This window comes from Carassius auratus, chromosome 31, assembly GCF_003368295.1.
Source record: "Carassius auratus strain Wakin chromosome 31, ASM336829v1, whole genome shotgun sequence".
Taxonomy (NCBI): domain Eukaryota; kingdom Metazoa; phylum Chordata; class Actinopteri; order Cypriniformes; family Cyprinidae; genus Carassius; species Carassius auratus.
This window is the reverse complement of record NC_039273.1, coordinates 7,252,886-7,528,970: the sequence shown is the minus strand read 5'-3', so window position 1 is coordinate 7,528,970 and position 276,085 is coordinate 7,252,886. Positions and strand designations below refer to the sequence as shown.

General features: G+C 36.8%; 18 protein-coding genes, 1 long non-coding RNA gene and 2 pseudogenes across 35 annotated transcripts; 15 read left to right on the top strand and 6 right to left on the bottom strand.

The window, feature by feature from the left end:
* The first annotated feature begins 7,325 nt into the window (after window positions 1-7,325).
* On the top strand, window positions 7,326-12,274 carry LOC113050376 (protein transport protein Sec61 subunit alpha-like 1). Its single transcript, XM_026213290.1, has 12 exons — window positions 7,326-7,504; window positions 8,422-8,489; window positions 8,601-8,666; window positions 8,784-8,862; window positions 9,056-9,187; window positions 9,306-9,415; window positions 9,541-9,694; window positions 9,783-9,943; window positions 10,264-10,461; window positions 10,584-10,775; window positions 10,864-10,940; window positions 11,015-12,274. Exons 1-12 carry the CDS (start codon window positions 7,498-7,500, stop codon window positions 11,199-11,201), a joined length of 1,431 nt encoding a protein of 476 aa, XP_026069075.1. The 5' UTR covers window positions 7,326-7,497; the 3' UTR covers window positions 11,202-12,274.
* A 1,855-nt stretch (window positions 12,275-14,129) lies between these two features.
* efcab12 (EF-hand calcium binding domain 12) lies at window positions 14,130-17,168 on the top strand. The gene is made up of 7 exons (XM_026213292.1): window positions 14,130-14,733; window positions 14,898-15,038; window positions 15,137-15,290; window positions 15,377-15,456; window positions 15,686-15,887; window positions 15,999-16,119; window positions 16,759-17,168. Exons 1-7 carry the CDS (start codon window positions 14,236-14,238, stop codon window positions 16,976-16,978), a joined length of 1,416 nt encoding a protein of 471 aa, XP_026069077.1. The 5' UTR covers window positions 14,130-14,235; the 3' UTR covers window positions 16,979-17,168.
* A 184-nt stretch (window positions 17,169-17,352) lies between these two features.
* Window positions 17,353-20,613, top strand: LOC113050378 (proline-rich protein LAS17-like). The gene is made up of 8 exons (XM_026213293.1): window positions 17,353-17,515; window positions 18,342-18,482; window positions 18,797-18,883; window positions 19,121-19,208; window positions 19,287-19,386; window positions 19,608-19,929; window positions 20,020-20,068; window positions 20,153-20,613. The coding sequence occupies exons 1-8, from the start codon at window positions 17,423-17,425 to the stop codon at window positions 20,191-20,193; spliced, it is 921 nt and encodes a 306-aa protein (XP_026069078.1). The 5' UTR covers window positions 17,353-17,422; the 3' UTR covers window positions 20,194-20,613.
* Window positions 20,614-25,195: 4,582 nt separating this feature from the next.
* On the top strand, window positions 25,196-32,135 carry LOC113050375 (6-phosphofructo-2-kinase/fructose-2,6-bisphosphatase 4-like). Its single transcript, XM_026213289.1, has 14 exons — window positions 25,196-25,410; window positions 27,757-27,873; window positions 27,951-28,047; window positions 28,157-28,223; window positions 28,753-28,827; window positions 28,911-28,967; window positions 29,097-29,218; window positions 29,336-29,543; window positions 29,626-29,772; window positions 29,850-29,954; window positions 30,025-30,154; window positions 30,238-30,300; window positions 30,854-30,918; window positions 31,005-32,135. Exons 1-14 carry the CDS (start codon window positions 25,290-25,292, stop codon window positions 31,062-31,064), a joined length of 1,434 nt encoding a protein of 477 aa, XP_026069074.1. The 5' UTR covers window positions 25,196-25,289; the 3' UTR covers window positions 31,065-32,135.
* Window positions 32,136-32,534: 399 nt separating this feature from the next.
* Window positions 32,535-64,293, bottom strand: LOC113050374 (inositol 1,4,5-trisphosphate receptor type 1-like). 3 transcript variants are annotated; one of them, XM_026213285.1, is made up of 61 exons: window positions 64,141-64,293; window positions 62,395-62,503; window positions 61,243-61,313; window positions 58,336-58,451; window positions 57,294-57,380; window positions 56,998-57,156; window positions 56,761-56,859; window positions 56,466-56,549; window positions 56,203-56,349; window positions 56,009-56,104; window positions 55,812-55,856; window positions 55,451-55,605; window positions 55,268-55,367; window positions 55,019-55,179; window positions 53,812-53,953; window positions 53,567-53,725; window positions 53,267-53,439; window positions 52,827-52,946; window positions 52,020-52,214; window positions 51,691-51,942; window positions 51,444-51,585; window positions 51,056-51,203; window positions 50,570-50,757; window positions 50,312-50,438; window positions 50,178-50,232; window positions 49,928-50,093; window positions 46,837-47,004; window positions 46,616-46,693; window positions 46,378-46,515; window positions 46,172-46,297; window positions 45,886-46,086; window positions 45,640-45,755; window positions 45,088-45,223; window positions 44,836-44,961; window positions 44,630-44,758; window positions 44,431-44,551; window positions 43,943-44,127; window positions 43,515-43,663; window positions 43,196-43,307; window positions 42,831-42,866; window positions 42,009-42,056; window positions 41,684-41,810; window positions 41,429-41,601; window positions 40,515-40,695; window positions 40,023-40,276; window positions 39,562-39,762; window positions 39,301-39,411; window positions 38,434-38,529; window positions 38,148-38,276; window positions 37,661-37,756; window positions 37,377-37,569; window positions 37,153-37,275; window positions 36,878-37,053; window positions 36,561-36,725; window positions 35,331-35,520; window positions 35,138-35,227; window positions 34,538-34,650; window positions 34,292-34,457; window positions 33,831-33,991; window positions 32,948-33,109; window positions 32,535-32,763 (listed from the first exon to the last, which is right to left on the bottom strand). In XM_026213285.1, the coding sequence occupies exons 2-61, from the start codon at window positions 62,484-62,486 to the stop codon at window positions 32,686-32,688; spliced, it is 8,133 nt and encodes a 2,710-aa protein (XP_026069070.1). In that variant the 5' UTR covers window positions 62,487-62,503; window positions 64,141-64,293; the 3' UTR covers window positions 32,535-32,685. The 3 variants fall into 3 exon arrangements, with proteins under 3 accessions (XP_026069070.1, XP_026069072.1, XP_026069073.1); XM_026213287.1 differs by lacking the exons at window positions 42,009-42,056; window positions 42,831-42,866; XM_026213288.1 differs by lacking the exons at window positions 42,009-42,056; window positions 42,831-42,866; window positions 55,812-55,856.
* A 6,502-nt stretch (window positions 64,294-70,795) lies between these two features.
* LOC113051097 (uncharacterized) lies at window positions 70,796-72,035 on the top strand. Its single transcript, XR_003276846.1, has 3 exons — window positions 70,796-70,959; window positions 71,091-71,137; window positions 71,618-72,035. It is a non-coding gene; the product is annotated as an uncharacterized LOC113051097 (long non-coding RNA).
* Window positions 72,036-72,500: 465 nt separating this feature from the next.
* LOC113050371 (poly(U)-specific endoribonuclease-A-like) lies at window positions 72,501-75,682 on the bottom strand. Its single transcript, XM_026213281.1, has 7 exons — window positions 75,575-75,682; window positions 74,180-74,330; window positions 73,901-74,100; window positions 73,295-73,408; window positions 73,108-73,214; window positions 72,838-72,980; window positions 72,501-72,724 (listed from the first exon to the last, which is right to left on the bottom strand). Exons 1-7 carry the CDS (start codon window positions 75,630-75,632, stop codon window positions 72,610-72,612), a joined length of 888 nt encoding a protein of 295 aa, XP_026069066.1. The 5' UTR covers window positions 75,633-75,682; the 3' UTR covers window positions 72,501-72,609.
* A 700-nt stretch (window positions 75,683-76,382) lies between these two features.
* Window positions 76,383-79,025, top strand: LOC113051179 (elongation factor Ts, mitochondrial-like; annotated as a pseudogene).
* Window positions 79,026-80,933: 1,908 nt separating this feature from the next.
* On the top strand, window positions 80,934-86,591 carry LOC113050373 (myosin light polypeptide 6-like). Of its 2 annotated transcripts, XM_026213283.1 has the most exons (7): window positions 80,935-81,055; window positions 81,379-81,406; window positions 82,273-82,416; window positions 82,885-83,058; window positions 84,016-84,093; window positions 84,194-84,229; window positions 85,308-86,591. In XM_026213283.1, the coding sequence occupies exons 1-6, from the start codon at window positions 81,053-81,055 to the stop codon at window positions 84,220-84,222; spliced, it is 456 nt and encodes a 151-aa protein (XP_026069068.1). In that variant the 5' UTR covers window positions 80,935-81,052; the 3' UTR covers window positions 84,223-84,229; window positions 85,308-86,591. The 2 variants fall into 2 exon arrangements, with proteins under 2 accessions (XP_026069069.1, XP_026069068.1); XM_026213284.1 differs by lacking the exon at window positions 84,194-84,229 and having other exon boundaries at window positions 80,934-81,055.
* A 2,522-nt stretch (window positions 86,592-89,113) lies between these two features.
* On the bottom strand, window positions 89,114-104,311 carry LOC113050370 (SWI/SNF complex subunit SMARCC2-like). The gene is made up of 26 exons (XM_026213280.1): window positions 104,160-104,311; window positions 102,669-102,788; window positions 102,487-102,572; window positions 101,231-101,312; window positions 100,999-101,091; window positions 100,628-100,697; window positions 100,425-100,494; window positions 100,259-100,334; window positions 99,827-100,071; window positions 99,556-99,680; window positions 99,420-99,476; window positions 99,065-99,102; window positions 98,402-98,532; window positions 98,209-98,280; window positions 97,985-98,098; window positions 97,724-97,877; window positions 97,416-97,532; window positions 97,260-97,322; window positions 96,396-96,654; window positions 96,024-96,185; window positions 95,873-95,940; window positions 92,799-92,919; window positions 92,360-92,523; window positions 92,132-92,266; window positions 91,516-91,822; window positions 89,114-90,892 (listed from the first exon to the last, which is right to left on the bottom strand). The coding sequence occupies exons 1-26, from the start codon at window positions 104,268-104,270 to the stop codon at window positions 90,828-90,830; spliced, it is 3,105 nt and encodes a 1,034-aa protein (XP_026069065.1). The 5' UTR covers window positions 104,271-104,311; the 3' UTR covers window positions 89,114-90,827.
* A 3,464-nt stretch (window positions 104,312-107,775) lies between these two features.
* On the bottom strand, window positions 107,776-117,368 carry LOC113050372 (complement C1q-like protein 4). The gene is made up of 3 exons (XM_026213282.1): window positions 116,789-117,368; window positions 115,862-116,499; window positions 107,776-109,066 (listed from the first exon to the last, which is right to left on the bottom strand). Exons 2-3 carry the CDS (start codon window positions 116,384-116,386, stop codon window positions 108,887-108,889), a joined length of 705 nt encoding a protein of 234 aa, XP_026069067.1. The 5' UTR covers window positions 116,387-116,499; window positions 116,789-117,368; the 3' UTR covers window positions 107,776-108,886.
* A 24,023-nt stretch (window positions 117,369-141,391) lies between these two features.
* On the top strand, window positions 141,392-151,870 carry LOC113050368 (ATP-dependent 6-phosphofructokinase, muscle type-like). Of its 2 annotated transcripts, none has more exons than XM_026213276.1 (24): window positions 141,392-141,558; window positions 141,765-141,860; window positions 142,281-142,376; window positions 144,026-144,144; window positions 144,333-144,410; window positions 145,301-145,490; window positions 146,273-146,438; window positions 146,522-146,566; window positions 146,931-147,039; window positions 147,149-147,244; window positions 147,319-147,411; window positions 147,509-147,634; window positions 147,797-147,861; window positions 147,944-148,007; window positions 148,131-148,277; window positions 148,365-148,435; window positions 148,956-149,043; window positions 149,142-149,294; window positions 149,386-149,550; window positions 149,637-149,698; window positions 149,847-149,958; window positions 150,079-150,178; window positions 150,938-151,043; window positions 151,167-151,870. In XM_026213276.1, exons 1-24 carry the CDS (start codon window positions 141,531-141,533, stop codon window positions 151,300-151,302), a joined length of 2,511 nt encoding a protein of 836 aa, XP_026069061.1. In that variant the 5' UTR covers window positions 141,392-141,530; the 3' UTR covers window positions 151,303-151,870. The 2 variants fall into 2 exon arrangements, with proteins under 2 accessions (XP_026069061.1, XP_026069062.1); XM_026213277.1 differs by having other exon boundaries at window positions 141,396-141,558; window positions 144,026-144,099.
* A 407-nt stretch (window positions 151,871-152,277) lies between these two features.
* On the top strand, window positions 152,278-163,524 carry LOC113050369 (integrin beta-7). Its single transcript, XM_026213279.1, has 16 exons — window positions 152,278-152,436; window positions 153,218-153,281; window positions 153,361-153,440; window positions 154,541-154,739; window positions 155,014-155,184; window positions 155,699-155,940; window positions 156,067-156,222; window positions 156,373-156,468; window positions 156,977-157,066; window positions 159,028-159,168; window positions 159,292-159,482; window positions 161,321-161,547; window positions 161,641-161,848; window positions 162,334-162,521; window positions 162,649-162,809; window positions 162,971-163,524. Exons 1-16 carry the CDS (start codon window positions 152,434-152,436, stop codon window positions 163,067-163,069), a joined length of 2,316 nt encoding a protein of 771 aa, XP_026069064.1. The 5' UTR covers window positions 152,278-152,433; the 3' UTR covers window positions 163,070-163,524.
* Window positions 163,525-165,062: 1,538 nt separating this feature from the next.
* Window positions 165,063-168,676, top strand: LOC113051178 (uncharacterized; annotated as a pseudogene).
* A 1,474-nt stretch (window positions 168,677-170,150) lies between these two features.
* On the top strand, window positions 170,151-173,975 carry LOC113050367 (prefoldin subunit 5-like). The gene is made up of 6 exons (XM_026213275.1): window positions 170,151-170,285; window positions 170,828-170,930; window positions 171,045-171,076; window positions 171,251-171,325; window positions 171,418-171,523; window positions 173,271-173,975. The coding sequence occupies exons 1-6, from the start codon at window positions 170,220-170,222 to the stop codon at window positions 173,348-173,350; spliced, it is 462 nt and encodes a 153-aa protein (XP_026069060.1). The 5' UTR covers window positions 170,151-170,219; the 3' UTR covers window positions 173,351-173,975.
* A 1,237-nt stretch (window positions 173,976-175,212) lies between these two features.
* LOC113050366 (la-related protein 4-like) lies at window positions 175,213-200,247 on the top strand. 5 transcript variants are annotated; one of them, XM_026213271.1, is made up of 17 exons: window positions 175,213-175,659; window positions 185,206-185,350; window positions 186,186-186,299; window positions 186,399-186,489; window positions 189,688-189,824; window positions 189,906-190,009; window positions 190,331-190,441; window positions 190,774-190,827; window positions 191,547-191,747; window positions 193,546-193,649; window positions 194,219-194,260; window positions 195,573-195,746; window positions 196,067-196,115; window positions 196,232-196,408; window positions 196,530-196,651; window positions 196,832-197,012; window positions 197,125-200,247. In XM_026213271.1, exons 1-17 carry the CDS (start codon window positions 175,549-175,551, stop codon window positions 197,500-197,502), a joined length of 2,295 nt encoding a protein of 764 aa, XP_026069056.1. In that variant the 5' UTR covers window positions 175,213-175,548; the 3' UTR covers window positions 197,503-200,247. The 5 variants fall into 5 exon arrangements, with proteins under 5 accessions (XP_026069056.1, XP_026069055.1, XP_026069057.1 ...); XM_026213270.1 differs by having other exon boundaries at window positions 196,527-196,651; XM_026213273.1 differs by lacking the exon at window positions 175,213-175,659 and adding an exon at window positions 183,542-183,784 and having other exon boundaries at window positions 196,527-196,651.
* A 524-nt stretch (window positions 200,248-200,771) lies between these two features.
* On the top strand, window positions 200,772-211,387 carry LOC113050365 (cyclic AMP-dependent transcription factor ATF-7-like). Of its 3 annotated transcripts, none has more exons than XM_026213266.1 (12): window positions 200,772-200,873; window positions 202,235-202,310; window positions 202,733-202,829; window positions 203,061-203,191; window positions 203,296-203,454; window positions 203,559-203,713; window positions 203,982-204,075; window positions 205,928-206,047; window positions 206,230-206,325; window positions 206,553-206,741; window positions 208,689-208,791; window positions 208,925-211,387. In XM_026213266.1, the coding sequence occupies exons 2-12, from the start codon at window positions 202,263-202,265 to the stop codon at window positions 209,110-209,112; spliced, it is 1,380 nt and encodes a 459-aa protein (XP_026069051.1). In that variant the 5' UTR covers window positions 200,772-200,873; window positions 202,235-202,262; the 3' UTR covers window positions 209,113-211,387. The 3 variants fall into 3 exon arrangements, with proteins under 3 accessions (XP_026069051.1, XP_026069053.1, XP_026069052.1); XM_026213267.1 differs by lacking the exon at window positions 200,772-200,873 and adding an exon at window positions 200,910-202,151; XM_026213268.1 differs by lacking the exon at window positions 206,230-206,325.
* A 799-nt stretch (window positions 211,388-212,186) lies between these two features.
* LOC113050364 (disco-interacting protein 2 homolog B-A-like) lies at window positions 212,187-248,338 on the top strand. Of its 5 annotated transcripts, XM_026213261.1 has the most exons (40): window positions 212,188-212,460; window positions 225,221-225,292; window positions 225,702-225,863; window positions 226,980-227,105; window positions 228,059-228,331; window positions 232,066-232,203; window positions 232,521-232,538; window positions 233,439-233,558; window positions 233,635-233,832; window positions 233,917-234,008; window positions 234,945-235,055; window positions 235,164-235,287; window positions 235,392-235,501; window positions 235,586-235,688; window positions 235,819-235,883; window positions 236,514-236,607; window positions 236,687-236,806; window positions 236,914-237,028; window positions 237,112-237,251; window positions 238,040-238,176; window positions 238,317-238,397; window positions 238,486-238,613; window positions 238,706-238,820; window positions 239,579-239,780; window positions 239,904-240,016; window positions 240,143-240,166; window positions 240,286-240,366; window positions 240,458-240,581; window positions 241,131-241,252; window positions 241,372-241,483; window positions 241,906-242,015; window positions 242,325-242,455; window positions 242,611-242,779; window positions 242,888-243,058; window positions 243,222-243,283; window positions 243,590-243,647; window positions 243,724-243,798; window positions 244,072-244,246; window positions 244,559-244,682; window positions 244,770-248,338. In XM_026213261.1, the coding sequence occupies exons 1-40, from the start codon at window positions 212,376-212,378 to the stop codon at window positions 245,020-245,022; spliced, it is 4,833 nt and encodes a 1,610-aa protein (XP_026069046.1). In that variant the 5' UTR covers window positions 212,188-212,375; the 3' UTR covers window positions 245,023-248,338. The 5 variants fall into 5 exon arrangements, with proteins under 5 accessions (XP_026069050.1, XP_026069046.1, XP_026069047.1 ...); XM_026213262.1 differs by lacking the exon at window positions 232,521-232,538; XM_026213263.1 differs by lacking the exon at window positions 240,143-240,166.
* A 580-nt stretch (window positions 248,339-248,918) lies between these two features.
* Window positions 248,919-255,473, top strand: LOC113050362 (cyclic AMP-dependent transcription factor ATF-1-like). Of its 2 annotated transcripts, none has more exons than XM_026213257.1 (8): window positions 248,919-249,113; window positions 250,566-250,669; window positions 250,784-250,903; window positions 250,992-251,089; window positions 253,490-253,623; window positions 253,859-254,035; window positions 254,137-254,284; window positions 254,405-255,473. In XM_026213257.1, exons 2-8 carry the CDS (start codon window positions 250,571-250,573, stop codon window positions 254,547-254,549), a joined length of 921 nt encoding a protein of 306 aa, XP_026069042.1. In that variant the 5' UTR covers window positions 248,919-249,113; window positions 250,566-250,570; the 3' UTR covers window positions 254,550-255,473. The 2 variants fall into 2 exon arrangements, with proteins under 2 accessions (XP_026069042.1, XP_026069043.1); XM_026213258.1 differs by having other exon boundaries at window positions 248,935-249,113; window positions 250,569-250,669.
* A 5,287-nt stretch (window positions 255,474-260,760) lies between these two features.
* Window positions 260,761-262,807, bottom strand: LOC113050363 (methyltransferase-like protein 7A). The gene is made up of 3 exons (XM_026213260.1): window positions 262,178-262,807; window positions 261,779-261,864; window positions 260,761-261,459 (listed from the first exon to the last, which is right to left on the bottom strand). The coding sequence occupies exons 1-3, from the start codon at window positions 262,670-262,672 to the stop codon at window positions 261,312-261,314; spliced, it is 729 nt and encodes a 242-aa protein (XP_026069045.1). The 5' UTR covers window positions 262,673-262,807; the 3' UTR covers window positions 260,761-261,311.
* A 5,364-nt stretch (window positions 262,808-268,171) lies between these two features.
* LOC113050361 (methyltransferase-like protein 7A) lies at window positions 268,172-273,072 on the bottom strand. Of its 2 annotated transcripts, none has more exons than XM_026213255.1 (3): window positions 272,444-273,071; window positions 268,686-268,771; window positions 268,172-268,454 (listed from the first exon to the last, which is right to left on the bottom strand). In XM_026213255.1, the coding sequence occupies exons 1-3, from the start codon at window positions 272,936-272,938 to the stop codon at window positions 268,307-268,309; spliced, it is 729 nt and encodes a 242-aa protein (XP_026069040.1). In that variant the 5' UTR covers window positions 272,939-273,071; the 3' UTR covers window positions 268,172-268,306. The 2 variants fall into 2 exon arrangements, with proteins under 2 accessions (XP_026069040.1, XP_026069041.1); XM_026213256.1 differs by having other exon boundaries at window positions 268,315-268,454; window positions 268,663-268,771; window positions 272,444-273,072.
* Between the last annotated feature and the right edge of the window lie 3,013 nt (window positions 273,073-276,085).

Here is a 276,085-nt window from a genome sequence, read left to right as displayed (position 1 = left end):
GGCTATACATTTATTTTATTTTATCAGTACGTGTGTTCCCTGGGAATTGAACCCACACCCATTTGCGCTGCTGATGCAATGCTCCACCACTGAGCCACTTTGTTCAAATGTAGGCTGTACGCTCTTGATACAAGATATAATGCAGCAAATGCCTTTGTAAACTATAAATAAGCTACATCGCTTTCATTTGCCAGAGGACACTGGATTCGGACACCAGACATACAACTCTGCTGCTTTGGCCGAGCCCCAGCAGGCCTATTATGGGGTTGCTAAACCTTTCACTAAAAGCTTTCCACATGCACTCTCTAAGCCTTTTATCTGTGGGTGTATTTGCGCAGGAGTGCGAGGGATTTAAGCTGGATTGTATGTTTGAACTCCGTACATGCAGACTGTAGCGGCTTGTTTGTGTGTTTCCTCGTGTGACCTCTCTTGAGTGAGGATGTTGTGTATGGATATGGAATAATTTGTTCGTAGATATCATGTTTTACGAGTCATTCACCATATATGTTCGTCCTGTTGTGTCCTTGGCTCAATCTGTTCCTGTCTCAGCTGTATTAGTACTCACATTACCAAGTAAAGCTCTGGATTACTTTCCAAATGCGGGAAAACTACTCGTAAAGAGGGAAATACCATTGGCACATTCTGAATCAGGTCAACAAATGAAAGCTTTCTGGAAGAGAACAAATGGTTTGAAATTTCAAAATGTTACCAGGTAACAAACATTAAGTGGAAAATATTAATGGAACGCTGTCCAAACAGCGCAGATGCATGACACCAAATAGTTGCAAGTAGTCATTAACTTCTACATTTTCCCTCAAGAAATGAAATGTCTTGTTACTTAGAATGCCTTAAATACATTTTTCTTCACAGGAATGTGGTGATTGAAAACCTCTAGACTTCTTGACAGTCTTGATTTATGACAAATAGGCACCTTTAGTATAATTTAGTCTCATTTTAATTGTTGTCATTAGGGTGTACTATCATGTTGGCCTTGACTAAAGTGGTTAGATCTAGAGTTTTATTTGAACATTTGTGTGCTGTCTGTATGAGTGTTGTCTTTTTACAGCTCCCATGACATTCCCTTTTCTCATATGTTTCCGTGAGAAGGGGTTTTGTAATAAAGATGGATTAATATGGCAACCATCTCTGTATTTTTAGGTCAGTGTGATAGGAGAAAAGGTAGTTGTTCCATAAACCCAGAAATCTTTTTGGGGGCATAAGATGAAAAATTTACAAATACACTAGAAGATAAGAGGCCATTTCTTTACTGTTATGTAATGCTGATATGAATAGAGTAGCACTTACATATGTAGCACTGATTTAGGGTTTGATCTAACAAGATAGTTTTTTTTTTTCAAACTCTCAAAAGTCTACTATGCTCATCCATTTAAAATAGCTGTTTTCAACTGTAATGTATTTAAAAATGTGATTTATTCCTGTGATGGCAGTGCTGACTTTTCAGGACCCATTATTTCAATCTGCAGTGATACATGATCCTTCAGAAATTATTATAATACATTAATCTATAAAAATAAAAGATACTAAGCTCTTAGCACAAAGGCAGTTAAGAGTGACCAAGGGCTATCAAATAAACATAACCAAAAAGAGAAGTACAAACCCGATTCCAAAAAAGTTGGCACACTGTACAAATTGTGAGTAAAGTGGAATAATTTACAAAATCTCATAAACCTATATTTTATTCACAATAGAATATAGATAACATATCAAATGTTGAAAGTGAGACATTTGTGAGAAATGTCATGGCAAATATTGGCTCATTTTGGATTTCATGAGAGCTACACATTCCAAAAAAGTTTGGACAGGTAGCAATAAGAGGCCGAAAAAGTTAAATGTACATATAAAGAACAGCTGGAGGACCAATTTGCAACTTATTAGGTCAATTGGCAACATGATTGGGTATAAAAAGAGCCTCTCAGAGAGGCAGTGTTTCTCAGAAGTCAAGATGGGAAGAGGATCACCAATTCCCCCAATGCTGCGGCGAAAAATAGTTATGCAATATCAGAAGAGTTTCTCAGAGAAAAATTGCAAAGAGTTTGAAGTTATCATCATCTACAGTGCATAATTACATCCAAAGATTCAGAGAATCTGGAACAATCTCTGTGCGTAAGGGTCAAGGCCAGAAAACCATACTGGTCGTCTGTGATCTTTGGGCCCTTAGACGGCACAGAATCACATACAGGAATCCTACTGTAATGGAAATCACAACATGGGCTCAGGAATACTGTACTTCCAGAAAACATTCTCAGTGAACACAATCCACCGTGCCATTCGCCGTTCCTGGTTAAAACTCTATAAACTCAAAAAAGAAGCCATATCTAAACATGATTCAGAAGCGCAGGCGTTTTGTCTGGGCCATTTAAAATGGACTGTGGCAAAGTGGAAAACTGTTCTGTGGTAAGACGAATAAAAATTTGAAGTTCTTTCTTCAAAGGAAAAACTGGGATGCCATGTCCTCCAGACTAAAGTGGACAAGGACAACCCAAGTTGTTATCAGCGCTCAGTTCAGAAGCCTGAATCTCTAATGGTATAGAGTTGCATGAGTGTGTGTGGCATGTGCAGCTTACACATCTGGAAAGGCACCATCAATGCTGAAAGGTATATCCAAGTTCTAGAACAACATATGCTCCCATCCAGACGTCGCCTCTTCAGTGCATTTTCCAACATGACAATGCCAGACCATAAACTGCATCAATTACAACATCACGGCTGCATAGTAGAAGGATCTGGGTACTGAAATAGCCAGCCTGTAGTCCAGATCTTTCACCCATAGAAAACATTTGCCACATCATAAAGAGGAAGATGCGACAAAGAAGACCTAAGACAGTTGAGCAACTATAAGCCTGTATTAGACAGGAATGGGACAACATTGCTATCCCTAAACTTGAGCAACTTGTCTCCTCAGTTCCCAGACGTTTGCAGGCTGTTATAAAAAGAAGGGATGCCACACAGTGGTAACCATGGCCTTGTCCCAACTTTTTTGAGGTGTGTTGATGCCATTGAATTTTAAATCAACATATTTTTCCCTTAAAATGAAACATTTGATATGTCATCTATGTTGTATTCTGAATAAAATATTGAAATTTGAAACTTCCACATCATTGCATTCTGTTTTTATCCTCAATTTGTACAGTGTCCAAACTTTTTTGTAATCGGGTTTGTTTATGATATGTATTAACAATAATATTTCCCAAGTTAAATGTAATTAATAAATAAAGACAGATTGTTTTGGAGTGTACTGTTCCTTTTATTGACATCATGAAACCTCATTAGGCCGAAACATGAGCTGTTCGTGGAGTCTTGCAACGGTTTGGTTTCCTCTCATAGTCATTCTTTTGGGACCTTGTTATGTGCCATTACAAATCTTACACAACATGTTTATCATAAGATTATCTAGCTAATTAGCATGTCCACCCTTATCTACAAGGCCTCAGAAATAGTGAAGCACTTTTAATTTAGCTACACTTCCATCCTACACACTCCCATTTTCTGTGTCCCATATAAAGTTATATTTTTAAGTTGTTCCTTATGTGTATTAAGTACTTACTGTATAAGAACGTTTTTTAACAAAGTATTTATATACTTTATTCACAGTACATTTAGCTGGGCACTCTAAGGTAATGATTAAACAGAACAGCTATCAGGTGTTCATTGCTTCATCCTTTCCACTAATGGGAATAAAATAATAAAAAGGCATAAAGATGGAATGATAGCATGAGAGTTATTAATAAAATGGGAGGGAGACAAAAATATATTACAGTTGGTAGTGAGATGGATAGCAGATGATGAATGTTCAGTTCTACTGGTCAAAGTTCATTAAAGTGCTGACAAGTATTATGGGCAAAGTGTACACTGACAGCAGGGCAGAGATCACACATATGTATATTAGTTTTCCAATATTGCTATGGTCATCCCTGAAGTTGAACAAATATTCTCCCATACCATATTTAATTTAATTTTAATTTACTTTACTTTACCCCACCCCAGATAACATGTTAGAGATTGAGCTTGTTTAGGCCTGGTAGCTTTGTTTCATTATGTGTATAACTGATTCTCTTTTAACCATGAAGTTACAAACTATTTAAATTAAACTTTGATTTATAGCTGTGATTCATGACTAACTCAATTCACAATCTCAATCTCAAAATGGTGTTCAAATTTTCCGCCAATGCATCATCACACGCAGCAAGTCCCACAGAGACTGCTGTGTGAGTGTCAAGACAACAGAGGCAGAGGCCTATAATCGAGAATAATCTGGTATAATCCAAATCTGTTTACTCGGACAAGTGTTCCAAGCAGAACTGGTGGCAAAAGACAATTGTGGTCTCCATATTACTACTTAATTGTTATCTGATATTTTTCACTTTAGAACAATTGTAGAGGTTGTAGATTGTTTAAAGAAACAATAACTCACAAATGATATAGTACTTTGAATACTATGCGTTTCCAAGAAACTGCTGAGTGTGTGTGTGTGTGTGTGTGTGTGTGTATAAATCAATATATGTATAGGGGTGTAGGTGCTTACAGGACCCTATTAATAGAACAACTTCTCACATGATACTGATGTCAACACTTTAGCTAATTATATGACATCACAACTCCCATGACATCACAGCCTCCCCACTTCTCTGAGAAGATTATGAATGTGATCAAATAAAAACTGGAATTTCTCCTTCTGCAAATAATGTGGTTGCGTTAGCGTGTGTGGCAGTCACACCCTTTTTCCTCTCTGTAAAACATACACACAAACCACGAAGAAGGAAAGGGTGTGGCCACACACACCACATTCCTTAAGGAGACAATGAGACTTATGAACATTTGTGTAAATTTTATGTAATTATATGTAACATAATTCATACAAACATTCATTTGTAAATTGTCCTGTTGAAGTTAAATGGATCCTTCACTTACAATAAAATGGATTTATGATTTACTCTAAAACAAAAATATCAAATAACAAAATTGGCATGTTGAATAAAGGAATCTGATAAGAATAACTAACTATTTTCTGTCTGGGTTCAAATCAATGTCTTACATAAGTGTTAATAGTATATTGTGTGTCACACAAGCCATGCTTTCATTATGGATAAGAGAGTCCATTACCGACTGAGAAATACTGCCTTCTCAATGTAACATAAGATGAGTGAGAATTACCTGAAATTAACAGTGGTCTCAGTTCTCAAAATAAATCTCTCAGATTTAACATTTTGATAATTAGTGGTCTCTCCTCTTTGGAAAATGCAAATGCATGTGACACTCAAAGGGATACTCCACCTTAAAATGAAAGTTTTGTCATTAATCACTTACCCCCATGTCGTTCCAAACCCAAAAAAAAAGCTCTGTACGTCTTCAGAACACAATTTAAGATATTTTGGATGAAAGCCTTCACACTGCATTTTGGTCCCAGAAGGCACAATATAGAAATCACAAGTGCCTGTCTACCATTTAGAACTTAAGGCTGAGACTACACCGATGACTTCTTATAATGACCTTAGACATTTTAAGACAGTAGGACTGACCAAATAAAGTCTGGCATTGTCTGGCAGGTATATTCAATTTCACTGTGATTTAATGTGTCAGAGTGTGGAATGTGATAAATTCTGATTGTGTGAAAGAGAGACAAAATGAAGGGAAAAGGGATGCAGAAATGACAGATACATTGGCATGTTGTCCTCTTAGGGCAAATTAATTGATGTAACCGCAATGGACAAAACTGTCCCCTGTTCAGCAGTCACTGTCTGTGTGTGTGTAATCCAGAAAATGCAGCCAGAAAGCAGTGTGAGAAATTGCAGTGGATAAGATAAAATCCTCATGGCTGTTTCCAAAAATAGATAAAATCCTGTGCATCTGTGTGAGAGCAAATTCTCCTTGCTGAAGTACTTTGTGTCATATATTTCTAGGATCAATTCCACATTAAAACACCATGACCAATCACACACAAACACAGTCTATTAATAGGTAAAAGTAAATAATAGTTACAACATGCCCTGTTTTCATTATTTAACAACCAGGGTTAGAAACTGAACATAATAGACCACAGATGGGATAAGAAATAGCAGAGAATTAAAAATGATAGTGTGTGTATGTGTGTGTGTGTGTGTGTGTGTGTTTAATATTCAAATTTAGGCCTAAAGAACTATAGGTTTAGAATGAGTTTAGATCCTCTGCAGATATCAGCAGCTTTGACAATGGTAAGTAGCTTTATAAGACCTAAATATTTAGATTTTTTAAATCTGATTTAATAGCAGCTAGATAATGAACATACATGCAGGATAGAATGCTTCTGAAATCAATTCCAATGGCAAACGTTACCTCTTAATAAAACATAACCAACTTTTGCAATGTGAAGCTCACTAACTGAACATCCACAGAAAAATGAAAGAAAATACTAGACAGACATTTATTTGGTAAGTACCGGGAGCCCTCTGTCGGTTTGAGAAATAAATAGTGTAACAGATAAACATTAATTTATTTAAACTTCTAACTTATGGTCCTGACACCCACTGGCCAAAAAAGAAAGTTTCTCGTTTACCTTGGTTGTATTTTTATTAATTTATTATTAATTTATAATTAAATATAGCCTACTGGAAACTATGACTTTCATTTGGAAGACAATATCTGTGTTTAACCGAGGATTATAGGCTTTATTTATTTTTACATTTTGGATAATGAGTAAATGAAGCCTCCTCTAGTCACAAATGCCAACATAACAGCATAATAACTGTAAACAAGACCTAACGGCAGAACTGATTACATTTAAAATCTGTCTACGGCGCTTTACTAAAATCAACTCAATTGTACAAGAGCAGAATTTGATTGTACGATTAACTAATATGGAAAACAGACAAAAAAAAAAAAAAAAAAATATATTCAAACGTCACAAGCGGCCATAGATAGATCAATGCGTAAGCCTATTTTACCCGGAAGTATATTGCATTTATTTGATTGTTTTTAGTTCCCTCTTTCAACTTTCTTTATTAAACTTGAGTGTCTAGTGATTCCATTACTATAACAAAACCTTATTACATTACATAAAAATAAATCCTACTAATAAATAATAAATACTATTTTAACCAGTTTAACGGTAAGATAAGTTAACATGTCTTATAAATTATAGATTTCTTTACGTTTATATCACTTTTTTTTTAGGTCTACACGTCACGTCACTTTCACGTTGTACATAACAACAGTAAAATCGAAGTAACATGCTTGGAAACATTTGAGGAAATGTACCTAATGTACCTTATTTAGCCACTTGATCAAATTATAGGAGGTGAACCAGAAGATCAACCGCGGCTCGCTGTTCCTCTGGCGTGTGGTAGTGTAGTGTTGACGTGTCTCTAAAGCGCTCTCCTCCTTCAGCTCAGCGCTTCTCTCTCTCTCTAACCCGGGCGGCGGAGCGCACCGGCAGCACGGGATTATCTGTTTATAGCTCACTGGGACTTCATATAGTGACCGGGATTTCAGGAGACCGTCACCATGGGAAGTGAGTGCAATATTTCAGACCGTTTCTCGTGTGTTTAATGGTTATATCACACTAGAGCTCTGTTAGCACCATTAACATGCTAGCCAGACAGCTTTCTTTTATTGAAACCTGAGAGGCTTGTATAAGATTAAGACTTATTTTTCATGTATTTATTTCTGTACTTTACTGCAAATAAAATGCGTTTCAGTCCCTCTTTACTTTCTTTGTTTGGTTCATCAGTTGTTTTTACGTAAGCTAATTAATATTTGCATTGTTTTCTGTTGGCTAATGATTGAATTCTTCAGACAGCTAGCGTTAGCCTGTTAACGTTAGCTACTTTCTGCAAGTACGCCTGTAATGCTTTGTATTACTACAAAATTTTAAACGACTACTTCATATATTTATTTTAACATATTTAATAGCTAATACTGGGAGAAAAACTTTAGTATTTTGTTGGATTTACAGACCAGAGAGAGTAGCAAAACAGACATGTTAGTTAATAAAATGTTTAATTTGATAATTACTTGGAGGTTCATGAATACTCACGATAAAAAATCCGACAAACCGATGGATAATGTCTGATCTCCTGTGACAGAGTGTTAGCCTACATTGTATAAAAGGTCGGAAATAAGAGTTTCAGCTCATCAGTTTAATGATGACGACGCTTTAGATTGGCTAATGTTATGACTGAGTAGCTCAACACGGTTTTGGGAAGAAAATGACTTTCCATCAATTGTTCCTCTCAGTCTAAAATTTGAATTGCTGCTACTAAACCTTCTAAACATCTCGACAGTTTGCTCCACATATTGAGGTGATAAAATAAAACGCGAGTATGGTTTAGTAGATGTAATGTTGCATTAAATCAAATTGTATTTTCTTTTATTTTGTGGGAACAAATGTTTAATTTCTCCTTTACATATACATTTTTTTTTTCTCAGTCAAGTTCTTGGAGGTTATAAAACCATTTTGTGCGGTTTTGCCGGAAATCCAGAAACCAGAAAGAAAGGTATAACATTGTACACCACATATATCACATGCATAAAAAAAGAAAAAAAAAAAGGTTAGTTTACACACAAACCTGCTGCATTTTAAACTAATATCTATGTTTATCTTTCAGATCCAGTTCAGAGAAAAAGTGCTATGGACCGCCATCACATTGTTCATCTTTCTTGTTTGCTGTCAGGTAAGTTTGGTTTCTAAATGAATGAAAATGCACTTGCCTGTGCTTCAGTGCTCCAGCTATGTTCAGTGTGTAAAAATGAGGTTAAGAGCTTATGTAATGTGTCTCTCCCTCTCTCAGATCCCACTTTTTGGGATCATGTCTTCAGATTCCGCAGATCCATTCTACTGGATGAGAGTCATCTTGGCATCCAACAGAGGTAAGACTGTTTCTGTACGTGTTATGGTGTAGTTTGTAGTGTTTTATTCAAATAGTATATTACATCTCTACACTGCCACCTAATTATTTATTGCTAAATTATTCAAGCATGTAATTTAAAGTTCTTTAAAAAAAATGCTTTTATTCAGCAAAACATTGTGGGTCTGAAGTTTATTATTGATCCTGTTTTACAGGTACTTTGATGGAGTTGGGTATCTCTCCCATTGTGACCTCTGGTCTGATCATGCAGCTTCTGGCTGGAGCTAAAATCATTGAGGTTGGAGACACACCTAAAGACAGAGCGCTCTTCAACGGAGCTCAGAAATGTATGATTTTGTTGTTTTTGATTTGAGTGTATTGCATGTAAATGCAATTTAAAAAAAATTAAGTAGTTTTAGATGTTATGATTGTAATGTTGTTGATGGCAATTATTTTTTTTGTCAGTGTTTGGTATGATCATCACCATTGGCCAGGCTATTGTGTACGTCATGACTGGAATGTATGGAGACCCTTCAGAGATGGGTGCTGGCATCTGTCTGCTGATCATCATTCAGGTAAGAGAACATGTGCACACACAACTCTGGATTTTGTTTGGGTCAGTGATCAATGTGTCTTTTGTGATTCAAGAGTTTGTAAATGGATAAGAGATTTTAATTAGATCTGTGTGCTCTTCCTGTAGTTGTTTGTGGCCGGTCTGATCGTGTTGCTGCTGGATGAATTGCTGCAGAAAGGTTATGGTTTGGGCTCTGGTATCTCGCTCTTCATCGCCACCAACATCTGTGAGACAATCGTATGGAAGGCATTCAGCCCAACCACAGTCAACACAGGCAGAGGTATGCTTTCAGGACACAACATCTCCTTTTGTACCATATTTTGAACTTAGATGACGGCGATGACTGAACTTTGTTTGTGTATGTACAGGTACTGAGTTTGAGGGAGCCGTTATTGCTCTGTTCCACCTGTTGGCCACTCGTACTGATAAAGTTCGAGCTCTGAGAGAAGCCTTCTACAGACAGAACCTGCCCAACCTCTTGAACCTCATCTCTACAGTCTTTGTCTTTGCTGTGGTCATATACTTTCAGGTTAGTTTTTTTTTTTTTTTTTTTTTTAAGAGCCATAAGATGCAAGACTTTTAGTTAGTAACAAACCCATGTGCATATGTTAGGTTTATTGTTGTTCATGGTGTTTTGAAAATTGTGTATAGATAGATTTTTATAATTTAGCACTTTTAATACTTTTATTGTTATTTGATATGTTGAATGTTGTTACTTTTTTGTGTATAATGCCTAGGCAATATTGAACGTTAATACTGAATATATTTGTAAACAGTCATGCCAATGAAGTGCTTTAAAATAAAATAAATAAATTCAATTAAAAAAAAGAAATTGTTTGTTTTGCACAGGGCTTCAGAGTTGACCTGCCCATCAAATCTGCACGTTACCGTGGCCAGTACAACACATATCCCATCAAGCTGTTCTACACCTCCAACATTCCCATCATCCTGCAGTCTGCTCTGGTCTCTAACCTATACGTCATCTCGCAGATGCTCTCCACCCGCTTCAGTGGGAATTTCCTGGTCAACCTCCTGGGGACTTGGTCTGTAAGTGTCACCAGTGCTTGTCATCTTCCACTAAATTATATTGCAAATCAGACCAGAAACCAAACAGAATTAGATATGGAAGGGAAACCCTTCCTAATAGCATATTTTCTGTTGTGTTGTAGGATACATCATCCGGTGGTCCGGCTCGTGCCTACCCTGTTGGCGGTCTGTGTTACTATCTGTCTCCTCCGGAGTCATTTGGTTCTGTGCTTGAAGACCCAGTCCATACTGTGATCTACATTGTGTTCATGCTGGGATCCTGTGCCTTCTTTTCTAAGACCTGGATTGAAGTTTCTGGATCATCCGCCAAAGATGTGCGTTACTAGTTCTTGTTCATGTTGTTAGCAACATTGTTTTTGGATATTTGATAAGAAGCTGTAAGGGCTGTCTGTGTGTTTTTAGGTGGCCAAGCAGCTGAAAGAACAGCAGATGGTGATGAGGGGACACAGAGAGACCTCCATGGTTCATGAACTCAACAGGTGAGCTAAAAACACATTAGCTTTTACTTCTTTGTGAGGACCTTTATTAATCTCACACTTTCTCTGTTGCTCAGGTACATCCCCACAGCGGCTGCATTTGGTGGACTGTGTATCGGAGGCCTTTCAGTAATGGCTGACTTCTTGGGTGCCATTGGCTCTGGAACAGGAATCTTATTGGCTGTTACAATCATCTATCAGTACTTTGAAATATTTGTTAAGGAACAGAGTGAAGTTGGCAGCATGGGAGCGCTACTCTTCTAAAGAAAAAAGAAAAAAAAGACACTCACAGAATCGCACATACACATACTTGCTGACACCTTATAAAACACTTTTATTATTTTTATGATTGTTGTTGTCATTTTTTTTTATTTCTGTATGGTTTGAGCATTCAAAATGGTCTGTCACGAGTGCTGTCTTGGGAGAACATGGTCTTAGGTGTTAGTTCCAGCTGAGCATTTTCTCCTTTTTGTCAGAAGTGGCAAAACGTTTCTAAAATTCAGTGCTGAAGCTGAACTTCAGTGATGGGACAGTGAAGATGGACTCTGTGAACTCTGACTAGGAATACTTGGGAGTTTTTCCTTCTCAGTCTGTCCTTCCTCCGTCTCATTGCGTCACTGAGTCCCTTCATTCACCCTTATGTTTACCTCTTGTCTGATTCAAGTTATACTAGTTAAAAGGATTTTTCAGAAAGTTTTGCTGATATTGAGTGATTGACTTACTCTACACTGCCAAGTTTGTCTCCACACACACAGACTGTCTCTGTTACGTCTCAGTTTGTCATATATCGGTCTTGTATGTCATATATGCCCCCCCCCCACCAATAATTGCTGCCGTTTAGTGTTAGACTCACTCTAGCTCCTCATACTTAATTTAAACATAAAAAATGTGATGGTTTAATTATGGCAAAAGATCTGAAAGCCAAACAGAGGGGTTTGGTTTCCAGTCAGCAGAATAGTTTGTTGTCGGAGGAAATGCAACACAGTGTGGTACCAATGGCATGGGGTTTTTTTTGTGCGTGTGTATTCATTTACACTGGTATCCTTTTGTACCGAATACAAAAGTTACACGGTAGGCTTCGAGGATTTTCAGTTTTTCAGGCAGACAGCGCTGGTTACATCTGAAGTCAGTTTACTTTCAAAATGAAGCCCTATTACTGTATCATTGGGTGTCTATATATGACATTTAATGCAGTGTGCAACCATGTAAAATAAATCTTTCCCTTTTCTTTTTTCTTTCTTTTTTTTTTAACGATGTAAAAAGAAGTGTTGCGAACAAATATTCAGCAAAGACTGATTCTTCTCAATAAAAACTCATTTTTGGGAGGTAAGATTTTGTATTTGTTTATATTGTGTTTTATTTGTGAGCATGGCTTACTGGAATTTTAGTAATGCAGACCATGAAACAAAATTGTATTATGTCAATGTAAAAATGGCTCTGTTTCTCTCCTTTCACACATTACATGGTAAAATTTGACTTTTTTTTTAATGCAGTTTCTCTAAAACAGTGGTTCTCAGACCTGTACTGGAGTACCCCCAGCCCTGCATGTGCTGTATGTCTCCCTCATCTATTACACCTGATTCATCTCATCAGTGGAGACTACAGGACCTGAAGTGACTCTATAAGATACGGGGAGAGATACAAAATATGCAGTGCTGTGGATAAAATTTGAAGATAAAATTTTTGTTCATTTTTGAAAATGTTAAGTAACTAGATGTATAACTAGAATATTTGGGGTGTAACTAGATCTAGTTAGGTGACTAGAATTTTTGGGGTGTTTTTAGTATCGTCAAGTTATGTTTACCAAAGGTGTTTACCACAGGTTTTAGTTTACTCATAAACTGGTAAACCCCCCTAGGAAAATCTCGAAGGAATCCCGCGGCGAATTACTCTTCCGGATTCTGACGTCATAGTCCCTTGGCGTTCTCTACTGTTTATTACATGATGGTATTTGTTTGAAAGCGGCATGACCAAATTAACGACATTAGGATGGATACATAGCAGTTTATAGTTGCTGGGGGACAGGACACTTTTCGAGTTGATACCGCAAGATATTGCTAACAAAGCGCTGCATTAGCTCGCTGCATTATATTTCCTTCTGCTCAATTTCCTTTACTATTTGTGTGTAAAAAAAAAAAATAAAATTACTACAATCAACGGATAAGGAAATTCACAGTTCATTTCTGAAATGGAATTTTAAACGTATTTAAATGTATTTATGTCATCAATCGTTGATTGTCAGTAAGATTAAGGTGAAGCATGGTTCTAGCTAAGACTAGAGTGCTAGCGATGACCATGTCGTAATTGGATGAATACTGACATAAATACTTAAAAACTCAAAGTGGAAATCCTGGGTCAGACCGTCAAATCTCTGACTTCAGCATAAGCAAAGAGTCTGACTCTCTGCCCCGCGGCCGCCCCACTGAGACCAATGATATGCCTTCACAGCTGCCCATAGCTATATAAAATTGGAGAATTACCAACTTCCATTTACCAACTTCATATTCCACTTTTGTTTGTTTTACTTTAATCTATTTATATCTGTTTTAAGATAAGACATAAAGGACAAAGGTTGTTGTAACTTTGTTACATAAGTGTGTGATTTTAAGTATACTTAGACACATGTCTCAAACATGGTAATCGAGCGAGTACATGTGACGTATTTGTTTAAAATGTGTGATCATACTTTGATTAAAAGTTATGTTTGACCATTTAAGAATATATGTGTATAATTGTGTGCTGCTTTAGTCAAACAGTATAAAAGTAATTTAAATGGATCCAAAAGTTTGAGATTACTTAGAAAAGTTGAAATTTAAAGTCTTTGATTCAAAACCTACTGTCTAAAATCCGTATTCCACATGACAGAGTAGATAAAGTCTTAAAGGTTTGGAATTATATGACGGGGAGTGACCATTTTTGATGTAAATGATCTCTTTCTAGAAAAATTCTGTCAGTCAAGGATATAGTAGTATAGTACAGTAAACTGTATTACTGTAGTATCATGCTATAAAAAGTATTTGAGATGCAACTGAATGTTTTTCTCTCTCTGTTTTAATATATAATATAATTTAATTAAAGTAAAACATGCTTCAATAAAGTCCATGACTTTCTTAAGTCAAAATGAACAAGCTTTGACCTTTGAGGAAGAAGAATGGACGTCATGGATACACATGTAAACATGCCACCCATAGACTTAGTTATTTCACAGCTACATTTTACAGAAGCGAGTGGCGTTGAATTAAAATCCAGGTATATTACAATCTAGCTTAATTTTATTTGAATAGCTATTTTTTAAATAATGCCAAAAAGTCCAGTATTCGGAACTGAGTGCTTACCGGGTGACCCGAGATTGGAAGAGGAATTCAGGCGGTTAAAAAAACGAGACTTGACAGAGACGTACCTATTTCAACTGGCATGTGGTTCTTTGGGACCACAGGAATGCAGTGGTGGTGACTTGAGGAAGCCTATGATGGATAAGATAAAAACATCAACTCGTCCACAGCCGAAACAACTTGACGCTCAACCTGCTATTCCTGCCTCTGCCCGCAGAGGCGCTGCTGAGTTCTACTCGCGTCTCCCTGGAGGCAAACCCGCGGAACACCCGGACTGGATCCGGGACAGGAAAGCGTTCAGAGAAGCGCTTGAAAGCATGGGAGACCTGCGCAGATGGCTCCACAATAAACCCATTCTTACCGACTCGGAGTTTCTCGTTATGGAACGAGACAGACAAGCTCAGCGGATGTCATCACTCCCTCCAGAAACAAGCATTGCTCCATCAGCACCAGATGCTATCACTGTACATAACTTGATAATGAAAACTGGATGGGAATGTGTAGTGCCTCTAGAAATGATACAACTAAAATTATTATGAAAAAAAACACGAATTATTTCAACCAAATATTTTATCCGAATACTACTTTTGAGAGGGTTTTAAAATTTCTCAAATTTGTCTTTATATAGTCTTCGCGCGAGCTTAGACGTGAAGTTGAAGAAGTGAACAGCTTTCTGCGCATGTGCGAACCCTGCAACCTCTTCAAACTCTTGGACTGGAACGAGACTGGTCAATTAAAGCGTGTAGACCTCTGTAATCAATTTAAGAAGGTGTGCATTTATATCTCTGGCAGTACATTTATTTTTTGACTTAAGATTGAGAACATTGTCGAAACAAACAGAATGTATATGTTTTGGTTTGTTTGTAGGAAGGCTTCTTCATACAACCTGAGCGGTTAAATGTGCTGATGTCCTCTTTGAATAGTAAAGATGGAAACTCAGTAACTGTGGAAGACCTGGCTGCTGGTATTCAGGCCTGGAGCAGAAAGCATCAGGAAAATGAAGAGCAGCAATCAAACCCAGGTATATCTTAGTCCGGGGTTAAAGATAGGGACAAAAACTTGCTTTCAGTGTGTAAACATCATAAGGTACAGTGTCTTGATGTTTAGGTTATTGGAATGCAGACTGTGAGAAAAGGATTGGGTCGAGACATTATCTTCCAATACATGGAGGGGAGAAAGATGACCAGGTACAGCAACACATAAACATATGAAAACAAATATCAAAGTACACTGCATTACTGTCAGTGACAGTCACAGTTCCATGTTCCTATACCAAAGTACTTTTTTTTATTTATAAAAACTGTTATAATTATTATCACAAAATTATAATCCTTAATAGTTTTTGAATATAATTTGTTGATTGATCAAATTATGTCCGTTGAATTATGCTACATAATCGAATGTAAACATTTCTAGAAGGGCATGCAGGATGTGGAGGTGTTAGCGATCATGCGGAGAGTTCTGGCAGCCTCCAAGACCTCCTGCCCTTCTTCTCTGGGTGGACCTATGGGCAGAGAAGTGGATCGTTTCAGGAGACTTTGTTTCAGAGAATATCTGAAATCACTGGAGCAATGCCAACGACAAGCGCTTAATGTGAGCCAGGCCACACTACAGAAAGGTAAGTTATATATAAAATATAGAAACTGCACATACACACAAGGACATACTAAGATGGCATATTAAACCATTGTAAAACGAATAATGAATACAAATGCAACCTTTCTCCAAGTCCTGTTGCACCCTGGTGACATGAGCATGTCTAGCATCTTCAAATTGGGAGGGAAAGGTCACTTCGGGACACCCAAAACTCATCAAGCTGAAGGTGGCACAAATAAGGGCCACAAAGAGATGTAAGTCACTATATGATGAAAAATCTACTAATCAGGGCCAGGATGAGGGGTTTATATGTTATGACCGGTGTTATTTATTTATTTTTGTTAACTTTTGTGACATTCAAAAGTTTGAGGTTAGTAAGAATTTATTTAAAAAAAAAATCAAGAAATTAATGCTTTTATTCTGTAAAGATATATTTAAATGATTGAAAGGGTCAGTAAAGACTTTTTACATTGTTAAAAAGATTTATATTTCAAATAAATTATATTCTTTTGTACTTTCTTCATCAAAGAGTCCTGAAAAAGATGGATAATGGTTTCCGCAAAAAATATTCAACAGCACAGCTGTTTTCAGCATTGTTAATAGGCTAATAATAATAATAATAAAATAAAAAAAAATCTTGAATGTTTCCAAATGATTTCTAAAGGATCATTTGAGTAAAATTCAGCTTTGCCATCATAGGAATAAAATAAAAATGATTAAAATAGAAAAAAGATATATTAAATAATTGCAATAATATTTCACAATTTTCTTTTGTACTGTATTTTTGATCAAATAAATGCTTTCAGATAAGAAGATATTAAAAAATCTTACAGATCCCAGGTTTGTATAAATAAGAATGTTTGAATTTGGTTATGTCTGTGTATGTGTTGTAGGAAGAAGCAGCCGGTTTGCTGGGCGGACCCTAATGCTTTCTGGCCTGGAAGGGAAGATCATGTGCGCTTGTTCCTGCCTGTAAAGACAAGCTCTCCTGCAATGGTTTTATTTCAGCGTATCGAAACTACTGTTTTGCCAAGTCCTGGCCACTGGCCTGTAAATCATTTAGGATACTCAACCTCTGGAGACATAGAAGCTCGCAAAACGTACACCCTCTAGAATAACTTGTACCATATTGAATGTCTGTATTAAATAGGACATTGTTGTTCTGACTTTCTAAAAAGCAAATTTCCATTACCATTAGTTTGCATGCACAAGCATTAAAGTAATAGGTGTGCTGATATTTTTAGCTGCACAGGTTTTGTCACTCAACATATTCTATCTTATCTGTGACAGATTCAACTAAAACAGTCATGTTTGATTTAATAAATATATTATTATAATATTTCTCTCTATACTTTTTTTACAGTATGAAGTGTGAATGTACAAATATCTTGTGTGTGTTGTGTGAATAGAGCCCTGTTTCTGTATTCCTGATACCAGGGTATTTGCATTAGGAAGTATAAAGCAGAGTGACTAGTTTGATGATATAGATCAGGACACCTGTGAGTAAAAAAAACAAAAAAAACAGAAAGAGCACACTTTAGCAGAGAGGCAGCAAAGATGGAGGACAAAGAGATGTCACGGATTTCAAGTTCGCTCCTGTCGACGCGCGAGAACGGTCTTCTCTTCAGTTTACTAAGCAATGACTGTAGTGTGAGTTTACTTTTTTTTCTCTCATCCCTTTATCCTGTTTTTTTTATATATATCACCAGATCTAAATACCATGTATACAATAAAGCATACTGTGCACAACAATTACTGTTATTGTGCTTCCCGTAATTCACTGTTATTAGAGTGTGTTGTTTGAGATATGTGTCATTCTGTGAAATAAGTTTTTATTCTTCATACTATTTGCTTCAGCTAATAGTCATAGGAACATTTCTATCTATTTTTTCAATTAACTTGATGTTCAAAAATAATTTATATAAAATATATATATACAAATTTAAGCAAACATAACTAAAACAACAACATTAGTAAAATTTTAACTGAAATGAATATAGAAATATCAAAATATATAATAGTATCTGAATAATACTAGAATAACAGTGACTGGGACACCCATACATGCTCTTCATGCTCTTTTGTCGATTTATCTGGAATAAACCACCTGATCCTAACCACTGACCACTGGTTTTTCTGGTTTGTAGAAAGAAAACATAGTGGTTATTTAAATGATTCACATACATATTTAGAGCTGCAGAGCTTAGTCATATGACAGACATACAATTGTTCTTCAACTATGCAAACTTATGCAAACCGCATATTTCAGACAAAACTACATATTTGTACAGAGAAAAATACATTGTACAATCACACCACCGTCTGCAGTGCTTCTGGATCTGTATTTGTGGTTAAACGTGTATTAATTTAAAACAAAATGATATTGTGTGTCTGTGTGAATATGCACTTACGCATATACATTCAAAGTATACGTTTAAAGACACACTGTATATATTAGTGTGTGTGTATATTACAGGTTTTAGCATGTGGTATTGTCCAGCTGGTAATGGCAGTCCCTCCACGGAAAAAGGAGTGGAAAAGTCACAGTTTTGGAGTTTTATGTCTGACGCAAGATAAATCTGTACATTCAACATTCCTGAGACTCTACTGTCTTAAGGTGAGGCTAACAGATGTTACAGAAAGAGCTATTTGTGTATTTTGTGTACATTTCTTTAAATGATCTGCAAATATCAATACACACAACATCCTTTTATTATTTTATTATTTCACACAATGTTGTTAGTGGCATTACTCATTTGCTTTATTTATTTATTCTGCAAATTCTCAGAAATCTCTTCTACAAAGTTTCTGTTGTTAGTTTTTTTTTTTTACCCATTTCCACCACTAGTTCATGTGCAGTGGTTCTGCTTTTGATTTTTAGCCCATGTCTTCACCACTTTGTGACCATGGTATTTATTTTTCTCTTTGCAGAAAGCCAAGCTGCAATGGGAACAGGAGCTGTATACACCATTTGAGTACTCAGAAACTTGCCCTTATTTCCACACCTTCCCTGGTGATGTGAGTGACAAATAAATTGCATTGCATGTATGTGTGCAAGCTTGTTTATGTGCAGCCATGCATCCATAAGTGCATGTGGATCAAGATTTGCTCTCATTATGGAGATCAACCAATCATATCAAATCTCACATCAGGCAAAAATATTGTATGGTTGAGGTTTTGGGCTAAGGGATATAAAATATTATAGAAAAGTAATAGAAGTCCTCATCATAATAAAAACCTTGTGCGTGCATACAGGAGTGTCAGATAGGAATAAACTTTGCGGATGAAGATGAAGCCAAGCAGTTCTACATTGCTGTGCAGAAACAGATCAGCGACAACAAAGGTCTGTCACTCTGAATACTCCTTGCAAATTGCATGAAACAACGAACATTGTGCCAATGAATATTTCTCTCTTTTCCAGCATCTCACTCGGGACTTACACGCAGATACAGTGTGGGGGGTGTTTCTGACTGGAAAGAAAAACTTAACAATTGTCTTAGAGGAAATGAAGTGCACAAGAGGTGAGAACTAAAATAGGGACACTGTTAAATTGTAAATAAAACAATACTTTTAGAGTGTTTTACAAGAAAAAACTGTTTCAGTCTTTATTCTTCAAAAATGTATGTTTCACTCAATGTATTACTTTCCGTTTTTCATAAATTGTGAGATTAACTAGCAATTTCTTATTGGCTAGTTGGATTCTGACTGTTTGTGTTTTCTGTTTGTGTAATTCTGGCCCCAGTCTTTCCCTTAGAAGTTCATCTAGAGTTCCACACCGTCTTGATTCACATGCAGCATTTCCAGAGAGCAGACCAACAGTTGCTAGCACAATGTCCAGCCAATCACACGACTCATCACAACCTCTCTCCGTTGTTAATGAAGAGTCTATGTCGCTCGCCCAGAGGAAAGGGCCCCTCCCACCTATTCCCATTCATGCCAGAATAGCCACCTTGAAGTTTAATCCCAATGCTAGCATACAAAACTTAGACTCCACTATTCCCAAACCACCATTGGTGCCACCCCCTCCATCTTACCAGGCCCCTGCAGCCCCTCCAAGTTCAGCTGTAAGTTTGTGCTCTTATAATTGTATGAAATACAGAAAAGTTTGTGAATACATTTTTCAATTGAATTATATCTGAATGTTTTTGTTGTAGATTAAAGATCCCTACTCTGCTGGAATGAAGCAAAATGTTCATTATAATGGTAACTCATCTGTCTAAATTTAGTTCAACTCCGTTTTCTCTTTAAGAAGTACTAAATATGTCAGACATGTTTCTATATTTGCAGCTAGGATCGAGGATGAATCTGGCTATGATGACTACCTTTAAAAACTCCATACTTTTCATCAGATGGGACTTTATGACTGAGGTTCCTTTATGAAAGGATGTGGTCATGTTACCCCACACAAACACTTCCACATGGAAAATATGTTTCTTTATTAACTAAATCATATGAATTTCTACAGAACAACTATAGACTTTTTAAAAGAATGTTTAATGATGTAATCAAAACTAATAAAAACATAACAGTGACTCAAACTGTTTCTTGAAACTTACCTCCTGTTTTACAGACAAGGCTCAAACCTAGTTAAATGTAAATCTGAGCTGTTTCAACTGAAAGAAACTTGCACTGATTGATCTTAAAACATATCGGTGCCTTTGTTTTGTCTCAAGATGCACACCAGAAAAGTTTTTTTCTAAGGCATTTTAATAAAAATTATGTCATAAAATTAATTATGATAAACCTCTTTTCCGAACTAATTTCACTTATTCTTATAAAACTATTTTGTTCTTACAATGCATTTTATTATGTTGGGCAAGCAAGTGTCCAAATACTTTGTCTTTCGTTTTAGAATTTAATCGTTTTAGAATTTAATACCTAAATAAATTCATGTTTTTTTGTGAAATGTTTTGCTTGAAAGTGTACTGTGTTATGTTGTAAATGGATATTCCTCCCAAAAAAGAAAATCCTGGCATAATTTGCATGGTCATTCCAAAACTCCATGACTTACCTTCTTTTTTGTTCAACATATATATTTTGAGAAATTTTGTATCAATGTTGTTTGGTTCCCAATATTCTTCCAAAGATTTGATATTCTGCAGAAGTCACACAGTTTTGGATTAGAACAACATGAGGGGGAAATAAATGATGACAGAAGTTTCATGTATTGGTGGACTAGGTCTATGCCTCTAAAAAATAATTAACATTTGGTTTGATATTTTATATACTACAATAACATTCACACATTTTAGGTGTGGTTTAACTAACCAACAATTTTTGGATATTATTTAGCTTCCTCCGTTTACATCGGTAAAATCAGTAGTGTGTTTTGTTAGAGGTTTGATGACAGTGTCAATGACAGCACAAAATGTATCATGTTTGTTGTGATAGTGACTGATAAATCACAGTTTTCAGATTTTGTCCCTCACTGATAAATTATAACAATAAATGACCGTATTCTAATCCATGTGATTATCATCACATTCTGCCCTTGGGTTTTTTATTTTAAGTTGACCCACTGGGTATGCATTACTGTTAAATAATGATAAACAGTATGTACAGTACAGTTACTGTTAGGTGGATTAGAATAAACTGGTGTAGAAAAGGAGAGAACGTGTTGGCACCGTACTTCTCCATTACAGACAGCTCATTTTAATTAATCTACACTTGAAAAGCAACTCATCTGGCATTACATAATGAAAGCGAATGCTATTGGTGTTACTCTGTCCTCAATCTGTTTCTCTGAAGTATGGGACTCCCATGTGGCTGTTTTAGACGCGCGTATGTTATCTAAACACGCACGCAAATCCTGTATTTAAAGGCAGTGCGGACCGGTGCGCGTCTAAATAATGTTTCCACAAACCAACGGGAACAAGCACAAGCTCTTCTACAAAGCTCGTGTTTGAACACGTTAGCCGCGCTGCTCTTTATTAGAACCTGGAGGATGAGGAACTACAGCCGCTTTCTGGGTGGACAAGACCTCGAAGGGACAGGTAAGACACATAAGGTAATAATATAATAATACAACTAGAACTAATGATTTTGTGAACACACATAATGTACATGTACTGTATTGAGTAGCTGAAATCATGGTTGTTAATTGTACTATTCACTTCATTTGTTGTATGCATGTTGTAAACAAATGTTATATTCATTTCATGAGAAGATGAGAGGGAAATTGAGTGATTACACAAATTGTTATTGGTTGATATAATTTTGATTTTAAAATTCACAAACGAATGTATTTTGTCTTTTATTAACGTAACGTTATATTATGTTCAAATATATTTAGCAGTTTAGTAAGAATTTGCAATGATGAAATGCAGACACTCCTGGTATTATTATGGGGTAGAAAGCTAGCATGAGTATGCATGCAAGACAAAGTGATGGATGTTAGAGTAGGTGGAAAGTTTGTATGTGTGTGTGTGTGTGTGTGTGTGTGTGTGTGTGTGAGTGATGGTATGCTTATAAGTCAGAGTTGAAGGTGCACTGTCACCCAAAAGAAAACCAAACCACAATACAGATGTTACTTTGTACTGTGCTTACTAATATATTCTGTTTTAGTATGATGATTTAGTTTGAGATAAAGGGGTAACAGTGGTTTTCGGAGCAGATCTGATTAGGGTGTTTCAGTAATGACCCCCCTGGCAAAATATTTCAGGCCTTTATGTAAGTGCTAATAAACCTTTCTGTGCTCTGTGAACCATGCTCTTAATCTCTTTCTGTGTTTATCTATGCTTCCCTGAGATATCCGCGTCTTCTTCTAGTTGTTCTCTCCATCCTTCTATATTTTTTCTTTTCTTCTGTGTGCTGTATATCCACAGAGAACTGTTCCTCCTGTGCATTCTCATTTTCCTTCTCATTATGTTGATTATTTCTTGATCATGTGTGGCACACTTTCCGTCCCTGTCTTGCTTTCTCTCCCTCCCTAGTTATCTGTGTGAAAGTTCAGCTCCATTCCTCCAATCCCATTTAAGGATTCAGGTCTTGCTGTGTTGTATCTGTCTGCGTTTGTGTATATGAGTTTATGTGCCTATGGAAATTGTATGTTGTATGTGCAATCACAAGCTGCATATCAGCCCGCTCACATACACAGAATGCTCTCATGCTCTCATCTGTTTCTAAGTTTAAAAGGCTGTGATTTCACAGGCTGCTAAGTGGGTGGTTGACATCTAGGGGAAAGGAAGAAAGAAAAAATCTATTTTTGAAAAACAATGCTTGATATTACTCTGAAAACTATTTTATTTGGTTAATAACTGAACCCTTTGTCATTTTAAACAAACTGCTTGTACTGGGATTAAGAGTCATGCTTTATGACAGAATATGTTTTCTAGAAAATTTTAAGGAAACAAAGAAAACATTAATTTTGTTAAACTAAAAATAATATTTTTCTAAATGTGCATATTAAAAACCATCAGATTCAGGAACATTCAGGAAACAGCACTGCTTGTTTTCCTGTAGTTATCAATGATTCTGTTATATTTATGTTCTTGTTATTTCTTGAAGGATGTTGTTAAACGACTTGTACTTGTTTCTTCTGAACTTGATAATGTTATCTGTATCATGCTAAAAATAAAGACTGAACTTTTTCCCCCCTAAAACAAATTGTTGATAACATTATAAACATAATGAACATACATATATATATATATATATAGATATATAATATGCAATTTACATTAGTAATATATTCATGCAAGTTATTGTTATAAAACATTATATAATGTATAAAGTTTAATCACAAATTGTAAATATCTCCTGGATCAAACCAGTTCTGATTTTAGTTATTATTAAGAAGAATTTATAATTATATTATATACCAAGATAATATAACTATATTATATAACCAAGAATTTATGGTTGGGTTCCCGGATTGGTTGAGAGCCTGAGTCGGGGTCTATGTTATTTAATGAGACTAATTTCTTGCCTGCCTTTCTTTGATTTCACTTTAACGGCTATACACATGTACGATTCATTATTCAACCACAAGATGGCCCTATTTGCCCTGATTGTCGTGCTGAACCATTTTCTGTTGAGGAGCCAGGATATCCCTTGTCCCCTGCAGCATCTGCAAAAAAAAAAAAAAAAAACTTTTTTCACATTTAAATACACTTGCACTAAACCTAACTAAACCTGGATACAGCTGACCTCTTGATCAACATGCTTATAGACTATAAGCCACATTTGAATTTACCTTTTTTGAATGAATTGGACTGGATGATGCAGGAAAAGTAGCAGAGAATAACAAGTGATAGTAACATATGGGAACATGTCTAATGGATATAGATGTATCTAGACTCTGGTCATGTATTTTAAATGTAGTAGCCAGTATGCCTTATAATACTTAGTAAACATACATAAGCTATATGCATAGCCAGAAATATTGCTCATGATGATCTAATATCAGTTTTCACACTTGACACTACAGTATTTCCTAAGACCATGTTTTAAGAAAGGAAGGTGCTCATAAGTATCAAACAAATGAACATGATTCTGATGTGCAGGCATCTCGCACTATGAAACAGCTATGTAAGGCCATAGAAAACATTTGTTGTCGTTGTTGAAAGCACAACATTTCTGCTTCCATTGGGGAACCTGTACTTTCTATTTATATATTTATAGGGCAAGGTCTTAGTAATATTATGTAGGTGTTTGGTGGCGAAACAGAACAGGACGTTCTCAAACTTAAAGATGATTACCTTGCTGTGCTCCTCTCAGCGCACGTCTCCTCGTGAAGTCTCTCTGCTATTCTATTGGATGACGCTTTACTGTCGAGGGGCTTTGATTGGGTAAAGACACTTCAACATTTACGACCCATGTGCACTTCACGTGAACAGCAGCAGAAATGTTTTTCTCAAACGTCTGCGAGCAATACGGAACATCTTGTTTGCCCCTTTCCTCACCTTTTTTTTTTAGTTTGGCCACATCATTGAGTAGTGTTACGGTAGATTAGATAAAATGTGGTATTTTTAGTGAAAACTGTGTAATTTTCAGCGCATGCCCCCTCCAAATACTATAATGACCAACCTCACTTGTACGAGTTTAACGATGTCGGAGAGTTATTATGCTTTTGCATACCGCTTGTTGTTCAGTGAAAACAAAAAATAAAACAAAAAACGGTGAATATAAAGCCCAGTTGAGCTTGCAGTGCTGTGCAATTAATATCATTAGCCATTAACCATTTAGAGTATATATATATATATATATATATATATATATATATATATATATATATATATATATATATATATATATATATATATATATATATAGACATACGCGCGCGGTTTTTACTGGTATTACGGTACAGTCGGTCATTGATATCGCTCAGCCGATATGACACACAGCCCACCGTGACCAGCTCAGTTATCTCAGAGAACAGGCGTTCATCTCTGAAGAACCTGGTCATGATCATACAGCCAGGATGAGTTCCACCGAAGATATTATAATGGCGATTCCCAGAGAGCTCACACAAAACCCACTGCGAAAAATATGGATGCCATGCAAGAACGGGCTACCGGAAAAACACATTTCTCAAAAGAAAGGTAACATTAACGTTATGCTTGCTTTCTGCAAATGCCAGCGTTTCACGACTACACATGATCAGAGACAATGCGGTCATATGTATCAGTTTATGTGGTTTGTTTTAGATGCAGCTGTCCGAAGCGTTAATATTATTACATTTCACAATACCTACCTGGTTACAATAGCATGTTTTAGGGTGTACCTCTGGTGTAAGTACAAACTTGGCAGAATTCGAGTGTGTTGTGTTTTATGGGTTTGTTAAGTCATCCTCTGGAGTTGAGTAATACAATGATGTCTGGTGCGGAAGTAATGGTGTATGTTCGCCTATTTAGAAAGATTTTGACCACATGTGCTTGTTTATTGTCTCATTGATTGATTTATCTGGTATTTTCTATTAATATTCATATAAATTACATGATCAACATTGTGGGCATGCATCTAGCACATCAAGCACGAAAATATAAGTAAACCCGGACTAAGTAAGGCGCAGACAGGAATGATGCAACCAGAATGCACCAGTCTCAGATATAACGCACTTTTTAGGTTTAGTACAGTAAGCTACCTTAAATCTCTTATGTAAGCTCTGTGGTATTCAGCAATATTTTTTTTCCTCCCAGTGTCTTCTCAGGCTTTGTTTAGGAAAAAGCTTGCAAGAGTAACGTCAAACACTTGAGTGTTCATGAGTAACTTGTCCAATGTGTCACATTAAGCCCAAAGTGCTGTATCATTATTAAACTCCTCCCCCTCCGTATGCGTATTTACTTCATTTATTAATATCAACTCAGCATCATGAGCATATCAGCTGAATATTTTGTGCTGCGAGATACCCACACAGCTCGAGCATGTTGTTTTCGCCACCGGTACAGTAGCCGCGTGCATTGTGTTGCGTCGCTGTCGTTCTATTGGCTGAGCCCTGACCCGAGACGTTCTCTGATTGGTCAATGGCGCATCAACACTCGTGGCCCATGTGTACAGCGTGTGAACAGCTGAAGAACCCCGCCCTGTTTGTAAAACTCATGTTGATCAGCTCATTGTTCCATTTTTTACATTTATTTCATATTTTGATAAACACATTTTAACAATTTATTACAGTCTGGTAGTATTCTTTACTATGTATTTTAAATTTCCTAGTCCACACTAAAAATCTGGAAAGTAAATTGTTATTTTTAAATATATCGCACAGTGGAAATTGTGCAGGCGTTTCACCCCCCCCCCCCCCGCTGTCTTGTTTAGATTGAAAGATGTTTTAATGTTTTTTCCCCACTCAGTTTCCCTCAAGCATATATATATATATATATATATATATAAACTACTATGCCATTCTATCCTATCCTATTTTGGTGAAATGTTCTACTTTTGTGGTTGTATTCCTCTGTAAAATGAAGTGGTGTGTGATCGATTTCACGATTGTGATCTGTCTTTTGGGATATCTTTTTAAATTCCATTCAAATGGGCGAAAGGTAACTGCAAAAGCTGAGGGTTTTTCAGCATCACTGTGGCTCCAAAGCTGCTGTCATGCAGGATTTGCAGAGGAAGTTTATAGCTTTATAAAGAGCAGGTTTGCTGAGCGAGGCCCATTCTCAAAGACTCCCTACACTTGCAAGGATGCACATGCTTAATTATATGCTGATTTGTTTTGAACTCCATGACACTTACATTGAAAGAGCTTTACTTGCAGCAAAAACAGATGCTGAACACACTTTCAGTAGGATCCGTATTTGATTAGTCAGCAGAGAATTGACTGCATCGGGTACACCGTGCACATGATCTCTCAGTATCGCGGAACCTGATTCATGAGGCAGACATTGAGAAGAGCTTGATAACCAAGAGTCATGAATTACATTTGTTGAATTGCAGACAATAAAAATATCTTATAATCTAAACAATATCCGTCTGGGGGACTGACACAAATGTATGGAAAATAGCATTTAGATAAGTTTCTTATCTCGTATATTAATCAATAGCTTTGTCTCAAACAAACATGGATAAAACAGAATGCAGAAATGATTAGGTTTATGCCAGTATCTGGTTGAATATAGTTTTTTTGCTCTATTTGGTTAAGGTCAAAAGTATAAAGCCGATGAAATCTGTGTTTCCAAAGACTATTTCATAATATTTCACAATAACCAGAATACATTTACTCTCAGCAAATAAGAAAAAGTTAAGATTCCTTTAGAGGATGCAGAGACACTGCACGTACATTCTCCCCGACCAACAATAGTCTCTGTCTGTATGGTTCGCTCTGTCAGATTTTTCATACTGACTGAAAATGAAACAGAGTTGTTCACTCTATTTTCTGCTGTACACAGAACAGCTGATACTTACAGACACATTTGTATTCTCTGTCTCTCTCTGTCTCATGGTAGTTTGTATGACCAACTGTCCCACTCTCATTGTGACTGTGGGCCTACCAGCGAGAGGAAAAACCTACATTTCTAAAAAACTCACACGCTACCTCAACTGGATTGGTGTACCAACAAAAGGTACAGTAAAATACACACGTACCCCTAAACAGTTATACATCCAGTATACAGTGGATAAATCTGTGTTTTTTTTGCAGAGTTCAATGTGGGACAGTATCGGAGAGAATGTGTGAAAATCTACAAGAGCTTTGAATTCTTTCGCTCTGATAATGAGGAAGGGCTGAAGATAAGAAAGTAAGAGTCAGCGTGTGTTTCATTTCTGCATGTATTATTGTTTTCATGTATTTTTGCTGTTTCTGTGTGTTTTGTGTTGTCCTGTGACTTAATTTTTTTCTGTTTTCAGGCAGTGTGCTTTGGCAGCGCTCAATGATGTCAGACAGTATCTCAGTATTGAAGGTGGCCATGTTGCTGTGAGTAGTTTTCCATTTCCATCTGATTTATAATTTATGTATTGCCATTCATAAAATCAAGAACAAGGAGCACCTAAAACATTATATTGATGAAAAGTGACAATAAAGACAATTATAATTCGATTTTTTTTTTTCAAATAAATGCTGCTCTTTCTTTTTCTTCATTTGTTGCTTTTATTTTCTACTAAAAAAAAGACATAAAAAATATCAAGCAGCACAACTGTTTTCAACATTAATCTGAATAAGATATGTTTCTTGAGCAACAAATCAGCATGTTAGATTGATTTCTGAAAGATCATGTGACACTGAAGTCTGGAGTAATAACATTCAGCTTAGCCATCACAGGAATAGATTTTGTTTTAAATATATTAAAACAGAATACGGTTATTTTAAATTGTAGTAATATTTCACAATATCACAAATTTTACTTTATTTTTGTTAGAATAAATACAGCCTTGGAGAGCATAAGAGACAATTGTTTTTATTTTTTTTTACATTGAAATTTATGAGTATGTTGTTTGTTTTTCAGGTGTTTGACGCCACAAACACAACCAGAGAACGGAGGGCCACCATCATGAGATTTGCAGAACAAAATGACTATAAGGTTTGAGAAGTTAAGTGTTTCTTCACTTTTTTTTAAATTTCCATTTGATTTTACCATCCTTAAGTCTTGATGTTTTTAATTAGGTGTTTTTTGTGGAATCTGTGTGTGAAGACCCCAGAGTTATTGCAGAGAACATTGTGGTAAGAAAGTGATTCAAATATTGACAAGTGATTTCCAATGTTCTCAAGCATTATTCTTTAGTACATTAATATTTATTTATTAAATTATCCCAGCATTAATCTCTCCTCTTTTTGTGTGTGGGAGAGCAGCAGGTGAAGCTGGGTAGCCCGGACTACACTGACTGCAACACGGAAGAAGCCATCCAGGACTTCATGAAGAGGATCAAGTGCTATGAGAACAGTTACCAGCCACTGGATGAAGACCTAGACAGGTCAGAAATCTGATTTCATTTGTTTCCATTTTTATTCCATCTAAGAATAATTCTAGCATCAAATGATTTATGCATTTTGTGTGAAGTTGCTTTAATGCTGTATATGTTGTCTTGCAGAGAACTGTCATACATTAAAATAATGGATGTGGGTCAGCGGTATTTGGTGAACCGTGTACTGGACCACATTCAGAGCAGAATCGTTTATTATCTGATGAACATCCACATTACACCACGCTCCATCTACCTCTGTCGCCATGGAGAGAGCGACCTTAACATCAGAGGTTGCATTGGAGGGGATTCAGGCCTGTCACCCCGTGGAAAAGAGGTGCGTTATGGTATACGTGTCTGTGAAATATTGTTCATTGGTGGTTTGTATTTAACCATCTCTTTCTTTTCACATGTCTCAGTTTGCTCAGTGTCTAGGGAGGTTTATACAGGAACAGAATATAAAGGATCTCAAGGTGTGGACGAGTCAGATGAAGCGGACCATTCAGACCGCTGAAGCGTTGGGTGCACCATATGAACAATGGAAAACCCTCAATGAGATTGATGCTGTAAGCATTATATGAGAGTGTTGTCTTTGTAATTCCATTTGATAGTGCTAAGTGAGTGACTTTCGACGTGTGTGCAGGGTGTTTGTGAGGAGATGATGTATGAGGAGATCCAGGAACACTATCCTCTGGAGTTTGCCCTCAGAGACCAGGACAAATATCACTACCGCTACCCTAATGGAGAGGTGTGTTGAAACTAACTAGAAAAGTAACCTCGTTAAATCTGAGAAATTCTAACATTCTTGCTCTTTACAGTCTTATGAGGATCTTGTCCAGCGATTGGAGCCCGTCATTATGGAGCTTGAACGCCAGGAGAATGTTTTGGTTATTTGTCACCAGGCTGTTATGCGTTGTCTGCTTGCTTACTTCCTGGACAAGAGTGCAGGTGTGTAGACAGGATAAAATGCTGTGGTTAATAAAATATTAACATGTTGTTATATAGCTTTAACCTTTTCTTTTGCCTTCCAGAAGAGCTGCCGTACCTGAAATGCCCCCTGCACACAGTCCTGAAACTTTCTCCTGTGGCCTATGGTGAGAAACTCATCTCTCTCACACGCTGAGCATGTGCACGGCGGGTACTTGGTGCTTCAGCAAAAAAAATTCAACTTAACATTGATCATGTATACAGAGCCCTGCACATTATATGCAAGGGGGCAAACAAGGTATTTTGGCCACCAATTAATTTTAATAACAATAATTCCGACTTAGTATGATAGCTTTTTGTAAAAAACAGTCTGAAATCAAGTCATTATTCACTGATTTTCTGTCTTTTATTGTACTGTTCCTGTAAGACTACCTTGATTCTAAATGAGAAGTAACAAGTCATTCTGCACTGTCCTGTGTGAAAAAACACTGAGCAATTAAAAACGAAGAACAGAACAAGCAGTGCCGAACTTAATGTAGTAGTTTAATGTAGCCAGAAATGAATCTAAGAGGTTTTTACTCTGTTACAGGCTGCAGTGATTTATGATCAGTTCAAAGACGCACTTTTCCAACCAGTGTTTTATTTGTTGAAGAGCTTATTTAATTACCTGGAAACTCTTGAAATGTACTTGAATGTAACCTAGATTCTGTCCTGCACTAGGCTGTAAAGTGGAGTCGATCTATCTTAATGTGGAGGCGGTGAACACTCACAGAGACAAACCTGAGGTGAGAAAACCATGCAGTCCTTTTACATATATAAACATTCATTCTAATGGTTAAGAAAAAAAAAATTAATCCTTTGACTATGACAGAATGTGGAGATTTCCCGTCTGCCAGAAGAGGCTCTTCTCACTGTTCCACCGCACTACTGACCTATGACCTCACATCCTGTACATCAGCAACACTCCATCAGGCTGTTCCATCCTTTTAATGTGACTCCTCTGCGTGTTTGAAAACATTGGGCAGAAAGTCAGTTCTGAGTCCTGAAGATGAGCAACTTTAGGCCTCATATATGTATTTTCTCTCTTCTCAATTGCCACATAGGTGACTGGAATCCAGTTATTGATTAATAACCCTAGGGTTTGTGTGTGCGAGTGTTTGTGTGTGTGCGCATGTATTTACATGTGTAGGTCTGTGCTTGAATTCGAGGCTGGCACAGAGCAGATCTGAAGGATATTCAAGTTTCCTTTCTATAATTTTCTACTGAAAATTTTTGCTGGAAAGATTAACATTTTGTTTTTGAGACTAAATAATAAGGGCTGTTTATTGAACTTAAATTTATTTGATTTGCTTCCTGGGTTCACATTTCCTTAAGCAATATGTTATGTCTCAACCATTCACACACTAGAGTTTAAATTAAGTGCTTTGGCTGTCATCTAACACTAAATGCTATTTGTAAAAAAACAGAATACATGACTTGGTTTAAAAAAATAAAAAAATAAATGCAGATTAATCCGCAGACGTGAACTTTACCTTGTATAGTGTTGAAACCACCTGGATGTTGGAAGTCCTATCAGAATTTTGACAGGTGTTAAAAAAACAACTGTCAATTCGGATACTTAAAATGTAGCAGGACATTTTCTAATATATTATCTCTGTTATGTTTCCGGAAAAAAAAGCCAAATGTTTATGTTTCTAAAGCCTTGTTACAACAGTAGTTTTTTTTTTTTTTTTTTGCTTTGTGGTCTATACGGTCTGTTTATGGAGAGTGAACCGTTTTCATCTCAATTATTCTCATGTTCATTACCAGGGCTGTCTTTTATATTTTTTGAACTGAGAACCGAATATAAAGAGCTCTGTGAATTTGTGATTTAATCTGTCCTGTGGGTCTCTGTGATTGGTAGGACTGACTATGGTTTTGTTTGTGAAGCTCGTGGTTCTCAAATTTGACGCACAATATCACATTTTCTGGAATTATTGTCATTAAAACATTCTGTCATCAACCCAGTTCTCCTGAATTATTGAAGAACGACCCATATTTTAAAGGCAATCTAGTCTCACTCATTGTTTGTTCTAGAAACTTAAATGTAGTGTTTTTTAGAAATTCTAAAATAACGAAATATCTGAACATCTAAATTTCTTTATTTTTTAAAAATATATATAAAAACTTCACACATTATATTAATATTCTCAAACGCAATCCATTTTGATAAAAATGTGTGAAAAAATCCATATGTACGTAACTCTTAAGAACCACTCTATGAAGGCATCCTATAATACTACACTCATACACAGTGCAAAGATAGTTTCTGATCACATTGGTGCTTAAAAAAAATAATATAGCATACAGCATACAGACCTCATACAGCAATGATGCTCAAAATGTCTTGATTGGAGTCCTTCAGTGAGTATACATGTCGAAGTATCACCAGACATGACTTCATGATCATATTACGAGTCCATAGTAAGATAATATAATAGCATGTGGTTTTAAGGCTGTGACGGTGTGATTGAATATATGCTGGAATGATGCTCCATAATGTTAGTCAGGCCTCAGGCCGGGTTGATGTTGAGGTGGGCGGGGTTTCCCAGCAGACCAATCCGCTGCTTGTGTTTCCTCTGTTCAGTCATCTGAAGATTGACAACAGGGATGAGCTCAGTCAATCGCATTTAACTTCTACACATCTCATACCACAAATTGACAGCTTATGACGCCTCTGCAATTTAGGTGTAGTGCAAGCATTCCAGTTGTTATTAAGAATAATTTGATAGAGTATGTAGACACACGCCTTTATAAAACTAGTCAAACACAAACCTGTTCTTTGAGCTCTGTGAGCTGATTGGTCAGGTTGGAGACCAGTCTCATTGTGGAATCAAGTTTCTCTTGCAAACTACGCAGTTCATTTTGTTCACCCTCACCATCGCTGCTGACCAGTGACATGGCCCTCATACGTGGAAACCAGTCCAGATTGTGTTCCTGAATGGGGGTTAAAGAGGTCACGCTACTGATAAACAATATGAAAAGGATAAATCATGATGTTATGATTTTATCAAAGCCTGCCTTGTGTGGAAAAGGTGCAATTAAAAAAAAATGCTATGGATGAATAAATAGATTTCAAGTCGACAAATGACCAGGATATGTTCTTTTTTATGATTATAGAGATTAGGTTATTATAATTTGTTTGTTTTATTATTTTTCTATGGAATAAAGGTTATGAAGTGCATTTTCTAGGACCATTAAGATTTTTTTCTTTGTGAATTTTTCTTCCCTTATTCTAACTGCTGTAATGTGAAAATAAATATTAACCTCTTTGTAATGCTGTTAAATTACAACAAAATTAAAGTACAAACAAATCCCAAGTACTAATATATAAATTCTACTGCTAATAATAATAGGTTAATGAGAATTGAGGGGGATGGTATTTGTTTCATTGTCATGAATAATTCTAAATTATTCTTTATGCACTATGCAAAAAGAATAAAAGAATATTCTTTGTGCATTACACACAATATAGATTTACTATATATATATATATATATATATATATATATATATATATATATATATATATATATATATATATATATATATATGAGGTTCAGCTTGATAAGTAACAGACTGCACATGAAAATATTTAAATGTCTTCTCGTAAAAGCTTGCTGTTTATGTCAAAGTAGACAGTCATGTATGTTCTCACCTTGATCATCTGAGCGACGTAGCTCTCAGGGCCTGTGTATTCAGTGGAGTCCTTGACCCGCACCAGCACAATGAAGTACAGGTAATGCCATAGGTTGTGCTCTTCTTTGATGTGCTCCTCAAATGTCACTGTTTTATTATCAAACTTATCTCTCTCCAAACCTGGGGGAAGGCATGTGAAGGCATATATATCCAGTAGCGGTATTAACATTAAGTGACATGGCACTATGCTCATTGGCACATCGAGTGACACTTCAGGTTTTGACACTGACAAAATCCATCGACATTGTCACAAGTGTCAGTGGCACATGCCATTCTCCGCTGACATTTGTATCACCGAATGTGCCACTGAGCATAGTGGCATGTGCTAATGGCTTCCGTACGTCAGATTCCATGTCACTTAATGTTAATACTGTCTCTCCATATATGTTTATTTGAGTATAACTGTGCTTCTCATCTCACCGCAGATGAAACATGTGGTCTTGAGGATCTCCTCTTTCCTCTGCTTCTCACTTCTCAGATCAGCAAACGTATCAATGATAACACCGAAGATCAGATTCAACACAATGATGATCACCAGGAAGAAGAACAGAAGGTCATACACAACCCGTGCAGCGAACAGATGCTCCTGCAAGCACACATTCAGGTTTTGCTTAAGGTTGTTATATACAAAATGAAATATTATTGTAAATATATGCATGTCTATACCTCTTTGGACGGCTTGCGCAGAACATCTCCAACTCCGCCACCGCTCCTGAGACCGTGACTCAGTACAGTGATCATACACATCCACAGAGAATCACACGCTCGCTCTACATCATCTAGAAACACACAAAACTCACCATGTAGAAGTTCTGCTTCCAGTCACTTCCAGTGTACAACTGAATGTCAGACTACAAAATATTTCCTAAAAAGTCATTTAATATTTATATATTTGGATAACATGACTGGAGTAATTGGACTTGGGCTGGATTAGGGTTTAAGAGTCATATTAGTATTACTAAATTAATTAATAATACTTAATAATAATTGATAATAATTTGTGTTTCTTTAGTACATTAATCAATTAATATTGTTAATAATAAATTGCTTTTTAAAAAGCAGATTAAATCATGCCCCCTGACCTGTATGCTATTACAAACACATTATTTTTTATTTATTTGAACTAAAAACATATATTCAATGTTTCACTTGTCATAGACGTATGACAATTAAGCTCACAACAATTTAATTTGGGGAAAATAAGTGATTATTTGGACTAAATAATCAGCACATCATGCAATAGTTTGGATGAATTTTACTGCTCACCCTCCTCTACATCTGCAAGCGGACAGGACCCATTTTTTCCATTGCAGACTCCCTCAGACAGGAAACTAGAAGCCAGGTTTACTCCCTCCTCTGACACATTCATTTTCAAATTCAACAAAAATATTTTTCAAACCCAACAGCATGAACATCACTTTGTGGTTTGCTTTGATATGTCTGTGTGAATGCATATTACCGAGAGTGCTGTTGGGGATGCGATTCACTTCCAGGATAAAGTCATCCTTAAAAAACATATATCCAACAATGGAGAAGAGGTAGACCAAGATCAGACCCAGAACAGCTGTCAGGACAATAGAGCGGCCATTTCGAGTCACACTCTTGATAACGTTCAAAAGAGTCTCTTCCCTGTTCACCAGGTCAAATAACTACAAATACACAAATGTACAATTAGCTGTGTAATAATGGTGTAAATATTTGCACTGACAATTATTTGATTCTATCTTAAATGATTAAATACATCATGAAATTAGGACAATATTTGTTATATATATATATATATATATATATATATACACACACACACACACACACACACACACACACACACACAGGGTTTGAAGTTTCACAAAAAATTAAATTTCAAAAATATCCTTTTTTGGATACAAAATTTTTATGTTACTGGCCATTCATAACTTCTACTAGCTAAACTATAAATAAATAAATAAATAAACCAGATTAACCATATTACAGCTTCATCTATACAGTTAATATATTTATTATTTTATTATTATTATAACATCTGAATATCTACAGGATTTTAAAATCAAGTTTAAATATTTTTACGACCTTTATAAAGCTTGCATAAATAAAATTAATACCATACAGTTATGGGTTTTCTCACAAGCAAACAGCCTTTAAACTATTTTTGAGAAAAGGTGTTACTCAGAAGTATCAATTATTACATTAATTTAAACAATTATTTTATTAATTTAATAACATATACATATATCTTAATGACTTAATTGTATATATATTTTTAAATGCTCTAGCATTAGCTTCTTGTATATCCACTGGTTCAAATTTACAACTGAGTGTTTGTTGTGTAAAAATCTGGGTCGATTTTCTCAGTGGTCAGCACAAAAAAAGCAGAAAGGCTTATTGAAGATGCAAATCAATTCTCTGCCAGCAGGAGGCACTCTTGGAGCAGCAGAATATAGCCATTTCCATGGTAACAGCAATTATGCTGTATTTAATATATCATGATGACTCATGAGTTCAGTATTTGCGCTGATTTGACTTACATTAACTTCCCCAAGAATTTGAATTATGAAGAAAAGTAACCCCCCAAATTGACAACATTACCTGCCACAGCTGTAATATATATTATATTATACACACACACACACACACACACACAATTTCTGTTTAGGTATAAGTTTGTAAAAATGTTCTAGTGTAAGGTTACCAATAGACTGTAAAAGAAAACGTGTCCAAAAAGGCCCAGAGTGCAGATGAGAAGGTACAGCAGATGAAACAGGAACTCTCTATCCATCACCATCACCCAGTAACCACGGGTAAATGTCCCACGGTTACCCACAAAGCTCAGCATGAACACTATCTTATTACAAACCTGCGCAGACACCAAACAAGGTCAGATCGTCAGTACAGACGGACACCATGTAAGACTATTAGTAAACAAACTGTGCATATAGTGTATGACTGCATGTGAACTTGTATGCATTCAAAATCTAACCTCCCATGTGTATTTGAGTGTGACCTTACATTAAAAGCTCCCAGGAGCGTGAGCATATGCTGCAGTCCCACTGAGAAACCAAGCTGCAGAACACTGCAGATGACCAGCACTCGCACTGCGTTCGGCCTCGGTGACATCAACACAAATCCCAACGAGCCCAACAAACACACCCACAGCAACAGAGAAAGAGAAGGGTCCAGTGAACCTGAAACACACACACCACAAGTGAATGTTCACACTTAGGCCAGGCATATTGTGGAAGGAAAGGCAGACCTGTGAAGACAGTACAGAGGGGGGAACTCACTTTCACTCATTATGTCCAGAGGGTAAAAGAACGCCACCAACAGATTAATGAGAACAGCCAGGTTAAAAGACACATTACTCCAGAACGACATGTTCCGGCTACACCAGTACAACACTGGCTGTGCTGAAAACAGAATAAGAGAGATCCATTTCAGAAATGATGATAAAGTAAGTTTCACAATTTAATTTAAAATGAATCATTTTCAAACCAAAGAATGAATCTACCTCTTAGTTTTTTCTGCCACCTCATTTCGTTGAAGAGGTCGTCTGCGTGCAGGAAGAAGTCATTTATTTTACTGCCCTGTTCATCTCTCTCTGTACCATAGTACACACGCAGCTTGGACTCGTTTGTGAGAAAAGAGCAGATATTTGGTACGGGAAACACAATCTGTTCCATAGTGCGATCCTGGCGGACTATCTGTGTATACACACACACACACACACAAGAGCATAAGATGGGATTTTAAAAACAATACAAACGATTTGTTAAAAGTGTTTGTATGTGTTACCTCAATCTGTGCGGTGTGTTCCGTGTAATACTCTAGGGCCTGGTCCTCCCCACCTGGTTTCAGTAGTATTTGCAACTCCTTATTGTGACGTGACAGCTGGAATAGCAGGTTAAATCAGATCACACTGCAGATTTAATGAATTGCTTAGATAAAGCGATATACATTTGGTGTTGTGGTTGGCCACAGTCTAATTAAACTATTCTGATACAGGGCCCAAAACTTGCCAACTGTGAAAAGTTCAAATTGGCAATTAAATAAAATGTAAATATATATATTTATCAGTAAGCCAGCAACACAGAATGGTAATCTAACACTCTCTGATGGAAGTGTTGTGCATAATTCAAACTATACATCTGTTGTGGTTTGCTTCATTTGCCACAGTGTGAAATTTATCATTTATTGCAAAATACAGTTTCACAGCTGTTTATGGACAACAAATGTTCTCCTTATAAAATACACTGGCATATACAGGAGTGTGTGTGTGTACCTGATGTGCAAGGATATAGATGTTGTGTCCAACATTGCGAGGTGACGCAGCATGGTCCTCTCCGTTCTCCAGTTCCTCATCCTCAAACTCTGCTTCACCCTGCTGGTAGGCCATTTTCATCACCTCCACCTTAAACATGAACACACACAGCTGGGGTTATGCAGATGTTGTAGCAAAACAAGGTTCATGTTTAAGGTTTACTATCTGTCATCACAGAATGACTCCAAGATACAGTTAAAGCAATGAGTGAACCACAATGTACTGGGAGGATAACTAACACACTCACTAGTTCTTTTGGTCTCATGTTGTACAGGATTCTTTCTGCATTCTCACTGTCATGACGGCTCTCCATGATGGCCAGCAGTAGCTTAGATGCATTATTCTAAGGCAAAAAGGACATTATTAAAGAATACGACTGTGATGTGATTGTCACTGTCTCTCACATCATTTGCATCTAAACAAAAAAATGACTGATCGTCTTGATTACATTTTCACATATTTTTTACTCTGTTCTACTTCAAATGAACTTAAATATAACATTGTCATGTTAACATAAAAGGTTCTGTAGACTTTATAGCAGTGGTTTTCAAACAGGAGCAGCAAGATGTGTTCAAAATATTTAAAATAAGATTTAAAAAAAATGCTAAAACCGCTAAAAATCAGTATGTAAGCTGATATCGTATTTCTTAATTGAATTAATTATAGAGAACATGAGAGTGATTTCTAGTTGTGAAAAAGTCATGGAAATTCTTATAATTAATATACATTTCTCTAGTTATGTCAAGCTCAAAAAATCTGTTAGTGGGTAGAAATAGCTATTTGTGAGTAAAAAGTATTTTTTTAAATCCTGTAATCACAAAAAGCGCCTAGAAAAGTCATGTAATTCATCAGTAAAATAAACCCAGAATAACACCCAATCATTGAAACTGGAATTATGGAATATAATTAGCTATAATTTAGTTATTTTATTATAATATCGCTCTTAGTTTTTGTAAATAAGTCTAAAAATGACCAACTTTGTCATCAAGTACCAGAAGTCAAAAAGGTTGAGAACAACTGTTTTATCGGACTTGAGGCCTGACCACTTTGCACAGTCAAATTCATTGTTACCATGAAACGAGAAGGTTATTACTTTATCAGTGAAGTGATGTACCTTTAGTTCTAGAACCAGATCCATTCTCTTTCTGCCAAGTGGATTAATATCATTCAGAATCAATGCAATTATGATATCAATGCCATTAGACTCATGGGTGGCAATGCAGTTCTGCAAAAAAAAAGAAAAGAAAGAAAAGCATAACAGAACATATTTAATGCTGAAAAAATGCTTATGGGTGATGGAAAGATTATGAGTGCAAAAAAGGAGGAAAAATAAAGGTTTGCGGGAAAACCATAACTGGAATGATTGTGTACTTGCCTGGTTATCATGGCAGGGCCCTTGACAATATTCAGTGAGACTCTCTACAGTCTGATTAATGAGAGCCACATTATGCTGGTTGATATATAGTCCTAACAGTCCCAGGCCTCCTGTTGTGCTGCCACAGATACAGTCCAGGAACTGCAGGGTCTCACATACCAGGTTATAATTGTTCTTGTTGTTCTGACAGCGCAGAAAATTCTGCAGGAGAAAAGAGAAAGGTATAAACATAGATGATATATAAACCAGACCAAACCAGTACATCAGCTCATAAACAAGACCACATGACACAACACAATACTGTTACTGTCAAAGTTTGAGACCCATCCTGAAATCCAACCTAATGTTGACTTCCTTCTGGCTCAGGTCTGATAGTGAACCTCTAATCAGGCCAGAATAACAAAAATAAGCTATAAATTTAACAGACGGAGAGGCAGACAACCACACACACAAACACACACCTGCAAGTCTCGATTATGGTTCTCACACAGCAGCTGTAGGAAGCGCAGGATTGGCTGCATGATGAGGATGACAGGGGTCATCTCGCCCTGCTCTGTTCCTTTATCTCCACCCCCTTTGTCTCCATCAGCAGTGCCATACGCCTCCTCAGGATCAGCATCTCGTCGATACGAACCGTAGGCCTTCTTAGTCACAGCAGATGCCTCCAACAACTGCTCACGAGTATCATCAGTCACCACGACACCTGAACTTTTTTCTGGAGGAAGAAATATATATATACCATTCAGAAAAAAGAGAGAAAAAAAAAATATATATATATATATTTTTTTTTTATAATCCTCTCATAAAATGATATATCAAACTTTATAACATTATGCAGTGATCTCAACAAGTATCTGGACATTAAACCATGAATGTCATTGTATCAAACCAAGTTATAGTTATTGCAAAGAAAGACAGCATATGATGAATGATGAAGTTTTGACAACCCGGACCTCTCCCGCGTTGAGGTGTTTCTTTGTCTGGTGTGTTGTCTGGCCGCTTGTTGCCCAGATCACTGGTGTTGACGGTAACAGTGGCTTTGATCTCCAACTGAGCTGCTTTCATTCTATCATAAAACACCCTGAAAAACCTTTCAGAATTTTTGTCTTCCGTTAAACGTTTGAAGAAGGAATGCTGCAATGAGATAAGAATAAAAACAAAAATCTATCATTATGTTTGTGTTATGTTTTATGGAGAACTAGTGGAATTTGAGGGACGAATGGAGCTCAAGCATAGTTCAACCAGACCACGACATGACAGCCAGCGTCAGCTGACGCTCAACTGATTGTAGCTCCTCCCACAATAATTAAATACGATATGTAAGTTCATCCGTACCCACACTGGCCTTAGTCTGACGTCCATACATTACCCTCCTCCATCCCCAACTCCTCATTATAAAGGCGTCTTGTCTACAGAAATCATCTATCAGCTAATCATTGCTTAATCTTATCCAGTCTCATTTACAGACCTGTATCACTACTGCATGTAGTTTTATGTCTGTTGCATAGTAAAATTCAAGCAATTGTATGAGGCCTGTGGGGTTTCAAACTTCAGTGAGGTTTGCTTGTGGACAGCTCAGAATCTGAATTTTTTTTAGTATTCTTTGATGAATACAAACTTCAAAAGAACAATTTATTTGAAATAGAATATCTTTGGTAACACCATACAAGTCTTTTCTGTCACTTTTGATCAATGTAATACATCCTTGCTGAATGAACATTGATTTCTTAAAAAAAAAAAAACAATTAAACTGAAAATAAAGAAAAATTACTGACCCCAACTTTTAAACTGTAGTGAACATTAGATAACTTATTACCACAACATTCAATTCTATTGCTTTATCATTTCACTGACAGGCCTTTCTAACCTGTATGACGGTGTTCCCGCCCTCCAACAGTGCAATAGCCAAAAGGATGCTTTCATGGAAGACACGGTCACTGGTAGCATTCATAATAAGATCAATGACAAGGTCAGATGCCCCTTCACGGTCCAGATGACACTGCACCTCCATCAATGACATCTCAGCCCTGCTCAAACCCCCTGAAGTCATACAAACACACAAAAACAAATGTTAATTTATACCACAAATGTTCCCTGAAGCTACAGTGAAAAATGAACCCACCAGGCTGGGTCTTGACTGGTCCTACAGGTGCCAGCGTGGAGTTACTGAAGGAGGTCAGACTTTCTCTCCGCCCACCACGCCTGAAACCATAGTAACGGTTGACGAGCAGCTGCCGAAGGGCCTCCCCCTGTGATGAGTATGAGAGTATGTGTTTCAATGTGCATTTGATTTTTAGAAGCTTTTATTTTTTTTGCCATTGTTGCTTTGACTTGTGCATCGCATGGCTGCAAGTAAATATTAAAGGAATAGATATAGTTGAACCAGGGCAGCTGAGAGGTACAGATGTGTGGTTGGAAAGCAGGGTTAGGTGAAGTTAGTGACCTACCCTCCTCCGATCCTCCAGCTGTTTGGGTGGCAGACTCACATCCACCACCTGAGTGAGTGAGCAGAGTGGACAACAGAACACTAACACAGAGTTAGTAGAGTATCATCATGCAATAATCTCCAGCTATATCCTAGCAGCATGCTTGTTGTTACAACATCAGTGGACAAAAAATGACTAAAATTATGTGTTTAGTTCATAATTAAGTAGTTAGTTATGCTATGGAAGTGATTTATGTAAGCAAATCCTTATATGCATTAGGATTAAACAGAACAGAGTGTAAACAGAATAAGTAGATGAGAATGTTATGGTCAGAATAAAAGGTCTGTAACATAACAGTTAATACCTAAACTGTCCAAAAATGCAGTTATTACCTAAATATTTTGTAAATATTAAGCTACACTCAAAAGATTGTTGCTAAATCTTTCAAAACAATCTTTCATTTTGCTATAACATTATACTGTATTGGCAGCTGCAGCACTATTAAAACCACAAAATGGTTTAAAGAACAAATTCTTTTGTGTTTCTTATTGAAACAGAATTCAAATTAGGGCATACACATTTAAGGGCATGCTCTTTTTATATATACTTGTTTCTTTCACACCACAGCTTTGCAAAATAAAGACTTCATACTTTTTAGTGGTAAAAAGTTGTTTTAGGGGAAACACTTAACCAAAACAGACCAACATCCATATCACATCTAACAAAATGTGTGTACTAAGGTCAATTTTCATATTCAGATTCTCAAGGATAGAAGATGAAAGTAGAGAAAAAGAAGGTAAATAAACAAGGGGAAGATGGGATGAATGACAAAAAGAGGACAACCTCAGTGACATCCATCTCATCATCAAATCCCAGTAGCTGAAAAAGAGGAGCGAAGGACAGGGTTAATGAAAGAGTGGACATACATCAAATTAAGCCAGTAACTATTAGTGACCTGAGTGTTAACAGGAAAACATAACAGGGGAAATGTGATCATCATCACAAACTTCATCAAAGGTGCTCTTAATGGACTTGCATTTGTGATTAAGATCACACATGCAGACACTATAAATAAAGACAGTACGTGTAGAGGACAATACAATCAACCTCTCACAACACCTAAGATGTTTTGCTATCACATCTGTATTCCATCTTAAGAAAAACACTTCTATTAGTCCTTTTATTAATGCTTTTTTTGTGGTAAATACCTTCTCTCCATATCCTCTGTCTTTAGTCATCATTTCTCTGAGTGTCTGCAGAACTTTGATACAAAGCCTCTCCTCATTTTCCTCTAGAAGTTGCTTGGTATGTTTTATCAATCTGTACAAAAAGCAGATAAAAGTGTACTAGTGTAATATTATGTTGTACAATAATAATTTATATATATATATATATATATATATATATATATATATATATATATATATATATATATATATATATATATATATATATATATATATGTATATGAAGTAATTACTAAAAATACTGCAGGGTCATTTTTGAGACAACAAGAGTTCATCTTACTTGCAGATGAAGCCTCCACTCTCACACTTGCGGTGGGCTTCAGTGTGCTCTGGGAACAGCAGTTCTGGACGATGGAGAACATCCACCAATACAGACAGCTCAGCCTGAACCAGAGGCCTCAACCGCTCCTCCAATGCAGACACTATGTCCTACACACACACACACACATACACACACACATACATAAATTCTAATTAGCATTTAAAAACACATTTAACACAGATATTTAAAGAATATTTTGAATTGATATTTGAAACATTTTAGTACTGAATAAAATTAATTAAAAATCAATTACCTAACTGCAATGCATTCTGGGACTGCATTCTCCATGAAAGGATACGTGTGATACTGCCTTAGAATTTGGCTGAAATGATGCTCTTTCGGCGACTTATTAGGTATTGAAAACAGAGGCAAAATCACTCTCTCACCTGGAGTCTTTCAATAATGTTGCGGTAGTCTCGGGAGGTGGTCTGAACAGAATCTCTTCGGGCAGCATTACGAACGGACTGTCTCCAGCTGAGGGCTGTTTTCTGCACTATGTTGTTGGACTTCATGAACAGATTATTCACCTGACAGTCCAGATCCACAGGAATGGCTATGGCCCTGCCTTTAGCTGCACAATAATAAACAGACAAAGACACATACATTCAGGGTTATGCATTTATGCATTTATGCATGAAAAACAAGCAAGGAGGTTCAACATATACATATTTTAGTTCGAAATTTATAAGGAAGCATTTATTATTTTTTGCTATTGTGTTTGGTGCCACTGGTAGTTCAGGAAACTTCGAGTCAAACCGGTTGAGAACCACTTTTCTCTGAACTTTTCTATCACCAATTTTAAGATTATAGTTTTATACAGTTATACAACTGAAGCTAGTATTATGAAAACAGCTGGTGGAAATGATGCTCTTACCCACGTCACTCAGCACTTTGATGCAGGCTTCCACATTGCCCTTCTGACTTGGGAGCAGCCAGTTGCAGTGATACACACGGAAAACTCCCTGCAGCAGCTGCACAAACACTGGCTGCCGGGTCTGAGACACAAAGAGAGAGATGTCACATCTAAATGATGCTGAGGTGTACTAGGCTGCTGAAAGACACCGTGTTGTTACCTGTAAACTTGTGCTCTGGTCTGAAAATGGTGAGCTGAAAAAGGTGGTGACGATGCTCATGATGGTCTCAGTAACATAGCGCTCCAGAACTGTGTCAGCGTGCTTACGGTCACTCGTGTTATTGCACACCTACAAGAAGCCATGCTGAATGTCTAAACAACAATACCATAATCTGAGTATATCTGTGAGTGTTTGTTTAGTCTTACTCTGCAGATGTCCACCAGGAAATCATCAAAAAGTTTCCACATGTGATTGCTGGTGTAGATCTCCTTCATCTCAACCTCAGTATCCACATAGCAGTGATTCAAGAAGTTCACATAGGCCATCTTCACCTACATATGAAGTATTACATTCACATATTAAAAAGTTGCATACAGATGGCTTTTTAACAACCTAAATCTAAAAGTGTTCAACACATTCGTCAAAGACTTTGGGATTTATTCCCTTGGTGCACACACCTCAGGGATGCAGTCCTCATGAGTGACTACACGTACAATATCATCGAGGGGGAGGAGGGAGTTGCATTTGATCTCAGTGTAAACGTTCTTCCCTTCAGTGCACACAGCCAGCAACTCCACTAAGTGAATATGATACCTGCAAGAGTCAGTGAAACCAAATCTAACACCTATAATGGACAACACTGAACATTCAAGCATACAGTTACAAACTTTGTATGATTTTGTAAAACGTATGATTTGTATGATTTTACATAAAAATAAATCACATAAATTAATATATTCCACTCCAGTGTAACACACATAACATATGACACATGTACGAAAAAAACAAAACATAGATAGATACAATTTTACTAGATACAATGCAAATTATATTATATATGTATATAAGTAATTATTCAAAATTTTTATGTAATTATATATTTAATTATATACTAAATAATGCAATTTTAATATATAAAATGCAAATTATTTATATTATATTATTAAAATAGCGTTTTTTACATTTTGAAGTATTAATAGAGTGGAAACAAGGACAATAGACCTCTATACCTGAGTGCACTGCTCTCATCAAGTCGTTCCCTCTCAAGACGCATCATTTGAACCAATGACTGAAAAGACGCCCGGTCATTATAGAACACTAGCACATCCTCACCTGCTGTCACCAACTAAGTACACACAAATCATTTCAATAAGAACAGACTTCACTTGTCTGAGGAGAATAGGACAGAAAAGTAGCAATTTGGGACTTGTATTTCAAAACACTAATCTCAAAAATTGTTCATCTGGCCCACAAACCTCAGCCATGACAATGTCTTGGCATTTCTTGATGAACTTGTTTTCAGCCTTGACGATGGTCTGGAGGAACTTGAGGTAGTGGACACTGCGTCCGTGCGTCTCGATGCAGTGCACAAAGTGCTGCACTACCCTCTCGTTAATCTCACTACACAACTGGAAATTATTCATGAAGATATGCTGCATGGTCACCGCCTCTAGAATCTAAAAACAGAAAGCCAGGGACAGAGGATTTAACAGTTGAAATGCACAGATAAAAATATGTGTGTTTATGTATTCATGCTCTCACCCCGGGGTTGAGGAACAGGTTAATGTGTTTGTGTAGAAGTGCCTGGTTCTGTTGATTTCCAGCACAAAAATTCTGAAGGAACTGATGAGCTAAAGTCATAATCTCTTGCATCTGAACATCCTCCCCCTAAAATGTCAACAAATAAACATGGAAACATAAATCAGTGATTAATTAACCCTTTCAGTTACACAAAGGCTCACACACACCTTCTCATAAGGGATCTGCAACAGTTCCAGGACTACACTGTGAGCTCCCATGTTCCTGAGGAGCCGCTGCTGCTGTTTCTTATTCTTCTTGCCATAGATGCCCTCCAGAACACACAGTTTGCTCAGCCTCAGAAGGATCTAGACACACAAATATAACAACAAACTTAAGATATACTTCACAGAACATTTGACTTACTTGTCAAAACCTACAAATTCCATAAACATAAACACATTCCACCTCCTTCACAACTCTGTAGTTTGAGCTGCTGGTACTCTCCACTTTGGGTTTGTCTGATCTACTTGAGTTGATGACACCCTGTTAAGAGCAGAAAATATATAATAATAGTAACATAATATACAATATCCAATCATAATATAATTCACTAGATTTCTGAAAAGAGCAATTATATTTCTTTTTTAGTTAATTATGGACAAATAATCACAGGAGCATATCCTGACCTTATGGTGCGCTTCAGTGGCGACCTCTCCTGTGTCCAGCCCTGAATCTGACCCCTGCCTTTTATACACCCACAGCTCTGATTTCTCTACTATAGACCTTAGCTGATCCAAATCTGACTTGATCTGTTTGTAATTTTCCACATCCTGACTGGTCACCAGGAGCTGAACCTAAAATAAATAAATGGCATTTACTTGTAATGTACACAACATGACACAACACTATACAAGTAAAAAACAATTAAAAAAAGAACAAATACATGATATGAAATATATGGTAAAGGATTCATGAATACATGTGTATATGAACACAAGTGTTAAACTCATCGATTATTACTCATTATCACATCATCCAAGTGGATGCTGCACATTGGTGGTGGCTGAGGAGAGACCCACTGATATGATTGTGGAGCGCAGTAGTACATACTAAAGCACTATATAAATGCATCATTAATTCATTAAAACATTTGCTCACAAAGGCTTTTTTTATTTTGTCATCAATAAGGCAACCAATTCAAATGATTAAAAATATGCAAATATTTTTTTAATTAATAAAATTATTATAATTTTAAAATTAGGGGATGCATAGAAATGAAAATTCTTGGCTGGGCCTGAACAAAATGAAACACTGGGCCAAAGTTTTGCATAAATGAAATGAAAATTTGCTTTTTACTGTTGCAATTATTATTATCATTGTTATTGTCTTTTTTATTTTATTTTAAAGAACAACAGTAAAATTACAATACTAACATTTAGCAATGTTAATGAGGTTCTTGCTTTTTCTCAACTTTGATTTTGGCAGAAACGCATAGGAAGACTTCAATTGTTGACAAAAGCAGATTTACAGGTGCTTGTCATATAATTAGAATATAATCAAAAAGTTGATTTATTTCACTAATTCCATTCAAAAAGTGAAACTTGTATATTATATTCATTCATTACACACAGACTGATATAGTTCAAATGTCTATTTATTTTCATTTTGATGATTATAACTGACAACTAAGGAAAATCCCAAATTCAGTATCTCAGAAAATTAGAATATAATTTAAGACCAATACAAAGAAAGGATTTTTTAGAAAACAAGTTAAACAACTAAAAAGTATGAACATGAAAAGTATGAGCATGTACAGCACTCAATACTTAGTTGGGGGTCCTTTTGCCTGAATAACTGCAGCAATGTGGCGTGGCATGGAGTCGATCCATCGGTGGCACTGCTCAGGTGTTATGAGCGCCCAGGATGCTCTGATAGTGGCCTTCAGCTCTTCTGCATTCTTGGGTCTGGCATATCACATCTTCCTCTTCACAATACCCCATAGATTTTCTAAGGGGTTAAGGTCAGGAGAGTTTGCTGGCCAATTAAGAACAGGGATACCATGGTCCTTAAACCAGGTACTGGTAGCTTTGGCCCTGTGTGCACGTGCCAAGTCCTGTTGGAAAATTAAATCTGCATCTCCATAAATTTGGTCAGCAGCAAGGAAGCATGAAGTGCTCAAAAACTTCCTGGTATACGACTGTGTTCACCTTGGACCTCAGAAAACACAGCAGACCAACACCAGCAGATGACATAGCACCCCAAACCATCACTGACTGTGAAAACTACACTGGACCTCAAGCAACATAGATTGAGTGCCTCTCCTCTCTTCCTCCAGACTCTGGGAACCTGATATCCAAAGGAAATGCTAAATTTACTTTCATCAGAGAACATAACATTGGACCAATCAGCAGCAGTCCAGTCCTTTTTGAAGCGAGACCCTTCTGATACTGTCTGTTGTTCAAGAGTGGCTTGACACAAGGGAAGCGACAGCTGAAACCCATGTCTTGCATACGTCTGTGTGTAGTGGTTCTTGAAGCACTGACTCCAGCTGCAGTCCACTCTTTGTGAACCCAATTTTTGAATGGGTTTTGTTTCACAATCCTCTCCAGGGTGCAGTTATCCTTATTGCTTGTACACTTTTTTCTAACACATCTTTTCCTTCCCTTCACCTCTCTGTTAATGTGCTTGGACACAGAGCTCTGTGAACAGCCAGCTTCTTTTGCAATGACCTTTCGTGTCTTTTGGAAAACTGTCAAGTCAGCAGTCTTCCCCATGATTGTGTATCCTACAGAACTAGACTGAGAGACCATTTAAAGGCTTTGCAGGTGTTTTGAGTTAATTAACTGATTAGAGTGTGGCACCAGGTGTCTTCAATATTGAACCTTTTCACAATATTATAATTTTCTGAGGTACTGAATTTGGAATTTTCTTTAGTTGTCAGTTATAAACATCAAAATTAAAAGAAATAAACATTTGAAATATATCAGTCTGTGTGTAATGAATTAATATAATATACAAGTTACACTTTTTGAAAGGAATTAGTGAAATAAATCAAATTTTTGATGATATTCTAATTATATGACCAGCACCTGTATAAAGAAGTCTCATAACGAATACATTGCACATATTGCATTTGTCACATGACTTGTAAAAATTTATTAAATTTACAACTTGGCAACTGACGAGTAACAACGTACCAGCGCAGATATTTCTTGAGCTTTGGACTTTGAACCCTGGTTCATAAGCAGATCTGCTGCAAGCTCATGCCGCACTGTCAGAATACATGCAGTTTGTGCATGTATTAGAAAATGTAGCACTCTGCATTTTACAATTTCAATCATAACCTTCCTCTTCTCATTGAAAACATGCAATGCAGTACTAAACAGTCTCTCGCTGCCAGCACATGTAATAAATTTTGTGTCTTTCTTTTGACAGTTTAAATGCTTCCACACTGCTGGCATGTTTGTTCCATTATAAAAAGTGCGCGCCTCTCCCTCAATTGATCGTGACAAGTCATCGTTTAGTACAATTTATTGGGTCTTTTCGCCTAAACATTTTGGCTGCCAAACATTCGGTACATCCCTATTTAAAATAATAAACCACAATCACCCAGTGACAGTCTAAATTAGATTAATAATTTAATTTAAGTAAAATTTTATTAAAATTGATATGACAAGACAAAAATAAATATTGTGTAAAACTGAATACTGAAAAGGTTTAAATAAAACTAAATGAAATGGAATGAATGGGTGGATGGATGAATCTATGAATGAATACCTGCTTAAAGGCCTGTAAGACCTCCTGCCTCTGGCTAAAATGTCGGAAGAGGAGGTGAAGGGCCCGTGACACCAGTGGAGGATAGTCATGCATGGTCAAATGCAGCAAGACCCTCAGAAACGTCCGGCCACCGTGATCATCAAGATCTAGTGGAGTGTTCTCTTCACTAGATACACAAAAACACACAGATTCACACACACATACAGCACACAAACATAAGACAAATTACCAAAGAGCACAACCTTCTTACCTTCCTCCGAAAATCCCTTCAGCTTGCTCTTCAATATGTTCAAAGTCCAGCGCTCCTAAAAAAAGACAATTGTTATTCAGACATTTGACCCACACCAGCTGATACTGACACAAACACACGCTTGCTCATTTTACCTTGCACACTGGCAGGAGAGTCCTGATTTACAGACGGCTCTGTTTGAGAGTTGCTCTCATCAAACTCTGTTTTAAAGATACAGAGCAGGCAGGAGATCCTGTAGTCCAACCGGACATTTAGAATGAACTACATAAAAAATTAGAGAGTCATTTTATACACAACTAGTTTGGCAAACATTCAGCTGACAAATTTCTCAAATAATGATTTAAACGGTCATTAAAATCCAATTAATTATGGACTAGGATGTGTTTTAACACCTGTAGGATCTCAATGATCTTGAGTTTGGTGTCCATCACCAGTATGTCCTGTTTCTGAGGTTCACTCTGGGATTTAACTTCTCTGTCAGGAGGGTTGTTGTTGGTGGCTGGCAGAAATCCCCCACCCCTCAACACCACCTGTGTCATCAGCTCTCCCACCCCATGGATGGACCGCATCACATTACTTCCTATAGAGGTGGTCAGAGAAAGACTTCAGAGCACTTTCACACAAGCTTTTATTCTGTAAAACCATTTGATGTATTTACCTGAATGAAAGCTATTTTTTTTATCTGATCAACTTTATAATCTAGACTGTAAAAAGTTACCTTAAGAGTTATTCCTATTCCTAATTCTTTATTATATTTTTGTAACTAAATATTTTTCCATTTAATATTCTCCAAAACATGTTTGACTAGAATAAATCAATTAAGATGACTACATAATTTATTTATTTATTTAGAGTCCATAGCTAGTTGTGTTTCTGACCTTTGCCACGATCTCCAGGCAGCTTGATAGGAAAGGGAGTGCTGATATGGACACAGTCCAGGATGGCCAACAGGATTTTGGTCAACCGTAGCAAGTCACAGAAGTTATAGAAACCAAAATAGATAAGGTTCCTTGCCAAGTTCACCACCTTTGGAATAGATAATGGAAAGTGGTTAAAAAATAAAAAAATAGCTTCCCGGAGAAACACTGCATTGGTAATTTTGTCAGACAAATATAATTTTGTCATAAGTTAAAAAAGTTTTTTTCATAAGTTTTTTTCTTTTTTAATGGCGCAATCTATAATGAGTCTAATGTACAAATAATAGGTAAAGATGCAGTCATGTAACTCATGTGACACCAAATTATTTGTTTTCATGAGGTGGCACACCTCAAAAGTGAGCTTGTTTTTCTCCTTGTCTGAGAACGGGAAACTCTGGCACACAACATCTCGCAGGTAATTCTCCACAAACTCCATCGTTTGAGAGAAGCGTTCCTTCACCTCATCACGTGAAGTCCCGTCATTATCATAACTGTTAAGAAACCGAAAAATAACTGGCTGATGAACAGACCACTCACTAAATGGGCTTTTCACTGTTCGCTGTTTCTATTTGTTAATTCTAAAGTGAACCACTTACTCATTAATGTCAATCTGTGAAGGGATTTCAGACCACAGCCGAGCATATTTGACAGGGGTAACCTGTTCCTGAGGGTCACGATCTACATGCATGTGCAGCATCATGCGGCAGAATGAGGCTCTGAGGTCAAAGGGTAAGTCTTCGTCTGACATGCAGCGCAGGATCAGATCCACATCCAGTTGTGCTGATATCTTGTTAATGGCCAGGTATTGCCGATCCAGACACATCCGTGCAAACAAATTCAGCTGATACCTGACAAAAGATGTTTTTATTACATTGCTGCATCATTTTTTCTCGCATCGCATGTAAGAGTAGGTGTGTGTGCATACCGGTAATAATTAATAACTTCCTGGTCCTCTTTGTGTCCATCTTTGGCATCCTGTGCAAGCTCTCTGATGCTCTTACTCTTCATCTCTCCTCTACTGTCCTTCCAGAACAACCATACCTCCTCCTCATCCTCCTCTTCCTCCTCTGCGCTCTCACCAAGCACCGTTCCTGCCACCTCAAACCGTGATAACACAAGCCTGACACACAAACACACACATATTCACTCAATAACACTCTCACAGACGTCTAGCCATGGGCTAACTATTCATAACAATTCATGCATCACAATTTCTGGTTTGAATCAGTGTTAATGAGATTTTTTCATTTTTTCCTCAATCATGTGCCTGACTGTTCGATTTTGTGCTTCCCGAATTATATTAATGAATTTTATTAAGGATATATTTTTTTGTTTTATTTCGATTGTAATATATTTTAAAATGTCATTTATTCCTGTTTTGGCAAAATTACTCCAGTCTTCCATGTCACATCATCCTTCAGATAACATTCTTATATGCCTATTTGGTGCTCAAAAAAAATTCTCAAATGTTGTAACAGTTGTGCTGCTGGTGGAAGCCGTGATACATGTTTTCAGGATTCTTTGTTGAATCGAAAATACGAAAAAAAAACACCATTAATTTGAAATACTGTCCATTTTAAATAATTTCTTCAGGTAAATGCATCCTTGTTTAATAAAACTATTAATTATCTTTTTTTTTTAAATCATACTCCAAACTTTTGAATGGTAGTATACTGTATATTGCTCTAAATATGTTCTGTAGATAGCATAATAGTCAGTGCAGGGGCTGTACTTGGTTTCGATGAGGATGTCTGCATTTGCTGGGTCCAGCACAGCATTACAGATGAGTTCTTGTGTGACAGGGATGGATTTATTCATAGACACACACAGATCTGACAAGTAGTCCAGAAATCTAGAGAAACAGGGAGAAAGAAAACTCATTCAGGAGAACAAACACACAAAAAATATTACAAATTTGGTCAAGTCATTCAATCATCAAGAAACATCTGAAGACACAGCTTACTACATTTTTACTGTGCTTCTAAACTCTTACTTTAAAACCTATATTTTACTGTTGCTTAGTCTTACCAACATCACTGTATTAGCATGTTCTTAAGATGAATCACTTTCATTATAACATTTCTCTTTTGTTTTTCCCTTTAGATGAAAGGGTGTGCTTAATAAATAAATGTAAATGACCGAGAACATTTATGCAGATGTATTTTCTTCCACCTGGGCTCTCTGTTCTTGCGGACCAGGCTGACGAAGGTGTCTATCTCAGCTGCAGTGATGTGTTTCTCTAGAAGCTTCCTGTTGTTGTGAAGCAGGGCTGTGATAGTGTCTTCAGCAAGAACATCATATCCTATCTGCTTCTGCATGAAGCGGAACTGCTTTGCAATGTACTCCTAGAGGGGGAATATTGCAGATGTTGTATACAAGTGCACAAGTGCATGTAGTATAAGAGGTCGTGACTGTATTTTGTAGTAGCGCTAGCGTAGTTTGGTTTGCATTTATTTTAGTAGTTTAGTTTACCTGATTTTTGCGATAGTCCTGTTGTGAGTGACGTAGGACTCTGTAGCAGAGCCGACAGATGTGACGAAAGGGTGCATGACGTTGGTCTGCGAGCTCTTCCAGACGCAACATAGGACCGTCCCCGCTATCAGTGAATGGGGCCTGCAGCAGCTTGAATATCTGGTCGATCACAGCACAAGATAAAAGGTCATTTAAATTTAAGTGAGATGATTTAAAACTAAACCTAAGATTTGATATTAAAGTACCTGTTTGAGTATGTTCTGCTCTCTCATGAGTTTCTGCCGCTCTCTGTTAGGTTTGTTGACTGTGATCTCCAGCACATCCTGAGCACTGCTGGGAATGTCCACCACAAAATACACCAGATCCTCCAGCAGCTTTGTCACTGACCTTGTGTAATAGAGCCGTCGGGAGACAGTGTGTTTTTGTAAGTGTGAGAAGATGTAAAGAATTAGCATAAAGATGGATTGGTTACAAATATATTATTGTAATGTTAAAAGGCAGAAATGGAAGGAAATCAAAGGAAATTATTTAATTATTTGATGGAAATAAATAATAGATGACCAGACAGATGGATGAAAGAATGAAAGAAAAGTGGAGAAATGGACAGCTAAATGAACAGACAACTGGATGGAAGGAAGGTCGGTGGTAGGTGGATGGATTTATGGATGGACAGATGAATGAATGAAACAAGGAAGCAAGCAAGAAAGGAAAAAAATAGAAAAAGAAAGGAGATATGGATAGATAGATAGATGAAAAGAACAAAAGTAGTAAAGAAAGATGGGAATATGGGTGTAAAAATGGTCAAATATATGGATAAATTAAAAAGTTGAATAAATGATTGAAGGATGGAAGGACAAATACAGAGACAGTTGATCGAATGGATAGACGGCTAGATGGCTGAAGGACGGTAAAGACAGATAAATAGATGGATAGGTGGACAAATGGCTAGATGAATGGAAAGAATTAATAGTTGAAGGAAAGAAGGACAAATACATGGATGGATGATGGATGGATGGATGCATGGATGAAAATACTAATGGATGGATAAATGAATGGATAGACAAATGAGGAAGCAAAAAAAGAACCAAACAGATGGATGGATTAAATGATTAATAAATGGTTTAAAAGAAAGAATGGATGGAAGACAGTCAGATGGATGGATGGATGGATGGATGGATGGATGAAAGATTAAATAGCTGAAGGAAGGTATTTGAAAAGGACAGACAGATAGATGATGGATGGATGGATTTAAAAAAAAACAGAAGAATAAATTGTGAAAGGACGGACAGACCGATGGTTGAATTAATGGGTGACTGAATGGCTGAAGAAAAGATGGACAGATAGACAGAAAGAAAAAGTGATGGTTGGCTGGATTGATGAATGGAAGGTCAGACAGATGATTGATGGATGGACGGACGTACACATGGATGAATAGATGGATGTAACCTCTACCTCCTCTCATTCTGGGTGATGGTGCCCTTCTCCAGTTTGGCTGCAATGGAAGCTAAGACTTTACTTGCATCATTAGCAAAATCCAGATCGCGAACTTCAGCTGGAGATACTGGAACTATAGCAAAAGCCTCTTTATCTTCCTTCAGAGGAGATGTTCCTATCTGAGACACAAATATAGAGTGAGGGAAACACACTTCAGAGAATCCATAAACCAATGCTACAGTCATGCATAAACAGAAACTGACTCACTCTGAGCATGACTGGTTTTTCTTCCTCTTTATCTATTGGCTGGTTGGTGCTGTGTACCCATGTATTGGTACAGAGATGCCTGAGCCTCACGTATGAGTTTCTGACAAGCACAATCCAAAATACAGCTTGTTAAAAATATATGCACTTAATCAGAAGTCACAAGAAGTCACAATCTCGCTGTACCTTGGCACAAGCGAGTCTCCGCCTCTCAGAGTAGTAGGGTCAAGCTCAAAGATTGATGATATGTCATTGCCATCAGGAACAGAAACCAGAGTGTATATAACCTTATCCTGAGGGTTACGTGCACGTGCTCTCATCACTTCCTGCTCCGAATCCAGCTGCAAGAGAAAAAATTGATCAACGGCTAAGTCACCATCTCATTCAACTTGACACTCTGCTTTGTCTAAACTAATGTGTTGAAATGAGAGCAATAAGGTAAAGAGACCCTCAAATGGCTCACACTATGAATTTATAAGAAGCTCAGATAAACACACACATACACACACACACACACAGCCACATGCGCTCTCAAACACACACTCACAGAGGAACGGATCTCCAGGCATTCTTCTTCATAGTCTGGATTTACCTGATCACAATAAGGTGAGAACAATTAGGTAAATGTCGCAAATCACGTTCTCTGCTCTCGCTAACATCAAGCTCTCTAAATAGACACACTTTGATGTATTTGCATGTGCGTTTGTGTGTGCACTCTTATTCTAGGTAACATATCAGTCTAACCTCTGCAGCAAGGTAATGGCCGGTGGCCAGGTGTTTGAACCTAAAGAGACTGTTCCAGTAGCCGGCTCCGCCTCTGCAGGGATCATGCTGAACCACCTGAAAAGCATCCAAACATCTGTTTATGTTCCCAAACTAGTAGAATCACACTCACAAAAAAATCTGTTCAGTTTCACAAAGTTGAGTTCTAAACTAACCTCTATCTCCCAGAGTGCTTTGCTACTAGTGGCGGAGGTTGCAGACTGGCGCCCGGTAGTACGCAAAAAGACATACTGCTTTTTCCGGTGTTCATCACATGTTAGAAACTTCTCCTGCTCTGCATGGAACAGCCTCACCACATCACCCTGATAACATGTATTTCATCAAAAGGCCATAAATATTCATTCTAATCAAATATAGGCCTTAAACAAGTAAACATGAAGGTCACTGTTTGTGCAGTGTGGATGTGCACAAAACATACTCCTTTCAGGACAACCTCCTGGTTGTCGCTCCATTTCATGAAAAGAACAATTTTCCAACTGGTAGTACAGTTCACTGAATTTACCTGAAAGAGAAAAATATAATGGCATAAAGCTGTGGTTCTCAACCAGTGGCGTTCCCCTTTAATTGTCAATGCTAAAGAGACCTTTGGATCCTATCAAGGACCCCTAACCCCCCCCAAAAAGGTCTGTGATTTCTGTCGAGGGGGATTTTCACTGTACTGTACACTAGTATTATATTGTTAACATAGCCATGTGTTTATATGTGTATTTTACTTCATTGCATCCTGGATTATCCACAAGTTGATGGCTACTGGCATGAAGCGGCTGTCCGGCATTAACAGGGTTCAACACAACCTTATCGCCAATGACCACCTGAAAAACACACACAAAACATAACAAGTGGGACTCTAATAGGTGCTTATGTAAGTGCAAAAAGCAGGACTAAACAATAAATCAAATGAATAATCAAGATTACAGTGGCTGTTTTGAAGAGGTTGATGTTATACTCACATTGTCTCCAATAGAGCGGAGCTTATAGAAGGGTTGGATGTAAAACCACGAGCCTTCATTTCCTGCAGCATCCAGGGTCACACGCATGGCATTCTTCTCAAGAAGAGCCGGCAAACGCTTATTTACCGTCAGATACTTGTTACTCTTCAGATGGAGAAGCTGCAAATGTGTGAACAATTAATTAATTTGACTGCTAAATATTCTGAATTTCTACATATTAAGTGTTTTGTATTATACAGACAATTTAAATATTCCCTAAAGTAATATTTGTGCTCATGTGTTTGTGAGAGATTTACCTGGATGACGTTCCCGTACTGAATGACTGTTCCTAAAAGCTTTTTGTTCTCCGATTCATTTTGTTTCTTTTCTAAATCAGCAGCATGCTGAAAAAACATACAGTAAGAAATTAAAGAATAAGAGAACATTTGTGATCTTGTGGTGTTGCAGGCCAGGCTCAAACCTGCATTTCCCACATGAACACCCACTTAAGCATCTGAGGGAGCTTCAGAGAAGTTGATAAATATACTGTATCTGCTTAACCATCCTCTGTAAAGAAACAAACTTTGCACTCTTTATTGATATATTGTAACATTGTTCAGGTGGCCCACAGAGCATTCTTCACAATCTGTTTCATTTACAAGCACATATTTTTATTTAATTTTCTGCAACTTTTTTCATTTTATGTATATATAAGGTAATAAGCAGAGGGTTATCCAACTGCAGACTGAAGCCATGAAGTTTAGGAAGTTTAGCTAAGCAATCACATAAATTACTTACATCATATTGATAATTATCCAACTGAATTAAGCATGATTTGGTAGGCAACTAAAATAATAAATGCATATTGATTTAAATGTAGATATTAAAGTGATTTGTAAAGTAATGTTTTACACTCTTGGATGAACTTGTTTTTGATGCAACCATAATCTACCAAATACAAATGAATCTAATAAATGTGATTTAAAAATGTAATTATATCATTCCTTAAAACAACATTATCTTTGTGCATAAATACAGCAAACAATGTAAGATGAAGTTTCTAATGATCTAAGGTAGTTTTTAATTTTTCAATAGTAAAGAAGTTTTAGAGCTCAAGGTTTGGTTGGTTAACATAGCCCTTTTAGTCTCTGCTGGTGGATGTTGGATGATGATGAATTTTTAATGAGTCATTAAAAAATAGCAGTATATTCTATGAAATAAAAAATATATATATTTAATGTTAAACAGTTCCTGTTCTTGCAAATTATTTTTGTCTGAAGGAGCGGATGGAATTCCCTATATTAATATAAACAGACAGATCATGACTGTGGCTAGGGAAAGACTAAGCTTGACACTCACGTGGAGTTTGTTGAGCAGAACAGTATCTGTGGTGCTGTTTCCTCCAGGTTTGGCAGCTTTCCAGAACTGTTTCTGTGCCGAGTATCTGTTCATGGGACACAGTCTGAACAGACAGTCTACAGACAGACAAAAAGAGAAAGAGGGAACACACATTTCATCCCAGCACTGACAAACAGAACACCACACATACACACAATCACATTGTGTTTTAGACACACGCAGCTTTCAAAACCAGCTGAGGATGACAAGGTGATCATAAAAGATAAGAAAGAAAATCCGTATGAAAATCAATATGTAAACTCTGTCTGTGTGGTTTGAGCATACATGTGCATAATGTTTAAAAAAAAAAAAAAGGACTAGTCTCCTCACATCACATCCCAAAAAAAGAACTACTAACCTTTTCTGTTCAGGAGGATGTAATATGACAGACAACTCATACAGTTTTTCAAAAGTGATAAGAAAAGTGCTACAGGCATAAAAGTGAAAATGCACTTCTTCTTTTCAGCAGAACTCCAGTCTTACCAAATAAGGAGAGAGGGGAAGTCAGAGATAGACAGACTGACAGAGAGAGAGAGAGAGAGAGAGAGAGAGAGAGAGAGAATCTGGTCTCTGTTTCTAGTTTCTGGAGATTGGGATGATAAAACACCAAAAAGCTCTGGGGTCACTAGAGGAATGTAGAACACACTCGCGTATAAAAACCTCAGTTTAAGATTATCTGATTAATAAAAACTATATATATATATATATATGTGTGTGTGTGTGTGTGTGTGTGTGTGTGTATATATATATATTTTTTTTTATTAATTAATTAATTTATTTTTTAAAGAAAAGTTTAAAGGCTGAAATTTGTTTTGAAAACTTTTTGTGCAAGTCTTAAAATACTTAAATTTGATTAAAAAAGCCTGCAAGTATTCAGGTGTTATAATAAATATATTTACTGAATATATGAAGCTGTGACATAGTTAATCTGGTTTATTTCTGTTTATTCATTTATTTATAGTTTTTTTTTGGCTAGTATAAGTTATGAATGGCCAGTAACATAAAAATGTTGTAGTCAAATTTGTGAAAGAGTGAAAAAGTTCATTTCAAACCCTGTCTATATATGTATCTATATTTGTTTATTTCGAGAGACAGAAAAACTTGCTGCTACCATGCTCACACTTCTAATACAATGGTGTTATGGTTGGTTGCCAGGGTGTTAAAAAATGTCCCACACCAAACCACTATAAAAGATGCAGCTCAGGTCCTCCTGCAATGCTGTTCTGCTTGTTTATCTTCTGCCAGATGAACATTTTAAGTCTGATCTCTTGGAAATTAATTCATACCCAAAAAGCAAATATATTTATGAAATAACAACCACATAAAACGAACCATGCTTTCGTTTGCTTTGATGTGTTTATATTTGAAGCAAATAATAGATTCCTCTCGATGGGGGTCCACTGACCATCATACAATTATCTCTCCTCTCCTTCCCTTCATCACAGGCTCAAGCACATTGTGCAAGGTTTATTTATCAGCAGGGTTGAGTTATTGAGATAAATGCATTCGATAGAAAATAGATAAAAGTTAAAGAGCTAGTTCCCTATGTTGTTCAAAGAAAAAGTAATTAATGTAAATATGAATATACTAGTGTTAGCAAGGATGCATTAAAATGACCAACTGTGATAGTAAACATTTATAATATTACAAAATATTTTTTATTTTAAATAAAAGTTGATATTTTTAACTTTCTGTAAATCAAAGAACAGCACAACTGTTTTTAACATTGATAATAATAAAAATGTTTCTTGAGCACCAAATCAGCTGATGATTTCTGAAGGATCATTTGACACTGAAGACTGGAGAAATGGCTGCTGCAAATCACAGGAATAAATAACATTTTAAATATATATTAAAATACAAAAACAGTTACCTTAAATTGTAATAGAATTTTAAAATATTACAATTTTTTCTGTGTTTTAATCAAATTTGGTTACAGCAACCAATGGCGGTTGTCACTAATGCAAAAATAGCTTGTTCCAGATTTCATGATGTGGCAAGTTTGTATATGCACATATAAGCACATATGAGTATGAAATTTAAGAGCTGTGATGGGAGGAAGATTAGCAATGAATAATGAAATAAAAATGGTATAATATAATATTGTGTGGCTGGATTCAAGGGACTAGGAATATGGTGTAAAATTTAGTTTAAAAATGTATTTAAATGTATTTTTTATAGTCGCTGTATGCTTTTGTTGTGTGGAAAAAAAGCAGTTTGAACCTTCAAACCAGGTTCCACAGAAGAAATAATATCAAATATGTTTTGAACAACATGAGTAATGAGTAATTCATGACAGGATTTTTATTTTGGGACAAACTATTCCTTTAATATTCTGTAGCCAACTATTGATGGAAACCAGTACACATGATGTATAAATGCACTCACTCACAAACCTACCCCTGATGCAACTTCTCAATGTCACTAGCAGATGCATTCTGAGTGAAGTGGGGAGTTTAGGGCAGTCAGCCTCAGACACACACAATCTTGTAAGCAGCCTTTGAAGTACATTCATTTTTCAAGTCCTTCTATTAAGAAGATCTGCACTTTCTGTGTTGGTAACAATTTCCACAGCAAAATAAACCTCCACAGAAAAGAGATCAGATTGTTCTACACTGATTTATGTGTTCAAAGATTTGTTTGACAATAATACAATAAAAGCTTTGGAATATAATGGAATACTAATTCCAAAGAATGTAGGATGACTTGCTAAATTAAGTGGTTATTATGGAAATTACAGCCTTTTCTCTAGGGTATGTGTGACCTTTGACTTCAAAATCCAGTTTAAGTAACAGAACTTCCTGTCTTAACTGAAAATAAACCAGCGAAACATCCACACAAACACATGCGCACACACAAACTGCTCACCCCTGAACTTCTTGGGTGGGTTGTTCAGGTTCCCTGCATCTGGTTGGACAACACATCGGTCATCAACCAACCTGGTTAAAACAAAAAAGAGTGCTACTCAATAGATGTCTGTACTTTTGGTTTGTCCTAGCATCTGTAAGTTTGAGAGAGTAAATAATGGTGTGCACTTGTAAGTGTGCGACTGTATTTAGACTTTTTTGGCCCAAAGCAGCAGCTTACTGGACATCATCCAAATTCCATGATCAGTCAGCCAAAAACACACACACACACACACATACACAGGGTTAAACTGCTGACAGCTGGTTATTATCTAAACATCAAAGGTTAGCATTCAACCACAGCAAATTTCATGCAGTCTTGATCTTTAAAGCGTTAGATCATCCAAATATTATAGATTTGTGAAAATGTACTTATTTTCCTATTGTTCCAAACCCTTTATTACATTGGTTTCTTCCAAGGAACACAATAGGAGGAGTACACAACATGGCCTCGCCCCCTTTGTTGCATGTTCTCGGGGGCGGGGTTTAACTGGGTTTGTGACATAACAGACCTGGGAAGAAGCTTGTTGTAGTCCCTTACCAGCCGTTTTTTTAAGCATTAAACTGTCAGAATTTTAAAGGATATCTCCGTTTGCGTTGAACTTTCAGCGCTGCAATTTGCAGATATTGTTTCTATTTCAACAGCAACATTACAAACTAACTAACGTTAAAAAAGAGTCATGCACTATTTTAAAAGTCTTCTGAAGTCATTTGATTGGTTTGTTTGATAAAGTCGATACATTTTTTTTAGTTTTTAATGAAAAGCTTGTTTTAAAAAATGTTGGGACACTCTGCTAAACATCTTTTGTGTTCCATAAAAGAAACAACGTTTTGTAAATACAAATTTCCAAAAGGGTGAGTAAATGAATTTTGGGGGGTTAACTATTCTTTTAAGATTTTTGACAGTGGGGTTAACTTTGAGGAATTAATAAGAAAAGAGTGTCAGGACCTCTAACAAATAAGCTGGTTCTATATGTTAATCTTTTATTTGCTGTAATGATCATCACTGTTTGAACAAATTCATTTTAAATGCTCTGCTCAAAACATTCGCTAATCTGCTTTCAATAAAATTTTATGAAAATGTCATTTCAAACAACAATGTCAATCAACTCACCCTAGAGTGCTTATGAAGCCACTGGTAGAGCCTTCAGCATAAAGGGAGCAAACATCCCCAATGTGCAGAAAACTTGACATTTTATCCACCATGGCAACCACTCCACCACCTGCAGAGGTCAGAGGTTATGACAAGGTCTGTGTGCAGGTTTATCATTAAACAGACAAGCGTAACAGCAGTATTAACCATTAAAAGACCTGTAGCTATTCGAAAGTAAAGCAACATATAGTAATACACATGATGTGTGGTTAGAAGTGTTATTCACTATAGTACATAATACAGAAGCCATTTCAAATAGAAGATGTAAAAAAATATCAGTTCTACAGAGTTCGATAAACAGAATATTTCCACAAAAAACAAAGGAATAATATTCAAGTCTAGTACAATTTAATGTCTTAAAAGACAGAATACTTGGCTTTAAACCACAAGCGGCTCACTGCATGAACTAAATAACAGCATGTGATTGGAAATATCAAATATTCAATAATCAGTAACCCATGATGTTGAAGACAGACAAACAAGTTGAGGACACTAAAACTGATCTTCATTCTTTTGTTATTATAGTTTAAGCTGAATCCGTTCTAAATATATATTATTATTACCTAATGCTTATATAGCATGGGCCTTTTCACATTGTTGGTTCCAATTCAGTTCATCCCCAAGTCTCATTCCTCCTCTCAGTTTCGGTCACCAGAAGCTGGCAAATTACATGGTGGCAAGTTAATTATTAACTTAACTGACTGGACAAGTCCAGTGCATTGGGATGCCACACTAAAAACATACCTTCAGTCTCAAATTTGTAACTGGCAAAACATGCCAAAATGCTAAATGCTTATTTCTTCAAACAGCATCACACATTTTCAGTCTTAAATACTATACTAACCCCATTTATCCCTGTGTTCATGTAAAAAAATTTGTTTATCCAACATTTTGAGACCCAGCTGATAAGAAATAGGTTTACTGTAGAAACAAATTTTGTGAGCATACTACAGTTCAATGTAACTCCCATGACGACTGTATCATCACAGATTCTTCCTGTAACTACTAGATTTGATTAACAAATCTTTAGCCAACCAAACCGTTAATATGCTGAGAGAGAGAGAGAGAGACAGAGAGAGATGCGCGGAGGAGGGTTTGCATGTGAATTTCTATCTACATACAAAGCAGAAAGCATACAATACTGTTCTTTGTTTTACATGAAAATGTATGTATTTGTATTTATTGCCTAGGCTATATCTTATCTGATGCTGTTGCAAGCGTAATGCAGATTCAGTCCCATTTTATCTGTTGAACATCGACAGATCGTCCGTCTTGACAACAACTTATTCAATTTTATACCCTTGTCAACAATGTCAAAACACACACACACAAAAATAAAATAACACCAAGCATGTACACATTAACTTTATCCAGCAAACGCATTTGAGAAAAGCAGAATCATTTCATGAACTGTATGCCCTAAATGCGATTAAACTAACGGAACCAGACCTCTTGACTTCATCATTACACTGTTTGGATTAATACGTTAAACATTATAAACTGACATATTATAAACTCGTTGAGTTTGTAGCTTCTTTTCTTTTTTTATCCTTCTTCATGCGAGTTTCTCATGGCAGTTTTTGTAACCTAGGGGCGGGTTCAGCAGGGCGCGATGCTCTCCCGCAGATAACATAAATATTTAATGAACCATATTTCATAAACAAAACTTTTAGTAGTCCATTTATTCTTGTGTTGTCTCTCTCTCACCTCTCCCCGACGAAGTTGGAGCAAAAGTGTCCGCGGTATTTTCCCAAGTGTTTCGTGCTCTGTTTGAGAAAGTTATTATCCGGACTCTTCACAGAGTCCAGGACGGTCCATCGCCCCGATGTTCGTCTCTTTTCGGTTTGCCGAATGACTCTGTCACGATAGGATTCTGGGAAATTGTGTTTCAGTTGTACTACGTTCGGGTCACTTCAATATTCTGTGGCGTTCAAGAACTACAAGACCCAGAATTCCCCTTTGATTTGACTAAAAGTTTTTGTTCTTCTTGTGAACAGTCTATAGAGACTATAAAGGAAAACTGCGTTTATTTATAGCCTAAATATGCAAACTGTTAGTAGGGGTGACCAGGAAGTGATGCAACACATTTTGAAATAAAAATCTGTGAAACAGAGGGGTAACAAATTATGTCAACCTCTAATGCTGTTATCAAACCTTGTTGTATATCTGCAGCTGTCCACATCAGAGCAGTCAAACCAAAATGCCTGGGGAAAAAAACTTTCAGAAGAGAGAAGTTTAGAAATAAAAATATGTAATTTAAGGAGCAACAGACAATCTGTCCTAAAAAAGATAATGTCCTAAATATAATAATTCCAGATGAAATGGACTGCTCTGTTAATATATTTAATACATAATTAAAAATCAAGATTAAAACACAAACAGTAAAATAATAATGATGAAATTATTATAGAGCAAGCAATAGCACTCAGACACTCATATAAATATACACACACAAAACAAAAAGTACCAATAAGAATACGGGATCGATAAGCAGTATCAGTAAGAGTTATTAAAAAGTTAAAACCTTAACAATACCCATACCTAATTTTCACCAGCCATTACATCAGTCTTCAGTGTTACATGATCTTTAGGAAATACTTACAATTATTATTAGTAATGTTGAAAACTGCTTTTTTTTCTGCTTAATAATCTATGATACTTTTTTCAGGATTCTTTGATAAAGTTTGAACAGCATTTCTATAATTGGAAAATCTTTTTTTTTTAATCTTTACTTTTTTCTTATTATTCATTATGAATGGAAATCTTTTTTTGGCATTATAAATATATTTACTGTCACTTTTGATCAATTTAATGCATCTTGCTGAATGGAAATATTAATTTATTTTTTTATTTTTTTTAGTCTTTCATTCTCCATACTTTTGAATGGTAGTGTATCACCATTCCCACAAAAAAATTATTCAACATTGATAATTATAAGAAATTATTCTTGAGCAGTAAATCAACATATTATAATAATTTCTGAAGGATCACGTGACACTGAAGAATGGAGAAATAGCTGCTGTAAATCCAGCTTTACAATCACAGCAATAAATTACATTTTCAAATTAGATTAAATTAAATTAAATTATCTTTAGAAAGAAAAAGTTACTTTAGATTGTAATAATATTTCACAATATTACTGTTTGTACAGTCAACACTGAATTGGAATGAATTCAAGAGGGGGCTAAAGAACAGAATGTCTTGGAAAGACAATTTTTTTTTAATTAACTACAAATATAGTCAAGTAATGAGTCTGTCTCTTTGTGCCTCCATTAACTCTTGTTTTAGAAAAAGAGCTAGAGATCTTAATCTCCAAATGTAACTAAGATTTGCCAGAATGTGCATTTTATAGATAACTACACTGTAATGAATTGCTGTAAAAATTACAGCATTATTTTACAGCCGCGGACTGTTTTTTAATAATACAGCATATTGCTGTAAACTGCAATGCATTCTGGGGTCACGTGTAGGTCTGACTCAAATTTACAGAATTTTGCTGTAAATTTCAAATCTTCGGAGCCGCATCGTCAACGGTCGAGGAGATTAACGTTAAAGACAAGAGGAGCGATTCACAACTGTGGTAAGTGACTTCAGTTTTTTATATTTCTTGTTTGGTAGTTTATAGTATATGAATGCATCTACATTCGCGGATTATATTGGTAACCCCAGATTCAAGCATCATCCGTCCGCGGGGCGCGAGGCAGAATTGCGCGGGGTTTCAGTAGCGCGGTCGCGGTAGGATTTCACACATCCCCCGGCGCTATAGCAGCCATGGAAAGAAAATCTCTGGAATCCTTCGTTATGAATGACATGTTTCAGTGCTAATAGTTTATATTCACTGTAACTTAGTGTTTATCAGCACACTTCGTCGTGATTATTTTATGATGTAAAACAACTTTGCACATGCAGTCATCTGTTAACACGGGCGCCGAAATAAAACGCGTTTCTAAAGCCTCGCGGTCAGTCAGGGTCGCTCACGGAGGATGTGTGTGTCATATAAATTCTCAGTGGTGCTTTTCTAAGAGGTTAACGTAACCAGTGAGATGTAGATTTTTTTTGAGCATTTGCTAACTTCAGGTAACGTTAATGTGAAAACTTTAACAAATCTGTTTGATATAAAGTCTGCTTTGTATAGTTAGTCTAATGTATTACCTTAGGGCGACCAAATACGTTTTCCTTGAAATTATTAAATATGCTATTTATATATATGTGTCTATATTTATGTCGGCCGGCAAATCTTGTGTGTATTTTGGAACAGGGTGCACAAATGCTCCTTATCAGTGCGGTGACACTTGAACAAATGAACTGATCATGCGCGACACTGACCAATAAACAAACGAGTTGTTTTATTGCGTCTATGACTTGAATCTTATCATCAGTTGTAGTGATGGGAAGTTCGGATCATTTTACCGAATCGGACTTTTGAGTCTCGTTCAGCAAAATGAACGAATCTTTTTTCGAGTCATTTCAAATGAACGAACAACCAGAAGGTTCAGGAAGAAAAAAACAAAGTGCTTGCAGTCTGTTTCACATTAGGAGGCATTTTGCTGCATAATCGATCCACCACAAACCATATGCAACTATGGAAGCTCAACTTCCATTAAATGGACTGAAAACGCTCAAGTAACGTTATAGGTCTCAAAACGCTTGCTCTGCGCCAGTGGACACACACCATAGACAGTAAAAGAAATATGTGCATGTCACAGACTGTCTGGGCATGCACTTCCGCGTTTCAGAGATCCGCCTTTTACTTTCCGTCAACATTACATTAATTAACGTTTAGAAAATTTATTTTTGACATTTGTGAATCAGTTCAGAATCGTCTGCTTATGCATTGCGATACATTTAAGAATCTAATTTTTATCCCACCCCTACTAAATATAGTATGTAATGTAAATGTAAAAATCTGAAATACAAAAAAAAAAAAAAATGGTATAGGTATTAATTACTATTGTGATATTGATTGTTTTAGGAGACACTTTGACAAGTGGGCACTGGATGCTGAGTATTGAAGGCGAGGTAGTGTGTGAGGGCACTCAGCCCAGTTTCCTGTCCGGCCTTGCCACTCTGTTTGCTGCTTATTACTAGTTTAATCTTGAGTATCAGGAGGAAGCAGTGTGTACCTTGGAGTTCATTCAAAGGTAATGGTTGAATTCTAACAACTTCAGAACCAGCATTTTATATTTTATAAGTTATATCAGAACATTCCTTTTAATAATGTTATGTTATCAGTGTTATTTCTGTTGATGCCTTTAAAACAATGTGTCTTAACTCGAGAAGAGAATATATTTGTCTCCCTATTTAACACCAGCAAGCTATTGAGTTAAATATGTTTTTTTTTTATTATTAGTGGACATCTCCAACTTTCTTGGAGGTCCTAAAACAGCTCTTAATTACATATTGTCTGTTTCATGACCCTTTAGGTGCTTTGTGGGCATAAATCCAGAGAGAGGACCCAAAGCCAAGGGAAAAGTGCCATCGAAATAAAAACAGGACAAGTGATACAGAAGAAAATGTGTGGCAGTCAACCCACATGTTGCCACTCTTCTGTGCAAATTCCAATGGAATTTCTGAAATGTAAGGATACACACACACCAAGATTGCGTCTTCCTTTTATTGTTCTCTATCTGCCTTTGACTGTACCTCCCATCCCTCTGTCTCTCTCTGACTGTACCTCTCATCCCTGTATCTGTCTCTGACTGTATCTGTCCTCCCCCTATTTGTTTCTGAAAGTATTATTATGTTTTGTAATATATCTAATGTATTGTCCTCTTTACTCTTTTCAATATTTCTAGTCACACTTTGAATCCTGGGATGGAACTTCATCTGGAGCATAATTGTTATTTGGTTGATTTTTATCTGTTTGATGGAAAGTTTGTATGACTTCTGCAAGTGCGCGGCTCCTTCCGGTCAGTCATGCATCACTTTTTTTTGTATGACTTGTTTGGCAATATTGGTCTATTCCTTAATGATGATAGCTATCTGAAAATGTCTTTGTGGTTTTTAAAGGATTAGTTCACCCAAAAATGAAAATTAAGTCAATAATTACTTATGTCGTTTCACACCCTTAAGATCTTCGTTCATCCTCACAACACATAATAAGATGTGGCTCAGTGAAGCGTGCATTTCTAGCAAGATCATTTCTTTTTTTCAATGCCCAGAAAGCCTCTAAAACATTTAAAACAATTCATGTGACTACAGTTGTTCAACCTAAATATTATAAAGCGACGAGAATACTTTTTTTGCCAAACCCCCCCCCACCCCCATCTCCCAAAACAACGATTTTATTCAACTATATCTAGTGATGGGTGATCTCAAAACACTGCTTCATGAAGCTTAGAAGCTTTACAAATCTTTTGTTTCAAATCATTTGCTCAGAACGTGTATCAAACTGCAAAAGTCACACGAACCATTGAAATTTCAAAACACTTATGACGTAACGAAGCCTCATTTACTGAAATCATGTGACTTTGGCAGTTTGATATGCTCTGATTTGAACTGAAAGATTAATAAAGCTTTGAAGCTTCATGAAGCAGTGTCATCCATCACGAGATACTGTTGAATAGTCATTATTTAGTTTTTTGGCACACAAAAAGTATTTTCATTGCTTCATTACACTAAGGTTGAACCACTGTAGTCACATAAACTGTTTTAAATATGTTTTTAGTACCTTTCTGGGCATTGGAAAGGGAAATGATCTTGCTATCAATGTAGGCATCACTGGGCCATCAGGTTTTATAAAAAATATCTTAATGTGTGTTGTGAAGATGAACAAAGGTTTTAAGGGTGTGGAATGACATGAGGGTGAGAAATGACAGAATTTTCACTTTTGGGTGAACTGTTTTAATATGACCATGTTGGTCATGTTTCGGTTATAACGCAGTTTGAATATTTCTTTGTGTCAAGGTCCATGATGGCCATTATGTTCCAAGTAATAAAAAAGAAATCATGCCAAAATTTCATATCCATTTAAAAAAAATGAAATAATTTTGAAATAAATAAAAATGAGTTCAAAATAATATACTTTTTATGTCATTTTTTTAATGTAAATTTGAAAGTGATATATAACATTTTGACCTGTTTTTTTTTAGATTTTAAAAATGTTATTTTTTTATATTTTTTTGGTGAATTAAGTTATGCATTATATAACACTTTATGCAGTTAAAGTTAAGTCAGCAATAGGGAAAATATATTGTATGCTATCATTTTACATACTTTAAATATAGCAAATACACATATGCTTTTTTTCAAAGAATTGCTTTGCACAGTAAACTACTTGAAAGTGTGCATTTGCTATTTAAATAATTGTTAAATGCCATATACAATGTATTAAAAATGCAGTATATAATATATTTTTTTGTAAAAATGCAGTATACAAAATATAAAAAAATTACTGTAAATTTTACAGTAAAATACTGGCAGCAGGGTTGCCAGCCAGTTACTGTATATTTTACAGTAGTCTTACTGTAATTTAATTTACAGAATTTTACTGTAATTGAGAATACAGGAAAAATCTGTAAATTAAATTACAGTACGACTACTGTAAAATTTACAGTACCTGGCTGGCAACCCTGCTGCCAGTATTTTACTGTAAAATTTACAGTAATTTTTTAACAGTGTAAGCTGCACTTCAGGTAGTATTTTCATGGTCAGTACAGTAGTTGACTGCTGCTCTTTGGTGGTCACCAGTGAAAGGTGCAGACTGTGGACACTCAGAAGGACCAGATTCAACCATAGAGCACAGGTGGTAGCACTTTATTTTACAGTCCTGTTCCTCATGTACATACTATGTACTTATTATAGTAATTACAATAACTATGTAATAACTATGTACCAACCCTGAACCTACTTCTAAACCTAACCCTACCCCATGTAGTTACCTTGTCTTACCAGAACTTTCTTAGATAAATACACTGTAAGTACACTATACGTACATTTACGTACTGTAAAATAAAGTGCAACTGCACAGGAAATAAATAACTAAACAATACCACATGAGCAAGTATAGTGATTGCAATAAACACCAATGATACTATATAATCAGATGATATGTTTTCAAGTCATATACCTGTGTAGAAGTTATATTATGAAACATAATATCTGTTTTTTTTTTAATCTAGAATAAATCACCCTGTGCTGCATGTGCCATGGAGTGATGCACAGTTGTACTGTGTGTGTGTTTTGTTCATTGTTTGTCCATTTTAATGTATTTTTTACATATTCTCTCTGCCACTATTATGCTGCACCATGGGGGAAAACAAACTAATGCCCAGAGGGCAGCACTATGCTAACCTGTGGCAGGGAGTTCTCCCTGTCACCGGTAACAGAAAGAAAGAAACAAAGTTGATTTATGTGTGTACTGGGTTTTAAATTCAGACAGGAGAAATTAAAGAATACTGACTGATTACCTGGGGTTATTTTGGCAGGTGATGTCATTTCCTCCCAGTGGCTTAGGGCTGCATGACATGGTGGGAAATGGGAGTGGACAGCAGACTGGTGGAACGTGCATCACACTACAGAAGACAGGTACAACCCTGTGAGACCAATCTGAGTCAACTATACACACATCCACACTTTAAAGTTCTTTCTTTAATCATGTTAGGCTGTTCATGCATTAAAACCTTATCCTTATGACTTATCCTTTTTTTCACATAAAGGACCAGAAACAGGGACAGACAGAGTCAAAAAAGGAGGATCCTACAAGGTAAAACATACACTAAGCCATCTAATGTAGAACTGTCATAAGTACATCAGGGTTATTGAGGTGTGGGATATTTTATGTTACCTAAAATGCTTCTCTAAGTATACTACATTCAAAAGGTTTGAGTCAGTAAGATTTTTTTAAAGAAGTTATTACTTTTATTTAGCAAAAAGGATTCAGTTGATTCAAAACTGACAGTAAAGTCATGTTTCAAAAGATTTCTATTTCAAATAAATGCTGCTCTTTTTCACTTTCTATTCATCAAGGAACCCTGAATATATAAAAAGGTTTCCACAAAATAATTAAACCGCAAAGCCACTTTCAACATTGAAAATAATAAGAATGGATGAATGTTAATTAAGCAAATCAACATAAGAGAATGATGATTTCTGAAGATCATGTTTGTCTCTATGCCTGATGCAGAAAGGCTTATTCACACCTTTATAACATCCAAGCTTGATTATTGTAATTCTCTTTTTGCAGGGTTACCTGCAAATGTGATTAAGAGGCTGCAATATATGCATTTAGTTGCTCGTGTTTTAACTTACACACCATCCTGCAGTCATGTTTTTATCTCAACCTATAAAGCAGTACATGGGGGTGCCCCCGGCCCGAGTATATTTGTAGTTTGATCACAATGTCTACTACACCATCTGGGTCTCTCCGCTCTGCTGATTTCTCTTACTCTGTACCAGCCTCATTGTAAACTCAAAACTATGGGAGCTCATTCTCTTGAATTGCTCCCAGGTTGTGGAATTCTCTGCCTTTTCCTAGGAATGCTTCGTCTTTTGATTGTTCTAAGAAATTACTCAAAACATGTCTCTTTAGTGAAGCTTTTAAGTTATAAACTTACAGTTGTTGTTGCCATTGTTATTATTGTGTTGTCATTGTGATTGTTGTATTGGAGTAGTGTTGTTTATTTTATTGTTGTTTTATACTGTAGTAGCACCTTGAGTGTAAGAAAGGTGCATTACAAATAACATTTATTATTATTATTATTATTATTATTATTATTATTATTATTATTATGTGACAGTGAAGACTGGAGTAATGTCAAATCTAGGAAGATTTTGTATTTTATGTAAATAAAGCCATTTGCAAGAGTTTGTTATTTGTTCTGTTCTTTTAATTATTATTATATATTTTTTTTCTTTTTGTAGTATAATTACAGAAGGTATTGAAATGTCAAGAATATGATTCTATCATAAATAATTAATTTCGAAAATGGTTTTAAATCAAATTTAAAATGGAAACAAATTATATGTGACACAAGTTTGCTTAACAACAAACTAAAAGATAGACAATATTTTGACAGAGAGTGTGAAAGAATGTTATTATGCCTTAGTAAAAATACAGACAGGAAGGGTGTTTTTTGTATTCCTGTTTTATTTGGTCCAACATCAACTTCGAACAACCAGGAGAAGAATTAAGAGTTGTTCTGGTTGTGAGTCTGTTGATATTCAGATGACAGGGAATCATGGTGTGGCAGGGTAAGCAGAGCCTATGTACTTCTTTCCATCCCCATAGCTGCTGTTGTCCCATGTATAGGTCTGAATGCCCAGAGTCTGTCCTCCCAAACTCACATAACATCTGAGAATACAATCAGACAGATGAGCATTTCATGCAATGCATATATACATTTGTAGGTTTGCTCATGTGACCAAAAATGAGTTTTATTTGATGAATGAATGTCCAGAACTCACTTTTTGCCAGGGCGGGTGATGTAGCAAAGACTGTAGATAGCCAGATCAAATTCAGGACTACAGCCAATAAACGCAGAACCAACCTCTTTGAAATAGCCATCCCATTCAAACTGCATTCCTAATACATCAGGGTATGTGCTCCACTGAAAGAGAGGAGAAACTTGTCTTTTACAAGATCAAAACTTCTGATACAGGTAGACATCCAGACTTTTAAAATGCATGTTGTACTAGCACTGGTTTGTTTTGATTCACATGCTCATTGGAACTCACAGGGCCATCAAAGCTATGACTGTAGTAATTCAGGAGTCCCTGTTTCTCACTCAGATAAAACTGCAGCCAGTTGTGGAAACCAGACACCTTTCCGCTCTTAATTTCCCCTGTTGACACACTGCATGTCAGCCAAAGAGAGATAAACAGCAGTCTGACAGCAAATCACATGTGGTTAACTCAGACTGACCGACAAAGATGTGTTCAAACCCGCTGGAGTCCAGTTTGCCACTAGATCGAGAGTAAAGACCAAACCACATCATCTTCAGATCCTGGATAAACTCGCTCTGTGATGAGTATACACCTAAAAAAAAGTTTTTTAAATTCAAATATTTTGCATAATCTATTTACGGTACATACAATTTTATAGTTTTGTGGTACATTACACTATTTTTTCTAGTAAAGATTTTAGTATATAAGTAAAATATTAACACTATGTATAAAACGAAAATGTACACTGGCTTTCAGAAGTTTGGGATTGGTAAGATTTTACTAAAATGTTTTGCATCTTAAGCTCACCATGGCTACATTTCTTTGATAAAAAATATGGTAAAAACTATAATATAGTGAAATACATATAATTCAAAAGCTCTTTTCTATTTTAATATATTTTAATATATAGGCCTAATTTATTACTGTGATGGCAAAGCTGATTATTTTCATCAAAAATCATTCGAATATACTGATTTGCTCCAGTTTGTATTATAATCAAAGTTGAAGGAATATATCTGAAGGTTAATCATCCGAGGTTACTAAAAATTCAAAAGGTCTGACATACGGTTAGAGTCACACATACCTTTAGAGTGGAGGAAATTGTAAAGCTCCCTGCCCACATCAGTGTTCATGGTCTGCTGGAGGAAAGTGTCTTGCTCCTGGACTTCCTGTGAGGGCACATCCTCCACTTCTCCTGTCATCCTTCTATAGTTGTCTAATAGATTCAGCAGAGCTTTATACGTGGGCTTGGAGAGCAACGTACTACTCACTTGCTTGAACAATCTAAGAGAGAAAGAGTGCATCAGAATACATGATCACATGCATGTTTGGGTATATATCTAGATATATCTGTGTGTCTTACGGGCGGGATGAGTGGTCATTCTTGGAGCCGGTCTCAGAAGGAGAGATCAGTGTCTGAGGATCGATGACCAGCTCTGAGGCTGTGGCCCTGTTATGGTCTAATTTGTACAGCGTCTCGGACAAAGACTTGATCTCAGCGTCAGAGACACTGGCTAATGATTGGGATGGGAAATGGATTCATAAAGAAAGAGTTAGTGCTTGATGAAAAAAGACAAACCTGACAAAGCCTGAGCAAAATGAAAGAAAAAAAATATGAGAAAAACTGAAATAGTAATTACTGCAATTTATAGTTTCAAATTTCAACATTCAGTTTCTAAAATTGGTGTTAAATTATGTTAAATTACCAGTCAACATAAAATATTAATAAAAAATAATGTTTTATGAAAATAAATAAATAGATGACAGTCGCTTTTGTCTGAATGTTATTGTAAGTGTTCTTAATACAAATAACTCAACTGTGATTAATTACATAATAGGAAATATGGTGTTTAGTATTTTGGAAAGAGTTTTGAGATTAACAAAGTGTGTGAAGCTATAGAAGTGGACACAGCTGAGTTTCATGCCACTTTCGGGATCCAAAATAAACAAGACTCAGGGTCACTGAGTCACCCCCTAATATTAACAACTAAATCTTTCTCCCATTTTATATAAAATGCTGATTTGCCCCATGTGACTCAACAGACCTTGAGGACTGTACAGTATTTAAGAGACAAATAAAAACTGTTTGTGCCTTTTGTCTAACTGAACACAGACAAGCAGTTTTGAACTATATTTGTTCATCTACAAACTCCAGTCTGGCGTGACGGAACAGCAACTTTTAACTTTACTTTAGCTTTAACGTACAAGACCCGCTACTTAACTACTTTTTTTTTAATCCTACCATGTTAAACCTAAACTCTCAAAAAATAAAAGGTACAAATTAAAAAGTACTAACATACTCTTTAGGTACTAATATGTAATATGTACTTTCATGGTACTAACATGCACTATTTAAGGGTAAATGAGGTACAAAGACACCTTTTCCCCTCTGTACTTGTACTGACAGCTTTGTATCTGATTTTTTTTTTTTTTTTGAGAATGTATTTGTTCTGGTTTTGTTGACCCTTTGACACTTCATATCTCATGTTTTACAGAATTACAGATTTTGAATCTCACCTCGATGACCACACTGCTTTTTGTAGTAATCACAGCAGTCCTCGTGCTGCAGGCATTGTGAATCGCAGTTACAAAAGTTACATTTTATGTGAAAGAAAAGATTTACCACCCAGAGGCATGTCAGTACCCTATTATTTGTACTAGTTTTAGAGCTTGATAATACTGAGCAAAACATAGAACAATTAGACACAAGGCACAGGATTTAAGGATATTTGGGTATGAATAATTTGGAGGAACTTACCACTGCAGCCCTGAAAGATCAGGGTGACGGTGAGAAAGAGAATCAGGCTGAGCTTCATTATGGACTTTAGACGATCCAGAGACTCAGTTTGGTTTTTATACCATCTCAGATCAATAAAGCCTTATAGGGGACTCCTCCCATGCACCAAAACATTCTGTTGTGATAATAACTCATATTTAATAATACATTACCAGGTGACTCGTCTTGCTACGTTGCTATGATGATAAAGGTCATTTTGGGAGTGGTGAGACGGTTAAAAATAGGAAGTTGATAATAAATAAAATCAAATCAAATAAACGTATCTTATTCAGTCAGCTGGTCCAAAATCTATCCAGTTTAAAGGCTCTAGGAATGGTAGACATCTGGTGAAAAAAAAGATGAATATAGTATTTATAAAGAATACTCTGCATTTAATACAATATGTATACTCTCCTGAAATCATGAACTAATCCACAGCAAGAATGTGTTCTTGGCAAGAAATTATCCTGTATGTTTCGAAGCGCAAACAGTCAAAAAGACCAGGTGGTAGCATTCACACTGCAATCGCAATCCTTTTGTCAAAGGTTTTTATCTCCACGTGTGTTGGTGCTGAGCTTCCACATGTTCTTACTCTTTTTGAAGTGTGGATTTGTTTTTCCCCATATTAATTTTACTTTGAGTCAGTTTTAATGTGCATTCCAATTTCGTTAGGCATTGTTATTCTTGTTCTTTTGACATGTTTATAATGAGTTACACTGTTCTCTCTGTCTTCAGTCAGCTGTAGTTTAAACTCCTGTGCAGTCGATGGAGTGTTCAATTTGACCTTTCTCTCTCTCTCTCTCTGTAGAAAGCGTGCTTCTGCTTCACTGACATGCCTGCCAGTAACTGATGTCAGGAAACCTTAGTCCCATAGGTTACTCCAGAGGAAGATATAGAAATTGCTTTTTTGTCACATTTCGCACTCTAATGTTGTAATGATTTTGACTAGGTACTTCAGATGCTCTCTGAATGGCAGTCTGATATGAAATATTTGGCTTGTTATTCAAATAAAGGCGATTGTGAATAACATATGACAGTATATCAGTTTCCATACGGCTGTGTAATGCTCTGTGGCACCATTAAATCATGTGTCATATTGATTAATAATATGTTGTTCATAGGGATGTCTCACACAGCATGTTCAGTCTCTCAACACCGAGTTTAGCAGCAGATAAAGCACTTCTCCTGAGATTACGAAAATCTACGGGCTACACCTTCATCAACTGCAAAAAGGCACTGGAGAAATGCAACAATGACGTAACACAGGTGGGACTGTCCACTATTTTCTGAATATTTTTAAAAGCTGGCTGTAAAAAGAAAGGAGGGTCCTATGCAATATATTTTCATGTCACCATCACATTCTCCTCATGGAATCCAAAAATTACCCATATACTCGCTGTCATAGTCCTAAAAGTTAACCAGAAAGAAAGATATTAGATTTAATTGATTAAAAGTCTCTTTTTATTTTCAGAAATACTGAGCAATACTGAGAAAAGTCTCTTTTTATTTTCAGAAATACTGAGCAAAAGTAGTTGCAAAAACAGCTAAAAGTGCCCCTATTCACTTCCACTGTAAGTGCCATTTTTACTTTCTTTCTATATATATTATATATACATACACAATTTTCTTTCTATTGAAAATAATGCCAACCATTCTCTTCCATTTTAAATGGCACTTCTTTTAAATGCCACTTCTTTTAAGTAGTGAAATTAAAAGACTAAAAACAAAATTCTGTAAATATAAATTATTGTGTGTTGAACACAGAATATTCATATTTCTTTTAATTTCACTACTTGAGTTTTAAACCAACTATATTTTTTTTAACTGAAATGTTTCTAACTAGATGCTATGTATCAATTACTAGTCATCTGATTTGTCAAGCACAAACAGTAAACTCATATCCTTGTCATAGTTGTTGTCATCTTTGTTTTTGTCTGTGTGTGTGTGTGTGTTTGTTTGTGTGTGTATATATATATATATATATATATATATATATATTTATATATATATATATATATATATTTTCTAAATCTTATGTTTGTAGGCAGAAAGCTGGCTGCATGAACAAGCCAAAAAAGAGGGCTGGAGCAAAGCGTGTAAACTTGAAGGTCGGAAAGCCAAGGAAGGGCTGTTCGGTCTCTTTTAGGGTCACAGTGTTGCTGTCATGGTTGTCAACATGTCATTCTTAGCACACAATGTGTAATTGGTCCCCAAAATGCTGCAGTGTGATTTAACTAAAATCTATGTATTTATTTTCAGGTGAACTGTGAGACAGATTTTGTTGCAAGGAATGAGAAATTTCAACAATTGGTAAAGGATGTTGCTTTGTCAATAATGGCTCATCATAGCTGCAAAAAACAGACAGGGTATATCAAGGTACATGCCCATGATTGGCATTTTCAGAAAGCTATTTCTTCCACACCTTCTGTAAGCTCTGACTGCTGATCTGTTCTCTGATTCAGAGTGTGCTGTCTTCTGAGGATATTAGTCAGCTCCACGTTCCTGAGGGACCCTCGCTGGCAGATCAGATAGCCTTGAAAAACCATTATACATTTATAATATTACACAAAATATCTCCTTCAAATAAATTCTGTTCAGTCTGTTTATCAGATAATCCTCGAAAATGTTAAAATATTGAGCATTGTGTTTCTTGAGCAGCAAATTAGATTGATTAGGATCTTGTGACAGTAAAGACTGAAGTAATAGCTGCTGAAAATTTAGCTTTGCCAGCACTCTAATAAATTCCCTTATAAAACTGTTATTTTTAATTGTAATAATATTTCACAATTATACTATTTTTTTCTGAATTTTTAATCAAATATTTGCAGCCTAGGTGAACATAAGAGACTTCAGAAAGCCTTACTGACCCCAGACTTTTTAAGTCTATATTGTACAAAGAATTATATAATTACATGATGTGACTTTATCTTCACAACATGAGTTGTACGGCTTGTAAGCATTTTTAGCACACCCTGTCTATTGTCTTCCTCCTAAGAATTAAATATAATAATAATTTTTTTTCTCAGGTTTAGTATTCTGTTTTTTTCCCCCTTTCAGGGCGATTACATGCGGCATGCTGTATCACTTGCTGTGCCCTCTGATTGGCACATTGGCTCATACGTACATGGAGCAGTTCCCGAGCAGGTTGGCATTGAGATGGGGCACTATGGATCGCTAGTTGTGTTTCAAGGTGGACCAAAGGAAGGCATGGATGCTCTGGGAAGGAAGCTGGGGCAACATATAGTGGGTGAAGCATCTATTTCTCTTGGCGACATGGACGATATACCATGTGGTGAATCTGAGATGAGACTTTTGCCCCAGAACTTCCTCCTAGATCCCAAATATATTGTGGGACATTACCTGACTTTACAGAATGCACGTGCGAGACTTCATATGCTTCCAGTGTGGAGAGAGCACCAGTGAGGATGAGTGAACAGAGCTGTTTGAGTGAGAAAATATATTTCCTTAAAGGATGAACTTGTGAAATTTGTCTCCTAAGAATGCTTCAAAATCATATTTTCAATAAAATGTACAAAAATGACTATACATCTTTTATTTATTTATTTTTTTGTAAGGATCAGAACATATCCATATCTCTGCATGCATCACTCAACAAAAATTCTAGTTAAGTCATGAAGTGAATTAAGAAAATGAATTGTTTTGACACTGACCTTTTACTGGCAAAAAAAAAAACAAAGAAACAAAAAAAAAGATTCTGAACTCTTGTATTGGTTCTGTGCTATCACAAAAATAAATGTTTAAAGATCTGAAATACTGACCTGGAGAAGTGTATCTGTAGACACAGTCTAATCTAGTGCTTTACTGCCACCTACTGAGTTCATTTCACTAGAATAATTGTCTGTTCATTCTAATGTTCCTAATGTGCTAACACCCATCTTGACTGAATCTTTAGTGTCATCTAATGGAGTGCAAGAAGAATGTGCATATTTTTTTACATTGATGATCTGTTTAGAAGATATCCAAAAATATTTTAGAAACATGGATTGGAATCAATGGCAATTATATTATTGTGATTTTTTTTTTTTTTAAACCTGGTTATGATCATACAACTTATATTTTAAACGTCAGTTCTTTGATCTTAATGTGGGCCACCTTGCTGGAAAACTAAAACTATGTCAACTCTGGTATACCAGGTCCAGCATCTCTTTAGATGCCATGCAGAAATAACTAGAACAAATAATTATATATTTGCACAGGGCCTTCTTGACAGTAACACTGTGTACATTAATGTTTCTTTTATTTTCTTTTTTTAAGATACATGATGTCCCTGTCTGAAAGAGATGTAGTTGAACATTTTGGCAGTGTTTTGTTTTTTTGTTTGTTTTCAGCTATAATCATTATACTCTTAAAAATAAAGGTTCTTTATTGGCCTCCGTGGTTCCATGAAAACATTTAACATTCATGGAACATTTCCATTGCAAAAAAAAAAAAAAAAAGCTTCTTTATAGTGGAAGAAGGTTCTTTAGATTTTAAACATTTTCTTCACATTAAGAAAACGTTGCTAAAGAAATACATGTTTTAAGAACTGTTCACTAAAGGTTCTGTTCTGTTCTGTTCACTGATGTCACTAGTGCATTAGGAAATCATCAAACTTAATATAATAATAAATATAATAGGAATAAATAATAGACACTAATCATAAAAGTATATTATTGTTATAAATAAATTGTACTGTAAAGTAAAAAAGTAAAAATATATATGATGAAAATTATCATTTAATTTTACACTAAAAGTTAGTCACTATTTATGTCTTAAATTCATCACTTTCAAAGATTCAGATCTTTGAGGTTTTTCCGAAATTTTTTGTATTGAAATACAAACAACCTACTAACGTATGCGAATTGGGTGAGATGAATATGAGATGCTGAAAACACTGGATCATGATCTGCTCATCTTTGAAGCAGACCTACTTTATTTAATTAAACAATTAAGTCTTAAACTTATATCTCGATTTTACTATTATTATTATTATTATTATTATTTCGATGAATTCTGCAGCCCAATTTAGTTATTTAGATTTTACATTCGAGTTAGCTTGTCATCTGTTGCAAAAACAGTAGAGCAGGCAGCTACCACGCCGAGGTCATGGGTTCGATTCTCTGGGAGTCTGAAACAGTACAAGAACTGATCAAATGCGTACGTTGAATGCAAGTCGCTTTGGCTAAACTTGTGTCTGCCAAACACGTAAATGTTTATGTGCGCACCAATCAACCCCCCACCACCCCCCGTTTACGGTATTCAAAGTTTCTACAACTGCGCATTTAATATTGACACACCGGTAATGACAGGAAAGGGAAAGCAGCGCCCTTACTATTTGATTGGCCTTGAATCGAGATGACATGACGTCATCGTGAATATAGCGGTGTAGCAGAGAGTGTGCGCCCATACTGTAATTCACACAGCGCTCGTGCCGACCCTCCATCCTCAATTACTGCAGTCATGGTAAGTACATTATGATAGACAGCGCTCATTTCCACTATAATTCAGGCAACGCACAATTAGTCATGCAGCATGTAGGTTTACCAATATTGCTGCCTATATGGACATAACGTCAATACCCCAATCACCATAAGGTATTTAAGCCACTAAGCTCTGCTCTCAGTCCAATATCTCACGCCTTTAATATTCAAAAATTGCTCGGAGTGTTTTGTTTCGTAGGATAATCTTGGAATCCTTAGAATATTATTGGAATAATATCAAACAAATGCATCTTCTGTTTTTAACGCTGATCTTCTCTATTGCCCTTTTTATCCTGGCATGGACAGTCTGACTTCACAGAGGACCAGATCTGTGGTGAGTAATGAATGCTGGCTATTTAAATATGGTGATGCTATGAATTCGACGTGGTTATATAGTTGCGATTTTTTTGCCGATTATTGCAAAATAAACGTAGGCCTGCACATCAGTTAAACTGGCTGACAGATGTACAGTCGATGCTCTCAGATGGGCTTGATATGATGTAGATGCTTGTGCTCGCTGTACCTAATGCCATAATGTAACAGAAAAATGAGGAGGTGTCTTTTGTTTTAAATTTTGTTGCTGACATACTGAGATTGAAGTGTAGGCAGATTACAGATGCGTCGCGTTTGAAGGACCGGAAACTGCTCCTATAATAAAGTAATAATAAAATGGGTTTTTCTCACCCAATGGGTCGAAACAGCAGCTGCACAAATCTCCAGGTTTAAAACATTTAGTGATCACAAATCACTGTCTGGAATCATCTCACTGACATGAATCTTTTGAATCGGTTCACTGAAAAGATTCACTCACTGTGACTCGTCCAGTGACCCGTTTGCAGGTTATATTTTACAGAGTGCATCGTGTAAGTGCATGCTGTACAGTGTTCATATTCCTGTCGATGTAGTGCTTGTTCTCTTTTCTGCCCATATATGGTTAATCACAGTAAGTATGTGTGTGTGTAAAGTTTGACTCGCATTCCTGTAAGCTCCTCTGCCAAGCTCTATGATAGTGATCTTAAAGCCTCAAGCAAGAACTAGAAGCCTAATGGTTTTATATTAAGATGTTCTTGTTGTTGTTTTTTTTTTTAGAATGAATCACATGCTTTTTTACTCATTTTCATTTTCAGTCCACATAACTACAAATAATTTTCTGCATCATTCGCCTAATGCATTTTCTCACTCTCATTTTCTCGCTAACAGAGTTTAAGGAAGCCTTCCTCCTGTTTGACCGAACAGGAGATGGGAAGATCATGTACAATCAGTGTGGGGATGTGATGCGTGCTCTGGGGCAGAACCCTGTCAATGCGGAGGTCCTTAAAGTTTTGGGAAACCCCAGTAATGAAGGTCAGGCCTGTCTTTGGTTTCTGTGACGTCTGTGAGGTATCATGTGCTTAAAATATGCATTTATTTACTTGTTTTAGAACAGGGAATGATATTAATATTTAATGTTGTCAGTATATGTAAGGTTGAATCATGCCAGATTTATTGACTGAAAATAGCAATGTTTGAAAGCCTTGGTTCTGTTCATTTAAAGGGATAGTTCACTCAAAAAGGAAAAAAATCTTGTCATTTATTCACCCTTATGTTGTTCCAAACCCAGATGACTGTTACTTCCCTTGATCAATAAGCTACATACTGCTGTATAAGTAAAAAACAAAATCAGTCTAAATGCACTCAGACTCATTTTAGACAGTCCCACTAATTTACATGTGTCTGTATTCTCTGCAATTATCATTTTTGGCTTACTTCTTAGTGTGTTAAGATGTTGGCATGAATGAAAATAAGAGTGATTTTTAATGTCCCTTTTCTCAGATATGAACATGAAAATGTTGGACTTCGAGCAGTTCCTTCCCATGCTGCAGGCCATCGCTAAGAACAAGGATCAGGGTTCCTTTGAGGACTTTGTGGAGGGGCTGCGTGTGTTTGACAAAGAGGGAAATGGAACGGTGATGGGCGCTGAGCTACGACATGTCCTAACCACACTGGGTAAAGAGTCACTGCCTCTTTTAGAACGATATTACAATACAGTACAATACTATCTTTCTTTGATTCTTTTCAAAGTTTCTTCAACTTAGCAAGCATCTTAGAATGTTTATTTTTTTTCAGTTATTGTCATCTTTTACTGAGAATGCTATTCTTTTTAAAACTGCTTACACGTTAGCATACTTTTAAAAAGATCAGTTAGGATGGAAATAATATGCTGCAAAAGAAATTGCTCAAGTGCCAACTGAATATAAGGTTTTTAGACACTAATTTGGGTTTTAATTGCAATTCAATGAAAATGCACAATATTATAGTTTGTATTTATAGTAAGTGCAATTAGCTCATCTTTAGAGTTTTTTATTTTATTTGACCCACTTAAGTAGGTGTTTGTTATTACTTCTATTGTCTTTAAAATATGGTTAAAGTGTGCTTTTGCATTTATGGAAATCTAATCTATGTCATGTCATTTCTATTGGACCATTTGTAATGATGAAGCTGCAATGTAGTACATTTAAAATATATTAACTTAAAACGTAGTGCTGAATAACTCACTACAGTTAAAAGTATAATAAAGTACTTTACAAGTACTTTAGTATGTTAGTCAATACCTCAAATAATTGTCCATCTGTAATTCTTGATTTAAAATGTACCTTGAAGAGAACGTTTTGATTTGACATTATTACAGTGTACTTAAGTGTTGAAGATTTTCATGAGTGTTTAAGTACACTTAAATGGCATTTTATTTAATATATTATCTGCAAGTACAGTTTTATTTTAAATATATAGTTTAAAGATTTGAATTTGTATCGAATGACACTTTTTGGTGAATAAAATATCACTCCTTTCAATCCCAAAGAGACTAAACGGCAACAAATTGTTCGGAATAATGTTCTTTTGAAAACAGAGTGAAAAATCTTTTTTGAGAAGAATTTGATGCAGAGATTTGATGTTTTATGATAGGTGAGAAGATGACAGAGGAAGAGGTGGAGACGCTGCTGGCAGGACATGAGGACGCTAATGGCTGCATCAGTTATGAAGGTAGAACGCTCACAAATGGGTCTTTTTTCTTCTCTGAACATCAAGACTACAGCAAAAGTTTTGAAGTCCATGTTTAATCCGTTTGCTTTCCTTCTGACAGCATTTGTACGCCACATTATGGCTGGTTGAGGAGAGGGTACGGATGGTCCTCTGTTTGTTTTCCCTCATTCTTCTCTCCTGCAGCTCCCTCTCTACTGCGTCCCCTGGCTTTAGCGTAGCATGTAGCATTTCTGCATGTGCATAGGCGTCTCCTGAATCCCACTGTCGCCATGAAGATGCTAAATTTGCTGGTCACCCTAATGCCCAATCCCCCCCCTCCCATGATTCATATCTTTTTTTTTTAAATGACTGTCACTCCTAAATCTCTGCAGTGTGTTCGTAACCATTGAGTGTATAGGAGGCTGAAACGGTGCCAGTGTAGTGGATTCGGGCTGAGTTGAAAGTACAGATTTCTCGATTTTAGTCATTATCTCATTTCGTTGAACCCATAACGTTTATCAAATCTTTTGGTCTACGCTGTTTTCAGCTGAAGCGTGAAAAAATCATCTACCATGGAAAGATGTCAATAAAACAGCTTGTAAACAATGTCCCATAATGTTACATTTACCATTGAAGAGCTATTATTTGACCTTTAATATTATAGTAATGTACCAAGTTGACAGAGTTCTCTGTATAGTTTAGAGCATTAGTTATGAGAGGTTTTTCCTTGAGGAAAATTGATCAAAGTTATTCAAGATGGATATTTAATCAGATTGCAAGCTTGTGAATTGTGATCGAGTCATGAAATTTGTGGAAACACTCAGCCCTATCTTTTATAGAATTGCTGTTACGTTAGGAGGCTTTGTAAAGAGGTGTATTGTTGGTTCTAGTTTCCCGTCCCGTTACATTGCTGTTCCTGCTTTCTATCTGTTCTCCCCATGCCTTTATAAGGTATGCTAACTCATTCTAATTTTCTTTAGGCCTGGACAATCTCTTTTCCTGCCCTTTACCTTCAAATCATCCTGGGGCTTCTGCATTTCAGCTCCTGTTGTTGCAGGGAAATGTTACTGAGCTACACATGAAGTCTGTTGTCTTAGTACGATCTGTGGCTGTTGTGGGTCTAGAAGTATCTAGAACTTAACGTGTAGTGTCCATGGCAACATTTGCTGATCTACTGTGTTTTTTTTCTTGGATCACTGCCTCATACTTATTCTTGTTTTTTCTTTCTTCTACAGAACTCGTAAGGATGGTCATGAGCGGTTGAAGAAATCAAACACATTTATTTTATTTTTGTCCGTCAGACCCCCCCCCCCCCCCCCCCATGTATGTGATTCTTCATTTCAATTCTAGCTTTTTTTTTTTTCCTTAAGTGCCTTTTATCATATTTCTGGAGAATTATGGCTCATTTCATTCCAAAAGCTTCCACTGGTGTTCATAGGTTTGCTTGAATACCTCCCATTCAGCCATTCATTCCAGCAGTTCATGTATTCAGCCCCTGTTTGTCTTAAACTGTGAGGGACATTTTGATTGGCTCTTAATTGTAGTTTTTTTTTTTTTTTATTAACCCATTGTCTAAATGTTTGTAAGTCATTTGACATCCCTCTTTATTGTCTGCTGTGTGTCATAATAAATATTCCGAGGGATCTTTGATTTAGTTGATTTGTGTGTGTCAGAGCTGGGAGTGTGGGTGTACTGTATGTGTGTATGTGTGTATGTGGGAGTGTGGGTTGCCTTGTAGGGCATTGTTGTACCAACCACTTCCATTTTAGTATAGTTCTCTCCCAATACACACAATACAAGACAATGCCAAATTAGGAGTATGAGAAGGTATTTGAATGTGCTGGCTGGGGAAACTCTCATTGCCTACATATTTTAGTGGGCCTGTGTTTAGAAGACGAGTGGAATCACTAAACAAAACTTAAAGGACTATTTAGACATTGATGGTATCTAAAAGAACACCTTGTGTTCTTCAACCACAGCACGTTGCAAGTGTGAGGGAGCATGCGAACAGAAAGAAATGCTTCTGAACGGCTGTTGTGTGGTCCATAGTGTTGCATAATACCCTTTTTAAACTTGGTCAATGAACGTCGATTGTGATTGGCTGTCAATGTTTACTTTGTTTTATCATCCATTATTGATCTGATGGTGATTGTAATGTCATCTGTCGTTATTGTTGAGGCCTGTTCATACCACACTGTTTAACAATGATAAGGAAGCCTGTTTCAGCCACAGAATTAGAGAGATATAAACAGAACTGTTAGGAAAAAATATTTTTGAGATATGAACTCCGAATTCCAATTCATTTTCTCGCAATGTTGAGTTTATATCTCATAATTCTGATTTATTATTCCACAGAATATTCGAAAAGCTGTTATCTGTTATAGCTATTCAGATATTTTATTCTATCCTTTAAAGATATATCTATTATCTGTAGATTATATCTAGTCTATAGTTTACGTCTTGCAATTATGTTTTTGTTTCCCACCACAGATTAAAAAATAAAAAAGGAAGCAAATCTTTCTCCAAATTTTTATGTTTTTTATTTATTTTTATTTTTTTCACAAATGCGAGTTTGACTTGAACAAGTTTGAGCCTTTAAAGCAGCAGAAGACAGAACTGCATATAATAAGAAGAATAAAACATTATATTGTGCTGCTGTGGATGCTAACACAGTTATGTTTTTAGTTATCATTCTTGGTGTTTTTTTCTTGTTTAGTTTTTTCAGTCTGAAATATAAATATTGCCAGCTAGTGAATGAATGACATTCTTCTATTCAGAGTCTTGAAAGGATAGTTCACGCAAAAATTTAAATTCAGCATCATCCTCTCTCTCATGTTGCTCAAAACCTATGATTTTATTTGAATGGAAAGTACAATGTTTAAGTACGTTTTTACAATGAAAGTGGGCAGTGACTATGTCTGTGAAGCTCCAAAAAGATCAAATAAACTCCAAAAGTACTTACGGCTCGTGTTTTCTGAAAGGTAGAATGGCTTTGTGCAAGGAACTGCTTAAAATTTAAAACATTACTTGCTGAAAAGTTTTGCTTTCATATTTTTTCAAGTTTAAATGTCACATTCATGATAAACTTTAGAGCTACTTTTTGTACAAATGTAATGCATTGTTAGCATGATGAATTCTGAAAACTCTTCTTCACACAGCTCATATCACTGATGATGCCTTTTATTGTGCAGAAACGTTCAGTATTTTTGAAACCAAAATCGGTCCATTCTAAACCAAACAGGTGTTAGACAGCTCCTGCTACATCTCCTCAAAGGTCGAACTGAACATCTTCAAACATTCACACAAATCTCAATGCAATGGTTACCAGCTTTCACCATTAAAAAACAAAGTAGAAACAAAATGTAAAAAATAAACTACTAGTTATACCACTAAAATGTAAAAGACAAAGAGCAAAGAGCTGAGCAAATTGATCAAATGACATTTTCAACACAGATTATGAGGCGTGCAAAACTGTGAGGTTGATGTGAATCTGTTCTGTCAGTAATACTGCATGTTGGACTACTGCATATGTGTGCATTCACATACATGTGTGAGGATGTAAACTGCAGGTACTATCACAGAGGGAGTGTATGAGTTTGTCTGTTCTGATATTGGCAGATTGTACATCCATCACTAATAGCATTTGTAGTTTGGAAAGATTGCACACTCAAAAAAATGAATTTTTAGTTTTGTTCACTTTACCTGAACAATTCATGTTGAATTAATGCCATTTTGGCTATTTTTCATTTCAACATGATTGTGTCATGTTAAACTGACTTAAACCTGTCTCTCATTGGTTTAACATAAAGTTTTCATTTTGAAAGAACATGTTTCAATCAAGTCCCTCAAAATAAGTTTTACACTTCCCATCATGCTTTGCACAGGACTGGATATGGGGAGAGAAAATGTTGAAATAAAGTGTTATTTTATGCAGTTTTTAATAAAAAGTGATATGGAGACTTTTTCATGTATAATGCTCTATTATGTGGGCATTTTAAAAGACTTTATATTGGTGTATTTTGTGCGAGTTACCATTGTGGTGAAGTGTGGAGCTTGTGGTTGGGTTGAGGACCTGGTTGAAAGAACGTCTAAAATACTTAATTTAAAAAAAAGCAACTTTAATGAGAGTGCTAGTGTATGATGTACACATAGTAACATCCTTAAACTGCAAACAATTAACATCATGTGTAAAGAAAAGTTATATCTTACTTGCTAATGTTTTTATAACACTTTGGCTAAACTTGCATGGACAGTGGTTCTACATGATGTAAACATATTATCTCTACTCAGATATTTCATGTAGGATGAACTAAAGCAAACTGAGTAAACTCAACTAAAGGTAGACAAGTCCTTATAACTTGATTTATTCATGTCCAAATAACATGGTACAAACATGTGGAACCACTGTCCATGAAAGAATCATGTTCAGCCAAAGAGTCATTTTTTTGAGTGCAAATTAATGTAGATTATAATAAAATATAAAAATACATACGTACATACAAAAAGATGTGTGGCAAATAAAAGAATGCATGCACCACACACACACAAACACACACACACACACACACACACACACAAAGAGTCCAGCTTCATTGTATAAAGCGACTGACACTTTCACATGAACATGTCAATAATACGACAACATCCAAAGTCAGAAAGAGAAGGAGACATTACAGACATGTATAATATGATAACAGCATTACGTCATTTGTAATGGTGTAAAGAAACATATAAAAATACAAAAATAGGACAGTTACAATATGAAGATATGAGATACACAGACCACAGCTGCAAACATAGCTTTAAAATCGCTTGTCCCTACTCATCAGGTAGTTGCCACTAATTTGTAAAACAAAATGATTTTCCTTCATCTCGTAAATACTTTTTGTGGGTTTGGCCTGTTACTAAAACACACACACACGCACACACACAAACATTTAACCCTTGTGTGTCCTTTTCATTTTTGTTATTTTGATCATTTTGGCTGTTGATGTAAACAGCATCAATTTTGTCAAAAATCTATTATTTTTTTTTATTGGAATTTTAAAATTCCACCTTCATTACCTTTCATAAATTTATTTTACTCTAGGTATAAAAATTAGTCAAACTCAGGACTTTAAGGACAAAAATGTCCCCAGTGAAACAACAATATTTAATCCCAGTGCCATTAAGCATAAAATAATGGATTCTTTGTTAATATGCTCTCATTCTTCAACATTTTTAATACTTTTTTTCATATTTATAGTGTGGTTCTTATGAGTGTTATTTTTATTAAATTTAATTTCCTTGAAGGTTTAAGTTATTTCAAGTGATGAAAACATTTTGAAAATGATTTTAGTTTTAGTAAAATGATTTTACTTTTAGTGCTTAGTACATGGTAAAGAATGACTTTTTCATGAAAAACAGTGGCATTATGTAAACAAACTAGCATTTAAAAGGTTAAAATCCTAAAACAATTATTGCATTTTTGGTAGTTATGAATAGCACGGATGCATTTTTGTCAATGAAAGCGGAAAAAAATATTAATATATAATATTTTTATTACTGTTTTTAACATGGACATTTTGTCATCTAAGGACCTCTGTGTAACTTTTTTGAAATTGACGCACAAGGGTTAACAATCTGAACTGAAACATCAGTTCTGGCATGAACACTGGATAATAAAATGTGCAATATAATCTCACTAAAATGACTGATTCAACTATTTGAGCTGAGGAACCAATATGATTCCTTGCTGCATTTCCCAAAATGTTTTCATAGGCGATTAATCATACACTCCAATATTTAAGTATTCTCACAAACATTGCAATGAGATGAGAACGAAACAACTACTTTCACCTGTTAGAAATGTAGAGTAACTTATATTTTGTGGTAATGACGTACACACATACCCAAAAAATAACATGCAAACATCAATTATTCATGACAGGATTTCCAAGCTTACAGTACATGTTGTCAGAGACAAAGTAAACAGAGTTAATACTAATTTGTCTCTTTTTTTTATCATGCTCATAAAAAAAATAAAAAAACAGGCCAAACCACTGAAGCTTTCACATTGTCCCGAAAGACAAACCAACATTCACACACACGCATACAAATGAACGATAACAAAGTCAAGTTTTTCTTCAGACTTACTCCAAATCAAGTGCTTCTGTGAAACAAATACAAAGATTAAGTGATAAAAATAACGTCGTTAAAAGAAAACATTAGGTCAGGGCTAATTTTGACTTTATGCTTCATCCCTCCAAAAAGTAAGATTCGGAAACATTCTCAAAGTGCAATCTGTTCTTGGTTTTCTTTTGTATGTTTGAGTACCTAAAGTACATCGAGATGCTTCTGGAGTGCAGATCACAGGTATCCTGGATCCTGTGGTTCGGCTCAAAGTTAAGAGATGTTACTGAGAGTGGAGGACGGACAAGGGTATGTATATTGAGCTTTGGGCCTGGTACTTGGATGCAGGCTGTTTGGGTAAGGAGTGCTTTTTGTTGGGTGTAACAGGGCTTTCAGTTCAAGACCTTTCCAAAAGTCCAAACCAAAGGTCTTGTTTTCAGTTTTATTTGTCAGTTTAAAGGTTATCTGTGTTTAGCTTTAGCTAATTATTTTGAATGATGTCATATTCAAGATGCTGGCAAGAATTCGAAGTGACAAAAAAGAAGATATCGCTTCCCTTCACCTCTGTCTCTTTTGCTTTCTATCTAATTTCCTTCATTTTCTTCACTGGAATTATTGATCCCATTTAAATCTCACCACTTCCTTTACTGTGTTGGAGGCACAGGGGCATTTGGATACAGAGAATCCCCTGCTAGTGGAGTGCTGGAATCTGGAGTAAACCAGAAAAACAAACAAAAAAATCTATTAGGCAATTATACAATACTTACATTACAAGTTAGTATAAATATACATTATATAAAAATTGGGGCGAATATAAGTGCATTCACTGACAGAACAAGCACATCTCTAAACCAAAATACAAATTTTGACCTATTTCAGTTGTAAAAATATCATGAATCGTGCCAAAATCATTTAAACACACTGAACAGTGACCAAATTTCAGATTTCATGATGATATATATTTAAATCGCATCATTGTAAGAGCAAATAGCCAAAAGATTTTCAATCAGTAATATAAATAAAAAAATTATATCATACTTTAATTCAGCAAGTTCAATTGATCAATTGATCAAAAACAGTAAAGAGTTTTACAAGATCCCCAAAAAAGTATCTTAAATTCCACAAATTATTAAGCAGCCCAACTGTTTTCAACATTGATAATTAGCACCAAATCAGCATATTAAAACATTTTGGAAAATATATTAAAATCTTGCTATTTTTGATCAAATATGAGCATAAGAGTGAGACATAAAAAAACGTATCAACCTCAAACTTTTGAATGGTGATGTATGCACACCCCTGCTGTGTACATGTGTATGTTTCTGTCATTACCATGCGCTGCTCCAGTCTGTGCGATGGTCGGGGGAGAACTGCGAGAGGTGGGTGGTGGAGCTTCATTGAGGGCATTAGTGGCGCTCACAGAGGCGGGGCTTTGTGTTGGGGGCGGGCCAGAGGCATTAGTGGCAGGCTGGTGGGTTACAGATGGAGTACTGCCAGACTGATTGGCAGGCTGGCTGCTATGGTGCTGGTGTTGGATCTGCTGGAAGTGTTGCTGTCGGGCTCTCATCTCTGCATACTTCAACTGCTCCATATGAAACGACTGACGATCAGCAAGAAGCTGCTGCCTCTGATACTCTAGCTACAAACACAATATACATATATGCAGATTCATTTTCATTTAAAGGAATGGATTTTCAATGAATAATGACTTTGATTTCTGTCTGTTCCTCATTAAATATCATACTGTTTTTAGACAACAGCAAAAAAATCTGATTGAATTACTTTTGGAGCCTCTGGTCAATGATTTTTTCATGCGCATGAAAGAAATAAAATCATACAGGTTCTGAAAGAAATGTCTGTGAATTGTTCTTTTAAGCAACAGATGTACAAAACTATAATTTGATGAACCACCAAACGTAATATATATCCATTATCCATGTTTCCTTACTGCCTCTCTCTCTCTGTCCATGATGGTTTCCAACTCTTCAAAGTGTCGGAGTTTGATCTCCAGTTTCTTCATCTGGGTCTCCACCAGCAGAGCCACCAGAGACTTGATCTTCCTTTCCTCTACTGCTGCCAAGTGCTGAATGGAAAGAAATCAAAGAATACAGCGTTAAGTGTTTCATTTGCAGCAAAGCTGTTTGATTTCTCACCATGATTTCACCTTTTCACACACCTTAGCTTTGACGGCAGCAGCAGCGAGTGCTGAAGCAGCGGCAGTGGCCAGGTTTCCCTCTCCTACATCTCTCTCCACCTTTGCTTTCTTCTCCCCCTCGCTCTCTCCATCCCTCTGACCCTCTTCCAACCCCTCCTTCTGTTCTTTCTCCTTCTCGCCATCAGCTGCAGAGATCCCAAACAGTTCAGTTAAGAAATGTTATCTATGCATTTTGTAACTTTTAACAATTTATGCACTTTGTAACTTTAACACATACAATTGCAGATGCGTTTGTACCGCACTTACACAAATAATGCATTAGTATATCTGCATCACACTAAGAATCTGCATCTCTTAATCTTTGCATTTAAATTTCATTTGATGTCTTGTTCTAAGTCTGAATTTTACTCTATTCGAATTTACACATTCTATTTTTATTTTTTTTTGCTGTAAAACGCACCCATTTCTGAGTCTGTTTTCTCTGTCTCTCTGTCCGTCTCCCCTTCTCTCACTCTCTCTTCCTCTTTCTTGCCGTTCTCTCCTTGTTTTTCTTCCTCCTCACTGGCTCCATCTTTGCTCTCCTAAAATGTCAAGACGTAGGAATGTCACATGTGTTAATATTAGGAAAATATCACAAAATCTCCAGATAATATTTAACAGCACAACTGTTTTCAACATTGATAATAACATGAAAAGTGTCCTGAATCCCAAATCAGCATATTACCATGATTTATAAATGATTGTGTGACACTGAAGATTGGAGTAATGACTGCTGAAAATTCACAGGAGTTAAATTGTTTTAAAACAGAATTTTCACAATATTACTGATTTTACTGTACTGTATTTTTATGAACTAAAAGCCTTTTTAAGAACTTCTTCCAAAAATCTTTAAATAGCCAACACAAATTTTGTACGGTAGTATATATGAAGGGTTTGGTTCCAAAACGTGGTGAAAAAATGTAGTTTCCGCCAAAATCAGTATTGTATCTGGTGGGTATTGAAAATTCAAGTTTGAATTTTATGCAAAATACAATATTCGCAGTTATTAGGTCATGTTTTCTCCCTTTTTTCCAAACCGCGACAAATGCCAGTCTCCCTTTTTGTTGAACGCGATATACAGAGGTGGGTAGAGTACCCAAAAACTTTACTCAAGTAAAAGTAAAAGTAATTCTAGAAATATTTACTCAAGTAAAAGTAAAAGTACTAGTCTTGAATAGTTACTTGAGTAAGAGTAAAAGAGTATCGGATAAAAAATCTACTCAAGTAGTTAGTTACTAGTTACTTTGGGTCATATATACGGAGCCTATTTTTATTTAGATAGGCTATATAGAAAAAAATTATGTAATGTATGTGTGTGTGTGTGTGTGTGTGTGTGTGTGTGTGTGTGTGTAAATGTATATATTTCATCAGCCTTTACTCCAATTTATGTAATTTGTTATAAAACCCTTTCTGTTTACTTAAGTAACAAATATAGGTGTCATGCCATAACATATTTTTAATACGACTGACTTTATATTAAATGTGAATTTAACATTGAAAGTTAATGTGATATAAATATTGCTACTAATCTTTCATTGTTCAGAAAGAGAGCAAATAACATTTACATTATTAAAGATCATTTTCACTGACAGTGTAGATTTCAATCACTCTCAGAAACTCCCATTAAAATCACTGAAACTGTTAACACTGTGAAATCAATATCTTAATTATAGATTCGTACACACATCTGCACTTTGTTGTTTCTGACGAGAGAATTCGCCAGAAAGAGGTATTCAGTGAGTGAGCGAGTGAAGGAAGCACCGGCATTTCAGCGATGACTCATCGGAACACCTCTGATTGGCCACTGCATTCAAAAGCTCAACAGAACCGTGTGTGATTGGTTAATGCACAGTGCTGTAAAAACGCGTCTGTCTCTGGCTCAGCGCCAGCAAGCGACCACGGATCTGAATTTAGCAGCTGATGATATGACTCGCTGAACGTACACGCACCGGTGTGATTGTATTAAAATTAATAAAAATCTTAATCGGATAGTTTTTGTCTTTTGGAAGCTGAATTCAACTTGACTCCGCTCTGTTATAAGCCACACACGTACAACAAACTAATGTCACAGTGGTATCGTGTAGGCTACTGTAATCGAATGTAGCCCAAGTTATTACCTGTTAAACAGTAGACAGCACACGCGTTCATCTAACAAGGATCTCCATCGCAAGCAAATAATAGCCTTTGCAGATTTGCTTTCAATTCAGTGCAGTTCCATAGCCACGTTTTCAACGCTGCTGGTATTCTTAAACATTACAACTCTGAGTGAACTGCTTCAGATGCTCAGCGCTTGCGGCAGGGAGTTGAACGACTCATTCAAACTGATTCATGAACAAATTCACTCGTTTGCCAATTGGTTCGATCAAGCCTTTGAACAGAGTTGACTCAAAAGAATGAATCATTCGCGAATGGGCATCGCTCATTGCCCAGAGAAAAGTAGACGGCGAGTTTGGAATTAACTGAAGCATTTATAACATTTATTGCATTAAGATAAAGTAACGAGAGGGGCATCGCCCACAGTAACGAAGTAAAAGTACAGATTTTTCCCAAAAAAATTACTCAAGTAAGAGTATAAAGTACCCATCTTTAAATATACTCCGAAAAGTATTAGTTACCCCGAAAAATTACTCAAGTAAATGTAACGAAGTAAATGTAACTCGTTACTACCCACCTCTGGCGATATATACGCTCAACCAATCACAGAGCACCATTCCACGCACTGTAAACTGTAACAACCAATCACACTGCACCATTCCATGCACTGTAAATGGTAACAACCAATCACAGTGCACCATTTCATGCAATCTAGACAGTAATGGCGGTGCTTTAAATACATGGAACACACCCGGCATCCTAGTTTTCCTCATCTACTTTGTACTCAACAAAGAAGGGCTGCACGATAAATCGCATGTGATTGTCATGCGCATCTCATCAGTAAAGCCGATTCTGTGATTAGTAGTAGTTGGAAGTTCCATGTAAGATAAAAGTAATTTTGGAATTTCTGTGGTCTAATGTGATATTGTTGTTCATGTTCTTGCTCATGATGAAATTTTATTTTATTGCTATAATTAATTTATAGCATTAACAACATGACCCATTGAATTCATTTTTGGAGCGATGACTGATGAATGCATTTTTAGTTCAGAGGCTGTCATATGTGGATTAATTTACTATGTTGTATATTTTAATCAGATTCAATTTTGCATTTTGAGAAAAAAAGTTATTAGTTATTGCATTTTGAGAATTTTTTTTATTATAACCTAAAGATGCTATGTGAAAGTTTGAAACAGAAAATAGTGGTTTTCATCTTGCCACTTTCTTGGTAAAGAAAATAAATTCTTACTCAAATTAATCAAACTTAATTTACTGCGTTTTGGAACCAAACTCTTCATATTATGTTTTACATTTTCCGAATTCCTAAATGTTTTTGTTTACTTCTTGGTTAAAATCAGACTTTTAATCCCAGATTTAGATAAACTTTTTCTGCACAGGTACCTTATTTTCTCTTTTATCTTGGCTAGACTGACCATCACTGTTTTTATTCTCCTCACTTCCATCTTCAGCTGAAAAACAAACATACACAGTTATTTTCTCTCTCACTATGCTCTAAAAAGCATAAAACATGTGAAAACGTTAGTTCATTTACAGGGTTTGTCAGAATCCTCAAGACCGGTTCCTGCTATGCCGCTGCCCTCCAGGCCGTAGAGAGGGTCTGGTCTCCCGCTTGATCTGGCCGCATCCTCCACTCGACGCACATGAGCCTCCACCAGCGCAGCTGGTACCTCCTCCTTCATTCGAGAGAACTCCTCTGAGAAAAAGAAAGAGAAACATGATGCTCATGTAAAGAAAATACAAATCAAGTCCTTTTTGGGGCTTGACAGGCCCAGTTCTTATTTACTATTGTTCCATACAGAAAAAAATACGAAAAGAAATCATACAGAAACAGTCATTCTGAGTGTTATTAAATTCTGATATTTATTTATGTGTGAACTATCACTTTAAAATGGCATCTTCCCACCAAGTGCTGATTTAGCCGCAGCAGAAGCCACTCGAGGGTCAACCACAGAGGCCAGGAATGCCACCGTGCTCATGACAGGATTCCCCGCCTGACTGAACGGAACTGGCTGATAGGCCAGCGGGCCTAGGGAGGAGGAGCTATCCTCCAGGTAGGGGTCTTCGATCGGTAGACGCAGGAAGTGGAGGATGCACTCATCCTGTGTGCGGCTGCCCACGTGTTCCGATACTTTATTCCAGTCATCTTTATACATCTCTAGACCCTGAAAACAAACAGGAAAAGTCAAGTTCACACTACTGTTCAAAAGTTTGGGGTCAGTAAGACCTTTTTTTAATTACTACTTTTGAAGGACTAAAAACATCAAAAGTGACATTTAAGCCTTTTACATTGTTAAAAAAATTCTAAGAATTCTAATCCAAAACATTCAATTCAAAGAATCCTGAATAAATGTACCACATTTTCCTAAAATATCCATCAACACAGCCGTTGAAAACTGCTTCTTGAACACCAAATAAGCATATTAAAATGATTACTGAAGAATCATGTGAAAGAAAACTGAAATCAGCTTTGCCATCATAGGAATAAATTACATTTAAAATATACTAACATAGAAACATTATTTTAAACTCTAATGATATTTCACAATATTATGGTTTTATTGTACTTTCATCAAATTAATGGTGAGCATAAAAGACCTCTTTCAAAAATATTACAAATCTTACCGAACCCTAACTTTAGAACGGTAGAGTAAATCATGTTTAAAAATCAAATGTAAAAAATGTAAAAAAAATAAAAATAATGTTGAATTCAAGCATTTTGTCTAGTAGACTCAGAGAGTCTTGGACATTTGATATGTTTATACTGTACCTCCAGCAGTAGCAGTGTCTCCTGGTCTGTCCATTCTCGAGTGGCACTGGCAGCATTTTTAGTCTGTGGAATGACAGAAGATTCATATTCCAAAGTTCCTTTCAACCTGACACATTCTCATTTTCTCTCTGCCCCATCTGTGATGGGAGGTCTTACTTTAGTTGGGCCGCTCTTCTTACTGTACACATCTGTCCTTAACCCAAAGTTCTGCAAGTCAGCTGGTTTGTCCTTGATTTTGTCTGGGAATGAGAGCATCTGCTGAGAGGATGAAGTCTAGAGAGAAAAACAACGGAAAACAGCTTAGATAACCAATCAAGTGAAGACAAAACATTTTTTAGGGCTGTCAATCAAATAAAACTTTTTTCCTAGTTAATATGTTAATGCCTTCAGCTCGCTTTAAACATGTTGAGCTTGAGAATCTGTGTGAATCACACATGCCGCAGGAGAAGACTATGTTATTTTACCTGGGATGCTTTAGGCTGTAGTGGTACCAGACTTGATGGAGTATCTGCCAGCACATGAAAGTGTGAGGTGGGTGGAGGCCCCATGGGAGTGGGCCGACTCTCTGAATCCACCTGATAGTTAATCAAGCCCCACTGTTCCAGAAAGGCATGGACCCTGTTCACACAAATAGACTTTCACTTTCACAAGTCAAAGTTGAAAAGAACCATGCATATATAATTTTTTGCGTTTAACATTTTAGCAATTTCTTTCCTTTCCCAGACCTCATAATGGCACAAACATCTCCAGCCAGGTTCCTACGGCATGCTGTAGAGGTCAAATACTCCTGTGGGTTCAGTCTGTACGTGTCAATCATGAAGTTACGGTATGCCAGGTAACTGTAACACAGCAGAAAGTGAAGAAGAAACAGGATCATTAATGAAGGTCAGAAAACATACTTAAATTCAAGTCAGTCTTTGTGTGAAGGTCCACCAGAAGACATTCTTACATTTCAGGTGTCTTTGACTTGTTTTTCCCATTGAAAAACTCAGGCAGTGCTCTGCGCTCTATAGCATGGACACTAAAAGAGACAGAAACAGACTGTTACATTCTGACTTTGTTGTGACCTGATTTTTCACTTCCTATTTAAATGAGTGATTCTTGATCAGAATAAGTTTCAAGGTTGTGTGTAGTCACAGTACCTGTTATAGTCAAACCAAGCAGCATAGCTAGGTATAATGATGTGATGGGTCTGTTCAGTGACATTATCCTCATGAAGGTCCGAACCCTTCACCGGTTCTCCTTTCACACTCGGAGAACCTTCTTCTTCCTCCTAGAAACACACAAACATAGAGCAAACCATTAAAACTGCTCATGAAATACAGTGGGATCTGTCTTAAAAACCTGACATACTGATAGTCGAGACAGTCTAGATTAAGATTTTGAAACATTTTAATATAAAAAATTTACTATTTTTGGGTCATCAATCAAATCAAGTCATCAAATCACGTGTTCATGCAACCTGAAATACTAAAAATAATATTTTTTTTGTTTGTTTAAATTCATATATTCTTTCAAAATTGTATGATACAATTTATATAAAAAGTAATTATTGTGATTAATAATAATACGAATAATCATATATTTTAATGTATTATTTATTTAATAAATGCAAATAAAAAAAATATACATTAAAATTCCATTCAATTAAAATACTGCAAAGCATTTTAGAAGCATGACTATTATTTGGTCTCAAATCCAAATGTATATGTATACTGTATATAAATATATATATAAAACTAAACATACATAAATGTGAAAACTGAACTTTTTGAGCAGGAATACGGTTTAATTTGATGCTATACCTTCCCTACAGTCTCCATTGATTCATCCTCTTGCTCATCTAGGTGTGATAGCAGAAAACAAACATAGTTGAGGCAATTTTGCACATATACTTTCTAGTACAGAATAAAACAGTGTTTATTAGCACAGAAAGATGAAGTGTGTGCTTTTCATATTATACTTTCTTCTAAAACATCCTCCTATCGCTGCTGTTCTGTGCAAAGACAGCTGTAATTACCCATTCACAGGCTGACATAAACATCCTTTATTTTAGAAATTCCACTTGGTAACATTATTGGCACAGAAAACACACACTTCACCTTTCAATTAGTTTGAGTGGCTGGTGTTTTAGAAACAAACACAACTGTAGAGACATACCCAGGTCAGTCATAGTGCCTCCTTTCACTGGAGTAGAATCTGAGTCCTTCTTAGTCACTACACACACAAATATCCAGATTACACACAATTTAGACTCACGCGTTAGGTAAAAACTGTTAGATGTGTGTGAAGGAACCTGTTTTAGGTAGTGTTGCTTCCTCCACTGCAGGCACAGGTGAGGGTTCATCTAAATCTTTAGTCAGATCTTCCTGTTCTTCCTCTCTCTGTCCTCGTTTGGACTTAGTGTAGGGAGTAGTGGGCCTGAAAACACACACACACAGGTTCATACAAAGACACAGAGAGAGGTTCACATTAAAAAAAAAAAAAAAAGATACATTTTCTTAAAGATATTCTCTATGTAATTGTTTCCTGAGAATCAGGAGTTTAATATGCAGTAATAGAAATACCCTTTCTTGGTGTTTTTCTTCTTGCTCTCCTGTGGTGGAGGGGTAGGAGATGGAGACGGGGAGCGCTTCCTTTTTTTGGCACTGCTGGGTTTTTTATCCCTCTTTTCATCTGGAGCGCTCACTTCATCTGTGAGAGTCTTTGCTGAAATTCTCTTCCTCCGCGGTCCTCCTTCTCCCACCTCATAGTCTTCCTCATTCATCCACTCATTAAACTGATCCAGGTCCAGAATCCACTTGGCATGGACCTACACACACACACACACACACACACACACATAAACTTACAGTTAGGTGATGAATGGCTGAATTTCTCAGATAACCATTATGAAAGGTAGAGAAAGCATGTGCAGGACAAAAGAGACAAAGAAGAAGAGAGGTAAAGACTCGGAGACAGATGGAGAGAGGTAAGGGGGTGGGGTGGGGGGGTCTAACCTTCCTGGGTTTCTCAGCAGTGGGCGGATCCTCCACAGCAGCCTCCACCTCACTGGCTGAGATCCATGTGTCATAACTGCAACATAAACACAACACATTAATCCTGCATTCACATACACACTTGAACTCTGTATGTGTGTGTGTGTGTGTGTGTGTGTGAGCTCACCTATCAGGCCAGTAGCCCCAGTGTAGCAGCATCTGTTTGTCTCTCTTCATTACAGGACGAACCCACTCTTCTGAAAAGCACACATTTGCAAATTACATTATTACTACTTTTTTTTCTTTGGTAGCACATTTTTTTAGGCCCCTTGTACACTACACATGTATGTGAATATATTTTTACACTATGAAAAACACAGCAGAACGTACCGTCCTCCAGACTAACAGGAATAGGCACCACTACATGAGAGCTGGACAGCTTATCTTCAGTCACAGATCCCTACACACACACGTACGATATTACACACAAAACTGTGTGTTATTTCATATACTGAATAACATTTTACCAATATTTAAATGTTTTAAAAATCAATGATTCTGATGCCAACAAAAAATGAACCAACACTGTAAATATGTAAATAACAAGTTTAATTTAGTAACCCTTTAAGCTGTTTTAGGGCACACACATAGCCACTGAGATACATAATGAATATTGTATAAATAAATAAAATTAACTCCTTATTTAAAATAAATTTTCCAGCCATAACTAGATGACCTTATCTACTGGTTTTGGCGAGTACCTGGTGTCGTTTGATGATGTCCTTCAGTTTTCCCAGCAGCTTGGGCTCTATCTCTGAACTCAGGTAAATCACAGGTCGGGACAAGCAGTTATTCTACAAAGGGAAAAACACATCATTAGTCAATATTTAATCTCACAGATGTACTAATAAATACTAACCATATCATGAGTGCAAGTGATGTTCTTCTGACTGTATAACTGCATTTGTGTGTGAAACCGTGTTTGATACACACCTGCACCAAGGACTTTTCTATAGTCATGAACATTTCAACATTGCGGTCCATTCTCGAAGGATTCTGGAAGTCAAATCTCCTCCTGATGGATGCAAAAGTGAACAACTAATGAGTATTAATTAGATTTCTGATCTGCAATCACTGAAAGAGCTCTTCACTAATAAGTACTTTAACGTCACAGGATTGATTCACTGACAGAAAGTTCAAATGCAGCAGAAATGTCATGCAGAATCTATTCAGGAGCATAAGGACCAATTCACACCATGAGGGAGGCGAATCACGACTCTCTTGTCAAGTGTGCCATAAGGTTAAGTGTCAGAGAAATTATACAACAGCTGATTAGGACCACTCAAATAAATGGCAAATGTACATATTTAATGAATAGATACTTAAGCAGTCCACATGATGAATATATAGAAGTTTTGGAAGAACATTTTTGCAAATATTCATAGCCTATTCACACCTATAGCACAGTTGATTGAGGAAGAACCTAATGCAGAGCAACAAGTCACTACATGATGTAGCCTTTAGAATGAAGTTATGTGCTTCTAAAATTCGATAGTTAAGCAATACCACACAAGCAACGAGTGCAGTGCTGTTTTTGTCTCAAATAGCACTAGTGCAAATGTGATATTGATTTTATACAACAGATCATTTAATGAAAATTTAACACTGTTATATTTTAGACACAATATTGGCTGTTTTTGCTCAGTTTTGCCAACGAAAATATTACCTATTAAAGCCACAGCAGAACTGTTGTGCATCTTCAAGCAACACTCAGTTTCTGAATGAATCTGTGTTTTAAATTAATTGGGTGAACCAAATGATTCCATGGCCTAGATATTTACATATTAATAAAATATATTTGAAAATGCATTTTTTATATCTATATTAACAAAAAATTAATTAAAAGAGATAGTTCCAAAAAAAATCTTTCCAAAGCTACTTTTTGTAATATCTATTTCCCGCTTGCCTCATATAACACAATAACGGTTTTAAATAATATTTTGTGAGTGATTTCTCAGCCAAATTTGACATACAATTAATATGCAATTAATTAGAAAAATTAATCACCACAGTATATTTTATATATATATATATATATATATATATATATATATATATATATATATATATATATATATATATAGCAAATTGATACCTTTTATTCTGTTTAATTTAAAAACTAATTAATAGCATTTATATATATTTAATAAAATAATAAATAGAGGTGAAAGGAGAGAGAGGACCATTACCATCCTTGATCACTCTTGAACTTGTAGGCAGCAGCCAGAATATGACACAGAGCTCCTCCAGATTTAAAATCAAAAAAACACTTTATCTAAGGGTGAGAGGAGAGCATCATCAGCACTCTACAATGCTGATTAGTTTATGCATTCAATTCAATACTATTACTTAAGAAGGCTTGTGTGAGTACCGGTAGTCTAGTGAGGGGAGGGTTGCTGACATGCCGGCCAAACACTTCCTCCTGAAACTGAAGGAGCTGAACCACCAGACTTGACAAAGATTTATTGGTGGGGGGCTCTGCTTGAATATACTAGAAAGAAACAGAGAATGTTTTAGACACTATAATAAAAGGGACACACACACACACACAGAGAGATATGTAGATTAATTAACAGACTAAGACTGATTAATTAGTCAATATTTGGCCATTGTGATCTTATCTGCATTAGCCAATGACAATAATACTGCATTAAAATTAAGAGCTAATTTAACTTCTGCAGTTTTTTTTTTTTTTTATATTTTGTTACCATGGCAATCATTAAATTGTGTAACATATACAGTCGTGTTCAAATTCATGTAAATTCAACATTTCACTCAAATTGAATATGGATAATATAATTTATGTAATGAATTAAATTGCTAAATGAATGTGTTTTCACTATGGTTTCATTTCCTTGACCACTAATATGGACATGCTTGCTTTTGCTTATTTATATTTAGGAGTCGTCTGTGAGCTTTCCTCCATCCATCTATGGAACAACTAAATGACTTGACATTTTAAAATGTAAAATTAGTATTTTTGAATGACAAAAAAAAGGAGAATCAGTCCAGTGGTTTTATGTTGTTTTTGTATAATTTAGCGTAGTATTTTTACGTATAATTTCAGCTTTTCATAAATCTATTTAATGTTTTCATATTCATATTTTAAAACTTAATTTCATATTATTTTTGTAATGGTAATTCCATAAAGGTAAATACATGCATTTATTGAAATTAGGTTTGCTTTGAACTATATTAAAATACGTTTTCTATGCAAGGAATATCTATCTTTACCTCATATATGAAATACCTTTGCATTTTCATTTATTTGCTAACTGAAGTGTTTCATTGGAGGGAAATTACACTTTGTTGCACACTATAGCCGGTTCCCACACATTGCTTCAGTGTATCGAGTAATTTCCACGGGTAAATTGTTGCAACTGAATGGGAAAAAAAGCATTCTTCAGATCCGATTGTGAATTTGTCATCGTCTGTAACACATTGCTGTTTTTTACACACACGGCGCGCGAGGCGGATTTGGCTGCACATCTGGATTCACGCACTTGCGCTTCCAGTACCGCAGCCCCGTTACACGAGCTGGCCTTACCTTGAATAAAAGAGAAAGGCCATTCATAAAAACCTATTAGATAAGGTCAAATGAATATCCAGAGATGTGGAAACGATACCATATATTATAGATAAAGCAAATTCTTGGGTATGACTTAAGACTTTTCTCAAGACGCGCATCCGGCATCTTCTATTGTCTGAGACGCGTCAGACTGTGGATTTTAAACAGCTGGATTTCTCTCCATCTCCTTTCCTGCCCTCCCCTCTGCTTTCTGCCTACCCGCCTCTAGTCTGCCCATTCCTGCACAAATATATCACGAACGGCCAGTGCTGGTTACAAATAAACGAATGGTACCTTTTTATAATTCTTGCCCAGCCAAACCCGGACATTGTCGAACTGCGAGACGGTATCAGACGCTTCGAAATATTTTACATTCGGGCCGCCGTCTTTCTTCCGTACCGCCATCTTTGTCTGCTCGAAAGTTTTGCCACCCACCGCCCCCTGGCGTTCATTCGTTTTTGCTAGAAAAGTCGAAAGTGGATAAGATGGATAAGAAACGACCTCCATTCCGGCTCAAATCCAGGCTTGCGCTTCCATTGCTGCTTTGGAAAACCTTGAGCCAATATGGCGGACAAAATTGGCCAGTGTATTCCCGGCATCCCATCCCCCTCCTCAAAGAGTGAAATCACATTGAGCTGTCCACAATAGATTGTTGTAGTCCCCAGTGATGGGCTAGTTACCTTAAAGAAGGTAATGTATTAGTCACTCCTTTCAAAAGTAATATTGTTACTTTTCTTATTACTTTCTGGCAACAGTAATTACAGTAGTTACACTACTGGTTACATTACTGTTTCTTCACACCACACAGAAGTTGTAACTGTAACTTCCACATAAAATTCCTCTAGAATGTTACTAACAACATATTTCTGCCTCATCATTTGACCAAAATCCACACTGGATCGCAGTTATTACAAAAACTCAGTAGGCTAGTGATTGTGACATTCAAGTAGAAGTCTTATACTAATCTCATTACTTGTCATGTGTAGCTTGAAGCTAATTGTAATTTTTCTGTTACCCATATACGTTTATATTTCATTATGAATTTGATTAAATCACATAAATTTGTAAGAAACTGTTTATAATATATAGATATAATTATAATATAATTTACCAGATGCTGATCCGAGGGATGTGGGTGGGATGTAATGCCAGAATAAAGTAAAGCCACAATTTACACAACAGTGTTCAGATCATCTTTTTTTATTCCTGGCAAAATCAATATAATGCAATGTTTCTACATGCTGAATGTAAGCTTTTCCATATTCTAAGCTTGCCTGTTGCACTGGTGACATCACATGCATGTGCAAGTTGCGAAAATTATGAAAATAAATCTAGGAATTATTTGATTGTTGGATTGTAAATCAGAGGCGTTGAGACATCAAAAGTAACTTAGTAACTAAGCTGTTTTATGTATGGTACCTGTAATATTATTACTGAAATCTTATTTGTTATTAGATACACTACCAGTTACTGCAAAAAGTAATATTATTACAGTAACAAATTTATTAGTAACTATAGCCTAGTTACTGCGCAATACTGGTAGTCCACCTAGTAAACTTGACAGCCCTTGTATTCTATATCCCTAGCCTATAGAAAAACCTCACAGGAAATGTTTTCATTTGCTATTACAAACGACGGCAACTGAAGCTATATCTTGCGCAACAATTTAATTTTTTATGTAATTCATATGAAACCAAGGAGAGGTGCAGTGTTTCCAGTATGAACTCATTATCTGTAATGTGGTCACACCCACACTATATGGTCATCATCAATAATTATAATAGGATTTTTTTTATAAATATTATAATAAAAATATATATGAGAGGTTGGGTTTGTCCAATGAAAGTGTGTTATTATGTATATATTATGTATATATTATGTGTGTATATATATATATATATATATATATATATATATATATATATATATATATATATATATATATATATATATATATATATATATATATATATATGGTGTGTGTTCCTCAAGAAGTAGAGCATTCCGTTAGCAAGCGCAAGGTTGGGGGTTCGAATCCCAGGGAACATTGTTAGCTTTTTAGAAAATTGTTAGCTTGAATGCAATGAAAGTCGCTTTGGATAAAAGTGTCTGCTAAATGCATATATATATATATATATATATATATATATATATATATATATATATATATATATATATATATATGTATATGTATGTGTGTGTGTGTGTGTGTGTGTGTGTGTGTGTGTGTGTATAATTCTGCTGTTGTTGCTTGTTTTTCTAATAGGCCTAGAATAAAATAAATAGGCTATTAGTATCATATTGTATTCAATGTAGTTGTAGATCACATAGGCTAAAGCAACATTCGAATGCAGTTCTATTGCTCCTTAACTGAGCTCGCGGTTGCCATGTATCGGTTCAGTAACTACAGTACGGTATTGTTACAGTAGATGCACTTGAGCCTCTTGAATTTATCAAGTTCAAGTCTTTAGTTTTGTAGTAAATAGCAGTATCTAAAAGTATACAATAGGTGGCGCTGTTGTCTAAAGTAAAGTATTGCCAGAGCTGCGTTTTTTCAGTGCTGAAGTAGTATCTCATGTTCTGTCCGTTTAATAAACATGTTAAACATGATGAGATGATATCTCATGACTATCCTAATCTAATGAGAACTGATTATAAGCAATAGATGCATATACTTATTGTCTGATAAAAAATAATTCTAATAAATGTTTCTTTCTATCTATCTATCTATCTATCTATCTATCTATCTATCTATCTATCTATCTATCTATCTATCTATCTATCTATCTATCTATCTATCTATCTATCTATCTATCTATCTATCGGTCTGTCGGTCTGTCTGTCTGTCTGTCTGTCTGTCTGTCTGTCTATCTGTCTATATGTCTGTCTATCTGTCTGTCTGTCTGTCTGTCTGTCTGTCTGTCTGTTTTAAAGTTGTGCATTGAAAAAAAGTAATGACACGTTTTTGTTTATGTCTAGTTGGCGGATGTGTTTGTGAGAATCTTTTACCCTTCAATGTTTTCTCAAGTGACATCTTGTGAAGTCTTACCTACACAAGAAATTCAAGCTTTAGAGACCTGCAGTGTCAGTGTAGATTGACAAACAGTGAATTTTTCTCTTCCATAACCTTGTTTCTGTCAGAGTTATCACAAATTTAGAAAGTGTTGATGTTGCTGTCTAGCCAATCTCTTTGACCTTTTTACTATTGTCCATCAAAGGATGCCCAGCCATCTATCTCCCCTCATTACCAAGGAAATGTGTCTGGTTGTGTGTGTGTGTGTGAGGCACAGTGAATAGTAATCGACACTATTAATGGCTTCCTGACTAGTAAGTGGTGTGTTTTGAGAAAAGGGAAAAGAGTGTATGTTTTTATTAACAGCTAATTTTGTTTGTGATTTTATTCCATATGAACTGATTTTCTATCTTACATGCTCTTTTTTAAGCAGTTATGTAGCTCAATTTAATATTGGGGCAGGCATGTATTGATTATATGTTGGTTAGTTAAGAGGATTGCCTGGCCTTCATCCTTTCAGGCTGTTCAAATACACACACTTAACCAAAATAAACCCCCCAGATTGTCAAATGCCCAACTTTAATTAAAAATGGAAGGCAAGTTAAAAGATAGACACGGAAGTGTTTATTTATTATTTATTTACAGCATGTCTTTAACATGCCAGAGTAAAAGTCTATAATAATGATTAATTACACAACTGTAAGGATTTACAACACCAATCAACCTACAAGTCAAATATTTAGAAGCAAATTTTCTTGCACTTTATATTGATATGGACACATGCTGTATGTGAATTGTGTGCTTATACACACACACACACACACACACAAACTGCATGTTTTCATATTACAGATGGATCAGGTCACTTTTAAATGTTTAGTCCACTAAGATGTTTGTGGCATTAAAAAGAGAAAGACTTAATATCATTATCATATAATTATCATTTATAATTTCACAATAGTCTTAAAGTTCCTCCAGTATAAACACTGTGTACATACTTAGTAGACATACAGGGTTAAGACATACAGTTTCCATGCCATGAAATGCAAACACCCTTTTCCCAGTTATGCACACATATACACATGATGCAGGGGGAGAATGGTGATCTAGTAAAATGCTGATAAATCTGGGTAATCCTTTAATGTAGTTTTCTTTTTAGCCTAGTGGATTAGCTTTGCACACAACATACTGTAACAGTGTCAAACACTATAATTAAAAATAATCAATTATTACAAATATTTTCATTGGTGAGCTCAAAATCAAAATATAAGACCCTGACTACATTTTTCTAATGTTTCAAGTTAATTCTTAATAGTAGCAAATACACCATGACTAGACCAAGATGACCGATAGTAAAGTCAATACAAAGTGTCTACAACTTGATTAAAGTCAACATGAAATCAAATTTGAAAAACCTTCTTTACTTTCTTAATACACATTCATGGTGTTATTGTGATCAATTCATCTGTTCATAGTATTCCAAAGAAAAAACATAATCAAAACATAACTTGATTAACCACCAAAAGAAATTTAGTAAGTAGACTTTTTTTCAGCTGTTCATATTATTATTATTATTATTATTTTTTTTTTTTGTCTGTAGTTATAATACTATGGAAGATTTTTTTCCACTTTCCACTCAAATTTATTAAGGCTTATGTTTAAAATAACATATTTTATGGAAAAAGACTAAATTTACGTTGAGTGACAGACCACTTCTTACAATCCAATCAATTTCCAGTGGATAAAATCAAGTCCCAGCATACTTTTTTTTCTCTTTTAACATCCTGTTTGACTTTGAATTACATCACATCAAGAAGGTAAAATGGGTTGTCACTGCTGTTGACTTTGTCACTTTAGGTTTTGAAGTAAATTTTACAATGTTTCCTCTCGAAGTTCCATCACATTGTTGTATCGCTTGAATCGGATGTTGTTGTCTATCAGTCAGTCTGATTTGATGGTGTTAAATATGTGATAATATATTAGATTTTTTTGTATGTTTGTGTACTTATTAGTCAGGGTAGATGAGAAAGCCACTGAATGTGCTGTATTTGTTGGTGTTTCCTCCATGCACTTTTCCACCATCCAACTGCACGCAGATCTCATCCCCCACGTCTAAATGCAGGATCACACTGTTAGAGGCGTAGTCATAATTCTGATCTGCATCCTGAGCAATCGCACTGGCCCTCACCTAAGAGAGGGAATGAGAGACAAAAAATGGTTTTAATGTCGGATAAAACAAAGAGTAAATAATAATTAGCTGGAGAGAGAGGAGGTAAGTGTTCAGCAAATAACAGCTTGAATTTTGTCTTTTCATCACACAAAGCTAGTGTATTGTTTTAAAACGAATTGCAATATAGCACATAAGTTGCATGGAAGGCATACTATATGATACTTTTATGCTTCTTTTGCAATTAAGTTTGAAGGCTTCAGTTAGACAGCTTCTTTCTAATATCCTATCAGTCTGCTGCTTCTCATTGTCAGTGTGCAGATGCCTTTAAATCCTTTAACCTCAATGGAAACTGGCAATCTCTCTCATAACAGTCTTTCCCTCCCGTCTTATGATTTCTTGTCTCCTCCCCAAGTATCCTATGGGATACACAGAACCGAGAGAGAACAAAAGACCAAGACAGACCAAGGTCTGAGGGAATAAGGTTATTGATCTGTGTGTTGCATGTGTGTGTGGGGTAATTTATAGGAAAGGCTGTTAAACACTGTGGTCTTCAGCCTTTCACAAATGTACTAATTTGTTAAACTCATATAATACTATTTATTTTGCATATATCCCAAGCTTTGGCAATATTGAATCACTTACATTCATGCCAACAATGCTACTCTGTTAAAAAAAAAAAAAAAAAATTTGATTATTTTTTGAACATGAGAATTATAATTAACACTGTCATGACAAAAGAGTGATTAATGTCTATGCTTCAACCAAAGCCTAATTTTTGACTGCTAATTAATGCATAGTATATGTACGAATCAAAGCAAAATGTATGCTTCCAGTCCTGTGAAAAAGTGTAATTCAAATTTATTTAACCCTTTATGCTCAACAAGGTCTGCTGTCATTAAAATCTATAAAATATATATCCCTTTTTAGTTCTCGTTTATCCATAAAATACTTTTTGCTTTTTAAGATTAATGTTTCCAAATTAATTTCAGTCGCGTCTCCAAGTGATCGAAATTTTCTTGAGTTGTGCTTAATTCTTCTCACATAAACTCATTAATTATCCGTCTTCCCCTCATCTTTCTTTTCCCAGCACCTCTTCCCCCGTATATGTATGTTCATTCCTTGCAGTATCTATCCATCTTTTTCTGCTGGGATCTAATAAAATGCAGGTCACGCGCGTGTCTCTACTGCGCGTCTCGTGTTGGCGCGTGTCCCTGTCCAGTCTAAATCAGATTGATTAACGGCGCGAGGTGGCAGCTCCCGCGGGAGGCCTTGGGCTGCGTCGGGGCCTCGCTAGCTCGGTAATTGCCCGGCGCAGTGCCTTGGCTGTTGCTCCTAATGGTGCCCACTCCTCAATAACTCCATTGTATCACAATAAACGGAGACTACCGACCACCGGTCAAATGGAGTCACTAAGTATTAACTGTAGGCTATGTGTGCGCGCGAAATAGAGAGACTAGGATATGCATTGTATTGTTCCCCCAAGTGATTTCAATCAGATTAAATAGCAGGTCTTCGGCTTAAACTATACAGACAGTTTCTGACAGAACCAGCGTGATGATAATGCAAACATTCGTTAAATAAATTCAAGAACCAAATATGCGTTCAGAAAAACATAAAATTGTCAAAAAAGAAAAAAAAGAAAGAAAATAATACACAGAAATTCATACAAATTATTGGTTGTTAACCTAATTTATTTTATTTGGTTATGGACATAATTTATTTATTTTGACTTTTATGAAAGCCAAAAAATAAACTACACATGACACATGGCTTACAGCTGCCTTTAGATTTATCTTATTATTTTTTTTGCATAAAAACAAATAAATCTATTCCTGTAAAAACTATGGACTTATGTTGTGCTGTACATAATATTCCTGAAGTTTCATTACTAAATAAATTTCTTATAATGAAATAATAATATTACTAATAATAAAACAACATTTTTAGCATGTCAGTCCAAAGGCATGTAGCTTTACCACAGTGTGTAACCTCAAAGTATATTATATATATATATATAAAACGTTCTCCATTGCTAAAGGTTAACACTGTGATTTATGAATTCATGAATGAACCATTTATCTTCTGTAATTCTGTATTCATACAAATCCCCTGTTTCTGAGTAACATTTAAGAGGCTAATTGGTTATATGACTGCAGTGCTCCCAGATTTTACTTAAAGTAGCACTTCACTTATCTGGTGGAATTAAAAAAAAAATTGTTTACAAATATGTCTTGGTAAAAAATAACCCTGGAATGAAAGAAAAGGGAACTGAGAATGGCTAGAGATCATAATCACAATTAAAAGAACCAAAGACTTAAACTACTTCAATCTGTGTGCAGTGATTTTATTTAATACACAAGCTTCACAATTTGAGTTGAATTACTGAAATAAATGAACTTTCCACGGCATTCTAATTTATTGAGATGCACCTGTATTTTTTGTACAGTATGTCCACTCCTAAATGGGGCTCCTCAAAAACATTGACGTAATCTCAGATTTTAAATTAGATTGACCTTTTGTTCATTCAAAGGGCAATGTAAGCACAGGAAATGAGAGCTAGATACAAAAGGAAATAAGAGGCTGAAATAAAGGCGCAGATCTGTAAACAGGGAAGATGGGTATACAAGTTTCTGTTGCAACAGCTGTAAAATCCCGTCAAGGTACTGAGGGATTACCTCATTAACTATATTAATTAATTAATTGGAGTATGTAAACTCATTAGCTGCTGTGTAATTGACAGGATGTTCGAGGCTTTTCTAACAACTTCTCTGCATCACACCTTAATTAGTGCCGCGTTACTCTGACGAGACCACAGAGAGGGTGAGATTTTCGAAAGAGACAGGGAGGTGAAGTGCTAAAGATGAACCCAAAGTAAAAGCTAGACGTACAGTGGCATGAGAATAGACAGGTTTACATAACCAAGAATCAATTACTGAATTAATGAATCAAATTTGAAATGAGAAACAAATTGGCTGGGTATTCTACTTGAGTGACATTAATTTGTGGACGTTGCGCTCCCTGCTTCAACCCTCATGATGCAGTTTTTGTTTCTTATTCAGCCCCATTGCATCTATCCCTGCCACGAGGAGCCAAACTTCAACTAATAAGTGGCATTTAACAAATACATTAATATTCAGAGCTCTCTAAAAATAAAACTAATTTCCACAATCTCGCTGCAGTTACAACAAAAGTTTTGCCTGTCTCAAAGTGTGTTGGAATCTACCTGTATTGGATAGAAGATCATATACTATGTCTGTAGTATCAGCTTCTGCAAATCTTTGACCTGCAATGAGGTCAATAGTCCTTTCTCGTTCTCTCTCTCACTTACACATGCGCTCAGACTTTCTGTCGTTTTGCTCATCTATCTTACTTACACTGATCTGATGCTGTCTGTGTCTCTGGCCTCGCAGTAACACTTTCTCTCGACCTCTCTGTCGGCTCTCCAATGATTAGCCATCCATCTTCTTCTCGTCCGTTCATCTCTCTATCATCCCACACCATTTTACTGCCTCCTATTGCACCCCCTGCTCATTTGGGTGGGCTCACATTTTCATGTTTCACACTTTTTAATTGCCTTTTCACTTTAAACTTTAAGCTATAATAAATATAGTGTAAATATTGTTTTACACCTAAAACAACAGTGACATTGGGAAGTTAACAGCTTTCTTTTCAAAATAATAAGTATTTCATCGTTTACTCACTCTCATGTCGTGGCTTTATTTCCTCTCAACAAAAAAGAAGGCGGAACTGTTTGTGTCAGTATAAAGTCAGTGCACTGTAAAAAATTATTTTGAGACTTTGCAGTTTCAACTCTTTTTTTTTTTTTTTTGTAGAATAATTAGAAAATGTAAGTTTATTGGATCTCAACTAAGCTGAAAGCTAATTTAACTAGTAAAACTGTTGTTTCAACTCAAAAACGCATGTTTCCGAAAAATTGTAAGGAAGTGGGGTAACAAAGTTGATTCAACAAATTGTTTTTTACAGTGTGAGGACCAAAACAACACTGGACTCCATCGCTTGTCAATTCTGTGAACAAAAAAAAAAACACTTTTCAAAATGTCTTTGTCTTTGGTGTACCACAGAAGAAAAATGTTTGGCCATAAGGATGAGTAAATGATGACAGCAAATTTCATTTTTGGGTGAACTATCCCTTTTGAGTGAATCCAAACTCATGTTGGTTTGGTTGTGTGTATGTTTGTGAAAATGCTTTGAGTGGACCTTGAGATGGGTTAAATAATTTAGCTAAGGCGAGAGATAATTAATGAGGGCAGAGATAGACATTTGGCAGAGTGTGGCTCTGTGTGTGTGTTTGTGTGTGGCCCAGATGGAAAAGAGGGAATCTCATCTTAAAGACATGAATGATTTAACACAAGAGGAGATCAGTGGAATGACAATATATGCAATACAGCATGCCATACACTGCCTAAGCTTACTCTCCTCGTCTTCTGACTTTCTGCATCTCATCCTCCACTTTATGGAGGCTGTGTTGAATCCCTAAAATTCTGGATTTGGCCTGCAGCACAAGAGCCACTTCAGCAATGAGTAGCATAGACATTCTGCTCCTCAATGGAACAAACTGAGTAACAGCATTAACAAAATTCTGTATTTTATTAATATTTCAATTAGTCATAGTCAATTAGAGTAACTTTTGATCTGATATCACATTCAAATGTGTCCCAATTTGCCCTTTAAACTAAACACAAAAAGCTAGATTGCAGCAGTTTCTCAAATTAGATTCCCATCTGAACATAACCTTGAAAATGAATTTGAATTGTTTATTTAATGTATTGTGGTTTATCCAGTCATATTCTAATATTTGACCCTGGATCAAAAAATCATCTTAAGTTGCACATGTATATTTGTAGCAATAACCAAAAATAAATTTTATGGGTCAAAACTATACATTTTTCTTTTATGCATTAGGAAATGAATAAAAATCATGTTCCAAGAAGATATTTTGAAAATGCAAGTTTTAATTAGTAATATGTATGGCTTCATTTGGACAACTTTAAAGCCCATTTTCACCAAAAAAAAAAAACAAAAAAACAAAGACTGTCACTTAGTTGTAGCTCGGCCAAGTATTATTATTATATTACCCTATCCTACAAACTATAAATCAATGGAAAGCTTATTTATTTAGCTTTCATATGAAATAAAAATCTCAATTTTGAAAAATTTACACTTATGACTTGTTTTGTGGTCCAGTTTCACATATTAACATAATATTTTTGAATAAATATTAAAAGTTACATTAGATGTTACCACTTCAAACACATTTTAATCATTTTTACAATGTAGGACGAACAGTAGTTCGATGTTTTTATTTTTTGTGAAAATTGATTTTTTTTTTCCTACATTTTTGAAAGATAAATCCACTGGTTTAAAAAAGGCTAATATACTGCATATGTTTGGCGTAGTTTGGCTTCACACTCAGAGCTTGTGAAGAGATTGAATCAGTACATTTAGCTGAGAAGGTTCATATAGCTAGTACGATTACTAGTATTTCACAGATACACTCTTTGGATCACAAACCTGTGGACTCTCAACAAACAGTATCTTTTGTGCTAGATCATTTATGATGAACAGACAAAGAGCATAATTGCAGGTGTTATGTCATGTTAATGGCAGTGTGATGAAGGGAAGCTGACAGGTTGCTACAGACTCATTATTGGGTTTTCATCATTTCCTGTCAGATATATCTGTCACAAAGGGTCAAAAGCTCCAGGAATCTGTGTGTGTGTGTGAGTGTGTGTGAGAAAGACAGAGACACTGTGTGTATGTAAACACATGTTGCCAAGGGAATTTTTATCTCCTTGGATAATCCCCACTTTCTGTTCCACTACTAAAAATCAAAACTGAGCGGTTGAGTTGAGAGTGCCTGAATCCCAGATCCGTGTCATGTTTCACCAGATGGAGAGGTTTTTTCTCTCCTTACTTTTTCATTTATTCTAAATCCACGGCTCCTGTGAGGACTGTCTCCAGCTGTTGCATTTCGTTCCTCTCCAGAGAGTCAAATAGAGAGCATTTGCGTTTGTTACAATTGTCCTCTTTTCATTGGAAACTGTTAACCTTTTGCTATTTCTGACTGTTCAAATAAAAACATGGTTTATTCTGTTAAATAGTCCCAAATGGACTGTTCAAAACACATTTTAACCCATATGATATATGCTCTTTTTAAGTTGTCATTGTCTTGTCTAAATCTGTATATATGTTTGCATTGTCTTTTTTCCCTCTCTCTGTAGGTGTCTACAGAAGGATAGGCTGAAAAAATTACTGATGAATAATTGAGTAGCAGCCTTACTGGATCCTATTTAAATGTTAAATGTATTCCTTAATCCTTCTGGTGAATTTAATATTTGTTTGATATTTCAGTCATTTACAGTTCATTCTCGTCTGACTTAGTCTAGTTATAGTAGCTCTAAAGACTTAGTTAGCAAACTCTACCATTGTGTAGAATGAACCCAAAGGCTGTTTTTACCAGGGATAGGCAAAACTAAGAGATGAACAATTGGCTTTCAATTTATGAGTTGGAATTTGAATTGAATTGGTCACAGTCCACAAGTCCACATCTATCTATCTATCATTCTGTCATTCTATCTTTCTGTCTGAAAACAAGAATTCAAAATTAATTTTGTGTCTTGAAAAACTTTGCTTTTCTAGTAAAAATGAATTGACAGATTTTTTAAATCTTGTTTGCTCCCTGAATTTAATTCAGGAATTGAATTGGAATTTAAAAGGCATTCTCAATTCAGCTCTAAATAACACAATCTTTGTGTACACACACACACACACACTCACAGTCACATCTCCTACCTGTCCATTCTTCTTGAGGTCGGCCCACATACTAGTTCCATCTCCGCCCCTCATGAGCACATGATAAGTGAAGAAGTAGATTCCAGGAAGAGGGCAGGTGAACTTGCCAGTGGTAGGCTCATAGTAATTCCCTACATTTGTCACCACATCATCAAACTTAAGTATCTCACTCCCCTCATGTTGCTTGCGCAGACCTGCATAAAAGGCAATTTTAGGGCTGTAGAACGATGGGATGTATCCTCCTGGGCCTGGACCTGGAGGTCCAGGTGGACCTGGTTTTCCAGGTGGCCCACGTGGGCCTGGTGGCCCTTGGTTTCCACGAGAACCCGACTTCCCTCCCCCTCTGCGTCCAGAGGTGTCGTGAGGTGGAGGCGAAACAGGTGTTAGTTCATTGGTGGGCGTTAGAGAGTCACAGACCATCTTGCAGCTTCCAAGCATCTCATAATGTGTACTTCCGCCTCCAGACCCACCCAGTTTGGTGCTGTGGACCAACAGTGGAATAGCGACTAGTAGCACGAGCACCATGGCCACACCCACTGCCGCGCCAATAACGCGCTTCCTGCGGCTGAGGTGCGAGGCAGCGAAAGAGAGGAAGTCCTCTTCCCCTTTAGAAGAAACAGGCCCGGCCAGAATGAACTCTGGGAAGGAAAAAGCACTAGGGTGAGATAGAAAAGTTAACGAGAAAAGTGGCTTGTGTCTGAGAAATGAGCTAAAATAAATACTTTTTTTATATGAAAAATCCACCTTCGGCAGCAAACAAATCAAATATCCTATATGGAACAAAGTCTTTAAGAACGTTTGTGTTCATTTCCTTTTAAAAGTTTAAATTTCTGCTATTTTCCCCATCTGCTCTCAATTACTACTTCAAAATCATAATCACCAGTAACAATAAACCACTAACCACTACCACTTCTGAATGACACACACCTGGTTATCACTCCATTTAAACAGCAATTCTAGATGATCCAGTGGGTTTATATTGTCACATGAATATATATTACTTGTCTAATATAAGCGACATGGGGGAGTTGGTGTCTCCAAATGTATGTCCGTGGTTGGAGATTCTATCAGGTGATGTGGAGGTGTATTTCTTAGGGGGTGCTGTATGGCAGTGGTGTCTCCTCATAGATTGGTGGACTGACAACGGTGAGGCTTATTTTTCCATGAGAAGTTCAAGAAGCGTTCTGGAGAATTCACAGAAAAGTCCATGTCCACCTCAGCATTTAAACAAACTCTGCCCTTCCTCTCACAGAAAAAAGCTGTGACTGTGATTCAAATTGATCAAAAACGATCCACGCTGTGTATTATTTTGACAGTCTTAAACCTTCAAATGCGTAAAGGTTTTTGTTCTTCGCTTGTAAACATCCTGTAAGCCCGAAATGGATGGTAAGATATAATCTTAAATCAGGCTCACAGCACTCTGGGTGATTTTCAGTCCCCGCTGGTCTTCATCAAACTTCAGCTGAATAACATTCAGGTTCCAAGATCAACCAGCATCTCGACATGTGTTTCACTGAGTTGAAACATAAAAAGACCTAAATCAGATTAACTGTAAAACTTACAGCACATCTTTTAAGAGCTGCCAATGGATTCACTGATGCTTATTGAGAATGCGCTATGAGGTTATTTATTTCTGTTCAAAATTAGGCTTTTCACAGAAAAATAAGCTTTTAAGCACAAGGCCTCCTAGTGACAAGTAAGGTTGCATATAATGTATTTTAATCATTATTTAACTGACTTTAATAAAATCATGCCATCAGAGTTTGCAGACACATTACTACATCACAGATACATTACCCCTCCAAAGCAACTACAAACATTAGCCAATCAGCAATCACAGATTTAAAGAATTTAAATAATCAGATAACAATCAATGTTGTGTCAACTGCTTGTTTCCAGGTATTGTCCATTTACCTTCAAACATATATATTAACTTTTGTATTGCACTTTGTAGGCTTCTTACTAAACCACTATCAAATAGCTATGTTTCCTGATCCCCCCCCCCCCCCCCCCCATCCAGTTAAAATGCAAATCATGAAAAACATCCATTAAAAGTTTTTTAACACTTTCTGAGAAACAAATGACCACGACAAAACAATTCAACCTACCTTACAAGTTCCCAGAGAGTATGAAAATTGATGAGTAACTCCGCGCGACACAGCAGCTCCTCTCGCGTGCGCGAGTAGCTCAGAATATGTCAGAGAATCTCGAGCCTTAGGGTTTTTCTGTAACAGTCACTCTGCTCTAACCGTTGTCAGATTGAAATATCTTGTCTTCTCCTTTTGTCGCTTCTTTGCGACCTCGTCTGCTTCTTCAAGACATTTCACTTTAAACGCCTACTTCTATCCTATCATATCTTTAGGGATCAATAAACTAGGCCTACTGGTGACTGCAAAAATTATTTAGTAACCGAATTACTGTTTAAAAGTCCGATATGGCAATATTTTTGTCAGGATATTGTCAAGAAGCAACAGTTTCTCACTTGTTCGTTTTCTGTGAGGAAAAGGCGCTTCCACCTGCGAGATGTGCGTCTCGCGCTCCACCCGCCCTTCACACAGTGATACGCTCGCGCTCACTCGCACCAGTCTCCGCAGATCAAAAAATCGATTTCCCGAGGAGATGTGCATCCTAATAGGGTTGCTGTCTTCCCAATTAGTACTTATAAAAATAAGTCAGGTTGTATGGTATGCTGTCATAGCAGAAGTGAGGGATGGCCGCAGTAAGAAATAGAGGACCGACTGTACATAAGCTGTCTATAACTACTAGTCTGTATGTGGGAAATGCCCAATGATCAATGAAGGCTGTATTTACTGCTGAATTGTTACATATTTATATACGAGTTTATGATGATTATGTATCATCCAATATATTAACTGGGATTTAATGTAATCACTTGATAATTTTATTTTTGTTGTTATATAACAAATCACACCACTGCACTCTTAAAAATAGGCTACAAGTTCTTTACTGGTATCAATGATCCTGTGAAAACCGTTTAAAATCCATGGAACCTTTCCAATTCACAAAAGTGTATTTTTTTAGTGGAAATAGAGTCTTCAGATTATTTAAACATTAAGCACTAAAACGTCATTTTTAGAAGCAAATGCAAATCTTGTGCAGGAGAACGATATGTACACATAAAACATTGCATGAAATGCTTTAAAGTTTAATGTAAGTATGCCTCCATAGTAGTTTCAAATGTAAGACAAAAGCACAGATAATATAGCATATTTGAAATGGTTTAAATAAAACATAATGAGATTTATTAGCATAATCTGAGCCAAAAAAAGTGCATAAATTGTGTGACTAAAGAAAATGTCCTGTGGGCATTTTGCAAATGTACATTTGATTGTCTTCTTCCATATTCAATGAGGACATCTTATAGGATTTTTTTTTTTAATCTTCACTCTCTTAGCAAAATTCAACCCTTGTTTAACTCCTCTCTCACTTCACTGCATATGCCGCAGGAGTCGACTGCCCTGAGAACGCGTTTGTCATGGTGAACCTATAGCCTTCTACAGTATATCAGCTTACTTATTAATGCCTGCTTAGGCGTCTTTACACTTATTAGTAGCATGAGATTCTACAGTATATCAGCTTACTTATTAATGCCTGCTTAGCTGTCTTTACACTTATTATTAGCATGAGATGTTTTTATAATATGGCTGATAAAAAAAATGGAAATCATTATTGCATTTATCTGTGCTGATGTTAAAAGAAGGGAGAGGGAGGAGAAAAGGATAAGAAAGCTTGAGAGAATGACAGTGTGTAGGGTGAAAGACAGTTTAGCTGTGTTTTCAAGTCTGTTGTCAGTGTCTCTGTGTCTTAAGCCTTCAGAGCTCATTAGGAGTGATAGACACATTGCTACTGACAACCTCCCCCACACACTTTAGCTCTCACCTTTCTCTTTACCTATCATCCAACTTTCACTGTCATTTATATATCTATCACCATTTCCCATCTATTGAACCAAAGCACCTCTCCTTTTCTCTTTCACCATTAGTTTTTATCTTGGACTGCTGGAGAATCAGCATTGATGTTTCTCTTGTTGGGTTGTACTCACTGTTAACGTGAGGTCTTTGTCACAAGGTGTAGGTGGTTTTATTCTCATTAAAGTGTATGTTCCTGCACATTATGATCGATTGAAAGATCTGTGTTTTTGCATTTTCAGTTTAAATTATCATTGATTTGTTCTGATTGTTGAGGATGATACAATAAATGGTAATGTTGGAACTTACTGTGGTGCTAAACTTGATATGATATAATCTCAGGTTTCTCTGAGTGCAGATAGAGAGAAAGAGAAAGAGAGAGAGAGAGAGAGAGAAATAATTTACACTATTTCACCACTGCATTCACACCATTTTGACCAGCAAGCATTGTCAGTTTGTAGTGTTTTAAGTGCACTGAAACAAGGAATCATCTGGCAAAGCTATTGGTTTTCATGATTCAGAGTTTCAAAAAGCTCAGTTTGTCCCATAACTAGTGTCCAGTGATGTCGGGACAACCGATGGCATTTGGCGTCATTAACTCCAAACTTGTGTGAAATTTCTCACTGTGTAAAGTTTGAACAAGTGCAAATGAGACTTCACGATTTTAAGTTTAAAATGAATTCAAAATGAAAAATTCTCTCAATTACTCACCCTCACCTTCCAAAACCAAGAATAATCTTAAAAACACAAATCAAGATATTTTAATGAAATCTGAAAGTCTTCCGCTCCTTGAAAGTCCATGCCATGTATTTGAGAGTTGATAGAGATAATCCATATAAATCAAGCGGTTTAATCCAAGTCTTCTGAAGAGACATGATGGCTTCATATGAGGAACATATTTCATTTGGCTTTTTTTTTTAACATAAAAAACACTGGTTCTTCCGCTGACCTCAACCCATGCCTTGCTTTCTCAATGTCTGTAGCTCGTCGCGACGCCTGATACCACGTGATGTAGAGTTTGCCGACAGGTCAAGATATTTAACATGCCATGGCGCTTTCCCACTGCGTGGTGCGTCTCAGCTCGGCACGGCTAAGTACGGCATGGCTCGATCTCAAACATATTCTTGAAACTGTCGCTTTCAATGACTATTATTTATTTATATTAAAAAAAATCTTGTTACATTGTTTATAATTAATATATTGAGGAATACTAAGAGAATTGATGTCTAAATTTAAATGAAGGAAGGAGAGTGTAATGAATTACTTCCCAGGTCGCCGTAGACCTGAGGTATGCATTTAAGGGTTAATTCCACAAAGCTATCATGGCTTCAAAACTTTTAGAAAGTTGAGTCAAAACACTTAATCACTTAACTACTGCAGAATGAATTTGAGGAACAGTAGTATATCTAGTTGAATTCTTGCTATTAAAAGAAACTACCTTTCAAATCTTGACAGACAAATGGCACTCATTTACAATTCTATTGATGGTTTTCTGGAGTACAGAGGAAGAAGGTCACCCTAAAGCCTTGGAAGAGGAAAGATGCGTGTTTGTGTAACACTGTAGCCTTTCTACACCATCTCTTTGGAGGTTTCATAGGGCCACTTCTGTGTTTTAGTCTCTTTCTATCACAAGTAATTGATTTTGGTGAAGCTATTGAGAACTATTGTTGTAGCAGCTGTTTATAATTGTGCGTGTCTGCCTGTCCATGTTTCCTCCTGCTTAAAGCTCACTGGGGCAGATCCAAGGAGGACTTGTCACCATTTTGCCTCTTGATCAATAGAGCACCTCCCATGATGCACCTTGTCAGCTTCTCACACTGGCAACTACTTGATGTGTCTGAGGTCACATTAGCATAACTATCTCATGAAAACTTTTAGAGCAACTCAACTCAGTACATAAATAATTAATATGCAAAGACATAGTATCCAAAAAAAAAAAAAAAAATGAATTGCTAAAACTAAAACAATTAGTAATTTTTAAATGTAAATAAAAATGTAATCAAATAAAAATAAAAATAGTATATAATAATTCATAATATGAAAAAAATTATCATTATTTGGGGTTTGGATTTGCCTTCTAAAATTACTTTTGTAATGAAAAAGAATAAGGCAAGGGGGAAGCTGAGTTTGTAACGTGTGTTTGTGTGTGTGTGTGTGTGTGTGTGTGTGTCTCTGATTGCTTGCTGATACAGGGTGACATGGTTCAGATTGACTCAGCCTGCTTTTCTAATTCTCTCTATTAATAAGCCACAGCTTCCCACTGTTGCACCGGACTATATCTATTCATCTCAATTTGTCATCTGCTCTCTCCCCTCTTCTCTCCTTCTCTTTCAGTCTTGCTCTTCGTAAACACCTCTGCCCATCTCTCGCTCTCCTTTTCTCCCATCATCTCCTGCATCACATCCGATTCACTCCTCTCCTGTTCCAAATCTGTCCATTCCACCTGCCTCTTGTGTCCTTCTCAGCATGAAGATGGAGAAGGCCACCATTCCTACATCTTAATTCTATTGAAATACGAAGGCAAGATAAGCTGTTGCTCTTCAGTAAATTGTCCTGGCATGAAATTATTCAGCTATTTAATTTAAATAGGAAATAATGCAATCACTCAGAAGCATGCGGCAAAAAAATCAACAACAACAAAAAAACCTTTTCATAAGATCCTTGATGGAAATAAAGGCTTCACAGTACTCACTTTTATATTTAGAACACTGTTTATTCAAATTCATCCTTGCTGTTTTCATGAAAAAGTTGTTTTCCCCTTTCTGATTGGGCAGGGATAGACTGCTATAATGAATCTTAAAACAATCATGCTTCTTTTATGCCCCCCATGCTATTATTTATTGCAATGCAAGTTCAGAGTCTAACAAAACTGCATGGCATCTTAAAGAATAATAATTCAAGCAAGAGTATTTAATGAATTTCAAGTTGATGTGACATTTTCTGAAATATATAGACAACATCTCCCACTGTGTTGTCACAAAATGTCAACTTGTTCAGTGAATTTGATCTTTTAATGTTGGAAATGTACATTAGCTTTTTTATAGACAAACTATTTGTCTAGAAACTGACTTTCATCAATCTGTATAGGCCTATATATATTTTGTGAAAGACCCTGTATATTCACAGAAAAAAATACACAAACAAAGGATTGCTTTCTGGAAGAAATTATGACACTGAACATTTTGAGAAAAAAAGACAAAATGTATTGCTGTTACAGAAGTACAAAAACTAAAAAGATAAAAGAAGAATCTCCAAAGCATGACAAGGGCTAGAAAGACAGCAGGGAAGAAGAGAAAATGAGGGAACATCCAGCAAGACTGACAAGAATAACAGAGACTACAAAACATTGATTTTTTTGCCCTTAACTTCATTCATTTGCAAACACACATACACTCGCTTCTCTAACCAATTTATACAGACATTAGTCATACAGTTTATGAAAATATATATAATAAATGCTTTTCTTGATTGGTAACACTATATAATGTTAATTATTTTAGTCTAACCCTTACAAACTGCCAAACACAAACAAAACTATCAAAAATCTTTTATATGTATTATATATGTATTTATTGCTTTCACACATTCTAATTTATCAAATGTTTACTGCAAACTAACTTAAAACACAAAATAATAATAATATATATATCTTTTTTTTTTTTGCGAGCACAAACCCAGCTATCCAGAATTTCAGGGAAAATGTTAACAAAGGTGAAGCCAGGAAGTGATTTTTTTATATTTTTTATGTCCAGTCAGTGATCTCACTGGTGTGTTATCGGCAGTAATCTGTGCATTTGCTGCATTTTGTGTTTCATTTGAAACCTATTGACCATATTGATCTTGATGGAAGAGAGTAAAGCTTAAAGCATTTTTTTAATGCAAGTTGGAGGTTTTGTACAAATTGATGTTTCATTTGAGATTGTGTTTGTGGTGGTTTAATCAAAATGCATGTGTGAAAGTGTCATGTCAAGCAGGTACAATTACTGGTATGACCAACATCAGCATAATATGACCCTGAATAACCCACTGCTAGGATGCATTTTTATATCAGTATGATTTTAAGTATAGCTTCACAACTACACCCCCCCCCCTTTTTTTGTTGCTATGTTTGTGTGTTTGTCTAAGGTTTTTAATTAATGCATCTAATTTAAGAGATCATCCAAAGAACTCCCACCTTCACTTTCTCTTCCTCCTCCATCTTTCTGTCCCTCTCTGTCACCCAATTTATTATGAATGAGTGTTGTCTGTCTCGTTAGTGTTCAGAACACAGCACTGTAAACATGAACAAAAACAAACACATCAGGCTAACCTCAGATAATTGCCGTCTTTCTATTTCTTTCTGCATTCCTCCTTTCTCTTTCTCTCCATCGTTTCTTCAACTTTCATTGTTAGCAAACTACAGTGGACAAAACTGGCAAGTTTCATACTCCATCCAGCATGCTTACAAATCCACCCATTAATTAATGGGCTGCAACTCCTTGTGCCACAGAAACAGAGGCATGCATGGCAGAGGCCAGTTTTGACTCTCATTTAAGCTAATAATTGATTTCAGTAGAGTCTGATTTGAGCATGTAAGCGAATTAATTTAATAGCCTAGTTTGAGTATAATGTTTAATTGATTCGTCAATAGGTAGTGACAAGTTTCTGTGTGGGAGTCATTGTGTTTTCAATGGTTAAACAAACTACCAATAATGTGTCTAAAATGTAATAACTTAATATTAGCTTATTTTTTTTAAACCAATATCGCATTCGCAATCATACTATTGATTTAGCGAAGTAAACTTGCTTGGAAGTTGACAACGTATCTTAGAAGGCTAATTAATAGCAATACATTTTTTTTGGTTTGTTACATATGCCCTTAAATGTAAAAAAAAAAAAAAAAAAAAAGACTGACTAGGCTAAATCTTGCTTTAGGCTTTACACTTTAATCTGACAAAGTAGGCTATAGAGCAATGCTGCAAATCCATAAATAAATAATCAAACAAAAATAAAATAGAATAGTAAAAATACCATAAAGTATCTCCTCTCCAAACATGCAGAATCCAGATAGCTAAGGGCGCTCTGTTTGTGAGCTAGTTAAACAAGTATGGTTGAGGACTCTGGCTGTTGAGATAATTGCCCTCTTTTGCAATGATACCGCTTCAGTAAATAGAAAATAAATGTAAAAGGGCAAACTGCTCTTGGGTCAGGAAGCCGTTCTCTTGTAAACATGCACTTCCCTCCCACTGGACTCTCATTGAAATTCTACACAGTCTCCTGTAGTGTTGTTAGGAACATCTTTCAGAGCCAATTAATTTCCCTTACACATGTTTCTCTCTTTAACTCTCTGGCTTCATGTATTTCCAGTTCCTGTCCCAGTTCCTCTTAACAATCTTTCCTGACCACTAAGTTCATGGTGACTTTACGATACCAACATAGTATTGAAGTTAAAGTCATTATATTGTTCTGAAAAATCCCTAACCTGAGACCAGCATTTTAAAGTTATACTTCTGCTATGCTTTTAAACTATGCAGTCCGCAAACAGCTCTTAAACTTGTTTTGTGATATAACCTTTCTGATCTATAACCAATCATTATGTATCTGAATGGTTTTTCCCAAATAACCCAAAACCTATAGACCCCCACTGAAACTTTTGACTGTTCCTCCTAGATCCTGTAGGCTAGATTCATTAAATTTAGTGTAAAACATCAGTACCTGTTTTGGGCTGCTAATTTTTTCCCTAAGTATTATATTTACAGATATTTTTCCAAGAGTGAAAGATCAAAATTACAATAGACAACCATTGCATACTTCTGACTAGAATTCCCCTCAGAGTTTTTAGGTTGGCACAGTCCATTATAGCCTATTCTCACTTCCTGAATAAAATTAAAAGAAGTTTTACTTGGAATTTTCACAAATTTACATGCCAAAAGCCACTGACTTCACTTTAGATTAAAACACTATGGAAGTGAATGGCTACCAGCACCTGTTTGGTTACCAACATTTATTGTTTTATTTTTTTTATATATTATTTTGTGTTCAAGAAATAAAAGCATACAGGTTTGGAACAACTTAACAATAATGATAGATTTTTCATTTTTGGGTGAACTATCCCCTAAGGCTTTTTAATCTCTCAGTCAAGGCTTTATCAAACCAAAAAAAAGTTTGTCTTAAAGAATTTTCTCTCTTTTTTTCAGACTGGGAAGAAGGATCAGGATGAAATGAGTAGGAAGAGAAAGAAGCAGATTGTGTCAGGAGCTTTACCCCTTGAACGTGAATGCACGCAGGAGCCTTCACTTAACAGAAGGATCTGTCATACCACGTATGTGGTGCGTTTGCATGCGTGTGAGAATCAGACTCTGTTGACAGAATATCTTACAGAGCTTGATGGTATTGACAGAAATCACTGCCTGAAAATAATACAGTGGACATTTGAACACGTGGGTCTGCCCTTGTCCACAATGACAAGATGAAATATCACTGAAGACTGCATTGCGTGTGTGTGTGTGAGCATGACAGTTCTCTGACTTTGAAAACATGCCATAACGTGCGACAATTTAATTATAAGTAGGAAGAGCATCATACATTCAGATTAATTAATAAAGATTAGTAAATTATGCTAATAATCACACTCAGGTCGACATAAATCTAATTTTTTTTTTTTTGATGGTGATATTTACAGGATCTTAAAAATAAAAAAATAAGCCAAGGCTTGACTCCATGTAATACAGTTCTGAAATTAAAAATTTCAAGTTGTTTTAGCTTATTCTAATGAAATAAAAAGCTATAAAAATCATTTTTACTGTGAGTATAGTATTAGCCATTGCTGCCAAAGAAGAAATGTGAAAATGCAAGTATTTGTTTGAATCAGTGTGAGTGAGTCAGTATGGCTTGGTGTGCCCTTTATCTTCATCACTTAATTTGGCAGTAGCTGGTTTGAGTCTTCCACTGATGCTGATTTTGTGGAAGGAAGTGGCCTTTTCTGGGAACACAAGGGAAAATGTTTGTTTTAAGAAGAGTTATAGAGTCTCTCTCTCCTTCTCCGTCATGCTCCCTTGCTTCTGCTCTTAAGGTCACGGTTTGTAACCACCGTCACTGACTGTCACTCCATTTCTCTCTTTCTTTCTCACTTTTTCTCTTTCCACCTCTACCCTCCCCCATCTCTCTCTGGCCCTCTGTCAGCCATTTCAAAAACACCTTTGAAATAAAGCGAAAAAAATAAAGACTGAGGAACAGTAAAAAGGAGGTGAAAGAAAGGAATAGAATCAGACAGAAGAAAGGGAACAAAGACAGAAACGTCAAAATATTGACCATCATTCCATCAGAATCCCTGCCAGGAAAAATCAATCCATTAAACATCATGCTAGTTGTGTGTCACGTTTTGTTTGACAGCGCTAACAGCTAAACTCTGGCCATGCACTAAAATAATTCAGAATTGAAAAGGTCGTTCTTGCTCTGTGGTCTCTGTGAACTATTTACAGTGCTCCAGTTTTTCATGTCAAAAAGACTTTTACCTCAAAATCTGACACATAAAAATTGCCCGACATTCAGATTAAAAAAAAAATCCAAATAAAGAAATCCAAATAAAGAGCCCATATCAATGCAAAGTGTACTTATGTACAAATTGTACAAAACCTAACATTCAAATGTATGATTTTATTTATTATTTATTTATATTTAAAGGTGCCTTAGAATACATTGATACAATATTTTAAATTGTCCGCTGATGTTCCCAGAGTGTGTATGCAAAGTTTTATCTAAGAATACACCACAGATCAGTTTTTATAGCTTCTTGAAATTGCCACTTTTAGGGTATGAGTCAAAACGCTCTGTTTATTAGTGATGGGAAGTTCGGATCATTTTTGTCACGCTGTCTGGTCTCTGTTTTCCTGGGTGTCCACTAGTGGTCTCACTTCCCCTTAGGCACCTCACCGTAGGCACTACAATTCCCACAAAGCCTTGTCCCTTCATCACAGTAATTGCACTCCTGTTAATTGCACCAGGTGCCTTCACTTATTAATCATTATCCTCCCTATATTTACCAGTCTTTTCCTGTTTGTCTTGATCCTTTCCTTCCATTCAGTCCTTTCCTTCCGTTTCCCAGTTTTCTTGTCTTCCGAGTTCCTTCCTGTTCCCTTTCCTGTTACTTCTTTGTTTGTTTGTTTGGATTGATTTCTGGTTTTGACCCTGGCTTGTTTGATTCTGATCTGGATTACCCTTAATCAGTGATTCTCAAATCTGGCTCGCGAGATCCAGTGTCCTGCAGAGTTTAGCTCTGACTCTAATTAAAAACACCTGCCTGTGATTTTCTAATGATCCTGAAGACACTGATTAGCAAACTCATGTGTTTGATTAGGGTTAGAGCTAAACTTCGCAGGAAAGTGGATCTCGCGAGCCAGATTTGAGGATCACTGCCCTTAATAAACCACACTACGATTGGATCTTTCGTCTCCTGTATTTCCCTTGGTCTCCGATCGTCACAATTTTACCCACATTTTACCTTTGAGTCTCATTCAGCAAAATTAACGTATCTTTGTCATCTCATTCATTTTTATCAAAATACAATTAAAATGTTATGCGTTACTTCCCTAACATGTCTACTAGTACTTACACAAACGTTGATCACACTACAAACAATACAAAACTATACTGCTATAAGAAACAGAAAATATTAGTTCATTGATTACCTTGGTCTTAATTTACAAGCTTCCTTACAAACGGGTGCATAGTCATTATTATCAACATCATCATTATTAACATCATTATTATTATTTACTCTTACAGTTACTGCGTTTCTTATCTTAAATTGTAGTTTTTTACTTCTTACAGATTATAAAAATGAACTAATCGTTTGAGAACAACCCATCACTACTCTTTATGTGTATGTCCCCTTTAAATGAAAATGAGCTGGTGCTCCCTCCTCCCTTCCAGTGTTGCCAAGTGGTCTACCTTAACACTTTTGCCACAGGTTGCTTTTCATATGGACGGGGGTTTGTTGCCTTCTCAGAAGTGTGCGGAGCGGTGTTAGGTGACCACCACATACCTATTCACGATCATTCTGGTAGCATGTGAAGGCAGCATTAGTCACAATGGTAGCTTTAGCAACATTAGCCTTGCAGAGAGCCAATAGGTTTTTTGGAAAACAAAATATGATGTGTGATGCTTACTTTGTCTGGAGTCTGGGCGTTTGCGCACGATACATTTGTATCGATCCTTCTTTCAGAAGCAATGTTTGCACAACTCCAGCACTGAACTTACCATCTTTTTGTGAGGCAGTCGAGTCCGGTGTAAAATATTAGCACAAACTTTTTCTTTTAGCATTGGACATTTCCTTCGAAAATTAAGTTTAAGTCAGTGGTCTATGGACACTTCTATGTTCGTAATGCATCCAAACCATAGACTGTATTAAAACATGGACGTAGTGTCTTTTAAGGCACACATAGGTTTCCGAAGAGCATATTGAAGCCAAAAGTAGGCGAAGGCGTCACCGGTTGTCACTCCTTGATAATCGAAAATGGGCAAAAAAGGCGGGAGCTGGTTGCTGAAACCACACCCACCTAGCTCGACGGCGGTGACAGCAGCGGCAATCCACCTGTCACTCAACTTTATTGTAGGTGGGCCTCCAGACAACTGGATGGGCCAGTTAAAATAAGACAACCCCCCCCCCTCCAAAAGACGGGGTTACCTTCATCTCTGTTCCAGCGCTTTTGTGCGCCGCTAAGTACAGCAACTTGTATCGCTGTCCTCAGCTCAGTGCTGTGGCCGAAAATTTGCTGAATTTAAAATAAAATAGCCTGCTTTGTTTTGTTTTATGTTTCATATTAGCAAAACTGACTGTGTCTGTCTTGAATGATGTTGGGAAGTCGTGGCCTAGTTAGAGAGTTTGACTCCTAACCTGAGGGTTGTGGGTTTGAATCTCAGGCTGGCAATACCACGAATTAGGTGCCCTTGAGCAAGGCACTGAACCCCCAACTGCTCCCAGGGTGCCGCAACATAAATGGCTGTCCACTGCTCTGGGTGTGTGTTCACGGTTTGTGTGTGTTCACTGCTGTGTGTGTGTGCACTTTGGATGGGTTAAATGCAGAGCACGAATTTTGAGTATGGGTCACCATACTTGGCTGAATGTCACTTTCACTTCATGAATAACGTCCGCCAACTTCATTCATTTCATTGGATCACTTGCTGGTGATGATGCAGAGTCCAAACGTGGGGTAGAAGCCACTGAGAAGCTTTCACTCAAAACTTTCCTCGGGCTGCTTATTGGATGAACTGAAAATCACTCTCTCTCTACTCATGGGCCTGAGACAAAACGGGTGGGCCCGGACCCTAAAATAGGTGAAACAGAAATTTTAGGCTTAATATAATTTAATTGGATGAGTTCTACAAAAAATTCACCCCCCTCATAGTTGTCATGAAGGGCAAAATTGGCTATATAGACCAAAAATTTTTTTTAAACTAGGCAGTAAATGTTTTTTTCTGCTGTAAAATTGTCTTACAATTTTTTTTTGACGTGATTTTGCCAAGTAAAACATTAGTTTTACTTAGTTTAACCTGGATCAACATTATTGTCCAAAAAATATTATTTATCGCGCACCCCTATAGGTGAAATCATGCTCACCGTCATCATAGTCTGGTATTGCTTGTGTAGAGAGACTGTTTATGACTTTTTGAAATTATTGGATTATTTACCATTAGTTATGGATTTTTACCATTATAGGCAGGTTGTTTTCACACACTGCAGCCACACAACTGTATTCAAACACTGTATAAAAGTGATTTTTGCATTCTATGGCACCTTTAAAAGAATAGTTCACACAAAAAATTTTATTTGCTGAAAATGTACACACCCTCAGAGATGTAGATGAGTCTCAGATTTGGAGAAATGTACCATTACATCACTTCTGCAGTCAATGGGTTCCATCAGAATGAGAGTTCAAACATCTGATAAAAACATTGCAATAATCTAAAAATAATCCACATGACTCCAGTCTATCAACAGACATCCTGTGAAGTGAAAAACAACTAAGAATTTCATGATGAATAACATCAAGATGATTAAGACAATAATCAAGCATTCTGCATTAGTTCATGCAGGCCTCATAGTCAAGCTCTGCTATCATCTGATTAGAAAAAATCAAACCCAGCCCCTATCAGTTTATCTGACTCCTAAACACTCAGTAGGCAAATCTCAAATAGGGCATCATACTTAATTGCAGCTTCTGTCTCCTTGCTTTAAACTTAAGTGGTCCTTACTGAATTATAAATGGAGGGCTCCGAAAGCAAAGGTTTGAAATAATAAAAATCTTTAGGATTGAATTTGTTTATTGATCTTCACTTCACAAGACTTTTATTGATGAACTGGAGTTAGATTAGATTATTGTGATGTTTTCATCAGCCGTTTGGACTCTCTTTCTGACGGCACCCATTCACTATGGAGGATCCGCTGGTGAGCAAGTGATGTCATGCTAAAATTCCCCAAAAATCTGTTCCAGTGATGAGACCAGTTCATACTAGATGACCTGAGAGTGAGTACATCTTCAAAAACACCAAACAGGTTTGTTATTACAATTTAAGTGTATAGTTTTTAAATGACTTGATGGTTTAATTTTCTCCGAAGCCAATAATTCACAGTGCAGAACTCACAGTAGGCACCATAATGTGTCACTCACAGCAACCAAATAAACACTAAATGTTTCCTCTTGCCTTCAGATTACTAATACTATGTTCAATGCAACAGTGCATTATGTATTTACTTAAGCAAATAACACATCTCAATATTGGTTTACTCATAGAAACATATTCAACCAAACATGCAAAGAAACAGCAAAGTAATTCATTTTAAAAACACATCAGGGATCTCTCGGTTTTCTTTATTCTTTTTTTATTGTTCGATACTTTTACTCTCTTTTTTTTCATCCTTCTCTCTCCGTCTGTCTCTGTGTGATCCCTCTCCCTGGACCTGCTGTGATGCGTTCAAGCGCTCCACCGCCACGCACTAACGAACTTCCAACATCTTGTCCCGTCACGGCAATTACACACACACACATGCACACAGTGTTTACATTGACACTAATACATGAATTCCCAATACACCCTGCCCAAATTAAGGCCTGCAAATTATGTAGTAAGGTGTGTGGATGCAATATCATTAACATTAGCCATCACAGTCGATTTAAATCAAGCACTGAAAAAGGATATAGGAGGCCAAGGAGACTGGTGTTAGTCGGCTACAGGAGTAGATCATTTCTGGTTCATAATTGATGCTGTCATAAATTGTAACATGAATGTTTGCTCTTTGGCCCACAACAAGGGACTGTTGTTTCAATATGAAATGATTCATTTAAGCGATTCGTTCAAAAACGTTGATTCAACGTGCTTTTATGTGTGAATCGTTGAATTATCCACTAAACTGATTAAAGGGGGGGGGGGGGTGAAATGCTCGTTTTCACTCAATATCCTGTTAATCTTGAGTACCTATAGAGTAGTACTGCATCCTTCATAACTCCAAAAAGTCTTTAGTTTTATTATATTCATAAGAGAAAGGTAGTCTGTACCGATTTTTCCCAGAAAAACACGAGCCGCTGGAGGCGTGACGTGTGGGCGGAGCTAAAGAATCACTAGCGCCAGTAGGCTTTTGCGTTGAGAGCATTTGGAAGCTGTGACATTAACATGAGGAAAAAAACATCCAAAACAAACCATGGCTAACAGAGGCTGAAAATGAACAAGAGCAGCATCAGCAATGACTACAGCAGGAAGTCTCTATGTGGTATGTACTGAAACTGTATATATTTGCTTAGCGGTTTTGGAAAATGACTAAGTTCCACTTTATGTCGTCTTTTTTTTTTTTTTTAAGCTGTACATGTGGAAAGTGCAGTTTGATGCCAACATCGCATGTTGTTTACTTGATGTGCTTATGCGCCAATAGCTAAGTTAACAACACAGAGATATTTGAAGCAGTTTTACTCACCGCCTGCGGTTCCAACACAGGATCGTGACCCTTTTTCGGTGGGACTGCATTATCCTTAAGAAATAAACGATGTGCAAATCTGTCGTCAAACTGGGCCTTGTTTGTAAAACAAGCATCTTCGAAATGCAGGGAACAAACAAAAACACTTGCACAACTCCGTTGATGCTCTGTAAAAATAAACTCCATCCACTGGTCCCTTAATGCTGTTTCTCTTTTGGTAATCTGTGAAGGGTTGTCTTGCCCTCGCAACCAAAAACACACTTCTTTTGTGACATTTTGCGACACTCTCGCTCTGATCAGTGAATGTCTGTGCTCTCAGTGCTGTGCTATACGGGAGCGTGCGCTCTTCCGGCAGAAATGCCCTTAGGACCCATATAAAGAAATTCCGCTCCATTTAACGTCACTTTCCAAAAACTTTCCGAAACTTGTGACAAACCGTACAACTTAATTTTTGAACCTTTGTCGATGTTTAGCATGGGAATCCAACTCTTTAACAGTGTAAAAAACTCAGTATGCATGAAATAGCATTTCACCCCCCCCTTTAAAAAATACTGATTCATCCACTATTGTTTGTTGCTTGGAGACTCCAGGGTTCATTATGGCTTTTTTTTTTCGAGAGCTAAAATAGACAAAGTAACTAAAAGCAATGTCGTAATTGTGCCATTGTTTATTATAAAACCGGTATAAATTATGCATACATCAATAAATTGCTAATAAAAATAGGTGTGTATCTAACAAATGAGATAACAAAATTTAGCGAACATCATTTAATCACACTATCAGAATTTATTGTGTGAAAATGTTATGAAGAAAATGGTTCACTTCACTTCAACAAAACTATAGATTTACAGTTTAAGGAATATATTTGAGTGGTTATGGACACTGTCGTCACAGTGATATGACAAAGACATAGGGTTAATTATGGCTCAGATTTCTATAACACATACTTAATCATTCATAGCTTAGCTGACTAAAGCAGGCCCAGGGCCAGACACACATATTCACACTTGCATGCATTATTTAGCCATATTTCTCTTTTCACTGTTGCTCCTGAGTAGACAAATAGACAAACACACATATCAGCACTTCTGTAATTGGCTTAGGAGACACAAGAGGTTCATTTGAGCGTTTGTGGGTATTTTTTACAGACTCACACTCTGGATGGATGGATTGCTGAAGACCACTGGCAAATTAAAATGTTTTAATAGCATAGTATTAAAGCTGATGTTCAAATTGCCAAGGATTTGAAATTAAAATGAAATGCAAAGGAAAATTTAAGAGAATTAATATAGACAAGCAATTACCATAAGTTGATGCAGAGAATAAACCAAACAACTAATATTTGAGAATAAACGCAAAGGTGAGTACAGAATAGGTCAATCAATACATGCATTTATACAATTTTATACCATAACAAATGTGTACAAATTCGCATTCATACCAAATTAAATGTGACCTGTTATTTAGACAAACCAATTGCAAATTTATAACTGTCCTTCTCGCTTTAGTCTGAGACGTAAATTGAGTGTAAGAAGAAAACAAACAGTCTTTGAGGGAGAGAGAACAAAATAAAGCTGAGCGCCAAAAAGAGACTCAAGGGATGGTTAGGATTTATGGTTCAGTAGCTGAACTCACGATCAGATAATTCAAAAGTTAATCGCTTTCCATAACTCTCTTGCACATAATCTTGCTCATCTTTTATCAATGACAACACCAAATACCAGAATAAACTGCATCTCATGCTATTGCATCCTCACGCACTGCTTGTTTATGAGAAGAAATTATGCCCATTAAAAAGTTTGCTTTTCATCATGAAACAGCAGCAGTTTGGTGAACAGTTTTTGTACACTTTTGTAGACAGTGCAGCACTGACCCTTTAGAAAAGTTATGGGGATCAGGCATGCAACAAACATTTACAAAGACATCCAAAATTGTGCTGTGTTATTTAATTTAAATATTTGCATTTAGAACAAACCAATAACTATAATGTTAGAGGAATATTAATATAGCCCTGCCTTGTTTGTAATTCCCACTTGCATGTTAGAGTGAATAACACTTTATTTCAGGATCCTCCATTATGTATTGCATAAAACTGAGCATTGCATTTTAAACCTGGTCTATTATAACATATGCATTTAGACTATTCTTTAAAGTTTGGCTCAGATAAAAATCTTTATTGTTTTTGAAAGTAGATTGTTATGCTCACCAATGTTGTGTTTATTTGATCAAAAATACAGTAAACACTGTTTTTTTTTCAGCAGCCATTACTCCATGCTACAGTGTCATGATCCTTGAGAAATCATTTTAATATGCTGATTTGTTGCTCAAGAAACTTGTCTTATTATTATCAATGTTGAAAATAGCTGGGCTGCTGAAAATTTTGCGGAAACTCTAATACATTTTTGCTGAAAAGGAAGTACAAAAGAACAGCATTTGTTTGAAACAGAAATGCATCCTTGCTGAATGAACGTATTTCATTCTTTCAAATAAATATTTTCTTATATTTATTTTTGGATTAAGTAAACTTTTGCATTTTAGGTTTTTATATTGAAAAAAAAAGTGTGACAATAGGTTGACTTCTGCTGCAGTACTGTCATTTACTCCCTTGGGGGTGCAGACCACATTTTAAAACCCCTTAATTAGTCAGGTCTTACATGGAGAGGTCTTCAACTGAATTCTTTTTGATAGTTTTAAAGATTTTGACACTTTGTTTGATTACTTGAAGCTAATATGGCAAATGTTTCATTTCTTGAATTTCAGAGCTTTCAATCGAATCCCATTCTTCCTGTATCCACACTTCACATGCCGTTAGATGTTCATGTTTCTACTAGTTTTACCAGTACATAAGCTTTATATGTTGCTGTTAGTCTGAGGAGAGATGTTTTTAATTAATGGTGTCAACAATCAATATCCTCACCAATATATTCAGTGTGTTATTAAAAAACCGAGTGGCACAACAAAACATCTTCACACCTTCATGCATGTTATGGTATTTGAAATATGCTTTCGAATGTGTGTCTGTCAAGTTGCAGTCAATACCCACTGGGGTGGACTGAGGCATGGGGAGTTAAAAGTATACAGCTAGCAGCCAGTTCAAGCCAGGACAGATAAGCCAATTCTCTATAAGCCATAAAACAAGTTACCTTGTTAATTTGCTTCTTCAAGTTACATTTGAAATCTTTTGATGCTGAGCATGTTCATATGCATTGGCACCATGTTGTGCCTTGCCTGAACCAGTTTTCAGCAGAAGGGGCAAAAATTCTGGTTGGGATGTTACGACATGGTGAAGGATTAGCTTTTGAAAATGAATTAGGTAGTGCTCAAGCAACAAATAAATCTGGTCTTAAAGGGATAGTCCATCCATGAATGATAATGCTGTCATCATTTACACATCCTCATGTTCTTCCAAAAACTGTGTAGTGTACAAGTGTGGCAAGAGGCAGAACAACATGGTCAAAGTCCAGTTCAAAACACAGACTGTGCAAAACTGTTTTCTCATTACACAGTTATTTGAAGGAGCAGTCATTCTTTCTCTGACTAAATCACTTGTTCAAATGAACTTGCATATTTTGACCATCTGTCTTGAATATATACTTCAATCACGGTTCACAAATCAAAAAATAATGTAAATAATGCTTATGTCAATGTAAATAATTGTTCTTTTAATCATCACTTTTATCTCTCATATCAATGTCTTATCACTCGCCATGAGCCTCATTGTACAAAGATGCTGGTGCACTGGGTTATCTGATTTTGACATTCAAGAACAAAAGACATGTTAAAAAAACATACCAACCAGCATGTGATGTAATGGCGAGCACCACACTGAAACCACAGAAATGTTCTAGGCTAAATGCACGCTTGTTAGTGGCAAGATAAAAAGAATAGAGAGATGGGAAAGGAAAAAATGGAGGAGTGAGGGGATTTGTTGCTGTAACTGAACAGATCTGGTTTGCTACCACACACTTATAGGTGTCAAACTGGGTGTGTTTGTGTGTGTGTGTGTTTTAGCAAGAAAGTTAACACATATCCTTATGGGCAAAGTAGCATGAATGTTTGTTAGTGTGTATGCACATGTGTCTTTGCATCTAAGAATGAGAAAGAGAATTTGAAAAACCACATGCTGATTATTATTTTTCTCCTTTCTGAGCACATAGTGTTGTCCATCTAATAGGTTTTGTTTTTATAGCGTCTTTTCAAAAACAGGTTTAACAGTGAATGTGATGTTTATTATGCACAGTTCCTCCAGACCTGATCAATGTATCCAAGATGACTGAACGTTACTATTGACTGTATTTTTAGTATAAATGCTAAATGGATAGTTGCAATTCTGTAATCATTTCCTTACTCTCATATCTTGTCTTTTCACTCCAGTATTTTATTCCTAAACTTTTTTCTACCTTTTTCCAGGTAGGCATTATCAGCCCTCCTCCAATTCCCATGTAACATTCTTCTGACAGCCCTAGACGGTGTTTCATGGGTTGGTGATCAGTACAGCTTCTGAAGCTCATCTAGCAGCCTTCAGGAGATGTTCTGTCCAGCTCTCTGAGTGAACAATGATGTCATGCAGGTAGCTGACAGCAGACATGGTGAGGTCTCAGTGTGATTCATCTTACCCCTAAGAAATTTTTGATTGAACATAAGATTTTGAACAGTTGTGTAATTTGAAGATGATCTCTAGGGTATGGAGTCCCGCACATGACATAGCAGAAAAAATAAATAAACTGTGCACAAGATTTACTCATTTGTTCCCTTGATGTACTAAAACGTGCACACATTAGTATTTGGTTCCCTTGATTTGCTAATTCATTCCCTCGATTTGCTGAAATTTTCCCTCAGTTTGCTAATTTGTGCACACAATTTACTAATTTGCTCTATCGATTTCGATCTCAATTTATAAATTGTGTGAACGATTTAACAAATGGAGGGAACAAATTGGTAAATGGTGCGCACAATTTATAAATTAAGGGAACGGAATAGTAAATAGTGCAAACGATTTAGCCTACTATTTTATGTGCGGGGCTCCATACTAGTGTGTTGTGTACATAGCAAAAAAAAGAAAAAGAAAAATTATAATTGAATTTTATTCAGCAAGGAACCACTGATGATAAATTGACAGTAAAACATTTATATATAAAAAAAAACTGTTTCAAATAAATGATATTCTCTTGATATTTCATCAAATAATCCTAAAAAATCAGTTTCCATAAAATATTTATCAGCACAACTGTTTTTAACCCAAAATCAGCATATTCAAATGTTTTCTGAAGGGTCGTATAATTTCTAAATATCCTTTCTTCAAAGTATATGCCCATTTTTAGCATCCATAATAAGGCAAAAATCATTGATCGGATCATTTAGAAAATAATGGCTAATCACTGAGCCCCAAGTATGAAAAATAATATAAATTTCTTTCATTAATAGTTTGTATTGCCAACTTATTTTAAGACATACACAGTTTCAGTATTTGAAGATTTTATACCAAGCCCCAGTACACAAACACCCTTCATTCCATTTCCTGCACGGCCACACACACACATTCATTTTGAAATGCAGCACAAAGTGTGTGTGTGTGTGTGTGTGTGTGTGTTTATGAATGTGCATTCTCAAGTGTGTGCTTTAAATGTCAAGGGTGTGTAGGTTTAGCATTTCATTTAGCATACAATTAAAAACAGGAAGAGTAGGGATAAGAGAAAGATCACGAAACAAGAGAAGTTAGGAGAGGGCAAGTCACTATAATGAATGTGGGTGGTGGAGGAGGATGAGGAGGGAAAGAGGATAAACAAACATTTATTGAGAAGATAAATGGAGGAAAGCAGAGATGGTGAAAAGGCTAAAGAGAAATTAAAGATGGGGGAATGAATCAAGTGAAAATAGCAGATATGTTGAATAAATAAAGTAGCTGGAAGATGAAATAGCAATACAGTATGAGGTATACATCAGAGAGAGAGAGAGAGAGAGAGAGAGAGAGAGAGAGAGAGAGAAAGAAAAGACTGCAAAATGAAAGAATGGATTTTTATGGATATTTCTATAAAATTGACCACAATCCATCATTACAGAATTGTAGAACAAACAATTTAAATTAAAATAATCTTTTTTTTTGTGAATCATTATGGTGTGGATTTAATTTACTGAATATATTTGTACCCTCCCTATACAGCTGTGAGAAGATTTTAAAGTAAGTAGCATATATTTCCACCCACTGGTGAGAAATAGTATTGCAACATGTTGAACGAACACTTAGAGAGAGAGATAGAGAGAAAAGAGAAAGATTATGAATAAAACAGGATTTTTTGTCTTATCATACTGTACGTAATATGGATCTCATAATGAAGCCCTGGCCTAGTGTATGATCTTGTCTATAGTAGAGTATTTGCCTTTTTATAAATATCAATAAATAAAGTTTTTTATTTTCAATATAAACGTCCCTACTACAGTGGTTAGTTCATATTTGCACTTGCTTATATTTTCACAGGCTGCATCAAAACATCATCTGGTGATTTTATTATTGGCAGCATATATATATATATATATATATATATATATATATATATATATATATATATATATATATATATATAGATAGATAGATAGATAGATAGATAGATAGATAGATAGATAGATAGATAGATAGATAGATAGATAGATAGATAGATAGATAAGACAAGGTAGACAAACAAACAAAAACACTGTACTAATCCTGTTAGTCATAAGCATGGTCTGTTTTTTACTAACCTTTACTTTATACTAGTGGCATAACTCCTGCTTTGAACCAATATATTCTACATGTGAACTCTGTTACATGCAATCCTATTACAATATTAGACTTCCTCTGCTGTGAGCCCAGATGATTTCCAAGTAAAGAGGCAAGCAGCAGTAAAATACTATTCATTCATTTGATTAAGATAAACTCAGCCGAAACAGACCAATGAACAAATGCAGATTTAAAAGACCAGAGAGTTAGAGAGAGATTTTTTTGGAAAATGCTGAAGGAGTAAATGAGTGCACAGAAAGGGAGAAAACGAGGGAAGGAGAGAGGAAAACGTGAGGTCAGTTCTAATACTGATAAGAGCTTGTCATGGCCACCACACACTATCTCACTCTACTAGAAAGAATGGAGGCAGTGTTGGACAGCTGTGTGTGTGTCTGGCAGGTGTGTGTATGCGTCTGGGATGTGTTTGTATGTGTATGTCAGATTAGTTTTTCTTTGTTAGAGTTGTTCATGTGTATTCTGCGATTGTATGTACTCCTGTTCCACTGGATTCCTCATATTGGGCTGGCGGTGTTCATCTGGCAGTTCAAGCACAGGAAGATTCAGTTAGATCCAGTACACATACAGTGTTTGTTTGTTTGCATTCATATGTGTGTAAAAATGATGACCAAATGACACAGCACATTTATGTTTTGATGTCACAGTAAGCAAGCATTGCTCAAAGTAAGGTTGATATTTATAAAATGGGAGTGGCTTATTAAACCTTCTCCCAGGGCTGTTTGATTCCAGAAGTTTGGAATTTTTCAATTCCAAGAATCGGAATCTATTTACTTGATTCTTAAGAAAAAAATGGGAATTAACTTATGTTATCTTAATGGGAATGTATCTGGCAATAAACTGTCTAATGGTTTAAACGTGATAGTATGAATGGCACAATATCTTGACATTTCTTATTAAAATTAAATGGGTCTATGTAAATCTAGAAAAAAGTGTCCTTGAATTTGTAATTTAAGACAAATTTTTGTGACCGAGAAGGATTTCTATTGACATGAAACACTGTACACACTGATCTGCCATGAGATCACATCATACAATATCTCATTACAGTATCTTAAAGGATTCAAAGAAATCATACAGTATGTATAGTGGGTTTAAGTCTAATTATTTTGAAAAGCTTTTTAGAACAGCTTTTCAGAATAAGTTTTTGTAGAGAAAAGATGGCACTACATTTAATGTTGCCGGAGAGAATTATCTGGTGTTAAGGAGGTTTAACTCAGCTCTGTAAATGACTTGTTTAAAACAGGATTGGCGGATTTGTAGTGGTCAGCTTCTCTAAACCATAACAAATAATTAAGAAGTACCTGGCTGGGTATAAGCATAAACACCAGTAACACTGATTAGTCTGCTGTCCCTGATCCACAACAGCGTTCGATCAGTGGACAGTAACATACTGGAGTCTAAACATCTAACACCAATGTCATCCAACAACAAGCAGCTGTTGTACTCTGGGACACCAGAGTCATGGAGTTTAATACAGACTCTACTATAATCTCATTAAGACTCTAATCTTGTTTACTAGAAGTCTTCTTCTTTGTAAATGAAGAACCATAAGATATATTTACTATTTACTGTATTTATGTCACTGTTAATGAATAGGGTGGATAAGTTTTTACTATAATTAGAATTAAACACCATAACATCAATGAATCCATGTACATCAGGGATCCTCAAATCTGGCCCACGAGATTCCCTTTTCTTGTAGAGTTTAGCTCTAACCCTAATTAAACACACCTGAGCATGCTAATCAATGTCTTCAGGATCATTAGAAAAACACAGGCAGGTGAGTTTGATCAGGGTTGGAGCTAAACTCTGAAGCATATTGGCCTTCCAGGGAAACATTTGAGGAACCCTGAAATACATGTTTTGTTAGAAAACAAAGACATGCAGTGCAAACAAAACTAGTGATTTGTTTGATGCGTTAGCCAGCTATTATATTGGTGACCTGAATCTGTGGAATTACATCACAGTAAAATTTAATCTGCAAGTGATAATGCAGCTCTGTCCATTTAAGACTTGAGCTTGATGAAAGTCCTTCATTGTTCCCTTTATAGTAAGGGTTATCTGTAATAGTTGCAGCACTAAACAACAGCAAATGCACACACTTCCTCAACATATAATCATGATACTGTGTTCATAGTGTTTTCTCAGAAATCTCAGATATAAGTGTGCTATAAATGGTTGAGTCATGCTAGAGCTTTGTTGATTATTCTAGGATGAAGAAGTAAATTGATCTTTTTCAATGCCCTTTTGTTATAGATGGAAAGCCCACTTCTACAAACTATTTAGACGGAACCCTGAACAACCTCAGCTGTTCCGGCACCATACACAATGACTGCAAGTGTGTGTGCATACGTGAGTATTTTTTTGCATTGCATACTCACAGTATGCTCTATGGGAAAAGATAGCGTAAAGGTCATGTTGGTGTATTCATTTCCAGCCATGACTGTATGCCTTTGTTTGTCCATGTAAGTGTTTTGTGATTGTATCTGGTTTTGTTTGTGCATGAAGATCACATGACATGGGATCAAAGTGACTGTAAATGCAGTGTCTATGTGTGTTTGTTTTAGTCAGAACACTAGCAGCGTGTGGTGCCACTCCAGATAATTTTATATTTGTTTGAAGGGGGTGGATCATATCTGTGACACTGCATGCCAGGGTAGAGGGAGTTCATACTGTCACGTTCCCACTCCACTTTCTTAGTCAGTCTCTTTCAGCGGTCTGATAGAGAAAAGTGTTCACAGTTGACTTCAAAATTTCCCTTGTCTTCCCCAGGCCATCTCAATATGCAACGTTCAGCACCTGTGGACCCCACAAAGATGGGCGTTGGAAAGGCCATCGCTGTCCTCACCTCTGGAGGAGATGCACAAGGTTAGGTTTGTGTGGGCCTTTATAGAGACCAACTCCGTGGAAGTACAGGGCTTTAAACAGTTTTGGGGTGCACTCTTTGTTTATCTCTACATCCTAATTTCTAATCCTGAAACTAAAATGTCTTGTGCCTTAAAACATAACTTTTCCATATTTTTGCGATATGGCAACTGTATAAAACAAAACAAATAATCTACCATCGGTCTAATAATGTCAAAAGATGATTGGGTTTTTATGTTTCTGTGTATGAACAGTACTATTCAGAAATTTGGGGTTGGTAACATTGTTTAATGTGCAGTGTTACAAGATCCTTCAGGAATCATTCTGATATGCCTATTTGTTTCTCAAGTAACATTTTACCATTATCAGTTGAGAATTTTTTTCTCTGGAAACTCACCCCCCCCCCCCAGCCTCCCAAGGTTTTTTTTTTTTGTTGTTGAATAGAAAGGTCAAAAGAACAGCATTTATTTGAAATTGAAATATTTTGTAATGTCTTTACTGGCACTTTGATCAATTGAATATGTCCTTGTTGAATACAAATATTCACTTTTTTAAAAAATAATTACTGAGCCAAAATGAATTTGAAGTATAAACACTATAACAAATTCCATATGAAAACGTTTGATACAAATTTTCTTAATGCATTTGTTCATGTATTCTAAATTCTTCAATTTGTTTTCTTCCTCCTCATTGTTGTGTAAATTTGGACTGTCCGCTTTTGTTATATGGAATTCTGCAAAGCATATCTTGTTTCACAATATGAAGGAACATGAGTCTAGAATGACATGAGTGTGAAGTGTTGGAAGAACTATACCTTTGAAATTGGGTTTCGATTTTGTGGAGTGAGAAAAATATCAGTATTTGTCATATTAGTAAGGTTTTTACCTGTATTATCAAGAGTGATATGCAGTTTCCTCTTTGGCATTAAAATGCAAGGCATAAAGTCAAATGTGTGTGTGGTATTGAATTTGGCCGTAACTTGATAGATGATCATTTAAAGTGGTTTTGTTGGTTGCTTGATTACCTGATTGAACTTCCACCTCCTCATTTACAACATGAATTGTACATTAGAAAGGTCATGAGAAGTGCAAAAGCTTTCACACTGACCTTTTTATTCAACCTTTAGCAATTGGAAAAAAAAACTGACCTTTAACCTTATCTGGTACCAGCTGGAGAATAAGTCAAATAACTGAGTAATGGCAACTAGTAGTAGAAGAACCTTAACTATGTTCGCCCTATCATTCCCTCTCCCTCTCACTCAATTCCTCCCTATGATCTCTGTCTCTCTCTTTGTCTGAGGGGTGTTATATTTAGCCGGTGACCTTTGGGAAAATGTGGTTGCTTTAGAGAGCTGGGCAATGAAGCTTGCCTGTTGTCCTCTCTGGTTCAGTCTTTTAAATGAAACACTGGGACTTAACCACCATGTGTGTTTGTGTGACCAGATGACAAGATCACAGGTTTAGAATAGATTTTTTTTAATTACACACTTTCCAGTTAATTAGTAGTTCGCTTGATACATTTCATGAACAGTCACCAAATCTTAATTAAATGTAATGCTTGTGACAAGTTAAAGACAACCTTAGACCTCTTAGTTCTGGAATAAATGAATATAAATGTGCAATAATTATAATTCTTTAATGATTATATCTCAGGTATGAATGCTGCTGTCCGAGCCACGGTGAGAGTTGGGATCTACACCGGTGCAAAAGTCTATTTTGTACATGAGGTCCGTACATCGAAGCACATACACATAAGAAATAAAGAATTAAAGGTGAAAGACTGCTATTCGCTGCACACAGAAATTGAGAATTTGTCATTCTAAATTACCGCTATTAGGCAGGAGAAATTCACTTTCTAATTCACTCAGCTCTTGCTTATTTTTAAATCCACTCATTATTTAAAATGTTACGTGTGCATGTGCATTCAATTATGCATCCTCCAATCTTTTTGTGCATCTAGGGTTATCAGGGCCTAGTCGATGGAGGAGATAACATCGGACAAGCAACTTGGGAGAGCGTGTCAATGATGCTGCAGCTGGTAATAAACTCATCATCGTCATCAGCTTTTTACTGGGTCACGAAGGAGTTGTTTTACAACAGTTTACTCATGCACTGAATCGTTTGCAGCAATTTCTAGCACCATAATGGAATACTTTATAAGACAAAAATAGTGCTGGATGAGGTCAAATTTCGCAAATGTCCAATATCATTCGTGCAGCTATTAAGCAGCTCTTTATTGCTTGTGAACATTCAGCACACTCTGTACTGCAGGTAAAGACAATTTCTATCCATATATCCAAAACTGTATCACGATATGAGAACACTTTTTGATGGGAGGCCCGTGTTCCAGTACTTTTGAGAAATTAGAAATCCTGCTTTCAACAAACCTTTTTGGACATTGTATCATCACATCAACATAATCCATAACTGTAACTAAGGGAGGAGTTCATCAGGTTATTTGTGTATATAAGTGATTATGTTGCATGGTATAACCTCTATGGTTTAGTACAAAATGCCAGAGTTCACCCAGAGACCTGCTTGAGACTTAGGGTAATGTTACACACACACACACACACACACATACTCGCGTACATACTGCTGCCCACACCACAAATTCTAAGTGAGTAATCACACGAGGTGCAGACATCATGACAATGCTTTTTGGCTGATGGCACCACATGAGCATGGGCAGTCTCAAACCCTTGCTAACCAGCCAAACCTTAACCACTGGTCTAGCACAGTTGCCAGAGAGCAGTGTGAGTCTAAATTATCCCTCTAATATTATCTCAACACATCTCAACTACACTAACCATCCACCGCACTTTAGTATATTCCTTGGCCAACATCTTAAGTTATTTTAATGTTTGGCATTTTTGCTGAAGTGTTTGTTTCCTATTATTTTTCTGTTTTATCCGATTCTTTTGTCAGGGTGGCACAGTCATTGGCAGTGCCCGGTGTCAGGACTTCCGCTCTAAGGAGGGTAGAGCTAAAGCAGCATGTAACCTGGTGAAGTTGGGCATCACTAATCTGTGTGTTATTGGTGGAGATGGGAGCCTGACAGGCGCCAATGAGTTTCGCAATGAGTGGAGTGAGCTGCTCCAAATCTTGCTGAAAGCAGGTAGGACCATATCACACGGTAATCATTATCGGTCTGTCAGGGTTTTTCACTTTATTTACTTTTATTCAGAATGGATGTATTAAAACAATCAAAATGGACAGTTAAGTCAATAAAGGGGTAGTTGTGAGATTATGGCTAGACAGTCGGACTTGTAACCCAAAGGTCGTGGGTTTGAGTCTCAGGTCCGGCAGGGATTGTAGGTGGTGGGACTGAATGTCCAGTGCCCTCTTACACCCTCAATACCACAACTGAGGTGAGACCCTTGAGAAAGACACCGAACCCCAAACTGCTCCCCCAGCACTGCAGCATTGGCTATCCACTGCTCCGGGGTGTGTGTGTGTGTGTGTGTGTGTGTGTGTGAATGTGTTTGTTCACTACTCCGTTCGGTGTGTGTGCGCACTTGGTTACAGTTTTTTTCAAATGAATGCTGTTGTCTTAAACCATTCATCAAACTTCCCTGAAAAACATGTATCAAAGTTATTAAGCAGCACAACTCTTTTAAAAATAAGAATAACAACACTGAAAATAAATAAGCACCAAAACAGGGAATGATTTCTGTGAGTAATGGAGTAATGGCTGAAGAAAATAATTAAGCTTTGCCATTAATATAATAAATTGCATTTTAAAATATATTAAAATAGAAAACACTTAATTTAAATTGTAATTTAAATGTAAAATGCAATATTACACAATTACAGTTTTTACCTGATGAGAAGATTCAGTGTGTCAATTTTTCTTAGATATATAGAGAGAGGCACGTGTCTGTGTGTCTTTGCTCATAGGTAAAATCACAGCAGAGGAGGCTAAACGTTCATCTCATCTGAACATTGTTGGGATGGTGGGATCCATCGACAATGATTTCTGTGGCACAGACATGACCATTGGCACTGATTCAGCTCTGCACAGGATCATGGAAGTAGTGGATGCTATCACAACAACAGCAACGAGGTACATACATGCATGCATACTACACAGTTGGATTCTGAACTTGACAACACATTGATTTGTCTGTTCTTATCTCACCTTTGCAGTCATCAAAGAGTATTCATTCTGGAAGTTATGGGGAGGCATTGTGGGTATGTTGCAGTATGGATGCATATGTCATTTTGTTATTGTATGTTCGCATATTGTGGGGGGGTATTGTTTATTTAAACTTTTACATTTTCATTTTAGTAATTTTGTTATTTGTCATTATTTATTTTATTAGTTGTAGTTATTTTAGCACATCAAGTTATACTAAGTGAAATTATTTCAGTTAACATTTATTTTGTTTCTAGCATATTCTTATTATTTAAATTTGAGTTGAAAATGGGTTAGTTCTATAATTACCCTGGTTATCACAATGCAGTGTTTCTCTTATGTTCTGCCTCTAACACAAGAGTGTGTGTGTGTGTGTGTGTGTGTGTGTGTGTGTGTGTGTGTGTGTGTGTGTGTATTTAGATATTTGGCCTTAGTCACTGCCCTGGCGTGTGGCGCTGACTGGGTTTTTATTCCTGAAATGCCTCCAACTGAAGGATGGGAGGACCATCTGTGTAGGAGACTTACCCATGTAAGATCTATACACATTATGACTGCCTTTTTTTTTTTTTTTTTTTTTATCATCATAATCAACGTCATCATATTCTTTCTAATGTCATTATGCTGTCTTCATTGTGCAGCAAAGAAGCATTGGCAATCGTCTGAATATCATCATTTTGGCAGAAGGTGCTCTGGATCGCCATGGCAAACACATCACCTGTGATATTATCATGAACGTACGCATTGGGATTTTTCTTTATCAGCTAGTACATAACATTACATGGCTAATTCTTCACATTTATTTGTTTAGCTGATCACTAAGAAGCTGAGCTTTGACACACGCGCCACTATTTTGGGTCATGTGCAGAGAGGAGGAACACCTTCCGCCTTTGACAGAATCTTGGTTTGATTAGAATTCCGATTTTGAAAGTAGTTTTTGTTTATTTGATGCATCTGTAACATGCTGCCAACAGGTCTTCCCCTGTCTGTCTTGTTTTCAGGGCAGTAGGATGGGGGTGGAGGCTGTGATGGCGTTGCTTGAGGCCACTCCTGACACCCCTGCATGTGTGGTCAGTCTGTCTGGAAACATGGCTGTTCGACTGCCTCTTATGGAGTGTGTGCACCTGGTGAGCAGGCACAGACACATCCTGCCTTGGTTTCAATGTGGTATTTCAACAAACTGCTGTCTTCCCAAATCAGATATGTACAGTTAATGTTTGCTTGTTTTTCAAAATGTACACTTATGTGATTTAATTTGTAATACATAGTCTTATTCACTTTTTTTTTAGACAAAGGAAGTAACCAAAGCTATGGAAGAGGGCAGATTTGAGGAAGCCATTAAGCTAAGGGGAAAGTGAGCTCTTTATCTTGTATATTTTCTTTTTTGTTTAACAAAAACTGATCTTGTGATTTGATCTGTTGTTTCTCTTCTGCAGGAGTTTTGAGCACAATTGGAACACGTATAAACTCTTGGCCCATGTGACCGCCCCAGACGTGAAGGTGTGTACCAAGCATCATTTTATCGTGTAGTTTATCACTTTTGTTAGGCTTTACTCCATGTATTTTTATATATTTATTTATTGTGCTTTAAGATCTTCCTCCCATCTTTCATTCTTTCTTTAGAGTAATATAAACATAGCTATCATGAACGTTGGAGCTCCATGTGCAGGAATGAATGCAGCAGTCCGTTCAGCCGTCAGGATCGGTATCCTTCAAGGACACAACATGCTAGCTGTACATGACGGCTTTGATGGACTTGCACACGGAACTGTAAAGTATTTAACATACACGAGGAATCCATGAGTAAATATGTAGAAATTCGTCAATTCAATTTCAACTGTCTCCTGCTTTTCACAGATTGAACCAATGACATGGGGCTATGTTGGAGGCTGGACAGGCAAAGGTGGTTCTAATTTAGGAACCAAGAGGTACAACAGAACTGTTCATTTACTGAAATTGATTAATTTTATATCTCTTAGTGCTTCAATATTCCAAATCAACTATTAGTAAGGGATTTTCTTAAGAATTTTTTTTTATTCAGCAACGATGCATTTACAAAAGTAACAGTAAAAGACATTTATAATGTGAACATTTTTTAATTTCTAACATGCTATTCTTTAGAAATTTGGTTCATCAAAAAGTTTTCTTTTCATTGATAAAAATGTTAAATATGTGTGGTGTTTTTTTTTTAAAAGCACCAAATCAGCATAGTAAAATATTTTCTGAGGGATCATATGATACTGAAGACTGGAATAATATCTGCTGAATAATGTCACCCTGAATAAATTACGTTTTAAAATATATTAAAATAGAAAACATTTATTTTCAATTGCAATAATATTTACTGTATATTTGATCGAGTAAATGCAGCTCTGGTGAACAAAAAATCCTTTGGATGTTAGTGTATGAGGTCCAGCATTTAGTTGTTGTTTTTGTTTCTCCCCGGAGGTCACTGCCAACTAGTATGATTGAAGAGATCAGTCTGAACATAACCAAGTTTAACATTCACGCCCTGGTTATCATTGGAGGGTTTGAGGTGATAAAATTTCAAATATTACTTCCAATATGAATAAAAGGTGTTTTTATTTATTTTACCTCACCTTTCTGTTCTCTCTCTCTCTCACACTCATTTAGGCCTTTGTTGGAGGTTTGGAATTAGTGACTGCCAGAGAAAAATATGAGGAATTGTGTATTCCCCTGGTTGTTATTCCAGCTACTGTGTCTAATAACATTCCTGGATCAGACTTCAGCATCGGTGCTGATACTGCTCTCAATACTATCACAACTGTGAGAAACCACATATTATAAAAATGAATATACAGTTCACAGATGTGTAAGTCCCCAACTATAAATGTAAGCATCTGTTTTGTGTCTTTAGACATGCGATAGAATCAAGCAATCCGCAGCTGGGACAAAGCGCAGGGTTTTCCTCATTGAAACGATGGGGGGATATTGTGGATATCTGGCAACTATGGGAGGACTGGCTGCGGGGGCTGATGCTGCTTATATCTATGAAGAACGATTTGGCATTCGCGACCTGGAGGTACATCATGCTTGGTTTAGTTGATGTTTGGTTGAATGCATCTCATTTCATTTTTTTTAACCATTAAATGTCTGGTTGGGAGGTAGACAAACGTGGAGCACTTATTGGAGAAAATGAAGACCACGGTAAAAAGAGGCCTCATCCTTAGGTTGGTCACTCTGTCACACAATCTGTTTCTGCATTTTTTCACTCTCTGTTTCATTCAGTCAACTTCTCCAGTAATCTAGACAAATGACTCTGGTCTTATTTTATTCTTGCACCAGCGTTCTAAATAACATCAAACTGTTTTCCCTCAGGAATGAGAAATGTAATGCAAACTACACCACAGATTTTCTCTTCAGCTTGTACTCCGAAGAGGGCAAGGGAGTTTTTGACTGCCGCAAGAATGTGCTTGGGCACATGCAGCAGGTCTGTGTTTACAACATTGATGGTATTTTTTGTTTTAACATCATAACTGAGCTGAGATATCCCTTGTCATGATCACTGGGGCCTGGGCTCAATTATTCATTTTTCTCATGGTATTTTCAGGGTGGAACCCCTACACCTTTTGATAGGACCTTTGGCACAAAGATGGGTGCAAAAGCAGTGTTGTGGTTGACTGATAAACTGAAGGAGTGTTACAGACATGGTGAGTGAACAGTCATTTCAATGAGTGCATGGCTGAGGAAAATAATTTTAACCAGATCACTTGCCTTTTATTTGGCTCTTTACATCAATGTATAAATCCTGACCAGGATGTGTCTGGGGGGAAAAGGGGACGTATGGTCACCCTAGTTTTATTTATATAGAAAATTCTAAAGGGTTCATAAAATTTAAAGCAGAACTGTGTGTGTATATATAATAAATGGTGACAGTCAACTTTAGGAAGTCAAACTAAATATGTAAATTATGTTTTAGCATTCAAGCTGTCTTTTGTATTAATTTTATGAACAATTTTGCAAAAATGACAAAATTATGTTTCATGTGTGAATAACCAAAAATTAAACACACTTTAAAAAATAACACCACTACTACGAATTGAAAAATATTTCAATAAATAATGAAAAAAATGTACATGCTTTACTATGAAAAACTGAATATCAGTTTCACAATTAAGGCTTGTCTGTGTTTGATGGTAAGTCAAGAAGTAAAAGAGGCCAAAATCATCATTTTAAGAGTGGGATGATGAGATTGAATGTGTTTTAACTAGCTACTTTATGCCAGGTTCATTTTATCTTAGGAAATAGTGTAACATAATAAATCTCACAACCTTTAGTGCATATAAAAGCAATGGAACACGCAAGTGGAAAATGCATTTACATATGAACCTGACCTGTTTGTGTGAATAATCTTCTATTTTTATCTTTCCATAAATGTCTTCATTTCATTCATATCATCATATGAGCAGGACGTATCTTTGCTAACACGCCGGACTCTGCCTGTGTTCTGGGAATGAAGAAGAGAGCCATGGTATTCCAGCCTCTCTCTGATCTCAAAGAGAACACTGACTTTGAGTGAGTGATCCCTCCGTTTCATTTTACCATTGTTTCACTTCATTGTACGCATTGTCATTCACTGAGTGAAGCCTGCCTTGTCACTTCATCGTCGTGTGCTCACACTGTCTGTTCCTGTTCCAGACATCGTATACCGAAGACTCAGTGGTGGCTGAAGCTTAGGCCCATTCTCAAGATTCTGGCCAAATACAAGATCACTTTGGACACCTCAGAGACAGCGACGATGGAGCATGTTATCAATGAGAGAGGAACAGTCTAGACTACACACAGAATTACAGTGGGATTGAAAAGTTAATGAGCCATATAATCTCAAAAGAACATTCAGTTAATCACCCTCATGTTCTTGCAAAACCATATGAACACACAAGAAAATATGGATTACATGAGTGAGCAAATCATGACAGAATTTTGATTTTTGGGTGAATTATATCTATGTACAAAACCCCCAGTGATAGACTTTTTGTTCACTACTAGATTTCGGATTTTGGATCATGTCTGGACTAAACTGTACTATTGTTTGAAAATGAATAAAACTGACTAAATGCAACCTGTATATTAAAGACGTTTTCAATGAACATAGAAATATTGAAAAGATATTTGAAGATTCATATTAATATCAATTTCGGGAGAAAACGACACTGTGTTTTGGTTTTGTTTTAAAGGGCCAACAAATTACTTCATTTAAATTGAGCAAAGTTCCAAAGTGCTCAGTTTTTCTTATGTAAGATACGACCAAAAAAACAAACAAACCAAAAAGAAAAACATTGTATTCTTGCATTATTAAAATAAAACCTCAAATATACCAATCCTACCACACTTCTTAGTTTTCCTTTTGTTTTCTTCACAAGAGCGCCGTCATGTGGCGAAAAGGTTCTCACCCTAGTAACAGTAATTCGCTTTTAGTATAACTGCTGTATTGAGTCAATGCTATAAATAGTCATCTTAACCATAATAAATACAAGCTTCTTATCAAATGCTATAGTTTTGAATATTTTAAGCGCGTTGCATTTGGCTTGAGGGGAAAGTTACAAATTAAGACGCAAAAACATAGGCCTACAAAAATTGAACTGGAAGAGGTAAAGTGACCACATTATTCTGTGTAGTGATCAATGTGCTGTGTCTCAAATCCTAGTGCGCTGCCTATCTAGACAGCACGTTTTTTAAAAAAAAAAAATGTTTTAGGAAATGACATACACGTGCAAAAGTTTCTACCATCATATCTGTCCTTATATGTCGCACCTGTGTGTATCGACCAAAAATGCTGTCTAGGTAGGAAGCTCACTAGGTTTTGAGACAGCCTTAGACACGCCGATGAGAATGAAGATGACGCCTCCAGTCACAGTGACCCTTTGAATTCTCTTTCACAAGCTCCGCTCGACATCAACCTTTTATGGTAAGAGACTCCATTCAAATGATTAAAAATGATAAATTTCGATGTGTTGAGTTTAAACTCAATATAAACGGCTAGGTTTGGTTAATACTTGGCAGCTTTAGCGTCTAACCGGATAAGTTTTAATTTGCAGAAAAGCATTTTTCTGTGTCGCTGTTAGGCTGAAACTTGTGGTAATTGAATTACTGTTTGAGTGTACCACTTTCTTTTAAAGAAAGAAAATAAATGAAGTAAAAAATATAGTATATTGGTAGCCAGTAAATAAGAATATATAGCCATAGTTAACATGCCGTTTGGCCTTTTAAAATTTTCAAAGGGTTAAAAACTTAGTAATGACATTAACTCTTACGTATAATATTGTATAATATAGGCTATGAAATTTATGTGTGTACACGATTAACCTTCATATGCCATTTCGTACAGGGTACCTAAAAAACTGGTTGTTTTTAGCCTAATCAATTAGTCAAAGTGGCATCATACAGTAAGGTATATTATGTTTATTAAAAGTGGATAGGGATATTTTCCCCTTCATAATTTGTGTAAAAAGAAATGGTAAAGAAGTTTGTTTTGATTAAAAGTCATGTAAATATGAAAGCATGAGTGGTTTAATAAAAACTTTTATTCTGCATAATTGTACTTTTACTAAATTGATTAGTATTAGTACAGGTTGTTTCATATTAGAAATTATATAAAAATAATTAGCAAATGTTAATCAAATGTGCTCAGAATTAACATTTTGTTGTTGTAACCTCAGAAGTATAATAAAACTCTCTGTTCTCTGCAGATGAAGGCTGTTTTGATAGCTTTGCCGGTTCTCTTTTACTGTTTGGAACAGAGGTTTATACATGGTAATGCACTTGGTCTCTTTAAACACATCCAGTCTTTGATGACTTTTTATTTTAAATGATCTGTGCATGTGCATTTTAGGGCAGGAACCACTTTGCCAATCTCACTTTTCGTGTTCTGACTGTATAAGGAGTCCTGGATGTGCATGGTGCAAAAAGACCGTAAGTGAACCTGCCGCAAGAATCAGTTTCCCATGATCAGGAAAGAGATGTCAGTTGTCAGCCTGAGAGAACTGAGAAAAGAGATTGCTAAGAAACAAAGCAATCATTATATGTTTAACACTGACAAATATTTTAATGTGTTCCCTTTTGAAGTTTTTTTTTTCCTGCTGTGGTACTTGTGGCTGAGCATGTTTTTTTTTTGCAAATTACGCAGCTGCTTTTACAGTAATTCATGCTCGTACATTTTAACACTTATCCTCACATGGTGACCTTAATGGTATAGTCTGTTTCCTAAACTAAGCAATATAGGCAGTGTTGTTGAAACACTACATGCAATCTATTGTACTGTAGATTATCGGTTGTGAATGTATCACCAACTATTTCCTGCTTTTTAACATTTAAAACAGAGTACGTTCAAAGTACTTTTAGTTAATTTTGGAAGACCTAAGAAGAAAATGGATAGTTAAACACTGTTTGCGATTAGGCTACTTATATACATTTTTCTATTTGTGTATTTTTAAAATCAATATACAAGTTAAATAATCAAATAGACAATTATGACATTTCTAAAAGTTGTTAAATGGGCAAAAAGAATCAGCAATTTGGTAATTATATAAACAAAATCAATTATTCAATTTTAACAAAAATTACGCCTCCTGACCATTAATACGACTTAATGTAGGTTGATTCAGTTAATAAGTATTATTATAATATTTTAAATATTTTCACTTGAAGTTAATTTAGATGTTACCATATGAAGCACAGTTTCAAGTAACCAAGTAAAAAAAAAAAAAAAAGCTAAAAAGCGAATTACAAATTGAGAATGCAATTGGGAATCACTTTGTAAACTATAAAAATATATTTCTTTGAAGTTGTAAATAAAAGCTTATTCAAAAGATTACTTGAGTATATTTTACAAGAAAATGGCACTTCAGTTTTTCTGCTTAAGTTGTTTAATTCTTTGATTATGAAGTTTACTAGCAATATATATATGAGAAAATATTTTCTACACATGTTTTTTTCAGTGTAGTCATACTAATATTATTATATTTATTTATTAAATGATTGTGCTTGTTAATGCAAATTTCCTTGTAATGCAGGACTTCCTGAAATCAGGTGAGTCAAATGAACGACGATGTGAGTCTCCCGAGGCTCTGAAGGTCAGGGGATGTAAAGGGAATGATGTGATCAATCCTGGAGAACATCCCTTGACCTATGTGAAGAACAGTGTCCTCAGCAGCGATCATGCAAATGTGGTTCAACTCAAACCGCAGAATATCAACATCACACTCAGAATTGGTGAGATTAAGACTTCGGTTCAGACATACAACAACATTGCTGCAATATATTGGAACATAAGCTTAAAGCCATTTGCAGAGCATTTACGCTTTAGTGTAATTAAACACTTTAGTATGCAGATGTGTTAATATACAGCCAAGATGTACAGTCATATGCAACTTACACATAAAAACAATACAAACTGGCCACACAACTATATATATATATATAAAAAACAATCGTGCTTCAACAGTCTTTGAATCTTTTCCTCTGATTGTTCCTTTTAAATGTGCAGGAGTTCCACATGAATTCAAAGTTGAGTTTAAGAGGGCTAAGGGTTACCCTATAGATCTGTACTACCTGATGGATCTGAGCTATTCCATGAAAGATGATCTGGAACAAATCAAAACCCTGGGGCAGAAAATCCTCAAGAAGCTGAGAGCCATCACAGACACTGTCCGGATCGGTGAGACAATATGCTAAGTGAAATACTAACATCAGTTGGTGTCTGACCAATGGTGAATTTTTTAACAATGGTTACGGTTTCCACAAAAATAATAAGTAATGTTTCCTCACCATATCAGCATTTTAGAATAACTTCTGAAAGATCATTTGACAATGAAGTAATGTAAGTAGTAAGTAGGAGTGTCAGGACATCAAAGTGGAGTAATGGCTGCTAAAAAAATAATTTTGCCATCACAGGAATAAACTACATTTTAAAATATATATATATATAAAAAAACGTATTTTAAATTGTACTATTTCTTTAAATACTATTAAATATGTCACAATATTAATGTTTTACTATGTTTTTGGTAAAATATTTTTTTCTAAACATTAGAAAATCTTACGGATTCCCAAAATAGACTTCATTAAAATATATCAAATTCAAATAGAACTATTTGAACTGCACTTCTAAAAAAAGAAATAGAGCTGTATTACTGTCATTCATCCCAATAAGCCGTTCCTCTTCCTTTCAGGTTTCGGGTCTTTTGTTGATAAGGAGATGTTGCCATATGTCAGTCAGGTGAAGTCAAGACGTCTGAACCCCTGTCCCAATCGCATAGATACCTGCCAACCGGCTTTCAGTTTTAAGAATGTCCTGCCCCTGACTCACGATGCCAGCGAGTTTGAACGAGAAGTTAGCAAACAGAATATCTCTGGCAACCTGGACGCTCCTGAGGCTGGTCTGGATGCCATTATGCAGGCTGCGGTCTGTAAGGTGAAAACTGCGTATTACCTCTGTATAGTATATGGTGCATGTAAATGATCAGATTCGAACAGATCTCATCCACAGCTCACCATAGTAGCAACATAAAAAGGCATATTTTTTCATTTCTCACCTCAGGATGAGATCAGATGGGGTAATGTGACAAGGATTCTGGTTTACACATCTGATGATACTTTCCACATGGCAGGAGATGGACGACTAGGTGGTGTTTTTCAGCCACATAATGGACAGTGTCATCTCAATAATCAAGGTTCCTATGATGGAAAAGCCTACGTGAGTATTGCACATTTAATGATGAACATTGTGTTTTCTGTTGTAGATGGATGCCAAAAAATAAATAAATGAATTAAAATGAACTTTAATGCAGTTCAAATGGGATCATTTGTATGTGAAGACATACAATTATTTAAATTTGTTCTACAGGATTACCCATCAGTGGGCCATGTATCTAGGGTTCTGCAGGATAACAATATTCAGCTAATATTTGCTGTGACTGAGAACATCTATCCAGCATATAAGGTGTGTATGAATTATTTATACCACTGTTTAAATGTTTGGGATCAGTAATTTTTTTGAAAGAAATACAACTTTTTTTTCAGCAGGAATGCATTACATTTATTAAAAGTGACAGTAAACACTTATAAATTATTGCAAAATAAATTTGATCATGTGATCAAATGAACACTCTCAGAAAAAAAGTTACAAAAGCTGTCACTGTGGCAGTACCTACACATTTGTACATAAACAGTCCATATTGGTGCTTTAAATGTATAAAAGTGCACCTTTTGAAAAGGTACTGCCCCAGTGACCGCTTTTGTGTTTTTTCCTGAGTGTACCCTTGGTGACTTCTTTCAAAAACAACAAAAAAAATTATCAATCCCAAACCTTTGAACGGTATTGTAATATACATTAGATATTAAATATTTAATAATAATAAATTTTTTTATTATAATTAATCTCTCTCTTTTCCATTATTCTCTCTCTCTCTCTCTCACACACACACACACACACAAACAAACATTCACAGGCATTGAGTGCATTGATTCCTCAGTCAGCGGTTGGTGTATTAAAGAATGACTCCAGTAATGTTGTGGATCTCATCTCTGAAGCCTATCGGGTGAATGTTTTCAGATTTAAAATGTTGACTCTATTTAGTGATGGCTTTTGCACTAGCTCTACTTCCCATTTTAAATAACAGTAATGACATGTGGCTGCTAGAACAAAACAGTCAGTGTTTCCCCACAACCTTGTTTTTCACTTCTTCTTAAATGGTTAAATCATTTAAAATTTATAAACGAACTGAAACTGTTTATGTATTACGTGACCGACATTTACTCAGTGCAACTTATAACATCCAAGTGAAAGTTATAACACCAACATTATAACTTTCACTTCACCAACAAACAAAAAAAAAGTCACTGAGTTGGAAAAAGGATCACCCACTTGTGTCAGTATTTTGTTGAACCACCTTTTGCCTTACTTGCAGCCTTTAGTCTGTTAGGATATGTCTCAACTAACTTTGCACATCTAGACTTTGCTCTATTTGCCCACTCTTCTTTGCAGAACTGCTCAAGTTCAATTAAAAATGGTGACCGTTTGTGGACTGCTTTTTTTGAGTCATTCCACAGATTTAACGAGGTTTAAGTCTGGGCTCTGACTAGGCCATACAAGGACATTCAGACATTTTCTCCTTCAACCAACTGTGGTCAGTTTTGGTGTGTGCTTCATCTCATTGACAACTTTCTGGCAGAGGGCAGCATATTTTCCTCAAGAATTTGATGGTATTTTGCCCCATCCATTTTTCCTTCTATCCTGACAAGTTCTTCAGTCCCTGCTGCAGAGAAACACCTCCAGAACAGGATATCACCTCCTCCATGCTTTACTGTAGAAATTGTTATTTGGATGGTGAGCTGTATTGGATTTCTGCCAGACAAATCGTTTGGAGTTGAGGCCAAAATTCTATTCAATTCATTCAATTCAAAGTCTCATCTGCCTCAGAATCTTCAAGGTGTGTTTTGGCAATGCTAAGGCTGACTGCATGTGGCCTTTCTTGAGGAGTAGCTTTTTTCTTGCAACCCTCCAATACTAACCACATTTGTGGAGAATTTGTGATATTATTGTCGTGTGCACACAATGACCTCTGTCATAAATTTCTGCAACTGCTTCAGAGTTGCTGTAGGTCAGCTCTTGGTCAGTAGCCCCTCACTGCAGAACATGAAATCCAGGGCGTGGTTGGATCCACATTTAGGGGGTGGGGTTTGGTAGGTTTAGGGATCAGGGTGGAGATGGGTAGGTTCATGTATATGTAAGGAGGGAGGAGTTGGATCTGGATCCAACGGCGCCCCCTGGATCTTGTGTTCTACAGTGATGACCATCTCCTCTTGGTCCCCTCTATGAGCAGTTTCTCCTGGCTCTTACATCCAGTTTGGAGCAATGTTTTTATCCAGTGAGGGTCTGTGTTGTACCAAATACCTTCCACTTTATAATAATAATTGGCATCACAGTGCTCCTAGCCGTTGTCAAAGGTTTTGACTTTTTTGAAAGGTTTTTTTTTTTTTTTTTTTTATCCATCTCCTGACTTGCCTGTCCACAACTTTATCAGGCATATCTTTTGACTGCCTTGCCACCCATAGTTGATTGTCTGCTTCGGTTGCACTACCAAGGACTGATATTCTCCAGGAAAGCTCTTTTCATATTGATCTAATCAAAATGACCAAAGCTGATCACAGTTGAATTTATGGATTTATGTGCCGTTGAGAAGATGATTAGCTATACCTGATTGAGTTTACAAGTCATTTTTAGGAGAGGGGTGATCCTTTTTCCAACTCAGTGATTCTTGTTTTTTAATTAATTTTTTTTCTGACATGTTGGTGTTACAGTATATCTTTCACTTGGATGTTATAAGTTGAACTGGGTAAATACAGCTATATAAAACAAAAACTGTCTTCATTTCAGGCTGCAAAGCAAGAAAATGTGATCATTTTAAAGGGGGAAAATTATTTTCAATACCCACTGTAGATACCAAATAAGTAATTACCATGATCTTATTGTGATCATCTGAATGTTTATGTGGGCCAGAATTTGTCGTCCAAGCTGGTGTTAGAGCAGGAGGGAGCTCCAAAAGAATTGGATGTGTCCTACAGGTCTACATGTAAGGGGAATCAGGTAGATATTGAATGGAAGAAGAAAGGAGAGTGTCAAGGTATCAAGCATGAGAAGGTAAGCACCACCTTCAGTGCTTTCACCTGAATTATCAGCAACCAGGAAACATTTGGTGTATCTCATAAGACTGATGGGTTTTCTTTTTCTTTTCTTTTTTTTGTTGATACATTGATTTTATAGATTACTTTTGATGTACGTTTGAATGCATCTGCATGTCTGAAGGAGCCGCAGACATTTCGGATCAAAATGCAAGGTATCAATGAGGAGGTGAAGATCACAGTGGATACGGAGTGTCACTGTAACTGTGGTGTTCCAGAGAAGGCTTCCATACACTGTAACAGTTCAGGAGCTCTCTCATGCGGCGTGTGCAAGTAGGTCCTCCTAGTGTCTCAGCAGTGTCTTTATCAACAATACTTATACTACCGAGCCAGAAAGACAGAAAAGCATAATTAATGTATCTAATTTGCTATCACAGTCATTATTAGGTCTTAAAGGTCCCATGGCATGAAAATTTCACTTTATGAGGTTTTTTAACATTAATATGAGTTTCCCGAGCCTGTCTATGGTCCCCCAGTGGCTAGAAATTTCGATAGGTGTAAACCAAGCCCTTGGTGTCCTGCTCTCCCTTTGAGAAAATGAGAGCTCAGATGGGCCGATCTGGAATCTTCCCCTTATATCGTCATAAGAGGAAAGGTTACCTCCCCTTTCTCTGCTTTGCCCGCCCAAACATTTATATATAGTTCAGTTGCAATGTCAGCTGAGCCGTTGCAAACAGACTTTTACGATATGTATTCGACAGCACTGCCACTAACAGTGAGTAACAGTGTTCATTAATGCCTGATCTGTGATCAGTGATTTCTGATCTGTAGCTAATTATTCAAGTTCAGACAGACTTTCTTTCTAAATTGTGTAATACTGTTTATGCATCAGTAAATCAAGCCAGTGGCCAAACGATCAACTGCACGTTGTTTCTCTTAGTAGCATGAAACAAATCTCTTATTTAAATTTTGATTAAACTACAGAGAGCACCTTTATGTTGTTCGGAGCTGTCAATCACACATCGCAAGTATATCTGCACACTTGCCCAAACTGCTGTTATAATGAATTAATCTGTTATGCTGCACAACGAAGTTTTTACTGTATTCACGTCGATATTGTGTTTACTGTTAGTTGTGGTGAAAGCATTTTGTGAGAGAAAACGTGTTGCAATGACGAGATCACTGCATTCACGTGATAAACAGACTCAATGCTCATCACTGCAGCCTTTCATGTGATGGGAAAAGATTTAAAAAATAATGCTATAATCAACACTTCCACGATTCGTTAATCTCGACAGCTGTAATAGTAAACGTATTAGAGAGAGGTTCCACATGCAATATGCATTTCGAATGTAAAGATGCCAGCCAAATACAACAGTTGGCATATACTCTGCGTCTCACAGCAGACACTCCCCTTCAAACAGAGCATTCAAGCCAGAGGGATAAAATCACGGTATAAAAATGACCTTTATTTATACATTTTAAATGTAAAAATCATACTAACAATATAAGTACACCTCAGAAAAACATTTTAAAAAAGCATTTAAACAAAGAAAATAATCAATGTCATGGGACCTTTAAAATCCAGTCACATTTCCTGTCACAGGAAGTCCAGACTGAAGTCTCAAAATCTAAATATGAGATAAGCATCAAAGTTTGATTTCCACCATTGATTTCACTATGATCTCAGTCAGTAATAAAGGTATCATTGTTATATTTTCACAGAAAGCTCTTTACCTTATAAAGGATTATTTTATATAGAAAACAGTAAATCACCAAAAATTACTTTTCACAGACAGGGTCCCATACGTCTTGATCAGTCACATGACACAATAGAAGTGATGGGATTTGGTGTCAGATATTTCGAGCAGGACATTTTCAAGTACCAGCAACTTAAAGTTTAGGCAGTATAAATCAACTTTTGCATTTTTCACAAGAAAGAAAATATTATGGGTCCGGAATGTGTGTGATGTGATCACATGTTGAGATTTTTATTTATTTATTTTTATTATTTTTTTATGAATATGTGATGAGATTACCATGTTGATTTAATTAAAAAAGCTCTTTTAAATGAACACCTTATTTGATTTAGCAGCTTTAAATGTTGACACACATAATACGGTGTCTTACCGGTTTACATTTTTTTAACTTATAAATTGTGTGTGTGTTAGCTGTGATGAAGCGTATTTGGGTCAGCGCTGTGAGTGTATGAAACAGAGTGATGCGGACTCTTATGCCAACATGCTGGAATCCTGTCGGCCTGACAACAACTCGCTGGTTTGCAGTGGACACGGCAACTGTGAATGTGGCAAGTGTGTGTGTGAAGGCCAGTTCAGTGGGAAACTCTGCGAATGTGATGACAATAGTTGTGATTATTACAATGGCCATCGCTGTAATGGTAAGTACAGTGGATTGGCACAAACATTTAGCTATTTATATTTGTGTTTTAGATTCAAACCTCAGTATCTACTCCTCTGTATATTGGTCATAGGTAAAGGCATATGTAAGTGTGGAAAATGTATCTGTTCTGATAACTACACGGGGTCTGCATGCGAGTGCTCACCTATCCAAGACAAGTGTATCAAAGATAAAAGGCTTTGCAGCGGTCAAGGCAAATGCACTTGCAACCATTGTCAGTGTAACCCAGGCTTCAAGGGAGAGCACTGCTCTGCATTCATTAATGATTGTATGCTGTTGAAGTGAGTATCTGTCTCTTCCTGTGATCTCATATCTGTGTTTCAAGATTGTTTAGTGAGGTGTGCATTCGTGTATGGGTTTGTTTTTTCTTTTTTGAAACCACAATTTCAGTTTCCTCTTCCTGAAGTTTGAACTTTATATAGTTCATTTCAGCCATTAGCAGAGGCAACATTTTTCATTATCATTTAGTTTAACTTGATGTATTAAAATAACTAAAAGTAATACTGAAATCAAAACGAATACAAACTTTATAGATATAGTAAAAAAACTGAAAATATAAAACTAAAACATAATTCAAAATATTACAAAAAATTATAATGGTATCTCCGTTATATTAAAATATATCTGCTAGCAACACCAAGGTCATGGGTTCGATTCCCATGTAATGCATGAACTGATAAATCACTTTGAATGCAATGTACTACAAATTCAAATTCACTTTGGATGCAAGTTTCTGAAAAATGTGTCTTTGTGTTAATGTCTAAAGGGACTGTGTGGCTTGTCACGTGGATTTTGGTACTCCTGATAACGATGTCTGTGCTATAAAATGTTTAAATGCTACAGTATCTCGTCTTAAAGGAGCTCATGAACTGCATTGCACATATCAAAACACCACTTCGTATGATGTGAAACTTGATGATGGCAAAATTGTGCTCAAATATGCAGACTTGCCACGTATGTATTAAAATCTGATATAATTTAATTTGACAAGAAAGGAAAATAAGCACACTCTTGGGCTCATGTATGACACAGAATGGATGTAACTGTGAATGTTAAATATTTGTTATTTTTGTCTCTGTAGGTTCTGTTGATAAGACTACACTTTTAATTGGATTCTCCGTGTCAGCCATAATGTTCATTGGCATTATAATAATCATTATTTACCGTTGCCTGCTGGAACTGTACGACATTAGAGAGTACCGGAACTTTGTAAACGCACAGGAACAGACTAGATGGAAAGAGGTGAAATACTCACAGTTATTAACCACTCAGACAGATTTAGCTTTGTAGGCTTTAAATGAATAGCAAATTATAACCTCTGTAGACAACATATTGTTTGAGTGTGAAATTAAAGAATTCAAGACTGACCATGTTTCAATCAAATATTTCTTTGTTTTGTACAGGTCCAGAATCCTCTTTTCATAGGTGCCAATACAACGGTGTATAACCCTTTGCATACGAATCACGACGAAAACGAAAAGGAACATTCTGAGCAGATTTAAAGGGGTGGTTGATTAGCTTTTTTGCTTTTTTTTTTTAGATTGATTGTGTTTTTGTGGTGCAGTGGGACATGTTCATTTTCATGTATTTTACCTTTATTCTACACCACTGTTTCTGTTACATCTTACATTGTGCCAACTTCATTAAAACATTTTAATACAGAATTGGATGATTGTTATAAATATTGTGATGTATTTTATGCATATTCATAGATACGCTTAACAATAGACTGTATAAAAACAGCTCTCAACACAAAGCCTTTTTTCACTTATACATATAGATCTATTCTGGTGATAAACTGAACAACTCTACAAGACAGTTAGCATTTTCAGGCCATGGATTTCTAAAGAATGTCATTTTATGAATCAAATAAAGTGTTTAACATTATTTGATGTTTGTTAATTGTAAAGCAGCTACATTGCTAAATAAAAACTACAATGATGTGTTTTCAATCTTATAAAGCAGCTTCGCAGCTTACATTATTACACATTTTTTTTAACAGTTAGGCTACTTAAAGTTATGTCTGATAACCTTAACCGCTTTAGTTCATAACCTTATGGAATAAAGTTAATAACTGTTATTGTTTTACTTTTACTTAAAAGAAAAAAAAGTATGTATTATTTCATCTTTTCATTTCAGTTCAATTAGCAGGTCACATTTTATTGTCCTTTTCTATTTCTGAATGACTAGTACTTAAATGTATCAGAACCATAGACTCAGTTCAATTAGCAGGTCACATTTTATTGTCCTTTTCTATTTCTGAATGACTAGTACTTAAATGTATCAGAACCATAGACTGTAAACTGTAAACATTTCTATAAACTACATTACCCATGTTAAATTAGTTTCACTTCCGGGACGGTGTAGTTTCCCGATAGGCTATGCGGTATTTTAAATAAGTGCGCGGCTTCATTCCGCATTCCGCTCCGCTGCTGTCAAAAAAAAAACAAAAAAAAACAACAACAACGAAGAGAGAGTTGAAATAATTATTTTTACCTTTATTCAAACACATGTATTAAAAATACACATGAACGCAATTCACAACACTTAAATAGTCTCGCCGTTCCTCCACATTTGAGATTTATCCTGGCGTGGTGGTGGCAGGCTAACGGGTTTGTTTGATTTGTTTACACTGATTGAGGATTTAGGCTGGGCTAAGTTAGCTAGTTAACATGCTAGGTTGTAACTTAATGTCAAAGTAAACAAGACGATATAGTTGATGATCATGAAATATACTTTTAATGCAGTAACGTTAACTCAAGAGTATATATTTGTATTTTCAAGCTTTTATTACATAATTGCGTGTGTTACTTGGATATGTTGGTTGTATAAATCTGTCTTGTTACTAAATCGTCTAATATTTGAGTGGCTTTTCATTTACAAGTACTTTGTTTTGCAGTCCAAACAGTGATAATGAAGTGCTTGAGAACAGAGGACTACGTCCAACAGTTATCTTGTGTAAAGGACACTGTTGTTCTTCACAATGAGCTGAAGGTAAACATTGATTTATTGTATATGTACATGTTAGATTGGGAACAGTTTCCCATTTATTAGCATTTATTGAAATATATTTTTTGTAACAATGTTAATGTTTTTGTCCCTTTTAATCCATTTATTGTGTCCTTGCTGAATAAATATATTAATTTCTTAAACAAAAAACAAAGTTGTAAAAACACCAGTGAGTGCATGTAAACTGAATTCTATATTAATTGCTTTCTTTCCTTTCTTCTCCCTAGTGTGTGCAGTGAATAATGTGGTATATGAGCTGTTTAACAGGAAGCTGTATGAGTGAGCCTTTGGTTTGGCTGTGATTGTGTGTCAGGAGCTGCCCATCCTCTCTTCCTGTGGATAGGGTAAGAACTTCAGCTTAGTCAGGTCTTTTGTTGACACTTTTTTGGGATTAACGGTGAATAAAAAGGAGCAGTATGAAATTGTGACATTTTGGTACATATGTGGCCCTTGAAGACAATTATTTTGTGTATTGTTTACTTTATTATGAATATTTTGATTATTTTCAAGCTTCTGAGAACAGGGGACAAAGGGAAGGCTACAGTCCTGTGGGAGGAAATCGAGGCAGGATTAGAGGCAGTGATCCCCAAAGGGGCACTCACACCAGAGCTTGGGCACATCAGAGCTGCTCTACTGGGGGCTAAAGCTGTGTCCTGCTGCTTGGCATTGGCCATGAAGAAACAGTGTACACCTGAAGAACTATTTTCTTCTGTATGGGGCTGGAATCCACCGAAGTTTAAACCTCAATTAAAACTAAAAAACGAACCAAAGCACAGATCCAAGAGCCTTTTTCTGACACAACTCCTCCAGAGGCAGATGCAACATGCCACCCAGATGTTAAGAGTGGATCTGCAGAGCATGAAATCAGGAAAACCAAACAGTTCCCTGTAGTTTCTAAGAAACCTAAGGACTTGGTGCCTAAAATCACCATCACCAAATCTTCCATGGTTTTCAAAACGCCTAAAGCAGCAAGGACAATCCGGCCCAAATCTGTCTCCACTAGCACTGGGATTGGTGACTTAAGAGCCTTTGACTTTACTAATGAGGTCCCTGAAACGTCTGTCAACTTTACACCCTCATTACACCCATCTGCCAGCCGTTGTGGGATTGCAAAGTCAAAATTTGGCTCTAAGGGATCATTTGAAGTTTACAAAGATTCTTCTCCTACAGAAGAGAAACCTGTGATCGCACCAGATGCACCTAAACGAACCAAGCGCTCTCGCTTCAATGTTTGGCCCATTGGTTTCATACCTCCTGAGATCATGGTAGAAGATATCTTTATATCAAAAGTCATTATTAATTATTTACATCTGTTCTGTCTCTTAGGTTGAGTTCAGTGATGAAAGTGGCGCTTAAGACATACCTCGTGCTGTAGTGGAAAAGTCAGAGAAAAAGCGCAATGCCTCGAACTCCAAAACATCTCGCACCCGGAAACCAGCTCTGAACTCCGTTCCTATTGACGCCAAAGTTGTGAACCCCACTGTAGAACCAGAACCTCCCAGACGCACACGGACCACTAGGAAAAGCATAGCCCTCCCCTCTACCAGCTGCCTCTCTTCTGAGGAAGAAACTGGCTTATCTAACCAGACCCGCACCCGCAGAGGACGACCAAAAAAGAGTCAAAGTTCAGAGGCCACAGAGGAGCCAGAGAGGATGAGGATGATTAAAGAGGATGAAGATGATGCTGTTTTGGACATCAGCCTGGAGGAGCTCAGAGGGTCTGACACGGAGAGAAATGATGCGGGTGTGTTTGTTGAACAAACTGCTATAAAATGATTGCTCATTTGATTAATTCTCATGGACTGAATTAATTGTATGTATTTGATTCTAGGCAGCCCAGATAATGACTGTGAGGTCTTGAGGAGAGATCTGGCTGCAGATGTTGGACGAGAATGTTTTAGTGAGCTCAGAAGAAATGGACAGAATGGCTCGGGATCTCACACAACTATACCACATGCATCTTGGGGTCAGTAAAAAGATCAGTTTGTAGTTTGTTTTACAGTCATGTAAAACTTAAAAAAATAAAATAAATGTAATACTTTTATTACATTGAACAAGAGTGACAAAGACATTTATAATTATAATGCATCTGCATCTGCGATGCTACATGCACAGTCACTGGGGGTGTCCACTCGCCACCATATGACCCTTCGTGTGGTTAGCCAGTTCAGGTATGTCAGTTAGTATGAAATGGAGACATTTTGACAAAAAATAGTCACAGCCTGTCTTCTAAAGCATTTGCATTAGGAATCAAACCTCTTCTCTGTCTATTTTTGTAAGAAGCTGAAGAAATCTTGTAATGATGTAACAGAAGGTCTTGGTGCTCTGAATCTGGAGGAAATGTCTTGGGCAACACAGTCTCAGAAACTCTCTGCACTAGAGCAAATCTTTTCCTTCACCTCATCGCACCCAACACAGTTCCCACAGACACACTGTCACCAGTTCACACAGCAGCTGAAAAGATCTGCCAGCAGGTAACAACTGTGCTAAAAGTGACCCAATGAACGGCACCGTTTATGACAATAATGCAGGGGTAACAAAACATTGGAATGATTTATGCATAATTGCAAGAATGATGCAGAATGGTTTAAAATTGATGAAATTGTGCTGGTTCAAGGAAATTATATTACTCTGCAGGCACTCTCGGGAAAAAAAAAAGTCAACTCTGAATCCATATTACTTTTATTTAAGTTTATTTAAATTTGATAGTTCCACATCATACAGGTTTTTAAAATACTCTTTCAGCTTGTTACACAACATAAAAATAGCCAACGATACTGGCCTGGGATTAAAATGACAAACAACCATCCATTTAAATTGGATGTTTTTTTTGCTCTAGGAATAACAGTGTGCATGCTTTCGCTCACGGGTGTCTATCCTGATGAAATCGGCAGCAGTATTCTTCTGACCTGACTGGTGCATGGCTCTAACCCAATCACTGTTCGAATCCCTACTGCAAACAGAAAGGTACAGATATATTTGTGATGTTTACACTACATTGGTGTATTATCTAATGCAACAAGTTTAAAACATTTAAAATGATGACGGTGAGAAGGAAATGGGGAGATGTTTGCACAAACTATTTGTTTATTTTTAGCGCTCTGTTGCTGTGCTGTTGGAAGAAATGGATGGAGTATTGAAGGGGCAGAAGAGAGTGAGCACGGTGGCTGAGAAATCGCAGTGGTGGGAAGGAAGAAAAGCTTTGGATGTTCGTGTGGAGGTGAGAGACACAATCTTTGATAGTTTGCAGAAACTAATTATTGTAAAAGGATGGATGTAGGATACTGAATGTGATGCTGTCTATATCCTTCAGAAAATGTTAGAAGAGATGGAATAGGCTTTAGGTGTGTGGCGCACTCTACTCCTGTCTTTGACCTCTGATCCTTAGCTTGAAGTTCATGCAAAGTGCTTCCAAAAGGCACTGAAAGGAACCAAGATCACACAGGACATTCTTAAGGTATGGGTATCTCTTGGCACCTGCAGTAGTTTGATCATCGCATGTTCCCACCTTCTCAATACTACTTTCTCTCTGAAGGTGGTTCTCTCAGCATCTCCACTGCTGTCCTGTGGGACGTGCTCCACTGCTGTAACCTGTGGGACGTGACAGATCGTGATTTAGATCGTTTCACGTTGGCTCTGCTTCAGTCCTGGCTCTCCACTGGTTCTGGCTCCTCCCTTCTTCAGCATTTAGCCCAATCGCCTAATACAACACATTTAAAACATATAATTGGTGCTGCACCCATTGCATATGGTTTGCCTGTGTATATTCACTAGCCCAGATTAGAACTTTTATTTTTCACATCTAATGTAGCAAATATTTGGTGTGTAAATGCAACTATCTGTTATTTAAGGTCTAAAATAACCATAATCTCAGGGCTTGTTTACAATGCAAAGAATAAGCTCTGTCTATATGAAAATGAACCTAGGAAATATAAATTAAATGTAACTTGGTCCTAGTTGACAAGCTCAAAGTGTTTAACCATTTTAAAGTCCTTATTTAATTTCTGCCATGTTCTAGTTCATTCTTGTACATTTTTATTTTCTCTTTTAAATTATATCAAATGCCAAACTACTTTAAAATAAAATGATTTTTTAGTCTATTTTTCACAGTGGTTGTTATTTCCACTTGCTATGGTGTAGCAGGAATGAGGGAACTACAGGTGCATCTCAAATTAGAATGTTGTGGAAAAGTTCATTTATTTCAGTAATTCAACTCAAATTGTGAAATTCGTGTATTAAATAAATTAAATGCGCACAGACTGAAGTACTTTAATTCTTTGGTTCTTTTAATTGTGATGATTTTAGCTTACATTTTATCAAAAACTCACCAATTCAATATCTCAACAAATTAGAATATGGTGACATGCTAATCAACTCAAAACACCTGCAAAGGGATTTGCTGAACCACAGACAAGGTCAGAGGCATCTTACCTGGGCTAAGGAGAAGAAGAACTGGACTGTTGCCCAGTGGTCCAAAGTCCTCTTTTCAGATGAGAGTAGGTTTTTTTTTTTTTTCATTTGGAAACCAAGGCCCTAGAGTCTGAATAAACCAGACCTTATCTCTATTGAGTATTGTTGATAGTAAGATGAGAAACGAGACAAAAAAATGCAGATGAGCTGAAGGCTAAGAAAAAGGTCAAAGAAACCTGGGCTTTCAGACCACCTCAGTAGTGCCACAAACTGATCACCTCCATGCCACGCCGAATTGAGGCTGTAATTAAAGCAAAAGGAGCCCCTACCAAATATTGAGTACATGTACAGTAAATGAACAAACTTTCCAGAATGCCACATTGGTCTTGGTCTTATGAAGTGTTCTAAATTGTTGGGTCAAAAAATCAATCATCAAAAAAATCCAAAATCATCACAGTTAAAAGAACCAAACACTTAAACTACTTCAGTCTGTGTGCATTGGATTTATTTAATACACAAATTTCACAATTTCAGTTGAATTACTGAAATTAACTTGTCCACAACATTCCAATTTATTGAGATTCACCTGTACATTCTAGAGAGTAAATATGAGGGGAAAAACAGCAGGAACAGGGCAGGTATAAACTGACAGGCAGCTCCAAGGACCAAACAATGAAGCCTGTGTCTTCAGAATGTCAAGGACAGTGGTTTCAGAGGACATGGGGGATCTAGATTTTTAACAAGTCTCAGATGTTTCTCTGATATGTGTGCAGGGGCAGGCTTGATGGATGTGAGGAAAGTGGAACTCAATAAAAAGATTTTTATCAATTATTGAATTTTATTTCTTTGATTCACCTGTTTTTACATTCTGGGGTTTTGTAAATAAGTGTGTTCATGACCCACACTGCTTTTTGTTTGAAAATCTAAATAAGATTTGGCAAAAGGGCATGTGCATAATAATAAAATACTTGTTCAAATTGTATAATGCTACAGGGTGAATGCAAACTTTTAACTAGCATTAGTAAAGACAAAAATCCATCAAAAGTATTTGCGAGCATTAGAAACTATTTTAATTAATAGTTTTTTTGCATTTAACTTTTCTGTTTTTATTATAGTATTTATTTTCATTATTGTGTTGAATAATGTTTTTTGAAATACAAAATAATTGATAAAAGTCCTTCAAGTGGTGTCCGGCTGACCCGGAAGTTTTCCTCACCTCATTCTATTGTCAACATGGCGGTGAATCTAACTGAATTGTCTCTTTCACAATTAGAAGGCTTGAAAACTCAGCTTGATCAGGTAAAATATTTTATAAATATTACCCTTTTCTCATTTCATTTTGAGCCGCAATATACGCTGATATAATCAGTCAATGGTTTAGTTATGTGCACGCAGCGGCTGTCATGCTGTCTGTACGCGTGCTGCTGCTCTGTAATTCACCATCAAACTGATACTTCAGCCGAATGTGAATATTCTGTCATTATTCACTAACACACATATGATTTCTATTTTTCCCAGTCACCATTTATTTGCATAGTATGGAATAACTGTTAGATCAAAACATTCTCCCTTACACTGAGGAATTTATGACAGATTTTTACATTTTTCTCTTTATATATATATATATATATATATATATATATATATATATATATATATATATAAAACACAGAATAAAACATTAAGAATTTTATTACTTTTACATTTTTATTAATTTTATTTTGCAAGGATGGGACAGATCTGCACATATTAGAATAAACTTTTTTCAGTTTTTGAATTTAGTAAACTGCAATTTGTCAGAGCCATGGTTACAAATAAAATGACAGGAATTTCTTTTCTAGGAAACCGAGTTCCTGTCATCATCCATAGGTCAGTTGAAAGTTGTCCAAACTAAATATGTGGAGGCCAAAGAAAGTTTGAATGTACTTAACAAGAGCAATGAAGGTGGGTATTACTGCTTCAATTTAATTTGATGCTCATGTGAAAAAAATTGAGTTCTTCTATTGTTACATCTACACTGAGTTCTTTTCTTTTCTGAATTCTTTTTTTTTTCCTCAGGAAAAGAACTACTTGTACCTCTCACCAGTTCTGTATCCTCTCAACATCTCAGCTGAGTGATAAATAAGTGTTGATTGATTAATTTTGTCTCAGAAAGTATCAATCCACCATCAGGTCCTCAAAAATGTCACACAGGCTGTTTGGTGTTTATGTGAATAATTTGCATAAATCAAAGATAAGTTGTTCCCTTAACTACTGTACTGCAGATGTATGTGCCTGGAAAACTGAATGATGTGGATCATGTCTTAGTGGATGTCGGAACAGGTTATTTTGTAGAGAAGGTGAGGCAAGATTTTGCCCAACTTCATAATATATATACATACAAGATTTTAAAACACTACCAAAGAAATCTCACTGCTTTTTATCTTTTCAGAAAGTAGAGGATGGCAAAGAGTTCTTTAAGCGCAAAATTGACTTCCTTACAAAACAAATTGAGAAAATTCAGCCTGCCCTTCAAGAAAAACATGCTATGAAACAAGGTAATATCACAAAAATACACACACACACACACACACACACAGTAAGGTCCATTGATTTTGGGACATTGACACAATTATAATCTTTTTGGCTCTATACACCACCACAGTGGATTTGAAATGAAACGAACAAGATGTGCTTTAACTACAGGCTTTCAGCTTTAATTTGAGGGTATTTATATCCAAATCAGGTGAACGGTGTAGAAATGACAACAGTTTGTATATGTGCCTCCCACTTTTAAAGGGACCAAAAGTAATGGGACAATTGGCTGCTCAGCTGTTTCATGGCCAAGTGTGTGTTATTCCCTCATTATCCTATTTACAAGGAGCAGATAAAAGGTCCAGAGATCATATCAAATGTGCTATTTGCATTTGGAATCTGTTACTGTCAACTCTCAATATGAGAGCCAAAGAGCTGTCACTATCTGTGAAGCAAGCCATCATTATGCTGAAAAAACAAAACAAACCCACCAGAGAGATAGCAAAAACATTAGGTGTGGCCAAATCAACTGTTTGGAACATTCTTAAAAAGAAAGTAGCACCGGTGAGCTCAGCAACACCAAAAGACCCGGAAGACCACAGAAAACAACTGGTGGATGACCGAAGAATTCTTTCCCTGGTGAAGAAAACCCCCTTCACAACAGTTGGCCAGATCAAGAACAGTCTCCAGGAGGTAGGTCTAGGTGTGTCAAAGTCAACAATCAAGAGAAGACTTCACCAGAGTGAATACAGAGAGTTCACCACAACATGTAAACCATTGGTGAGCCTCAAAAACAGGAAGGCCAGATGAGAGTTTGCCAAACAACATCTAAAAAAGTCTTCACAGTTCTGGAACAACATCCTATGGACAGATGAGACAAAGATCAACTTTTACCAGAGTAATGGGATGATAAGAGTATAGAGAAGGAAAGGAACTGCTCATGATCCAAAGCATACCACCTCATCAGTGAAGCATGGTGGTGGTAGTGTCATGGCGTGGGCATGTATGCTGCCAATGGAACTGGTTCTTTTGTATTTATTGATGATGTGGCTGCTGACAAAAGCAGCAGGATGAATTCTGAAGTGTTTCGGGCAATATTATCTGCTCATATTCAGCCAAATGCTTCAGAACTCATTGGATGGTCTTCACAGTGCAGATGGACAATGATCCGAAGCATACTGCGAAAGCAACCAAACAGTTTTTAAGGAAAAGAAGTGGAATGTTATGCAATGGCCAAGTCAATCACCTGATCTGAATCCGATTGAGCATGCATTTCACCTGCTGAAGACAAAACTGAAGGGAAAATGCCCCAAGAACACGCAGGAACTGAAGACTGTTGCAGTAGAGGCCTGGCAGAGCATCAACAGGGATGAAACCCAGCGTCTGGTGATGTCTATGTGCTCCAGACTTCAGGCTGTAATTGACTGCAGAGGATTTGCAACCAAGTATTCAAAAGTAAATAATTTGATTTATGATCGTTAATCTGTCCCATTACTTTTGGTCCCTTAAAAAGTGGGAGGCACATATGCAAACTGTTGTAATTCCTACAGCGTTCAACTGATTTGGATGTAAAAACACTCAAATTAAAGCTGAAAGTCTACAGTTAAAGCACATCTTGTTTGTTTCAATTCAAATCCATTGTGGTGGTGTATAGAGCCAAAAATATTAATTTGTTGTCGATGTCTGAATATTTCTGGACCTGACTGTATATAAAATATTGTGCACCAATTGTAAATGCATTAAATAAGAGTTTAATTTGCCTCCTATCAGCTGTTGTGGAAGTCATGAATATGAAGCTTCAGCAGCTTCAGAGCCAACAGGCATCACAGTCTGGCACCACTAAAGCCTAAGAACAGTTCCAAGCCACATGGCAGATTCTGGGGAGGTCCTGATCATTTACCTTCCAGATGAAGCCGTTATAAAACCTTTAAATGGGGAACCACTGCTCAGATGTCAATATGTTCACATCTCCATTGGGGGGAGAAGAAAAACTCCTGCAATTTTTTTACTGCATCAAACAACGAACCAACTTTTCTGTTCCATGTTTTCATCCTCATGTTTAGTGAACAAATAAAGCTTTGGGTATGGCCCGTGGTTGTATCCACAAAGCCTCCCAGCACTGCAATTCATGTCTTTGGAGGAGATTTACTTAGTGGCACAACATAGCTTTGTGGCAAACATTTGGTATGAATTTCTTTTGTAATACAGCAAACATTTTGACCGTAAACATTAAAATCTGAAATTGGCTAAAGAAAATATTCTGTTTTTTCTAAAAGTGAGTTTAAAGAAATGTACAAGTGTCTGCATTTCATTACTTGTATTTTCATGTGTCAAAACAATAAAAGGAAAAGCTTGATTTATTGTCCCAAGCAGTTACTAGTCCATGTTACAGAGAGCAGAAACGTTATGACTACTGTAAAATGTACAATTTTCCACCCATGCTGAAAAAAATAAAAGCTGACATTTAAAAGCTGACATTTAAAACCTGACACTATGGGTAACATTCATTAAAATGAACCATATCCGTGTAAACTTCTGAAAACAATTATCTAGACATATGATGCAAGCACACACACACACACTTCGAGAGAGAGAGAGCACTTTTTAAAAGTATGGGAACATTACGATTTTTAAAATATTTAAATTAAGTCTAAATATTGCTAAATAGTCATATTACAATTAAAAAAAACTGTATTCTATTGTAATATATTCTGGTCACACACAGCTGAACATTCAGCATAATTACTCCAGTCTTCAGTGTCACATGATCCTTCAGAAATCACTAATATTCTGATTTACTGTTTGAGAAACATTTATTATTATCAATGTTGCAAACAGTTGCATTACTTAATATTTATACAGAAACCATGATTTACTACCATTTATGTTTGGGTTGTGTGTGTTTAATAGAAATGAATGTTTTTATTCAGTAAATATGCAATCAATTGATCAACAGCGACAGTAAAAACATTTAGGCTATAATGTTAGAAAAGATTTCATTTCAAATAAACACCGTTCTTTTGAACTATTCATCAAAGAATCCTGAAAAAAAAAGTTTCCACAAAATATAAAGCAAAAACTGTTTTAACAATACAAATAAGAACTATTATTAATAGCCAAGTACAGCCAATCAGCATATTAGAATGATTTCTGAAGGATCATGTGACACTGAAGACTGAAGTATTGATGCTTACAATTCAGCTTTGCATCACGTGAATAAATTACATTTTATGATACATTTAAATAGAAAATAGTTATTTAAAATTTTAAGAATATTTAACAATATTACTGTTTTTTTTTTTATATATATATACTTTATTATTTTTTGGACTGCTGTAATTCGATGTGGATTAATTTCCGTATCACGGTTCGTTGCCCGGGTGCACTTTTCGTTCAGAGTCTGTCAAGTATAGGTCTCTGCAGGAAATTAATGGGAGTTACGAGATCAAGGTGTTTTTACACCATGATACCTGATTGGTTGATGTAATAGTGACGTTAGGTTTAGGGGTGGGGTTGTGTAAGGGGGATCATTTAGATTGCATGATTCAGAAACACCCAGCAGTTTCAAAACACCCACATGGTGATAAACGCCCACTTTTGCTCTGCAGAGACCTAAGTCTCGAGTCTGTCGCTATCAGGTCGCTATGCGGCGAGAGCGCCAAGTGGTTGCTATGCGGCGCAGCGTCTGTTGCGCTCTGTTGCTAGGGAAGAGCGAGCGCGATGGAGGGGGTGGTCGCATTGTCTGTCGGGACGGTGGCGGTGTTTGAATTTCTGCCAGAAACACTCGCTGATCCCTATTAAGGCTTGTTTGAAGTAGACCCGTACTGGAGATAGATTCGCAAGCGTTAGTGTGAGCGAGTCTTATTTTTTCTTCCATCCTTCGTTTGGTTTCTGAAACGGTAAGACAAACCGACCGTAACTACCTAGAGCAAGTGCTTGTTGCATTCAGGCGGCGAGAGGAGGCGCGGAGTGGCGGACCGGGCGAGGAGGCGCAAGGCGCTTGATCGAGGATTAGGGTCGAGAGTGGCCGGCCGGGGGGCAGAGTTAAATGCGGTTGATGACTTCGGAGAGTAGCAGCCAAGCACAACAGAAGGAGGTCGAGCCGGGATCAGTCGCCCGTGATCAAGAGAAGAAAACCGGCGAGGACCAAGGCGGCATGGTAAGCTCAGGCCTGAGGTGCTGAATCGGCACAACCCACTTAACCCTCCCCCTAAACACGACGTTACTGTGTTATGACTTTTCGTTTATAATGTAAGTTAACACTTTCATATTTTAAACAAAAGACAGTGTGACTGTTTATCGGACTGGTAAGCACTAGTGTGTACGTTACTTGCAGTATGTTGACAAACTAACGTTACCTGTGTTCTTGCGCGCTGACAACATTGTCAGGTCGTTAGCAAATTAAGTTGTGTTTAATAACGTACTGTTACGTCTGGTTAGCCCCCTTGAAGTCGGACTTCGGTAAGAAGACATTACTATACATAAATATATTGCCACCAAGGCTTAGTCTGCCCATAAATGACATATCACGTGTTGATATTGTTGTCAGCGGAGCTCTGCTGTAATTGAGCAATTATTTAATGACTCTAGGACACGTGACACAAGTTCATTTTAAAGGTTACAATTAACTACTTTTTTAACCATTCAATTTTTTTTCGAGATGCTAGTAATAATACTGGGTACAATTGTAAGAAGAAAAAAAAAATCATTTAATCATTTTTGTTGATTAAAAAGTAATAATTGAAATGGATAAAACCTCATTATGAAATGAAATGTATTAAATTGTTTTCATATAAAGCAGTGTTTATGATGTTTTAGTCTAACCAAACAAGCTGTATGACTGTCTTTCCACTAAAAATGCTAGTCCTAATGTACTTTTTACATGTTTTATTTTCTTGCTCCGACAGATATTTTATTACAGGTATATTATACATTTAAAGATGTGCTTAGATTCTCGTATCATGTCTGTATGAATGAGGCAATGGTAATTTCTTGTTAAAGAGGCTTAAAGGGCTAGTTCAACCAAAATTTAAAATGAGCCATATGACTTTCTTCCCTCAGATAAATCCAGTCAGAGTTAAATGAAAAAAAATTCCTGGCTATTCCAAGCTCTATCATTGCAGTCAGTGGGTGTTGCAGTAATAACTTACACTGTTTGCCTTTTGAACTATAATAACGATCGCTCGTGCAACGCCATGGCCGCTGACATTATTTATTTACTATCATCTGATCTCTGTCTGTGCTCTCTGCTCAGCATCGAGTCTGAATCTGAACCACTAAAACTTTAAGATTAAACGGTTCATTTATAATATTATAAAAATGGGAGAAAATGTAAAACGCGGTTTGGCGGTCGAAGTGTCCCTCACTGCTTGCCATGGAAACATGACTGCACATGCGTGCTAGCTTTATCAACCTAAAATGCCTTAACGCAATTTGAGCGTAATAGAAAACATTCATGTGACAGTTCACCTCAGATTGTGTTGCTGATTTGAAATATATTAAACATGAGTGTGTCAAGTCTGCAAGCATTACCGTGTGTGCACTTGTATTAACTCTTGAGTCTGTGAGCGAGAGAGAGAGAGATCACTTTTTTTGGCTCACTCTTTTCTTTTCCTAATTTTACAAGTTGCAAGTTACAAAAAACACAAGCAGTCTTTGATAACGGCCGATGACTCCGATCAGCGATCGCACGGGTATTACACACAATGTTAAACAGACCCGGGACCCGAGGTAATAGATTCGGACCCGACCCGGACCCGGCTGATGATTTAAAATATAGACCCGAACCCGTACGGGTCCTGGGTCGGGTCCGGGGTCGACGGGTCTCGGGTGCACTGTGAAGACCTCTATGTTGCAGTTCAGGGGCGGACTGGCCATCGGGCGCTGTGCAGTCGATCAGGCTGACGTGCAATAGGCTGTTACGCAACTGCAAATTAATTGACTATCTTATGAATCTACGAATCAGGTGATCGCGGAGTGATATGAACCCACCACATGACCAAACATCAGCGAAGCACTGCCTAATTGGCTATATCCAGAGGCAGGCTTTATCTTAGAAAATCGCGCAAAAAATGGAGCGCAAAGGAGGAGCAGGGAGGGAAAGGAGAAAAGCCCTGGCAACAGATGCAGCAAGTTGCTGCAAAATCCCAGCCATTTTCGCCAGTAAGGGAGCAGGTCGGTCAGAATTACATTTATATTTACTATGGTTCACTGAAAAAACCGAACTGTTCAGTTTAGCACACACGGTTCGACACGCGCTGGGACCGCTGTTCAACTTAAATCTAACAAAGCATCTGTAATATGGTTTAAATAAATAAGGCCAGGCATACACTGTGCGATTTTCATCCAATTTTGAGCCGAATTCTGACTCGTGGGTCGGGCTGGGCTGAATTTCAGCATTTTCGTGCGTCATTTGTCGTGCAGTGTACAAGGGGAAACGAGAGGCGATAAGCCTCTCCCGACCGGCAATCGGTTGGTCGGATGGATTTCTGACATGTCAGAAATTTTGGTCGCCTCTCGTGAGGTATCGCATTATTGAAGCAGGGCTACGAACCGATTTTCCGCGTTTCCCTCACTGCGCGTGCGTGAAACCATAAAGGGAAACCATGGTGACACCTGACACAGCGTGTAGTGTGGACTGAAGTGATGGAGGGATAACTTGTGGAGTTATGGCAAAGAAAAATAAAAATAAAAGAGGGGAAAAACGCCTGCTTGCCTCCAGTTCGCGTTGCAAAATGGATTGACCATATAGGGCTTGGGCGTCGTGACGTCATTACTTGGCGTGGCCGCCACGTTAAATGCTTCCTTTACTGCCACTCGGACTACTGCGCAGTGTTTAGACATGCTCCTTCTCATCCGTGTGTCTTAATTTGATGAATTAAAAATCTATTTTAACCATTTTCAACCATTGCTTTATTGTGGGGTGTAATAGCGCAACACATAATAGCCATGGGGAAAATAAAATGAGAATGGATTAACTTTACACCGCTTTCCTGCTTGGAGGCGCGACTACGGAGACCATAACATCTGAATATTAATTTATATAGCTTAAGTCAACATTGAAAATAAGGGAAATTTCTCGAGCTACTCATCCAAAATACGGGAAATTTCAACATTCATCTTTTTGTTGCTATCCCTCTGCTGACAGCAAAAATTTGTACTATAAAACTGCTGCATTAACTAACGTTAAGCGATTTGTGAAGCTAGGTCTACCGTGATTTTAGTTACAGATTGGCGTGAAATCGTGCTCTCACAACAACCAAGCTATCTTAAAGGTGGACAGCTACTAACTACACTTTTGAAACACATTGTTAAAAGTCCATGTGTGAATGGTTGTTAGCACTAACGGTTACTAAACTAGCAGCTAGGTAACGTTAGAGCGCAGCTTACCAGATTACTGTATACTGTTTTGCCGCTGTTCCGTTTCTATGATTTGCAGCTCCTGAACCCATCCATTTGTGAACTGTACATGAGACTTGACTTGTAGCTTCGGAACTATTCTGAAGTGTAGGCGCTCACAAAACAAACAAGGTAGCCGAAGATATCTGTAATGCAAACGTGCGGCAAAAAGTCTCCGTCGGTACTCCACTATATGTTGGGAGTTTCATATGGATCCAAACCGTTAATAGAGCCGATTTTGTCCACATACCGGTCCCTGGCATCCCTATTTAACGTATCCCTATAAATCCCACAACCTTTTCGGGATTTTGACATCTTTTTTTCTTTCTACCAACTCTACTCTTCTCGTTAAACTGGCTGTAGGTTTACATTTGCGAAGCTGGCAACATGGCCGCCACGTCCCAGAATGCAACTTGCCGCCCAAGCCCTATTGGCCACGTCTTCCCCATAGACAGTAAAAGACCTACGCCGATGCTTTTTTTTTTTTTTTTGGACGTTTCAGCACACATAATTGCGCTTTGCGCATATCACCAAAGCAGTGCGTTTATCCCGGGAAAGCATGTTTATTCTGAAACAGCCACAAACATCCAGGTTCTGAGGGATCATACGTGTTGATTCGGTTGATTCCTCACATATAGTGTTGAGCAGTCAAATCACAACTCGGCAATCGGACCGTACAGTGAGCGCACAAAAATCGTGAGCTTTGGCTTTACATCGCATGCGATCTACCCGTACAGTGTGAGTTGGTACCTTGCCGAAATCGCACAGAAATCGCACAGTGTATGCCCGCCTTAACACATAAAACAAACAGGGTTCAGATAATATATGTTTCTGTTGATGCATGCGCATTCTGGATTCCCAGACATTACAACAACAGCGATGGAAAAAAAACCTCTACAAATCATTGACTCTTGTTCAATACTAATACGAACACTGGATCAGTGCATTCTCTTAAAGTGACAGTCTTTATATTAATCGAACAGCAACAACCAAGAAATCACTCACTGCTCTTGATTAAAAAGCTTTTTTTTTTTTACTTAAATAAAGAATAATCTTTAATTTATAGTCCAAAATGCAATGCTGTTTTACATTTGATTACTTTAATTTCTGTACCTAAAAACTAATGCAAGACCTACCTAAAAAAACCTGAAAGTCAGTTTATTTTATTTGTATCTTTACTCTATTGTATTTATTTGTGCTGTTGCTTGTATTTAGAATATTCTTAATAATATGATAATATATATGTTTTGAAAGTATAGTTTTTCCATAAACATAGCATATACAACTATACCGAAACCGTGAAACAAATCGAACTGTGAAAAAGTTGAACTGTTCCACCCTGATATTTAAATAATCATTTGGCAGTTGGAAGCTTTCATTCAAAGCGACTTACAATAGATAAAATCAATTTAAAATAAATATATATTACAAATGTATATAATGATAGATGTTTTAAAAGAGCATCTTAATGACAAACTAGCACACTGTTTTACATATGAAGATACAGTATTTTTTTTTAGTGCCAAAATTGACCAGAAACTGATTTTCTATTTCTAGCCTACCATATATAGCCTAGTGTACAATGATTATTTATTTTGATTTATTTGCTCCTGCTTTGAACAAGAGAGGGAGGACAGCTCAGCTTTTGAGTGAGAGCAGGAACCTTCAGCTAAAGTTTAAGCTATAAGCAAAACTAAACATGCTGGCTATACTCTTAGAAAAATATGTGCTTTTATGATTTATAAGGTCATCAGTAGTAGGAATGTGATCACTGGGACATACAATTGATGGCTGCATAATTTAATATAGATTATTGAAAGTTCTTATTTGATATTGCAGAGAAACCCAATGTGCAGAGTGAGAGAGAGGGGATTCAGGGAAAGATGATAGAGACAATGAATGCCTTGATACTTCTTGATACTTCATTTGATTATTTTGCCTGTCCACAGTCTAAGGATTTTGGTTTATTTTTTAAGTATAACCCAATTCAAACAACTGAAAGAGCCAAAGAGTTTAGCAGTCTGGTGGACACATGAATTGGGTGGTGACTGCAGCAACAGAGGTGGGCTGGGGTGGAGTCAGATTCCCGGCCTGATTTACTGTCCCAGTCCACCACTGTTGCAGTTGAACAGTCCACACATCATAAATACATAAATATATAAATAATACATAAATACATGGCTCCGGGGAGTGAATAAAGTCCTCCTGTAATGATCCATGTGTTTTTGTAAGAAAAATATCCATATTTCAAACGTAATAAACACTTTTCTCTCACTTCCAGTATCTGTCATACACTGAAGCCGTTCCGGCGGATGACATAGGACGTCGCCGTTGCGTGATTAATGACAGATTTGTTATGAGATCAAAAGAAAATGCGTTATGAATTAGAAGTTAAAACTGAGGGACTGAGGATTTCGATATAAACCAAGAGGAGACTTGTTTTCCTTCGCTAAAGTAAGGAAACTTTGCTTCTATAAACAAACTTGCGAGACTAGCATAACTCAGAGGCACGCGCACTGCGCATGTGCTGTGTCATCCGCCAGAACTCATTCTGCATATGACAAATACCGGAAGTGAGAGAAAAGTGTTTATTACATTTAAAATATGGATTCTTTTCTTACAAAAACGCATGGATTCACTACAGGAGGCCTTTTGTTCACCTCCCAAAGCCATGTGAGGCAGGTTTTATTATGGGTGTGCGCGCTTTATTTAACGACTTGTGGACTGTTCAACTGCAACACCTGCTGGCTGCAATGATAACACTTGGAATAGCCTGGACAATTTTTAAACATAACCCTGACTGGATTCGTCTGAAAGAAGAAAGTCATATACACTTAGGATGCTTCGAGTAAAACAAGCTAATTTTCATTTTTGGGTGAACTAACCCTTTAAGTGGCTTGGTTATTGTAATTAATGTTTTAACATAGTGAGGAAGGTCAGCTTTAACATAAAAACCCCTTCATTTTACCTATATAAAGCACTATCATGAGACATTGATGCTATTCGTTGGTAATACCATGGTACTTTCCTAAACTATGGCTCTGAATGATTACCATTTTATGTACCATAATATTAATATAGTACCGTGAAAAATAGCAGTGTGCCAGATGTGGACTTCCACCAAAAGGAAACTGACAAATTCAGTTTTTTTTCCCCAGTTTCTGTCCTAGATGTGCCAAGTCTCTTAGGCAGGAGTCTCTCTATCTCTCTTTTAGAATAAAGCAGACATCAGTATAACCTGTGAGAATACTTTCACAGCATTTTAACTACAAAACCCCCCATTGTCCAGAACAATGTTTGAAGGCCCCATGACTTTCCCAGATGATCATGATTTATTTTCTTTCTTTCTTGTGCTATCTTTCTATCTCTGCCCCACTTTGTTATTCACTCAATCGTTTGAACCGTCACTTAGCACAATAACAGCATTAAAAAAAAGTTATAAGAAATTACTGTTCACTGTATGGATTGAAGATTTTAAAATATTTATTTGAGATTAAATATGTAGTAAATCTTAATGTAAAATTTTAATTAGTAGGCCTAGCTATGTGGTTGCTAAAGGAGCACTGTCGTTGTTAATGTGTTCAGAGTTGTTTCTTGGCAGCTAATAAGGTGTTCTGGATACTTGTTAGGGAATTGCTAGGAGATTGCTGTATTGCTGAATAAGGTGTTCTGACTGGTTGACATGCCCTTGCTCGGTAGTTGCTAGAAAAGAGAGATAATCCATAACTAAGTTTGTACAACATTAAAGATTCTGATTCTCACATCACACTTTAAGTATGAGGATAAAAAAAAAAGTAGTTTGTGCTCAAAATATCTACCCCATAAAATAACTCAGAGCTTGGCAAAACTAGAAAAATGGATATAAAAAAATAAAAAAATAAATGAATATAAACAAAAATGCCACTTTTTAAAGCAGGCTACCTGTTCCTATAATATTTGTGTTTTTCAATTTCAAAGATTTTTGAGGAGGGGAATTCAAATCAGAAATATCTTGATTTTAAGTTGTTTTAGCTTATTTTAATGTTGTTTTTTCTTCTTAATTTAAATGTCATTTTGAGGAGGCCTTGTAGGTTTGCTGAGGCACCAGCCCCTGGTTGAAATTTGTTTAAACGTTTTCTCTGTGTGAATTCACAGTAAAATACAATTCACGTTTTGTTTTCTGAGAGCTAGTGTAGATCATGATTCTGTGTTACAATTCCAGCAGTATAAAATTGCATTTTTGACAAACTAAATACACAAACATGAAGTATTGTATGTTTAATATTGTTTTGAACAAATAGCATACTTAATTCAATAAACCACTATCAAACCAATTTTTTTATTATTGAGATCCAGCCACCAAGACTGTTCATGATCTGAATTGCGCGAGACCGACGAGATTACATCACGTGTTTTACAGCAACACAAATTTCATCCTCAAAAGCCGTTTTAATGTTTCGTAACGTCATATTGGAATATTTCAGCTGTCGCCACGTGCTCAGCAGTGATCTTGGTGGCAGAGACTACAGTTCCGGTAACTTGAACAGAAGTTTGACAAACGTAAACCTTCTCCGTCCTATCAGCCGGAGATTCGTTATGACGTATTTCAGTACGCACCAATCCCATTAACAGTGGTCGGGAGATATTCAAAGCGTGCTGTTGCATGTGATCACAAAAGAGGCAACGGCTCTGGGAAAGACTAACGCACGGCCAATCAGACTCGTAAGCGCCTGAGTAAAGGGGGTTGATGCAGATGATAAGTGGCCGCGAAACTCTCTGGCAGTGAACTTTTGCTTTAAACGGAAAGAAGTGGAGTACGGTCCGTGTTATTGTGAGCTAGATTAATTCTAGGTATCTAGCGAGTGATAACGTTGTCCGTGGAGAAGACCATGCTGTTGTTTGTGGAGGTGAGATATAATGAGGTCATTTTGGCGACTGCGAAGGTTTTTCACATCTGCGGCTTGGATTGAAACTCATGGCAGGCGCCATCTAGCTGAACAACGAGAATGATTTGTTGTGTTTTTGTAGTCAAGTTAACATTCTGCTTTGTTTTTGTTTTGAGTTAAAAATGGTTATTAGCGATTACACAATTATTTGAGCTGCTATGTGAGACCTTGTTTATGTGGACGCGATGTGACCGTCGACAGTGAAGGATCCACGTGCGCGCAATAAATACTAGCTATTTAACGTTACCCAGCCAATTTTATTTGCGCTAAATGCGTAACTTTCATCAGTGCAGTTAACAACTAAAGCAGTGATCACAAAAAATGTTGAAGGTATCCACAAATTTCCCCGACTTTTTAATTAAACCTTTAGATTAAAAATATATTTAGCCAGTCCAAATCCTAGTCAGGTTAACCAGGCTGCGTTTCTTATGCAGGGTTGTAGCTCTTTGCTCTGAACTCTCGCTCTGGTTTATCAGAGTGATTAATCAGATTAAATGGGCGAAAGGCCGGCTATTTAAAACCTCTAAGTAATAGATCTTGTGAATAAGGTTCTAACCTAATCGAGCGTAATAGTATAGAAGTTGTTGTGCACATTTCTGGTTTTCCAACTCGTGAAGTGTGTTAATACCTAAGTATGCCCTTGCCTGTCCTGTCCTGTGGTGTTTGCAGCGTTTATTTGTTAAGAAAGCACATTTAAGCTATATTGTATATAGTGCCTCGGCGTGTCATGTGAAACTTTGATAGCGTCGCATCTGTTGACGATCGCATTTATGCGTCGTCTTCCCCTCCAATTGAAGTGATTTTAAAAGTAGCGTTTAAAGAGTTTTTATGTTGCCCACTGGTGCACTTGAAAAGCTGTATTGTGCCAGGTGAGTGAAATGTGATCATGTTTTAATCGCTTAACATGTTGGGAATTGAGAGAAATTTAAGTCAGATATTGAAACTTTAAAATTATCCATGACTTATATGTTATCAATAGGATTGTTCACCTGCTGCAAGCTTTGACGGGCTTTATCGCTACCAAAAATGTTGTTAATATCATCTCTGAAACCCTGAACTGTGCAGTTCACATTAGTGGTAACTGTTTAATTGCTTTGTTTATTCAGTATTTCTTTACTGTTTTTATTAACACTTTTTGTGTGTGATCACCCTGCCATCATACTGCGAAACGGGGTGGATAACTACTTGCCTACTGAACATGAACTTTGAGTTTGTGCGAATATTTATGTGGCAGTCTGTTTCTGACTGCATAATAATGGGTAGTTAAATGAGTAGCAGTGTTCTAGTTAAAGTCTTAAAATTGTTTACTAAAGCTGCAGTTAGCAAATGTTGACCGATTTCTGCTGACTCAAACCCAGGATTTGTTTAACCTTGTCTTCAAGGTGACCACCAAGGGGGCCGGTCTGAATCCCAATGCTAAAGTGTGGCAGGAAGTGTCTGCAACAACCACCCAGACTCCAGAGGCGGCCACAGAGACGTGCCATTGCCCACAAGCAGCAGATACTGTCTCCACCGAGGAGTCAGAAGGTACATGTATTGACTGGCAGTTGTTCAGTGCTGTAATTAATGTGTAAAAATTGACATCATATGTTATCTGATCTGAAATTGTTCACCCGCAAATGAACCTCATGTCCTTTAAAAGCCATATGCTTTGATTTATTTGTGGAATAAATGGGGAAGGTAAGAAATTTCCTACACACCAGTTCATTGCAGTAGGCTGTTATTAAGATACTTAAAAGCAACATAAAATTAGTTCACACATTTTATTTTCAAACATGTAGCCAGTTGTTTGCCATCTGCTAACATTGGTTTCCATGTGTCTTAAATAATTTTGACATTTTTTTTTTTTTCATAACCATTTCTTTAAGACTGGGATTCCCAAACTATTTTTTTGTCAGCTGATTTTGCATTATTTTAAGTACCCAGTGGGATTATAAATTAATGTGTATAAATAAACCCATCTGAATGGTTCTCTGGTGTTGGATTAATGGACACATGACATGTAAGTAAAATAAAAAATATTACCCCAACGGTTTGGAAAACCCTGCTGCTTTAAGGGAATGCTGATGCAGTTTGTCTAATGGAAAATGGCTAAATCATGGTGGTGTTTTGTTGATTTATGAAATGAATCTTGTGTGTTCCATATGCAATAACAACATTAGCAGTTCATCTCACTCCTTTCATTCTCATCTTTTTCAATCTCTTTCTCTAATTCTCAAACAAAATTTCTTGGTCATTCTCTGTGGAGTGCGTGTGCCCTAATGAGCATGAGATTTGAGGGTTAAATGGCCTATTGCTGTTCTTACATGGTGAAAGATCGGTAAGCTTCAAAACTCATTTATTATTGTCATTCCTTATCTAGGTTTCAAGGAGTATGGTGTTGGCTATGGCGACTCTGAGTCAGCCCCTCCTATGGAGATCAGCATGTTGAATGGCATTGAGTCTGCAGAACTGGCTTACCCACTCTACGAACCAGGTCTGTCACACCCTCTGTTACACTTCAGTTGCACTCCATTCTAGTGTTGCTTACTGGCTAACTGACATTATGGGTGTGTACGTGTCCTGTTTTACTCAGTGGAGGGTGAGGCGGTCGAGGAGCAGCCTCCGCTGTCTGAAGAGAGTCTGAAGGAATCACTGAAGAAGCAGCTGGAATTTTGCTTCTCAAGGTAACGCCCACTGTACTCCCAGACATGCTCACACCTGCTTCCCTATATTACGTAATCATGTAAAGGGATGATTGGAAATTCATAATCATCTGTACAGTAGAGCAATGCTTATTTACTCTTGCTTGAGAAAATTCTCATTCACTAATTAAATGCAATGTCATAATGGAACCATAATATTGGAAAAGATTTTTTGTGGATGATCCGATTGAAGCCATTTTATCTGGCAGTATTGTAATTTTTGGTTGCAAAATAAGGACAGTTTAATTTAATAATGATACAAAAAAAAAATTTAATCACCCACATTTTTTAAATTATCATCTTGTACTCACCCAAATGCCATTCCAATGCATTGTGGCTGCTGGATGCTAGAAGTAATTTGTTTCTTGTGTGTCGTGTGACTATTTGGAAGCTTTAATTTCAGCAAATGTCAGTAGTTGGTCATTAATCAATTAGTGAGTTAATCTATTTATTTTTTTGATTGGTGGTTGATCAATACTTATACTGGACAGATTATTTTTTTATTTTTTATTTATAATTAAATATTCAATGACTTGTTGGCTGGGATGAAACTGATAATTACATTTCAAATATCAGCCATTTCTAAATCGGTCCACTAGAAGCAGTGCTTTTGAGTGTTGAGAGCATCACCATTGAAAGGTGAACTGCAACATCTGTATTACATTAAGCTTCCTTAGTAGTGTTGTCACGATACCAAAATTATTTTTTCGATACCTAGTCAAGAATTGCAATTTTGATACTTTTCTTGAAAAGGGAAAATACACTCAAATATCATTGCTGTGCTTTATTTTAAAACCAGGACAACATACTAATCATATAACACACTTATAAATGAACATGAACAGCAGATATAGTAAAAATGGTAACAATTATGAAATATCAAAAATAAATTAGAGAAATGACATTCAAGGTAAAGAGAGAATAAATTTAGCAGAATTATGTTATCATAAGAAACATAAGAGTAATAAATTTATCTTGATTCTGAACTTTGAATAAAAATATGAACAGCGATTATATCAAACAATGTTACTGAACTCTTGTTCTGAAGATTAAATGTCAAAAGAGAAATAATATAAATTTAAGCGAAGTGCAACCTTTTCTTTCAGAGGAGAAAACTCAGCCAGTGAGCTTTAATGAGTGTCATCTTTTTCTACCAGTCGTGGACCAGCGGCCACAGTATCACTTGTGCTCGCACATGCAGCCTAGTGATGTGCGGGCGGGTTCTTGTCCAACCTGCGGGTCCCGCTTTTATGAAATTATTTGGCCCGCCCCAGCACCCAAATGAAGTAAAATTTATTTTCTCATTTCTCGTTCACTGAAGTTCCTCCCTCCACAGCAGCATGCAAGCACGGTGCTATTAGCAGCGCATGCGCAGCTCGTGAACAGCTCTGTGAATTGTTTCATCCTGTCAGAGTTTCTCAAGATGTGACTGAGCATGTGATTTGTTAAATGTAGTGAACCCATACGCCCTTCACTGAACGAGATCAAGAGATCTTCTCATTCGTGTACAAGTTGAATGAACTGATACATCTTGTTTATGAATGAAATGAATGAGTATACAGGGTCAGTGAGCCAAGCATGTAAATCTAGATCAGCAAATACAAAGCGGTGCAGATATGCTCGTTTTCATATTTAGCTTACAAAACATAACTCCATGTTTAATCCCTGATTAATGTGAATATTATATATGAACTGTCTGACCAAATAATTAAAATGTTAATTATGCAAGAAAACCTCGTGCTTTGTTCATCTGAACAACTTATTTAGACTATTTAATGCGATTATGCACACATTTTAGTTAAGCCAAATCAGTTTAGTAAAGCCACTAATGCAGCCATCTCGCTGTAGTGCTTTTTTGCCACTTGCGTGAGGAGACCGACGTCCATAGGGAGGCACTGGAAGCATGCGTTGCGCACACCAACATGAAATAGCCCACGTCTCTTACAAATCTGGAACGCAGTCATTCTTTGAGGCATCGATACTAATAAATTTAGGAATCGTGACGTTTTTAATTTCCGAGAATCGCGATATTTTTGAAGTATCGGTGCACCTTGCAACACTATTCCTTAGGACCAAATAGTTGACTAGTCGTTCAGGAAACCTACTGACTTGTCTAGTTGAAATTTAGATTTGCACATATGGTGTTTTGAAGCAACACAGTATGTAATAAAAGTTCCGTATTCCTGAAGGGAAAAAAAAAAGTTAGTTCTCAGGGTTTTTTTTATTTGCATGCGTGAACTTAAAGGGTTAGTTCACCTAAAATGAAAATTAGTGGGCTTTGCATGAATCAGTCCAAAAGAAGTTAAATAAAGAGCCAATCCATAAAAAAAGTCTTGCATGGGTCTGGCGGGTGAACAAAGGCCTTCTTTATCGAATCAATGCATTTTTGCAAGAAAAATTTCCATATTCAAAACGTAATAATCATTTTAATGTAGTTTGCGCCAACAGTTGTACATGGAAGCAGGTTTTTTTTATGGATGGGTGCTTTTTATTTAACTTATTTTGGACCATCAAAATAAGAAAATTAGGTCACACTTTATTTTACGGTCCACTTCTTGCGATTAACAAATCATTAACTGATTTTGCCTAAATATACTCCCAAATGGCTGCTTATTAATAGTTAGTAAGGTAGTTGTTAAATTCAGGTTTGGGGCAGGATTAGGAATGTAGAATATGGTCATGCAGAATAAGTGCTTTTATATGTTAATAATAGACATGCTAATAAGCAACTAGGTAATAGTGAGAATTGGCCACTAAAATAAAGTGTTACTGAAAATTATTTTGGACCATGAAAAAATGAGTGCCATGAAAGAGCTTAAAAGGTCAAAGGCAATTTTTTATAGAACTCCTATTGGATTCGTATACACCTAGGATGACTTGAGGGTGAGTAGTTTATGGGTTAATTTTCATTTTCGGATGAACTAACCCTTTAAGCAAACCAGTCCTTTAGTGGTGTGATAACATGGTAGTATTCAGTATTTTCAATGTAATGTGCAAATCATGCAATGGTAGATTTTTAGTTAGCAAAGCAGGCATTCAAATTCCATTTTCCCACTGTATACACTTAATCTGTATTCAAAATGTTTTTGCAGTGAAATTCTTTAAAGCACACTGACCATTTCGAGTGCAATGGATATCACTGCAAGTGTTCATCATCTGTTCATTGTGTTTTTCTTACAGAGAGAATCTCTCCAAGGACCTTTATCTGATGTCTCAGATGGACAGTGATCAGTTTGTCCCTATTTGGACCATTGCAAGCATGGAGGGGGTTAAACTGCTGACTACTGATATGGACCTGATACTTGAGGTGCTACGAGGTAAAACAAAACCCGACCACAGTTTCAGAGTTTGTTTATTTCTTGCAATGCATGAATTCCTTTCTTTTTTGTCCTCCTCAGCCTCTCCCGTGGTGCAGGTGGATGATAAGGGGGAGAAGGTACGGCCAAACCACAAGCGATGCATCATCATCCTCAGAGAGGTTCCTGAGACCACACCTGTAGAGGTGAGGGCGCACTTCACGGTCATCTCTGGTGGCTGTATATAGAGACTGGTTACCATAACTGTCACCCCAGTGATGATCAGTATCGCGCTTGGAAGGATCCAGAATCACTGCTGCTGTTGAGCCTTTTCTGTCTTTTTCTTTCTTTTCATCTACTCCTCCTTCACCGCCCCCCCGGTTCCCCTCCTCTCGCTCCTTTTCTCAGTACAGTGGATTTTGCCCTAATGAACGTGAGATTGAGATCTGAGGGATATCTGGCCTCCTAATTGTCAGTAGTTTTCACTTCTTCTGATTTGCTGACTGATGCTTTTGTCTCTCTGTCAGGAGGTGGAGGCCCTGTTTAAAAGTGAGAAGTGTCCACCGGTTATCAGTGTGGAGTTTGCACACAATAGCAACTGGTACATCACATTCCAGTCTGACACTGATGCTCAGCAGGTATTATTGACAAACGCACACAAAGGGCCTTTTTCATGGAATGAATGTTTGTATAAATAATTGGTAAAAATCATATGTGAGGAATATTTCATAGTGTTATTTGCAAGTAAATTGGCATGAATTTATTCACTGTAATATGACTTATGACGATAATCTATTTGTAACTTTGTTTGCCATTTATAATTATTAATCAAATATGGTCATAATGAAATCTTAAGAAGCTGTAGGTTGCTGTGCTGTTCTTGCATTTTATAATGTTTTTGTATTTTCTCTGCTGGTTTAATAAATGCAGATTTTTGTCCAGATTGACTCAAACTCTCATTGTTTTATAGGCCTACAGATACTTGCGTGAGGAAGTCAAAACCTTTCAGGGCAAACCAATTATGGTGAGTGTATATTATGATGCCACCTCTCTTGTTAGATCCGCTGTAATTTAAGCATCCTGGATCTGTGCGTTCCTGGCAAACACTTCAAATACAACTTTTATCACCTGGACCACTCTGGATGCTGTGATTAACCGGTTTCTCTGAAGTACTTCACTTTGACCCTTGTTCTTTCAACCAATCAGTGATCAGTTATACAGTCAGTGTGTAACCAATAGGAAATACCCCATAGACTGTATATGGGATTATGTATTCCACAAACCAAGATCTTTTCATCCTGTTCAAAGTCTTGTTGCGTTAAAATTTTTGTCATACAAGTTCTCTTGTCCAGCTCACATCCTAAATAGACAAACAAAAGGCATCTGTATGAGTTATGTATGAGTACCATATGAAGGAAATCTGATCTGCTGAGAAAAAGGTTCACGTTTATAGCAGTAATTGATGGATTAGAGTGGTACATGTATTGTTTTATTTGTTTAGAGTATGTATTGTGTGTGTGTGTGTGTGTGTGTGTGTGAGATTCTCCTGTCTGTCTTGCTTTCTCTTGAGTTCCGTCCTGACTGCTGTGAGATTAAAATCTGAGGGGATATGGATAAATGTGAATACTGATTTGTCATTTATGGTCTACCTTGAGTTTCACAACTGAGTGTAATGCACAATGAAAGATCTTCTAGATGTTTTATTTTTAATAAATGTGTCTCTTTGTATGTTTGTGTCTGTAGGCTCGCATCAAAGCCATAAACACATTCTTTGCTAAGAATGGTTATAGGGCGGTGGACTCTGGGGTTTACTCCACTCCATCACAGTACTCGTCTCCAGTTTACCTGCAGCAGGTGTACCAGCCTCCACAGCAGTACCCTCTCTATAGCCTCCTGCCACAGACTTGGACCCCCTCACCCACTCCTTACTTTGAAACGCCCCTGGTGAGAGCTTTATTTTGAAATATATCGTGAAGTTGATGTTTTGTTTGCAGTGAGAATTGCCCATACAAGACAAGCACTTCATGTTCTAATGTGCTGATATTGTGCTCAAGAAACAGTTCTTATTTCAGTTAAAAATGATGCTACACAAAATTGTGATAATGTAAGATTTCTCTGAATTATTAAAAACATTATTTATTTGAAATATACACCTATTTTGTATCAATGTAAGAGTCTTTAATACTGGAGTCTATTAATAATTGCTTGCAGACAAAAACGTGTTAAAAAAAAAAAAAAAGTAAATCAAAAACCTTTTGTATCGGTATATGAAAGATGGCCAGAGCAAATTTGGTTGTTTTGACCCAGTGATGATAAACTAAGCGCATGGAGGGAAGCAGGGAGTGATCAGAAGATTTTGGGAGTTATTTTTCTTCTCCTTTTCTGCTACTTCTCTCTCTCTCTCTCTCTCTCTCCTTTAAGTCTCTGTCATTCCCGTCCCAGTGAGCGTTAAGATTATGAGATCTGAGGGTCACTTTGACTATTTGCTATTGGCTGAACATTGAAGCAATTAATTTATAGTCATTTTAGAACTGCTTTAAATGTGAAACCTAATCTTTTTTTTGTTACCTTCGTATTGTATTCATGAATGCTGAAGGTATGAGCTGATAGTCACAGTGGGTCTCCTAGTTTGTAATCAGGGTTGTGGTTGCAGGCTGAGCTGCAGGGGACTTGCAGCAATGAAGTCGGGTAGTTGAACAGTTAACATTAGGGCTGTCAAAAAAAAAGTGAACTTCGAATATTCGTCGAATTTAAAATAGAAATCCACATTAGAATGCAAAAACGTTGCATTCGAATTTTAGGTGTGCATTAAAGAGGCTCCTTATAATCCCTGGTTATGCTTCACATTCCGTGTTCTGTTCCGTGTTCTGTCTCATCATTCACCTCATGTCTGCTTGTTCTCAAAAAATTGCCTGCACGTGGATTACAAAAAAAATGACAGTGTGGACTGTGCGCGGATGGCCGAAGTATACCTGACCTTTATCAGATGACGATGTAAGTGTCATTGCATCATTAAGGTTATGTTAGCCTGTTCAGTTGAAGCCACTAGAAAAAAAAGAGAACATCAATGTGGAGAAGATCTTGTTTACATCAAAACTGAAACCAACCCGATCACACACAATGCAAATTTCACATTTTCTAGAGGGACACCGTTGAATTTGCGTATCGAACAAGAGAGCCGCAAGTTTAGAAAGCCTTGTAAATTAAGTTCAACTTTTTAAAAACATATCTCGAGACTTTATGGTGGGTTTTTGTTTCCCGTCCCACTGCATTTTTAAAAAAATTTTTTTTTATAATAAAATTTATTCTGTGGAACTGGCTTTCTGCCCTTTGTTTACGCTGTTTAAGCAACTTAATTATAATTGGTTTTTAAACATTTTAAAAGATTTTTTTTTTCAATCACGTTTTCTTATGCTTTCAATAAATTGCATTAGCAATATTTTGCTTGATGCGCCCTCTTGTGGCCATAGCAGAGAAGCCAAAAGCTTTTATTCACCCTAACTCAAACAATGCATTTTAAATTCGGAGTTAATTAGAATTTTGATTTAATATTTGAGTACAAAATTCAAATTTAGTTTTTCAGCTATTTTGACAGCCCTAGTTACCATGGCAGCAGTTATTTGGTTCATTTAGCATATCAAAATGTAAAGAGTTGCTTTGGCCATGTATCACAAAAATGTGAATTAAACTTGTACTAGTTCGAGGATGTGTGAGTTAATCGCAGCTGTTATTTATCTTGCAGGCTCCATTTCCAAACACAACATTTGTTAATGGCTTTGGCCCAGCAGGAAACTACAAAACTGGCTCCCCTCCAATCAGCCTTACACGCAACTACTCCCGCAACCGGTAAGATCCTGAATCCTAGAATAGTCTATTTCTATTTATAATAGGCTTGTATTTAAAAACGGACTTGTTTTATGAAGGTCACAATAAAACCGTCTTGTAGACATTAAGTTGCTTTGCTGATTTCCAAATGTTTTAAGGATTTGGATGTATCCATTCATTTGGCTCACACTTTGTCCAAAGCGGGCAAAATTGGACTCATGACCAATGTGTTTTGGAGTACAAAATTTCTGTCTTGAAAAAAACCGGTTTTTGCTCAGGTGTCCAAAATGTCTGCCCATTAGAGAAAAGTTTTGGTCATCAAGAATAAAAAAGTAGTGCTAGTGCTACGTTCTACCACATAAACAGAGTAAAATGATTCCGTTATTTGTGTGAATTTATAATACTTAAACAAATAGCAATTGTATATCAGTTATTGTGCATCCTTTCCTATTGAATATGTTGTACTTTTTGTCCAAGTGGGAAAATGTTAAAGTTTACCTACGTTGATTTCCTCTCATATTCAGAAAGTGAGGAAGACACTTGTGTTTGGCACGTTGGAGTCACAGTGACACTATTCCTTTACTTTCTAGACTTCCACTTTATTCCAGAAAGAATGTAATCAATGCCTTCAGGTAGATGTGGTCTGCTTTTATTGGAGCATTTATTTCCTCAGTTGTCATTTTGTGCATGTTCATGTACCATGCAAACTGCTTTAAAATATTAGAATGACAGAACTGCATTGTGGTGGTTAAAATGTTTAGGCTAAAGTTGGTCTAATGTTATACTAACGTACCTGATGGACCGTATCGCATCACTTGAAAATAATCAGAACATTTAGTGCTCTTCAACTATGAGTAAGCATGATCATCATGACTCTGCAAAATGCTGCATCTTGACGCATGATGCCTTTCACAGTGAATGAATGTCAGTGCATTGTCATCAGATCTGTCATGTGACCCTGTTTTGCATGTATCATCTGTTGCTCTGTGTATGAGTGTTTCCTGACCGTGTCCTTCTCACAGGCAGAATTCTTAATGTTGGTTCATCTCAAATGGTGAGAGATCAGCTGGGTTAGTTTATACTGGTTGTCTGTATTGCTAAAATGGAGAACTCCAAAACAAAATGTCACTCTTCAGGAACTTCTCAAACAAACGGACGTTTCTTTTTTTCACTACATATGTATTACCCTTCTAGAGGTCAACCGATTTGTTTCTTTTAATTTTTTTTTATTAATCCGCATCAGCCTAGTGTCAATTTGGTCTTCGTCTTGTGCCAAATGTCCTTGTTAGTTTTTCATATTTAGTCATTCACTTATCTTTTTCTGTTAGTCAAGTTTTAGGTGACTAAAAGTCTTTTCGTTTTAGTAAATATAAAAAAAATAAAAGGACATTTTTTTTTTTTCAACACATTATTATTGAGATGATTACTGATAAACATTTCAGTAAAAAAAAAAGTTTCACATATGTCAAACATTGGTTAAATGTCAATTACCTTATACACTTGTTGAACACTTGAAAAAGCGTGCTTCAGAACGGTTTTGAGAAGGTGCTTAAACTTTGAGCCATGTATTATTACTCTAAATTGGGCTGCTATTACCATCTTGTACCCTGCGATCATTTACTCAAACTCACTTTTATTAGATGAATGGAAAAAGACAATCAGCCAAACATATTAGCCAAAAAATCAGCATCCTATATCAGCCATCAGCTGCCCGGATTTCTAAATATTGGCATCGGCCAGCAAAAACCCCAAATCGGTCGACCTCTAAACAATTCCATATGTGATGCTTGTTCTGCACAGCCAGAGTGACCACCCTTAAAGTCCAGCTGAACAAACAGTCTGTTATACAGATGTTTACTGAGCTTTGCTCTGGCTTTGGAGCCTCAGTTATAGTTGCATGCAGTCACCTCTAAGAAACCTCAGATTTTTCTGTGTCCTGATCAGGAATCATGTAAAGCCACAGCCTCATGCTGACGTGGGTCAGCTGACAGAGACATTGTCTGGCACTTATAGTCCCCAGCCTCCGTCCACTTCTACTACAGACTCCACCCTCACCCCGCTCTCTGAGCCGCCGGCTTCCCCCAGAGAGAACCACCACTCAGACCTCAGTCGTGCCAGGTCAGTTTTTTTTTTTTTACCTTAAGAAATGTAATTAAGTGGAAGATTTGGCATTTTTTTTGACCCAATGATGATCAACTAAGTGCATGGAGGGAAGCAGGGAGTGATGGGAAGACTTGAGTTGTTGTTCTTTTCTCTGATCACTTCTTCCATCTATTCCTTTTTTTTTTCTCTCTCTCACTCTCACACTTCTTTAAGTCTGTCACTCCTGTCCCAGTGAGCAGATAGATTGAGATCTGAGGGTCATATGTTGAGTGTGTTCCCTGAATGGTGACCGCTTTGCTGATAGGAGTGTATTTAATGATTTGTGATGTGTCCAGGAGGGGAAGCTATCGTGGCATGAGGAGGAGAAGAGAAGATGAAAGAACGGTAAGTACTAAACGTTTATTACACCGCTCTCAGAAGTACTTCGTTTTTTTATTATGCATTCATGCTCTATTATTTGTGTGATTTTTCATTTCATTTGGATTACACATTTTTCACAGAGGCAGAATCCTGATTCAGAAGTGAAGGCTCCTCCCCCTAAGTTTGACCTCGCAAGCACTAACTTCCCGCCATTGCCAGGAGGTGTCCCGAGTAGTCTGCCAAGTGTGACTGTGCAGACGGAGTCAGTTTTGGAAAATCGCATGGCAGATGTAGTTAAGGGCATCAGCAGGGACAAGGTAGTAAGAACTACTACTTGTAGTCATTTATTCTCATATATATTTCTTTTGCTTGTTTGCAGCGAATCTCTGAAATCAAAGTAAATAAAAAATTTAAAAAATTCTGGGTATGTTTTAGCAGGAAACAAGCAAGATGGATGTCGGTCAAGATCCCAGAACATATCCATTGGAAGCTCAGTTGACCAAACCCTCCACTCCAGTGCCAAAGCTTCCTGCCACAAGACAGGACACACCTAGCACTAGGTACACATACATGTACAATAGTATCTTATATTCTGAAGAATTCAACGATCATAAAATACCTCAGAACAATACTTTGACTAATACTGTAATTTATCATGGATTAATTTATAAATGCATTGTAAATGTTAATATGAAAACCTAATACATTTTAATACCTATTTAATTACATTTCCTCTATAGTGCGTCACATCAGGTGAAGAAACCTGAGAAAGAGGTTCAGGTCTCTGACACGCCTCCGGACGTTACATCAGTGACTGCAAAGCAAGTCCAGCCCATTTCTGCCCCCAAATCTTTACTCAGCCAATCAAGCTCTTCAAGCACTGCATCGACACCACCTTACCCAACAAGCGCAACCATCCAGGTGAATGCATTTATGTGCTGAATTCTAAATGTTTCTGTTGCTTGTTCACATCTGAAGGTCAGAATGGAGATGTTTCTCTGTTAAGTTGAAGGTTTTTTTTGAATCCCTTTAGGAGACACGGAAACTGAGCTATGCAGAGGTGTGTCAAAGGCCACCCAAAGACCCTCCCCCTACATCAGTAGCCCCGCCCAGCCCAAGTCCCACGCCTTCTCCCACCACAAGCCAACCACTACGTGAACTTCGTGTCAACAAAGCGGAAGGCCCAGACCCATCTCACAGCAGCCCCGGTGACAAAATGGAAAAAGGAAGTGATCGTCGGACATCAAGAGAGCAGACTGTATACCAACGTGATAATGCCCCCAGAGGGTCAGGTTTTAAGCTCAGAGAGCAACAGAGACGGGCTCTAAATGGTCGACGCTCCTCTCCACAGACTGGGTACAACAGACGCAGTGGAAAAGAACAGAACATCCCACCTAGATCGCCAAATTAATGCCTCGTATGCCCACAACACGTGCACACTTGCGTGTATACTTGGATATACAACTTCTATATAAAGGAAGACTAATATATATATATATATATATATATATATATATATATGAAAACTGGACTGTCGCACTGTGGTGTCGAAGAACTCTCTGCTTCCCAATTGTCTGCGAAATCTGGGAAGTTGATCCTTAAAAATATAAAGAAAACTAGGAATTTAAGGAAGACAACAAAAAAAAACGTACACTTGAAAGGAGAAATGGAGGCTGTGCTTCCTGTGTTGTCTGTGATTTACAGAAATGTTTTTTTATCTAATATTATCGTTAAATGATAATAGTACTGTTGGTGAGAAATCAAGCCAGCACGTGTGCTCCATATGCAACAGATCACACAAAGACATTATGGCAACATCCCCACTGGTCCATAAGTCACCTTTGTGTCTCTTCCTATGTTTGCACCAGTCCTAAAAGGGGCTGGGGAAGACGTTTGATTCAGATGTGATGCATTTGAAAATTATCACATGATCAAAAGATTCATAATTTTTCTTTCATTTTAATTTATTGAAAATGTGCACAATATAAAACTTTACAGTTATCCCAAAGTGTGTTTTCTAGACTTGGAAAATTTTATAATATCGTTATTATAAATTACTCTAATATGAGTCTAATTGAAATCTATACATTTCAAAAGTTATCTAGTCATTAAAATCAACTGGAAAAGTCATAAATTTACCTAAAAATGGTGGAAACCTGAAAATATTTGGCATGCAGTTTCAAAGTCAGGCAGATATTAAGGGTTTCGCATGATTAAGAAAGCGTAAAGCGAATCAATTGTGCATGTATTCCATTGTAATTGCTTCATGACTAAATTGAAATTACATCATGAGGTGCCTGTAGATTCCTCGCTCCACGTCTATAATTGGAAGACAAGTGTTTGTGTGTAACATGTCCTCTGTGATGTCCAGTGTTTCTGAAGTCTGGGTCTGTAAGTAACCGAAAGATCAAGCTGCGTTGCTGAAATTTGTGTAGGTGAGGGGGAAAAAAACACTTGTTTGTCTTTCCCTTGGGAGTGCAAGTCTTGTTAGTGTTTTCTAGTGATCATGTTGTTTGTAGTGTCTGCTTTTGACAATTTCCAATTGTTCTGTTTCGTTTTTTCTCCCCTCTGCTGTAGATGCTGGTGACTATGCTCTTGAGTTATGTCTGGTTCAGACTACACACTATTTTTGTCTGTCAAGATAGTCGCGGTGTCAGATTACACTTTCTTTTGACTCCTAAAACCTTGTGTTGTGGACAAGAAACATGTCAGACTACACCTTCATTTATTGAGATGCCATCTATAATGATGTCATGATGTTGTGAAGCATTGCAATTGGTTGTCGTCCACTATAGCACTACACGAGCTGAAAAGAATCTTGCCTCCCGTTGTCATTTACGAATCCCTACATCAAGCAAATCATGGCAAAATCATGTAGTCTGAACCAGGCTTTAGTGTGCTGCTTCAGATTTGCCGTTCGTGTTTGTGATCTTGTCAAGTCTGTTTTTCTTTGTATGTTTATTAATGATAATCTCTATGTGATGCTTGTGTTTATGCCTATACAGTTCAGGTATGATTACATGTAATAATATACCTGCTACAGCACTCATAATGTACCTGTTATCCAATCTCATGTCGACTTGGGTAAAATAGATGGAACTCAGGACCTCAGAAGAAATAGGTGGTGTGTATGAATGCTAATTTTGCCCAATGCTTACTGTGGGATATAGGTTTAATAATAATAATAATAATTATTATTATTATTAATATTATTATTTGAATTCAGTAACCACATTAAACTCTTTAGGGGTCTTAAGTTTCAGTTAATAATTAATATTTGAATGTTTAATCAGTGAAACTGTAATGCATGATTCTCTCCTCAATTTGTTTGTCTCCCCACGTTTTTGTATGCATGGATGGGTTTTGCACAGATCCAGACCAAAGTCAAATCAGCAGAGAGACAATCTCAGGAAGTGCTGTTTTAAATGCAGTAGCTCCTCCCTCACTCCTCTCTTATCATTCTGCCATGGGCAGGGCCGCTGTTTAATGAGCGAGTGGTTAAAATCATGATTATGTTGATTAGTGAGTTGAACAATGTATGTTTTAGTTTTATGAAACTTTGTGTGTAAAACCTTTATAAAGGTGTTCTATGAATAATTTCTCAAAATCCCCTACTTTTTATTTGAGTGTTTTAGGCAAAACATGGGAGGGAAAATTCATGCATCAGTTTCGTTTTAAATTGTCGGTTTCTTTAACATTTCATTAGTGTGGATGTATTGCCCTAAAATAGATGTTTTTAGTTTGAGATGTATTTTCAGATTTTTATTTTCTAATTTTGGCAATATTATCCTTGGGGTGCAAATTATGTTGAAACTGTGCCACTAAAATGGGAAAAATCTGTGGACCTGGTTTTCTTTTTTCTTTTCTTTTCTTTTTTTTTTATCTTAAGTAATTGATTTGATTTATAACTTGTTGGTGACATGAAATTTATTTTTATTTTATTTTTTGCTAATCTTGTAACCTGTGTATGTTGTAAGCTTTTTAGATATGAAATGGTGCAGTTTTGAGTAGCAAGTTAATTGTTGACCATTTATTTTTATTTCTATAGAGGGCTAGACATAGCAACTGCTGAGTGAAGTGTTTTTGATGATATTGTAGATATTCAATGAAAAGATAAAGGAAATGGAAGAAAAAAATAAATTATACACAAATGTAATCTACGTTTTAATATTCTGTATTATTATTATTATTCCTGAAAAACCTAGTTATAGGTATACATTTCTTTTAGAAACCAATTATTTTAAGTATTGCAACACTTGGTAGGATTTCTAGAACTAAAGTAATTTAATATTCTCTTTATTCTAAAACTCGTGTGAATTTAACTGTCGAGTTATTTAAATACAAATAATGATGTTAAGTAATAACAGTTTATACAATGAAGGGGGTTGGTCCCAAACTGTGATATCCATATGGAAATTCTTATCTACTGTACGTGATATCCATGTAGGCCCCGATATAGACGTTTGATTGCAATTATTTTCGGATTTAAATAATTTAAAGATGAGTTAATGGCTATCATTCTGTTATATGGTTCATTAAAAGCATTTTGCCCGTCTGTAATAACCGTTTTAATTTGATGCGTTGGGTGAGTAGCACAGAGATGTGTACACTAAAGCACCGGATTTTTCACGGTTTCAAATCTGTTACGTAACGACTTTAATCTGGATTTTAGTATTACATCAACATATCGCGAGATTTACATAGAGTGAGCTAGCTGGATGAAGGAGTTCCAAAGGTGGGAACGCGGAGCGAGAGGGAACGAGCGAGAGAGGGAGGAGCAGGGTAAGTTTGTAAACACTGAAACCCTTGGATGGTGAACAGGCGACATGTAACACATTTGGATTATCAGATGCATTATAATCATTGATTTCAAGTGTAGCAGCGCAGGGCGCGCTAATGGTGGAGGTGTCATAAGCACCGTGTGTACACTGCACGAGACGCCACACAATTAGAACATCCCAATTATAATCACAGATAATAATCTTCTCGCGCTGGCATTGTAGCTTCGTTTAATATAAATGGGAGAGTTGTTGTTTTGTCTATTCATGTCGCTCGCTTGCAATGTAAACGGGGTGTTACAGCCTGGTGGCTTGTGTGTAGTTAGCATTAGCTAGTTAGCTTTAGTGATGGAAAATCCGAATCGTTTCTGCGAATCGGTTCTTTTGGAGAGTTCGTTAAAAAAAGAAAACCTGGGTTAAGTGATTCAGATATTACGTACGCTGTCACGTAATTGCGTCATCTATTTTTATGGTCACTATTTTGCCAAATTGTGATTATTAATGAAGTAGCGTGTCTTATTTCAGATGTTTTTTTTTTATATTTAAAACCTTAAATATTTTTTACATTCTTTTACATGAAAATGTTTTACTAACGTTTTTGCACGTGTTGATAAAGATGCCATACAATCACACAGTAAACATATCTACAGTACATTTTAATTGTAACATGTCCGCTATTTAACTATTAACTTACAGTAGTTTTACGTTTCGGTTAATTCGAAATGCTCTTACTGTCAGTTCTTTGATTCAGCCAGATTCGTGGACGAATCGTTCGAATTGGTTTTGTGAATCGGTTTAACCAATATGCAAAGATCCGATTCAAAAGAACGATTCGTTAACGAATCGGACATCGCTAGAACCTTTTAAACGAAACAGCGCGCCAGGAGTTAGTCAAATCCTCCGAATTGTTATTCTTTCGTTAAAACGCTTGTTATGGCTTTATTACATTCTAGTGTGGCGTAATTTTATTGTATAGATTATTCTGGAATGACTTACAGATGAAACGCATGCTATCTTGCGTATGTGCTGATGTGATAAAGCTTTTGGGTTGAAGCGGCAAGCGGGTTTAATTTAGCGGAAATGTTCTTTAAACAGGGATGATCTCAGACAATAGTCAAATGAAAGCGTCTTATCAAGTAATCATCATATGCACATTATGCAATCAGTTGAAGCCAGCAGGCCTCTGTGCTGCAATGAAGTCTGGATTCCTGTCATCTGTCAAGAGACTACAACATTTCAAATGCAAAGTTTGGGAGGAAATCTTTTAATTGGTGGTTTTATGGTCAGAACATTTTATTGAAACAAGGTTTTTAAAAAGTCTGAGGTCTCATAAGACATAACTATTCTTTTTTGGATGATGTTTAGAAGTGACACAGGAAGTAATTGCTCTAAAATGGGAGACGATCGACCTTTTGTCTGCACTGCCCCGGGCTGTGGACAGGTAAGAGCTATTTTCTCAGATTATTACTCTTAAATTCTTCTTTTTATGATGGTCCTGTCCTTCTGTATAAAGGGTTTAACCCCTGTGCTGTTTAAGGTTTTGAGATCCCAAATATAATGAGTTAAGAATCTTTATGGCCCTTAATTTTGGGGCCAGTCAGTGACAGATTGTTGTCCAAAACTATTATTCTAAAATCACACCAGCTGTTTAATCCCTTCTTCCACTGAGCAACTGTAAGAGGCTCCCATAGCACTGCATAACTGGATAACATAAGCCCTCATCAAAACAACAGATGGCCTGTCATCATCCACTGCTTCTCTGTTTCTAGCCTCCATCTGATTTGAATTAGGACGAGATGCAAATTGACTGAAAACTTTGAAGCGGGTTGATGTTTGTGTGTCTTGATGTTTCTCTCCCCTTAGAGGTTCACCAACGAGGACCATTTGGCAGTGCACAAACACAAGCATGAGATGACGCTGAAATTCGGACAAGTTAGAACAGACACCGTTATCATAGCAGGTTTGTGTGCCCACATAGATGAATTTGTCATTCTGTTTGGTCAGAGTGCTTGTGTTAAGGCCTGTTCACAACTATAACAATGATGACATAAATTAATTATGTTATTTGTATCAGTTTTTTTGGAGCAATTTTTTGCAGCTGATGAACAATACAAATATTGACAGCTAGGGTTGGAAGTTCATGCAATGTCCTCTTTAATATACTCAAACAAACGTGTGTGTGTGTGCGCAGATCAGACACCCACTCCCACTCGATTTCTCAAGAATTGTGAGGAGGTGGGTTTGTTTAGTGAGCTAGCTGGCTCCTTCGAGCAAGATCTCCGCAAAACACAGGAGGAGGAGGAGAGGAGGATTAAAGGCACGGTAAGATTTTAAATAAGGAATGTGTAAAATATTAAAGGGTTATCAATTTAAATGCACTGTTTGACAAAGTTTATTTAATGAACTTGATGTCTCGAACTTCAAAGCTTCCAGCTCTACAAACACCTACAGAAGTTAAAGAGAGGGAGGGGCCTCTTGAGATTGACTCCTCCCCTCCAGACAGCCCTGACTCCGCCTCCAGCATGACAAACAGCAAAGATGCAGTTGCCATGGCAAAAGAGCCTAGTGCCATGAGGAAAGCCAAGGTGAATTCAAATTTGTGACAAGATAGATTACAGTATTTATAGGTCGTTGTTTTTTTCAAGTGTGCATATAATATTTTATTATATCATGTATCTCACTTTTACAGGATGTTCCTCCACGAACTGCAGCAAGTTCCACCCCTACACCAACCATAGTGCGTCCAGGCTTTCTTCCACTTCACAAAGGTTTCGACTCCATGAACCCAACTCAGCCATCTCCCACCTCTGTTATCACTAGGACCCCTCCGTCAAACAGACTCAGGTACAAACACACTAGTGCAGAATTAACTTTGTGTTAAAAAGGTAGTGTGCCTTTTTTATGCATTATAGGTGTTAATCCAACCAAATTAAATCACAAGTCTGACTTAGTGATTAGTTGTGTTCATCCTCCGCAGTGAAGTAGATTTACTCTTCTGAGTTGAAACTTTTTGTAATTGCATGAATCATTTCAGTGTTATTCACACCTCTGCTTCCTCACCCTTTGTGAGGAAAAATGTCCTAAAATAGTAGCTCTGTAACTCTGTTTTTAGCTCGCCATCTGGTTCTTTTCCTATGCTGATGCAGCTTCCAAATGGTCAGACTGTTCCTCTGCTGCCCAGTCCAGGGCAGACTTCAGTCATATCGGTATGGAAATCTCACACACGTACTCATTATGGACTAAGTCAGGGTAGTCGATTATTTATTTGTCATCTAACTGGTAAGAGTTAGTGAGGTATGCAAGTTATTATTTATTCTTGTTATTATTATGTATATTAAATATAAATAAATATTTATTTAAAATGATTATTAGTCTTAGTGCTGATTTAAAGAGGTTGCATTAAAAGACACAAATTCTTGGAGAGGTTTTTATCAAGCTGAGAATGTGCAGTGCAGTTAAACTCTCTGAGAATATGCTTCCCAAAATACATCCTATTTAAAGCACAGAAACTACAACCAACAAAACATTGGCTTTGTGCAGCTAATTCATTTCCTTTTTTTATGTGCTTTCATCATTTTAATTAGAGTTTGTTTTTTATTTATTTAGTTTTTTTTTTTTTTGCTTCAGTTTTAGTAATTATGGTATTTTAGTACTAAATGTTATCTTAAGTTTTAGTTGGAAGTATTAGTGTGGAATATGTGTTACTCATTACACTTGTTTTTTTTTTTTTTTTTTAATTTCTTGCACCATCAGCATGTCAAGTTAAAAAAAGTTCAGCATTTATGCATTACGTTTTTTAATGCAAGAATGCATCCTGTGTGAACAGTCCTGTTGAACATGACCCTAAATCAGTCATTGCAATTATACAGATGGTCTTTAAGACCACTGACTAGTCAATTACGAAGATATATATATATATATATTTAAATCAAAACAATAGTAATTATTATTACCTTTACAGTATCTGTGATGACATTTTCAGCAATGACCCTCAAAACAAGTACACATCTGTTTTGCATTTGTGTCTATGCTTTGTCTTGTTGTTAGTTTACCCGAATATTAAAATTATGTCATTAATAACTCACCCTCATGTCGTTCCAAACCCGTAAGACCTCCTTTCATCTTCTGAACACAGTTTAAGATATTTTAGATTTAGTCCGAGAGCTCTCAGTCCCTCCATTGAAAGTGTATGCACGGTATACTGTCCATGTCCAGAAAAGTAATAAAAACATAATCAGAATAGTCGAAAATACATTTTGGTCCAAAAATTGCAAAAACTACCACTTTATTCAGCACTGTCTTCTCTTCCGTGTCTGTTGTGAGTGCGTTCACTGCAGTTTAGTGATATCTGGTTCACGAACGAATCACTCGATGTAACCGGATCTTCTTGAACCAGTTCACTGAATCGAACTGAATCGTTTGAAACGGTTCGCATCTCCAATACACATTAATCCACATATGACTTAAGCTGTTAACTTTTTTAATGTGGCTGACACTCCCTCTGAGTTAAAACAAACCAATATCCCAGAGTAATTCATTTACTCAAACAGTACATTGACTGAACTGCTGTGAACAGAGAACTGAAGATGAACACCGAGCCGAGCCAGATAACGAACAATAGACTGACTCGTTCTCGAGTCATGAACCGTTTCTGTCAGACGCGTCCGATACAAGAACCAAGGAGCTGATGATACTGCGCATGTGTGATTCAGTGTGAAGCAGACTGGCAGCATCTGATTTTTATCACTGATTCTGTGCTAATGTTATGACCGCGGGTAAACAGATGGCTTGAATCAAGGACAGTCATCACCAATGATGCCATTACGTAGAGCGGAAAATAACCGGTGAACTGTTTTCTTCAACCGGTTTATTGAAGCAAACTGTCCGAAAGAACCGGTTCGCAGAAAAGACTGTGTTCCGAAGATGAACGGAGGTCTCACGGGTTTGGAACGACATGAGGTTGAGTTATTAATGACATCATTTTAATATTTGGGTGAACTAACCCTTTAAAGTATGTTAAGCTTGTTTTGCTGTGTGTGTGTGTATATATATATATAGCTTGCTAGATCATCAAACCCAGTGCCCAATATCCCAGGGATTCCTGGCCCTCCTATTGGTGGAAGCAGCAGTGGCTCCTCCTCTCCGTCTGGATACAGTACACACTCTGATGCCAAGACGGTGAGAATGCGCACACGTACACCCATGCTAGCACATGCAGTGTTTACTTGGGTATAAATGCTTAACAATGGGCTTATTATGTAATGATTAATTAACTACAAAATTTAACAAACAGGTTTGAGCATTAAATTAAATGTTGTGGTATTTCCTTGTGTTTGTGTATGGGATCTGTCTCCATCTAGAGGCTAAAAGCAGCACTAACTCAGCAGAGTCCTAGTGGACCAGCACCAATACAAAAAACAGATCAGACTGAGACACCATCACCTGCTCAACCACAGGTGCTCACAAACATCTCATACCTGTGTTACGTATAAGATAGTATTTGCCTGTTCCTTTTGAATAGGGTTTGTGTCTTTTATCAATTGCTAATCGCTATCGGGTTTATATGGGTTTTTCTTGGTAAATAAGCTCAACTAAAGCATTATATATCAGTATACACTATTTTACTGTTGACATATGCATATAGGTTCTCAATGTATTTGACAGCTCATGCGATATCTTGCAGGTATCCCCTGCTCCACCAAAAGGAGGCCGCAGACGACGAGGGGCAGATATTGAGCCAGATGAGCGCAGGCGCCGTTTCCTTGAACGAAACAGAGCTGCTGCTTCCCGTTGCCGGCAAAAACGGAAAGTGTGGGTCAGTGCCCTGGAGAAACGCGCTGAGGAGCTAGCTACTTCTAACGTCACGCTTACTGTGAGTTAGGCTGTAAAGATACAAGAAACAAGATGATTTTGATTCATTACTGTTGAAAAGTTTGGGGTCAGTTTTTTTTTTTTTTTTTTTTTAAGAAAATAATACTCGCACAGATGAATTATCTTGATCAGAAGTGATGGTAATGAGTCCTACATTGTTACAAAAAAATGCTGTTCTGTTGAATTTTCTAAAAATACAAGAATCCTAAAAAAATGTATCACGGTTTCTACAAGAATATTAAGCAGCACAATTTTTTTCAGCAATGATAATAATGAGAAATAAGCATCAAATCTGAATATTAGAATGATCATGTGACATTGAAGACTGGAGTAATGATTGCAGAAAATTCAGCTTTGCTATCAGAGGAATAAATTACATTTTAATAATATTTTACAATTTCACTGTTTTGCTATATTTCTAATATATTTGGAATAAATGCAGAATTGGTGAGCATAAGAGCTATCAAGCTGAGAGTGTGCAGTGCAGTTCTCTCTGAGAAAATTGCTTCCCTAAATTCATCCCATTTAAAGAACTACAACCAACAAAACATCGGCTTTGAAGCTAATCCACTGCCTTTCAATGTAAATTTCAGGACAAGTACTATCAAACTTCTAAACGCCTGCTGGAAGCAATGTTCATGTTTTTTGAATAACCTGTTAATCTGTGTTTTTTTTTTTTCTGAAATGTAATGGTTTTATTCAATAAAAGGTTGTAGTTATTAGTTAATTATTTATTTATTTATTTTTATAGTTTTTTAGAATGTATAGACATTTGAATTGGCTTTTATTGTATACTTTCAGTATTCTTTAAAAAAATTATCTCAAATTTATGTTTAGTGTTTTTATTTGTACTTCAGTTTTAGTAAATTTGGTGTTTGGGTACTTAATCTTATATTTACATTTTTAGTTGGAAATATTATTGTGTAATATTTGTTACTTATGGAGGAAGGTGGGTTCTTACACTCTGCTGTTTTTATAAAAAAAAATGAAATTCTATTTCTTGCACCATCAGCATGTCAAGTTAAAAATATTTCAACATTTATGCATTCCGTTGCACTCTGTCCAGCTGTTTTTTAATGCAAGGATGCATCCTGTGTGAACAGTCCTGTTGAACATGACCCTAAATCAGTCATTGTAATTAAACAGATGGTCTTTAAGACCACTGACTAGTCAGTGAGCACCATATCAGAATATTAGAATGATCATGTGACATTGAAGACTGGAGTAATGATGGCTGAAAATGCAGCTTTCCATCACAGGAATAAATTACATTTTAAAATCTATCAAAAGGGAATATATTTTACATTATAATAGTATTTTACTGTTTTACTGTATTTCTGATAACCTTTGAATAAATGCATAATTGGTGAGCATAAGAGAAAATTCTTTAAAAAACACAAACACACACACACACACACACACACACACACAAATCTTACTGATCCCAAAATCGTTGAACGGAATATAGATATTATTGGTTCACCCAATGTCTAGCTGGTCATGCACTTTTCGGGTATAAACCTTTTAATGGCTTTCTTATTGTTGAGAGATAGTTCACCCCAAAATTTAAATGTTTATCTGCTTACCCCCAGTGTAGGTGACTTTGTTTCTTCAGTAGAACACAAACAAAAAATTTTTACTCAAAGTGTTGCAGTCTGTCAGTACATGGGAATCACGTTTTTGAGAGTAAAAAACAAACCATGATTCCCATTTACTTCCATTATATTACTGACAGAATGCAACGGATTGAGTTAAAAATCTTCATTTGTGTTCTACTGAAGAAACAGTCACCCACATCTTGGATGCCCCGGGGGTAAGCAGATAAAACATTACATTTTTATTTTTGGGTGAACTATCCCTTAAAGCACCGATATGATATCCAAAACTAGCATTTATGCACTTTGATCATAAGACTTCCTTGACACAGTCATGTATATGTTCTTTACAGAATGAAGTGTCTGTGTTGAGGACTGAGGTGACCCAACTGAAGGAGCTGCTGTTGGCCCATAAGGACTGCCCTGTTACTGCCATGCAGAAAAAAGCATATATCGGTACACCATCTATTCATCATCAGCCTCCAACCTGGCCAACATTATTTTTATTTGTTCTAATATACATACTGAATTACATATTTATTTGTCCCTTATACATAATATTCATCTTCCTCCGTTTCCCTCCCTTTAGCTGCAGGAGTGGATGAGAGTTCAGCATCGGCGTTGGTGATGCCTGTGTCAGTACCGGCTCCGGTGTCGGTTAATGGTCTGAGTGTGCGTGCAGCAGAGGCTGTTGCTGTTTTAGCGGGAATGGGCTCGGGCCAGTGGAGTAACTCAGCTGGAGATGCTTCCTCCCATTCGCAACCCACATCCAGATGATGAGCATGTCGTTCAGCCAATGGGAACTAAATATACTTTTAGAAGAGCGAATCCCCCTTTCCCCTAAAACTGTCAGTCCTGGTGTTTTTGACAAAGGTACTCATTTGACAAATGGGAACGAATGTTACCATGCTCTGACCACACCCTGCTCACCCTTAGCCTATCACAGACTCTCCCCCGGGCTAAGTAGTGACATCATAGGACTGCACAGACTAGGAAGCACTGCAGTGGAAATGAAGTCTCTTCGGTGATCTCTATAAAATATACCTTTACATATACTTGTATAGATCTTCTCACTAATGCATTGAGTTGATATTTGTCTCGTTTGCAGATATTTCTACTTATTTTGCTTTTTATTCAATGGTCTTTATAATATGTGAGCCTGGACCACAAAATAGCTATAGCCAAAAAATACAATGTATGGGTCAAAATTATAGATTTTTATTTTATGCCAAAAATCATTAGGACATTAAGTAAAGATCATGTTCCATGAAGATATTTAGTCATTGTTTTATTGTAAATCTATCAAAACCTAAGTTTTGATCATTAATATGCATCGACATTTTTTATTTTTATTATTTTTTTTTACACCCTCAGATTCCAGATTTTCAAGTAGTTGTATATCAGCCAAATATCGTCATACCCTAACAAACCATACATAAATGTAAAGTTTATTTATTCAGCTTTCAGATGATGACTTGTTTTGTGGTCCAGGGTCACGTACAGTATAATGATTTGTTGCATGATTCTGGCCACATTAGAAAGATGATTACTACACTATGCAGATAAGTTGAACACCTTTCTCTGTCTTTCTTGGTGTCACTACTCACTCTTACCATTCCTCCCAGTTTCCCTTTCTCTCTCTTCCTCTTCGTCTTAATTTTACTGTTGTATCTAAAGAAACTTCTCTCAGGTTTGTGCTTCTGTGGCTGTTTTGGTGACATTTAGCGTAATCTGGCACTGAAGAATGGGCTCACAAAAGCTGAAGAATGGAGAGAAAATATATTTTTATATTTGAATATCGTTATTGGTTTGACTGCATTTGCTATATATGTGTATGTGTGTGTGTGTGTGTGTGTGTGGAATATAACGGGTAGCGTAACCATGTGGACATGTTTTAGATCAGTATGATTATAATATGCTCTGCTGAATAATAGGTATCTTTAACCAAAATGCATAAATCTTTTGTATTTAGGTTAGACCCCAAAGTTTAAGTGCATCTGGTCTTATAACAGGGAACATGCACAAAAAAAACTCACGCGTAATGACTCTTGTGCTTGCATTTTGTGAATGTACAGTAGTTAACTAACCCGGCTATGAATGTGAAGTTTTGTTTCAAAATGGTTTTAATGCTTTTGAGTAAGTTGGTTGTTAGAATGGCGTTATAGAAATAAAAAAAACATTGTTATTTCTTTTTTTTGGTCCTGAAAAGACTCACACTTGGCCACGCTGAATGAATTTCAACTGGTGCGCATAACTAACACAAAACTTAAACAGTTCATGTCTGATCACTTTTTAAATAGGGTCATCTGCATTAGTTTAAGTTTGGCTTTTATATCAAAACTCTTGCTGCTTTTTAAAATCCAACTTTGAATATAACGTTTTTTTTTTTATGGAAGCCCATTTCTGCCACATAAGGAACAAATCCTACAGTGAATAATCATATCTATGACAGAAAAAGACAAACCTGTGACATGAAAGTCAAAATTATGAGATAAAGTCATAATTACATCAAAGGTGAAATTAAAACAAAAGAATAGGTTTACATTTTGTATTTGTATTACATTTTTGTATGTCAAAACTAATTTTTATCTCATCATTTTGATCTTTTTATCATAAGTTTTAATGTTATCTTTTTATCTCATAATGATTTGCCAAATCATGTTTGTTTTTCTCTTCTTATATTTAGGAAATTGGCTTCAATGGGTTTTGGACAATGGTATAATTTTTCCTCTCATAATGCATTTTGCATAGATGATGTGTAGATTCTCTTTTTTTTTTTTTTTTTTTTTTTTTACGATCCAATCTGCCATATCAATATCTGTCACTGACCTTCCTTGCATCTGGATTTATCCTATTTAGATGTAGACCGTACTGCTTTCCACAGTGTGTATAACTCACTGATCCCAAATAGTGTAATGTGTAAGTGAAGACCTTAAACTACAGTTGTAAATATGAAATGAGTGTCAGCGTACAAACATTGCTTACTGTATAATAATTGACTAACTGAAACGGTCCTTAAGATATGTTATAATTAAACATTGTTGGAACTCTAGCCTCTTGGACATTTAGTGAGATGCTTTGAGCCATTTTTATCATTTCGTTTTAAAGGTTTTCTGTTCCTCTGTATATAGAGGTGGTATGGTGGGATTTGTGTGCGTGACTGCTCTGTGTATATGGAATAGCTTAAACGAGGAGCATATGCTTTCTGTTTTTTATCTGTTAGCAATATAAACATTACAAGCCTTGTGTATGTGTATAACATAATATTTACAATGATATGTACACAAGTAGGGATACATTTCTTAATTAACATGTTATCACCCATTCACTACAACTCTTATCGCTAGTGTAAAACTACCTCAAACTATAAAATCAGAGGATGCTGATTGGATAATGGGATTGTTTTTTTAAAAAAAAAAAGATTTAATGGTAAAAGATCATAAAAATTATATGGCAAGAACCTTGGTTAATGGTAAGTAAATGTATGTATTTTTAAAACTTTAATAGACCTAATAAGACTTGCAATTTTCATGCAATTTTACAGTAAAATAGTGTCAAGTGCAGTTTTTAAGAGTGAACAAGAACATACTGAAGCCCCCCTAAAAAGGGCCTAGCGACGCCCCTGCTTGGTTGCAATGTTCTGTTGAAAAGAGTTGCGTGATGCTTCTTCAGATTGTCTCCCTTTCCCCATTTTTTGGCTATACGGTTTTAGAAAGACAAAAGGGTGAGTAAATAATAACAGAATCCTCGGTTTTGGGAAATTGTATTTTTATTTTTTTTTTTGCATTAGACAAAGATTCTCCCTCGCCACACCAGAGGGAGCAAAACCGCTGCGTGTTCAGAGCACAGCTCAGACTCCTCATCCCGAGCCCTGGTCATGTGACTCTTCCCATCGGTTGGGATTTCTCTCTCGGCATGGCGGAGATGATGGAGCTTGGTCTACCGTCTAATACCATTTGTCTTTTACTGTGAGGAGGACACGGGTATTTTGTTGTCGGTAAACCGTTCTGCGCCGTTCTTTCCCCCGGTTTCGGGCCATAATGGCAGAATCCGGTGTGGATGTGTCCGCTCTCCCACAAGAGGTCCGGGAGCAGCTCGCGGAGCTGGATCTGGAGCTGTCGGAGGGTAAGCCTTTAAACAACAACGGCTCTTCCTTCCTCGTTTCAACCCGTGCATTTGGATGTATTGAATTGACAGGCTCAGTCTTGCATCTTCAAGAAAAGCATCCACACACACAGGTTCCGTGATGATGCTTCAATGTCGCCACCGCTCGCGGAAACAAACTGACCTGTTTTTCTGCATCTCACTGGTTCAGCGTCCCATTTATCCGAATTTTAAACGTCTATTCCGCTCAGTTTTGCGCTTTAAATGTACTGTAATTGTCATTGGTCTAAAATGTTTTCTTATTAACTGTTATGTTGCGCAAAACAATAACACTTCGTCTGTGAAGCGCTCTGGACGTGTTTATGTGATTATTTACAGGCCACGATTATTCAGCATTATGTGTCTCTTCATAATACACACAGACTCCATCAACTAGCATTAATCCGTGTTAGTTGAATATTTGGTCTTGACTTAATTTGATAATGGAAAACAATTGTAATAGCCTGCTGTTTGAAATTAATAGCTTTAGTGATATTTATTCTATATATGGCTGTTATCATAATGGTTAGGCTACTCTGTTTATGGGTAAGCTATAATGGGTAAACTAACATATTTTGAAGGGGTCATCAGATGCCCATTTTCCTCAAGTTGATATGATTCTTTAGGGTCTTAAAGGGATAGTTCACTCCAAAATTATGATTTTGTCATTAATTACTCACTCTCAAGTTGTTCCAAACCCGTAAGACCTTCACTAATCTTCGGAACACAAATTAATATTTTTGATGCATTATGAGAGCGCTCTTTGACGCTCCCATAGATGGCAAGGGTACTACCACGATCAAGGTCCAGAAACATAAAGACATCATATTTTATGTGCACAAAGAAAACAAAAATAACTTTGTTCAACAGTTCTTCTCCTCCTCATCCAGTCTGATGTGGCCTGCCTCCATTTTGGGTAGTATCATGATGCATGCGCGCACTTCCTCTTCGTGTAAACAACACATGCGTGTGCCGACGCTTGTCCGTGTTGACGTAAGCTGCAGCACAATGCGCATGCAGTGTTTACATGAAGCAGAAGTGTGCGCATGCATCATGATTCTCCCCAAGATCAAGCCATTTTTTTTTCTTTTAATTTTCAAAAACTTGCTAATCAACATATTATTAGGAAAGGCGATTTTCAAAGATTCATAAAAAAAAAAAAAACTTCTACTCACTTCTGTTAGTGAAGCTGGATCATTAATGATTTGCACGAACCTACAGTAGATGCATTCCCTTCAAAAACAAATGTAATCCACTGCATCTTCAGCGGCTCAGATGTCAGGAGTAAATGGTGACTGCTATGTTCATTATTACATCCAACAATAGAACACCTCGATCGCTTAGGAGACATTCTTGTCTACATCTGCTCCGGCGGTGAAACAATACCGGACTGTTCACAGCTCACTCAGGGCGGGTCTTAGGTAAGACGCCAGTCCAGTTTGTGCTGAAACGCTTCTGTCAATCAAACTTTCGTGGGAGGGGCCTGTCTGTGTGACATCACACAGACCCGCATCTGAGATCGGCTCGATTTGAGAAAGTGGAAATTATTTAATGACATAAAAAAAAAACACTGGGTGGATTTTTATCATTATAGGGTGGTTGTGTACACACACTGCCAACACACAATTAAGTTCGAACAACTAAAAGTGCAAGTAGCATCCGATGACCCCTTTAAGACTCGATGCTTTATTAATGAGAGTGCTGCTTGACACATTAACCATGTTAATAATACACGTAAACAATTTTTTCCTCCATAAACAATCAACACCTATAAGATTCAATGAGAGGTCATGTATGGCATTAACATTTCCTTATATATTATTATTTATATATTATTACTATCAAGTAATCCAATAGTGACTAATATTTTGTATATTTTTCTGTAGTACTTGTGCATTGGATATTACTAATTCCTTTGTTGATCATTCAGTTGAGTTCTACAAAAGTCTGTCATTCAGATAATTGATAGTATGTTTTCAATTGCATACTATCAGTAGCCTATGTGCATTTTCACTAGGACTATAAGGTATTAGTTCTTATTATTTTTATTAAATTGTTCAAAAGTTTATTAAGATATAAATAATTATTTATAAACATTAAATCTTTATTATATAAATACAGACCATTAAACAGATTAGGACTGCCAATATTCCAACCACAGACCAATAGAAATCAATGGCAAGCTTTTGCAAGTACTAAAATGTGCGAAATTACTGTCCAGTAATTACTAGTATCTAAAGAGTAGTTAGCTGCAAATTTGAATTTGAAAATGCTAGTCATTATTGAAAAACATATATGCATTAAAGTAAGTATTAGTAAAACAATAATAGACGTTGGTTCTATGGAATAAATTAAACGGCTTGCCATAAGACATGTAAATGGTCCACTCAGACAAAGAAACTTGGCATGGAGTGGACTGGTGTCGCATGTGAAACTTCTGTGGTTTAAGCTAAATATTACTCTTTATTCAGCATTTTAAATGGTCTTCAGAGTATGAACAGTGAGTCTAAGCCTCAGTTAATCAGAAATACACTGGAGAAGTATAACACCGTTATGTGTCTTTGGTTTTTCACATTTAATGTGCCATTATTGTCATTGTGATTCATTGCAGAAGGGGCTCTGTTTGATTATGTGTGTGTTTAGTCAACCTTATGTGTTATATAAGCCTTTCAGCAGTAGTGTATGAAAGATTTAGGAGAGCAAACCAATATCTTAAATAGCATTACCGAAAAATAAAAAGAGATTCTCATTTATCTCTGCACCAGAGGATTGGTAGGAATAACAGCTGATCTGCCATCAGTAAAGCCTGGACTCATTCTCAGTATGTCTCCCACACAGCAAATCAAGACAGCACCTGGAGGCAGATTACAAACGTTGGGCTAGTTTGCTTTTAGCTTCACTTTCTAATGCCAGGATGTTTTTCTATTTTATGACAGTTGCGTACATTATTGTCTTGTGTCTTTACTAATGCAGTTTTTCAAACACACATAGTGCTATCTCTTCCTGTCTTTATGTTTTTAATTTCCCAAAGGTTTGGCTTATTGAACCATTTTGTATTGTCATATAGCTATGTATTAGCTAAGACTGCATATCTGTTTTTCAAAGCCCACAATGCAGTCCTGGCACAATTCACAGGCACAATTCACAGTCCCCACCTACAGTCCTCACTTTTTGGCTCTTAGACAGGCGATGTCTACTGCAGCCTTTCAAATGCAGTCAAAACTGACGTATTCAGTAAGTAGCGAGGTTTACGTTAAAGTATTGGCATGTGTATGAGCATATGTTTAAAATCACACCCTTATCGTCTTGCCTTTGTACTAATGACTGTATAGGTGACAGCACAAAGAAATGTCACAATGAAAGTCTCTTTATTTCAGATTTTATTTTTTTTCAGTGGGAGTATAGCTGCTTCAGCTCATTGCTCAAAGACCCTGCTTTGATGATTTTTGCTTGGGTTCAGACATAATAGTTTTGGCCATAGTTTTAACAGTATAGTTTATTGGGCCAGCCTAGATAGCATAGGCCCTTTTTTATTTTAATAGCAGAATAATGTGTTATGGCAATATTAACACGTTTGTATGAATAGTAACAATTGTCACTTTAAAAATATTACTGTAAAATATGATTGTATTGGATAGGTTTCCATGCTAATGGCATGTTTTTTTTTGGATGTTGTACCACACATGTGGCTAAGGATGGTATGATTGATTTATACAGTATAATTGTTCCTTACACAGTATAATTTTCCCTCTCTGGGGCTGTGCATTTACTTCTCATTTTACTTCTGTAAATTGATAGATTTCAAAGACAACAAGTTTCTGAATTTTATTTTATTTTATTTTATTTATTTTTTTTTGGGGGGGGGGTGTAAATATTTCTATAAATGTATTTTTTGTACAGAAATATATAATTTAATTAGGTTATAATGCTTAATAGTTCTTAAAATATTCGTACATGTATAATACACAAAATGTCTGTACATATAATATTCATACATTTATAAATGCGTTGCTAAAAATTTTAAAATTTTTCTTTTGTCAGCAGCAAAAAAATCCATATTGTTCAACCCTGTAAACTTAAAATTGATTACTAATTATAACATCCAAGTGAAAGATATAACGTCAACTTATCAGAAAATAAAGTTTTAGGAATTTATGAAAGAGTGGTCATCGTGTACACGTGACAACAATATTACAAATTCTCCACAAATGTGGCTTGTATGGGAGGGCTGCAAGATGTCACTTCGGCCGTCCGTTAGCATATCTTTCTGTCACATTCTCGTCAGTCTTGGTTATTAGACAGAGGTCATTGACTAATACTTTAGAATGGCCATCCTTTGCTTGCTCATTATTAATGTACTTTTATTTAGCCCCCATAGATTTGAACACATTGAATAAAACAACATAATTTCTAGTCAGAGGTCACGACCACTACTATAGGTATAAGCCGACCAACATTACTTTCCCTGACAGTAGTTTTGGTATGGTCATGGTTTCCCCATGTACACTTAACTAGAGTAATATTACAATAAACAGAGGTTAGGCTCACCCTATTTAGGTTGGTCAAACAACATCCAGTTGACCTAAATGGAAATTCCCTGTAAGTCCTTACAATCTAAGTACACTTGAACTAATGCCAAGTGTTAGCCGCATCTCTAAAGATACAGTTGGTGTGCCCTATGCTCCATCTCAACTGAATTTTAGTCTGTTATTAACCTGAAGCGGGAAATGCGGTAACAAGGAGAGTCAATAATTACAAGTAAAACCAAATAAAATCAAATGCAACAATTTATTATCAGTCAGGTAAAGATGTATTATGCCAATTACATAGCCAATTGAAAGATATCAAATCAATACAAGACATCAAATTCTCAAAGATGACTCTAAGAGTAAAAGGTGGAGCCACACTATGGGCTTTCTGGCTACAGAATCGCCCCGATCCTCCAGCCACATTTCCTTAAGTAACCTCAGACCAAGACACACATCCTTCAAAATGGTGAAAGGAAGCAACAATTTAAATTCTTTTTGATCAAGACGAATTAGCACCTTTTGGGACAGAAGGTAATTTGCATGAAAGGCACTGGGAAATAATTGACAAAATATCAAAATCTCTAAACTCTTAGGATCTCTATTACCTTTTTATTGCTGTCTGTCCTATTGTTAAGAGAATGAGACCTTTTTACCAGACACACAGAGACCTTTCAAACGACATCAAACAGCTGCATTGCTATAAACTCGATTAAAAATACTGGTTTCGGTGATCTCTGTAGTGTCCTGTTTAGATGGAAATGAGGGGAGAGAGGGAGAGAGTGAGTAAAGGAAGTGGATGGGTGAGAAGAAAGTTCACTATAACGTCTTCTTTCAGTGAGATGTGGAAACAGATGTATGTATTTGAAGACACTATGTCTATATTGTCCGTCTTAGAAGATAAAAACATCTGAGGTTTTTATAATAGAAAGAAAAATGAATGAGGCAAAATACTGTCAAATTCAAACATGCATTTAAAAATATGTAGCTAAAATTGCTATATTCTTCCTTGACCAACAGAAAATACTTCCTAATTGTTGAACCCTGTAAATTATTCAAATTAAGTCATAGCGTACTATATTTATTAAGTGTATATTTTTAATGTTAAAATTGCAATAAAGCAAATACTTGTATGTATTTATGTATTTATTTACAGTAACAAGACAGGAGATGGTTTTAAGATGACGGCCTGCAGAGACTCCACCATCAGCATGTATTCATTATTTGTAATGTACATGTGTTGTGAATGAAATAGTTTGTTTCTGTGTGTGTGTGTATGTCTTCATGACAGAGGAAGAGGGGTGGAGATAGGAGGTTGTGACACATTCACACACAATGAGCACCATTGAAAGCATCAGGGCTGAGCAGTCGTGATCTCTGCTTGAATTCCCAGCACATACTCAGACGCTTTTATACACTTAAGCTGATCAAATGAGTTGTGTGTGTGTGGAAGGAATCCTCTTCAATAGCTGGTCAGCATATACTTAAAATGAAGAGGCTCGGACCAGCTGTATAATGTCGGATTGTGTGCATCTGTTAAGATAACCTCAGTAGCTAAACACCCACTGTGACTGTAGGAGGACAGGCAGGCTTTCTGAATTGTAAAGAAAAAGAGAAAAAATATATAGAGTGGGAGAGAGAGACCTAGGGAAAAAACAAAGAGAGATAGAGAGATTACTTTAAACTAGGTCACAGAGCATTGGGAAGCAAATACACTCATTTAACCATGATTCACAGCAAGCTTTCCAACATGTTTTGTTGTCTCTCCCACTATCTTCTCTGTTTTCACCTCTTTCCCACATGTTATTGCTTGTTGTCTCCTTTAAAAAAATTTTTTTTACTGGTTCATGTAGCTAGCTTGCTCTTAAGTGCATGCCACACAGGACATGTTAATAGTTAATATCTTTCGCAATGCTTGCGATATATTGGTTCCTCGCTAACTGAATTATTCACCGGTCTGTGATGGACATCAGGTTTGAAAAGGAAGAGATGCACGCTTTACTTCTGGTAGACACACACTATAGACACAAATTCAGTCATCGAGTTTCTCCAGCTGCCAGGTGGACTTTCTACTTTCCACTCGGGTAGCACTCATCAAGAAAGGACTCTTGGAGTCAGAAGATCTTGTTAGCAAAAAGTACTGTGTTTTTGGACATATACCATGGTATTTTTTAAGTACCTTAGAGTACTATGTAAATACCATGAAATTACTGTAGTATTTTTCTATGTAGATTTTGCCCACCTTGTATTTTTCTGAAAAGTGTGAAGGTGCGGTTACATTAGCAAAATTTCTGCCAAATGAAACAAACAAAAAAAAAGCTCTATTTTCAATAATATAGGGTTGACTGGGAGTAGAGCGCAGTCTCGAGGGTACCCCCCGGCCTGCGAGGGGCGATGGGGGTATGGGACAAGTGGGGCGGGGCCGAGAGAGGCGGGAACAGAGCGAGGCCGGTGGAGTGATTGGAAATGAGCGAAAATTGCTTGACCCACCGGTCTCGAGTCCCACCGAGGAGATGGAAGGATATAAAACCGGCTAAAATGATCTCTCCAAACATGCACAGATCATTTCTCATCCGAGTAGGTTTTTTTGTTGTTTTGGTGTGTGTGTGTATGTATTTGGGTGGGTTGTATTAGAGTCATAGTTGCTATGGTAACAGTAGAGTTAGCCTTAAGCTGGTCTCATTCATAAGGAATAAAGCTAGAATCAGTAAGAAGGCCATATGCTGCAAGAACAGCTAAAACAGTATGACATAGATCTTTGAACTGTATCACACACAACACAGTATGACCTTTATTAGAGGGCTGCTGAAAGGTGAAGTGTGTAATTTTTGTGTCACAACGTAATAATAATAACGTAATAATAGCTGAGGGCAATGTGAAGGGTGCCTTCCTGCACAAATCCTGCTGCCACAATGCTGGGGGTTTGCCTGAGTGTTGCTATGTGGTTGCAAAAGTGTTGAGTAGTGTTTATTTTCTTGTTAGGTGGTTGCTAGGGAGTTCTGTGTGGTCATTTATTCTCAATGATGAAATAATTTTTATAATCACTTTTTTTTAACTGTTAAACACAGTACAGCAAATGTAATAATTTAAACTTTTTTTAATAAAAAATACTTGTATAAATTAAAATAATGAGAATTCAGAAATGAAGTAAAAATGTCCCTAATAATAATAATAATAATAATAATGACAATAATAATAATAATAATAAAATCATAAGGGTCCTAAAAGCTTTAGTAGGGCTTTAAACTTTTGTATTTTATTTTGGCTGATCTGGACACCTCTTCATGTTAGTGTTTGACAGCATGTTAACGTGCACACGGTAAAGCACACTGTAAACACAGGTCAGATCATTCCCATATTCTGTGTTATAAAGCGTATTAGGGAAGGTTACACCTGACAAGGCATGTTCCCAGGTGTGTGAAGTGGTAATTTGAGTCAGCTGTCCTGCATGCACACACCCTGATAACCCTGACTTTACTGTTTCTGTGAGCGGGGTTTCAAAGCTGGTTTGTGGATCTGGTTGTATTATATGGGAGTCAAGAACAGATAAGAATGAACTGAACTCCCTGTTGTGTCTTTTTCTCTGTCCATCTCTGTGTTTCTATCTGTCTCTCACAGTCTGTTTTTATATTCTCAGCAGAACAGGAAGCCATGTCATAGGGTAGAATATTTAGCACTGGAGAACATGACATCATCCAGAGGGAAATTAAATGTGTGTGTGTGTGTGTGTGTGTAAGGAAAGATAGAATGTTGGATGTGGACAAAAGAACAGGGGGGCAATGAAATTCAACTTCAGTACAGTGTGATACAGTGTTGGCATTTGCTGAATGGTGAGTCACCATCTGGTGGTAGGAAACCAAGGCTGTGTGTGTGTGTGTGTGTGTGTGTGTAGGGTAACAGGGGAGAGATTGCAGTATTGTGTCTTGAGTGAATGTCATTGTGAGCGTTCTGTTGTGTCATAGTTTTCAGGGCCAGCGAGCGATGCAGCACACCAGAGGGAGGTTGGATATGAGTATCTGAAAACAGTGTAGTCAGGGAAAGCTAATACTTTTCAAAAGAGCAAGACAAGTTCTCTCTTACTGTCAATAATTAAAGATGAAAAAAGATGTTTTTCCATCTCTCTCCCTCTCTTTCCCTCATACGCACACTCTAGACAATGAGACACGTACATATTCCTGCTCCCGATCCAACTTTCCCACAGTCCGAGCAGCTGGTATGCATGCCTGTCGTATAGGAAGTCACTAAGGGATTAAATGTTTCAGTCTCATTTACTGTTTTTAAGCAAAGAAATGCAGACTTTATGAGCATAAGAGACTTCTTTCAAAAAACTAAAATCTTACTGACCCCAAATATTTGAATGGTAGTGTGTTTTATTTATTTGCTAAAGCCATTTTTCCCTCAATAATTTAAAATTTCTTTTTATTTATTGAAATATATTGTTTTATTAATGTTTTAAAACGAAACTGAATTATTAATGATCATATTTAGTCCCTCAGTTAATATTAAAATGAATGTAAAATGTAAATTTATACACAAATGGCAAAAACACTTTTCACTTGTAGGTTGTCTCTAATCATTTCTATTTTGCTAATACAGTCAAACAGTAACACTCATGTGGCTTTCTCTCTTAAAGCGGTGACATCCTCCCTTAACTCCTTGCTCTCAGGGCGAAGAAAATCCCCATGTGTTTGTCAGTGTGTATGCATGCATGCCAGTAGACGTTTAAGTATGCACAAACTAAATCATGGAAAATGCCAGAGACAGGAAAAAAAGTGTAATGCTGATAAAGGTTGCTTTTGCCCACAATGCCTTGCAAATACAAGATTTTCAACCCCCCTTCAAAAATATTATCTCAATTCAGACTAAGGATCCACAATTAAAAAAGTATTTGGATTATTTTTTTTTAATGTTGGATTACAGAGATTATTTTGGATTTATTGCATTGATAGTAGTTAAAAAATACGATTTTTTTTGGGCCAGTATACATTGGCTTTAAGTCCTGGAATAATTTACCTTTTTAGGACAGTTCAGTAATCAGTATATTTGAATTAGAGTTTAAGAATGTAAATAAAAAAGAAGGGTTTTTGAGTTATCTTTGGAATTAAGGTTAGAGTTCAGGCATAATGTTTGGATTACAAATTAAAGGGATAGTTCACCCAAAAAGGAAAATTAGCCTATGGTTTACTCACCCTCAAGTCATCCTAGGCCGCATGCGGCTCTTAAGCGCCGCCCTAGTGGCTCCCTGGAGCTTTAAAAAAAAAAATATATATATAATATAATTTCTGTACAATATAAATTAATAAACATTCTTAACGTTTTTCAATGTTTTAAAAATGTGTATAATAAATATTTAATTTCAATATTTCTGTCAATGAAGATTTCTGTCATAAACTGTGACACACGTTTCTGTCAGATCTGCATGATGCTGAAAAACAAACAAACAAACCGGAGGGTGTGTCATGGGCCATGGATCCCAAGGGGGAAAAAGAGAAAGATAGCTGAGGAGAACAGAGGATTCAACAGTTCTTGGACCGAATCATTTGCTTTCATTGCCAATGCGGAAGGATTGCCTGCATGTTTGCTTTGTAATGAGAAGTTGTCAAATAACAAAAAGAGTAACGTGGAAAGACATTTCCAGGGAAAGCATGCTACATTTGCAGCCAAGTACCCAGTTGGGAGTGAGAGAAAAAGTGGAATTGCATTACTTCTGGAAAAATTAGAGGAGTGCAAAGATAAATTTAAGAAGTGGATTGCATCTCCAAACTCCACTACTGCTGCTGCTAGTTTTGTTGCAACCCGGGAGATAATATAGCATGGGAAACCGTTTACAGATGGTGACTACATGAAGGATTAATTCATAAAAATTTCAGAGCACCTATTTTCAGACTTCAAAAACAAAACTGAGATAATACAGAAAATTAAAGACATGCCTCTCTCCGCAAAGACAGTGAAGGAAAGGGCCATTAAAATATCAGGCAACATCAACAATCAGCAAATCAAGGACATTAATTCAGCTCCAGCATACTCAGTTGCCTGTGATGAGTCATGTGATGTGATCGATATTGAACAGGCAGTGCTGTTATGAAGCTATGTTAACTCTGATGGGCTGCAAGAAGAAATAATCGACGAATGATGCACGTTGCACATTTTGTTGTATTTTCGAATCCTAAAGTAAAAATGACATCAAAAATCAGAGTTCTTTATTGCATTTCTTTAATTTCATCAATGCAATGAAGCATAATACATTAAAATTATAATGGAAGTTAAACTTAAAGCACCATTGTACAGCAGAGTAGTCACGTGGTGCGCCATTTTCTCCAGGATGTACTGCAGGGAAAATAAACATTTAATCATGAATGCTTACTATGTATTTGTAGCCTACTTATCATTTTAATACTAAGGGGATAATATAGACGCTTACATTACCTTCAATATAAGGCTTATATAGGGTTTTTAATTTTTTGTGGCTCCAGACAGATTATTATTTTATTTTTTTTGGTCAATATGTTTCTTTCAACATTTCTTTCAACATTTTGGGTTGCCTCTGTCCTAGGTGTATATGACTGTCTTTCAGATGAATACGATCGGAGTTATATTAAACAATGTCCTGGCTCTTCCAAGCTTTATAATGGCAGTGAATGGTGGTCCAGATTTTAGGATGGCTTGTGAGTGAGTAAATCATGGAGTAATAGTAATTTTTGGATGAACTATCCCTTGAATGTTCATACGTTAGATTGTAGGTTGTATGGCATTTGCCTATATTCAAATGCTACTATATTACAGTACATTGAAAGCACACAGTTAATTAGATTTCAAATTTGTAGCATAAATGCATAGACTGACAGTGTGTGTTGATGTATAAATTTAGGTCATGGGTATGAGCGAGTGATTGACTGGTCAAGGCTAAATGTAGATTTCTGCCTTAGTCTGTTGTCACTCACTTCAAGTTATCATGATCTCCCGACAACCAACCACAGTCCATCTGAGCCTCACTTTGTGTGGACTGGACCACCATAGGCCACCAATAAAACCTTCTAGCTTGTGGCAGACTTACAAGAGCACATTTACTTGTATTGAAAGTTGGCTGTGTCATTTACTGTTCAAAACCATTCCTTCTGAACAACACTAAAAGAATCATATACAGAATATACAGATATACATAACCCCCTTCATAGCTACATGTGATAGAACAGTCTGGTGAAGCTAAAAATATCCCATGGTGCTGCTGGGTTCGGTCTTCATGCATTAATTATGGAAGTTGACTCTTCTTTGGCTATTTTCCCCTTTTTTAATGTTGAAAATGCTTAGAAAGAATGATTTGTTTATGTTTAGTAGCCTGTCTCATGAATCTGTGCTGTTTACTGTCAACACTTAAACATAAGGGCCAGCTGATTTCTATGGGATTATAATAAATAATTCTCTGTTATCTCTTTTGAAATCTTTCCCTTTCAGGGGATGTGTTGAAATGAGTTTGAGCTGCTCACGTATCATAACCAAAGCTCTCTCCATCCTTCATAATCCCCCTAGATTACACATTCTGCTCTTTCACACTTACAAACGCACACATGTATGCAGCACTAACTCACACAAATCATCTTGGCTGTTAGAATGTAAGATTTTGAAGATCTTTATGGTTTTGGATGTTTCTAAACCAGTGTTTCCAAACCTCCTCCATCAACAGCTAAAAAGTGTTCCTTTGAAATCATATTTTACCAGATATTATTTAGCATTATCATTCATAATAATCTGCTACAACAATAAAGAATATACCTTACTGTTCAAAAGTTCAGGGTCAGTAAGATTTTAAAAATGCTGATTAAAAATACAGTAAAAAATAAACTAATTTATTTTGGGATTCTTTGATGAATGAAAGGTTAAAAGTTGGAATATAAATATTTGGTAACATTGGAAATGCCTTTGCTGTTACTTTTGATCAACTCAATGCATCCGTGTTGAGTAGTATTATTTGAACATTAGTGTATATATGCACAAAAATCATAAGATAATCACAGTTATTTTAATATGTTCACAATCATTTATAACTTTATTTTAAAGGCATCATTTCTGCTCAACAATGCAAAATTTAAATCTTAATTAAAATCTTGTGTTTTGCAAGCCACAATCTGACTGTTTTGAAAGATATTCGACCAAAAATGAAATGTTGAATTCATGCTGTTTATGTTTTTAACAGTTAATCATGCTATCTCTCTTTTTAGGTGACATCACACAAAAAGGATACGAGAAGAAGAGGGCCAAAGTTTTAGCACCCTACTTGACACAAACACAAAGTAAGAATACAGAAATCTCCCTGCTTATGCACCGTCTTCCCTCCATCTCCTTTTCTGCCATATTATCTCTCTTTGTTTTTCTCAGTGGTCCACTGACTCATGTGATAATGTGGTTATGAAACATCTTCTCAGGCTGTTCCTCTTGAGGTTGAAGGGTTCCATCTAGATTCCCTCTGTAACTGCCCTCTACTGTTCATGCATTGGACTGCAGCTTGAATTGCTATTTTTTTATTGACAATCACTGATGCTAGATATGTAGGATTTATTGGGATTTTTGTATTTTTATATGGTGGAGGGATTGGAGTTGAAACAGCTTTTCACATCTACTTCACATTCATATCTTCCATTTTCTGTTATCATTGACTGCGTCTGCTAGATTCCATGAAGTTCACTATTATTGTCTTTATAGATTTGGCTCCGCCTCCGGCCTATGATGCAGAGTCTCCTGGTCCAAGCTCCGCCTCCGCACCTGAACCTGGCCCTTCAAATTCATCTTCCTCCTCTTCTCGCCACCGGCGCACACGGCGTCCACACCGGAGCGGTGGGACTAGAGATGAACGCTACAGATCAGGTTAGAACTGCCTGACAACATACAAATGGTTTTCTGGCTTTTTTTTTATTTTTTTTATTTTATCAGCCATTATAGCCATCATAGTGCATTTCAGTTCTTCGGAGGTGATGTTTTTGCCTTTAGCACCACTAAACAAAAGACAATTAATTTTATCAGCCATTATAAAGTAGAAGTGGAAAAATATGTTCAAATACTTCATTTGATGTCAAAGAACTTTACATAAGCAAAGGTTCATAAACAAGATTTCCTTAAAATGGCTGTCGAAAGCAAAGAGCTACAAAATGCATCAGTATTTTTGGAAACTGCACTACAAAATTAGTAAGAAACAAGTATTCGATTTTGTTCAGTAAATATGATGTACAGTGGAGTAATGATATCAAGCTCCCTGCTTCCTTATAAACTTACTTATATGGGTTACTTATAGTGATCTCTGCACATTAAAAACTATTTAAAGATAGAAAAAATAACACACTTCACCTTTAAAACTTAGAACTGCAGTTTGCAAGCTATAAATGGACTGGTCTTTACCTAAGATTTATGGGGTGCGAGGTTTACAGAGAGTATGAAGATGGTCATTTTGCCTTTCCTCTGACCACATCCTTGAAGAAACTGTTTAGTCATCTGCCATGGCCGTGATAGTTGGACAAAATGGTTGCCTAGATGAAATGTGTCACTTTGGATTTCTGGTGCTTTGTGGCAATTTAAAGATGGCAGCTTGCTTGTTTGATTGTTGATTGCTTTTTCAGTTGCTCGCCACAGATGTGATTATATATTTTACTGTCCGACCATTGTCAGAACAGTTTGATTAGTCCTGCAGATTCAATCAGTTGATTTCACTGCATCATTTATGTTCAGGGCCTTGTTATGCAAGCATTACCAAAACTCTGATGGTTGACTATTGGTTAAGAAAGTTTACTGATAATACAGAAGTGACTGATTTATATCAAAGTACAGAAAGAAAGTGAATGAGATTCCAATAGTGTTGTACTCTGGAGTAAAGCATTTAACCCCAGGATGTTCAAGGCTGATTGTTCCTGTCACTTTGGTTAAAACCAAGCATGTGCTAACATCTCATTACTTGGACCTTGAAAAGTTTATTTTTATTTTTTGTCTCAGATATCCACACTGAGGCAGTTCAGGCAGCTCTGGCCAAGCATAAAGAGGAAAAGATGGCACTGCCCATGCCAACCAAACGTCGGTCCGCATATGTACAGTCACCAATTGACAACTGCACCCCACCAGGTAATATATGCAAGCACCAAATAAACCATTTCACTAATATATTAGAGAACTAGAGAATAATATCTCACGTAAATGTACAGAACCATACCACATATAGTAAGGAAGTATATCATTACCGTATTTTTCGGACTATAAGTCACACCTGAGTATAAGAGCGCCCTCTCGCGGCTGTAGACGGTAATGATTTCTCTTGGTTCATTTCTCTCGGTTCATGTCAAATTAATTTTGATAAATAAGTCGCACCTGACTATAAGTCGCAGGACCAGCCAAACTATGAAAAAAAGTGTGACTTATAAAAAAATACGGTATATAGTTAATAGTTAGTATAGCTAATCAAGATCATACATTTTTTCGGGTTAAAATGGCAAAAGTACCAATATTTCTCAGTGAATCTATGACAGCATCAAATTCTTATCCTTATGTGTTTTATATATGGTAATAATCATGCAGTGAATATTAGATCAGTTATTTAAGTTTTAACTAAATTGTTACAGTTTGTATTTTGTGTGTTGTATTTTTCAAATTTGAACATTTAGTCATCTACTACTTTGAAATTAAATTATTTACATAAGTTACCATCTTAATTTAAGGTTCTTTTTATTTTAACATGTAATTCGTTTTAATTTAATTTGTTAATATTAATATAGACTTATAATACATATGAATATTAAGGAATACAATAAAATGAATTAAAAAGTAAATTAAAGCAATTATTATTATATGTATTATTATATTATATATAAATATACAGTATTTATTATAAATATATATTTATTGTTTATATATGTATTTAAAATATATGTTTAGCATAACTTGGTGTTAAAATTTGTGGCAAAAAATAAGAAATCTTTCTAGTATTGACAGTTTGGTATTGTGATAACCACTTTTGCTATTCTTAAGTATTTTCTATCATTCTCTTTCTTGTCTTTTAATTTATTTTCTCTCTCTGTTAGACTCCTCCTCTTCCTCTGATGATGAGGCCGTGTCAAGTGAAAGTGCAGAGCCTCAGCAGTCTCCAGACACCTGGATTAATAGCTCTCTGCACGGCTCCTCCACCTCCTCCTCTGCCTCCTCCACTCTCTCCCATGGGGAGTCTCGGCCCACCCAGGCTCCTCAGCCTCAGTCTCAGCAGGTGCCACCTCCACCTCCACCCGCACCTGCCCACCCGCCCCACTCCTACTCCCAGCCCTCCGCCCTGGCAGAGGCCTTCGCTCAGACACGCATCGGTGAGTCACAAATACTCCACATTATCATTTGGTTTTAAGTTAGAATTTTATCTGATTAGCCAGCCAATTTTGCACGTGTTTTCGCTTTATTATTTCTACATTTACATTTTCTTCTTCTATGTTTTTTTTTTTTTGTAACTGTCAGTGAGAAGAATAGGAAGAGGTAAAATTAAGTGTTAGAAGTCTTTCACCTTGCCCTGTGTGTAAAATTTTTGTTGTGAGTTATGACTATTATCTGCTCCTCCACATGCCCCACCCTTAAGTGTCTGCCCCACCTGTGCGTTTAAAGCCTATGAATGATTGGTCTGTCCATAGGAACTGATGAAAGATTAATAAATGTGTGCTTTTCCTGCAAATCTTGTACCTTGAGTGTGTGTGAAATGCAGAAAGTTGCTTTAGACAGTCTAAAATCGACCAATAACCAACTGTGAATGTGTAGACAGCATGAAACAGCATTTGCACCCTTACAAAAACGGTTTATTTGCATCAGACCTGAAACAGAATAATCGGTAGACTGATATTATTGGTTAATTTATTTTTTCTCTACCTACACACAGCCTTAGCCCATAGAGGCAGAGAAAGTAATTCCATTTTGATGAAAGATTATGATAACAGTGATGTACGATGATGATGAGACACAATAAAACCAGAGGCAGTTATGTAAGAGATAATGTACAGTAGGTAAAATGAAACCTGACAGGGTGATCAATATTGTAGCACCCTGAAGAGGGTTATTTTGGGATAATGAGCGAAGGACTGTACATTATCTATTGATTTGAAATTAAATTAATTTACAGTTGTATCATTGTATTTTGTATTTTAATCGTTTTTTTTCACATTGTTGAAGCACTTTGGGTGTGAGAAAAGTGCATTACAAATAAAATGTATTATCATTATTAAAACAATGTGGGAGAAAGAGATATTATCATTCAAAGGTTTGGGTAAAATTATTTTTTGAAAGAAGTTTTTTATGCTCATCAAGGCTGCATTTATATAATCAAAAATAAAGTACAAACAATAATGTGATATTACAATTATTGCTGTCAATCGATTAAAAAAATTAACCAATTAATTGCTATTTTGTTTCTGAAATCTTGATTAATTGTGATTAATAACACCTGACATTAAAGTTTTTAAAATACAATTATATTGCATTAATTTCACATTCACATTAAATTATGTTAATGTAGAAACAACATAAAGATAGTGTTTTTTTTTTTATAATTGTTTAGTGGCATCTTTTTATGGCTGAAGGCGAGTATCACTGTCACAGTGTCATTCAGTTTGGACATTGTTTTGCATTTTGTACCATTCCACCGTTAATTGTGTCATTTTGATCAAGTGTGTGTAGTCAATTATCCTTGTTTGGTCTTTGTATTTAAGTTCCTGTGTGTTCAGTTCTAGTTTGTCTGGTCTCGTCAATGCCAGAGTCTGCGTTTATGCTACCCTGTGTGTTGACTTAATAAACCTTCATCTTCGTCTTCGTGCGTTTGTGAGCAGCACTGCTGTGACGGAAGACTGGACCTACAAAAGTGAAAGCAAAGTGGCATTTATTTGTTTTATTTTTGGTTTGATACAGTGGTTCTTTTGTACATTTTTCCCATTATGGAAAACTTTGCCACTGTCCACCTGCTCTGCCTTGAGCAGGGGAACTGTTCTCTCAAGGAGCACCTTCCTGGATGTCTGTGCACATTCCTGCACACTGGACTGAACCATCCGGTTGAGCTCAGTTTTCTGGAGAGGGTCCTCGACGGAGCTTCGCCTCTTACATGGTGTGAGTGTTGTGCTCCTTCAGATGTGATCAATGTTGGCCTCTTGGATAAAGACGCCAGCCCCACATCCAACCCAGTGCCCAGCCAGTCACCACCCAGCTGTACGGAGCATCTGCTTGAGCCCACCGCGACTGAAGAGCCATCGTGAGAAGAAGCGACTGTGCTTGCCATCGCTCCCTGGAGCCTGAGCCAATTGATACATCTGAATATGAATTTTCATGGAATATGACAAGACTTGGACACTGTTTTTCAGTTTGGAGAGTTAGAGACTTTGCTTCCCCTGAGGCTGCCTGGTTCTGTTCATCTGTCTGATTCACTGGTCCTGCCCAGCCTCCCTCTCCCAGCTCCTCTCCAAATTGCTTTAAGAGACTTTATTTTTGATTGGATTTTGTGCTTTTCTTCATTTCCCCCAGTCCTCAGCCACTCCTGCTGACTAGTCATCTTCATCCCCCATCAGTCCCTCTATGTCACTTCCTCTCAGTGGTGGGGCTCCATCTTGGGTCTGCAGGGAGTCTTTGTCTCCTGGACCTGAGGAGCCCGTAGCTCTGACTCCGGCCTCGTATGGCTCCGCTCCACCTCATCCCTCCGTCCAGATTCCTGCTCTTGCACTCCTCCCACCATCGATTCTGGCATTAACCATAGGCCTTTCGACCTTGCCGGGCTCCCTCAGTTCTTCAGTCCCTCAGACTTCGCCGCTGCAGATTTGCGGGCCAGCTGCTGCCCTCTGGTCCTCCACCCCTTCGGCTATGTCCTGCTTCTCCTCCTTCCTCTGTCGCTCCAGCTCATCTTGGCTCTTCCCTCTAGCCCAGCCGCCATGGAGTGCTTTCCTGGCTGTACCCTGGGTCTCCACCTACTCTCTCCTGTTCAAGGCTCCTCCCTGGTCATCTCCTCCACCTGCACCTCCCTGGATTTTGCTTGTTGTCCTCCTGGTTGTCCGTCCTCCTCCCGAACCTCCTGCATTTCTCTTCTTGCATGCCTGCCTGCTCTTTGCCATTAATTCAACATCTCCTCATCGCCTCATCCTTCTATCTATGATGCGTGTTTGAGCTTTCCGGGAGGGGGACGATCTGCCAAAGTCAAGCTACAGGATCACTGAATTCTTAAAGCTCAAGGATTGCTGAACATGATGCTAATATGACACACATCATATTTTCTCACAACTCTTTAGTTTTTCTTACTCACTTTTGGTGAGGAGTTAAGTGTGTGTTAGATGAGGTAGACAGTGCTGGGTTGCTCCAGGACGTATTTCTGTGACGCATTCTTAAATATGACTCATATAATAAATACATGTACGCACAGATGTAAGGCGGTTTTAATTTCCTTTTTCGGTAACTTCATGACTTAACTGATGACATAATTACGACACTGCATGCTCATAGTTTCAATGAAAAGTGCGTGCTGCTGCATTAGTGCATACAGTTGAATAGCACATTATAACCGCTGACAGGAAAGGAAAATGAGTTTTTACTGACATATGGCCTTGACAACATCTCATCTGACCGTTATTCTACTGATGCTCCCTCATCACCTGTACATTTTCCTCATTTGACTAGCACCTGGCGCTGAGGTGAAGTTGGAGTCTGTGTCTGAAAAATCTATCATTTGATGTAATCGTAAAGACGTTCTGCGTCTAAATAAACACAATACTTGTTAAGAAAATAGAGACAGAAGCAGCAGTTGTGAGTGGGTTGGCCAACCCTACCCTCACATTACCTCCCCCTTCTCAAGGCCGTGTACTGTCCAGGTACTGTGACAGGACTGTGTTCATTTATTTTTATTAAAACTCTTACTGACCCAAACTTTGCAAGGAAGAAACAATTCAAGGAAGCATATGCTGAAAGCAGTACTCAATGCACATAATTTAACAAGACGCTTAAATTGATAATTCACAGAGCTAGGATATGATATCTTTAAAACTTGACCTGGGCTGTGTATGAGTAATATTATGTTATTTTGTGCCAGATCCGGTAGGAGTCGGGCCCCCTGATATGCCATCCCAAGCTCAGGCCAGAGGCTCTCGTGTGGATCTGCCACCCAACGCTGTGGTGCGAGGAATGAGTCGAGGCCAGAGTCGGTCCAGCATGATGGAGACAGCAGACGGTACTGAGTGTGTGTGTGTGTATGTGTGTGTGTGTGTGCAGTACAGGGGAAAAAAGAGAGAGATATATAAAGAAACATTTATTTGTAATATGCTACAATAGACATACATACTCTCAAAATGTACTGTATGCCATTCTTTAAGTGCCTTTTCATAACTTTCTTTTTCATGCCTCTCAGAACTTTGTGTTAACATCTCAGTAGGGGCATTTCAATAAGTCTTTATGAATGCTGTGCTTGATTGCTTCATTAATCGCATCCCGTTTCTTTTTTCTTTTCTACCTTTTATCCACTTGTGTCATGTTGCTTTCCTCTGTCAGTGAGAAGAGTTGGCAGAGGTAATGATTGGTCATATACATGTCCTGTAGGTTGGCTTTAAAACTGTGTGCTTGTGTTTGTATACTATAAATGTTACTTATAGAGAATGTGAACCCAAGTGACACCCTGCATTTCTTTAGGAAAATAATATAATAATCGTAGATCACTCATCCCTCCATTTCTGTTCACATGCGGTTTTACTCAGTCCTGATCCTTCATAACTCATCAAAGCTTCTTTACAGGTGAACCAGTATGATATTTAAATTAAATTAAAATTTAATCTATGCATTTAGCAGACGCTTTTATCCAAAGCGACTTACAGTGCATTCAGGCTATCAATTTTTACATATCATGTGTTCCCGGGGAATCGAACCCCCAAACTTGTGCTTGCTTGCTTGCTAGCGCATAGGAAAATTCTTCCAAAAATCCTCTTCAACAAATTCAGTTCTTCCAAAAATCCTCATAAATGAACCATAAAATAATTTATAATATAATATATATAATATAATAATAACTGTATATTCCTAAGCCCTTTAGTATTTTTTATATAGAAGAATGCAAAAGATATCTAAGCTACTGATAAACTACTACTACTAAAATGTATTTTAATGATTTGAAGCATCCTATACTTTGCTGAATAAAAGTAAGGGCAAATAAAATTTTAGCGACCACAAACTTTGGAATGCTGGTGTATGTATAATTTTACGTATATTGATTATTGATCTATAAGCCATCATGTATCTTGACATCTTTGGACCAGAACTGATAATACCACTGTAGGAGAGTGTAATACGTATATATACGTTCATACATATGATCTAGTCATGATTTACGAATGCCCAGGTCAGTTGAAAGTGTCCGTGAGTGTGTGTTTGTTCGTCTGTCTCATCCCACCCTGCCTGCCCACGTTCCTGGTGTAGGTGTTCCTGTGTCCAGTCGTGTGTCCACGAAGATTCAGCAGCTGCTAAACACGCTAAAACGCCCCAAACGCCCACCGCTCAGCGAGTTCTTCATGGATGACCAAGAGGAGATCGTAGAAGGTAAATGAATGAGTTCAGAAAACATCTCTGAAAGAAAGGTGCAATAATCTGGATCAGCGTGTTTCGTCCTCCACAGTTCCCCAGGCAGATCCTAACACCCCGAAGCCAGAAGGCCGGCAGATAATCCCAGTGAAGGGGGAGCCGTTGGGTGTGGTCAGTAACTGGCCTCCTGCTCTTCAGGCAGCATTAACTCGATGGGGTGCCACACAAGGCAAAAGCCCGGCCCTCACAGCACTGGATATCACAGGAAAACCACTTTATACACTTACGTATGGTAAGACTGAGCAAGGTCACCTGCAAAACTCTTGATTGAAGATGCATGGGCTTTGCAACTGAAAGATTGGTGTGTAATTGACAGGGAAACTGTGGAGTCGTAGCGTAAAGCTGGCCTACACTCTCCTCAACAAGCTGGGAACCAAAAATGAACAGATCCTCAAACCAGGAGACCGGGTAAAAAATAATATAACTTAATAATATAATTCAGATGTTTACATAATATTTTAAGCTGTGCACGTAACCCAACGCTATTTTAGTATTATTTATACAGTATGCTACTGTAGTTATAAATCTATTGAATTTAATTTTTCTATCTTCAGTTTTGATTTTAGTTTTACAAATTTTATGTGCTTTTATTATTTTAATTCTTTCATTTTAATATTTCTGTTTATCTTTATTTGTAAGTTTAGTTTTAGTACTTTAGCTAATTTTTTTTGTTAGTTGCCATAATATTAACAAATATGTAATATACATTTCTAATTTTCATATTTTATTTTATTTCAGCTTTATTTATATAGTTATTTAATATTTAGTTAACAATAACAACACTGATGTAAACACACTCTTTTACTTAACATTGCTATACAGTTACTGTACAGTCCCTCCAGGATTTTTTGGGATATTTTTCTGATTCTTTCAGCTGAGAATGACTGAATTTGCTGTGATTTTTCTTAAAAACATATTGTAATAAAAACCCAGCAATAATCATGATTTAATTAAGTGGCAGCAACAATAGTACAATTACCTGTAAATACTTTTAAAGTTTATACAAATAAACAAGTATATTGTCTGGTGTGTAATATTGCTTATGCCCTTTTTCAGTTTATAATGGTTTTATTAGTGATTGCTAATGTTGCGATCCCCCTCTCAAGTTTCTCTCTGTTTTTTGTGGGAAAATTGTGGAAATAAGAGAAAAATGCAAGCTGCTGCAAATATTGTGGTATTGGCTGTATTTTTTATTAAATTCTGCAAACGCAGAATTGTGAAATCCTGGAGAGACTATGAGCTATGAGCAGGATGCATTTTTAGAAGCAACATTTATTTAAAAGAATGCTGCCATCTACTTTTTTTGTGTGTGCAATTATTTTCAATGTCTTTTTATTGATCCAGGTGGCGTTGGTGTATCCTAACAGTGACCCTGCTATGTTCTGGGTTGCGTTTTATGGCTGTCTGTTGGCTGAAGTCATTCCTGTGCCCATAGAGGTTCCGTTGTCCCGAAAGGTAGCCACAGTTATCAATAGTATATTTTATACATAGCTTTTAAAGTCAAATGGAATGCTGACAGTTCATATTGGTAATGTGTTTGAAATCATTTCCATGTGTTCACAGGATGCTGGGAGCAGCCAGGTTGGTTTTTTGTTAGGCAGTTGCAGTGTGGGTCTGGCTTTGACCAGTGAGATCTGTTTGAAGGGTTTACCCAAGACCCCCACTGGAGAAATATTGCAGTTTAAAGGTCAGAGACTTCACACGCACAAATGACTGATCCATTTCCTTTTTTAAAGTCAGTCAGTGATGGCAGTTTTACGATGGGTCTAAAATTTGTTGGGTTTTTGATAGGCTGGCCCAGGTTAAAGTGGGTGGTGACGGATTCCAAATACCTCACAAAGCCTTCGAAAGACTGGCAGCCTCACATACCAACAGCCAACACAGACACGGCATACATAGAGGTACAATTATCTGCATGGTTATGCGTTTCCATGTGTGTATATTTGTTGAATATAAATATCCTCCTCTCTCTTTCTCTAACGCAGTATAAGGCCAGTAAAGAGGGCACAGTGATGGGTGTTGCGGTTTCAAAAGTTGCCATGTTAACACATTGCCAGGCTCTCACTCAGGCCTGTAACTACTGTGAGGGTGAGTGATGCTGTTGCTATGGAAACAACATCTTTCTGTTGCAGCCTACACTAAACCAAAAAAAAAAAAACAGCTATGTAGCTTTATGCACTGCTCATATGGAGATGTAACAAAATATGTCATCATGCAGGTGAAACAATGGTGAATGTTTTGGATTTTAAGAAGGACATGGGTTTGTGGCATGGAGTTCTCACGGTGAGTGACAGAATGTGCCATCAATGCTGTTACAACTGATTTTTTCAGAAGAAAGGTATGTTGATCTGCCTACTGCAGACGTAATAACAGACATAATTTGAAACACTTAAAACGCAAAAAAATCTGACTGAAACTGGTGAGATTATAATTGGATGAATTGCATATTATTGGCATAAAATTGTTTTAAAGTTTGGGTAAATACAGTGTGTGTGTGTGTGTGTGTGTGTGTGTGTATATATATATATATATATATATATATATATATATATATATATATACATACATATGTGTATATATATATATATATATATATATATATATATATATATATATATATACATATGTATATATACATATATATATATATATATATATATATGTATATATATATATATATATATATATATGTGTTCATTTATGATGAAAAAATATAAATAACATAAAAAAATAAATAAAATAAAAATTAATAAATCTCATTAGTGTAAAACAATAATGTAAATGGACAATGTTTTTTAATCAAATCAGCATAAAGGCAGCACACCAGATTTTACAGTGAAGTACATCAATTTGCACGTCATTTTAATGGCAGTTTTCAAGGCATTCATCCAATAATCTCTGTGTGTATTTCAGAGTGTTATGAACCGAATCCACACTATCAGTGTGCCATATGCTGTAATGAAAGCCTGTCCACAGTCTTGGGTACAGCGAGTACACATACACAAAGGTACAACAGACACACAACCAAATGTAATTTTGTCATCTACACGCATTTGTTTTGATATGAAAAATGTCTGGTTCTATAGCACGGGTTGCCTTGGTAAAGTGTCGTGACCTGCATTGGGCGATGATGGCTCACAGAGATCAGAGAGAAACCAGTCTGGCCTCCTTGCGCATGCTAATTGTTGCTGACGGAGCCAATCCTTGTGAGTTACACTACCAGACCTCCTGCAGAGTCTCCATGGGAGACAATATTCATATTCAACGATTTGACTCTTTTCATCTCTCTGTATCTCCATCTCTTTCTTTTTAGGGTCCGTTTCTTCATGTGATGCATTTTTGAACCTATTCCAGGCTCATGGTTTGAAGCCAGAGGTCATTTGCCCATGTGCTACGTCACCTGAGGCCATGACTGTTGCCATACGGAGGTATATCATTTTTTGACAAGCTGTAGGGATCCCTTTTTAAAAGCACTAGTTATTTGTTTCCTGATTATGAGATATTCCTCCAGGCCTGGGGTCGCTGGTGCTCCTCTTCCAGCAAGAGCCGTCCTGTCCATGACTGGGCTGAGCCACGGGGTCATCAGGGTCAACACTGAAGACAAGAACTCTGCTCTCACCGTCCAGGATGTGGGACACGTCATGCCCGGAGGTGTGTGTGTGTGTGTGTGCTACTTCACACTACCGATCAGAAGTTTGGAATGATTAAAAATTTTTAAACGTTTATGAAAGAAGTCTCTAATGCTGATAAAAATACAGTAAAACTATATTGCTAAATATTATTACAATTTTCTATTTTTATATATTTGGTTCTCACACTTCTCAACACTTCTCAACACTTATCACACTTCTCAACACTTATCAATGTTGAAAGAAGTTTTTGCTGCTGAATATTTTTGTAGAAACTGTGATACTCTACCATTCAAAAGTTTAGTCTATGTAAGATAAAGAAAAACTTTATTTAGCAAGGACACATTAAATTGATCAAAAGTGAGAGATATTTATTATTTAGATATTTATGTATAATTATTTTTAACTTTCTTTTCATCAAAGAATGCATTGTATTTGTAATATTTTTTCACAGAAATATTAAGCAGCAAAAAGATAATAAGAACCATTATTAATATTTGACCACCAGTAATAATTGAAAATAATTGAGCAATAAAACGGCAAGGGTGAAGGTATTTTAAATTATATTTACTGTATTTTTGAACAAATAAATGCCTTGGTGAGCATAAGACACATCTTTCAAAAACATTATAAAGAAATCTTGTCACTGAATCTTATATGTGTGTTTCGGAGGTCTACACACACAAAAACATAACCATGGTATTACTGTAGGATTGTGGTAAATCCAGTTCATAATACCATGCTATCAACATTTAAAATATGTTTGTCATGCATATATGAAGTTAGCATGTGTGTTAATGTGTATTTTAGCATTGATGTGCATTGTGAAACCGGATGGACCGCCCATGCTCTGTAAAACGGACGAGATTGGAGAAATCGTCGTGAACTCTCGTGCTGGTGGGAACATGTACTATGGCCTGTCTGGAGTCACTAAAAACACCTTTGAGGTATGGAAATCACCACTCAGAGATGACGATGCAACTTTTTTTTACTGAATTAACACACCATTAACATATTTTTATGGAGTAATGCTGGGGTTTTGATGTGCTCCCAATGTTTTTTGTGTTATTGGTTTCAAATCTGGCAGGTTATCCCAGTCAACGCTAGTGGCACTCCAATTGGTGAAATCCCATTTGTGCGGTCAGGATTACTGGGGTTTATTGGACCGGTGAGTGTCTGAAAAAGGAAAACAAGAGAGAGACAGTGACATTTCTTATGCATTAAAATTAATATTTTCCCCTCTCTTCTATCAATAGGGTAGTCTGATATTTGTGGTGGGTAAGAATGAGGGCTTGCTAATGGTTAGTGGTCGTCGTCACAATGCTGATGATCTGGTAGCGACTGCACTAGCTGTGGAACCAGTCAAAACTGTGTACAGAGGAAGGTGAGTGTTCCCATTTAAATAGAGGGAGAACAATAAAAACATATTTGGTCGAGAATAGATAATAATCAAAAATGTGTCTGTGTGTTTTGTAGGATTGCTGTGTTCTCAGTGACTGTGTTCTTTGATGAGAGGATAGTAATTGTAGCAGAGCAGAGGCCTGATGCCAGTGAAGAAGACAGCTTCCAGTGGATGAGTCGGGTTCTTCAGGTACCGACAAATTTATAACAGTAATTGTAATATAGATAGTTTTATACTTTAAAATATAATAAAATGCCATGATACAGTAAAGCCAATGTACTATTGACTTGATCTTTTGCTGTAGTGATTATTATTAAATATTGCTATTATTTAATGATTATTTAATGCTTATAAATTACTTTAAGCTATTTATATTATCTAAGCCTATGGTGTGATTGTTAACGGAAACAAAAATGATTTCAGAGCCTTTCCTTTAATTGAAATAAAGCTGAAAAAATAAATACAATTAAAATATTACGTGTAAAAAAAATGTCTTGGCAGCTGACTGAAATAAAATAAAGTTAAAGTACTAAAATTAATAAAACAAAAACTGAAACAAGAAATGAATGAAAGCTAAATGGAAATATTTAAAGGCACAAAAACTATTAAAACGTGTCAAAAGCACACAGAATTATTTAATCCTGATGTAAAATAAAAATATAAAATGAAGAGGTCATTAAAAATATTAGTAAATACTATGAAAGTATATGAATAATAAATGGTGTTTATCTGGTTATGCCAGTCAGGATAAATTGAATATAGTATAATCCCGATTAATATTATTTTTCTGCATGTTAGCAGTCAGTGGTTTACCACAGTGTCTTGTTATAGCTTACATAACAGTTATTTCATTGTTGAACACACAAATGTTTGGTAATTTTTTATGTATAATGTATGATATATTTATTTATGTGTTGGTGGCTTTGTGTATTGTTTCACAACTTTAGGCAATTGACAGTATTCATCAGGTGGGATTGTACTGTCTTGCACTGGTTCCTGCAAACACCCTGCCCAAAACTCCCCTAGGGGGCATTCACATCTCAGACACCAAGCAACTCTTCCTGGAGGGGGCGCTGCACCCCTGCAACATCCTCATGTGCCCCCACACCTGCGTCACCAACATGCCCAAGCCACGTCAGAAACAACCAGGTGTGTATACAGGGGTAAAATGGAGATCTTGGAGGCGAGGGAAACCTAAAATCTGGAGGTAAAAATCTCATGCATGTGATGTTGTTCTCAGAGTCTTCTGTCCTGTATTTATGTCTTTCATAGTTGGTGTCGGCCCTGCCTCCATCATGGTGGGTAATTTGGTTGCTGGGAAAAGAATTGCACAGGCTGCAGGCAGAGATCTGGGACTCATAGAGGACCAAGACCTGGTCAGGAAGGTAAACTCAGACTTGCATTGTATTGTAAGCCCATATAACAGTAAGTAAATAATGCATTCAGTGTAATTTTGAAACAGTTTTTTTTAATGCATTGTGTGGTATTTTAATGCTTTCGTGTGGATGCAGCTGTGCATGTGGCCTACAATGATGGTAGGCACTAGGATTATTATAGCACAATCACATGCCTTTTTGGCATGACACCACTGTTTTAATTTTTTGTTGTTATATATTTGATGGTATTGATGATGAACTGTCTGTCTTGTCTTTAGCATCAGTTCCTTGCAGATTCTTTACAGTGGAGAGCACAAACCGATCCTGACCATACGCTTTATGTACTTTTGAATGCAAAGGTTAAAACAGCCATAAACAAAACCTTGATAAAAGCTCACTTAGAATTTCTGATTTGCTGGCCTATAATATGCTTTTTCTCTCTCTGTCTAGGGAGTGGCAGTATGTACAGCTACATGTGTTCAGCTTCATAAAAGAGCAGAGAAGATAGCCGCTGCTCTTATGGAGAGAAGTGGTATTAACATCGGAGAGAATGTGGTGCTTTTGTATCCACCAGGTAAATCACACGTACTTTGTCCTGTTTTGGCAGTTTTTGAAAGATTGGGACAGTAAAAACAAAAAAACTATTTTGGAGTAAGCCATAAAGTCAAGGGTTATTGCAGAAAAGTGCATTTTCTCATTCCACATGTGAAGAGGGTGTTTTGTGCCTCTAAGGCAAAGCAGCAAAAAATTGCAAAAAACTAAACTAAAAGCAATAAAAATGACCAAAGTACATAACAAAATTTCTAAAACTTAAAAATTGGAATGAAAACTGGAAATATAAAAAGGGTAATTCACAATATGAATAAATGATTTAATAGTATATAAATAATACTACATTATTAATGGCAAAAAGAGCCCTTATTTCAGCCTTTTTGTCAATCCAGAAGAAAAGATAAAAAATTATCATAAAAAAACGAATGAATAAATAAAAATAATTAAATTATAATTATGATGTAATAATAATACATTAATAATATATTACATAATGATTAAAAAATAAAGTACAATATGCAAGGGAGTTTCAGTTGATCATGCGCTGCATATGAATTCTCTGTGTATGCAGGTATAGATCTGATCGCAGCATTTTATGGCTGTTTGTATGCTGGTTGCATTCCTGTCACCGTGAGACCTCCGCACCCACAGAACCTCTCTGCCACTCTGCCCACTGTCCGCATGATCATCGATGTAAGCCTCTGTGTTTGCATCTCTTAATACCTACAATTGTTTGTGTTTTCTTTGAACTAGTGATGGCTTGTGTTCACAAGTGGTTCACTTTTCTTGCATTTCTCTCCTGGTTTCCTCAGGTCAGCAAGGCTGCTTGCATTCTCACTACTCAGGTTTTAACGAAGATTCTCAGATCTAAAGAAGCAGCAGCTACAGTCAACATAAAAACATGGCCCATTATAATAGACACAGGTAACTCACGCCAGTCAATTTTCAATACAGCTACTGTGTAGAACATCCTGTGCTTTACATGTATATAATAATAGATCCAAGTCAAATGATATGATATGATAATTTAGAATATACATACACTGGATCAGGATTTGCTCTTTCATTGAAACAACTTTTAGTTTTGTGTAACAACTTGACGAATAGCAGATACAATACAGTCATTTTAAGCACTAACATGTTTTCATGCTACATAAATAACAACGTTAACTAACATAAACTGTCCAGTAATATGCATAACAAGCAAGGAAAATGTCCTGCTTTACATCAGTAATTCTTTGCTTAGTCAATTTAATGGACATTTTTGAGTATAATTTTTATGAAAGGAATGCAATTTAATTAAAATTACTTATATCCATAAGTAACATATCCATGGTTTTCCCCAGATGACTTGCCTCGCAAACGACCTCCCTCAATCTACAAACCACCCAATGCTGAGACGATTGCCTATATGGACTTCAGTGTCTCAACCACGGGCATGCTGACAGGAGTGAAGGTGAGGGATTTTACTTATCATCTCAATGGATGTTACTTAATTATCTTAACACCAGAGAGTTTTACCTGGATGGGAATTTGTTAATACACAGTGTTTCCCAAAAATCTGAGGCCGCTAGTGAAAAAGCTTCTGTTTTGCAATTTTCTAATTTAAAATCGCAAAACACTTTCATTTAAATTAGATTTCCAGGTTTTCAATGTTGTCTTAGATGTTTCGAACCCTACTGTAGCAAATGTCTCCCTCTGCCTTAAAACACTCTTATTTGTACTGTACATTTGAGACCCCCCTCTCTGACTGGCTGTCTATCAGATCTCTCATGCGGCGGTGAGCGCTCTCTGTCGATCTATAAAGCTGCAGTGTGAGCTGTACTCCTCTCGCCAGATCGCCATCTGCCTCGACCCCTACTGTGGACTTGGTTTTGTGCTCTGGTGCCTTGCGAGGTAACAGATGGATACACACAAACAGTCACATTCAAATGAGTCATACTAACATAAAATGACTCACAGCATTGGCATACAATGGCTTGTTCTCTTCAGAATGGATATGAATCTACTTTGAAGCTATTATAAACTGGAAATGTCCCTTTGTTGTACAGTGTATACTCCGGTCATCAGTCCATCTTGATTCCTCCTATGGAGCTGGAGAGCTCACTGACCCTGTGGCTGGGCACGCTCAGTCAGTACCGTATCAGAGACACCTTCTGCTCCTATTCTGTCATGGAGCTCTGCACCAAGGGCTTAGGTGGACAGACAGACATACTGAAGGTATGCTCACATGCATACTGAACCATCATTAAAGGCATAGTTCACTTAAAAATGACACTTCTGCCACCATCATGTCATTTAAAACTTACATGACTTATCTGACATCAGGCACGTGGTGTGAACCTGTCGTGTGTGAGGAGCTGTGTGGTGGTTGCTGAGGAGCGTCCACGCTTGGCTCTTACACACTCCTTCTCCAAACTGTTCAAAGACATTGGACTCTCCATGCGGGCTGTCAGCACCGCTTTTGGGTCGAGAGTAAACCTGGCCATCTGCCTACAGGTAAACTATCTGAAGTTCAAACTCCTTTACACCTACTGTAGGCATCAATACATATTCTTCTCACTGATCTATCATCTCTATGTTACAAATAAATGCATTGTTGGGATGTTGGATATGTGATGTTAGTTATTTAATGTGCAGCTGATCTCTGTGTTTTTCACAGGGCACCACTGGACCAGACCCCTCAACTGTGTATGTGGACATGAAGTCCCTCCGACATGACCGGTAAGATAAAGACAAACACAGATAAACACACACAGCAAACACACAGTGTTTAAATATTAAAAAGCGTGTTTTGTGTGTCAAAACGTGTGAAATTTCACTTTTCAGCCAATTGGAATTGCTTTTGGTGCCGTCAACAGTGCAGAAATCACACAGTTTTCACTGTTTTAAATCGTGCAGAATTTTGTCAGTGTCAGATATGAAAAAAGCTTCAGAGCTGCTGGTTCCTTTGGGCCCTAAGTGATTATACTGTGTCATATTACACACTCTTTCTCCTTGTACAACACTGATGGTGTGTCTGTGTTGTAGGGTGAGGTTAGTGGAGCGAGGAGCACCTCAGTCTCTTCCTCTCATGGAGTCTGGAACAGTAAGCACATTCCCACCAGTGGATCAAACATAAATTAATTAGAACATTTTGTGAGTGCTATTTCTCCCTCTTTTAGATTCTTCCTGGTGTGAGGGTGATCATAGTCAATCCAGAAACTAGAGGACCGCTAGGGGACTCTCACCTGGGAGAGGTGCGTTTACATATGCAAATAATCTTCAGCTTTGTGCATTTTAAAGAAAATTAACTACCTTATAACACACTTAAACACATAACATTCTTGATTTCTTAACAAATTCTTAGATACAGTGACTTCTTTGTATTGCTAAAGCAAATTTTTTAAATAGTTATAATTTGGCTAATAATTTGAGAAATCTACTATTTGATGGGAAATGATAGAAGAAAACTGTTATTTATCGAAATAGCTTACATTTCTTATCCAGTAATACACTTCTTCCTTTTGTAGATTTGGGTAAATAGTCCACACAGTGCAACAGGATACTATACTATATACGGAGAGGAAAATCTGCAGGCTGACCACTTCAACACTAAGCTGAGTTTTGGAGATCCTCAGACGCTCTGGGCCAGAACTGGATACCTGGGCTTTGTCAAGAGAACTGAACTCACAGACTCCAGTGGAGGTGAGAGGGAGAGAGAAGTAAAAATGGCTGAATTAATGAAACGAAAGTGTTAATGATAGATTGGTGAGGGTGATATAGTGTTTGTGTGATGCTAAAGTCTACATTAGAGTCCACATTAATGTACACCAAAAAAAAAAGTTTTAGGATTTTGGAAAAATATACATACAAAAAGTTCTTAGAAATTCATAGCTTCTGCAGTTTCACTAATAAAGAAAACTAAAATATTTTATAATTTATATATTGTTACTAGTGCTCTCTGACTGTATGAAATAAAGACACATGCATTCTTGTAAAAATGTTCTTGCTTGTTAGACCGCCATGATGCTCTGTTTGTGGTGGGCTCTCTGGATGAGACTTTAGAATTGAGAGGTTTGCGATATCATCCAATTGACATCGAGACCAGTGTATCACGCGCCCATCGCAGCATTGGTGAAAGGTAAAATCCCAGCGACAAGCTCTTTACTGAATTTTCATTGTGCAACCATGTTATCCATTATCTGTTACTTTGTTTTTCCCTCTGCAGTGCCGTGTTCACCTGGACAAATCTGCTGGTGGTGGTGGCTGAACTCTGCGGATCAGAGCAGGATGCTTTAGACCTGATTCCGCTGGTAACCAATGTGGTATTAGAGGAGCACCATCTGATTGTGGGTGTAGTGGTTATCGTTGACCCTGGGGTCATCCCCATAAACTCCAGAGGAGAAAAGCAGAGAATGCACTTGAGAGACTCCTTCTTGGCAGATCAGTTGGACCCCATTTACGTAGCATACAACATGTGAGCGAGGTTATGGGCAAGACAAAGGCTTACTAGATAGTTGCTATGGAGCCTGGCCTCACAACTGGGATTGGGTTCAAATACAGGCAGACTTGGCCCTGTTTTTCTGGGATGAGGTGTCAATGGACAAAAAATTACAAAAGTTTCTGGAGAAGAGATACTGTAATAGAATTTCCCTTTTTTCTCACATCCTTCACCCCCAGAAGCCCCTTTATCTGCAAAATGCCACTTACTGTCTGTCCAGTTCTTGGTCGTGATTTAAATTTACTTGAATTACCTAACTGTTTTTTTCTACTCAAACGCATTCCTTTCTAGCACTGACTAACTAGTGTTTTGTTTTTTGTTTTAGTTTTTTTATTAAAAGGAGCTTAAAGCTTCAGTTTGTAAGTTTTCGCCTGGGTTGTTAAATTCCAAAATATTTTGTTCTGATTCCAAGTTTTTGGAATCAATGGAAACGATTTCAGGACACAATACTCAAAATAACTTAGTGAAAAAAGGGAGACAAAGTGAAATATTAAACAAAAAGTGCAATATAAACTGTAATTTATACTATTATGATTGATCAGATAAATTATAGGAGGTCTTGATGGATGGACTACAATAGACGTGAGTCACAATGATCAGTCACGTATTTATATAGGTTTAGCATTATAAATTCTGTATCTTAGTTTTAAATTAGTTTTGTTGCAACTCTTTTGGGATGTTTAGTAGTGTGGTAATTAAGGTATTGAACAGACTAGGAATGGAAGATTAATTCCTTTTAGGATCTAGCATTTCTATATACACAGAATTGATCTGCAACCCAGCTTATAACACAGGGACGGTCCCAACAGAGCAACCTGGGGTTAAGTGCCTTTCTCAAGGGCAGTATTGATTATAGGACATTTCCGTAATGCTTCAGTTCATAGAATGCCCTTACCCAGGTTAAAACCCAGTTTCATCCACCATCATTGTGGTTAAGACACAGATGTGCTACAGAGACTGCAGCTGTCAGCTCATTTTGCTCAGTTTGCTCTGTCAGTTCTGGAAACATTTATCATTTTAAATCTTACCACTGGGGCTTTAAACAAATTTATTTCAGATATGGAGCTTTCCTGGTTACAAACTTACATCTTTTAATTTGTTTTAGTTCTACAGTATTTACAGAACACAATCTACAGTTGTACTAGACAAAAGTGCAATGTGATACACAAAAGTATTTAACTTCTATTTTTATTTTGATCTATATTCATCAGGTTAAGATGGTTCACAACCATTTTAATTATGAATTGCTTAGTTTTGCAATTAGTGAGTTTGATTAATTGAATGTTAGCCATCCATATATATATATATATATATATATATATATATATATATATATATATATATATATATATATATATATATATATATATATATATATATATATATAATACACTGAACAACCTCACTCCTTCAACTCCCCCAAGTTCAGCAAGAGGATAATCAACCCTATTATTTTTAATTTTTTATCAGATAAATGCAGATACATTCTGTAACATGGATTATTAATATCTGTCAACAAGGGCAAATGTGTAGTATTATTTATTACTTGCATTATTGAGTAGCATGTGACTTACACAGAAAAAGTGCTGGCACATAAAAAAACAAAAAAAAAACATTTTTGGGACTTTATGCCCAGTCTAACCTCAATGCCTACATTTACAGATCATACATTCCTTGAGTTCACTTCTCACCATATAACAGTAGGAAACACTCATATAGACAAGAGCATTCACCAAATGCAGACCTCTTCATCACACATCAAGCCCAAACCAAACACAAACTGAGGTACGTATACCTCTATTTTTGCTCTCATCTAAAGGTGCTTATACACGTCAGGACAAGCCATTTAAATCTCTGAATGGCAAAAAAAATAAAATAATAATAATTCAGGCATCTGTACAATAAAACAAAACAACTGTAAAATAACACGACTCTCTGTACAAGCAAGCCCCTCGTGAACATCTAACTGTACAAAGGCATAGATTTTACATGTTCTCCTGTACTATAGACATTTTTACTAGGAATGACTAACTTCTTGTAAAGCATAAATAATTGTAAATAATTGCTTGTGTACAGATGCAAAATTCTACTGTTCTGTAAGTAAGTTGCTGTATTCTGTTAAATTTTTGAATGAATATGAATATTAACTACTGTCACTGACATCCCTTCGCAGCTGAGTGGGGATCTGCAATTGAAGACTTATAGTAAATAGCTTGCTGTTTCTGTTTGGTCATTTCCAGTTGATTAGAAATGTGATGGGTGTTCAGATCTCTCTGTCATGCATTTCTTTTTATAATTCAGATTCAGAAATCTTACAGTATGTACAAGTCTTGAAGATGTAAGCATGATAAAGTCAAGCACTGTGGGGGTTTGAAAGACTATTTTCAGAGTCCTTACACAACTGATCACTACAGTGTGTTCGCCTAACCTCATTCTGGGGTTGTGTACGTATGTGTATGTATGGCCACAGCTTTGAAAGGTCATTTGATTGTTGATGAGTTCCACACCTTTACCCAAATCAGAAACGCTGTCATTAAATGTATTCTCTCATTCTCACTGTTATTAATGGAATCATAGCTGAGTTTATGTGATGTAAGCACAAGCGAGTGAATGAGCTTTTTACATGGGGCATTCAGGGAAATAGTGCTTTCCAGGATGGAGAGGATATTCATTTATAAATATTCACTTTCATGTTTGCAATGATTTTGTTCTTAAAATAAAAAGATTTTAGTTGTCATTTACATAAGTGTTAATCAAGTCTTAATATGGACCAATATATATATAATATATATAAATAAAAAATAAACAAAGCAAAAAATTTGACACAATCACTTACTTAATTGATAATCTATCATGCCAGCTAAGTGCTGGAATCAAAATAAATGTTTCACACATTATGCAACCAGCTGCAGTTACGTTTCAAAATACACATCAGGCAACACACACACACACATAAAATGCAGATTACTTGCTACAGAATAAAATGAAGACATGCAACTGTAAAATTATTATTTGTTTATTTGGACAATGCGTATTACCCTTCTGTGTTGATTAAAATGTTTTGTTCAATTCCTATATAATTTTTAATTCTAAGATTAAAATGTTGTATTCAAATTATAAGAATGTGATATTTACAATTTATTTTGGTCATTCATGGATTTAAATGAAATCATTATTATGCAAACAAGTATTTCCCTGTTGGTTCACATCTCTTTCTTTTTTTGTACATTGGTTACTGTAACTGTTTTTTACTCCAATGAAAAACACGAAAAATAATAAAAAGCATTTATTTTGCATCTCTGAAGTTTTGTATAACTGCCATTTACTGTCAAATTTTCTCTATCTATCTATCTATCTATCTATCTATCTATCTATCTATCTATCTATCTATCTATCTATCTATCTATCTATCTATCTATCTATCTATCTATCTGTCTATCTATCTGTCTGTCTGTCTGTCTGTCTGTCTGTCTGTCTGTCTTTCTATCTCACACTTCTTTAACATCCAAACATCTTTCTGGATAGGAAAAAAAGAAATACTAAAAAAAAAAAATTAATTTCATAGATAATTGTCTGCAGTGTGTGTGGGTGTGCATTTTATTGATTTATTTCAACAACATAGTTGGGGTTGTATAACAGGAAAATTATATTAAGAATGTTTACATAAAATTAAATTTTTGTGTTCATAATAATCTTTAAGAATTCTTGCACATAAATAAAAATAATGCACATTTTTATTTGTGGATATAGTAGCATATTTGTCAAGCAGAATAGAGAAAATCTGAAAATTGCATTGGTTTCATTCAAGTCCCCAGACCACTTTTCCGTTTGAGTGATATTGACCAATCACAAAGCTTAAAGGAGATTTACGTAACACGTCCTTCTAGGGGGCGGCGCTTACTGCGGCCTTTAGAGAAAAAAACCCCGAAGCCATCTAGATTTTTTTCAATGGAAACCGCCCAGGTTTATTCTATGCATTATTAAATAATTTACTTTACAAATTATATCTCGAACACTGACATCTCTATAGACGGCGTTATTGTTTCCAGAAGCGATTCAAAAGGATTAAAGGTAAAGCGTTGCTTTAGTTTTTTCCTCTTTCTCTTCTGCCGACATGTCGCTGCAGTCATGGCGCCCGTCCGCTCGGTTGTAACACTCGTTTACGGGAAGGTGTTTTAATGGCTCCCCGTATCGCTGACGTCTGTTGACGCGGGCACTTGCGTACCAGTGACTTGCTTGGAACTTTCTGCAGAGCACGGCATAAAGTCGCTCACGGGCTTCGTAACGCACCGCAGCGGTTAGCTTTATTTGGAGATGCGCTTTTGGATCTCATGGAGGAATTACACTTTAAGCCTCTGACACTAATAAAATATTTGCAACATCAATACAAAAAACTATCTATATCAAGTGATGTTGCTTTTGTGTACTAGAAACAAGCACGTTTACAAATACTGGCAGAGTCTTATGTGTATTTTCACAGATAAGTCTCGAAATGAAATCAAAGACAGCTTTTTTCCCCTTCTTTTTTTTTTTTTTTTTTTTTTTTTAGCCTGCTAACGTTAGCTGCTGTAGCCTTATATTTTTAGTTTAAAATATGGACTTTTAACATACAGTATTAACGTAAATATTGAATCAACACCTCGATATAGCTCGCAATGTTATTCTGTCTTTGTTTAAATAGAATTTAGCCTGATATTGCTTGTTTTTTTGAGTATTTGATGGGCGATATTTAGCATCCGGTTCTACAAGAAGGTCTTTTAATGACAACTCAAAGCAGCTCCATCTGTTTTACTACTACAAGGAGTTGTGTTTTCCATGTGAAGTAATTTTTGTTGTTGTTGTTTTTTTTCATTACATTGTAACTTTATTTTCCATTTATTGTATTAACATGATTTTACTGGAATGAAATGAGGACAACTGCAGAAAGGTTGCAGCAGTAATGTGTTGAATGTAACCCACAAGGCCAGTGTAAGTGTGTGTGGTGGAGCTGAAGGTTTGAGAGGTACTGACTCAGGGTTGGGGTAAAATGGAAACGGTGACCAAATCAAGGCTTTTGACTGTTAGCCTGGGTTGACCACAGAACTACCTCAGCACACAAACACACACACCCTGACCATCCCGTAAGCACAATATAAACAGTCTGCGTTTTGTTTTTTTTTTTGCATTATTCAAACAGAATTTATTAAATATTTATTCAGACATTATATAATAATATTTTTTACCAAACATGCTTCACAGTTATTTGAAAGGCTTAAAAATGAACACAATTAAATATTTAAGATATTTCAGAAATATGAGGAACTTTTGATTTCTGGGCCTGGAAAAAGTATTGCATATGTGTGCACTTCTCCCCCCCCCCCCCCCCCCCTCCTTATTATAGTCAGCTCTAAAATATAGCTGGTCATAATTGCTTGTTTACTGTAATCTCTGTAAATGTTTTTTTCTGTATATAGGCACTTGTCATGAAAAGCATGATATCTACATTTAGTATTGACAAAAAAATGTCTCATTGTTCATTTGCAGCAGCAATGGAGGAGGTCCAGCAGAATAACCGTAATGGCTCTGAGTCCCAAACCATTGCCATCCCCACAACTATAACTGCCTCTCACATATCACAGATTGCACAGGTACTGTTCATATTTGTACTTATCTACCCATATTTGCATGATTTATATGTGACTAAGCATTTGTAAAAAAGCAGCAATAAGTGCTTGTTTCATGCTATCATCATCTTGTTGAAGATGTCTCTGGGTGGGAATCCAGTGACTGTGGTTCAGCTGCCCAGCGGTCAGTTCCAGGTTCAGAGTGTGATTCAGTCAGCCCAGTCATCGGTTATCCAGTCTCCACCGGCACAAGCACAGGTATCGTGCACATACTCATACAGCGTGATCTTAAACTGCTTTTTGTTTTACTTAAGGCTCCCTCCACTTAAACCATGTTTCTTATTAGGGTCAAGGATCTGATAGTGATGATTCTCAGGATTCAAGCGACAGTGGAGCATCTAACCAGAAGTCAAGAGAGATCTTGGCTCGGCGCCCATCCTACAGGTAAAAGGGTCAGGGCAAATTTATGAAGTGCCAATTAATAAAATTTATTAGTCTTTTAATGACTAATAAAGTAAGAACGCAGGGTGTTTGAATCCACTTTTCGTAGTTTAAAGACGGGAAAACGATTGGCGCGCCCGGGCGCATGGTTTGAATGGGTTTTCCATATTCTCTTAATGAATAATGGGTGTTTTTTTGTGTGTAACATGGAATAAACCAATCAGAATGTAATCTCCCATTCCCTGTAATAGCCAGTTGAGCTCGTGCAATGGCGGATTTGCTATTTACATGGCGGGATTGGCAAACGCAAATGCATACATGCAATGACTATCCATTAAGACATGTAGGCATTATTATATTCATGTAGTTTATGCAATAATAATCTTTTACATTTTAATCTTTTATTGTTTCATGTTTAAAAAATTTTGTGTGCTGCTGTGCATCTCTCTGTGTACCGTATTTTCCGGACTATATAGCCGCGTTTCCACCGCAGGAACTTTACCCAGGAACTAGGGACTTGGTCCGGTACTTGGTGTGTTTCCACCGCAGGAACCAGGAACTAAATAAAAGTTCCGGGTAAAAAAATGCCCCCCAGAAAGTCCCTGCTGGCGAGGTGGTACTTTTTTAAAGTTCAGGAACTTTAGGGGGCGGGACTTTGGCGCTAAACATGCTGATTGGTTGAGTTCACGCAGCATTGGTTGAGTTCAACCACCATTTATTCGGATCAACATTTTCAAAATATTACTGTTATTGTGTCATGAAATGTAATTTTAAAAGTATTTCAGGCGAGAATGTAGTTGTTTGAAACTCAAATCTGTTGTTTATTTATAAAGACAGCGCCTATTTAAAAATGTGTTTCGCCGATCTCTGCGACGGTGAGCTCCACTCGATCAGCGGGAGCTCAGTCCTCATGTATCCACAGAGAGCAGCCTCTCCTGGGATAGACCTTCTGATATGTTCCACTGGCTCTGATGTGTCTTTAGTGGTTAAACATAAAATATAATTCAGCTGCGGGGTAAATCTAACAGGTTTCTTTGGTCTGTATTCAATTTATCTATATGTTAAAATGAAAATAAAAAGGCAAGTCTATATAATATTTCTTTCATTGTAATGGCTGTATATAACGTTACACTTATCCCTGAACTAAGTACATTTCTACAGCTGTTATTATGTTTAAATGAAAATGAAAGGAGGCAGTGGTATTTTATATCCTATTTCGTTTTATTGTAAATATACAGTAAGGAAAATTGCAGTAGCCATGACGAGCAGACTGAAGTTATCAAGTACGCTGCTGTTTATAGATTTACCGGACTTGTATCGTCGCAGATATCACACTCCTGAGACGAATGCACAAAGTCTGAACCAACTACCAAGGATGCACGTCCAAAATCAGCGTACTTTTTTTAAAATTTTTTTATCAGCGGTACTTTGTATTGAGAAACGCGCGCAGACCTACGTCACCAGTCTATTTGCCTAATCTACCCGGTACTTTACACCGCGGTGGAAACGCAGAAAGCAACAGGTCTGGGGGGAAAAAAGTTCCTGGGAAAAAAAGTTCCTGGTACAAATGTTCCGGGTAATTTCGGTGGAAACGCGGCATAAGTCACACTTTTTTTCATAGTTTGGCTGGTCCTGCGACTTATAGTCAGGTGCGACTTATTTATCAAAATTAATTTGACATGAACCAAGAGAAATGAACTAAGACACATGAACCAAGAGTTCACATTACCGTGTACAGCTGCGAGAGGGCGCTCTATGCTGCTCACTGCTCCTGTAGTGTACACTGAGCAGCATAGAGCGCCCTCTCGCGGCTGTAGACGGTAATGTGAACTCTTGGTTCTTGGTTCTAAATAAATGCGACTTATATGTTTTTTTCCTCATCATGACGTATTTTTGGACGGATGCGACTTATACTTAGGTGCGACTTATAATCAGAAAAATACGGTAATAAGCAATGTGAACACTGTGTTGTGGACCTGTCCAGAGGTGCATTTTCTATTAACGCGCTCTTTAAATAACAAAAAAAAAATCTTGCGCCATTGACAGGATTGAGTTGGTCTATGGCACAGTCTATTTTCAGTTCCTCAAAATAGCAACGCGCCAACAGTGTGCCTGAACACACCTCTTTTTTAGACCAGCATGCCCATGAGCACAAAAACGTGTGCAAATGCATTTGCTATTTGAACAACGAGGCGCAGGGCATGAAAACGAGAACTGCGTTGGGCTGAAACTAGCAAAAACACTTGCGCTGCGCCTTGCGCCAGGTGTATGACAAGGCCCAGTGTTACTGAGAGTGGAGTGAAAAGCTAAATTTGCCGAGCTCCAAACTCCAGGCACATCTCGGGCACAAAACCAAGAGTTTAGGCACTACACAAAAACGTTCTGTTCCTTTTTGTGTTTCAGGAAGATTCTAAATGATCTATCAGCTGAGGAAGTGGCAACTCAGAACGAGGGAGAAGAAGAGTGCTCCACCTCTTCTGCCATAACAAGTGTTTCACTTCCTACACCGATCTACCAGACAAGCACTGGCCAATACTGTAAGCCAAGCCAGCATACTATTTGAGTACTGAGTGCATCATGTGGTAACTTCCTATGTATTTTGCAATAAAGCAAATGAAGCTAAGTGTTTCATAAGTTCTTATTTTATGATATGAACTAGAGCACAGTTGTAATAATTGAATAAAAAGGAAATAAAAAAGATGTATCTTCATGCATGATTTACAGTTTTATACCATGAACCATCCGTCATGATTCTTGTTTGCTCTGTTGCAGTTGCGATTTCATCCAATGGCTCTCTGCAGCTGGCCAGTACTGGTTCAGAGGGTGTACAAGGCCTGCAGACTCTCACCATGACCAACTCGAACCCAACCCAGCCAACTATACTGCAATACGCTCAGACCGCCGATGGACAACAGATTCTGCTGCCTAGTAACCAGGTGGTGCTCCAAGGTTGGCACACAAGGGCAAAAAGACCTTTTAATTTGACAATCAGCTCATATTGTTCCTTTAGTACATGTGCAACACACTCTGGCTGTGATACTGTGTTATAGGTGCAGGGGGAGAAATGCAAGCTTATCAGATCCGCTCTTCTTCCTCCTCGCTGCCTCAGACCGTCGTCATGACATCACCCGTTATCAGCTCTCAGGGCAAAAGCAGTGACCCGCAAATGAAGAGAGAGATACGCTTGGCGAAGAACAGGTGGGTGTATTCGAAGACAAGAGAATGAATTTGTTGGTTGGTAATGTATAATATCCTGCAGTTGTTTTCATGTGCATTGTAAGCCTGCATTTATGTGTAATTCCAAACCTCTGCGTGCAGGGAGGCAGCCAGAGAGTGTCGCAGAAAGAAAAAGGAGTATGTGAAGTGTCTGGAGAACCGTGTGGCTGTCCTGGAGAATCAGAACAAGACTCTTATCGAGGAGCTCAAGACATTAAAGGACCTGTACTGTGTTAAAACTGGCTAGTGGGACATCCATTCAATCATGCTAATGGGACTTTGCTGGCAGACCTGTCTGCCTATGTGCTTATACAAACACAGACACAGGGACTTTTTTTTGACCTAGGGGATACATTTAATCCTCATGTCAAGTGCTTGTTTTTATACAACTCATTTTTTAACTACAGCCTAAGAATAATTGACCAGAAACAACAGCAATTATTATGCTTTTCAGAATAGATGGAAAGAGGGAAACGCTGTTCCATTAACATTTTTATTTGCAGTCATAAGATGTTTATATTTGTGTATGTATCTTGTGCAAGCATTGGCACGTCTACACTGGGAGATCTTGCTTTATTCTTGACCCATTTGGTTTCCAGGGAATATTGAATGTTAATTTTATTGAATAGCTGAATTTTGCTTTATCCAAAATAGAAGACTGGTATTTTTACACCTGATCTCAGATGCGCTTGTATGTATGAAAATTGTGACGCAATTGTGTTTTTCATGAAGTCATGCAGCTGTGTTCTTTGCATTTTTGCTATTTTCCCCTTAGAAAGCTCTGGTATTCTTATCCCCATTCCGTATTTTATTTTAGTGAGTTTTAGTGAGACATTTTCTACAGAGACTGAGCAGAATTTAAGGTGAGGACTTTCAGCTTTACTATTATGGATGAGATGAAACAGTGGTAGGTTCATTTAAGGCTTATTCTAGATTGATAGACAAATGTCATTTCTAGTCCAGGTCTTTGTAATATTTCTGACTGGTCTTTAAGCCATATACACTCTTGGGTTGGGGCCGTTGTTGGTTTTAGCAGAGTAATAGGCCTGAGGCCTTACCACTGTTTATAAGCCAAGCTGTTACAAGACAATCAAATCAGGGAGTATACGATGAAAAAGACAGTCACTTGTTTTTGCTAAAGTGAATCTAAATAAATATTTTTCCAGCCTTTGTTTTGCTCCCTTTCAGTTTCAATAAGTTTCAATCTCAAGGAGGACTTTTGGAACAATTCCACTCAGATGGATTGATAGGACATGCAAGGTTAGCTTGTTGGTCAGTATATTTCGGAAAACATATTTTCAAAATGACAGCTTTGATTTTGTTTTTATTCCATAATTTAGAACAATATCCAGGCTTCCAGAAAAAAGATTAAAAAAAAAAAATACTACAAGTACAGAAGTATGACTATTAGTATTGCTACTTTTTCTCCTAACCACTAGATGGAAGTATGGCTTTTTTTTATTCATTAACCATCAACTCAAACGCGGGTCCTGCAACTTCTACAGACAGGATACTCCTGCAGCAAGAAGATACAGTCATATAAAATACACAATCTATTTTTTAGATTGTCTGTTATTAAACAGAAGCTTGTATTTTAGGGTTTAATACAAATTGTTTTTTTTCCCCCTTACAAACATTTAACAGTCCATAGTGAAATGTATTAGGCTAACTGAAAAACAAACATGCAACATTTTCTTTTTTCTTTTAGAAAAATTCATATTCATTATTTTACTGAATAACCAACAATCTGTGGTTTCAGCAAAAAATAACAAATTAGCCTGGATGTGTCTTAGCTAAAGATCAGAGAAACTATAGTGCCATTGTAGACATTGTACCATGGCCGTCGTTCGTATAGCACCTGACAAAAACATACTGTACAATATATGCAATCATATATATAAATTACCAGAAAGGCTGAAAAACATGCTGACAATTTTTACATTTGAGGGGTCAGACACTACATGCTCAAGAAAGAATAATGCTCCCCCCCTAAAGACAGAGACCACGGAATCTTTATTTCTCAACTCGAAATTGTGTATTTGAAACAGTAGCCTACTAATCTGTATCATGCATGACTGGAAAATGATGGCCTTGAAATGAGTTGCTTATCAACAGTTGTTAGTTGTTGCCAATACACATTTTTACAGAGGTTAAAGGCACGAGACACAGTTGTAGTTGAGTACTATTTTAGAATTATATGACAAAGATAGTACTGTTTTTAATAAATTAATCTCATAATAATGTCAGGTGATGGTGTATAGTTCAAGATACTCACAATAATAATTACAGTACATACAAAATACATATAATGTACACTTTTTGACGTGAAATTACACAATCTAAAGCTATGGCTTTGGGATTTTTTTTTTAAGCAGGGGCTCTCAAACCTCTCCATGAAGTAACCGCAGCACTGCACGTTGTACACTGAACAAAATTATAAACACAACACTTTTGTTTTTGCCCCCTTTTTCATTAGCTGAACTCAAAGATGTACATAAAAGGCCTGTTTCCCTCAAATATTGTTCACAAATCTGTCTAAATCTGTGTTAGTGAGCACAGTGGGGTTATGGTATGAGAAGGTGTACGTTATGGACAATGAACACCGGTGCAACACGGGTACAGAGAAACCTGACAAGATCTTGAGGCCCATTGTTGTGCCTTTCATCCACGACATTCACCTTATGTTGTAGCATGATGATGCATGGCTCCACGTTGCAAGGATCTGTACACAATTCCTGGAAGCTGAAAACCTCCCAGATCTTGCAGGGCCAGCATACTCACCGGACAAGTCCACTATAGAGCATTTTTGCTGGATCAGCGTATACGAGAATGTGGTCCAGGACCTGCCAATATTCAGCAACTTCGCACAGCCATTGAAGAGGAGTGGAGATGGAGATGTGTTGCACTGCATGAGGCAAATGGTGGTCACACCAGATACTGACTGGTTTTCGGACCCCCTGGGACCCACAATACTGTAAAACTGTTTCAACCGCAGTGAATAAGTCTTCAGGACGTCCCAGAATATCTAGCAAACAGAGGAGTCCGCTACAGAATTGTGTCTCCAGCATTGCAGAGCTTGCTTAGAAAAGGCAGAAGGTTTGTATGTGATCATCTGAACACACAGTGAGGCCAAGACTTTTGGACAACTGTGTGGTGTTAAGAAGGGAAGCAAAAAAAACAAAAAAAAACCACTTCTCTCCAAGAAAAACGTGAAGGACAGACTGAAATTCTGCAGGAAGTACAAGGATTGGGCAGCAGAAGACTGTTGTAAAGTTGTTTTCTCTGAAGCTCCCTTCTGACTGTTTGGAGTTGGAATGCTACCATGAGTCCTGTGACGTGCTAACAGTGAAGACCTAAGACCAATCATGTGTGGGGTTGCTTTTCAACCAAGTGATGGGGCTCTCTCATAATTCTGCCCAAAACACTGCTGTGAATGAAGAATGGTATCAAAATGTCCTGACTTCTTCCAATGATCCATGAGCAATTTGGTGATGATCCGTGCATTTTCAAGCATGAGAGAGCACCATGTCACAAAGCAAGAGTGATAAAAAAAAGTTGCTCGGAGATCATTACATTGAAATTTTGGATCCGTGGCCAGGCAACTCCCCGGATCTCAATCCCATAGAGAACCTGTGGTCTATCCTCACAAGGCGAAATTCTGATAAACTCCAAGAACTAATAAGACAAGAATGGACTGCCATCAGTCAGGATCTGTCCGAGAAGCTAATATCCAGCATGCCAGAAGTTTTGAAGAACAAGGGTCAACACTGTAAATATTTACTCATATTTTTTTTTTCCAATAAAAGCCTTTAAAACTAGTCTGCTTATTGTTTATCAGTTTACCATAGAAACTTGTGGAAAAATAATCTGAAGCAGAAAACTTTGAAAACAATGTTTGTTCACTGCCAAAACGTGTGGCCATGACTGTAATATACTGTATTGTCATACAATTATTGCATCCAGCTTCCACTGACCACAGCATGAGTATAATAAGGCAGCAGGTGCAATGCATACCAGCCTTTCGCTTTCGGAGCCAAGCGTTAGTATCATTCAGCTCAACTGTGTCTGCTGTGAACTACGAGTTCAGCACACTCTCTGACGTTTTGTGTGTTGTCGAGACGGCGCTTCAACGGTGGTTGTTCCTGTGTCGGGAGGGTTCTGCACTACATGCTACACTACCCCATGTCATGTTGCAAGTGGCCAATTCCCCTGTGCGCCTCAAAGAGCATTTCCTACAGAGCAAATTTCTCTAAAAGAGCTTTTCTTTGTAAAGATGCCAGATCGTCCTTATAAGGATGCTGTTTCACCTGTGCGTTTCTGGGTGCGGTCGTTACCTGGCAATGGGTGATGGTCACAATCGGTGCTTCACCTGTCTGGGCGTCGAGCACGCTGAGGTGGCCTTCGTGGATGAGTCATGTTCCCACTGCGGGAAGATGACCATCTCTGAGCTGCAAACCAGGCTCTGCTACCTTCAGTGGGTGGAGTCCTGCTATCGCGATCTGGGGCTCAATCTGGTGGCCGACAGGTTAGAACTACTTCCGGCAGTAGCGCGGGTGGTTTGAGGATTACAGTGGTGGCAAACCTTGCAGGGAACTAATCCTCTGGGGACCATCACCCACTGGAGACCCAGTACTGCCTTCCCGTTCATTAGCGCCATCTCTGGCTGTGTCATGGCAGACATGAGGGATACCGACAAGGTTCAGTGACGCAGTCGAGAACTTTGCCCAGCAGTTCTCGGCTGCCCAGAAGCAGACTGGGCACAAGCAGGCCGCTCCTCCCGTCCTGGCCCCCGTCAAACCTGGCGGTGAGCAGAAGAGCAAGAGGCCCCGGGATGGGTGACCCAGAGAGAGGTAGATGCTTTCTGGGGGGTGGTGAAGGCACTTCTCCCTCCTCTGGAGGAGGGCCAGGCAGATAATCTGGAAATCTCAACGAGAGAGCAGTTTTCTCTATCTCTGGGTCCCAGGATGGCACGGAGAGTTGCAGATGGCCTAGCACCAGACCTCACTCATCCTCCACCTTCGACAGATGGCAGCAGCGGGCTTTTCGAGAGCGTCAACAAAGGCCATACTCACGCACTCTCTGCAAACCTGTGGAACCAGGTGAGCCCTGCACCCTACACTCACACCAAACTCCAGCTTGCTCACAAGTGGTCCGACTTGGGTCCCTGGCTTCCCCACCACGGGTATGTCTATGGTTCCACTAGTCCAGGGGTAGGCAAGTTCAGTCCTAGAGAGGCGCAGACCTGCAGAGTTCAGCTTCAACCCTTATCATACACACCTGAACAAGCGCATCAATCCATTAAGGATTACTAAGACACAGGCAGGTGAGGTTTTTTTTCCAGGGTTGGAGCTGAACTGTGCAGGACTGTGGCTCTCTAGGACCGTACTTGCCTACTCCTGGGCTAGTCCCACTTGTACGGTTTCTAAGCGACTGATCAGCACTGCCCAGCCTGTCTCGCTGGCTTCTAATGTACCATCAGCCTCTGCTATGCGATTCAGCTCGCCTGGCGTCCACCCTAGTTCAGCGGTATCCACTTCACTATAGTGAAAGCAGCTGATGCCCCTGTTCTGTGCATCTGTCCCCAAGATTGGTTTGCAGCGATTTACCTTAAAGGATGAGTACTTTCATGTATTGTTCCTTCCATGCCACAGACCTTTTCAGCAGTTTGCATTTGAAAGACATATCAGTACAAGGTCCTGCCCTTCAGGCTGTCCCTGTCTCCCTGTGTCTTCACGAAAGTCGCGGACGCAGCTCTTGTTCCCCTCAGAGAGCAGGGTGTTCGCAACTATCTAGACGGTTGGCTTATACTAGCACAATCTCGGGATCAGTTGTGCGAACACAGGGACTTGGTGCTTCAGCATATACCTTCGGGTCAACTGGGAAAAGAGCAAACTCTTACCGATGCATAGGATCTCTTTTCTCGTTATGGAATTGGATTCGGTCGAACAGACCGCTAGCCTTAATACATTCAAGGGCAGGACAGTGGTCAGACTGAAAAGTGACATTGAGAGTGACCGAAGGAGGGAACAGAAATGTCATGTACCACTGCCACGGTAAGTGTACCACCGCTAAGCCGCCAGGTCACTGGCTCGGCTCCTCAGCAAAACCTGGTATGCATTGCACCTGCTGCCTTATTATCCTCAAGCTGTGATCAGTGGCAGCTGGATGCAATAATTGTATGCCAATGTGAATTGGGTCGTTTAGTTTAAACTCAAAGTAGATTGTTTTAGTGAAGTGATATCTCAATTTCGTGACATCTACGTTCCCTCCTTCAGGGAACAAGGGTTACCATACATAACTGAAAAGGTTTTTTCTTTTTCTTTTTTTCTCCTGTTCAAGGACACTCTTGGAAAAACTCCACTCAGATGGACAGACAAGACTAGGTTATCTTATGAAATGGTACTGGTCAATATTTGGGAAATCCATGTCTTTGGTTGTTGCATTAAAAATACATTTACTTTATAGCTTTAATTTTTCTTTTTATTCATACCATAGTATTCCAACAGTCAATGACAATGTGAAAATATTTGGTCATTGAAAAAAAAATACATTGTTCTTTATTCTGATTTATCAGCAAGAAATTACTTTTTGTGAGTACAGTGTTTTATAACCGGAATTTTAATAGTCAGAGGCATTGGGGGGAAAAAAATTACACCTGGAGAATGCAAAGTGGTCTTCTTGAGTATTCAACTATATTACAAAGTATTAAGGACACATTCCCCTAACCACTACATAGCAGTATGGCTCATTTATAAATTAACAACTTCACCATAGCTGGCCTACATTCATCTCCAAAAGCCTGTTATAGATAAAAGTATTTTGTGATTTTACCTGCCTGAATTTTTGTACTCCATAAAATATACAACGCAGTCTTGAGATTTAGTGTCTGCATATTAAACAAAAACTTTCTTTTAATGGTTTAACACAAACTGCTCTTGCATACGAACAGCTAGGTGAAACTAACAAATTTTGAATGAAGGTAGTTTTTTGGAGGCAAAAATCATTTTCATTATTTGACTGCATAACCAACAATGTGTGGTTTGATCATAAAAAACAGCGGGGCTTGGATGTGACGCAGCTGCAGGTCAGAGAAGCCAGCTGCCTCGAGGTGCTTCCAAGTAGCACGGGTAGTCTCACAGCCATCACCGAAATAGTACCTTACAAACATACAAGTACAGACTTTCTTACTCTATAGTGGTCATATGCTTTGTTACAAGTATTCCATCATTATGTAAGACAGACTATGGTTTCAAAGCAAAATGAACAACAAAAATTATAATCTGCCTGAATTGAACCCATGATCTCCAGTTATGCATGGGTGATTGAATGCATATATATTTGCTATATTTATGCAGACATTTCACCCACCTATGTTTTATCAAAGCTCCATCATACTTTTAGCTTTTACATTTACCACTATATGAAAACACAAGTAAAATATATGGTGATTTTATAAATACTGTGTTTTTATATTACCAGAATGGTTGAAGAACATGTTGAAAAAAGTAAGTCCAGCTTGATGGGTCAGACACCACATGTTCAAGGAAGAAAAATGCTCCTCCCTAAAGAAAAAAATACAAATGAATTATATATTTCAACCCATAATTGTGAATTTGAATACACGCAGTTTAGTTTACAATATTTCAACATTTCTAAACAGCAGTCCTAAAACAAACAAACAGCTGGTTCTAATGGATTTAAATCGCAGCCAAACGGCGATCTTCATGTAGCCACGCAATACTGTAACCTTTCATCTCAAATAAACTTAATGCAATCAATATTTACTCTTTGGTTTTGGAGAGATAAGACACAATTTAGGAACCATCAAAGCATATCGTAGTTTCAGCACCTAAGCACTGTCTGTCCTAAACTTACAGGCCTCAGAACTCTCTTTGCTTCTTGCAGAACCTTCGGTGAATCCTGGACTGAGCACAGAACCAGCGTGCACACCACAACATCCACGGAGTTGTCCTCCACCGCCTTTAGATTCTCCCCCGACGCCACTATGAAGCTGTCATAAACGAGTTGGTCGTTCTTGGTCATACTTTTCTTCAGGTACTTTTGGAAATGCGGGTTGGGGTCGGTGCATGTGATCCTGGCGCCCGTCGGGTAGTGCTCGAAGTTCGCCCCGGATCCGCAGCCCACCTCCAAGATACGCAGAGAGCCTTTCGTGGGGTAGAACTTGTCCAGGTTTCGAAATAGTTCCCTTTTGTTGTCTTTCATTTTGTCATTGTAGGAGATTGACATTTTATAGACGATTAGAGGAAAGACGCGTTTGTAGAAAGAGAAAAGTCCAATCACCTCTGCAATGTACAGCGGGAGAGTGAGGACTTTGACTAAAAAAGCGCAAGCGTTCATAAAAAGCGTCATTTTTAACGACAAATCTGACTGGATCTCTAAACTATATTTGATACCCAAGAGGAGAGTACGTTAGCTGTTGCGCACACCTTGTGAAAACTGAACTGAGAACTGACTGATCAAAATAAACGTCATTAAGGCACGTAATCTGCTCCAGGCAGCGAGCCAGGCAGTAATCCAGTCTGTCGCCAGATGGCGTCCGTGTATAAATAATATTAGTGGATCTTTCTTTCTTTTCCTCACTCAAAGTAACCCTCGAAAACACGAATACATTAGTAGTTTTGAGAAATATGTACAAACACAAATAAGTACTGACGCCTTCAAAGGCTCATACCTAATAAAAACTTATTTTATATGGAGCGGTCTTGAGGTCACATGACCAAATGAACATCACTTTAAAAGACTGTGATGACGCGTTTCAACTGTCATCGGCATCGAAAATCTTCCAAAGTTTTTATATTTTCATTAAAAAAATGTATGTACATTTATAGGACTATACTTTGTATTAAATTATACAATTATACTTTGTATTAAATGTATATATATATATCACACAATTTAAATCCGAATTTTAACCAGAAAAATCTGGCATACTGTTTGATAAAATGCTTCAGTGTGCTCAGTATAAGTTACTTAAAAATAGCATTTTATCGCAATGCTAAATTTGATGCAATTTTGGACTTTGACTTTTGACAGTCCGAGGTATTTGAATATTGTGTTTAATAAACAATAGTCTTTGACATCATCATTTTATAGCATTGTTGTTTCAAATAGCTAATATTTTACTTAAAACATTCCTTATTAACACTTGTTCAGTTATGTGTAGTATACATTATTGTGAAAGAAAGTAATTTCAGTGTAGCTATCTACTTTTTGGTAGTGTGGGATTACACATTTATAAAATGTTAAATCTAGGTTCCAATGTAATAGTATGTACATTTGTGTTTTTACATTTTGAGGTTAAGATGATGACATTCCGAGATGATCAAATCAAGCAGCCCAGATTTCTAAGACATTAACCTTTTGTCTTCTTGCACTTCCTGACTATAGGGCAAGGTCCCAAGATAAAGGTGCCTGCTAAACTCAAGGCACAACTTTGCCTTTGTTTCTATGATCATGTCAAGGTATGGGTGATACTATCAGGCACCTCTGTATTTAAATAACACTGTTATGCTCATGAGATGAAGGCTGGGAGAATGCCAGTGTCTGATTTCTGATTCCATTTGCATACTTTGTTAAAATGGTCTTCACCTCCATGTATCCCTCCTCCTAGAAATGTACATAAACTACAACAGGGCCGTGCACAGACCTTTTGAGGGGCATGTGCTGAAACTGAAAAAGGGCACCCCCCCCCCCTTTTTATATCAAGATTATTTAGTAAGCCTGCATAAAAGGAAGAAATGGTCACATCTTCATGACAAATTCAATAACACAAAATAATAGTCTCAAAAGCTTTAGATTTATTCACGATTAATAACAACCATAATAATAATATTAGATAATTAGATAATATAGATAAACATGGTTTTAAGGGCTTCTTTAAACCTAATACAACAGCAACCTTCTGTGAGCCATGTATCTGGCAAAAATTTGATACTGTGGTGGACCAGGGATGTTGGTCTCTTGAAGGTCTCTTATTCACTAAACTTTCCCTAAAATAAGCCAGCAATGAAAAAATGAATAAAAATAGTGTGAAAAGTACAGTTGCAGTGAAAAGCATTTCTGAAGGATCACTTGACACTGAAGAGTACTGATGTAATGATGCTGAAAATTCAGCTTTGATCACAAAAATAAATTACATTTTAAAATATTCAAATAGAAAACAGTTATTTAAAATTGTAAAAATATTACACAATATTACTGATTTTGCTGTATTATGGATCAAATAAATGAAGCCTTGGAATGAATCATGAATTACATTCTGTATGATAAAATATAAAGATTTCAGTGATCTTCTGTAATTTTTTTTTTTTTAGTTACTACTACATTACTGTAGTAAAACCATGTTTTACAACATTTTATACAGAGAGTATACAGAGAGTATACCATAACATGATTAGCCTAAATGTTAATAAATTAAGTGTATCAGCAATCATAAATCAAAGAAGAAATTTCTTAGAAATATGTTATCTAGGTGACGAAGATCACTCGTCGCTGTGTAAGTTCCAGTTCGAAACAGCGGGGGCGCACCTGTTATGATTTTCTGATGGTAAAAACAAATTATATGTTGTTGTATTACTTATCAATATATCGTTTTTGACCAGCGAATGTGTGCAAATGTGATTTTTTTTTCTGTCCGTCATTAAAACGGCGACGGCGTCTAGCTGCCGCTGCGGGCATCACATTACATTTTCATCTAGGTTACAAACTAGTTTTTTTAGCTATATAGACGGAGCGCTCAGTTTTTCCTGTGGTAAAATGCATTTGGCCAAATTAGTATTTTATAAAAGATGAAATGCAACTGTATGCACAGACTGTGTTGGCTATGTATTGGCTATGACTAGATGGCAAATGCTAGCCCCCTCTCTCAGGCGACGTCCCACATGTCTCAGTCAGTGAGTCAGTCACGCATGCGCGTAATTTGCAGGGGGGTTAGGGGGGTCATGACCCCCCCCCCCCAAAAAAAAAAATCAGATCCAACTAATATAACCCCCTCAATATCATCAAACCATTCAGATTAAAATAATATGAAATATTCAGAATAAATACTTTTGTTCGTTTTCTTTATTAATTTCATTTGCCAGCAAGAAAGATAGTATCATATTTTAAATAATCTGTAATGTACCCCCCTCCCCCCGCACCGACTACTTGGTATTACCCAACCGGCTTTCTCTACCAAGTTTTTTCACTATTTTGCGCAGTCCCTGGGATGAATGGGTGGAAAAAGCTGACGGAAAGATGAAAAGGACATTGAAAGGCAGCCAGACAACAATTTTTCATTGTTTGTCGACGCCAGCCAAAAAAAGAAAGAAAAGAAAATCCTGACCAAACGGAGGTACCCCGCAAAATTGGCTGTTAAGTTAGATGAGCGTTTCTCAAAGTGTGGGGAGTAGATACACGACAAACATGTTTTGTGCCCATCTTTTTAATTACTTTATTTATTGACCATACACTCAAAACAAAACAAATACACATTTAAATGTAAGCCTTACTTAACCTTTTCACACGTAAGTTTAAAAGTTTTTCAAGGCGACCGTTATTGATCGTAGTATCGCTTTATGGTTTCCATGGAGACGAATCATTCATTGCTTGTCAGCGCTGATGACTGATGATCTGCTTTTATTTCCTTTTTTATTCTAATTTCACAAATTTGTTAGCTATAGCAGGATATATCTGATATTCCGATTGTCAAATATGTGCAAGTGGATGTGTTTTGTTGTTCAAACACCTTTATAATGATCGCGTTAATTGAGTTGTATGCGCAAAGTATAGGTATCTATCTTATTAAAATACCTAAAAAATTACGTAACTTTAAATTATTATTAGGAATTTACCACCTCCGGTTCAATTTGAGATGATTATAATATATATATATATATATATATATATATATATATATATATATATATATATATTTATTTATTTTATTTTTTTTTTGCATGGAGTTTGCAAAGTGACATAATGAATCAAAGCACAACTAAGGTTAACGTCAGTCCACACTTGTATTTTCTCAGTTTCTGAATCAGAGGCTAAATGCAAACACAATTATTATAATTTTTTTAATCTACTTTTGAGTCTTATTTCATGCAAAGTGATAATATGATTGCACTTTCATTTTCTCTATTTGAAAGTTTTTAATGCTGTTATTTTTGTTTTTGTAATTATGCTGTTTTGTTGACTGGAGTTGGCTGGCTAGATGTTGGTTTGCCAGTGTCCTGTGAGGTAAAGCCAGAGGGTGCCAGGGACTGTGTAGAACCAATATCACTGAATTGTAACTTAAGATGCTGTTGACTCCAATACAGTCACCCGTTTGTTTGTTTGTTTGTTTGTTTTTTGGGGGGGGGGGGGGGGGGTGCATAATTAAATTATGCAAATTAGCATGTTACCTTTTACACAAGAAAATTATTCAATAAATTAATGAATTAATAAATATGCCGCAAGTTTAACCCCCCCAATGGTAGACCCAAAGTTACGCCCTTGCAGTCAGACATCAAATAAATAAAATATGAGCCTTTATAGACAGTGTTTAGTAGTACTTATTCAAACAACAAGATATTTATTTACCCTTTGCAAAACTTTGTTCAGCTCAGCTGGTGTCTACTGTGCGGCTGCTGTGGAACTTCAGTTGATTCAATGAATATAGAGGGGGCGGAGTTATCAGCTTACTGACCGCTTGAGGATCGAATAAGATTTACATAAGCTCGTTTTAAGAACTTTCTTTTGGTAAAACAGACAGACAGACAGACGTAAAGGGTGACCAATAGCATTGATAAAAAAAAAAAAAAAAAAAAACACCACCAAAAAAAGGGCACTTCGGAGTGTAAGGGCAAAAAGGGCATGTGCTCTGCACAGGTTGAGCCCTACCTGTGCACGTGCCTGAACTACAATGTATTAATGACTAGTTAGACTTTTGATGACTACAGCGCCACGCAAAGCATTCTCAATAAAGAATTCTGCTGAAGATTACCCAAGAGTCTCCTGGTCTTCGCTTCTGAGGTTTCAACAGTTTGTTGGTGTTATTTTTTTAAATTTTTTTTTTCAAAAGGACAACTTGACTTTAGCTTAACTAGTTTAACTCATGAGTTTTTTTCGCTCAGATTCAAGGAGGCTCTTGGAATAAGTCCACTCAGATGGTCAGACAGGAGACGCAAGGTTATCTTATTAAGTGGTGCTGGTCAATATTTGGGAAATCAATGTCTTGACTGGTGCATAAAAAAGACAGCCAGAGAACTATTTCATATTTACTTCAGAATTATAAATTTCATTTTTATTTTGTTTTATTCATACCATATAAAGAAAAGTGTTCCAACAGTCAATGACAAAATTAAAATATCAGGTCATTAAAAAAAAAAAAAAACTTCTTAAATAAATGTCTGTTGTAAAAAATGCATTGTTCTACTTTCTAATTTATCAGCAAGAAATTACTTTTTTTGAGTACAATCTATTTTATAAGAGGAGCTAATGGTCAGAAGTGTTGGGGTAAAATTTGTGTCTGCCAAAATTGAAATCTGGAGAATGTACAGTGGTCTTCTTGACTATTAAAATATATTGCAAAGTATAGAACAATGATCCTCAAAACTGGCTCCCGAGATCCACTTTCCTAAAGTGTTTAACTCTAACCCTTATCAAGCATACTTGAGTTTGCTAATCAGTGGCTTTAGGATCATTAGAAAATCACAGGTAGGTTTGTTTAATTAGGGTTGGAGCTAAACTCCATAATTTATTAATTAACAACAACCTCACCATAGCTGGCCTACATTCATCTCCAAAACCTGTTATAGATATAGGTGTTTTGTTGTTTTACCTGCTTGCATTTTTGTACTCAATAAAATATACAATGCAGCCTTGAGATTTAGTGTCTGCATATTAAACAAAAACTTTATTTTTAATGGTTTAATACAAACTCCTCTTGCATACGAACAGCTGGGGGTGGAACTAATGAATTTTGAATGAATGTTGTTTTTTTGGGGTCACAAATAATTTTCATTATTTGACTGCATAACCAACAATATGTGGCTTGATCATAAAAATCAGCGGGGCTTGGATGTGATGTAGCTGCAGGTCAGAGAAGCCAGCTGCCTCGAGGTGCTTCCAAGTAGCACGGGTCGTTTCACAGCCATCTTCGAGATAGTACCTTACAAACATACAAGTACAGACTTTCTTACTCTATAGTGGTCATATGCTTTGTTACAAGTATTCCATCATTATGTAAGACAGACTATGGTTTCAAAGCAAAAACAAAAACAAAAAATGATAATCTGCCTGAACTGAACCCATGATCTCCGGTTATGCATGGGTGATTGAATGCATTTATGTTTGCTATATTTATGCAGACATCTCACCCAATACTGTGTTTTTACATTACCAGAAGGGTTGAATAACATGCTGAAAAAAGTAAGTCCAGCTTGAGGGGTCAGACACCACATGTTCAAGAAAGAAAAGTGCTCCTCCCTGAAAAAAATACAAACAAATTATACATTTATATATTTCAACCCATAATTTTGAATTTGAATACATGCTGTTTAGTTTACAATATTCCAGCATTTCTAAACAGCAGCCCTAAAACAAACAGCCGTTTCTTATGGATATAATCGCAGCAAAACGGCGATCTACATGTCGTTACGTAATGCTGTTACCTTTCATCTCAAATAAACTCATGGCCGTAGCCAGCGATGCGGTCACCGAGGTCCGGGCCTCGGTAAATTCTTCATGTTCGAAAATAAAATTTGTTCTCTGATTGTTTAATTTGCTGCTAAACTCCTCATATGAATGTCTGCATGAATAATTCAGAATGTTTAGGTCCGTGGCAGAGGGGTTACCAGGATGTCATGTTTGGGGGGGCATTTGGCTTTTTTGGGGGGGCAACATAAACAACTGAAAAAAATTGAGCGCAAGATTAAGCTATACTACACACAATCTGTTTTAGTGCATATCTTTTTCTAAGCCAGGAACCCAGAGATAGGTACAGGGCCCCTATTAGACTATAGGGCTGTCACATAAAAGTTGGTTAAACCCGGTCAACATTAATAATATGATATGATATTATTATTATTATTCACAGATTCATATATAGAACAGATCACGGTGATTGCCTGATGATGAGTGACAGGTGTTTGCTTGTGAGAAGACTTGCTACACGAGTAGGCTTTTTTAAAATGAATCTGAAGTCACGTTTGTATAGACAAGAGGTAAATTAATTTGTTTCTTCTAAGCTGTTCCAGACGTAGGTGCTACCATAAATTCGCCAGTTAGCCTCTAAGTTTCTTTGTGAATGCGGCCCCAGGTAAAAAAAAAAATGCATATGCTCATTTGAACAGTATGAGAACAGTATTTGAATGGTATTCTCTGGTTGTAAGTGGCTTGGGATAAAAGTGTCTGCTAAATGAATAAATATAAACATGTAGGCCTAGATAAAAGAAAACATATTAGGCTACAGGGGGTAAGAAGAGTTGAAATAAAAGCTATTTTTGTGAAACTATAAAAATTGAGTTTATGATGTCATTAGCAGGCAACATAACTATTTTTAAACATGGTTTTATTTTTATTTTATTTGTTTATTTAATTTTATTTATGATTAGTGGTGCTTGCCATAGGCAAATGTAATTATTATTTTACGGGGCTGTGGAGTCTGTATGGGTTTGTTCTCCCTCAGCTAGGGGTGGGTGATATAATAAAAATCTAATAAGTCTGGTTTTTTTTTTTTTGTTTTTTTTTTTAGAAATCATGATTTTATCCTGATTCTTTGTCATTTTGGTTTTTCTATTTTGCAAGCTGTTTGAGCATCACAGCCAAACTAATTTCCCTATTATAAAGCATTTTAAGGTAACAAAATATGAAAAAGTATGGGGGATATTTAGGCCAAAGTGCATGGGTGAAGATAAAAATCTTTGTCATTATTTTATCTTAGTTATTAAAAAATGAGAACAAAGATACACATTAAAAATACAGATATTATACAAACAAACTGTTTTATTTTCAGGTACAAGAGATGTATTTAGCAGGAGCATTAAAAAAAAAAATTTCAGTCAAGAGTATTGAGTGATTTTTCTCTGTGGGTTTTGTGTTTTATTAACATTAAAGGAATAATTCACCCAAAAATTTTAATAGTGAAGAAAAAAACCTGAATGAGTTTCCTTCTTCTGCTAAACATAAGCGTTATTTTGAAGGTAGAAAACCAAACAGTTGCTGGTTCACAGTGACTTCCAGAGTATGTTACTATCAAAGTCAATGTGGACCAGCAACAGTTTGGTTACACAGATTCTTCAAAATATCTTCTTTTGTGTTCAGCACAAGAAAGAAGTTAATATAGGTTTTGGACAACATGTGAGTGTATAAACAATGACAGAAATTCAATTTTAGGGGGAACTATCCCTTTAATTCACACGGCAGCATGTACTGCCTATACTGTCCCTTTAAGACATGCATGCATACATACATCCATCCTCTTTCAGTTGTTTACTTTCATTATAGACATATCCAACTTAGTCAATATATAAACCTTGTTTGTTTCGACAGTATTAGAACAGAACATAACTTAGTAATCAGGCACAGTTTGAAGGGCTTTTTCGTTTTCGTGTTGCGCTTTGTGCTTAGAAAAACCGAATGTCAGAAAAACGCACGAATAAAACTTTTAAATAAGCAGTAAGGATTAAAAAAAAAAAAATGTGAATAAGTGCAGTATCCTGTGAGAGTACCGCTAAGTTAACACTTATGTTAGTGTATTATATTAATTCCGTGGCGCCAGAACTGCAGCTGATAGAATGTGCGCTGCGGCACAATACAACAATATTTCTTCAAAAGCAGATCGTGGAGACATTTTTATCGTCCACAACCAAATATATTAATATACTACCCTCGGCAGAAATCGCAGTCGCAAGTCGCAGAATTCTCAGACTTTCAAAAAACCCTGTTTCAGCCAAAATCACGATGTTCCGCTCTCAATGCACTTCGATCCCATTCGCTGTTTTGGGACGGCAACTGGAGTGGAAAAGCTCATTTGTGCCACCCTTGTGGACACGCCACTGCTCTAAGGCTCTGCCAGGTATTTCATGGGCGTTCTATTCTCACATGATGCACTTTTTCTGAGCCCATAAGCCTGAAGCGCGCGCGCGCACTGTCAAACAGCGCCAAACAGGATTTTCTATGGGTCAGACTTATCTGCTACTGATGGAAAAAAATGCACAAAACAATCAACTTTTAAATGTTTATTTATCGAAATAATTATCATGAAAATGATCGCTGCGAGACGCTTCCGAAGTGAACGGGTCTTCAGAGAGTTGTGTGCAAGAGAGAGAGAGAGAGAGAGATCTGGCTTCGTGTTGCCAGATCCAGCTATTATACGTGTTTTTCAACTTGTTTTGGTTCTTACACTAAATTTAACACTAAGTGCAAATATCTATAGATTATATTTATACTACCGCTATGTTAAAATAGCAGGATTTTCTGCTATTTATACTATTTACGCACATCAGTATAGTAGTAAATTATAAAACAGTAGTAATAACTTACTGAGTCTAATTTAATGGATGCCACCGTATTGGGACAACACCTACACCTACCCTTACCTTTTGATTATTTATTTAATTTTCATTGAAAATAAATGCTTTTCTGATGTAATGTTAAATTTGAAAAGGGAGAAAAGGTTTTGCTAAAAGGCGGATTCGAACCCGGGTTGATCATGTCCAAAAAAAAAATTATGACACGGCTATCTGTTTTTTTTTTTTTGTGATCTTGGCTATCCGGAAATAACAAGATTGCATGAATATTAAACAACTGATAAAATTATCCACCCCATAAATATAGTATTAACAACTTTGATGCAGTAAATAAGGAAAGATTTAAAAATGAGCATCCCTCCAAAAACATCTACATTTCTGTATCTTTTCAAGTGTTACTGTATATAATTAGTTGTTTTTATACGGCTTATTATAATTCTATAATAAGGGGTTATTATAGAAACCCCCTGGACTAATTTTCACAGCCTGGATACGGCCATGAATAAACTTAATGCAATCACTATTTACTCTTTGATGGAAAACGGCTTGGGAGAGATAAGACACAGTTTATGAACCATCAAAGCATATCGTAGTTTCAGCACCTAAGCACTGTCTGTCCTAAACTTACAGGCCTCAGAACTCTCTTTGCTTCTTGCAGAACCTTCGGTGAATCCTGGACTGAGCACAGAACCAGCGTGCACACCACAACATCCACGGAGTTGTCCTCCACCGCCTTTAGATTCTCCCCCGACGCCACTATGAAGCTGTCATAAAAGAGGTGGTCGTTCTTGCTCATACTATTCTTAAGGTACTTTTGGAAATGCGGGTTGGGGTCGGTGCATGTGATCCTGGCGCCCGTCGGGTAGTGCTCGAAGTTCGCCCCGGATCCGCAGCCCACCTCCAAGATACGCAGAGAGCCTTTCGTGGGGTAGAACTTGTCCAGGTTTCGAAATAGTTCCCTTTTTTTGTCTTTCATTTTGTCATTGTAGCAGATTGAGAATTTATAGACGATTAGAGGAAAGACGCGTTTATAGAGAGAGAAAAGTCCAATCACCTCTGCGATGTTAAGCGGGATAGTGAGGACTTTGACTAAAAAAGCGCAAGCGTTCATAAACAGCGTCATTTTTAACGACAAATCTGACTGGATCTCTAAACTATATTTGATACCCAAGAGGAGAGTACGTTAGCTGTTGCGCGCACCTTGTGACAACTGACCTGGCGGTAACCTCCCTCTGTCTTTCGTCTCGTGTCGCGTAGCCAACAAGGAAGTGAGTAAAACTGTAATTCGTCGACTGGCCGCTTGAGGCTGGCTGCAAAAGCCTGCCATAGACTTCCCATATTAAAATGCCCAACTTTACAGGACAAAAAAACGTTTACATCCTGGTTCTAAAAATTATTTTGAGGGGGTTTAATTTTTTTATAACTCATCCATTTAAATTATATTAAGCCTTAAATTTCTGCATAATTAAGGGCGTGACCACTTGAGTGACAGGTTAAGTGGGCATCGTTTCACCAGCCTTTTTGCCCATTTTCGAATGTCTGAGAGTCAATCATGAGAAAAAAAAACATGAATATTCTTAAGAAAAATTTTTGGGAATACAAAATATTCTTATTTTTTCTTAAGTTAAAAAAATAAGAAGAAAATGGCAGTAAAGAAGAAATTCAAAAATGTTTCTTGAATCCAGCCCCAGAAGTCTACGAGTGACGTCACGGACACTACGTCCATGTTTTTATAGTCTCTGCAACTTTGCCTTATTGTTATTTTTTGGTTTTATAAAAGTCAAAGTAAAGAAAAAACGTACTTCATTATGAAAAATGAATGTAATAAATGTAAATTCAGCTCTAAAAAACTTTTTTTTTTTTTTTTACTTTTTATCATTGAAGTTGAACATTATATTAATAAGATTTCCTCCTCAAACAGCAAAAAGGCTGTTAAAACTATCAACAATTATATGAAAGTGAAAAGTGAAAGTGAAGTGACATTCAGCCAAGTATGGTGGGTGACCCATACTCAGAATTTGTGCTCTGCATTTAACCCATCCGAAATGCACACACACAGAGCAGTGAACACACACTGTGAGCACACACCCGGAGCAGTGGGCAGCCATTTATGCTGCGGCACCCGGGGAGCAGTTGGGGGTTCGATGCCTTGCTCAAAGGCACCTAAGTCATGGTGTTGAAGGTGGAGAGAGAACTGTACATGCACTCCCCCCACCCACAATTCCATCCGGCCCAAGACTAGAACTCACAACCCTTCGATTGGGAGTCCAACCCTCTAACCATTAGGCCACGACTTCCCCAATCCCCATATATTTTCTGTTTACCTCTGTGTTTTTGTATATTATGTGTATTTTGGCTTATCACATGGGATTTGTACCCTTTATTTGCAAAAAAAAAAAAAAAAAAAAAAACCCTCCCAGTATATGCAACTGACTAATCAAAATGAACGTCATTAACGCACGTAATGTGCTCCAGCCCCTATGCTCCAGCCAGGCATTAATCTGTCACCAGATGGCGTCCGTGTATAAATTATATTAGTGGATCCTTCTCTTTTCCTCACTAAACGATAACCCCAAAAGAAATGAATAGTAGTTTGGAGAAATAGTTACAAACACAAATAAGAAGTGACTCGTTCAAAGGCTCATACCTAATAAAAGCTTATTTTATATTGAGCGACCAAATATTGAGGTCAAGTGACCAAATGAACGCCACTCTTTTAAAAAGTCACATGACATGGATTATTTCATTTCCTTAAAATGTTTTTAATGTTAAAGCATTTTTATATCCTGACATGATTCCTCTGGCTTGAATACTCTGTTTGAAGGGGCGTGTCTGCTGTGAGACTCCGAGTAAACTGTTGTGTTTGGCTGACATCTTTGCATTCGAAATGCATGTGGAACCCCTCTCAAATATACAGTGTATATATATATATATATATATATATATATATATATATATATATATATATATATATATATATATATGTATATATATATATATATATATATATATATATATATATATATATATATATATATATATGTATATATATATATATATATATATATATGTATATATATATATATATATATATATATATATATATGTATATATATATATATATATATATATATATATGTATATATATATATATATATATATATATATATATATATATATTTACTATTACAGCTGTCGAGAAGTGGAAGTGGAAGACTTTGATGACGCGTTTCAAAGCCAACCGTCATCGGCATGTAAAATCCTCAATTTTTCTATATTTTTATATATATATTTTTTAATGTATGTGCATTTATAACACTATACTTTGTATTACATTACCGTTGCATTAAAATAAAACAAACAAACAAAAAACATTTATTTGTCTCCAATTCGACGACTTCCGCTGCTGAGAAACCCGGAAATGTGGAAAAAAGGGTCCATCTATCTTATTAATGGGGTTTTTGAAAGTTTTTTTTACAGAAAGAATCACTGTGTTGTTAAATACAATCTATTGAACGCACTGTGATATACCTTAAGCAACCTTAGCTATAAAAATCTTATGATTACTCACTGCTTTTTATTCCAGTTTACAAGAACACTGATTTACAGCAACCTAACAAATAACCTAACATTCCGTTTTATTTTCTTGCAAACATTGTGGAAACATTACTTTTAAAATGTCGGCTGAACATTCTGAAACAAGTACTAACAATTAAATAACTAATAAAAAACGTTCGTAAATTTTATTTTTGCTAAATGTTAGAGAGCATTTGAGACTTGATAACTTTGAAAAAAAAAAACATTCTCTTAATGCCGAAATTAATGCCCCCAATCTATCTTAATGCAATTATCCATAAGATCCTCTATAGCTTTCTTACTTGAATTAAGTTTACAGTAATATATTTAGATGCTGTAAGATCTTGCAATACTTGCAGGCAATAGTCCCAATTTCTTTTACATTGCAAACACATAAAAATATTCCCTTTTGTTCTTCTGCTCTGCACACAGTGTCATGTGAAGGTGCCTCTGTGTCCTATTTGACTCACACACAAAGTGGGGCTTCATCAGCACCAAGGACAGTGGCCGAACGCTTCAAGGCTTCGACTAGAAAAGATACTTAGGTGGCCCAGAAGGGGGAGTTGGAGGTAGTCTAACGCTGTTGTTTCCTTTCACTTTCTAACAGGATTAGACAAAGAATAACTATTGCCTGCAACATTTGACCATGTAGTTCCTGCTCCCACAACCAAACTGCTTGAACCAACCCCATAAA

Coding starts and splice junctions, on each gene's coding strand:
- LOC113050370 (XM_026213280.1), bottom strand. CDS start 104,270: ATGGCGGTACGGAAGAAAGACGGCGGCCCGAATGTAAAATATTTCGAA. Junction 102,789..104,159: donor TGGGCAAGAATTATAAAAAG/GTACCATTCGTT, acceptor GTTTCTTTCTAG/TATATTCAAGCAGAGCCCCC. Junction 101,092..101,230: donor TAGAAAAGTCCTTGGTGCAG/GTGTGTATCAAA, acceptor TTCCCTTTGTAG/AATAACTGCTTGTCCCGACC.
- LOC113050374 (XM_026213285.1), bottom strand. CDS start 62,486: ATGGTGGATAAAATGTCAAGTTTTCTGCACATTGGGGATGTTTGCTCC. Junction 45,756..45,885: donor AAGACATTGTCATGGCTGAG/GTTTGTGGGCCA, acceptor GTGTGTACTTAG/TTGGTGACAGCAGGTGAGGA. Junction 44,962..45,087: donor ATGAGGACTGCATCCCTGAG/GTGTGTGCACCA, acceptor CTTCATATGTAG/GTGAAGATGGCCTATGTGAA.
- LOC113050371 (XM_026213281.1), bottom strand. CDS start 75,632: ATGAAGCTCAGCCTGATTCTCTTTCTCACCGTCACCCTGATCTTTCAG. Junction 74,331..75,574: donor GATCTTTCAGGGCTGCAGTG/GTAAGTTCCTCC, acceptor CCCAATCATTAG/CCAGTGTCTCTGACGCTGAG. Junction 73,409..73,900: donor CAATTTCCTCCACTCTAAAG/GTATGTGTGACT, acceptor ACTTTTTTTTAG/GTGTATACTCATCACAGAGC.
- LOC113050369 (XM_026213279.1), top strand. Junction 156,469..156,976: donor ACATCTATCCAGCATATAAG/GTGTGTATGAAT, acceptor AAACATTCACAG/GCATTGAGTGCATTGATTCC. Junction 161,849..162,333: donor AATGATTGTATGCTGTTGAA/GTGAGTATCTGT, acceptor TAATGTCTAAAG/GGACTGTGTGGCTTGTCACG.
- LOC113050366 (XM_026213270.1), top strand. CDS start 175,549: ATGCGGTTGATGACTTCGGAGAGTAGCAGCCAAGCACAACAGAAGGAG. Junction 194,261..195,572: donor AATGTAATCAATGCCTTCAG/GTAGATGTGGTC, acceptor TGTCCTGATCAG/GAATCATGTAAAGCCACAGC. Junction 196,116..196,231: donor GAAGAGAAGATGAAAGAACG/GTAAGTACTAAA, acceptor CATTTTTCACAG/AGGCAGAATCCTGATTCAGA.
- efcab12 (XM_026213292.1), top strand. CDS start 14,236: ATGCCAAAAAGTCCAGTATTCGGAACTGAGTGCTTACCGGGTGACCCG. Junction 15,039..15,136: donor TCTGTAATCAATTTAAGAAG/GTGTGCATTTAT, acceptor GTTTGTTTGTAG/GAAGGCTTCTTCATACAACC. Junction 15,457..15,685: donor GAGGGGAGAAAGATGACCAG/GTACAGCAACAC, acceptor AAACATTTCTAG/AAGGGCATGCAGGATGTGGA.
- LOC113050373 (XM_026213284.1), top strand. Junction 81,407..82,272: donor CACAGAGGACCAGATCTGTG/GTGAGTAATGAA, acceptor TCTCGCTAACAG/AGTTTAAGGAAGCCTTCCTC. Junction 83,059..84,015: donor ACATGTCCTAACCACACTGG/GTAAAGAGTCAC, acceptor GTTTTATGATAG/GTGAGAAGATGACAGAGGAA.
- LOC113050376 (XM_026213290.1), top strand. Junction 8,863..9,055: donor CATCTTGGCATCCAACAGAG/GTAAGACTGTTT, acceptor CCTGTTTTACAG/GTACTTTGATGGAGTTGGGT. Junction 9,416..9,540: donor GTCTGCTGATCATCATTCAG/GTAAGAGAACAT, acceptor CTCTTCCTGTAG/TTGTTTGTGGCCGGTCTGAT.
- LOC113050375 (XM_026213289.1), top strand. CDS start 25,290: ATGAGTTCCACCGAAGATATTATAATGGCGATTCCCAGAGAGCTCACA. Junction 27,874..27,950: donor GATTGGTGTACCAACAAAAG/GTACAGTAAAAT, acceptor TTTTTTTTGCAG/AGTTCAATGTGGGACAGTAT. Junction 28,828..28,910: donor CAGAACAAAATGACTATAAG/GTTTGAGAAGTT, acceptor GTTTTTAATTAG/GTGTTTTTTGTGGAATCTGT.
- LOC113050361 (XM_026213255.1), bottom strand. CDS start 272,938: ATGACGCTGTTTATGAACGCTTGCGCTTTTTTAGTCAAAGTCCTCACT. Junction 268,772..272,443: donor CAAAGAGAGTTCTGAGGCCT/GTAAGTTTAGGA, acceptor TATTTTTTTCAG/GGAGGAGCACTTTTCTTTCT. Junction 268,455..268,685: donor CATGTTATTCAACCCTTCTG/GTAATGTAAAAA, acceptor TATGTTTGTAAG/GTACTATCTCGAAGATGGCT.
- LOC113050372 (XM_026213282.1), bottom strand. CDS start 116,386: ATGGTGCTCGTGCTACTAGTCGCTATTCCACTGTTGGTCCACAGCACC. Junction 109,067..115,861: donor ACCTCAAGAAGAATGGACAG/GTAGGAGATGTG, acceptor TCCCTCTCTTAG/GTGAGGGCCAGTGCGATTGC.
- LOC113050368 (XM_026213276.1), top strand. CDS start 141,531: ATGAAAGTCCTTCATTGTTCCCTTTATA. Junction 149,044..149,141: donor TTATCATTGGAGGGTTTGAG/GTGATAAAATTT, acceptor ACACTCATTTAG/GCCTTTGTTGGAGGTTTGGA. Junction 149,551..149,636: donor TTGGCATTCGCGACCTGGAG/GTACATCATGCT, acceptor GTTGGGAGGTAG/ACAAACGTGGAGCACTTATT.
- LOC113050364 (XM_026213261.1), top strand. CDS start 212,376: ATGGCAGAATCCGGTGTGGATGTGTCCGCTCTCCCACAAGAGGTCCGG. Junction 225,864..226,979: donor AGATGAACGCTACAGATCAG/GTTAGAACTGCC, acceptor TTTTTGTCTCAG/ATATCCACACTGAGGCAGTT. Junction 238,177..238,316: donor TCACTAAAAACACCTTTGAG/GTATGGAAATCA, acceptor CAAATCTGGCAG/GTTATCCCAGTCAACGCTAG.
- LOC113050365 (XM_026213266.1), top strand. CDS start 202,263: ATGGGAGACGATCGACCTTTTGTCTGCACTGCCCCGGGCTGTGGACAG. Junction 203,455..203,558: donor GTGCCATGAGGAAAGCCAAG/GTGAATTCAAAT, acceptor TCACTTTTACAG/GATGTTCCTCCACGAACTGC. Junction 206,742..208,688: donor CTTCTAACGTCACGCTTACT/GTGAGTTAGGCT, acceptor TGTTCTTTACAG/AATGAAGTGTCTGTGTTGAG.
- LOC113050363 (XM_026213260.1), bottom strand. CDS start 262,672: ATGACGCTTTTTATGAACGCTTGCGCTTTTTTAGTCAAAGTCCTCACT. Junction 261,865..262,177: donor CAAAGAGAGTTCTGAGGCCT/GTAAGTTTAGGA, acceptor TTTTTTCTTTAG/GGAGGAGCATTTTTCTTCCT. Junction 261,460..261,778: donor CATGTTCTTCAACCATTCTG/GTAATATAAAAA, acceptor TATGTTTGTAAG/GTACTATTTCGGTGATGGCT.
- LOC113050378 (XM_026213293.1), top strand. CDS start 17,423: ATGGAGGACAAAGAGATGTCACGGATTTCAAGTTCGCTCCTGTCGACG. Junction 18,483..18,796: donor TGAGACTCTACTGTCTTAAG/GTGAGGCTAACA, acceptor TTCTCTTTGCAG/AAAGCCAAGCTGCAATGGGA. Junction 18,884..19,120: donor TCCACACCTTCCCTGGTGAT/GTGAGTGACAAA, acceptor GCGTGCATACAG/GAGTGTCAGATAGGAATAAA.
- LOC113050362 (XM_026213257.1), top strand. CDS start 250,571: ATGGAGGAGGTCCAGCAGAATAACCGTAATGGCTCTGAGTCCCAAACC. Junction 250,904..250,991: donor CTCCACCGGCACAAGCACAG/GTATCGTGCACA, acceptor GTTTCTTATTAG/GGTCAAGGATCTGATAGTGA. Junction 251,090..253,489: donor GCTCGGCGCCCATCCTACAG/GTAAAAGGGTCA, acceptor TTTGTGTTTCAG/GAAGATTCTAAATGATCTAT.
- LOC113050367 (XM_026213275.1), top strand. CDS start 170,220: ATGGCGGTGAATCTAACTGAATTGTCTCTTTCACAATTAGAAGGCTTG. Junction 171,326..171,417: donor CAGGTTATTTTGTAGAGAAG/GTGAGGCAAGAT, acceptor TTATCTTTTCAG/AAAGTAGAGGATGGCAAAGA. Junction 171,524..173,270: donor AAAACATGCTATGAAACAAG/GTAATATCACAA, acceptor GCCTCCTATCAG/CTGTTGTGGAAGTCATGAAT.